The following is a 288,358-nucleotide window of genomic DNA, read 5'->3' as shown; positions in this document are numbered from 1 at the left end:
GAACGACCTGGGGATACGATTTCACAGTCAGTGATTAAGACGTACGCAGGGCCGTCGAGAGCGGCGGCGGACCCCAAGGCTAGTGTTACTGACGGGCCCTTCTCAACTTACTTATTTGAATCTTGATTAGAGGACTTGTATATATTAATTCATATATCAAACTATGTTGCTGTTGCTAAAATTGCTATGGTTACGAGTTTTTCAATTAGCGGGTTCCCGGGTACTCTTTTGCCCTGTTAAAAATGTACACAATGGTTAACAACCTTATTAGAGGTATATGGAGATAATCCGTGTATTCGCACCACGTTTGTGTCATCGCCTTTATATATACAGAGGTACTGACTTCATGTTGCCACATTCAATGATATATTTAATTTTGCGCAATAAACGCTTCTACTTGATTATTAGTCTGAACAATAATCAGTAGGGGAGAGAGGGTAACAATGAAACACATTTTTTCTACAATTTAATTTTGATGATAATACATGTTATTTGTGTAATCAAAAGTGATACATAGTGCCACTATGTTGTTAACTAATACATATATTTTTTCCAGCTGGTAAAATTCACGGGAAATAACATTTTTTGGATAATAAACAGTTGGTGGTAAAATGTATCAGTGTGCCCCATGGGTAGGAACTATGAAACACGATGTCATCTATAGTGAAATATTCTACTTATAAATTTTACTCTTTTGTTTTGACGAAGAATAATCCTAACGCTTTGAATTAAAGTTATATTGAGGCGAAAATCGTTTGTTTACGAAAGAATCCACTATATCATCGCGTAACATCGAACCTCCATATATGCATATTAGCTGCAATCCTGAAATAAGAGACAATTTCTACAAAATTTGGCCAAATTTACTAATTTTGCACTATATGAGTAGTATTTAGTGTGGAAAATCGGAACCCATTGACATTTTGAGACAGACCACAAAAACAAACAAAAATCACTGTTCCCCATACGCCATCGTTTCACAGTTACCCAATGGGTCTATTCATGAAAATTGTGAAATCACACAGAACCATGAGTAGTTACCAAAAAACTTTGTTCGCGGCAAATGTTGAGCATAAAATTTGCTATAAATAGCAATAGACTAAACATTTATTCAATGAATGGTAATTCATAAAGATGGAATAATGTTTATCATTGCAAATTTACTCTGCCTATCACAAAACAAACAAATATCCATTAAAAGAGATAGAGTTATCAGATCTCTTCCAAAATATAGCAACACGTGTAAAGAATTAGAAATTGTGAACTATGAGGGAATTAGACGATTCCGATCATGCATTGTGATTTTATTGCGAATGTTTCATAGTTCCTGCTGATCCACTGTTACCCTCTCTCCCCTACACTATGTCCAACTATGAAATTGTAAGGTATAGACATTGATCATCTTTACCTCCATTTGCAAATTTGATATTTTTAACTTCTCCAACAGGTGATTTTAAGAGACACCTCGAAAAGTAAACAGGAATACAGTTTGACCACAGTACGGCCATTTTCCGCTTTGATCGTCATTCATTTTTATTCACGTTCGACACAGTAGGTTGAAGTACACAGTAGGTTGGAGACTGGGGCTAGTTGGCGGGGTTTTTTGGTTTCAATTTTTATCGCCGATTTTTTTAAAGTGTTTGATGCATTGTCTCCATTTTTAGAGACAAAAATATGTGACGCGGAAAACCCGCTAACTTACCCCGGCCCCAGGGTAAGTTGGCGGTATGTGGGTATACGCCAAAAACTAAGCAATCAAATGGAGATTCAATTACTTCAAGGGTCCTTTTGGAACGTGCTGAATGTCTTTTCGAGAAAACTGTATATTAACCGACATTTGCTAGTATATTTCAGTTTCAATACCCCGGAATTTTGACTTTGACGCGTACTCCCTATACAAAAGAAAATTTTCGAAATTTTTTATGCAATTGGCCGGAATAAATGTCTCCTACATTGGCGAGATACACAAGAAAAAGATTTTCTTACTTTGGAGTGAATTCCAGAAATAAAAATATTTCATGATTTTATTGCACTGTAAATAGTACCGCCAACTTATCCCACGTGCAGCACCGCCAACTTGCCTCAACCGCATATTTTATTAAAAATTATTTAAAAAACCTGTTTTAATCCACCTAGCTGTGCAATTGTGCCTTTCTCATTTCTCTAAACTATGGCACGGAGGCTCTTTATGTTCAACATAATTGTGGAAATGTCCATTACATTCTTAATACACTTTGCACTTATACACAATGGTATGCCAGCCACGAACTTGATGAGCTACGTGTTGACGGTGAAACACTTGAAATCAAAAAATATAATACTCCATTAGCCTAATCAGCATTAGATCAATGTTATCTGCTTGCTAACTCATTTTGTCATGCGGGGCTGGGTATGTGAGGAGGGCGAAAGTCCCATGAACGAACGACTCCTGAGCTTAAATTGGCATGCTTTGTGATATAGTGGTGGTTTAAAGATGATGGGGTTGAAAGGGAGGGGTATGAGGGGTGGATGGGGTGGTGGTCTGAGGGGTGATTTAAGGAGATTTTTAAAGGAGGGAAGTGAACAGTAGAGGGGGGGGGGTGTAACCCCTCTCCGTAAACAATCAACTACGCCCCTGTTAAAATCCAGAAACCTTATGAGAGTCGAAAAAAAAATTAGGATTAGGTTGACGTTTTTCAGAGTGATTGCATAACCTTTCTATATGAGAAAGGCAAAAATGTGCCAAAATCCAAAAAAGTGAATCGTCGTCAAATTTTTTTTCGAGTTTGCATCAAATCTCGACATTTCATGCACCTTGAACACATTTAACATCAAAAATAAAAATTCTATTTTGCCTTTCTCATATAGAAAGGTTATGCAATCACTCTGAAAAACGTCAACCTAATCCCGGCCCGGAGGGCCGAGTGTCATATCCCATTCGACTCAGTTCGTCGAGATCGGAAAAAGTCTGTATGTGTGTGTGTATGTATGTATGTGTGTGTATGTGTGTGTGTGTGTATGTATGTGCGTATGTGTCAAATAATGTCACTCATTTTTCTCAGAGATGGCTGGACCGATTTGCCCAAACTTAGTCTCAAATGAAAGGTGCAACCTTCCCATCGGCTGCTATTGAATTTTGGATCGATCGGAATTCTGATTCCGGAATTACGGGTTTCAGAGTGCGGCCACACAGAAATTTCTCATATAAACTATAGGAAAAATTAAAAATAGAATTTTTATTTTTGATGCTAAATGTGTTCAAGGTGCATGAAACGTCGAGATTTGATGCAAACTCGAAAAAAAAATTTGACTACGATTCACTTTTTTGGATTTTGGCACATTTTTGCCTTTCTCATATAGAAAGGTTATGCAATCACTCTGAAAAACGTCAACCTAATCCCGGGCCAAATTTTTTTTTCGACTCGTTTAGGGTTTCTGGATTTTAACAGGGGCGTAGTTGATGGTTTACGGAGAGGGGTTACACCCCCCCCTCTACTGTTCGCGCCCCTCCTTTAAAAATCTCCTTAAATCACCCCTCAGACCACCACCCCATCCAGTCCTCATACCCCTCCCTTTCAACCCCATCATCTTTAAACCACCACTGTATCACAAAGCATACCAATTTAAGCTGGGGAGTCGTTCGTTCATGGGACTTTCGCCCTCTTCACATACCCAGCCCCGCATGACAAAATGAGTTAGCAAGCAGATAACATTGATCTAATGCTGATAGGCTAATGGAGTATGATATTTTTTTTGTTTCAAGTGTTTCACCGTCGACACGTAGCTCATCAAGTTCGTGGCTGGCATGCCATTGTGTATAAGTGCAAAGTGTACTCAGAATGTAATGGACATTTCCACAATTATGTTGAACATAAAAAGCCTCCGTGCCATAGTTTAGAGAAATGAGAAAGGCACAATTGCACCGCTAGGTGGATTAAAACAGGTTTTTAATTTTTCCTATAGGTTATATGAGAAATTTCTGTGTGGCCGCACTCTGAAACCCGTAATTCCGGAACCAGAATTCCGATCGATCCAAAATTCAATAGCAGCCGATGGGAAGGTTGCACCTTTCATTTGAGACTAAGTTTGGGCAAATCGGTCCAGCCATCTCTGAGAAAAATGAGTGACATTATTTGACACATACGCACATACATACACACATACATACATACACACACACATACAGACTTTTTCCGATCTCGACGAACTGAGTCGAATGGGATATGACACTCGGCCCTCCGGGCCGGGATTAGGTTGACGTTTTTCAGAGTGATTGCATAACCTTTCTATATGAGAAAGGCAATTACTTTTGTTTGTGGATAGATGTAATATCTATACGGATGCTCTTTTCACGCGCTATCGAAAAATATAATCATTCGGGAAATAGATTTAAAATCACTCTAAATAACGCAAAGCATTTAAAATTTAGAACATTTACGTGGTATACTCGAAAACACAATATCACCCACAACTTCCACCAAACAAATCGTTTTGCAACAAAAACACATTGGATAACGGGTTTTACCTAACTTGAGGTACACAAGAAGAGCCAGCGCTATATGTCTAATTGAAACAGAGAAAAAGGGATTCCGGCTACTTACCTCAACCGCCAACTAGCCCCGGGCTCCCCTACGATATTTTGCTTCTGTGGTTTAGACAAAATGATACACGGGTAGATTTATCTGTTGGTAGCGGTGGAGCAGTTTTTAGCTTTTGTTGTTAGCAAGAATAAGGTAGCAAATTCAGCTCGTAATTCTCGTTTAACCCTACAACGGTTTCGTAACTTTTTCTATACGTAAACGGTTTTGTGGGGTACATTCGTACCCCAGAATTAAAACCGCTCTAATATGCTTAGTTTTTATTGAATTTATAATTAAATTAGATAGTTTTATTCAAAAATAAGCCAATCAAAGCAGCCTTTTCAAAAATAATCGTGCTTTGCAAATTTTTTATGCACATTTTCATTTTTATACAATTTGTCCTAAAAATACGTCAACATCCCTTTTTAACTTTAATATTGCTATAACTTCGGAAGCTTCTAACCGATTTTTACTATCTATACGGCGTTGTAAATATTATTAAATTGCCTTTTGAACAAATAGTAAATAATTCAAAAACCGACCAAAAAGTGCATTTATTCCGATGCTTGTTTGAACACCAAATACAAATACAATACAAATAGTAAATATACAGCAATATGCAGTAACGAAGTTAAAATAGGCGATGAAGGAACAGACGAGTGCATTGTACGTTCCAGAACTTGGGCTACAGAAGATGAGGAATTGAGTGGTGCGTAGTACATATTATATACAAATCATATTTTGACATCAAAACCAAAAAATACGATTACGATCCAAGCGCCTTTTCTAGTTACTTTGCTATAGTAGCATTATTAAATCAAATAACAGATTTAATTGTTCAGCAGTGTTGAAGCCTATACAATTTCACGCAAGTTACTATGTATCGATATTTAGCTTATAAAAAGATATAATAAATTTTCCGAATTATATACACATGATAAAACACTAACGTAAACGGTTTTGTGGGGTACATTTGTACCCCAGACAAATTTTAAACAGGCACTGTTAGGTTATTTAAGTGAAACAAATAGGTTGCACCAGCTTTAATGGAAGTTTAATAATCAAATTGATTTATGATAAAGTTTGCTTGCAGTTAAAATAAACCGTAACGGAATAACAGGGATTGCAAATAGCTCTGGGGTACAAATGTACCCCATAAAACCGTTGTAGGATTAAAAATATAGAACAACCGAGACAAGTTTCTAATCATAGCTTTTATGAAGGTTTTTTTGGAAAGGAATGTGACGTTTTAATGTAGAAGTCGGTTTTAATACGCTGTTGGAATATGCAGTAATAGACAAAAAATGACACAGAACGCAGTAATAAGGAATTAAACGCAAATAAAACAACTGCGAGTACAGCGGGCAAACGACTGCTAGTACTGGTGACTGAATTGAACTGATTTGATTTCCTTATTTGGCACATAGCAATTGGCTTCTTATGGATATCACAAACATCTCTAGCGACGCCCAACATTAGTGTTCCATCTTAACACAAAGCATTTTTGGCGAAAAATTATTTTAACGTGCTATAAAAATACAAATATACAAATAAAAATTTATTTCAATTACCGGTTAATTAAGGTCAGTCTACCTTCTCATCCCTCCCGGAGTCCAAGCTAAAATCGTTCCGCCATAGATCCCCGGCAAAAACTAGCCCCACTGTGGATAAATTGTGTTGCTATTGTTTTTTTTTTGGAAATGTTCTTTGAGACCAGCTATTCGAGAAGTGAAACAATTACTAAAAGTGAAAAAGGTGCTCAATGTGGCAGGAGCTAATATCCTACAATTGCACCATATAAAACATTAATCACAGTTATCATTCGTTACGCGAAACAACATACTACACGCCAACGAATGCGGCAACGTTAACTAAAGCATCCCCGTATATATAGACAACGGCTCTAAACAGGTGCGCTTACATGATTTATCTCTGCCCACTCCTGACATGGTGATAAAAAAAAGTTTATATCAAGGTACGGAGAAATGGATTTAATAACATTGAGGAACATTTTCCAGGGTAATTCTAATCCTTTTGCTGTGGTGAGAATGCTTGTGAACAAACTAATTCCTTTTCACAAAACCATTTTATGCATATTAACCGAACATGGAACATCTCATCAGACAACACCGGTTATGCACCCAGGGCAGATTCCTATGCGCAAATTCTCCAAAAAACACTGCACCACCTAAAACATTGTACAGAAGTAACTAAGAAAAGTCCGCCTACTATAACCGCTAACAGCACATCGTTATCTTATGCCAAACCACAAAAAGCTTCAAAACCAAGATTTGTGGATCTTACAGAAACAAATATTCACTCAATAAAATACTCCCAGTGTCTGCAATCCAACAACCGGTACCACCAGTAAAGAAACGAACGCAGAAGAGGACGGATACGTCCGTGTGCTTGCATTTCTGTTTGGCGCTGTTCTCTTCGAAAATACATTGAATTGGCTTCTGAACGTTTTGTAAAGTATTCTGCCAATTCAAACAAAAAACTCGGTTTTGTTGACCTAGTACATAAAGTAGACAACTCCTCTAAGAACGTTTGTTTTAACAAATGTTAAATATATCGTCGGTTGTCACGGTAAAGATGGACACGTCTATCGATACCAGGACACATATTAGTGAACTCGTCTTGATTCGTAGTTATACTGCCTAAGCTCGACCCTCATTAACAGAAGACAAAGATTAAGCCCGTACGATATTAAGCCTGTTCTAATGACCCTGCCACTTCTAGTTTTCCGATCTGTTTACTTCACATCCTTGCTCTCACTTGAGTACTATGGCTCTAATTTTCATAAATTTCCCTACCCAGTAATCTCTAGCTAATTGAATGTCGTTAAAATGTAAAAAGAAAATGTGACTAACATAGTCGAAATAAAAAAGGAAAAAAGTTAAATATAAAATAAAGCTCTGGTATCCACAATTTCGAATTCTCAAGTTATTAGATTAAAATGTCTTTCAAATTTTTCTCCGCTTTCATCATATGACAATTTAATAGGGTGAATAATTACAAAGAAATTACAATTCTTATTTTTCTTGCTCTTCTATGAATACCAGACGTTTTCACCCATCTTCCGGATAAAAAATCGGGCCCCCAAACGCGACCCGGGCCCCAGGGCAATTGCCCCGGCTGACCCCCCCCCCCCTCTCATCGGGCCTGGACGTACGAGCAATAATGAACAACATAATCTACTTGTCCTGCGTTCCATCGAGGGTTCGACTTCGGTCCGCCTCAGTTCCTAGCGGGTGGTTCATTAGGAAAAAGTTGTTGGCAGTTTGGTTCAGTTTTGGGTGTCGAGTATTTTTTTCATCCTGGGCAGGTCTGAGTAAAGGCTGCTGCTGTAACCATCCACCGGGATTCGGGTTTAGCTTCTGCGGTTTTCACCACACAAAACGTATCATTATGTTAATTTAGTCACTTTTCGATAGCTCCCGTCTTACTTGTACGAACTCACTCACCGGTGGCGATGGATGGTGTGAGGTATATGCTAAAAGTAAAACGAGCTTGGAATATAAATTTCACGCCACTTTTACAAACGATCCCCGCGACGACGACGACGACGACGACGACGATGAAGATGATGACGACGTTATGCTCGGTTCTGCGTATATCCTGCGGGATCGTTTGCTAGAGGATTAGAAGACACACATTCGAAGAGGGATTAGTCCCGACAAAATGTCAATCTAAGGGAAAGGTCAAAGGAGAGTAATATTTCTAAAGGAACACCTGCTGTACTTCAGAAACTTTCAAACGCTTTCCAGTGCGGTACTTTCTGTACATTATTATGAATCGTTTCAGCATTCGGTTCTGAAGTTTGCTGTTTGGGCGTTGTACTTGAAAATATTGGAAGAGAAATTTTTTTTGTCAACTCATATAACGCTCACTGATTTTAAAGTAGAATACTTTGAACGTATCTTCGCCCTTTTGGCTTTTTCAAGTATGTTCCGTCCTGTGACGTTTCTTGAACCCATTTGACTAGTTCCGATACTTGTTTCTAGTTCATTCCGATCATCTTGTGTATTATAGCTTCAATTTAGTTAGGACCTTTAAACTTTCAGAAAGGCAACACAAACCACATCCTCAAAATGATTTTCGCTCTGGTTAACTCCGTCGTATCATTTTTCGTTTGTTGAATTTTTGCATGATGCAGTTATCTGTGTGTTTAACGTTTGAAATCGGTGACGCAGCACAATCTTGAGCCAATTCTACCATCACAATTTGGTCCATCGAAGTGAATATACAAATTTTTCTATTTTTCAGAATATTTCTAAGTGTACAATATCATAGCCGATCCTAGGGTTCGTCGCGGTGCGGATGTGGGCGGTAAATGGATTGTCCGCACCGCAACCGCAAAAAAATATCAAAACCGCACCGCTTACCGCAACCGCACTATATTTACTGCACCGCACCGCGCGGTAATGCGGTAAATGCGGTAAATTTTTATATTTTTAAAAATTGTGTTGAAAAATTGTTCATTTGTATAACCATATATAATAAAATTTTATTCTTATTTACACGAAATTTAACTTTAAGAGACTCCTCAGAATGTAATGTTTAAGAAAAAATCAACTTTTGCATTTTCTATTAATAAAACTCCGTACATTTAAAATGCAAGCATTATACATTCAAAAACGTTGTGCTGCAGTAATAGGAAAACTTTTATTTTAGCAACCCTCCAGTTAATTGAAAAAATGTAATGAAAATGTAATAAGAAATGAAGTATTTTTTTCTTTAAATTGTCATATTTTCAATGTGTTTGACATATGAAAATTAAATGGATGATTTTCGCATTTACGTAGTAAAAACCACTTTTCATTCTTAAAGGAATTTCAACAACAAAAAAATTTAAAGTCGAAATACCAGTGCTTCTATATAGTAGCGCATATATTCCAATACAGTCAAATAAAAACATTGTATTTCATCAATAAGAACGACGCCATATTTGACGAAAAAAAATTGCTCTATACATTACATCTAATCAGGAGTCCAGTCTCAACCGGTACAGAATTATTGAACATTAGAAAATCTGCTAAAAATGTATGATTTGTAACATACAGCAGAAATGTTATTAAAAATAGAGGGTTTTATGGACAAAATATCCCAAAACTCCAACTTCCGCATTTTTCAAGAAACATATGTATTTTCATTCAGAAACTAGGATGGCTCCCTTGAAATATATGAAGTGTGATTTTCTAAATGCTAGTTCTAGAAAGTTCTAGCATTTAATGTATTTTCCTATAATATTTTCTCAAAGAGCCAATGGCAAAAACTTCAATTAACGGGAGTCAACCGATGTGGTATTTGGCAAAAATAGTTTCAAAAAAGCTACAAAATAGTCTTAACCCTCCAGCACACGCGCCGTTGTATTTTCCTTCCGAAACTCTAGCGAAATCTTCTTTCAGCAACAGCGGCTGCTCATTCGGGGAACCATTCGCGCAAGTTCTGGAGGGTTAACTGAAAAATATTAGGACTTAATTTGGTAGAAAACTATCGTAAATTTGAATGGAAGTACGCGAAAAAAAGTTATGTAGCATACTTTTTGAGAAAGAATGATAGAATATTCATCCTAATTTGGACCCCTCCTTATTTTGGACGATTTAATACATTTGTATCCTTTACTGCCAATTACTTCAAATTCGTTTGGTTTGATGAAAATAATTATATTCTTTGGGTTGTGTTTAAGTCCCAGCATAATTAGTTTATCTCTAATTTCTTCAAATTAATCAAAATTCACAGTTGAAAAATTGATATCGGAAACGATTCATAATTCAACGATTTCCAACAGAAATCGGCAGAAGTGATGCACTTTTAAATTGTATTTAAGAGTAAAAATTTATTGTTTTTAAATGATCTAATAATTTTGTCTCTATTTGGATCTTGTATTTTATGTATTTGAAATGGTTAGTTTGTGAAGTCTTACTTAGAAGTAATAACTAAAATAACTAGTGTCCAAAATATGTCGTAAAAATAATAGCGTCAAAATATGTCGGACACAGCTAGATTTTCTTTCGTAATAGCAGTCCGTTTATCAATTTAGAATAACCGAAATTATCACTTTATCTATTATTTTTTTGCGGTGCGGTTGCGGTAAAACCGCGCGGTAAAAGCTCTTTCCCGCACCGCATCCGCGGGAAAAAGTGTCTTACCGCACCGCAGATTTTGCGGTGCGGGTGCGGTAAATACCGCGCGGTTGCGGTAATTACCGCAACCGCGACGAACCCTAGCCGATCCCTCAAGTTGATGTCAGTTTGAGTTACCTTTGGTGCTTGCCGTTGGTGGTTGAATGAAATCCTAAGATTTAAACTTCATCTTCGTCGTACAGGTACGGTAACTAATCGACAACAACCATCACCAACTTAATACACACATTTCGCTGGTCTATTGGGAATGGGACGATTTGTGTTGATTCCATCAGTATGTAACTTTCCCAAACACAGTAACACAGTTGGACTGAGCGAACTAAAAGATGGATGGCGCACACTTGGTTCAAAAAGAGTGTGGCGTTCTGACTGGTCAGAATATGACTTACGTAAACAGCGTCGTATTAAAGAACAAAAAGAGAAATATAAAGCTACAAATAGTAAAAAATCGAAAAGAAAACACGGTACAAGATACAGCAATATCAACAGTAATAACAATAACAACTACAACAACAAAAACAGCAAGAGCAATAAGAACAGGAACCACAATAAGTATAACAATAATCAAAACTACAACAAAAATAGAAACAACAACAAAAACAACCACTACAAGACCAAAAACAACAAACAACAACGACTACAACGGAAACCGAAACAACATTAGCAGAAGTAACAACAACAGAAACAAGGAGTGGGCGTAGCGTATTGGTAAATCGATTGCCCTGTACGCAGCGCACCTGGGTTCGAGTCCCGACCCCGCACATAGGGTTAGAAATTTTTCCTAAGAGATTTTTCTAACCCGAAGAGGCGAATGACCTTAAGGTTAAAACCTCTATAATTGAAATAAAAAAAAAACAACAGAAACAACAACAACAATAGCAACTACAACAGAAACAACAACTACAACAGACGCAACAACAACCACAACGAAAGCAGAAACAACAACAATAATAGCAGTTACAACAACAACAACAAAAACAACAGAAACAACAATGGACTCAGCAACAATCAGCATAACAATCAACATCATTGTTCATCTTGCTCCTGTGAACGTTCGTGTTTTCGTCAATTTTAATGCACTTCTCAGAGGCAGACCAGGACAAACATGACGCAGCTGGTTACAGTACAATAGTTTTAGATAATACTTTTACGCATAACGAATCACAACCAACTTCTTCGAAAGCCACTGAAATTTTAATTTTCTGTCAAGATTTTAATAGAATGAGGAGTAAAGATGAACGAAATTCATAAGAATATACAGGTATACCTCGATTTAACATACCCTCGATTTAACATACCCTCGATTTAACATATTTCGATTTAACGTAATTTTTACCTCGATTTAACATACATGCAAATTTTTTTAATTTTTTTTAATGTCAATGTTACCAAAATGAAATGTTAAGAATCAATAATTTTATTTATGATCCACTTCCAATGCTTAAAGAAACATAATTTATTTTCGTTTTTTTCGCTAGATTATGTTAAGATTCTGAGATACAAAAACATTCTTATTTTGATACCGCACAACAAAATGAATACACGAATTTATGGTTCAAGTTATTTCCTGACAATAGTTTTATGGGTTTTTATGTGTAAGCTAAAAATAGAGAACTGGAAAGATATGGTTGATGGAAGGTATAGGGCGGTGACGAGATATTGGCGGACGGTGAGTCCCACTAATAGGCATTGGGGCTGTAGCGGTTATTACGAAACTGTTGGAAATTTGTAATGAAGTCAAGGCAGTTCCTCGATGTTAACGCACCCAACTAGAGCTTGAAAGAACGTAAGCTCGATTCCTGCTAAAGATAATATCTTTTCTCAGGCTTTATTGAACAAGTGAATTTCTCAGTGCATGTGGACATTTTTCAAAAAAACTTGGTTGTGGATCGACTTCTCTTGCAAAAAACCTGTTTTAATCCACCTAGCGGTGCAATTGTGCCTTTCTCAATCATGAATCACGAGAATGTGTGCGTTGTTTAAATTCATTAAAAGCTTTTAAATGCAAATATTACATTTTATTATTATACATCACATGACAACTATATACAGGAAAATAAATCATTATTCGAGTTCTAAAATTTTGAAAAAGAAAAAACAGCCACGGTAATATTGAACTGAAAAAAGGTGCGAAATCGGCAAAGTCCCAAAAAGTCGATTTTTATAAAAAAAAATTATCGAGATAACATAAAATCTCGACGTTTCGTGCATTTTAAAGATGTTTGGCATCGAAAATACGAATTCGATTTCTGAAATTTCATGGGGTCCCCCCTTTGAAAAAAAAATTGAGTTCCAGCTTATATGGGAATTTTTATGTGACTGGACGATTTAGTCTATATTTTCGGACCCATATAAGCGATCCATACGAAATTTTTTTTGACATCTATGGGGATGTTATAGCTATCATTTGGGACTAAGTTTGTGAAAATCGGCCCAACCATTTTCGGGAAACTGATATGAGTTCGTAAATTTTGAAAGATGGCCGCTTTTCCCGGGCACTTCCGGAACCGTCTATGGTGGTCAATGTAGTCAACGAATGTTTGGTTGGCCGTCGGTGACCTAGAACAGCAAATTTAAGTTGTTTGAGAGACATTTTAGCGAAATTTTTACCTTTTTTGCTTTCATCGGAGTATCGGTTTGAATCACAATTTGCTATGTGATCGCACGCCACAACCTGTAACTCCGGAACCGGAAGTCGGATCGGGATGAAATTAAATAGCAATACCTTTCATTTGAGGCCAAGTTTAGTCGAATCGGTCTAGCCATCTCCGAGAAACCGATGTGACTGTTATTCTGAATTTAGATACTTCCGCCGGGGCCTCCGGAACCGATGATGGTGGCCAATGTGGCCAAATAGACTTTGAATGGATGTTAGTGACCTAATACTACAAATCGAAGCAGTTGTGGTCATATTTTGGAAAAATTTTCACCTTTATACATTCATTGCAGAATTTATTAAAATCGACATTTTCTGCGTATTCGTACTCATCACCCTGTAATTCCTGAACCGGAAGTCGGATCCATTAGAAATTCAATAGCAGTCTATGGGAACGTTGCACCTTTCATTTGAGACTAAGTTTGTCAAAATCGGTTCAGCCATCTCTGAGAAAAATGAGTGACATTTTTCAGGTCACATACACACACACACATACGCACATACACACACACATACATACATACACACAGACATACACACCGACATTTGACGAACTCGACGAACTGAATCGCCCTCCGGGCCTCCGTTAAAAAGTCGGTTTTCAGAGCAATTGCAATACCTTTCTATTGAGAAAGGTAAAAAGATGCAATAGGCGATAATGATGGAAGACACAAGTCTTCCTTCAATGTACGACTCCTGGTAAGCTCACGGTGTTTATTTACCAATACCGGTGCCGGTCATTACTTAATGTAAACAGAAAGAGCACACAAAAGCAATGTTAGTCCGACACTGATTGTGATTATATTCTTTATATATTACTGCGTAATCTGTATATCTGTAGGGGAGACTGAGGAGACTTGATCCCTTTTTGCCTTTCTCATATAAAGAAAGGCTATGCAATCACTGTAAAAATCGACTTTTTAACCGAGGCCCGGAGGGCCGAGTATCATACACCATTCGATTCAGTTCGTCGAGATCGGCAAATGTCTGTGTGTGTGTATGTATGTGTGTGTGTGTGTGTCATTTAAACTCACACAATTTTCTCAGAGATGGCTGAACCGATTTTCGCAAACTTAGTTTCATCTGAAAGGTATAACGCTCCCATAAGCTGCTATTGAATTTTTAGTTGATCCGACTTCTGGTTCCGGAGTTACGGGTTGAAGAGTGCGGTCACACAGCAAATTCCCATATAAACTGGTACCACCATAATGTTCAAATGATGTAAAACATATTAAAATTGATGTAACATTACTCTAGTTTGCGGGTCTGGGTCACTAATGATCAATCAAAGCAGCTTTGACCACATTGGCCACCTATGACGGTTCATGACGCCCTCGGGGAACCCGCCAAGTTCCTAAGCTAATATCACACCCATTCCACAACGAATTCTCTACCGATTTTTACGAACTTAATTTCAAATGAAAGATACAGTAATGCCATTGACTGCTGCTGAATTTCATTCGGTTCTGACTCTAGCTTCCGGAGTTACAGGGGTGTTAGTAAGGATACACTGGAATTTCCCATATAAATCGGTACAATCGTAATACCTCAGAGGCTAAAAACTATTGAAATGGTCACCAAATTACTTCTAATCGCAGATCTAGATCACTGTTTGCCAATCAAACATTCTTTGAATATATTGTCCACTATCGACGATTCCGGAAGTCCGGAATTCCGGGCATATTCCACAATTAAAGTCACATCGGTTCATCGGTGATGACTGAACCGATTTTCTCAAACCAAGTCTCAAATGGAAGGCAAAATATGCAGTTGAGTATTGCGTAGCCGCCCCTTCCCCCCCCTCCCCACCTTGCCCTTACACCTCCATCCTTCATCACTCCCCTCTTCTTGGATCACCCTCACGCCCAGATTTCCTTCATCCACCCCGTATACCGAAATAAGATGAAGGATTTCTGACGCATCCTCCACACCCACTCTACTAAACCCCCATTCCCTACACGTTCAAACGCATTCCACCAACCTTTGCAAATTATAATCACATGAAGATAACATTGAACTCATGCTTATTAAGCTAATTGAATATTATTCTTTTGCCTTTCTTATATAGAAAGGTTATGCAATTGCTCCAAAAACCGACTTTCTAACCGAGGCCCGGAGGGCCGAGTCTCATATAACATTCGACTCAGTTCGCCGAGATCGCAAAATATCTGTGTGTAAGTATGTGTGTATGTATGTATTTGTGTATGTGTATGTGTGTATGTATGTGTGTGTATGTGCGGATTTGTTAACAAAATGTCCACATCGGTGAGAAGGCTGAACCGATTTTTACAAACTAAGATTCAAATGAATATTCCCATAGGTTGCTATTGAATTTCATTTTCAACCGACATCTTGTTCCGAATTACGAATTGAAGAGTATGGTTACAAAACAAAATTTGTTGATTTTTCCAAATCGGTTTCTCGGAATTTTCTGAACCGATTTTGACAAACTTAATTTTAAATGAAAGGTCCATCAGCTGCTGTTGAATTTTGTGTGGATCCGAGTTCTGGTTCCTGAATTACAGGGTGATACGTACGATCACGCAGCAAATCCCGATTCTAACGAATTCTGCGATGAATGTAAAAAGGTGATTTTTTTCCAAAATGCAAACACAACTGTTGAATTTGTAGATCTAGGTCCCCAACAGTCATTCAAAATCTCTTTGGCCACACTGGCCACCATCGACGGATCCGGAAGCATCCAAAGTCAGAAAAACGGTTATATTGGTTTCTCGAAAATGGCTAGATTTGCTCAACTTAGTCTCAAATGAAAGGTGTTGCGTCCCCAGAAACTGATATTAAATTCCATCTCCATCCGACTTCCAGCACCGGAGTTACGGGTTGTGGAGGTCGATCACATAGAAAACTCCGATTCAAACCGATACCGCGATGAATGCAAAAAGGTGCTCTTATATATACTTACCAAGTGTAATAAGAATGAAAGACATTTCCATAAAGTTATATTGTACGAACCAGCTATTAAATCATAGTTTGGAGAAATGAGAAAGGCACAATTGCACCTCTAGGTGGATTAAAACAGGTTTTTTAATTTTTCAGTCCAACTCCGTGGAATGATAAAAAAACTATGTATTTTTTTGAAGTTTTATGTTGTTTCTAGGGATGACTAATAATCATAAAAAAATTACATGGAAATATTATACTGGACATGAGCTATGAGCATTTCTGGAAAACAACAAAAAAATGGAAAATTCTTAGATTAGTGTAGACTCGATCCCTAATTTGGGGACACTTGATTCCTTTATGATAACGTGTTTAAAAGAGCATGTAGGGTAATAAGCCTATTTTTGCCCTGTTTCTACTATCATCCTACCCATCTGAAGCCTTTGGTTAGAGCAGCGTCTGCCATCTTTGCTCAACGCATTGACTCAAATGGTATTGCGATAATGAGGGTGCTCGATTAGAGATTTTGCTGCGCTCAAACAGAAGATTTTCACCATTCTCAAGACAATTTTGTTATTATATTGGCTCTTAATAAGAGGCGAATGACCTTAACGTTAAAACCTCTGTAATCGAAATAAAAAAATGGACCATAATAACAAATGAAAGAAGCTGAAATAATAAAATTATTGTAGTAATAATGTGGTACCCTTCTTAATAGGGCAAAAACGGGTACATTACCCCATTCAATTTTATAAATGGATTGTAGTATTGATTAAATTGTTATGATTAGATATTGTTATTTTTGTTACTACATATTACGCATCTCTCACCTGTTTTTTACGAATTCCCCAAATCTCCGTGCAATTATTTGAAAGCTGTCTTTATTATGGTTGAGGAACGTCAAATGTGGGATGAATGGTTGCTACGTATACTGTAGTAAACAATTACAGTTATGTTTCATTACGATGAAGCGTTCATTTTTGACATTTTTTTATGACAACAATGACTTCAATTGTTCTGGTGTGAATTTGGTTATTTTCAGTGGTGTGTATGAAGTATGGCGAAGGGGATCAAATCTCCACGAATTTGAAGGGATCAAGTGAACCCATAGCATCTATTTCAGCAAACTTTAGTAAAAATATAGTTGAACAAAAGAATCAGCTCAATCATAACGTATTCATATAATTGACATTCTCCTGTAATTCTGTATGCAAAAGTAGAGTATGTAGTGGGTGATTTTATCAATTTTATAAAAGTTTGAAAATTTGAAAAATAAATCTTCTTCAGTTCTTCTGAGACTTTTTTTTAAATCGGTAAAAATTCGGTTACACAAAAGTCCAATTTCTTTTTTCTTTGTTAATGAAATTTATGTTTAGATAAAACTACGCAACTTTATAGTATATTCGATTAATGTATTCTGATCCGCCTTTGAGTTACAATGATGGGATCAAGTCTCCCCGGGGATCAAGTCTCCTCAGTCTCCCCTATATATTACTCTCAACAACTGCAACAGGTAGAGAATGGTCGTTAGTAGAGATTGGGATTCGAATTAACTGTACTGGCATTTGCGTACAATTTAAGATGATCGAAGACTTTGGATACTCTGGATACTTGGTCCCCAGGAGTACATAATAAATGTTCACGTTTAAATAGAAATCTAGGAGATAGATCCAATAAATAAAAAAGGAGATAGATCCAAAAAAAAATGAAAAGAAGCTTTCCGTCTTTGTCGCCTGTTACAACGTGGGAGCAGAAAACCAGTGGATCAATTCTTGGCTTCAGACATCATATGCTACGCGGCTACTTTGGAGATCGATAATAGTGACATCAACATTCTAGTGAATTCCACCCCCTCGTCGTACATAAGGATTAAACAATCTTTTTTAAATATTTTTATATTGTAATTAAAATGTCTTATTCATTCTGATGAGTTCGACTTTTAAACTGAGGTATTGTATCTGTCGTGCACAAAATGATTTAATCCAACTTTTTCCTTAAGGAGAACTATAGCGCAACAATGGCTCGATTTGGTTGTTTTTTCTGCAAGTAGAACTCCTGTGCTTACAAAACTTCGTAACTAGTCGTTTGCTCGTGAACTCAAGTAGTGTTCTCTTTTTGAATTCTGCGATTATCTAACGGACAGGTTGGTCTACCAAGATAAAGATGAGACAAAATAGAAACACAAATTTTCTTACTTACTAAAGTTACGCATTGTGCTCTTCATGCACACAATGGTTAATCCAACATTGTTGATGTTAGAAAAAATCTCGTGAAAAAATTAACTAATACTGCACCGCTAATAACACTATTCTTATAAGTTAGCCTGAATTCTGAAAAAAAAATTGCGACGAACTTTATGAAATGAATATCTATTAGAATTGGCGAATACTTGGCAAGGTTAAGATAAATGTGTTGTTTATGTTCAGAAGAGCAATCTAATTGTTTAATTGTGAATATGTGGTTTCTATGTCACTGTTAGGTGGATACAATCAGTAATATCCTCGTAAATATTTCGTGTGATGAATAAAAAAAATAATTCTATTCGAAAACAAATACTTCTTTTGTGTTTCGATTTTACATAAAATTCGATTTAACGTACATGATTGAATCGGAAAATGTATGTTAAATCGAGGTATACCTGTACTAGGCTCCTCATTTCTGATAATTCTAGGTACCGAAACAAGTTGGAATGAGGATATAAAAAGTGAAGAGGTTTTGGGAGTGACTACAATGTTTTTAGAGATGATCGTGATTTACGACCAACCGAGTGTCAGGTGGAGGAGTTCTCATCGCAGTTTCGTCGATATTGAATTCTGATCTTATTGTTTCACCAAAATTCAAAGAATTTGAACATGTATGGGTTAACTGAATAAAAAAATGTGCGGGTTAAAGCATATCGCTGACGAAATCCACATTTTTGTCTCAGTGTATTTTCCACCGGATCTCGCTTGCAAATCAACATATGAGATTTTCTTTCAAGCAGCTGAAGAAATAATCTCTAATTTTCCATCTGAATTTAAAGTTCATATGCACAGATAAAAATATTTTGTGATTTTAAATTTATTTTCATGCACATATTTGGAGCATGAATATAAATGTAAAATTAAGTCCTACCACTAATACACACGAATTGTTATGCTTTCTTCAACGAATTTTATTATAATTTTGCACGTTGATTAAAGATTACAATTTCATTAAACGGGATACCAATGTGCTTTAATGTATTTTTAATCCAATATTTCTGTAGAATAAATGACATGTAATATTACGAAAGTGTAAAATCATATGCTTTTTGATGCTCCCATTAAGTGCATCGAATTCAACTTAATTTTCAATCAAATTTTTGATTCAAGCTTTGTATATTTACATTCGTATTGATTTACATGTCGTCACATTTACACACATTTACAAGCCTAACAAGCAGCCACCGACACCTTCAAATAAACCGAAAACAACGATCCAATTAACCAATAATGCAGGCACAACAACCACGACTACCGCTCCCAAACCAATGGATTTACAACAGCGATCCGTAAGAGCAAGAAACAAATAAGAACCATGGACGGGAATGATAACGCGAGAGAAGGCAGACTGAATGGCCCCCAAGCGGCTTCACCGCCAAGGAAAAGGATATCAACACGCAGCAGTAAGCTGCGCCAACAAGATCTGGCAGACCGACATTCTTAGAATTTTTTTTTTTTTTTGATGTAGGACTACGTCTTTGTTTTCGATATGGGGGTGCACTCTGCAAATTCTACAAAAATAGTATGTAACGAAAAGTGGTCCAATTTTAAATGCATACAATTCAGCCATCTCACGATAAATTTTCAAATTTTTTGCACAAATCGCCCCGAAATACTTCTAAAAATAGATTCCAATAGATAAACCCAAAGATTTTTGATATCATAGCATTAAAAAATTAAATAATATACAACCTTGTCAAAATATCGCGCATTTACACACAGAAGATAGCGCTTCCCAAGCCCTGTACGACGGATTGGTATACCTAGCGCGCAACGCTTCTAAGAATGACGTCATCATCGACTATTTAAAGAACGGATTTGGCCAGACACGCTCAGTTCCCTGTTGAACGGCTGGTGAAGCAGATCACTGCGCTGTCTTTTTTACAGCCAGTGTAGCTGAGTTAGAAGTCCGTTACACTGGCTGTGGAGGGACGCTACTCTGTGTCGTCCAACAGGCGACCGCTCTAACTGCTTCCTAAATTCCGCTGTAATGTTGCCAGTAAATTTTTGGTTTAACTAGCACATGTATTTGCTATTTGCGCTTGAAATTAAGTAATGTAGTGGTAGTAATAAGCTTCCCATTTTGGTTTAAACGCAAGGGCAGTTTTTAAAATAGGCTTTGATTATCTAGTTTAGCTCATCTAAGCAATTTTATCAATTCTGTAAATTAAAAGGAATTTTACGGAACTTGGTGAATTTGGCCCCACTTGCAACTGGTATAATCAACCTGCACAAAGTGTTGCATAACGCAGGGCTGTTTTTGGAACAAAATGTGTAATCATTCAGCCCTTCGCTATGCAAAATCACGATATTATGACAGATGGGCTAAGCGCGGCCGTTCCTTTCAATCGGAAAAGGCCGCGTGGAATTTTGGTGAAATGCGCTAATAGTGTCGTGGTGGTACTTGTCTCTTTCGCTCTACCCATCATCATCAGCGTTGACTCATTTTGCATTGTACGCTTGGGTTCAATGTTTGGTGCGAATGTGTTGGTAGGTAGGGGAACTGGCGGTAAAATGAACACGTTGAGCAAAGTCATTATTTTCTAACTAATAAGTGAATGAAATATTACAATCACCTTATATGTTTCTTGTTAGACATGTTTTGTACATATCTGGTAAAAATACTTCGTCATAAACACATTTTTTCAAACATGATTATTGATTTCAAAACATGTCCAGAAAATGAGACATGTTTATAGTGTGTGGGTAAAATGAACATGTGGCGGTGGTAAAATGAACAGCTTCTGGTGACCTGCAAAATGTCCTGTATGTATGCAATGCGCAGAGATGGAAAGCATTTTCCGATCAATGCTAATATCCCAACAAATCATGAGCTTTGCATACACACAGGGCATTTTGCAGAAAAAAAAATGTCACGGAAGAATTGAATTTTCATGACGTAATATTAACCACTTAACAATCCTGTGGCATCGAAACACATCTACAAACTTGGGGTTATCCATGGGTGTTTGAACTTTAAGGATCTGTTTGAGAGCAACTAGAAAGATTGGTCTATACATGAGATGTGATTATATTGTCTAAACTTTGATTTTTCTTCACCGGTCCGGCTGTTTTTCCCACACACTAAGTACTAAGAAAATAAATATTTTACATTAAGTAGTATAGTCCTACGTCTACAGTTCGTGCAACTCCATAGGGCTGCCCCTTGTAGTTTTATTAATATAATTTAAAGTTTCTAACAATTAACATCATCAAGAACACTTTTGTTAGTCAAAGTACATCTACGTTATATCCAAATTGATTTTTAGTCTGCAACATTAATATAGGAAAATGAAAAATCTTATGACAACAGCATTTTACTTCACGTTTTTATTTTCACCGAGTGATATTACCTTTAAACAACGATGTGTCTTTTGAAAAAAAGTTTACTTAGAATCTTTACTTGTTCAATCGCATCGATGTTGATGTTTTTTTATTGCTATTGCTTGTTAATTCTGTTAATTTGTGGTTCTCCAAGTTCTGGTAAGATATTATTTATTTTATCGAATTTCAATTAATCATCAACGATCTTTATTTATTACAGTTTTCCGCATGAACCTGTTGAGTCAACGAATATTCCAGTTCATTACTTTGGCAAACGGTAAACGCGTAATTGAGGAACCTATTACTATAAACATGGGATGAAGAATTGAAAATTTAACGAACATTGTGTTTTGTTCATGTCCATATTTATTTTCGTAGTATTTTTTGCATCCATTACGACATATGCCACACAGGTGTTGACCAATATAATTATTAAATTTATCACTCCACAATAACCAGATACGACGAACACATTTATTAATTTTTTTTTTAACGGAATAAATCATTTGTGTGATTGACCCATATTTATAACCTCAAGCAATCGAATGTTTTTTGAGCAAAGTTGTATGTCAATTTGCAAAAAAATATGTCAACGCAGGTTAAAACATGCCCACTGCTCAACTTCGTCATAGGTTGCCAATATCCGAGCGCGCTTGTCCGAGGTATTGAGTGACAGAAAATTAAATAACTCCTGAATAAAACATTCACCTTCAATAATCCATAAAGAAAAGCTTGGCTTTTTGCTTTAATCTCATAGATGCCAATTTTGCACATGAGATACGCTCCTTCAAAGCGATGCGCATTAGGACGTTGCAACGTGCGGCGTTGCCAATATGTACGTTCTCGCGGGCTGCATCAAAGTGGGCCGTGCGTTGAAGGAGCGCGCTGTTACAAAATCCTCCATAACTCTCGATAGGAGCAAAAATGAAAAATGATCAATACAGATTATTGAAGGTGAAAGATTGCCGCAAAATTTGACATACGTTTTGAAAATTTTTAGCGTGAATAACACGAGAAAAAAAATAAATGGAATTTTTCAATAGATGCAAAGTACCGTTATTCACATAATTATACAGCAAAAATATTTTTATTAGATAGTGCAAATATCATTACATAAGTGTGCAAAAATTCATTGAATTGTCTGCCGTGGTTTTTGAGATATAAAATTTACAATTTTATCATGCAATAATGTTTAAGGGTTAATATCTTAAAAAATAAAAGGTGTTTTACCGAAATATTCATACCAAAAGCTATTCACCATAATCTCTATCCAATAAAGTATACCTCATGAATATCGGTGACCCTCAAAAATTTTAGCACATTGAAAAAAAATTCCCACGCAAAATTTGAGCTCAATCGAAAAGAAATTTCCAATAAACGTTATCGGTGTTATCTCAAAACATTTCCTTTCAAGGCAAAGGTAATTTTTTGAGTTGAGATGAGACTTGAGTTTGGATATGCAGCTTTTGATTGCCAAATATCTTAGAAATACCTTAAACGTCAAGAACTGGTGTCAATTCGAAAAAAACTATTTTTCGAAAGAATTTTTTTTGTGAAATTCTCAGTATAAAATTTAAAGTACCAAAGAATTTTTCAAAAAAAAAAATGTTCCAAGCTAGCGTTAATCCGGCGCGAACTTGCTCCTGCCACTAAGTTAGTGTCGGATTCTGATGAGATGAAGTCGAAACACAAATTCCATAACTATTTTAGCTGTAGTTTTTGTGCTCTAAACGCACACAGGGTGTTGGTGGAGAAAAACAAAGTTTTTACCTACAATTTCTGACGGACCCAAATGTTACGATCATTTTGCCACATCTACAGAACGCTTGCCATACACAACTACTATTTAAAAGAACAAACAGTAAACACTCTGTCAAAATGACTAAACTCCACTTTTGCATCGAAACAAAAGGTTTTAATGAATCAAAATATATGCGAGAATTGAGAAAGAACTGTTTACAATTTTACTATATTATAATTTTTCCAACTATTTGCAGCCTGCCGCACGAGTTCTGACGGATTATTTTTTCCATAAAGTAAATATGTATGGCCCATGGCTCCTTTAACCCAACGCATCCAGCCGTGACTTTGATTTTCAACTTACTTCAACTACTTCACGAAAGAAATAATTCGAACTGGTCAGCAAGCAATTGGAATATGCCCACTCAAATTAAGTGTCACAGTTTTTCCCCGCAGTCACTCAACTACCCGACAAGCCAAGATTACAATCTAAGAAATGATTTGAAATGTTGGTTGGGATATTGTCCACCACTTGACGACAGTCTAAAAAAAGGCTTCTTCACGAAATTGAATTCATTTTTTTTATTATTTCGCCTGCCATCTCATCCCAGGTTTGTCCACTAGCTAAAACCAAGCGCCAGCGTCTGTGCCCGTGTCTCGAATCGCAACAAGATGTCCTTATTCTGCAAAACGAATGAATAATAATAGAGCCGTTTCTGGCCGGGAGAAATGAGAGTGGAAACGCCAACATCCGAAGGCAGATGCAGTAGTAGCAACGGCAGCATCATCATCACCACGTCCACCACCACCACCATCAACATCATCAACATCTGAGAGTAGCAGCAGCCAGCAAACAGTCCTTGGGATGTACAAGTTTGGGTTGCTTTTTAGGCAAGCAGTAGAACGGAGGCCAGCAAAGCACGTGGGTGTCCTTGCCGCCATTGGTGCTGGCCTGCGACGGTTCCAAACGACGTCACCATTCAGTTCCGATATGCTGTTCGCTTCCGAAAAGGATCCGATTTCCTTCACGTCGTACATGTCCGAGAGCAGTTTGCGTGCGGTGAGAGCACAGAGTACAAGAAGCAGAAAAAGGCCAGCAGAAAGGAAAAATTTCCACCGTCGCCTCGTAGGACGATTTCTTTTTTCTCCTCTCACTCTCTGACCGGCGGCGGAAGGCACTACTACTGCCTCTCAGCCGATGTGTGTTTCGGGAGCCACTGATCGGAGCTTTTTTGCTTACGTCAAACTTCTGGCTGGCCGTGCGTGGGAGGTTTTAGGCGCACCCAACAACAACAACAAAATCATCTTTCACACAGCCTCCCCGAAGAGGCAGCATCTCTGCTGGCGAAGGGTTCTGAATGCTTGCTCGCTGGTGGAAACAAGAAGAACAAAAGAAAGAAAAATCCAATTTTCCAGCCCACATTCACGCAGGGCCTGAATGGGGAAGGTTCTGAATGAATCTGTAGCCTTTCCGGACAAGTCGTGTTAAGCTTCTAAACCGCACACACACACAATCGAGTGACGAAGGGCGGGATGAGGACCGACGACAGGCCCTATTCAGTGTGCAGATCACATAGTTTAGGGAACGGAAAAGACTAATTACATAAAAATGCTGCCCCAACCGCGCCAAAGGCGCTCTCTAACCCGCTTCAATAACAAGTTGAGTGGAATGGAAAATCCTAGTCGTGTCCGGGAGCCGATCGTCACCGCCTCGCTCTATAGCCCGGCTGCCTCCCCTTGATAATGGCTACCTCAACCGTTTCTCTGTGTACAATCGACCGACCAACCTAACGAACGAACCGGTCGACAGTTAGAATGAAAGGCTCACGCAATTATGTGTGCTGTCGTTGAAAGCTTAGTGGAAAACTTTCTGACTCTCATAGACGGAGGCATACGCATACACACACATAGAAGCAGGCGAAATGCGTTGCTCATTTTGCCTTGTCTCACGAGCCTTACAGTGATGCCAATGAGTGGAAGAAGTCATGATTGACAATAATGGAAATTTAGTGCCATTTTTCAATTCAATTCTACTTAATAAAGCTTGTAAATTTTTGCACAAGTTGAAAAATTTGGAAACTGATATCTCAGCAAAGTTATATGTGTACTGCTTTTCAGCGATATATGTTCCGAGCCTCAGGTAAACAACATTATTTTCAAAAAGATTCCAACTAAAACAGTTTACTGGGATTGATTTACTTATTAACTACGAACTCAACCCAACAAAAGATTAAAAAAATTGAGACGAAAAATATTTCGCTGAAGTTTGGAGTATGAACTCAGGGTAAAACCTTTATAATAGAGCTCAGAAAAATTAACATCTTCGGGTTAGCTTGAAAGTGGATCAAGATTGAATTCATGACCGCCACACTGAATAGCAATTTTCGTGTTTGTCTCATCACTCATTGCAGCGCAGTGACTCAGGTATTTTCGGTTTGGATTCAACTTCAGTAGTAAACTGAATTCTGTTTTCTATGCTGGCTCCGAGAGGGATTTTCTTAGAGCGATCGAACTAGAGCTGTAGTGCTTGGTTCTCGGAATGGATCCCTGTCAGAATCACGCAGTATAGTTGCAGATAAAACGGGAAAAAAATACTAAAATACTGCTTAAGGCCAATTGCAGCGGACCGTGATTCTGATAGTGATAAAGAGTATTTCATGATCGATCGCGTGGAAACGAGCGTTCATATGTTCGCGCTTGATACCACGCTCATAAGCTTGTCCATTGGATCTTGTTGACGCAGTTTGGTGCTGCGTGTTAAGAACCTTTTTCTTGGCGGTGTGCATTGGCTGTCAGTTCACCTTCTCTTGCTTTGTCATTCACGTCCATGTCGTCATCGGTATTGCTTTCATGTAGTACACGGTCCGAAGGTCTAATTTGTTTTTGTTCTTACGGGTTACTGTTATAAATACGTTTTCATCGGCATTTGTTTCTTTATTGGTAGTGTTGGTCGTTGATTAGAACGAATTTGACGTACGTGCTGGTACTTTTTGGTTGTCATTTTGGTAAAAACTATTTTTTCTGCGTGTCTAAAATAACCTCTTTTCCCTTCCATCAGTATTATCTTGTCGAGAAAGTGCGAATTGATGTGTCGCACGATTGGAATAGCATCTAAATCTGACTGGTCCTCCGAAATTGGACACGGGAGCTCCGGAACTAATGTTGAAATGACCACGAGTATACAAAGTGATCTCTTTGTTCTTCGGTTAATCTTATTTCGTCGAAGAAGTGTGATTTGATAAAATGACCTCTAAATCTGAATTGGTCCTCCGGTAACCTAACGTCCGGCAAGGTAAACGGCAATGCCTGTTAAAGCAATTGAAGCATTTCTGTATGATTTCAAGAGAAAAAAAAGTTTTCACCAGTTTTCATTCCTGAACATCAAAATCAGATCCGAATTTCTTTAGAAAATACGAGATGTATAGTACATTTCCGGCTCCATCTCTCCGGTTTGGCCACTTGTATCCCTATTTCTCTATATTAATTTGATAGTGCAATTATTCCCCTTTTAACATTGAAAATTGATCACTGTATCAGAAGATATAACTGATAATAGGCAACAAAGTCGTCCCAGTGTTTTAAGGGTTAAGAGAAAATTGTTTAACCCATTCATGCCCATGTTGTTTGTGGACAACAACGTTTTTAAGTAGCTATAACTTTTGGTTTAGGCAAGAATTGCTCCTAAAATCAAGTAAGGCTAATAAATGTGACTATTACCTTTCATTTGAGCATTAAAAGTTACAAGTATTAACTCTAAAACTGAAGTTATACTGAAGTTATTACAATTAGTCTAATTGGATTCCGATGGAGCAGTGCCGCCAGGGACAGTTTACGTTGACGATGAAAAATGAAATTTTGATATATCTTCATTATTTTGCAATATTATTGAAAACTGATAAAACCTATCAGTTTAGACCGTCTTCGACTACATTTTGCAAGTAATTTGACTATTATAAAAATTCTAGGAAAATTGTAAGAAGAATTGGAAGGTAAAACTTGAGCAGCTTCTAACACTGCGATGAAGCACCTATTTTTATGGAAGAAGATTTTTCGTGTTTCTTGACCCCACCATATACAAGGAAAAATAGTTTTGCACTGAAAGCCATTCGATGAAGAAAATAACAAAACAAATTTTTGTTTTCCTAATTAGTTGATTTCAACAGAAAAATGAATAACGTAACTAAATTTTCTCTTAATTTTGAGAGATTCTCAAATAATAGTTATTGAAAATTATTATTGATTTTGATTCAAGACGCACATCATACGAAATGACAGCAAGTAGCTAAGATGCACACCTTACTGAAATACATCAAGGTAGCGACAGCAATTATGTTCATACACGCTGGGCATAACGGTTAAGCACGTAGGTAGTTGTCTCAGCTTGGAAAGCTTGTTTTATCCTGGACGCAACTACCTGAACCAGTACACAAAAAAAAAAAACAGAAATTCAACTGACCTCATTTTGGTTTTACCTAGTTTTACTTTAAAAACATTTCAATAAAGGGATGATTTTTATTGACATTTTTTTCAATACATGTGCACTGAAAATTGAAAGTATTGTCGAAAATTGTCAAAATCATTTTATTTCGGATTTAGTCGATTATATAGTAACATTTCAATTATTAACCAATGTAATATGTAATATGATAATTATTTTTCATCGTTTGAGATTCCAAACTAGATGTGGAATAAGTATGAAGTTTTTTTTTGTAGTGCTGGATAGTGTTTGTGACTAAATAGAAAAAAAATATACCTTTATTCTAAAATTCAAATCAATCAATTTCCAACAATCCTTAAATACCTTTGGCTATTTCGTCTCATTTAAGATTGCAGTTTATAAAAAGATAACATTATGAGAAACATAACTCTATATTATATTTACGTGTGAATTACTGAAATACGGAATTTTTCAACAATTTAATTCCATACCTTTCATCCGTCGGTCGGTGAAACAAAACGTTTGAAATATCCTATGTTGTATTTTACGATGAAGCAGTTTAATTCAACAATGAGATTAGTTGAATTCTAGTCGTTTGTGTCTTGGCTGAAAAGGTAGTGTAACGGCATATGCAATTGTGTCTGGACTAAAACAAGCGTTAGAAGCTGAGACAAGCGTTTCAAGCTTTAGCTCATGTAGCTTTTCAAGTTTTGTGCTTTAGCTTTTTAAGTTTTGTGCTAGGATGAAACGTTCGTGTCCAGACTGAAACTGACAGCATCAAACCAACAACGTTGGATTATTGTTTTCAACAAAAATTTAGTTCGCCCAAATATTAACTAGACGAAACCAAAAACTCAACTAATTTTTTAGTTGAAATTGTGATGAATCGGTTTTCCGTGTGGATTCCAGTATGCAAAAGAAAAAGGTTGGGCATGAAAGGGTTAAAACCATCTTTGCGCGTGAAGAGCACAAAACAGTCGGCAAAATAGTCGGCTGTTCGGCCATCTATGGGAGCTGTCCATCAATGTCAGCTTCTTTCTTCGAACAGCCTAGATAAGCCGTGTAGTGTCGGTAGTGGTTGTTTCAACCGGCTAAGAATTACACTACGGATTACCTGTTCCGGTGGTAACACCAAACAGGGAACCCCAATTCCATAGTGTCATGCGACCCGTGCTATGGGTAAAATTGTTGAGGGGGTTTAAAATATTCTCAATGGCGAACGGAGCCTGGGAAGAGCCGGGCGAAATCCCCAGTAACTGGCTGTGGTCCACTAGGAGGTTGATAACTCTATTATCTTTCTCCGGACAAAACCAGCCTAGAGGCCGCGTGGCATCCGGCGGGTTGAAGTATGTCAGTTATGGAAATAACTGTAAAATTCATTCCCAAAGGTGGCCGCGTCACTTATGAGGAGGCAAAGAGCTTTAGACCGATCAGTCTGACCTCCTTCCTTCTCAAATCAGTGGAACGTTTAATCGACCACTACATTCGGGATGGTAGCTTGGGCGAGCACCCGCTGCATGCAATGCAACATGCATATCAGCGGGGGAAGTCTACTACCACCCTGTTACACAATGTTGTCTACAACATTGAAAAAGCTTTTTCACAAAAGCAATCAAGTTTAGGAGTTTTTCTCGATATTGAAGGCGCTTTTGACAACGTGTCTTTCGAATCTATTTTGGAAGCAGCACGAGATCATGGAGTACCTTCATATATCACGAACTGGATACACGCAATGCTTAGCAACCGACATCTGTGCTCATCGTTAAGACAAGTAGAGATGAGGAAACTGAGTGTCTGCGGATGTCCTCAAGGTGGTGTGCTGTCACCACTTCTATGGAACCTTGTCGCCGATAGCTTGTTGAGAAAACTAAATGAGCTTGGGTTTCCGACGTATGGTTTCGCCGATGATTATCATATAATGATCACCGGTATTTGCATTAACACACTTTTTGATTTGATGCAACAAGCCTTATGTGTTGTTGAGCGATGGTGTCTTCATGTTGGACTATCAGTTAATCCAAATAAAACCTCAATGGTGCTTCTCACGCAACGAAGGATTACAACCGGAGCTCGTCCATTGCAGTTTTTTGACTCTGAAATTATTGTCGAAGATCAAGTTAAGTACGTTGGGGTAATTCTCGACTCAAAACTTAATTGGACAGCTCACATCGATTTCAGGATCAAGAAAGCTTGCATGGCCTTTGGCCAATGTAGACGGGCTTTCGGCAAATCTTGGGGACTCAAACCCAAGTACATTCAGTGGATCTACACAACAATTGTTAGACCAATACTGGCATACGGGTGCCTTGTTTGGTGGCAGAAGGGAGAAGTCATGACAATCCAATCAAAGTTAACCCATCTTCAGAGGATGGTCTTGATGGCGATGACTGGTGCGTTCTCGACAACACCTACTGCTGCTCTCGAGGCACGCTTGAACATAAAATCACTACATGTGTTTCTGAAACAAGAAGCACTTTCTTGTGCATACCGTCTTAAGGTTACTGGGCTCTGGAACAGTAACCCAATAGATCGTGTAACTAGCCACACAATACTGTGGCCCCAAATGGTTACTTGGGATGAATATACACTTGCTCCAAGTGACCTTACACTCACATGTAGTTTTCCTTCTAAAACTTTCAATGTGAGAATTCCTCTTCGTGAGGAATTACTGTCTGGCTGGATGGAGCGACAACTTGAAGAATACGTAGTTTGTTATACGGATGGTTCTTTGTTGGAGGGCCGAGCCGGTGCTGGTGTCTATTGTCATGAGATGAGATTAAACCAATCTCATTCGCTTGGTAGATACTGTACCGTATTCCAAGCAGAAATCTTTGCGATTCTGTGTGGCGTACAATCCGCACTTCAACAGGGAATTTGCGGTAAAAGAAACTATTTTTGCTCTGACAGTCAGGCTGCCCTGAAAGCACTTAGTTCGGCAGATTCGAGATCGAAATTAGTAATCGCATGTCGAACTCAAATCGAAGAACTTAGCATTTCAAATGCTATCTACCTTCTATGGGTACCTGGTCATTCCGGTATTACTGGAAATGAATGGGCGGACGAATTGGCTAGAGCTGGCGCTGCGACTGATTTCGTTGGTCCAGAACCAGTTCTACCACTGTCAATAAGTTGGATAAAGCACAAGATTTGCTCTTGGGCTGCATTCGAACATGCCAACCATTGGCGTAGCTTGCAAACTTGCGTTCAAACAAAGGCTTTTCTGCCGGATGTGAGTCCGAAAATGTCAAGAAATTTGTTGCATTTTTCCAAGCACAACTGCAGTATTCTGGTCAGGGCACTGACTGGACATTGCAAACTCAATTATCGCATGGCTACTATTCAGCGCGCTGAGTTTTATTCATGTGATCTTTGTGAATCCGATTACGGAACATCATATCATTTGATATGCAATTGCCCTGTATTAATGCAATTGCGCATCCGGATTTTTTTGGTTCTCCATACATAGATGAACCTATGTACAGAGAGCTGAAATTTAAGGATATTTTGTTCCTAACCCAGTGTGGTAAAGAGCTATAGTTTTTTTAGCCGTATTTGAATGACAATATCTCTTCGGGGGTGTTGTCGTTCTGTTATCTCAATATCCCCTCGGGGGTGTTGATATATCCGCTCACTGTTTGAGTAGAGGTTATAAATCCCTGCGGGGGTTGCAAGTTTTATTCCTGCTGTTGAGGCACCTGCAGATCGTTCAGCATCACTCCGGGGTGCAGAAGGCTCTGTTTTAATTGTTCTGTGTCGTTGTTTTCCTTACCCCTAACCTTATCACTTCCCCAATCCTTCCCATCAGGAAAATGATGAAAAGACGATTCTTGGCAAGGCACAAATCTCCGATCAACATGGGGAACGTGCCATTTGAGCCAGACGCTACTGATTCCTGATGAACACTGCGATGAAGCACCTATTTTTATGGAAGAAGATTTTTCGTGTTTCTTGACCCCACCATATACAAGGAAAAATAGTTTTGGATTCCAGTATGCAAAAGAAAAAGGTTGGGCATGAAAGGGTTAAAACCATCTTTGCGCGTGAAGAGCACAAAACATATAACTAAATTAGCTATGGAATTTGTGTTTCGACTTCGTCTCATCAAAATCCGACACTAACTTAGTGACAGAATATCACGCTTGGCTACGGGTTTGCTCAGGTACACAAATTGTGTCTCCGTTTTTTGAAGCTAGCGTCAAACCGACGCTAGTTTAGAGTCCTGTCACAAAGCTAGTATTTTATTCAATTCGTTTATTTTGATAAAGTACGTTTGCGTCATCTTCATCAACTATTTAAAGAACGGATTTAGCCGGACAAGCTCAGTTTCCTGTTGAACGGCAGGAGGAGCAGATCAATGCACTGCGTGTTTTTACATACCGTGTAGTTGAGTGAAAAGTCGTTTACACAGGCTGTGGAGGTACACGCGAATGAGCTTTTCCGTTCAAACATCATGCTTTCTTTTGTTCTGTGCTCGTTCTAAGCCTCGAACGCATTCATCCGTACACAAAATCTCTTGTACAATCGAGCTCCATGTGCAAACACAATTAACAAAGCGTCGTGGTACTAGCTGTCTCTTTTGCTCTACCCGTCATCATCGGCGTTGACTCATTTTGCTTTGTGCGCATCTTCCATTCGTGTACGAACATGTGTGTGAGTACACGCAGCTGTTTGATTCGAGCATTGTACAACTGAACACCGTTCGCTTGGGTTCAATGTTTGAGACAAATGTGCAGGTAGGTATATCTAATTTGTTAGCGGTTGCATGCGTAGTCTGCATGATAGCATTCTGTGCTTTCGTTGCGCAAGGACAAAAACTTTCTTAGAAACAAATTTACGCGAATCGATTGAAAGCACAACGAAAGTTTACTATTTACGTTCGATCAATTCATTGATTGTGCGTGTGATGTTGACGCTGTAGGTCCCGTGTTTGTTGACTCAGTCGACAGAGATGTTTCGTGTCAGCTTGAAGTCGCATGAAACCATCGTTAGTGTACGGTACGGGCGGAAGAGGCCACTTCTGAGTTGAATGGTTTACTTTGTTGCAGGATCGATTTTTATAAATGTGCGGCATTTCTCCCCAAATTACCCTATGAGCAAGGCAAAAATGTGCCAAAATCCAAAAAAGGCAATCATTGTCAAATTTGTTTTTCGAGATTGCATCAATTATCGATAATTTTAATTTTGCATCTATTTTAAAAAGTTTTGCATACTTTTGTTATCATAGTGGCACCAGTTTATATGGAAAATTTCTGTGCCGGCTGTTTGACCATCTATGGAAGCTGTCCTTCAATGTCAGCTTCTTTCTCCGAACAGTGGTTGTTTCAACCGGCTAAGAATTACACTACGGACTACCTGTTCCAGTAGTCCGTAGTGTAATTCAATTCCATAGTGTAATGCGGCACGTGCTATGGGTAAAATTGTTGAGGGAGTTTAAAATATTCTCAATGGCGAACGGAGCCTGGGAAGAGTTGGGCAAACTCCTCAGTATGCTGCATTACGCAGCGGAACGTTCACTCTACGCACCGTAGTTTTTTTCACCGATGATCCGCTTAATTTTGCCGAATTTTCGTTGGGTTTGCTGAGACTCTCGGCTGATGGTAGTTCGATGAAATTTTGTTGAGTTTCGATTATCAAATTTCGATGTGTACAGATGAGCCTGCCCAGAGGCCGTGTGGTATCCGGCCAAGAATTGAGCCTGCTCCCATGTCGTAGGAGGCGACTGAAAGTAGGAGGCCCCTTAGTGAAGGTTCAGCTCCATGTCGCAGAGCTACGTCCAGAATGCAACGAAGAGAGCTGGACTACATACATACAAGGTACAGAACTTCCCAAACCGCGATGAGCGGCAACAATCGACGGCTAAAACTCGGGCACGGAAGCTCTACGAGAAGATGCTGACAAAATATGGCTGCTGTGTTATGGACGACGAAACGTATACAGGGTGTTTGGTTCATGGTTAAGAACCTCTCGAGGGATGATTGACTGTCATATTTGGAGAAAAAAATCGTTCTACACATACCATGAAATCTCAACCGTTACTAAGTTATTGAACTTTTTGTGTTAAAAACTTAGTTGTCTTAAAATAGTTCTAACTCAAAAAATATACTTTGTATATCAAATCTTTTAGATCTATTGAAGAGGTGAGAAAATTTTCCACTGAAAATGTCATCAAATAATACAGCTAATGGGGTTAAGTAATCTTTTCACAGTAATTTATTTAAAATTTAACAATTTTGATCGATTTTTCGCTCACTTCGCGAAAATCTTAATAGTTAACATCACTATTTTAATAATTCAAATTGTTAGTCTTGAAAAGTTGTATAATTTGTTCTTAGACATGATACACTTATCTTGTCTTGTTTTCATGTGTTTGGGTTATTGAACTTGGATATTTTTATCTCATATTCACTAGTACTAGCTCTTATTGAAAAGGTATGGCACTTATTGTACCTTTTCTTATTTTTATTCGAAAGCCAGGAAAATTTTGAAGAGAAAAATGTATTAATACCTTTCAGTTAAGTGAATTAAGTATTCTCTTAGAAGTTAATTAGTTTAAAGTTAATGTTATTATTGGCATTTTCGTTATGTTCTTAAGATAGTAAATAGTAAACTTCACCATTATTATCATGGAATTAATGTATCTCAGCAATTTCTACAATTCTCACTTTGACTCCGTTCAATTATCTCTGTTAGTTTCGAAGCAAAATCATTTTTATCTTCTCGTTTCATATGCAAAAACAACGATTTCGTACCTACTACATTTGTGATGAGGTCATGCTGTGTTAACTATTAAATTGCAGCGAAATGAAAAGCGATAGGGATAAAGTGTCAAAAAACAAGTTTTAGAGAATATTAATGGCCCCAAATGAATAATAACGACGATAAATTTAGTTGATTAATAATTAGAATAATTACAAAACTCTCCAAAAAAAACGCCAATTTTGAGTTATTTTACTAGTAAAAAGTCATGTAGTACACTTAACTAAAAGATATCTGTACATACATCGAAAGGAAATTTTCTCAGCTTTCCAATGCAGCCCTGATAATAGCGATATAAAGCATATTTTTTAGACTAGAGTCTTTTAAGAACTTGCAAGTCAATTGCAGGAAAAGTTTAGAAGTCAAATTACAAGGAAACGAGAAGAGATAGGAATATTATGTTGAAGAACAAATTATGAATCGTCCTCAAACCCAACTTTTGGATAATAGATATTGCTATAATCATAATTCATTATTTTAAGAAAATTAACAAAAACCTCATCAAAAATACTAACTTTTAACTACTTTACAACTAAAAGGTAACTAAAACTAATTAACTGAAAGATATGAGAACACTATTCAATAGAAAATTTTTTCACCTTTCCAATGGAACTAAAAGATTTAAAATACAAAGTATACTTTTCGAGTTAGAGGTATTTTAAGATAAATAAGTTTTTTACGCAAAAAGTTCAATAACTCTGTAACGGTTGAGATTTGATGGTATGTGTAGAACGATTTTTTTTTCTCAAACTATGACAGTCAATCACCCCTCGAGAGATTCTTAATCATGAACCAAACACCCTGTATAGCTGTCATTTCAAACCAGAGTCGTAGGAAGGTGTCGAATTCACGGGAGATAACATAGCGCAATTGGTACGGTACTAGTCTGGTACGTAGCAAACGTGAACTCGTTTGTCAATTACCACACACTGGGTTATATTAGGGACTATTCATCAGTTATGTAACGCAAAGATTGCCCAAAATTGACTCCTCCCTCCCCCCCATGTAACAAATTGTCACAAATTTCTCCATCCCCCCTCCTCTACGTAACGATCTAGCTTACTCCCCCTTCCCCTATGTCACCACATGTCACAACTTGTCGTACCCCCTACCCCCCTAAAATCGTTATGTAATTTATGAACGGTCCCTTATTTTAGTGCAAAAAGAGGGTAAAGACAGACACGCTATTCAAAATTCCATACAATCTGCCTTAGATAGATTAGAAAATTGGTCTCTAGAGAATGGATTCACTTTTTCGATTTCTAAAACTCAGTATATAATTTTTTAGAATATGGTTGTTATACTTTTGGATCAGCTTCAAATTCTCATCTTTTAAAATTGGAGAAAATTCAAAATCGCTGTTTAAGAATATGTTTGGGTTTAATGCATTCAACACATACTAAATCTATTGAAGTTATTTCTTCTGTTCTTCCTTTAAAACTTAGATATCATGAACTAAATTGTAGGTTTTTAACACAATGTTTTTCTACTGCTCATCCAATAGTTCCTATTCTTGATTCATTATTTGAAATCAATCCTTCAAGTAGAATTTTAATGCCTTACATATCATGTATCACAGAAGAAATAGTTAAATCTCCTACCCATGTTTACTGTTCTTTCAATATTAATGTTCATTGTACAAAACCCATGATAGATACTTCTTTAATTACTCAGTTAAACAATATTCCTTCACATCATCTGTTACAATTTGCCAAGCAAATTTTTCATCAAAAATTTGTTAACATTGATGAAAAATATTTCTTTTTTATTGATGGTTCGATGATTGATGATAAGTCCGGTTTTGGTATTTATAACAAGGAAATCACTTATTTTTTTCGTTTACATTTACCATGTTCTATTTTTGTAGCAGAATTAACGGCTTTATTCTTTGTATGCACAATAATAAGAACATTAGAACCCCAATCTTATTATATTTTTTCTGATAGTCTAAGTTCTCTATTAGCATTGGAATCACAAAATTCGAACAACAAAACTCATCATTTAATATGGTTAATTCGAGATGTAATAAATAAATTGAACACAAAAGGTTTCTCAATTACTTTTATTTGGGTACCCGCTCATTGTGATATATATGGAAATGAACAAGCAGATAGGTTGGCAAAATTGGGAGCATTAAGAGGTGTTTTATATGAACGTGGTATTCAAAGTAATGAGTATTTTCCTTTGATACGTCGAAAAATCAATTTACATTGGCAGCGATCCTGGGATTGGAGTGAAATGGGGCGTTTATGTTACTCTATTTTACCAAAGATCAGTCGTAAACCTTGGTTTTATAAACTAAACGTAGGAAGATTATTTATACAAACTTTTTCTCGTATAATATCAAACCATTATTTATGCAGAAGTCACCTTTATCGCATTAATATTATTGAAACAAATATATGCGAATGCTCAGAATCTTATGAAGTTGATCACATAATTTTACGTTGTCCTCGATATTCTGAAACTTGACACCATTTTCTTTCTTCTCTTTCTTCTTTGGGGAGACCTATTTTCCACTCCATAAGAGATGTATTAAGTAATAGAGACTTAGCTATCCTCAAAGTCATATTTGAATTTCTTTTAAAATCAAATATCAAACTTTGATTCTTCATACATTCTAATGTCTTTACAGGTACGCAATGGATAACCGATGATAACTAAATCAAGATGAAGCACAGCTCCGTTATGGTTTAATTTTTAACCGAGGGAGCTAAAATAGTTTAAGAATTTATTGTATACACATATTTTGGAAAAGATAAGTAGGTTTTTTATGCCTTTTTGAGAAGAGATTGAAATGAAATTTTCACTCAAAGGGGCTTTTCCCTACTTCTAAAAAAAATTAAAACGTAATAATAATAATAGCTATCGCAGATAATGCATGTAGAGAATAAATGATAATTTAATAAAATAAAATATATGAATATATTACAGGAAGGCGTAATAATGAATCCGTAAAAATTGTCGGTGTTGCAACACTATCAAAAGAGCGCAAAGCTGAATGCAATCACACAAAAACTGCAGGATGAAAAAATGCTCAACGCACAATTAGTTGAAGAATTAAGGAAGATCCGCGTAGAAAAAAATACACTTGAAGCGGGCATTGGAATTCTGCGTACAAGTACTGATAAGGACAACAATGATGATAGTGTTGTTGATTTTGAGAAATAAGTGGCACTGTCAAGACGTGCGGAAGTGACTCTGGATGAGTCCCGTTTTGTATCTTCAGTCGATCGGTCAGCTGTCGGTCTCCTCCATCAGTGTCCCCGAATGTAAACCGTTAGCGGACGACGAAGAAATCCATTAAAATTAGCGGGTATTGCTGACGAAACAACGATGTTCACAATTTTCAAAGTCAAAGCTGGTCAACACTTATTGGAGATATTTAGAAACACGAAGTCCGAAGAGGGAGCACCGGATCCCGTCTCTGAACCATTTAAGAATGCTTGATACTGTTTAAAGTCCTACTTCGGGTCAGGCTCCGATGTCATGCTGCAGCGTCGAAAATTGGCGTTGATGATACAGAAACCAGGTGAATCCGATTTAACATACATCACGAGAGTTGGGTCTACCGCTCGTCTATGTTACTTCGGCGCGGAGAAAGAATCCGAAGAGATTATCGGGACTATCGCTGAACATTAGAGTGACAGGAAAAAATGACCCCTATCGGCCCACCCCTGAGTCGATTCCTAGTCCTACCAGGAGTACTTGCACCAAATTTGAAGCAAATCGGACAAGTCTAGATACCGGACCAACGTACTTGATGTTTGTATGGGATTTTTCAACAATTTGCATGGAGAAAGCCCACTAGCTCGTATTTTCGCCGCTAGGTGGCACTGTATGCATCGTATTATCACTGTAAGTGAAAATAAGAAAGATAATTTAATTGTCTACAACTATGTCGAAGACTGCTAATCAATCACGCTTTGTTAAAAGAAGTTATTAAACATTTAACGAAGTGATGTGTGAGTCAGTTGTGCATGGGGCCTAGCAGTGCATGGTTGTGGATCAGTACTCGATGCACGAACTAAACATTTTTGTGAAGTAATCGGTAGGTTTAGCTCAATGGTATGTTCAGATGAATTTTAGTAAATAATACGAGTCATGTTTTGATTAGAAAATTTTAGTTCCACATGTTACCGCATAGAGGGCGCCAAGACTAACTTTTCAACGAAAAGAGATAGAAAATTGGTGTCTTCTACAAAGTTATAGAACAGGCATTTTTCAGTATTTCTTTCGAATATCGTGATAGTCTATCTCTCTTCTATAAAAAGTTAGTATTGGCGCCCTCTATGCGGTCACAGGTGGAACTAAAATTTTCTAACCAAGACATAACTCGTGTTATTTACTATAATTCTTGTCAACATACTATTCAGCTAAATCTTACCATTATTTCACAAAAATGTATAATTCGCGGGACTCAAGTACTGATACACAACCATGCACTGCGAGGCCCCATGCAAAACTGACTCACACATCTTTTCGTTAAATGTTTAATAACTTCTTTTAACAAAGCCGTATTGACTAGCAGTCTTCGACAAAGTTGTAGACAATTAAATTATCTTTCTTATTTTCACTTACAGTAATAATACGATGCATACAGTGTCACCTAGCGGTGAAAATACGAACTAGTAGGTTTTCTCCAAGTAAATTGTTGAAAAAACTCATACAAACTGCAGGCACGTTGGTCCGGTAGTTACACTTGTCTGATTTGCTTCAAATTTGGTGCATGTACTCCTGGTGGGACTATAAATCGACTCATAGGTGGGCCGATTGAGTTTTCAAAACTTCATCATTTTTCTGGGCAGTCTATTGAACATGCGTGAAACTTTTACTGATCTCGTAGATAAGAAGGAATTCACCGGTCAGCGCCGATTTTCCCACCAATACAGATCGTCACCAAAGAAACTATCAGCGCTTTGAAACTCGTGGTAAACCCTATCGACGCAACCAGACATAACGAGGTGAATTACGTTACAAGCAAACGGATAGGTCGAGCAACTCCAGAAACGTGGAATTCAGTCGCCGCGAATTTTACAGCCATACTGATCCTGATCGTGGTGATCGATGTTGGAGATGAAGTAGTGTATACCACAGATCATCAGAATGTGAAGCTGTAGACAAAATTTGTAGAAGATGCGGGCAAGTTGGCCATATTCAACGTGGATGTCGTTAGAGACCTACAGACAGAAAAAGGCCGTCTGATGAAAACATCGGAGAATTGAACAAAAAGCCGTTAAAGATAGCAACCGTGGAGAAAGTGGAGGAAGTTCTTTCAACAGTTGAGCCTGATGTGAGTGATTCAAATGATGATTAATTTTGCAATATTGTAGCCTAGTTTTTTAGTTTCCTAGTAATGTAACAGAATAATAAACTTGAATAAAAATAAATATTTCAATGATGATAGAAAATGAAGTCTGAACCGAATCGCGTTGAAATAATAGCATCAATTGCTGAATGTGCTGATGAGAGTATAATTGCGGCAAAACAGGCTGGAATGCATTGCGAATTCTTAATACACTCGGGAGCTCAAGTCAACACATTACATTTAAACTAAGAAGTGTAAGTATTGGTTTGCCCATTACTCGGGTTCTTGTTTGCCCGGCGAACCCTTCTTTTCAGGGCGGCCTAGGTGTCTCTACAGAATTTCGGATTTTCGTAACAACAAAAAAACCTGTTTTAATCCACCTAGCGGTGCACTTGTGCCTTTCTCATTTCACTAAACTATGGCACGGAGGCTTTTTATGTTCAACATAATTGTGGAAATGTCCATTACATTCTTAGTACACTTTGCACCTATACACAATGGCATGCCAGCCACGAACTTGATGAGCTACGTGTCGACAGTGAAACACTTGAAACAAAAAAATATCATACTCCATTAGCCTAATCAGCATTAGATCAATGTTATCTGCTTGCTAACTCATTTTGTCATGCGGGGGTGGGTATGTGAGGAGGGCGAAAGTCCCATGAACGAACGACTCCCCAGCTTAAATTGGTATGCTTTGTGATATAGTGGTGGTTTAAAGATGATGGGGTTGAAAGGGAGGGGTATGAGGGCTGGATGGGGTGGTGGTCTGAGGGGTGATTTAAGGAGATTTTTAAAGGAGGGGAGTGAACAGTAGAGGGGGGGGGTGTAACCCCTCTCCGTAAACCATCAACAACGCCCCTGTTAAAATCCAGAAACCTTATGCGAGTCGAAAAAAAAATTTGGTCGGGATTAGGTTGACGTTTTTCAGAGTGATTGCATAACCTTTCTATATGAGAAAGGCAAAAATGTGCCAAAATCCAAAAAAGTGAATCTTCGTCAAATTTTTTTTCGAGTTTGCATCAAATCTCGACGTTTCATGCACCTTGAACACATTTAGCATCAAAAATAAAAATTCTATTTTTAATTTTTCCTATAGTTTATATGAGAAATTTCTGTGTGGCCGCACTCTGAAACTCGTAATTCCGGAACCAGGATTCCGATCGATCCAAAATTCAATAGCAGCCGATGGGAAGGTTGCACCTTTCATTTGAGACTAAGTTTGGGCAAATCGGTCCAGCCATCTCTGAGAAAAATGAGTAACATTATTTGACACATACGCACATACATACACACATACACACACATACACACACATACACACACATACATACACACATACGCACACATACAGACTTTTTCCGATCTCGACGAACTGAGTCGAATGGGATATGACACTCGGCACTCCGGGCCGGGATTAGGTTGACGTTTTTCAGAGTGATTGCATAACCTTTCTATATGAGAAAGGCAAAAAGGTAAACAAACAAAATAAATTAACAAATTTACCGACTTTTATTCCTCTACTTTCTCTTCCTGTACTGTGCGCTGCTGGATCTCGTCGATCTGCTGCTACCGTTGGCGGGAAGGCGGGCGGTTTCTTCCGACCGGCCGGGACTACAACGGGCGAGTTCTCCCGGAATGGCGTTGGCTGCTCCGGCAGCGGTCCTTGGCGTTTAGCTAGGGAGGTGAGCTTGACTCCTTTGTTGGAACCTCCCTAGCGACGTTGGCGAATTATCGCCGGATCGACTTGTTCGCCGCAAGCCATCCCGGAAGACACCGCAGTGTTCTTCCCAGGGGAGCCGTTGTCCACCCTGCTTCGCCCTCCTGTGCTATTAGCTGGGAAGGAGAGCAAGGCTCGTTCGGCTTATCCTTCCCAGCGAGGGCGGATTGGTGCGTCTGGATCCTTTGCAGTTAGTCGGGGAAGCGAAAGCTCCTTGGTAATTAGCTTCTCCCGACGGCGATCCATCACCACACTTACTACTGTGCCCGAACCACGAGCCGGCACTTTTCGACAGGTAGTTTATCTGTCGCACGCGTGCACTTCACCTCACTGGTTAAACGTGGTGGGAAACTGTCCCGAAAAAACTTGTTCACGGACGTCTGTTTAACTTCGTGGTTCGCCACTTTCTGCCTTATCTCGATGGCCGCCTTTTTCACTCCACCAAACAAACACCAAAAACACACCACCGCATAGCTGTCATTGCCATGGTACAGCATAGTTAGCAATCACTTTTACAGCGAGAGAAGAGCGGAGACCTACCTAAACCCTATGTTTCTTATATACAAATGTTCAACAAAAATTACTACACCTATCTGCACAAACAAAACCGTTCACAAACGAGAAAATGAACAAAAATTTACAACTTTAGTGTGAACGGTATAAAACAGCGGTGAACATAAATTTTCGTAAACAATACACTCTACGGAGAGAGTACGCACGAAAGGGTATATTTCCACCCAGTGCTCAATTGTTACCCTGGCGGGTTACATAAGTAACCCTAAATATAGCTCTGGGATATTCAATATTCAAAAAAGTTCCGACCGTCCTTTGAAAGCATATGCTACAGAAGGTCAAATACCTGTGTCAGCCACATTCGAAGCTTATTTATAAATATCTGAGAATAGACCGGTTCTGTTGGAAAGATTTTATGTCATTAAAGCGCTTCGTGCGCTACTAAGCAGATCAACAGCTACAAGGTAAAATGAATAGATTAATTAACGGGTCTCGGTACTTAATGTTTCGTTGTGTGAAATATTTAAGCTTTGGAAAGATCTTTTGGTCGATTCATTCACTTGAAGAAATTCAGGAAGAACAGTTCAGTTTTCCATCGCGCAGAATTTGGGTTCGGTTACTACATTACGAGTACGGTTTTCCGGATAAGCTAACACGATTAGTCAAAGCGACGATGGATCGGGTGATGTGCGTTGTACGAGTATCAGGGACACTCTCGAGTCCCTTTGAATCTCGAAGAGGGTTACGGCAAGGTTATGGTCTATCATGCCTGCTGTTCAACGTTGCGTTAGAAGGTGTAAAAAGAAGAGCGGGGACAGACACGAGTGGCACGATCTTCAGCAAGTCCGTCCAGCTTCTTGGCTTCGCCGGCAACATCGACATAATCGCACGGAACTTTGAAGCGATGGCGGAAACGTACATCAGACTGAAAGCTGAAGCCAGCGGGATTGGACTTGCTATCAACGTTTCGAAGACAAAATACACGAGAGGAAGAGGTTCTAGAGACGACAATATGAACCTCCCATCCCGAGTTCGGATTGACGGTGACGAAATCAAGATGGTCGACGAATTAGTGTATTTGGGCTCACTGGTAACCACCGACAATGATACCAGCAGAGAAATTCAGAAACGGATCTTGGCGGGAAATCGTGCCTACTTTGGACTCCGGAGGACGCTCCGGTCAAACAAAACTCGCCGCCGCACGAAGTTGATTATCTACAAGACGCTGATTAGACCGGTGGTCCACGAAACCTGAACTATGTCCGTGGAGGACCAATGCGCCCTTGGAGTTTTCGAACGAAAGGTGTTGCGTACCATCTATGGTGGCGTGCAGATGGAAGAACCTTGAGTTGCATCAGCTGCTGGAAGAACCATCCATCGTGCATACCGCAAAAATAGAACGTTTGCGGTGGGCTGGACACGTCGTAAGAATGTCGGACAACAACCCAGTGAAGATGTTTCTTGAGGGCGACCCTACAGGAACAAGAAGACAAGGCGCAGCACGGGGGATCGACCAGATAGAGGACGACCTGTGGACCCTTCGAAGACTGCGAGGCTAGCGACAAGCAGCAATGGACCGAGTGAAGTGGAGACGGCTTCTGCATACAGCAAGAGACAACAAGGTTCTAGCCTGAACGGCAAGGTAAGGTAAGTGATATCGTAATATTGCTGGATCGATATTTTTGAAGGAATTTACTCCTAGTGTTATGTCTGTTAGTCTGTGTTTATAGTTTATAGTGTTATAGTTTATAGTTCGGTGTTCGAGGCGAACCTGTACACAAAGGCAAAGAAAGTTTGAGGTTGAACGCGTGCACGAAATTTTGTACACAGGTGCAAACTTATCGATGTTCAAGGGAAGACTGTATTTTGGTAGTGTCATCAATGTTTTATTTAACAAAATTTACGTAAATTAGAAGATAACAGTAATCAGTACCAAGGGATTTCCTTTCGATTAGTGAACAGTCCTTTAGTAGATAAATTTCGGTTAGTTTAGTAGATTAATTCAGTTAGTTAGTTTAGTAGATTGAATTCCGAAGTAAAACCTATAAGCTTCGTGTGCTCAAATATAATATTTGCTTAACCTTCCGGCAGTCGCGCTAGTGCACTGAGTGCACGATGGTCTGAAAATCTAGCGAAATCGTTCAGTGGGCCATAAGCGCGACTTCCGAAGGGTTAATTTAGGTAATCCTATCAAGTCCCAATGGTTTTGTAAGATTGTAAATTAATAGAACTAAGGTTGTTATTTATGCTGTTTAGAGAAATCAGTGTTTATTTTGCACACACTTTACATGTTTACAAGCAAAATCACTGGTCTGCCTTATGCCATAGTTTCAAGGAAAAAAATTGCCTAGAAAAATCAGCCTGTCTAACGATAGAAAAATTGAAGGGTTGTGTACAAGACACGACCACGATGACATTGAAAATGCAGCCAGTTTTATGAGCAAACAATATTATCCGTGGCCAAATTAAAACCCCTTAATACCATCGACTGTTTCAAAACTACACACAGGCATGCTATTCTTCACTAGAGATAATTGTTGAATTTTTAAATTAAAACCGATAACCGGTAGTGTGACAAATTCAATTTTTAAAATGTTTTATTTAAATCCCCGAAATGGAAACATCTGATGCAACATATGAATTTCAAATTAATGATGCTCACAAACAATACCTTACCCCTCTTTAAATGCCTGCTATCAAATTAAATGTTTGCAAGCACGATAGCAAAATAACTGATCATAAATCAAATTATTTGTAAACGAAGAAAGTTTAACATATGTATCTTTATATATTCGGTGGTTTAATTAACAATAATTCTGAAATGTTCTATATTTGGGGTCCTAAAAAGAACCATTTTAAGGGAACCATCAAATTAACCCTTGTATGTGAGGTCCTGAAAAGGACTATTTGTGGAATCCTGAAAAAGGACTATTTGTGGGATCAACAAACGCGCGTGCTATGGAATGAAAAGTACTAAACTAACTACGGGCTTTTAGCAAAAATAACATGCAGAATGGAACAATTAGTCAGCTGCAAAAAAAGGTTTGCCAACTCTTCCAGCCGCGCGCTATTTACATCGGATCACCCCCCAGCGGTAGCAGTGATAAAATGCAGCACTCATTGCAGCGCATTGTCAACATGCATGATTGCTACTGCTGTTCTTTACGGCCCGACGTTCGACGGGAGAATGAAGTCACTCAAGGAATGATATTTTTTAAATAGTCGAGGATGACGTCATTCATAGAAGCGTATCGTGCTGGGTGCTCAAATCTGTCGTACGAGATGCTATAGGCACGTTGTTATTTGTCCGGCAAAAGAGCAACAACTGATTCAAACCGGCACGCGGCACATTTATTTATAACTTTTCGTGTTCGTTGGAATTACTAAGCTTCTCCCTATTGACGGCTCTGCCGGGGATAGGTTGGCTGATGTATGGGAGTTTTCACGTTTTCGAGATCTGTTCATTTTTGCTTGTTTTTCAATAGCATGCCATTGAAAAACAAAATTACTATAGCAATAAAACATAATTTCAGTTAATTCCGAATTGTTTGGTAATAACCAGACGGAAATCCGTTCATAAATAACAAAGTTATTAGCGATCAAAATAGTGACGCAAAAACGTGACATCGTTTGATTTTAGATTTTAGAATAACACCCTGCCCCACACAGTGCAGTAAGACATTCAATTCCAAAAAAAATAGAATCTGTGGAAAAATCTGTATACTTGAATAGATAAATAATTCGTTGTTCCCACTTTTTTTTATTTAATTCGTTTATTTGATAAGGCACGTTTGCGTTAGCTTAAAGATGCCATTTTTTCATTGTTTTACATTTTGAGTTTCTTAAAACTAGGGGGTTACACATTTCAATATTATTTTGTTTTTATATAATGAAACAAAAAAACTTTACAACTAACTTATACATATACAAGTGGGGATAATATAATATTCGTAAGATTAGGGGGACGGGTCATTTTGTGTGTTCTTTGTATAGCAATGCACTTAATGATTTTTAGAAGGGAGATTGTTGGAGCAATCAATTATTAACTAAGCGGAACATTTAACAAGCATATTAACTAGAAATAGTTAGAGGGAGTGGTTCAATTTTATTAAGATTAGGGGGGGGGGGATTAATTAGGGCTATTTTTAAGTATTGGTACTGTTGGGCATTTCTTAACGAGATTAAATATTGATCAACTAAGACTAGAAGATAGAGGGGCACATAAGTTTTGGGAAGATATTCAATGGTAGGAAAGCTGTTCCCACTTGTCTGATAATGTTGCCGAAATTAGTCCTAATGCAGTATAATTTAAATTGAAAACATTATAAATTTGAGTTAAATAGGAGTTGAACCGTTTTTCCGCATCTACAAATCGGCTGCCTGATCAGAAGATTTGTAGCGAATTTCGACATTCTCTTGTATTTAAATAATGGAAGTCCAACTGACGCTGAGTCCTAATGAACTAAACTGAAAAGAAATGTCTTAAAGTAGCAACAAACGGTTACGAAACTATGTAAAACTAATGAAGAAGTCGAACATGTCGCTATAATCGTTGAAGCGATGGGTCATTTCTAATATCGGTTTGTTGGCAGTGTAGTTAGTGTTACGCAGTTCAGTCAGCAGCAGGGTTTGAGGACGGCGGATACGGGTTGGTGCGTAGAGATTAATTTGTGATAGGAGATCGGGAACATCCTATTCAGCCAGAAGAAGCTTAGACACGAAGGTATCTTGCGACGCGTGTTTACGATCTTCTAAAGTGTGTAGTCCTAATAATCAACAACGGTTTTCATATGGGAAAATGTACTTTTGCATATAAAATATTTAAAATAATCCATAAAGAATTGTAAAACGATCCATAAAAAAGTTGTCAATGTTCCATAAAACAAAACTGAAAATCCATAAAACTGTGTGAATGATCCATAAAAAAGGGTGATTTGATCCATAGATTATGTAAAATTGAACCATAAAATGGTCTCAAAAGAGCACTAAAATAGTAATAAAAGAGCAATTAAAATGAACCAATGCCCCATAAAAATATTGGAAATGTTCCATAAAATGATACATTTTGCGCCATAAATTAACTGACATTGATCCATAGAATATTAACAATGTACATTAAAACACGTCGATATGTTCCATAATATCGACAAAAATGTTCCACGGTATTACAAAATGGAGCAATAAAATGTCAGAAAAAGTTTAATAAATTTGATGAAAATGTTTGCTAAATAATTTTTCTTGGTCCATAGAAGATGTAAAAATGAACATTAGAAATGATTCATATATCGAACGTTAAATTATGGTTCATGGATATTTACAAAACGATCCATAAGAAAAGAAAATGTTAAACGATCCATTAATATGTGCTTATGCATTAGAAAAAATAAATTTAATGAATTCATGCGAAATTTTATGGTAAACTTAAAAAATAAGTTGTGCTTAATAATTCTCATAACAGTGACAGTGTTTTAACAAGTGAGCTTATACTGGGAGTTAGTGTGATGCGGCTTGGCCGCATATCCGAGGCCAAGGATCCGAAGCGGCGCATAGCCGCTGAGGATCCGTTGGACGAGGCATTGATTAACCCGTAGCTGGAATTGCAGGCAAACCTGTGGTCCTCTCGTTTGCCCGGTTTACTTAAACATAGGGGCTATAGCTAGTTAAAAGCCGACTGAGCGGCAGCGAAGTCGGACAGTGCACAAGAAAGCGATGTGGCGTAGCCACATTAGTCAGTGTTCGTGTATAAAGTGTCCGTTTTCGCTTCAGATAGTTATTCAGATAGTATTTGCGACTCATGCCAGCCTGTACAGGTGGTCTAATAACACTCAGCGCTCTAATATCATAAATACCCTGACGTTTAAAGAATTGCCATAATGATTTCAGGTTAGCTAAGGTCAGTTAGCTGACTAGTGGGATACGGAAGCTGAAGTTTAACTATAATGTATGCATTGTTTGTTGTAGTTTGACATTACAACCAAATGTAATAAACTTTATTAGTTCGAATAGCAAAAATTTCGCATGAATTCATTAAATTTAATTTTCTGGTGCATAAGCACATATTAATGGATCGTTTAACATTTTATTTTCTTATGGATCGTTTTGTAAATATCCATGAACCATAATTTAACGTTCGATATATGAATCATTTCTAATGTTCATTTTTACATCTTCTATGGACCAAGAAAAATTATTTAGCAAACATTTTCATCAAATTTATGGAACTTTTTCTGACATTTTATTGCTCCATTTTGTAATACCGTGGAGCACTTTTGTCGATATTATGGAACATATCGACGTGTTTTAATGTACATTGTTAATATTCTATGGATCAATGTCAGTTAATTTATGGCGCAAAATGTATCATTTTATGGAACATTTCCAATATTTTTATGGGGCATTGGTTCATTTTAATTGCTCTTTTATTACTATTTTAGTGCTCTTTTGCGATTATTTTATGGTTCAATTTTACATAATCTATGGATCAAACACCCTTTTTTATGGATCATTCACACAGTTTTATGGATTTTCAGTATTGTTTTATGGAACATTGACAACTTTTTTATGGATCGTTTATCAATTTTTTATGGATCATTTTTGTTGTTTTAGCGGCGCAAACTTAGGGCTGCCGTTTTCATATGGTGGCAGGTTCAGCGGATCGTTCCAAGGCAATTGACGTAACGCATTTCGTATGAATCTGCGCTGAACAGCTTCAATTCTTCGGCTCCAAGTTGCATGATAGAGACACCAACCAGACGCCGTTTGCAAATTCCAACGGTGAAAATTGTAACTTGTTAATTAATAATAAAAATAAAATTCAAAAACAATAATTCGTCAATGTACTATAGTGGAGACCCGAATTTATCAGCCTCCGATTTTATCATCTTTTTAACCCGATTTTATCAGCTTCATATGAAAATTGATAGTTGTTTTAAGGGCTCTAGCAGACTAAACAAGTTGAATTCAGCAAAATCCTTTCGTGGGCATGTATTTCTTATCTTAGAGATCCGAAAAATGCAAAAATAAAAATATTATTTTTTTTATATTTTGCGCTGTCAGACCTCCTTAAGTAAAAAATCAGAAAAGGTTGCGAGGCTATATCTAAGGACCAATGAAGAATATTTTAAGAGCTTCGGTTTATTAAAAAGACAGAAAATATATGTCCCGATGTTATCAATGTCCCTGTTTTATCAGCTTAAAATTTGCCAAGAGACTGATAAAAACGGGTCTTCACTGTATAGCCCTTCTAGTATCAGAAAACATATTGTATATTGCAATAATTTTGGAACTTTTTTCACTAAGAAATTTTCGAAATTACATCAGTTTCCAGAATTACACTATCTCAAGTTGCCAGAATTATACCATTTATGCAACAAGTTTTGGGCCCCTCCCGAAACAAAATCCTGGCTACGGGCCTAGAACTGACATAACGATTCGTTCAAATTCGTCTGGTAAGGAATATAGGCGCAATGCGGCACATTTGGAGAAGATCATATCAAGCGAGGAAAATGTTATTATTGCTTGAGAGACTGATGAGCCCCTACCAACTGAAATATCCTCAGCAGGGCAAGCTTGCTCCAAGTCGTTTGTCTCGAAATCAGGAAATATATAAAAATCGTTGGATTATAACGAAAATATGAGTAAGTGTTCCGGACGATTTCGGTCTGAGTCTACCCGCCTTAGAGATTATGTAACGTATTAATTTGGCTTGATTTTGTCATCTAAACCATAGGAGGGGTGTAGGGTCCCCCGCACAAAAATAAATGCATACCTTCGAATGTAGTAACCTTGTTTCGAGAATGGCATGCTGAGAAACTGGGAGACAGAAAGGGAGATTCATTCGAAGCGGGACCGGTCGATCTTATATACGACGACTCTGGAAGCGCGGAAGTCAAAGGAACCCACAAAATACGTGGAGTTTAAAAGAACCTGATTGGCAATGACTGGGCAGTGCGTAAGCCTCTTGTACCTGAAGGCATAAAATAGACCCCACTTGCGGTCCTTAGCTTCCTGCTCAGTAACTCCTAGCCCTGGCCTCCTCGTGGCGTCGACTGGGATACGAGTAACCTTAGTGAAGATCGGGTAATCAACCCCGGTGGGAACTTTGGTCGTATGCTGGCAGGGAAGGGGGGGGGGGGTTACCCTTCTTCGGAAGGTGTAAACCTGTCCTGGTGCCCAGGTGGGACCTTAAGCAGTCCTGGCACGATGGCCCGCCGGCGAGACCGGTGGTTGGCGTAGGCCCTGTAAGCCGCCCCTTAAAAAACCCACATAACGAACAATACAGAAGAGAATACGACCCAGAACAATCGGCAACGACCCAAGCGACGAATAAAGGATCACGATTGGAAACTCGGAACATGGAACTGCAGATCGCTCGGCTTCGCAGGATGTGACAGGATAATCTACGACGAGCTACACCCCCGCAACTTCGATATCGTGGCGCTGCAGGAACTTTGCTGGACGGGACAGAAGGTGTGGAAAAGCGGGCATCGAGCGGCTACCTTCTACCAGAGCTGTGGTACAACCAACGAGCTGGGAACCGGCTTCATAGTGCTGGGCAAGATGCGCCAACGTGTGATCGGGTGGCAGCCGATCAACGCAAGGATGTGCAAGTTGAGGATCAAAGGCCTTTTCTTCAACTACAGCATCATCAACGTGCACTGCCCACACGAAGGGAGACCCGACGACGAGAAAGAAGCGTTCTACATGCAGCTGGAGCAGACATACAACGGTTGCCCTCTGCGAGACGTGAAAATTGTCATCGGCGACATGAACGCACAGGTAGGAAGGGAGGCAATGTACAGACCGGTGATCGGGCCTAACAGCCTGCACTCCGTATCAAATGACAACGGCCAACGATGTGTGAACTTCGCAGCCTCCCGTGGAATGGTAGTCCGAAGCACCTTCTTCCCTCGCAAAGATATCCACAAAGTCACCTGGAGATCACCGGACCAAGTAACAAAAAACCAAATCGACCACGTTCTAATCGACGGTAGATTCTTCTCGGACATCACAAACGTCCGCACTTATCGCAGTGCGAATATAGATTCAGACCACCACCTGGTTGCAGTATGCTTGCGCTCAAAACTTTCGACAGTGCATAGCTCTCGTCGAAGCCGAACGCCGCGGCTAAACATCGAGCGGCTACAAGATGGCAGAGTGGCTCAAGAATACGCGCAGCAGTTGGAAGTGGCACTACCAACGGAAGAGCAGCTAGGCACAGTTGCCCTTGAAGATGGCTGGAGAGATATCCGATCCGCCATAGGTAGCACCGCAGCCACTGCACTAGGTACGGTGGGCCCGGACCGAAGAAGCGACTGGTACGACGGCGAATGCGAGCAGTTAGGCGAAGAGAAGAATGCAGCATGGGCGAGAATGCTGCAACACCGCACGAGGGCGAACGAGGCGCGATATAAACAGGCACGGAACAGGCAGAACTCAGTTTTCCGCACCAAAAAGCGCCAGCAGGAAGACCGAGATCGCGAAGTGATGGAGCAGCTGTACCGCGCTAAAGACACACGGAAATTCTACGAGAAGTTGAACCGCTCGCGCAGGGGCCACGTACCACATGACGACATGTGCAGAGATACAAACGGGAATCTTCTCACGGACCAGTGTGAGGTGATCCAGAGGTGGCGGCAGCACTACGAAGAACACCTGAACGGCGATGCAGCAGACGACGAGGATGGCACGGTAACGCACCTGGGAGCACGCGCGGAAGACATTACACTACCGGCTCCGGATCTCCAAGAAATCCAGGAGAAGATCAGCCGGCTCAAAAATAATAAAGCCGCTGGGGTTGACCAAATACCAAGCGAGCTACTAAAACACGGTGGCGAGCCACTGGCTAAAGCGCTGCACTGGGTGATTACCAAGATTTGGGAGGAGGAGATTTTACCGGAGGAGTGGATGGAAGATGTCGTGTGTCCTATCTACAAAAAGGGCGACAAGCTGGATTGCTGTAATTACCGAGCAATCACCCTGCTGAACGCCGCCTACAAGGTACTCTCCCAAATACTATGCCGTCGACTATCACCAATTGCAAGAGAGTTCGTGGGGCAGTACCAGGCGGGTTTCATGAGCGAACGATCTACCACGGACCAGGTGTTCGCTCTTCGTCAAGTACTGCAGAAATGCCGCGAGTACAATGTGCCCACACATCATTTGTTCATCGACTTCAAAGCCGCATACGACACTATCGATCGAGATCAGCTATGGCAGATTATGCACGAGTACGGATTCCCCGACGATGGATCAGGTGATGTGCGTAGTACGTGTCTCAGGGATGCTCTCGAGTCCCTTCGAATCACGCAGAGGGTTACGGCAAGGTGATGGTCTCTCGTGTCTGTTATTCAACATCGCGCTGGAAGGTGTAATAAGAAGAGCAGGGATCGACACGAGTGGTACGATTTTCACAAAGTCCGTTCAGCTACTTGGCTTCGCCGATGACGTTGATATTATTGCACGAAACTTTGAGAAGATGGAGGAAGCCTACATCAGACTGAAAAGAGAAGCCAAGCGCGTCGGACTTGCCATCAACACGTCGAAGACAAAGTATATGATAGGAAGAGGTTCACGAGAAGAGAATGAGAACCGCCCGCTTCGAGTTTGCATCGGTGGCGACGAAATCGAGGTGGTTGAAGAGTTCGTGTACTTGGGCTCACTGGTGACCGCCGACAATGATACCAGCAGAGAGATTCGTAGACGCATCGTGGCAGGAAATCGTGCTTACTTTGGCCTCCGCAAGACACTTCGGTCGAACAGAGTTCGCCGTCGTACGAAGTTGACCATCTACAAGACGCTGATTAGACCGGTAGTTCTCTACGGGCACGAGACCTGGACCATGCTCGTGGAGGACCAACGCGCACTTGGTGTCTTCGAACGGAAAGTGCTGCGTACCATCTACGGTGAAGTGCAGATGGAAGACGGCACATGGAGACGGCGAATGAACCATGAGTTGCATCAGCTGTTGGGGGAGCCGCCCATCTGTCATACCGCGAAAATCGGACGACTACGGTGGGCCGGGCACGTAGCCAGAATGTCGGACAATAGCCCGGTGAAAACGGTTCTCAATTGCAATCCGACCGGTACAAGAAGACGTGGCGCGCAGCGAGCACGATGGATCGACCAGGTGGAAGACGATTTGCGGATCCTTCGCAGACTGCGTGGCTGGCGACGCGCGGCCATGGACCGAGTGGAATGGAGGAATCTTTTGTATACGGCACAGGCCACTTCGGCCTTAATTTGTTAATAAAAAAAATAAAAAAAAATTAAAAGAACCTGAAAGACGTGGTCGATTTCGGGGTAGACCTTGAACTCCCAACCTGTGTACAATCGAGGAAGATACGTGCTCGGCGGGCGTTGAATTGGATTGTGATCCAAAATCTAGTAATGTGGAAATATAAAATGCATAGTTTATGCGTAGAACCAGTCCCAGTTCGGGTTTTCAATTTTTAAATATTTGGGTTCGGATGCGGATTTGAAAAAAAAGGAAATCCGACCATCTCTGGAGAACTTGCTATAGTTTGAACATTATATAATACATTTTTCTATAGATATTCATTATCTCTGTCCTCTTTCATGAGAGATATTTCAAATTACGTTTAACGTAAACTGCATCCTCATTGAATTATTTAAACATATTTTCTAGACGCAAATAGCCACTGACGTAAAATACGAACTAAATGCCCACGTTTCAGTCTTCATATGTATAATGGTTCTGGAGACATCCTACGCCTTGATCTTCGATGTTTGATATTTGCATAAGGATTTACGCGAACAAAACCATGCGATTAAACAACTCGATCCAAAAACAAGTCAATATTTGTCCTGTTTTAATAGGCGTCATCAAAATCGCGCCGCCCACGTCTGGGTACGTCACTGAGATAATCAGGTGTGGGCTGGTTGAAAAGATATACTCAATGTATCAACCACCCAATGATACGTAATTTTTGTAATTAAGAAATAATGTTGCTGAAACTTTGTTTTGATTTTTCACCCGGAATGGGGAAAAACACAGCCACGTCATCAGAGGTGAATCGGGAAATTATTTATTTTACGATTTTGCACCGTTGAACACGAACCAAACGGGTGTAAATCAACATTGAATTGTCAATAAACGAGCCTTTTTTTCTCGTTTCGCAATCGGGTTGCAAGTCATCGCACAGTCATCGCGCACTTCCCGGAATCGGCTCGGTATTCCGCCGTGCAAAAATACTTGCGTCATTCTTTGGAAAGTCCCCCCATCAAGAACCGCTCTCAAGAATGTATTGAACGGGATGACAAAAAAAGCAGCAGTATGTATTACCTACTCTAACAGGCGGAAAATCACCGGGCACCACTGCAGCGTCACTTGACTGGCAGCAAATAGCAATAGGTGAGCGAGCTTTTCCTCCCCCAAAATATTCCGCCCGGTGGCTTTTTCGTTCCCTGTCATCTCACGTCGACCGGTCGATGGGGTGGTGTGGTTGGTGTGTGAAAGGAAGCGAATTGGGGGGAATTGGGATGTTCTGATCCAGTAGTATTTGCTTCCCCCGGCTGTTTTGTGACGTCGACTGCGAACCACACCAGCCAAGTAACGACTACGATGCGATCCGAGCCGCTCGCCGTCGACGATGGTTTCGTCATTTTATTTGTCCTCGTGGAACACTCTATCCTTTCGGGGTCCTGAATGAAAAACGGTGCACCTGCGCAGTCCGTCCGATCCGAACATGACGACCACGCTCGCTTCTTCAGAGCCTTGCTTCGGTGATCTCTCGTCCTCTCTCGCTCTTTCTCTGTGTGTACTGCGATGTTCGGATGCACGGCAAAGCTCGAACCTGTGACCGTGGGCTGCAGCAGGAGGAAGAAGACCTCAGACACTCAGAGGGTGCTGAATCCGCACTCCACCAACCAACCAACCAAGCAGGCCCTGCTTCTGCTACCACCAGTGGTTGAAAGTTCGTGTCGGAAGCTCGCCAAAAGCAGCAGCAGCAGACCAGGAAAAACTGGTTCGGTTTGCTCATTCGCGTTTCATCCCTTGACGAGGCAGTTAGTGTGTTCTACACAGTTCCCGAACGCGCGTCATGGCCAAAGCGGCCTCCCAGGGTGGTCCAACTTACCCCCTCATCATCATCGCTAAAACCAGCAGCCACTACTCTAACTACTGAACAGAGATCCAACGAAAACAACAACAACAGCAACAACTACTACTGCTTGAATCCTTATGACAAAACAGTACCCCAAGGTGTGTGGTGTGTAGTGTGCTGCGGTGTTCAACGAACCTCCCTCCCGCCCGGGTGTGTGTGGAGGTGGAACGAAGTGGTGAGAATTCCTGGAAGAAGGTTTTAAAAATAGCTGGTGATTAGGATCTCGGAGCCAGACGTACCCCAGACCGCCAATCCGCCGGATCAAGACTTTCCGGAATTCCACCGACAGTGTTGCACAACTTTCGGATGATAGTGTTCGGAACATTCGCGGGGAAGGATTGTTCGTCGTTGAATCGGTGGGTGACAGTGTTGTGAGAGTGTGATACAGCGAATCAGAAGAGGGAGAGAGGGAGAAAAGGAAAGAAAGAAAAAACGGAAAAGTGAAAAAACAACTCTAAGATAGCCGGAGTATAACGAGAGTTATTCCTTTTTCCTTCTGACCGTCGATTTAGGCACTGTGAGTAAGTGATCCGGCCGAGATTATCGGCGTTGTTTTTCTTTCGGAAAGAATCGAACCCAAAAAAAGAAGAAAAGTTAAGTGAAGTTTTTTCGTTGGAAAGTTTTACACTCATACACAAACAGCCAATCCTGAGAGAAACCCGGTGTCTATTTTTATACACTAACAAATTTTTTCCCCTGGCAAGGTGCAAACAGAAAACAAAGGGAAATTAAATAAAGTTAGAGTGAAACGACAAGTGAAAATTCAATGGAAATTGTGCGAAAAATTTATGATACGACCGACCGACCGACCGAGCTGAGCGGAATTCGATGAGATCATTCCAGACCAACGGAAGGACCTTCGATTTCATGAGCTAGAAAAGTCTAGGTAGAGCATATAAAACACGGGATAACAATTTCATAATCGATATCGGAAAAGGACTGTGAGCAAAAGCGACAAGGATTCACACGAGTGCGCTAAAAATAGACCTTCGTTGGTTGGTTGGCGTGTGACTCTCAGTAGTAGTTATACAGGTGTTCGGTAGTGTGGGGCAAAAATTTAACGCAAGAAGGTTGAAACGAGAAAAAAAAACACCGCAGTAACTTGGTAAGCTTTGACTTCTAGGTGTAGCACAGTAACTGTCCGGTTTTTTGGGATTTGAACCTGTTGATTGACTTGTTACGTGTGCGTGTGGTGCTCGGTGGTTTACCCGTTGTCCGTTCGGCGCACACGCAAGGTCACTCGGGTGTGTGCGTGTGTGTGCGTTCGGCTTTTCGCAATTTTCGCTCAAACCATCCCCCGAAAAAACCAAGCCCCGTTCAAATTTTCGCCCACGCGACGACCTTTGAACCGACTAAAAACTGTACATAGAATTATCAGGAAGATGTTCCGCGAGATCCTGCCTATCCTGGCCTACATGAGTGTGCTATCGAGCACGTACTCACTACACATGGCACGCGATGCCTACATCAAGGCTCCACCGCCACCGCCTCCGGCTGCCGCCCAGTTGCTAGAGGAACTGGACGACATGTCCGAACTACTGTCCGAGAACAGTATCCCTGCCGGGCCTCCGCCGTTGCACTCCAAATCCCACCATCACAGTGCGATGCAGCAACAGCAGCAGCAACTTTCACCGCAGCAGCACACGATCGGCGGCGTTTCCGCCGGAGGTCCCCACGGGGTCGTAATCAATCATCTAACCAGTAATGAACTGCCCGAACTCAGTCCACCGCCGGTACACCATCCGGTTGGTCCACTGGTTCAACCTCGCGGTCTGCAGGAACTTTTCGGAGTCCAGACCAACTTCGATATGCGCAATGTTCGCCAGCAATCGACGCTGCAGCAGCAAACTTCCGACGCGGAAGGTAACCAAATTGACATGACCAGTGACGAGGAACTACGGCTTAACCCGAACAACATCAACAATAACAACAACAAACGATCATCTCACAGCAGCAGCAATGTCGGAACATCACAAGGCAGCTCCTTGGATGGCGGTGGTGGTGGTGGACAAATGGGTGATGGTTCCAGCAGTAGCAGCGGCAGCAGCAACGGTGGTGGCAGTAATGGCGGCCTACCAACCATCCCCCATGGTATGGCCAGCCAGCTGATGCTGCGCAGTGCACGCGGTCAGCGGCAGTACGATGTTCCACAGATCGGTAAGTGACGTCTCATGTTTTTTTGCATAACAATGATATTAGCTGTTATCGAATCGTCTATAATTATGATCACACTGACGTCAGTGAGTTTCCAGGCTGATACAGTTAATCGGTATTGTTCAACCCGTTTTACATAAGTTGATATGCGTAATATGTTATGGCTACAAGCAGGATTATGTCAGACCTTGAATTAGGGGGCGGTTATGAAAGGGATTATTCAACGCTACAAACCTAGCATTAAAATGACGTGCGGTGATTTAGTTTCACATTTCGAAAGGATCTTCAAGTTGAACCGTGAGATCTATTCTGAATTACTCAAACAGTAAAATATTGTAAAAGAAAATGGACCAAATCGAAAACTTAAACCATCAGAACCAGTAATCGACGGTTTGGTATTTAGTTTGGTTGTCTTGATCAAGCTAGTGGGAGAAGAAGGGCAATGTTCATACCCTTTGTAGGAAGGAACACCAGAAATCGTTTACGAAAAACTTTCGGAACAGTACCCTGTTTTAATCCCCCTAGTGGTGCAATTGTGTCTTTCTAATTTATCCAAACTATGGTTTAATACCTGGTTACGCTCAATATAATATTGCGTGGAAATATCTATTTCATTCTTATTCCACTTGATTGGTATACATAAGTGCACAGCTGCTACGAACCTGATAAGCAACTTGTCGACGCTGACACATTTGAAACAACAAATTATATTCAATTGATTTAATCAGAGTAACTTCAGCCTTGTCTTTATGTAAACATAGTTTGAAATGGTGGGGAACGAGAATAAATAGCGTCTGGCTCAAATGGCACTTTCCTTGCCTTGCCATGAATCGTGTTTTCATCATTTCCCCGATGGTAAGGATTGGGAAAGTGGTAAGGTTAGGGGTAAGGAAAATAACGATACAGAACAATTAAAACAGTGCATTCTGCACCCCGGGAAGGAAGCTGAACGATCGGCAGGTACTACAATAGCAGGAATTAAACTTCCAATCTCCGGAGGGATTTTGAATTTTTATTTAAGCAGTGAGCGGATATTGGGATAGCAGAACTACGACACCCCCGAAGAGATATTGTCATTCAAATACGGCTAAAACTATAGCTCTTTGCCACGCTGGGTTAGGAACAATTGCATATCCTTCAGTTTCAGCTCTCTGTACATTGGTTCATCTATGAATGGAGAACCAAAAATCCGGATATGTAATTGCATTACTACAGGGCAGTTGCATATCAAAGGATAAAATGTTACGTAATCGGATTCACATAGATCACATGAATAATACTCAGCGCGCTGAATAGTAGCAATCTAATAATTGAGTTTGCAATGTCCAGTCAGTGCCCTGACTAGAATACTGCAATTGTGCTTGGAAAAAATGCAACAAATGCATTGACATTTTCGGACTCACATACGCTAGAAATGTCTGTGTTTGACGGCAAGTTTGTAAGCTACGCCAATGGTTGGCATGTTCGGATGCGGCCCAAGAGCGAATCTTGTACTTTATCTAACTTTATCGACAGTGGTAGATCTGGTTTATGGATCAACGAAGTCAATCGCAGCAAAATCATGTAAATTTACGTCTCCTGACCCTGAAATATACGAGCATCAAGAATAACTTAGTTTTACATTTGATTCCAATTTTACATGTCGTTCAATTTCGTAAAGCACGTAATTTTGCTTCACGTATGGCGTTTGTTCTGAATAGTAGTAAGTGTAATTTTATGTCATTGAGCATGTAAAGTGTCTACTTCATGTCAAATTAACCCATTCATGCCCATGTTGTTTGTGGACAACACCGTTTTTAAACAGCTATAACTTTTGATTAAGGCAAGATTTGCTCACAAAAATAAGTAAGGCTAATAAATGTGACTATTGTCTTTCATTTGAGTACTAACAGTTACAAGGATCAGCTCTAGAACTGAAGTTATAGCAGTTAGTCTGATTGCATATCATAGGAGCAGTGCTGCCAGAGACAGTTTACGTTGGCGACGAAAAATGAACTTCATATATCTTCGTTATGTTGCAATATTATTGAAAACTGTCAAAACTTATAAATTTAGAGTGCCTTTGGCTACGTTTTCCACACAAGTGGACTATTGTAAATATTCTGGGAGAATTGTATTGAGCATAGGAAGCTAAAAATTGAGCAGCTTCTAGCACTGCGAGGGAAGCAGCTATCTTTATGAAAAATGTCTTTTCGTGTTTCGTGACCCCACAGTTTTCAAGGAAAAATAGTTTTAAAATCCTACATGCACTAGAAAAAAGTTGGTCATGAAAGGGTTAAACGAAACACGGTTATTTTTCGTCATTTATTGAATTACGGCTTGTTAAATTGTGTCATGTTTGCAATTACGTCAACGATAAAATTCAGAATTTTTTGGTGTTTAGCCAATTCGTCCGCCCATTCATTTCCAGTAATACCGGAAGGTTGATAGCATTTGAAATGCTAAGTTTTTCAATTTGAGTTCGACATGCGATTCCTAATTTCGATCTGGAATCTGCCGAACTAAGTGCTTTCAGGGCAGTCTGATTCACAGCAAAACAAAGGGATGGAGAGGGGTATAATTAGTGGGATGGGGAGGATACGTCAGGAACCACCTAACTTATTATGGTATACGGGGTTGATGAAGGGAATGCAGGTGTGAGGTTCATCTGAGATAAGTGAAGGAGGGTGAAAGAGTGATGGGAGGGGAGGGGGTGAGAAGAAGGAAAGGGAGGGGTAGATGGGGAGTCCAACACCGAACTGCATATAATACCTTCCATTTGAGACTAGGTTAGTGAAAATTGGTTCAGTCATCATCGAAGTGGCCTTAGTTAGCTCTGGATTATCCCCGAAACCCGGATCTTCCGGAGTTATCTATAGTGAACAATATATTCCAAGAATCTTTGATTTGCCATCAGCGATCTAGGCTTGCGCATAGACGCTATTTATTGTTAATTTGTTTATTTGGGAGCAGCGCAAAGCCCGCTGCGGCTGAATTTTGTTTTAACACTCTCCAACAGGCATAAAACCTCCTCATCTCTTATATCTCTTATATCAACAGATAACAGACATCGAAATAATTCCTTTTGATACGTATAATTACAAATAAAACGAACAGCATAATCCTAATGACTAGGAACTAGCACTAGAAATGATTTCTTGACAACATTACGGGACAAATGGAAGCCGAAGCCGAAGACATTGGAACAGCAATTGAAAAGGCGACACATACTGACGAAAGGTCCGCTTTAACAATAATTTATCCTGGCCACCGGAATGTGAAATAAAGGATGGGTTCGAAGACCACGACAACAAATGCCGATGTCCAAAAGTTGTATAAGTTTAGAGCAGTCAATTCGAGATTGCAGTAGATTGGCAATGAATACGACCTTCGAAACATCCCGGCCTACCTACGGGAGATCAAGGTCAATAAGCTTACAGCGATCTATGTAGCTCGGTAGGTTCAGTGGGTCCCTCCATGGGAGTCGACTAGAGACGGTCGGGTTTCAATTTTTTCGAACCCGAACCCGTCCCGAACCCGAAATTGTAAAACCCGAACCCGAAAATGAAAATTTTATGAAACCCAAGCCGACCCGAACCCGATAATTCAAAAATTTAAAAACCCGAAGCAGAAAAGTTATAATTCAAGAAACCCGATCTGAACCGGACTTGTTAATTCGGAGAAGCCACCCGAGCTGGATCCATGGCTCATCCAAAAGAATCATCTGAAGCTCATCCAATATAATTATAGAATTACTCGAACCTGAAGTAGCACCATACGCGTCCAGTTCTATCTGCCCATGGCAAAACGAAATACTGGCGAGCAGTGGCGTAGCCAGGGGGGGGGGGGGTTTGGGGGTTAAAACCCCCCCCAAACCAAAATTAATTGGATTGAAAAAAAATAATTGATACTGACGAATTTAATTTAAAATTCCACAAAATATTTTTGGAAAAATATTCTCTGATCACTACATTGAGAACTGTGTTTAAAGCGTCATGAGAACTTTTGGAAAATTGTGGGAAGGGGATCTTGTAACTTATCTCTTAGCCAAAATCCCATAGTTGTCAAATTACTTCAATGTAAAATAAAATAACTGTCTGAATTATTACGAGCTCATTTTTGGAAAGATGCTTCAAAATATGGATTAGAAACAATTTTTCGAATGGGAATCTAAATTTGAATAGGTTGATTGCATATAAAACATAAGCTTGTTTACCGCAAACTTGCATACATTTCAACATTTGCTGAAAATGTATTTTTTAGATTTGTAGAGTTTGGACAACAATTCAATATGGTTAACAACAAGAATAACATTTCAGAAACTAGTTGAAAGCTGATGTAATTTTGTCTCTAGCGGGTCAGGATCGGTTTTATGAGCATAAGATTTTTGTTGTATTATCAACTATATGAATAGCCTCTTAGCAGGATGCAATGAATGGCGTACTAAAATTTTGTGTGCTACGTACTAGTACTGCAAGTTGTGAGGTTGACTAATGAAGAAAAGTAAAATTAATTCTCGATAAAATTTTAACGGTTACGATCACATTCATTCGAAACTGCCAAATTTCGATGTTAAGTAATTAGTTTCAGTTAGTTAATTTCAAAACGTAAAACTGTTCATCTACTGATAGAATAATTTTGACGGTTAATCCTCCAAGAAGTAATTATAGAGAAGAATTACTCTTCAAGCAAATTTGGGTCGAAACTTAATGTCTCCAGCAAAGTTTTCGAAAGTGCTATTTCAAACAACTTTGTCAAAGACATAAATATCCTACATATTCAGAGTATCGAAATATAGTAGTAGAAAACCTTTACAACAAGCTATTCTGAAATTACTGTATTTGATGAATCTCTTCTGCTGTAATTAAATAATAAATTCACATTGCGTTCAAGGTGCCTTTGAAGCTTACAAAAAATAAGGGAACTGGATTTAAAACAAATAATTCCCAGATATTAAAAGGACTCAAAAACACAAAGAGTGATTCCATTTTCAGGAGCTAGCATCAATTCGGCGCTAGCTTAGTCCGCCCACCAAGTTAGTGTCGGATTCTGATGAGATGAAGTCGAAACGCAAGTTTCAGTTCCATCCATCCATAATTTAGTTATAGGTTTTGTGTTCTCAACTCGCAATGATTGTTTCAAACAATTTTATCCGTAGCGCAGAAAAGAATAGTTTTCACCTAAATTTTTCTTCACTAAGAAGAAATATAGCAGGCCCAGTCCATTTTAATCCCTATATGTTGAATTCATGTAGCCTTCATATTTTCAACAAAATTGTTTGAAATGACATTATCAAAAACTTTGCTGAAGGCACCATGTCTCTTAATATTTTTGAAAAATTAATTCACCATAATTACCTCTATGAGAGTTAATCACTAAAATTTCTATATCAAAGAAGGCGCTGTTTTATGTTGATAACTTCCCGAAGTTGTCAAACCTTCAAAGTCAAGGATTATTATATTAGGTGATCTTGAACGTTGAAAATTTTTTAGATCATTTATCCCACTTTAAAAGATCGCAATTTTTGACTTCATTGACATATTATACAAGAAAATAATCTATAGAGGTTTGAAAACTGTTCCATGTTGATCCTTCTTGTTTGTAGACTGGAATGACATCTGTTAGACTACTTATGTTTTTGAGTTTTCAATAATTTATCAAACTCATATTAAATTTTAGCATTTTTTCAAAAAATTTGCGATTTTCATCAAAACCCCCTCCAAACCAAATTTCTGGCTACGCCACTGCTGGCGAGAGGAATTACCATTTATATTTACTATTATTAAACGCCGCATTTGTAATGTTCTGGGAAACTTATAAATCGTCAATATCTTAACCGGAAAGTAGGATAAATCGTCGGCTAACGCATGGGGAAACAGGAGGCATAATGATGACCGACTCAAACAACCTTGCCCGTCGTACCTAACCAAAATTTCTAATTTTTTTTATCGAAACCCATTGCTACAATACTAGTTTTGTATAATTTATTATATATTACATATTAAATAAAGCACTGTCAATTGGTAAGTCGTATTCGAAAGTTTACACGACGTCACCTGCGTTACTAGTTGGTAAGTCAAGCTTAAACTTGTGTCGAAGGGCGTCAATCAAGATACTTTGACGCGTTCTTGATGTCACATCATTAGCTAGTACGGTATGCGCGCCAGTAGGGATACTTCGACATCTCCAAGGGAGTTCTCGGAACGACTTCAAACTTCTACAAATCCGCTCATGGCTTGAACAGAACACACAATATTTTTACGATTGATTAATTAAAATAGTGAAAATTCATATATTTTCATGAAGGAATCCGGAACATGCAACGGCCTAGCCCGGGGACGATCTGATAGAAAATACTTGTTTCATATATATACCACTGATTTGATAGTGGCGCTAGTATACCATTACCATATGAGTGCCATCATTGATAGATTGTCTCTACTTCCTGTAGATTTCTACTTGCTTGAACCAATGTATTTACCGGCAGATATACTTTAACTTAGTTTATTGATGATTATCATGAAAAATAAATCGCATAGAGATTTTAGACGCGGAACACTTATTGTGGAATATTATCTCATGAGTACTCGTTAAAATAAAATAATTCGGGCAGTTTGCGAATTTGAAGAGAAGAAATGTTATACATGATTGAAAAATATAGTAGTTGAGCATAATAAAATGAAACGAATTCTAGCGATTTAAAGATGGTTAAATTTAATACGGGTATATGTGTCATCCATTCGTATCATGAGGTAAAGTAAAGTAAATAAAGTTAAAACTACAAAAAGAGACTGGGTGTTGTGTGTAGACGAAACAGCGTCAAGAAATGGTTGGGTGAGATCTGTTCAGAACCCGAATCCGAAAATTCCAAATTCGAAAAACCCGAACCCTACCGGAACCCGAAAGTTTAAAATTTCAGAAACCCGGACCCGACCCGAATCCGAGGAATTCAAATTTGACCCGAACCTGAAAAGTTAAAATTTATAAAACCCGAACCCTACCCGAAACCCGTCGGGTTCGGGTCGGGTTCGGGTTTCGGGTTTATAAATTTTAAATTTATTCGAGTGTAGAGCGAACCAAAGCACAATAGAGTGCTTTCAAACAATGTATGTTGATATAGTTCTTAGTAACTCAGCAAATGAATCCTTAGAAATAGTGTACTCAATGTTGTGCTTTATCTTTATCAGAAGATTCCCGTATGAGAACGTTTTGTGAGATATTGTAGTCGAAATTAACTTTTGAGTGTTTGCGAGTAAAATATATGACCGTATACGTGGAAGCATTGAACATCGTCCTATTGGCATACCGGCAATTGGTGAATAGATTCAACAGGGGACTACAACAATTCTGCGTTTTTGATGTTTATTTCTATACATTTTTATCCTATGAGGTATTACGATTGCACCGGTTTATATGAGAAATTCCTATGTGATCGCAATAACTAACCTGTAACTCCGGAACCAAAAGTCAGAACTGAATAAAATTCAATAAATGCATTTCATTTGAAATAAAGTTTAAAAAAATAGGTTAAGGTTTGCTGGGAAATTGGTGTGACATTCGCTCGGAAACCTGGCGAATTCCCCGTGGGCATAAACATCCGTCATAAGGGGCCAATGCAATGTGGTCAAAGCTACTTTGATTGGTCATTAGTGATCTAGATCCTTCAAATCCAAGTAATGTTGAACGTATTTAAATATGTATTACATCATTCGGACATCATAGGGCAGTGGAAGATCTAGGGGGAGGGTTCTGCGGGTCCGGACCCCTCTCAAAAACTTTCAGCTTATTGAGAAATTTTAAATTAGTTGGAATTTTTTATTGGTTTCAAACTCAAAATCTTTTCAAACAAAATTTCACTGATTGAAGTGAACTGATTTTCATTAAAAGAGTTTTTAAGTATTACGTGTTGTACAATGTTCATTTTAAATTTTTTCATTTTAAATTAGGAACTCCTCCCAAATTTTTTCCTGGATCCACCTCTGATATAGGGTTACCAGTTCATATGAGAATTTGCTGTGTGACCGTACTCTTAACCCGTAGCTTCGGAACCGGAAATCACATCAACTAAAACTTCAGTCTAATGGGAGCATTATACCATTTATTTGAGTTTATGCAAATCGGTTCAGCCATCTCTGAGAAAATTGAACTGAATCGAATGGTACATGACGCTCGGCCCTCCGGGTCTCAGTTGGTAAGTCGATTTTTGGAGTAATTGCATAGCTTTTCGATTTTGTTGAAATTTTTTTTTTTCGAGATAATACAAATTCTCGACATTTGATGCATTTCAAAGATGTTTGGCATCAAAAATTTGAATTCTATTTCTGAAACAACGCTTATGGGGATAATATACCTTTCATCTAAGTTTGTGAAAATCGGCTCAATCATCTCCGACAAACTGATGTGAGTTTGTTAATTTCACCTTTTTACATTCATTGCAGCATTCGTTGAAATCGGGATTTGCTGCGTGATCGTACTCATCACCCTGTAATTCCGGAACCGCAAGTCGGATCCATTAGAAATTCAATAACAGCCGATGAGAACGTTGTACCTTTCATTTGAGACTAAGGCCGATGGCATGCTTACGCGGTATGCGGTGCGATAACAGTGAGCGAAGCGAATGCGTTTGAACTGTCTCTTTGAAGTGTGCATGCAGAACGCGTAATACCGTCATAGTAAAAGCGGAGCGAAGCGTCGGCGAACGCGTCAACACACTATGCAAAGTGCTCAAACGCGTTCGCATACGCTTCGCTTTCCGCTTCAGCTTGTCATCGGCCTTAGGTTTGTGAAAACCGATTCAGCCATCTCTGTGAAAAGTGAGTGAGATTTTTGGTCACATACATACACATACACACAGACATTTACGGTACTCAACGAACTGAATCGAAAATGACGTTACCAGCGACAAGTCTTTTATGTAGATCAACCGCGTCTACTTGCCCGTTCAAACAGTTGAGGTTGACGGTGTGCTCACCGATTTGAGTTGGTCATGCATGGCTCTACTGAAGCATGGGGTTGGTTGTTTCAAGGACTCTTACTGCGGTAGTGAAGATTTGGAAAAGTATCCGATCAGTACGGGAGAAAATTCAACGCCCCTTCATACTCGTTCTGGCTGACCACACTTTTCACGGTACGGCGTGAGGTTGTCTCCACGATGTTAATCGATCTAGCCTACTACGCGATATTAGCTACAGCACAAAGGGATCACCATCCATACAAAAGTCAGACAAATCCTCAAAAGATGTCCGAATTTGACGAAAACTTCAACTTTGGCTAATTTTTGACATTGAATTCTTACTTGGTGTTTTGTAAAATAATTTTTAACTAAAAATTAAGACTGGTAGGGTGGCTGAAAAACTCAATATTTAATACAAAGTGCACTATATATAAAAACTCATTTTCAAAAATGTAGTGATGAGAATTTTCAGCAGAATACTCGATTTTCAATCGTTGATAATTCTGAGAGACATCCATAATTTACATGATAGACCCTAGGTAGTCAAACACTATCAAGCGTCTCGGAGTAAAAAGGAGCAAACCAAGACACTGTTTTCCGGTTTGTACAATACTTTTCAAGCATCATGCACTACAAGCGATCTTTTCGAACTGTTTCAAAAAAGTTCAACAAATTTGAATGTGTTGGCTTGTAATATAAGTCCAATGAACGTTTGCGCGTTTAGGGCACAACACCAATAACTAAATTCGTTATTCAATTTATGTTTCGACTTCGTCTAATCAGAATCTGACACTAACTTAGTGACGCGCAAAGGTGGTTTTAAATTGCGATCTTTTTTTGAAAATATAGTAAAAATTAAAGGGTTGTGTACAGGACACGACCACGGTGACATTAAAAATATAGCTTTTTTATCTATCACACATATCGACACACGTTCTTGTTCACTCGCCTGTTTTCATATGTTACAATTTGCTATATACCCTCCCCATTAAAACATAATTTATTGAAGGTCTTTTAACGGTAATCTATTAATTAATCAAGTATCTCACTAGGTGATTGGCATTATTTGGCTGATCCATCTAGTAAAAATAGGCTGGTCTATCCAGAAAATATATTCAAAAGAAAAGTTCCATATTGAGAGCTGTGATGAGGAAACCCACGCCCGCCAACGGAAATATACAGATTCTCCATAAAATATGAAATTTCATTTTCCATTTAAATTTTCAATAATGTACTAATGAACTTAAGTAAACAATCTTAAGTGTAAGTATTTCTTGATCGATTAGTGGTGGAAAAATGAAATTATTTGATAAATTACATTGTTATGCAACGTTCGCACTACCAGTTAAAACGGGTTTTTATGCTATCTTGGTGACATTTTTCTTGTTGCTAATTATTAAAACGTGTTATAACTCTGTAGTGTAAACATTGTATTATTAAACCAATTCTGCAGCGTTTTATGTTATATAGGTGTTTTATGTGGTAATAGGACTGACATAATTATATCTTCAGTACAGCGGTTTGTTTCATAATTTAAAACAGATTTATTTTAAAATTTAAATTAGTATACCCAACCGTATTTGTTGTATACCTTAAAACGCAATTAGAACTGTGTTTTAAATACATAGGGTAGGACAGATGTTCTGACTGGTTAAACTGGGAAAACAATTTTAAGTCCAGTAACGCTTAACACATGGCTTGAATTTGAATCGAAAAAGAACACCCGCTTAAACTACTGCTGGGACGGTAAGTTCTGTTTTAAAATTTTCCGTTGTGTGCAGTACGAAACAAAAGTGTTTGAAATTAGAAAACAAAAAGTTCTGCTGGGAATGTGATTGTTTCCGATGCAATTACACTCAGATTTTTCACGCAGGGGATACAGGCCGTGTAAATGAAAACCGCGTAAATTTAAAAAAAAACGCGTTAATGAAAACCGCGTAAATTTCAAAATCCGTGTAAAAAACCTGAGTGTACTCTCCTATATAAAATACTACGCTGCTGAACAGTGCAATAACTACAGAAGCACGTTGTCAGATGCCTTACTGATAAAAAAACATATAACCGAAATATGAAACATGAAAACCAATGGGCTCTTTACCCTATGCAGCTACAAAGCGCCGTAAACATGGATTAACAAGTTACAACGCACACGCATGCATAAAAATAAATATATTTTTTTCAAACGCAACACTCTTAAGCAGCACACACCGTATTGAATTAAATCCAAACCACCCCGCCCACCCACTTTGCAAATCATTCTGTGACACCGTGCTGGTACTCGAAAAATCCGCACACGGCCACCGCTGCCGAAAATGCATAGCGTCTACCGCTTATTGTAGTGCCCAGACGCTGCAGCCATGATCTTACCCGTTCGACATAAGAACAAAAACTGATTCAAACGTGTACGCGTCACCTCTATTTATAAACTAACCGTATATTGTTTAGTCACTTAGGTGCGAGTGTGTGCAAATGCCAACGTTACCGAAAATCGATAGCGCTTATTGCATCGCCCGGAGACGACGTTGCTCGTGTGGGATAAGAGCAACAACTAGGGACGTTGCGATATTTTCGATACTAGTACGGAATCGATACTTCTGTTTCCGATGCTCGATTTTTTGGTATCGATACTTCAATCACGATACTTTACTGATATCGATACAATCTTCACGATATCGAAAAGAATCGAAAGAACCAGTAGTTGGAAGTATTCGATTCGGAATTATGAACGAGTTTGGAATTATTTCCGAGTGAAATTTGATTACCTATTCAGGCTAAACCATTGCGGAATCGGTTGTTACATTTGAGTTGCTACAATAATTGGAGCACCAATCGCATTTGATGAAAAAATCGATTCCGAACATTGCCCATTATTTGACAGTCCATGAGACTTTCTGATCAGCCAAATTATTTATTGTTTATCTTTTCTGACATTCGACGTCTGACATAATCGTCGACTGGATTCAACATCAAACGAATCAGATCAATAAAATATATTTGTCGAATGGGTTTTTCTGTTCGCAGAAGCAGAGCAAAACGTTAACTGACAAAACCCACTACTGAATTTCCAAACAACGGTTTGCAGATTACCTAAGTCAGGGAATTAAGCTACTGTAAAAGCACAGACTAACAGACATAACACTGGAAAACAATGCTTCGTCCGCTTTAACGGTCATTTTAAATATATTTGTAGTTGGGACTGTGCCCACATTTGAAATTATGGCGCCACTGACCTATGAACAAGCAGATGGGGGATAGACCACTAGTGAAAAATTGTTCCCAAACCTGAGGGGTAACCCATCAGCAAATGAGTCTTTGGCAAATGAGTGGAGCTAGTGTTCTGGGAAAATTGCCGGATCGATGTTTTTGTGGGAATTCCCTCATAGTGTTATGTCTGTTAGTCTGTGGTAAAAGTGCGGAATCGAATGGCGATACATTCAAGTATCGATACTACGACTACGATTATATCGAAAGTATCAGTACTTGCATTCGATACCAGTATCGATTCTAAGTATCGATGTATTTTAATATCGAAACGTCCCTAGCAACAACTGATTTAAACGGACATGCGTTGCTTCTATTTATGACTTTTCGTGTTTCATTGAGCAACTAAGCTGCCCTCTTTTGAGGGCTGTGTCTGAGAAATCTGCCTCACGAATGGTATTTTTCCCGTTTTTTGTGAACTTTTTAATTTTACCAATTTCCAAAAGTCTACTTTTATTGGGGAGATATTAAATTATTGCCAATATTTAAATTAGGTGTTTCTGAATCGGTTGGTGTATGAATGATTAAAATCCATCTAGTAATATCGGAGTTATAAGCGTGCAAACCTTACATAGTTTCGTTACATGGGAGATAGTTTAGATTTTAGAATGACACCTAGCCCCAGATAGTGGAGTAAGACATTTTTAATGTCAAAATAAAACTTAAATAATTCGTGTAATTATGCCCTTTTGAAAAGTTATTCGCGTTACCCTATCATAAAATATCAACAATTCAATGTTTATCGCTTTAATGACATAAACGGAACTTTTTCAGTGTATGTGGATCATAAAGAAGCTTTCAATAAAAAAGTTTTCCTAACAATAACTTTAGACATACTTTTTAAAATTTATGCTATTTACTGTCAAAATTACAAATTTATTTTTGAATTCTAAACGCCATTTTAAATCAAAATGCTTATAGAATTTTTTTTTTCTGAAATACTATAATTCTCGAAATATTTTAAATTTTGTTTTAACAGCGCAATTATTTTGTTTTATTGCGACGATTCGCGTTTCTCCATCAACAGCAATAAGTTTTTCAAACGACTCATAATATTTCTTGTAACTTTCTCTTTGATATCAAAGCGATATTGTAAACCATTTGAAAGCTACATAAAAACAACCAACATATGATTCAACAATATAGTTTAATCATCCGACACTATGGTTGAATAATATTCTGATTGGTTTTGTATAGCTTTTAAATGGTTTACAATATCGCATTGATGTCACTGGAAAAGTTACAGGATATATTTCTGAATTTTTGAAAAACATATTGTTGATGATGGATAAATGCGAACAACCTATGAGAAGGTCGTAATAAAACACAATAATTGTGTGGGTAAAACAAAATTTTAAATATCTCGAGAACTATTAAGTTTCAGAATGTTTTTGTTATGAGCATTTTGATTTTAAATGGCATTTAGAATTATATTAAAAAAATAATTGTATTTTTGGCTGCAAATAGTATGAATTATAAAATTATGTCAAAAGTTGTTGTTTGGAAAACTGTTTTTCTTTATAGTTTCTCCGTGATAAAAATACACCGAAAAACTTTCTTTTACGTCATTAAAACGATAAACATTAGACTGTTGAGATTTTATGATGGGGTAACGCGAATAACTTTTAAAAAGCGCATAATAAAACGAATTATTTTTTTTGTTGGAGCAAAATTCCTAATATCACGAAAACTTTCGCATTTTGGAAGATTTTTATTAAATGTATTTTGAATTAAGATGGTACTTAGAATTATATTCTGTAATAAAATAATGTAATAAATTAGTAATTAGTATGAAATTTAAAAACATGTTTAAAGTTATTTTTAGAAAAACTTTTTTACCGATAAGTTTTCCATCATGCAATCACATTCAAAATGTTTCATTTCTCTCTAAGTTTTTGTTGTTAAAATATAGAAAATTATAATTATAATTTTTTTTGCAATTAAAATTTTTAATATAAATTTATATTAAATTTATTATTATTTATATTATTTATATATAAAATAAATTTATTTTTATAAAAAATGACACTTTTTTCAGTGCATACTTTTTTCGAATAGAAGTATTTGTTCCCTGTAACTCGTCGTTAGTTTTGCTGTATAACATAGAGTAATCAACCAAAAAAATTTGAAAATTATTGCCCGTAGAAACATCTACGCGCTTTTAAAAAATTTCTCTTGTATCAAAATATTGCAATCGTCAGAAAAAATCATGAAGATTCGCCAACCGAACACAACTGCTAAGATTCGTTCGAATCAACGATAGTCATAGTTTGCGGTCGGCCGGTTTCTCATGGAATCCCTTCTAATATTGTGGTATAAAAATTAAATTTGCCCGGATTTTTTTATATTTACCAAAATGCCCTGTTTGTATGCAAAAAATAAGCCAATGCTAATTGTTACCGAGTAAGAAAACATCGACGATTCCCTCGAACATGGGATCAGATGTCACAAAATTCATCGTAGGTAGGAATGATCGAACTGGCAAAAAGAAGTGAGCAACAAAGCGAACACTTTGTCTTCAGTCCCTTGCGAGACCAATTATATAACTTCTTTTATAAAATTAATAATAATTATTTGAAATGTAAGTAACTGAATTTATTACAACTAATTGTTAACTCACGGTTATTTGATTTGTAGTTCTTCAAATCATCAATCAATCTCTTGTTGAGGGTATTTGGAAAAGTGAGGTTAGTTAAAATGTAAGTAACCACATTTATTATATTGAAATGGAAAATTAATAAAACAAACGCACCTTTTAGCGAGATTTCATCACACATATACGATGTGCTATGCTAAAAAGACTTTCCGTCCCATCGTCCCAACACTAATTACGAATTCTGTAAACAAAGAGCAGTGCATGAGGAGGACCTGGCATAAGACCGTTTGCTGTTTATGTAGGGCCCCTGATTATGGAAACTACTTATTCGACCACTGTTCAACAACACTCCCAATCTAATCGTTCCAGATGCCCTAACGCAATACACGTAACTTGGACCTTGCAAACACTATTATTACATGGCTACTATTCAGCGTGCGAAATCTACACAAAATCCGATGGACACATAATTAAGCTCGATTTGTATATTTTTATTTATACATTGGAAATATCTAAAGACTCATGGCTCCGTTATGCCAATGCATTGAGCTGTGTCAAATATACGAAATAAAAAAAAAACAATGAGCATCAACGCCTAACATCTAAGTGTTTCACTAATTCATCACAGTTGCACAATCTTTGAATTTTAATACTCGATTTGTGTAAATATTTCTGGCCAAATCTGCAAAAATTAAAACATCCCCTTCAGTCCAATAATGAACCTTCAATATTTCGCGTAACTATTGAAATCTGATACCAATAAGAGAGGATAATTTTTATTAAGAGATTAAAAGTTGTCCCCACCATTAATTTCTCCCTATTCAATTATGGTTTGGGAAGACGCAAAAAATTGGGTTCACATCCTGTATCATATTTTAAATGATTCCAAGAAAATATGAAATTGAAAACCAATATCCCTTCCACAACCACGTCCCCTACCTTGCCACTATGCTAGTGCGCCCACGCAGGCAGACGAAACTGGATCTGGTGATACAACGAGTATCAGTTTTTTCGACGAATTGAAAGCTAACTCGTTTATCGGCACGGCAGAAACTTTCCACACCCAATTAGAAAATTACCCAATTCTGTAGAAACTTCCTTTCGCTACGTTCTAATCGACTTGAATATTGCATGAAGCTAAAAGTTTTCCACTGCTTCAACGACCCTCGCTTCGGAATGATGTTATAGAATCAACTTGGCTCGAAGGAAATTCCGTTCGCTGTCGGCAGTCCCATACACATCGACAGTAAACATAAGTAAGTTAGACGAACAATTTCCTTCGGCACCAAATTCTTCAACTTTTCACTCTGCTGATTGATACTCGAAACAGTTTGGAACGACGACGACGAAGAAGAAACTCTGCAAATATGTCAAATGTTTTTCATTTTGGCCAAACGGATCTTGGGATCCTTGTCGTGTGTCACACTTTGTCATGGTCGGTCGTCGTTGTGGGATGGAAAGCCCTGGCAGAGCTGATTAATGTGATGGGGAAGCCACCCCGACCTGCGCTTTCCATTCCCATTCCCAGAACTGAGCAACGACGTGTTCCTTGTTTCTTTGTAGCCATCAGTGCAGAACTATATATACGCAAGTTCGTGTCCGATGTAACATGAAGCCTGTGAATATACTGCTCCGCGCCGTTCCGATGATGGGCGTAATATCAGGTGTGGCACATGTTAAACAATCGCACGATAACGGACCCGGGCGGAACGGCGCGCGTTACATACATATGGGCTGGGACAGGGCCGGGTCCTCTGCTGACTGACGATGACGGTGCTGGTTCGCAGAGCTCCCGTACGGGGCCCAGAGCGGTCTGACACTGTGTGTGTGGGTGTTGTACGTTGTCTGACATGGCAGAACTCTGCTCAGTGCAAGAAGATAATTTGTTCCAATTCAAATTATCCATTTCATTTTTCTTTTCGCGTAATACGTTGTGTGAAGCTGTCCAAAATTTGATGCGAAAAAAAATGAGCAATCTTTGTTATTGACTCCCCATCCAAGGTAACCATGGATAAAAATACCACTCAATCAGGGATCCAAATATTAATTTCATTTTAATGCAAATCCATCCACTAGCATACCAGCGTCCGCAATAAAGATAATACAGCCAACAACAAAAAACTCATTGTAAAGAAAAATTACATTTTCGAAATTTGAATAATTTAAATTACTCTTGTCAGCCGCAGTGCTCGTAAATTGGATTGCATTTCCGCACTATCCCGTTTCAATCACTGACGTCATTCCGCCCGCTGGAATCGCAATCACTCCATAATTTCACACGGCACTTACTTTGTGCGAGCTCATTGAGTTAAACTAGCCTAGACCAGAGTTCCAGAGTGAATAGCAGGACCTATTCGATCTAACTAACAACTAACAACCCTCCCGTACGTACAATCCAACACACTGCACACAGGTTGCACTAATTAAATTGCCATTTCAACGGGATTCAACTTGCTAGTAAACCTCGCCGACCCGACCCCGGGTTTGATATTGCCGCCTCCAGCGCTGTCGCCGTGTCACAGTGTCATTCACGCATGGTGTCCGTGCTGAAATGTGTCCGACGCTCATTCCGGCACTGATTATGAATTCCATTACGATTCTTCCCACGGACGGACTCCCGGCGTAAATTAAATTCCATTGACGCAGCAGGGCGTGCGGGTTGTGAATTGGACTTACATTCTACCGAGTTTGCAGGGAGCCGGTTCGCGGCGGCAAAGCTCATAGCATGCTATGATCGGCCAGGATCGACGTTACGCGTACTGCTTTAGGGCATGTCAGAGATGCTTAGAGATTGGGAGTGTTGTTGCATAGTTGCGACTAAGTAGTTTACATAATTAGGGGTCGTGCATAGATGGCGAACGGCATTATGCTGGACACCCTCGCCGTCCCTTTCACTCTTCTCCACACGAATCATTTGATCAAAAAAATCGAACCATCGCTGGTTGAAATTTTTATGGGTTGCTTATTTTACTATACTAATACTGTTTATCTCTGTTCAAAATTTAGCATTTAAATTATGCGAAGCACTATTTTTATTGAGAGGAGATTTAATAACGAAATTCTATCAAAACATATCCATCTAGAGTTGCTTAATTTTCAGAAATATATAGTTTTTATTTCTTGTGATATTAAATTGTTTTACATTTCTTATAAAAGAAATGTATAGAATTCGCTCAAACTTTCAAGATTTTTTCCGAGGCCCGGAGGGCCGAGTCTTATATACCAATCGACTCAGCTCGACGATTTGGGACAATGTCTGTGTGTGTGTGTGTCTGTGTGTGTGTGTATGTAACGGACAAATTCTCATTCGTGTTTCTCAGCAATGGCTGAACCGATCTTATCCAAACCAATTTTGAATGAAAGAACTAAAAAAACAGTATGAACGCTATTAATTTGTTTTTGATTCTAATGTTTAGTTTCCAAGATATAAATGTTTGAATGCGTAAAAAAGGCGTTTTTTGCAGTTTTTCTAAATTATCTGCCGAAATTGACAATATAGATTAACAATTTATATGTTTTTAGACAGCTTTAACGAATACCTTTCGAACAAGCTATAGATTTTTGAAATCGGACTATTATCAAAAGAGATATTTAATATTAAATGCGGACGAAAGATTTTTATCATTTCCCATTGCCAGAAATATGACCAAAAACATGTAATCTATTATTAACGCCAAAACAACTTATTTTAGGTCAATAGTATCTTCGGAGAATTTAATGAAGGCAATATGCCCTTTCTATTGGTATTGTGCTTTTGCTGATTAATCCCCCTATGAGTGAGATATTTTCACAAATTTTCGTGGAAGTGATTATATCGAAATGATGTCTTCAGCAAATTTGTAGCTCTTACTTTTGCGAATAACTTTACTGAAGATATTCTATTTATCTATTTTGAATACTTTAAAAGTTATGGCTTATTGTTTGGGGATTACTCTTTGTCGCCTATTTATTGTTCAATATAGTAATAATCCATTGAAATAAGCCAAACATTATTTCGATAAAACGAATTTCGTGTTTCATTTTTCTATCTACAACCGCTAGAAATAATCACCGAATACTTCCAAGTTGTCTGGAAGGAACTTGATAACTTATCAGTGCAAAAATGTTCATTTGTGCTAACCTTCTGACTGCAATTTTTCTAACTTATGACCATCGGATCGATCTGAAACATATCGGAAAATGAAAAGCGAAGTAAATAACAACAAGCAACGGCGTAGCCAAGAGAAGGTTTTGGGGTTTAACACCATACAACCCCAACCCCCCCCCCCCCCCACCCAAAAAAAAATTGGATTGAAGTTGAAAATTTATTGATGCAGACTGATTTAATTCAATATTACAATAACAATTATCTGATCCGTAGATTGATAACCTGTTGTTGTAAACATCATGAGGACTTTTGATAAATTGTCGGAATGGGGTCCTGATATGTAACTGATATATTGGTCTTGATTTCACAGTTGTCTAATAGTCCTGCCTGAAAACATTCTAATAGAAAATTCCAGAGTTCTGTAATCAATCATAATTATCAGATTTATTTTCAAATTGAGCTCGTTTTTGTAGAGATGTACTGTAATAAGGGTCTTTATTTAATAGGATGCGAAGTTAAAATTGATTTAATGTCTATGAAACATAGAACTGCTCACCAAAAAAATGCATAACTTTCAACATTTGCTAAAAATGTTTTTGCCTTTCTCATTCACTCTAAAATTCGTCAATCTAATCCCGAACCGGAGGGCCGAGTGTCATATGCCAATCGACTGAGATCGTCGAGATCGGAAAATGTCTGTGTGTGTATGTATGTGTGTGTATGTGTGTATGTGGAAAAAATGTGACCTCTGTTTCTCAGAGATGGCTGGACCGATTTGCACAAACTTTGTCTCAAATGAAAGGTACAACCTTCCCATGCTATTGAATTTTTTATTGATTGGACTTCCGGTTCCGGAGTTACGAGTTGAAGAGTGCAATCACACAGCAAATTCCCATATAAACTGAAATGAAAAAAATTCAAAATCAAATTTGTATTTTTGATGCCAAATGACTTTAAAATGCATGAAACATTGAGATGTTTGACAAAAATTGACTTTTTTGGACTTTGGTACATTTTTGCCTTTCTCATATAGAAAGGTTATGCAATCACTCTAAAAATCGTCAATCATACCGGCCCGGAGGGAGTATGCAGTGAGGGGTTGCTACTTTAAAATTACAACTAGTTTAAAATTTCTTAACAAGTTGAAAATTTTCGGCAGGACCTGGACCTCCCGGATCTTTCTCCATGATCCGCCGCTGGTTTCAAGCGATGTTTCAGTATCACATAGTATCTCAAGATCGTGGCTGTCGATCCATTGTATGTATGTGTAAATCGTACTGAACATGTAATATTCATTTCCACCATTGTATTGAACATAACCAGCCATGGAATCGTAGTCTGAACAAATGAGAAAAGCACAATTGCATCACTAGGTGGATTAAAACAGGTTTTTATTTTGGGAATGCGTCGAGTTGAGACGAAAACGTAATATGATTAATAACGAGGATAACACTTTCCGAATGTAGAGAGAAATTTATGAAAAATGACGATTTCCATTCGACTCTAGCAGGTCCTGATCGATTTTGATGGGAATTTGATTTTTGTTGTATGACCAATTATATGTATAGGTCAAAAACAGTAATTTAAGGTCAAGATAACATCATTTTGAAACCGCCAATTTCGGAGGTTTAGTATCTTCGATGAGTTTTACAAACGTTAAACAGCGCATCATTTGATAAAATTATTTTGACGGTATATCGTCCAAGAAGTATTTATGGTGAATTTTCTCAGGTCTCAACAAATTCGCTAAAGACACGAACTCTGTTACTATTTTCTGAAAAATTAATTCTGCATAATTTTAAAACTTTAAAAATTACGGTTTCGGAAGTATGCCGTTTGGACAGAATGATCTATTATCACCAAACTCCAACTAAACCGAATTTCTGGCTACGCCGCTGACTTCAAGTAAGTAGAAACAAAGTCGTTCTACACTCGTTCACAAGAAATAAAAAGTTCATCATAATCAGAAATAATTATCAGACTACATCAAGGGACGGGAGGAATATTTTAACAGTTTCAGTTTATTATAAAGAAAAAAATTGCCCAATTTAGTCAATGTCCCCATTTTGACAGCCTAAAATACACCATGAGGTTGATAAAAATGGGTCTTTATTGCATTTCATTTTCGGGGATTTTTTTATTGCATCGAACTACAACAATTTTTAGGTAGCTTTCAAGGGGTTATTTTATAGATTTCTTCCAAAATTTGGCGAACCTATTCCAATTCGTATACCAATTAATTGGTATACTTAAGGGTTTATATGTTGCAGATAGAGAAAATACTGAAATTTTCAGCTTTTTTCATACACAATATTACGAAAGCTTATTAAACAGTTTTTCCTAATATGTTTGTGAAAATTATAAACTATTTGAAATTTTTTAATAGTTTTATTTTTTATTTAACCGTGATTTTTTAATAAATAGTGACCATCGCTTCACAACGTAGTCTATTTTTCATGGCTTGCGGTGAGCAAGATCTCTCGAATTGCTGAACTGAAAATTATGGAATAGAAATTGATTTTTAGTATTCTTTACAGATTTAACTCGCCGCGCAGATGGCTCTGAATTAGATCCGCTGGTGCGCTAAGACGATTTCGCTAGATTTTCAGAGCACTGTGCACCCAGTGCATTAACGCAAGTGACGGAAGGTTATCGAAAAGATTCGTGAAAATGAAAATTCCAGTAATGATGATGATTTTCCCAAACGATTCGTTTTCGAGAGGTTTTTATTTGTTCTTTGGCATTAGGATTAGCGATAATAATTCAAATCAAGGATACTGGGAGACTGGGAAGTCACCTTTAGAAAAAGTCGATGTCGAAGTAAAATTTGAAACTATGCACGCATGCACTTCAGAGATAGCGTGATATCAGGAGCTGCGATTTCATTTCAACGCTTTTTTGTGAAAAGGGCGATAATTACAAATGTAAACATAAGGCTTTTTTCATACATGCGAATAAGGGATTTGAAACGCAACAAATTAACCTAAAAATTTATTTTGATTCTACGATATTGCTTTCTTAAACTACAACAAAAAATACAACGGGCGAAACTGTATTTTTGTTTGTTTATTTAAAGTTTCGCCCTCCACGCTCCATGCAAACAAACAGGGCGATACTTTTTTTGCTAGCAGTTTAGAGGCGAAACTGTCATTTTCGTATTTTTTGGATTATCAAGCTGATACCAGCTGTAAATAGTAACAATGATCGCTATTGAAAAAACCCGGACGAAATCGGCGGTGTAAAACGGTAGTTATTGTAAAAAAACGTGAGGGCGATACTTCAATGCTGATAGGTGGGACCGAAAAAGTAAACAATCGCCAAAGGGGCGATACTGTCATTTTGTCAATTTCAATAGCAAAAACAAATTTTAATTTAATAATTTCAAATACTTCATGAAGTTTTGGGTTTCGATCACTGAATCATGCAATCTAGGATGTAAAAATCACAATAGTTCTTAAATAGGAAATAAAACCAAGTCTGGAAATATTCACTGTTGATTTTCTTTGAATGGTGTCACTGCTAGTATCGCTTTTTTCCAGAAAAAGCGTTGATTTTTAGGTCTCAGTCGCGTTGGAAATTTGAGTAAAGTATAAACTTCATTTCGATTCAAAAAAAATTCGATTTTTTGGCTCAGTACAATATACATAACCCCTTTAGGAAAATTCAGTTTTCCCACCACAATTTAGATATTTTATTAAAAGAGCATTAACAAAAATTCGTTGGTATGTCTATTTTATGGGCCATTTTTTCGCTTTCCCATTGATTTGGTTTGAGATTTCTAGCACTGATGTTGTCCTATGCTGATTTGAGCGATTCTCTGAGTCTTGCCACAATCCCATGTAGTATGTGTTATCAAAAACATCGCGAAGCATCAAGTTATAAATGTTCTCAAAAGATATAATATCCGAAGAGTGATAAGAGTTATAAGAAATGTCTCATCACACTGTTAGGTGGATTAAAAGCGTTTTTTTTGTTTAGTTGGCCTGAAAAATAATAATTGGCATTTTTTCGAAAAGTTTTACAATTCTCCTGAAATTTCTTCAATTTTTTTACTATATGTTCAAATCTTTTTGTTAATTTTGCTTTGTTGTTGTGTTAGGACAAGTTACTTTCATCTATACTAGATTGTTGGCGTTACTGTTTCAGTTGCAGCAATGATTTAGTTCAATAACAAGTGGAGTAGAAAGGGGTCAAATAGGTATGGGGGTACACCAGGTATAGGGCATTATTTTTGCTATGTTATTGCAGAGGTCGCTCGTGTTGCGTGAATTAGATTCACGGTAGAGAACATCGTTGATGACAGTAATTTCGGCTGTTACTGTGTCGTTTATGTTTTCGCTTGTTGTTCTGCAAAAACTCATTGTCTTTCGTCCTCAGTTCTATACATTTAACCAATGTAAAAAAGGTCAAGTGAAGTGAAGTGAGCATAAAGAACGCAATTGCATCTGTTCAAGATGGCGCTTGTATTCGATCAGCCTCTAAACAATTCAAGGTTCCGTTCGAAACTCGTCATCAATGATGGCGCGTCAGATATTTCGCGTGAATTAACAATATAATAATTTAAAATGTTGTTGAAATAGATAATCGAAATAACATGATCAAAAAAGAGAAGGAGAAGGAACCAAAAAGAAATGCTCAGAAGCGCAAGCGTGATCGTTGCACAGCTAGGCAACAACGTGAGCCGAAATGCACAACTTCAATTTCACACTCTAGCGACGACTAGGACACCGAAGAAGTCGTTGGCACGTACCAAAACCAGACGCAGCTGCTGAAAAATTATTTCCTTCTGGGATTTCAACATTTTTCATTTGCTGCTTCCCCATTTTCTTACCTGATTGACGTACATAGATTGCTTGTTTGTCAAAATCAATGCAAAACTACCATCGCACGAGCTCGCCAAAAAACTGACCTACTTGATCCCATTCTACTATATATTTGTTTCAATTATTCCAAATTTACTGCTTATTGGGAAAAATCATTCTCAAAGGAATAACAATGCCAGCGCACCCACTTCGTGAAAAAATTACTACATTTATTTTTTCTTTTTCATTTAGTTTTACATTTGTTTATCGTCTGACCTGGTTAGTCTCAATTAAAAATTGCACTAAGGAAAAGCCAAATCGAGTGAAACATCTAATAGAATCTTCTGAAATTGATGTGAAAATCCGTGTCTGGTGTGATGTTCTCAAACCCAAAGTAATTTAGTTTTACGATTTTGATGGCAAGGCAACAATGGACCTCTTGTGTTATGTGGAGGTTTATTTACACGCGAGAAACGCATGGCTGTTAAAAAAGAGAATGTCAACGGGGCCACCGGTGTTACACGGAACTATTCTGGAGTTTCAATACAAACAATTACAATACTAACAATTTTTACTCAAATATACCAGGCAAGTATTTCGCTGAGGGAGCGAAAAAATATTTAAAATATAATAAAAATACTGCAGACAGAGAAAATTGACGAAAGAGAATGCACAATCAAGATGAACCTCTCGACAAAAATATAATTTGGGATCAAAAACCAATTCTCAAAATTTCCGTGAATAACAACGGTTTCTCCACAATGTTTCTTCAAGGCGAATTTTTTCATTAGGCTCTTAAGTCCCAATCATAAGTTTGTCGAGAATTCAACCAAGTCAATTAATTCTTCATATAGAAAAACGTCCTCTCCCGTACCGCTACCTAAGTGCGACATAGTATCACTCACAAGTAATGTTCGAAAGACCTCACTGTGCATTCAGATTGAAAATTGAATTAAAATCAAACCCAAACCAACCGATGTTCGGGCATTAGACCGAAAGCCATTGGGCCGAACGCTATGTGGCCGAACGCTATTCGGCCGACAGCCACTTGGCCGAAAGGGTCAATTGGCCGAATGGGTATTTTAGCCAAATGCCGATTGGCCGTTTTGCCAAATGTCATTAAGCCGACCTGGTTTTAATTCAAGAGTAATTTGGCCGAAAATAATACTTGTAAAAAGGATATTTGCTGATTAATCGCTATAGCGAAATACATAAGTACGACCTAATTAGTGAAGCATGTGAATTGTTTGTCATAAATTGAATATCGTTTATTTATTCTTGTAATTACAATGTTTGATTTTGTTGGTCTAAACATTGTATGGATATTTTCCTTCTTTTTAACATGAGCTGTTCTATTTATACATTTTGTTATATCTGGCTGCAGGAAAATTTAGCAATATTTTTCTTATCCTTCATAGAGGTCGGTAAGGTCTTCAGTTTTCAAAAATAGAGAGAGAGAAAGAGAGAGAGAGAGAGAGAGAGAGAGAGAGAAAGAAAGAAAGAAAGATCAGTACTAATTGACGACATGTCCTCATTTCGAGTTTATAAGCATAATTTTTTAAAGAAATGTTTGCCCCTGTAATAGCATTTATTAAGATATTCATTATCTTTCAAGATGATGGACTTTATCAATTTAAGCCGGCGTCGGCGGTAAAACATGATGATGAGTTATGTTCTACCATAGACCATGCGGTAGACTTGGGTGGAACGCCCAACTCCTACTATGCAGAAGGCAAAAAATTCTTCACATTTCCTTTCGATCATGCTCATATGAGCCTGCCTAGTTCTAGTTTTCCGTTCTAAGTTTATAACTGATTCGCTCTAGAATACCTATCCGTCTTTCAATTTCATTGCTTTCGTTTCTCTTAGTCTCAAATTTGCCGAAAATAGCCAACAAAATCGATACAGTAGAACCTTGCGGCAATTAAAACATAGTAACAATTTAAGCTTTTAGACATTAAAAATGACAAAGATTTGAAATTTGTTTGGTTTGTTGAATTTCCATTCGGCCAAATGACCCATTCGGTCAAATGACCCATTCGGTCAAATGACCTATTCGGTCAAATGACCTGGAACCGCTCGACGCAATAACTTAACAGAACTGCAGGTCTTTATATTTACAATGTATCAATGAAAACAAATCAATCGTGTTTTCATATGTGTCCATTGAATCATGTGTACGCCATTTGTTACTTTTCAAAGAGATCCTCTTTCATAGTGGAGATCAATTAGCTACGGCGCCCAATGTTTCTTAGTCAGAATACGATAAGTGGGGGTTCTAGAGCATTTTGTCATTCATATCAAATGTTACCGTTTGCTCATGCAGTATTCTTAAATGGATTGTCATCAAATGCACGTTGTTGAATGCTGGAGATCTTTATGAACCGGATAGAAATAGATTGGGAAACAAATGTTTCACCGCTGTAAAAAAGTTATCAGACCGTATTAATAACATGTGTGCATGAGATCCGAAGGACACGCCCTACTATTAATTTTACAGATTTTCATTTTTCACATTGAAAAGATATAAAAGAAGCATGGTTAACCATGTCTAGTAAATAAGTTATATAGAACCTCCTTCGTCTACCTTCTCATCCCACTAGAAACAATACCGAGAGTGCACCGCTGGCAACGGCAAGGTTTCCTGTCCGTGCTTTGCTTTATCTACTTTATACAAACAAAATATCGTAGCCCCTTCCTACGTTTTTATTAGTTATATAGCTATAAGTGCTGGTCCACAGCAAAAAGTTGTCCTACTGGGGGACTATGTTGCTGTTTTTTATGTTATTCAGAAAGTAAGATAATTACCAAGAATACAGATGGAATTTGCAAAAGTTTACACTATCAGACAAAACTCCTGAAATCATGAACTTCGTTTAGCTGACCTTTCTACGATCCATTGTATCCCCAAATTAGGTACAAGAAGCCTAACAATAACCAATCATATCCATGGCACAACCAATGTAACCCCAATAAACATCGGAATGTGACGCTATATATATATATTTTCCCTGTACAACAACCAAAACAGGCACACAGTCATCTTGCGTTTAACCGCACGCGGCTGCAAACCCAACATGTGCGGATTTGAGAGCAATAAATGCTTACTTCGCAGCGATCACGTCCAGTACCTCCAAAACAACAACCAGTACCATCGACAAATAAACGAACTATCGAAGAGAAACACATAAGAGCCACCCATACAAAGAAGAATATTCTAGCAAGAAAACAGTGCCGATGATGACATGGACATGTAGGAAAACGCGAGAGGGGTATATAACCCCCAAATTGTAATGGACAACATAGCTACTAGTTCAACGCTAACAAATGGTAGCATGGATATCTCATGAACCGCTCAAGCAATCCCCATACTTTTTTGTTTATTTAAAAGCTCATTTATTCGTTGACCCAACATTTTTGGAAAATTTTAATTGTAAGCACATTTTAATACAATTAAAGAAGATTATTCAAAGAAAAAAAATGGTTTTGTTCAAATGCTCACAACTTTGCTTACTATACGAATATTGGAAAAAGTCTGGATAATTTATTATGCTTTAAGACCATTGTGGAATTCCGATGAACGTACAAGCGTCAATCCATAATACCGCCTGTCATTTATTTTTTGTTTTGCATTGATATCTTCAAAGCGTCGAAAGGTAGTGATGAAGGGGTTTGCGTATGCAATTAAAAATTGTTATTCAAGCCTAAAGGGAAAAAAAATCAATCCACATTACCTTCCCGTTTCGAGTAATTTTTTTTTAAAATTTTGGAGAAAACAACGAAAAAATTCCTTTGGGCATGAACATGAGCATGATGCATGAGCATGAGAATCAACGAATGAGGCCTGGGAGTAGCTATCCACTTTCAATGTGCACGTTTTGAAATGCCAATAACGAGTTACACAAACTTGGATTTACTTGGATAAGTGATACGATCTACTCTCAGAAGTGTAATCACGTGAATATTGCTCTGGGCAGCCAGCTGCCGAGAATTTATGATGATACATTTGTCGATATATCTATGTAATTAAAAGTTTCGCAATACACGCATCATTAATCTTGTATAAATTCTGGAATTATTATATTAATGACAATTATATACTGGCTTTTTTCTCCGCACGTGATTAGTTGTTATGTTATAATTATTCGCGCACGTTGTTGTGCTATCTAAGGCACAGTTTGAACGGTATAAAATAAGCCCTACTGAAACACCTGAAACGAATAACTTTGTATGTCGAATATACAACCGATGACATGTGCGCGGTTTTTACGCTAAGTACTAGAACAATCAAGCTATACTATTTCTATACTCATGAAGAAAAATTGACTAAAACAATGAATATGACAATAAAACATTTGTTCTTAGTGCTGATACGACTACTGAAAATTGACAACTGGTTTTGAATTCTTCTTTCGGATTGTCAATTCTCAACTATCATACATAAATTCAAGTCATCATTCACTCAGACAAGACCATGCGTATTCCCCACACACATTATATACCCAGTGGATTAGTTTCCTAGTTGTACATACGACAAGATATATACGATTCAAAATAAAGCAAAATGAAGGCTGCTTATTTATTTGCATTAAAATAAGATTGGAAAAAAATAGTTGCATAACCAAGATAGCACTTCTGATGAATCACTTAATAAAAATAAGTGATAAGGAACGCGGATGAAAATAACCAACCACCGCCAAATCAGGACAACAAATCTTTTGCCTTCTTGACTCGTAGTGTCAGGCCTGTACGCAAGGGGGGGTGGTATGGTGGTTCAACCTTTTAAAAATGTATTATCTTCCTGTCCAAGAAAAAAATATACTGCAAACCGTTTGGACACAAAAAATGTCATTTGAGTTCGGTCACTCTAGAAACAAGTCAATGAAGAAACCAAGGACGAAACTTTGCGAGGGTGGCTGGAAAGGGATGTATGTCAAGTTGGACGGCTTCTCTGAAGGATCGGTTAACGTTTCGACAAGCTTCGATATTGGCAACAGTAGTGAGTAGACAGCGGGCTAGCAACGGCAGCTAAGGAGGAAAAACACGAAGTTGGAGAAAATTGGGATATCGCTGTCTAGAGAAATTATTACCGCCGATGATTATTCCGTTAGAGAGGCAGCGAAATGGATCACGAAAATGGGCATCAGTATAGGGTGAAATACTGCCGCCAAGAAGTTCTCAGCACCAGCTAGCAGATAAATAGGAACGACTAGCACCAAGAAGGTTAAGAAACCCGGCCAAGGTGGTTGTAAACAGATGTAAATTCTTATGGTCGTCACCCCCGGATCGGTTCATGTCTCAACAGGGTACAATATTTGCAGCATAAAAAAGCATAAAAACATGACGATTAACACAAAACAAAATAAGCAAGAACACAATCCTTACTAAAGTAGTACTTAGTACGGTTGCCCCGGATGGATGAGGATTACGAGATACAAGAGGTTTAAGTTTAGTCGGTTGACTTAACAACTACTACAAACCAATCCAAATCCACCACGAGCCAGCAGGCAGCACACAGTGGTCGGAAATGCTAAAAACGTTCACTAGAGGCCATACCATCGAACATATTCATAGGGTGTGTTTAGAGGAATCGTTCGTATGAATATTCTCCACAATCCGGCGTCGGCGGTAAAACATGATGATGAGTTATGTTCTACCATAGACCATGCAGTAGACTTGGGTGCAACGCCCAACTCCCGCTTAGCAGAAAACAAAGGATTCTTCACATTTCCTTTCGATCATGTCCATATGAGCCTGCCTAGTTCTAGTTTTCCGTTCCAAGTTTTAACTTGGTCAAATGACCGATTCGGTCAAATGACCGATTTGGTCAAGTGACCGATTCGGTCAAATGACCCATCCGGCAATTTTTTTGGCCAGCTGTCTGTGTGGTGTGTCAGCAGATGTCAAATTTTGTCAGCAGATGTGTTTAGTGGTGTTGATGGAGTAGTGTATACAGTGTCATCTAGCGGTGAAAATTCGAGCTAGTAGTGTTTCGCCGTGTAAATTGCCGAAAAATCCCATACAAACTTCAAACACGTTGCTCCGGTAGCTGGACTCAAATTTGGAGCAGACACTCCTCGTGAGATTAAAAATCAAAAAGTTGGCCCATTGCTGGTAAACTGTGTTGTTATTTTTGTTGTGGAATATCCTGTAAGATCAGTTATTCAAGAAGTGGGATAATTACCAGGAGTAAAGATGGCAATTAGCAGAAGTATACATTTTGCGATTTCATTAAGTCAGGCGTAGTGTAAAGATTATGTTAAACAACATCGGTCAAGCTTGTGCAACAATGTACAGCACACCATCAAGTGCGGAAATGTTAAAACCAGTATCCCTGTGTATATAGACGACGACATAATAGAGGTAGTTTTACACGCTCTGTCACCGTGTACTTCTAAAGGGGGTAATTCAAAAATATATGTCAAAATATGGAGAGTTGGTACTTGGAGGAAGTTCTTCTCGGAATTTTCTGACGGTGTTCATGCGTCCAAACCAACCAATACAATACAATACATGCAAATCTCATGCAAATCACTCGAAGATATTTGATTTAATCAGACAACGTTGGTCATGCACCCAAGGCAGATTCTTACATGCCAATTGCGCAATGAGATGCTACATTACGGAAAAACTTGTACCAGATCTAAGGCTAAGAAGAGTGCTCGTACTACAACCAAAACAATCACAGTCATCTTGCACTTAACCACAAGCGGCCGTGTCCAGTACCTCCAAACCAACAACCAGTCCCACCAACAAAGAAGCGATCGGCAAAGATTGTGGACACATAATAACCACCCCGCAAGAACAAGAAATCCCACCCTGGACACCGAGAAAACAGTACAGATGACGACAGGGACACGTAGGACACGACGAGAGCGACAGACTGACTGGACCCAAGTTGTAATGTAGCTAATGCTTCACCACCAAGAAAAAGAACCTCAACACGCAGTGGCAAATGGCGCCAAAAGGATGCTACGCATAGAACAAATACTCAGCTGTTTTCTTTTAATTAGCAACATAAAAGATCCACGACTCAGTCAAGCTAACGCATTGAGCCATTTCAAATAAAATAATAGAGCAAAAATACTCTTAATAAATTCAGTTTGGATTATAATGCACATTTAGAGCCGTTCTAAAAGGTAAGATTGAACATGAGGTTAAAATCTTCAATTGTCTTTAAAAATCTATTTTGAGAAAAATGTTTGTGAGTTTCGAAAATTAATCTGAATATTTGCAGGATTAAATAATCAAATAAAAATATTTGGTTGAAGTTATTTAAGCCTTTCATTTCATGTTAGTCTGGTTGACATTGATATTGTTCTAATCCGTCGAGCTGAGTCAATGGTATATAACATTCCACCTCAGAAACCATTTTCGGCGTTTGAGAGTTTTCTAAAGCTTTCTTTTGTGAGAAAGATGAAACAAAAAAAATGGCCAACTTATTGTCAATAAACATAAAAAAAGGAAAGCAAAAATGCTCACAATTGATAAATTGTCACTCCCACTTTCAACGCGTCATTTAAGCGGAAAAGAGCTACACCTTCTAACGTACCTTCCAAAACTGAACAAAGAAACTTTCACTGGGAAATTACCAGAATCACTCGCTCGTAAGCTGCGTGTCGCTGCAACAAATCTACCCGGCAATCTATTCCGAACCGCTTCCAAATATCGTGTATCTCGCAGGGACATTAATCTTCATTCATACACTAATTATTTCATCCGAAAATTAGATCCAGCACGAGAATTCTACGTCCCCTTTGGCACATGACATCCCCCGTCCTTTCCCCCCATTCAACGAAGTCAATGAAACTCGCGACCATGTCCAGCATAAATAACGTCCCCGAAACGCAACCGGAGGAGAAGGAATAGCTTGACCGGTGCTGAAAGGAGCAGGAACAAGAAAAATGCTGACATGATTAGTTTCCTTCTCCCTACCCTGGATACGGGGATAAGGTTTCCGACGCCCACTGCTGCGCCGTATATGTGTGTGTAGGCATAATTGATCGAACCGACCGCCAGACTGGGCGGTCGATTCGGACAACATGTTAACATCCGCTGCAGTCAACATTGTGTTCTTCGAAGCCATTGGTAACTTTTTTTGTTGTTGGTTGAATGTCAGGCATGAAAGGTAAACAATCACAAAAAATGTAGCTGCACATGGAAGCAGTCTGGGGTCATTGATCTTCGTCATATATTTCAACAACAACTTCGTTTGATTTGGAGCAAGAATAATGATTTTTTTTTGTTTCTAAGTTTCGATTCATGGTTAGTAAGTGAACGATTATTAACGTTATTGATTGGCATTTGGAATGAATTCAAAACGAATTTTCCAGCGGCCGTGCGCAAATCCCAGGTGAAATCACTATCTTTGACATCGGCCTGTTCGTCCCTGATGTGCCCGGAACGATTGTGCATAGCCTTGATAATGTTCAAGCATGCGCATAATGGCGCGGGGCTCCTTGCCTGCCTACCGGCGATTATTCGATATCTCGCCTGAAAATCCCTGGAAGCAACCTGTTGTTGGCACTCAGGCAATTAAATTCTCACGTTACATCGAAAAGTCGAAGAACGCACCTTTCCTCATAATTTAGTCGCGTGACATTTTTTTTTTCGTATCTGTAATCGTAGGATATCGAAACAAATTTTGTTCCTCGATGTTGTAGAATATTTAGGGAAAATATTCGCTCTACGCAAAATAAAAATACTGTAAATCAAAGCAAGCGTATCCAATTACCACCGTAATCTGCCCATCAGACCGCGATCCTATCTGTGTAGCGCCGTAGAAAAAAGCTATCATTCCTTATAAATTTCAAGGCTTAGTCACACCCGATAAACTTCCGCAATCTTTTCGATGCTGTCGCTGCTGCTGGCATGGTGTGCTACCATGCCAACCACACACCGATTTGGACCCCGAGCAAATAAATTGGCAGGTATAAATAAACCGCACTTATTTCACCCCAGACCCATACCGATCCAACCCCCCCATAAAGGCGGGGATTAGGGTCTAAGCATGCTGTCAATTTGCTTCTGTGCTTCCCGTTTTGGGTGGGCGGCCTGTGCGAAAACACGCGCACACACACACAATAGCGAAAAGGAGCCGTCAAATAAACGTCACAGCGATAATCCCTTGAGCAAGTCATCATACTGTCTGTGGGTGTTCGAAAGTATACAGTATTGAGAGATATTTGTGTTCATTTTATTTTTCGACATCATACAGGAAAAATCAAATTAAACTTTGGATTCCGGTGAGGGGTACCGTCGCCATGGAAATATTCGCAGTTTGCTAGGATGGAAGAAACTTCATTTTTTCACAAACAGTTTATTCGACTCATGCCATCATCGGACGGGCAGCTCGGGAAAAAGGTAAAGTTGACTCTCCACTTATCACCACTTCCGATAGTAAACTTTATCTGACACCGGACGTTATTTGATCCAAAGACACTCGAGAGCTTGGGAAAAGTCCATGCCTGTGAAAGTTTCAAAAATGTTGCACGGATCGCAGAGCTGTTTGGGGGGGCGTGCATCGTTAAAAGTTGTCAAACTGGGCTGCAGCTATGAATGTTTGACATCTTGTTCCAGCTTTCACAAGTCACTGAAGCGGTGAACTATTCTGGTTAAGGGGTTATATACAAAGGTGAGACCCAACAAATCGAAACATAATTTATTGCATATTCTGAAAGTACATACTTTCGAAAATATGTCTGCGAAATTTCATCCAAATCGTAGCACTAGATATAGACGAAAGCGCTCGTTCCATTCACGAATGAAGTTAACACAAAACTTTGTACGCGATTATCTCGAAATGGAGTTTCTTGAAAAGGACCGTTGTGGTGAACGTGATATCTCAAAAACCACTCAACCGATTTTCATATTTTTTTGTTAAATTATTCGTATTTACATTCTCGTTTACTTGAACGGTTCGCTTCCAAAAATTTTTGAATCTTTGCATTTTTGTTTAATATTTTGAGTATCTCAAGCATTGATTTCTTGTCCACATAGAATTTTTAATTGATTTTTTTTTGAGAATGCTACAACGTGATTGGCCAGAATAAGCGAACTTGCACAGAAAATCATCGAATGGGACGTCAATTTTTGCAATACCTCTTCTAAAAAGAATACTCAATCGGTCTGGTCGGTCAAAGAAGGAAAACGAAATAAATTTTAGAAAATTCAAAGGAGTACGACAAATTACAAAAAAACATGTATAAAAAATGAAATAAATAAAGTGAAGGATTTATCACTCTGCAGCCCAACTCCGTCTTTTAGCGTGTTATGGAAAATTTGTTGTAAAATATTCAAAACACAATTGTATGTTGTCACTACTACAAAAACCTTTCCCATCTCTTATACGACATTGAAACGAGAAAAAAAAACTATTTTGTAAAGGAATTTCCGTTTCAACATCGTCTCATCAGAATCCGACACTAACTTAGTGACAGGATTGACACTGACTTAGCGCCGAATTGACGCTAGCTCCAAAAGACGGAGACACAGTTTGTGTTCCTGAGCAAACTTTTAGTGTCGGATTCTAATGAGACGGAGTAGAAATGCAAATTCTATTACTAATTTAGTTATAAGTGTTGTGCTCTTCATGCGCAAAGATGGTTTTAAACAATTTTCTCCTTAATGGATAAAAAATTGTTTTTATCAAATTTGTTCTCCACTAAGGAGAAATATGAAACTATTTTGTTCATGGTAGTGAAATTTAGATAAAATATTATCACACTATTTGAATTGAAAGCAAAAATAAAAAAGGCAAGTTTCTTACATATAGTATTTACTGTTTTGGTACATTTTGTTATAAACTCGCTGGAAATTACTCCCAAGCCGTCAAATGGTGGTGTTAGGAATTTTTGGTTTTCGGTTTAAGTACTTTAAGTAAAACAAAACTTTGAAGAGTAGAGTTAAAAAATGAAAAAGAAAATATGTAAACAATATTAGTTACAGTGAAAAATTGAAAGAGATTAGTCAAAAACGTATCAATATCAAAAATAGAAAGCCTTTTCTAAGTTAAGAACAATGAAAATCGGGAACATTGAAAAAATAGAATAATTGAAAATTTAAAAAATGAACGAAATAAAAAAATAACAAATCCAGGAAAAGATGGAAACATCAAACCATAAACAAATGCAGAACAAAATAGTACGAAACAATTTAAAAAAAACAGGAGTTGTATAAATAAACAGAACAATAAAAAATAAAGGAAAAGAACACGAAAAATTTACAAAACTTGATATGAAACCAATGGATGTTAATAAAACCTTAAATTAATCGAGAATAATAAAAACACCTAGGAGTGGATTTAAGGTAGTTTGTAAATTTATTACATTGTAAGCAGCTCACCTGTGTTAGATTCCAGCTCTGCACATAAGAGTCAGAGATTTGTCTAAAGTGCTCTAAAATGCAAATGTGGAGAAATTTGAATGTTGGTGGATTAACCCTCAAACAGGCAAGGGTTCTCAGAGGCCCGGCTAGTTACAGTTCTCTAACTTCAATGAACTTGTAATTTAAACTACAAATGATCGAGCGCTTTCGGGCTTTCGATTCTCTCGCCGATAAAACAACAACAAAGAGGCTTGTGATTTCATTGGGTCCTAGGAACGATGCTTCTTGAAGTCGCAATTTTAGTTGGACTTTTTGTGGGTTAAACAAAATAAAAGAGAATCAAATAGACAAATAGAAAATATGAAAAAGTGAAGAAAATTGAAAATAGTATAGTTCGGAAAATTAAAAGAAAAAAATGGAAAAATAGTAACAAAAATGGAAGAAAACTAAATTAATAAAAAAATACTAAAATACTTTGGAAATGAAACGTAAAATTAGTTCATAGACTAACAAAAAATTTGGAAAAACAAAAGGAAATGCACGATGGAACATTAAAAAATCTAATAATTACAACAAATGAATCCCAAATTTTCCTCCTTAGGGTGGTATATAGCATAGAACAACTGAATATTTTTGAAGAATATAACAAGAACAACGAAATAAAAAAAATCAAAACCGAAAATGTCAAACAAAAAATTAAATGCAGTAGGATTCCGTTTTTGGCAACAATTTTATTTTTTTCAACCTTGCCAAAGACATCACATAGATACACCGAACTATTTGGCGGCCACCAGTTTTGTATTCCTAAATACGGCTTTGGGACGCACTATGGTCAGCTTTCGATATGTGCTGAAAATCTAGTGCCAAGTTTTGTATTGACGTCGTAGTAATCCAAAGAGAAAGAGGCTCACAATGCAATAAGCCTTTGATTGAAAATTTACTCCAGAACTAGTCTTATTATGCAGTGTAGCGCATTCCTCTTTACTTGACCCTTAAAGTGCACAGACCCTGGGTCTTACTATAAATATTGATTCCGTCAGACACTAGTTACACTATTACCAGTTATATTACACATCTCTATATTTATTAAATACAACACGTATAGTGTAAAATATAGGTAACCCTTAATTGCATAACGATGTTTTAAAACAACATTGCGAAAATCATCTCAAAATTATCACAGGAATTTATTAAAGCTATGAGACAGCTTTCAACAAAATTAAAAAAGATATAATTTGCGCCTTTGAGGGTTAATATGACTATTAATATGGAAAGAAAGTCAAATGTGATATCAATTGATACAAACAAACATCAATTGCACATTTTTAAAAGACTTATTATGTACAACAAAAATGTTGCTAAAAACGGAACCCATTTGTTGCCAAAATCGCAGAGTGTGCCAAAAACGGAATCTTACTGTACCAACGGAAGTTGAATGGAAAACTGAAGAAATAGAAAACATTTTGAAAAGTTAACAGATTAATTGAAAAAATAAACAAAATAATAAAAATAAATAAACAAAATGATGGAAAAGAGAAAATTAGAAATTAATTATTAAAAACGCGATAGAGGGCAATAATGGAACAAAAATTAAGACGAATTTTAAAAAGTAAAAAAAACTTGTATGCAATAACGAAAAATGTAAAGAAAAATGGGAAGTCAAACAAATGAAACAAATAGACAAACAGGAAAATGTGTAATATTAAAGTTTAAAGCAGTAAAATAAATGGAATAAAGACAAATCAAGGGATATAAAATTTGCCATTGCGAAAACTACCAACTAATGGGATAATATTTATTAAGATAGTCAAATAAAAATTGGAAACAGGAAGGAAAACTTCTGCTAATTATAAAAAAGGCGAAGATAGCAAAGTAAACTAAAGAATAAAACATAAATATGCTAACAACAAAAAATGGGTAAATAAAGGAATATATTTTAAAAAATGTGAAAAAGCGTAGAAAGCAGAGTAAAAATTGGGAGAATTGAACAAAACTACAAAGTAGAAGAAATGAAAAAAAAAACAAAAGATTTGTAGTTAGGGTTAGGCAACACGTTGGCTTAAAAAGGGAAAGTTTGTGTTGTTCGTGTATATTTTGGAATGTGATACAAAATTTTGGAAAAAAAATTCCTTCGTTCAGTAAGCGAAAATTATTAGGGTCTAAAATCTCACCCTCCTGCAGATGCGAGGAATTTGGAAATGGCATAATATGTCTCTTTATGATTTTCTGAAGAATTTTGGATCAGATTTTTAATATTTTTCGTTTTTTTTACCGTTTTTGTTTATTTTTAGTTCTGATTAACCAATTTCGCCAGTCAGGTTCGAGAGTTTTTTTTCAATATTTGAATAGATACTTTTGAGATTCATCTTGTATTTGGGAAGCCAGATATTTTAACAAAATGAATAAAGCCTCATTCGGCATAACAAAGGTAGATTGCAGACATTACCTCCTCCATCCCGTTTTTAGTCTGGTGATGCACATACAACGAACTGATAATCCCTTTACCCAATCTGCGAAGCAGATAAAAATGGATCGAAATCCTTTTGAGCGCAAGGATGACAGGAATTGCCTGCAAAAAAATTACCACTGAATTGGTCAGAGGTTTTATCACCCGCACTACTCATACGCAGTGTGACTGTATTGTGAATGAAGCTTTGTTGCAGCATACGGTGGTAGCACCAGGCTCGCTAAGAATGCTTCGTATCCCATCCAGTAGAGTTGAAAGGGAGTGGTCAGTAGAAGACAAAAACTGTTTGTTGACACCATTTCGAAAACCAAGATGTCGGGATCACACTGGTACTGAAAAAAAAACTAATAGCATATAATTATAGTTAAAAATCTAAAATATGATACTTATAATATTTTTTTGTTTATTTGACACGGCTCAACGCGATAGCGGGGTTAAGTCATGTAAGCGAACTTCTGTGGCGTCATTGTCAATGTATACGGAGATGCAGATTTTAACGTTGCTGTATTCAGCGGTGTGCTGCATATGGTTTCGCGAGACGAATGACTTCTCTTGGGTAATGCTCTTGAACATAATTAGCACTTAATGTGAAGTATGATGCAGTTGAAATGTGGTTACTTCTGCCAGATTGAGCTCCTTCTGCACTTTTAATAATTATTCTATTTCCAGAACAGCTGGTCTGACGGGACATTTTGAAAAGTCAATAGTAACAAAGTTAGTTCGCAGTGGGCCATGCTTTTGCTGTGTATCGATACTCATCACTATTTCAAACGGTAACGGGTGTTCAACCAAAAATAAGAATTTTTTCAGTCATGTAGTTAAAAAACAAAAAAAAAATCAACGAATTCATTATTTTTGTATAAAAAACATAATGTTTATTTTTCAAAAAACGTCAATGAATATTGGAGAAGGGGCTCTTGGTCAGCCGAATGACGCCACTCAGTCGCGATGCTCTCACAAGAGCCCTGGACGGCACTGACATCCATTTTCGGATTACAATTCCGAATCCTAGTGCTCAACTGCTTCGTATCCTTGGTCCGCCAATTATTTTTGTACACTAGGGCACTGAGAGATCCGAAAAAATTCTCAATGGGACAGTACTGGGGCAAGTTGATCGGGTTCCTTTCTTTCGGTACGTACGGTATCTTTTTCTGCTCAATATACTCCAGCGTCTTCTTGGCGTAATGAGAAGACGTCTTGTTTAACAGAAGATGTACTTCCTATCCGCATGATGTCCCGGCAGAAGAATTTTCTTAAGACACTTCTCCTGGTATACTTGTTGATTGATGGCCAGACCGTTCGGCTTGAACCACGGCCTTGAAATTCCTCTGTCCAATATGGCGATGTCCAACATCTTTTTTTTTTTTCAAATTTATGCTCAAACTTATATTTGACTTCAGGGGGTGTGACCGATTTGTCAGCTGTCATTTCCTGGAACGTGGGTCTTCGAGAGCGGAATGTAGCTTTCGTCGCGTAACACGAACGACGTCCCGCAGTAGTTCTTCGTCATTTACCAGCACTGCGATTTACTATCGCTATCTGTTTCATTCGTGTACTCGGGAGACCAAGTCTTCTTCCGACAGATGATGTCCTCTATCTTGAGGGTTCGGTGAATCAAGTTATCGAAGCAGTGATATTTTCGGCCAGCGTCACGCAAACTCGTTCCGTCCTTGTTGTCGAACAGCTTTTTCAACGCTTCCTTATTCTTCTTCGTCATTATCTTCGCCGGATTGTCGGTTCCGGTTTTCCGCTCCACGCTCAGGGATGCCAGTATCCGGTAAACGGTTCTCACGGGCACATTTTCGTCTCGAATGGCGTCTACCGTCAACTATTTTTCACAATGACCAATGACCATGCGTTTCGTAAAACCATACAATACGCTCGCGGAGTACTTGCTGTTTCGACGCCATCTTCGATTGAACTGACAGCACCCGAGCGAAAAGAAACATGTCACCTATTTCTAGGGAGTCCAGAAAGCATTCCTCTTGGTGAGAAAAAAATTTACGCTTTTTACTTTAATTACAGAAAGGTATTGAAATCATTCTTATTTTTATTGAACATCCGTTAGTTAGAGCCAACGTGTTTGTGCACTGAATAAAGAACAAGCGATTGGGAAATTATTTGCTTGCTTTACTGATTCCTATAGCGGGGAGATTTTTTTGTGCTTCTGCTCTGCGCGATTTGAGAAGGGAGACTGACGATACATATGATGATAGACAATGAGATAATCAATGGAACCAATATTTCGAACAATATGAAAATAATGATTGTAATAAGGTACTGCCGGTACATTTAAATTGCGATTGACAGCCCATGTAAACAGCTAATGCTAGAACGAACGGATCTTGCTGTGATTTCAGCATGTGACAACAATGATTTCATTCGGTTAGTCGCTCATCGCTAATTTTTCGCTCTATCCTAACAATATCATAACTATATTGAAAATCCGTTCAAAGCAGCACTTTTTGGGTCATGAAGAAAGTCAGATATCAGTCTCAACACCACATATTTATTATTGCCTAATGGTTATGAAAGAGTTGCAGAAATAAAATTTAAAATGACATCAATCATAGTATCCGTTTCTGCTGACCATCCCATTTCAAATGATTCCTATATTGATGATAGTTTTCACTGTTTTGATGGTAACCGGAAGCCTTCATCATGGTATTCAAAATGGCCTCAATCATCGATTTCTGTCGTCTATTGACCACCCACTTTACAATGACACCATTATTGATGATAGTTTTCACTTTTTTGCGGGAACCGGAAACAGCCACCTTGCTCTTCAAAGTGGCAACAAAAATCAATTTCTGTTTTCTACTGACCACTTCCATGCAAATGACACCTCTATTTATGATAGCTTTCCCTGTTTATTTGGAACCGAAACCTGCCATCTTGGGTTGACGTCAAATAACGAATTTCTGGGTTTCGCTGACCACCCGCTTTACAATAACATCATTGTATATGGTAGCGTTCACTGTTTTCTAGTAATCGGAAGTCGCCATCTTAGTTTTCAAAATGGCGCCAATCATCAATTTCCGGCTTTTATTGACCATCCCCTTTCAAATGACACCCATGTTGATGATGGTTTGCACTGTTTTGTGGTAACCGGAAACCACCATTTTGATTTTCTAAATTTTATCAAATGCCTCATTTGATTCCATCTGAAACCGGTGCCGGAATGGCAATAGGTCTAGCGAGCTCTAGGGCCCTATGAGTATAAGTTCTTTCGGAATTCGTATAAATTTATGAAACCAAAATGCTGGAATGATAGAAAAGTATATATATTTTCTTTAGTTCTCCCGGAACAGTTTTCTGATGGTCAAGATTTGTCCAATTCATGTCTATTGTGAAGAATCAATGGAAAATAGTAATATGTATATTTCATAAAACAATTACTTAAATTTATGAGATGTTTCTTCAAAACTAGTCCGTCACACCACTGGAATTCGGATTAATTCCGGAACTGGTCTACGGATTCGAACGCTACTAGGTGCACAGAAACTCAACTAAATTCCGTATCCATCCAAATCTGTCAAATTGACGAATTATAGCAAAACAAATTTAAATTTTCAGAAAAATTATAGGCGGGTACGGCAAAGGTTAGACCTAGAATCCTAAAAGCTTTGGCGATTGCGTCAGCGATATGGTCGAAAAAACGCTATCTTACAATCAAAAAATACTCGCAGATCCCAAATAGAATCGATTATTTCTATAACTCCGACCTTGTAGGCGATATTCAAAATGGCATAGAGTTTGAAAGCATTCGAATCATATTGCATTTTTTAACGCAAACTTCTCTGTCAGCATGCATCACTCTTGGAGCATACAGCGATCGTCTTGAAACACTACAGAGTCGGGTTCTGTAGCTAAAGTACATAAAATTTTCAGATCATCAATTTTCCAGACAAAAGTTCATGTATAAATAAGATAAAAATAAAAGGACGTAGATGACTGCCTTGTTGGACGTAGCTGGACATCTTGAATAGGCTTAACCGAGTATTATTTATCCCATCAAACGCGGAGCGATCATAGAGTTAGGACTGCAGCCAATTTTTCGGACATGCTGAAAATTCTGTCCAGCTGCTGTGCTAGTTTTCGAATTATAATGTTATGGGGTACATTGTCCACTTGCTGATCCAGGTTGCTAAAACTCACATCGTTCCACTCGTCTCCGAACGATTTCTGAACGGTGAGAGTAGCGCATGTGCTGCAAACGAAGCAATGAAAGCACACGTTGCCTTGTTCGGCTGTCTGTGTACAATGACAGTTCGTTAGCAGTTTGATTGACGATCGTTCCACAGATCGTTTTTTACAGGCGCTGCGTCGTTTCACTGCGAGAGGGGGTAGTTGTTCCGTTATCTACTCCAAAATTAAAACAAATTTAATTGGAGTACGATATCAACTAAACCAGCTCATGGATCTTTTACGCAGCAAAGAGCACCATGGACAGATATCCAGAAAGTGTTCAAAAGAAGGGACTCAGCGATATTTAAATTCATCTAAAGCTTCTCACTCTGGGTAGCGGTAGCTCGATCGGCTAAAACAGCTATTTTGAAGGATGTTATACATGCGAGCCACAACATAGGTCCTACGCTACAAACCTCCCTTTCCACTGCCTAACTATGTATCTGACATGAGCAAATATAAAAATACGTGTTTCAACACGCTAACCTTGTCGGTGTTCTACGAAACTGCTTCTTGAGGAAGCTAGAACATTTTCCCACACAATCAACCCGAGTTTTAGACGGAAAGCCATCTGTAGTTCTTATTTTGTGCGAAAATATCACTCCTCTTTACTTTCGAAACACTCTTACTTTTCTTCTTCTCATTTTCAATGCACATTTTCAAATGCACTTTAATAACAAACCACTGCAAAAACACCCACGACAATTTAATCGTTTACCAACGAAACTTCAAATTTACTACTACTGTGCAGATGACCGAAGGAAAATGTCCAAAAACTCTCATTTGTGCGTTTGAATTTTCACTTCGAGTTCCATTTTTTCCCAATGTAAACAAGCGAGTCGGTGCCTAGCAACAAGCGTGCGTTCCTAGCTTCCATATCTTCACCATAAGCTTCTCGGGGAAACAGTGCACATTTAAGGCTGCCTAAATTCGAGACCACTAATTGCGATAGCGGACGATCCAACTGATTTGGAACCACTTACTCCAGGGCATTTTTTGGTCGGAACGTCTTTGCAAGTGCTTCCGGAATTGGATACAACCAATTTTCCAACAAATAAGTGGACTCATTGGCAACTGATACAACGAAAACTTCTCGGCTTGGTGTTAAACGTTCAAAAACATTTGAAACGGGAAAGGCAGGCCCGTGCGCAGAAAATGGTTTTGATTTTTCTACGTTTTTTATAAAAGAAAGGTTAAACTTTGAAGTTTTTTATGAGACCTGAAAGGCCGAGTATTGTATACCAATTGACCCAAATCAACAAATTGGGTTAATGTCTATTATCGAGATGGAATGTAATTGGCTAGTGGTTGTGTCTGATTGGTTTGAAGCAGTTAATCCTACCGACTAAACTTAAACCTCTTGTATCTTGCCATCCTCATCCATCCGGGGCCACCATTACACCGTAACAACATTGTTGCTAAAATCGTAAGTAAAGTGCCATGAATTCTGAAACATTCACGTTTTTACGTTTCGAAAACAGGACTATGAACAAAAATGGTGTTTTGTAATTATGTTCAATTTCACTTCAGTAACGCCCTCATGACGCTTTTATTAGTGGAAATATTTGTTTTTGTTTCGTGAACTTCAGTCACGGTTTCCATGTCATTACCGATTTTCTGTAGGTGAACTGGTTCGCATTAATCTCAGTTGACTTATGATGTTATCTATATATTTAGGCATATTAGTTCGCAAAATCAAGGCATTGTGAATATTTTCTCGTGATCTATTTCTATTTTTTCATGAATCTATTCAATTGTCGTGAACTAATTCATGATGCCTAATATATTAGTCACGATTTACCATTCGTGCTCCTGAAATAGTTTACAAAATCATGAAATATTATTCATAGTATTCGTGAACTCGTTCAAAATTCCTAGTACACGTACCCATGAAGTAGATCGCAAAATTATAAAACGTTATCCATGTCGTGAACTGGTTCATTTTATCTAGTATAATAGTCACAAGTTACCATTCGTGCTTGTAAAATAGTTCAAAAAAGTCATCAAATATTACTCATGTAATCTTAAACAGGTTCATGTTTCCTAATATATTCATCACGATCCAATATCCGTGTTCGTGAAATGGTCCGCAAGTTCATTACATATTATTCATGTATTCGTGAACTGGTTCATGATTTCTAGTACATGATTCGCGATATATTTAGCGTGAAGATATCCCTAATCATATTCAGTTTCATGCAACATGGTAATGAAATTTTCACGTGAACTAATTTCTTAAAATTTGGAGTATTAGTCGTGGAATCATTCTTGTTCCGTGCACTTTTTCATGAAATATTTAGCTGCTAGCGACCAAGAATAGATACGAGCTGTAGATACAAAAAAAAACTATTAGGACCTCGAATATCGTCATTCATTTGATACGGTTCAGTATGATGTCTGGATAAAAAACGAAAACTGCGCTGAGCGCCGCAAATCGTGTTCGTGATATAGTTTTCAGAACAAGATACCGCGAACCAGTCACACTTTTATGATTCAGCTCACCTTGCCACGCTACTCCGAGTAAAAAACCGATAGTAACCAAAAAATAACAGATCACGATAAGGCGAAGAGAAATTACGAATACCACGATGAAACTGCTGATATCATGTCACATTACTCCACGTGTCAAATTCGAAAGTAAGCTCTAGAATAAAACATCACGATAAGATGAACAGTAATTACAAAACTCGTGATTGAGATCCTGAAATCATAAATATAAATCACACAACTCGTGACAAAAATATCAAAAATCGCCACTAATATCCTGAAATCATGAACATAAATCAACATGAATCCCTACTCGTGACTAAAATATCACGACAACATGAACAGAAATTATCAAAACCACGACAAAGTTCGTGTAATCATGGACATAAATCACAATTCTCATGATTGAAATATTCAAAATCGTGACTAGGCTCCTGAAATTATGAACATGAATCACTTTACTCATGATTGAAATATCACGATAACGTAAATAGAAATTATGAAAATCACGACTAAGATCCTGAAACCATGAACATAGATCCCGCTACTCTGACATAATAATCAGATACTAAACTCATGAATAAAATAGCACAGTAACATGATAAGAAATCACAAAAATCAGGGATTAGCTCCTGAAATCATCAAAATCGCTGTGTATTCAAAAATTATGAACAAGACTCATAACAAAAACTAAACAGATCCAGCGAACATCAGTAACCCTACTAAACATTCGAATGTAACGCCATGTATATAGTCGGGCCGAACTAGTTTTGTGGGAAAACAAATAGTTTCATGGATACGTGGTTTATTATTCATAATTTCAGTAACTTGGTCACGGTTTTCGTAAATCGTTCAGGTTACGAAATAGCGACCATTTTTTATGAATTTATGAACGGAATTTTTCCGTGTAGGAACTACTTCAGTGGGGATTATACCCATGCTCTTTTTATTTTGTGTTAATCGTTCATGTTTTTTTTATTGCTGATTTTTCTTGCTTGCTGTCTAACTTTCTCGGTATATCTGACTTGCTCAGGTCAGCTGCAAATATCGTCACCTGTTGAGACACGAACCGATCCGGAGGTGTCGACCATAATGATTTATATCTCTTTACAACCACCTTTGCAGGGTTCCTTATCCTTCTTGGCGCCACTCGTTCCTATTTATTTGCTAACATGCCGAAACGTTAACCGGCCCAGAGATGCCGACCAACATAACTTACATCCTTTTCTAGCCACCTTGACGAGGTTTCTTCCTTGGTTTTTTCAACGACTTGTTTCTACAGTAACTGAACTCGGATAACACGGCTCGCTGTATAATTTCATCACTGAACAGGAAATTAATAATTTTTTAAAAGTAATTCAAAACACTCATGGGAGGGGTTTGAACCCCTAAAACCCTCCCTTTGCGCACGGGCCTGGGGAAAGGCAACCAGTAAACAATTTCTTTGATTCATAAAACCGCTTATAATTTATGTCAAATCCGATTAAAAAAATTAAATTCGTGCTAAAAAAGAACTTCGATGCACAACCATATTTCCTACTTCGACCAGCAACTGCGCACGTTTGGGAAACTAAGTTGCACAAAGATAAAGTTCACCATGAACAAAGACGCACAAGTTGCATAACTTTAGAAAGATTAGAGTAAGACTGGAGAGCTGGACGGATTGCTAAGTTGTTGCAAATCGACGAAATCAAACCCCATCAGCGTCTCGGGTCGGACGCTGGTAGCACTGCACACGGGGAACATTCTGGAAACCATCAACGCAATCCCGTTTCCCGTTCGAAAGTTTCCAAAGACGATAGGATAAACTTTTACTTTGCTAGCAGCAAACAGCATGCCATGCATGAAGTGTGCTCCCGATGACCTCATCCCCGTCGTTCGAACTCGTAGCTAGCTATACTGCCGCTAGAAGCATAACTGTCCTATGTGCTATGGGAATCCCTATACACATGGGACAATTATGCTTCTAGCGGCAGTATAGACGATGGACGGCGCTGGCTGGCTGGCAGTAGTCGGAGTCTCACATTATCAGCAACATTTATTACTCATGCCATATTTCATTACATTTTTGGCACTGTGAGTGCTGCTTAGTGGTGCAACTCCCACGCCAGACCTCAATGGATTTCCGCCGCCGCAACACATTCGCAAATCATTGAACCAAGCGTGGGATGAAGCGGCTATCGAACATCTATCGGGTGGGTGGAAATTCTCAGTTTTTTCCTCGGATCAAATTCGATTAATCGGGAAATCCTTCAACCTGTAGCCTGCCACCGACCGTGTGTGATCGATCAATAATAATTCTACCGGACCGGAGTCCACCCGCACTGTCCGAACGATTGAGGACAATAACGAAACTGATATCTTTTCCTTTCTAGAACTCACTCACCCTTTTTCTTCGCTGCTTTATCTCTTTCACCGGTGTCGTCCCCTGGTTGGATCATCTTTTCGGGTCAAGGAAATCCCACCACTGTCACCACTGCGATACGGATGTGACGTGCGTTGGACGCGTGGGTTGTGGCGCGACCGCTTGTTCAAGAAGTCAACAGTCAATTCGGTCCGTTCCAATCATGCGACGATAACAACTTCCCAAGAGTGAGAGAGAGAGAGAGAGTGGCGGAATTAATTTAGTTAGCGCGAAACAAAGTTTGATTGCTTTTTCCGGAACGAATCGGAAAGTTTTTGGCTTGTGGGCAATAGTGGAGGACGGTGGTCGTCGTTTCGAAGCACACGCAGCACCGTTCTTGAAACTTGACAAACTTTGTCTATTTCATCACTTTTTATTTGCAGACAGTTTCGATCCCGAAGTTGTTCTTAGAGAAATCCCGTCAAAATAGTTGTCAGAGCCTACTTCACCAAACGATTTAATTCTATTATGAAACGGAAACGTTCGTAAGCATAACTTAGCTTATTGAATTTACTTTACTCAAAAGCGAAATATAGACAACATTATATCTTCTAGAGTTTCCCAAAAAAAATCTGCCGATATTCCGATTTTCCGGCCACAGCAGTTTTCCTATTTCGCAATGACGTTTTTTACGCCTTTTAAGAGGCAGGTCCCGTGCAAAAACGCGTGATTGTACCTTTGGATTGCAAATGTTAGATCACATATCTGTCACACACTCGTCTGCCTTCAAGCCCCTCCCACAATACGATTTTGTAGGTTGATAAACAGATGTGGTATTTGCGATACGTACCTACAGTGCTTTTCAAAGAAATGGTTACGAAATGTTTTTTTTAAACCTGTACATGTTTTGCTTTTCAAAAACTTCAACTTTCTATTTGCATTGCATTCAAATGGGAAATTCAAAAAAATGTATCTTATTTCAACAGTAAGTATCAAAAAAATATCACCGCTGCTATTATTTCGCGCAGTCCTGTACCGGTCGGATTCGTGTCATCGCCGCGTGAGGAATCCTAAAATGTCATCAGCTACGTCGTCCTCGTCCTTGTCTTGTCTACGTCTTCGTGTTTGTCTTCGTCGCGGTTGTTGTTAAGCAAACAAACGCTTGGTCCACCCACACAACGTTCGTCATCGAGTAGTGCGCAGTGAGATTTTTAGTACGTATAAACAATAGGCAATTATATCATTCAACGGTGTGCGACACAGCTTTTCAACGGTAAAGCACTCAATATGTACCATTTTGTGACAAACTCGGAGACAATTTTGAATTGGATCGCTTTTTAGTTGGACTACCCCTAGTTAATCCAATTAAAAATCATCGGAATGTCAAAATCTCATGTCAGCTTCACTTTGACAATCGACAACAGTTTGAGTTGTGAACAGAGGCATTTAAACTACTAACATCCCCTTTTACTAGTTGTTGACATCTGTCAGTTTTTACAACTAGCGAATCAAAATCATTATTTGGACAGAGGTTGTGGCCTGCAGCTTCTTCTGTACGGAAACCCATTTTGCCCTCATTGGGATACTTCCGTAGTGCCTGCTTCATAGTTGGCCAGTATTTTTCCAAATGGCCATAACTCCGGTGCGTTGGGTAGATTCATGTCCTTGGGTACGAAAGAGACTCCATTGCCTTCGTACCACTCCAGGCCCTCGTGTTGCTTCAACAGAGGAAGCAGACGCTTCTGTAGTCACTCATTTAGGTAGATCTCCCCGGTAGGTAGGTCCCAGTAGTCATTAGCAGTGCACTCCGTTTGCCACATGAACAGATCGCTTGCTAAATCATATATTTATTTGCAAAATTTGAAAGTTTCTGCTTCTTTACATCCTCTAGAACATCAAAATTGAGCTGGGTGGTAAAGAACAGTATCCCCGGAAGCTGACGGAAGTCCGCCTTAACGTGAGTCTCAATCAGTCTTCGTCAGCTCCTGGGTACACAGTTTTCGACATTTTTCTCCGCTATTTCGTAGTTGTATCCATGAAGATTTTTACAGTATGCTCTCACGTGCGGTAACCATATCAGGCAAGTGAAAACCCAGGACAGTCGAGAATCTCCCTAGATTTGCGGCAGTCATTTTTAGGAGCCTAGCAGGAAGAATTCTACCAGAATGTCTTTCTTGAGAATTCGATCACCGAACACTTCTTCGAATTTACATACACACACAGTTCTTGCTATGCCACAATCAGCAAAGGATTCAAGTTATTGTTACTGAAACATGCAATGTTCAATAAGGCAGACGAAAGGAAATGTTTTTAAATCGTCTACGAAAGCCGGGAGAGGAGACTTCAGTACCAAATACGCATCTCTAATGTACAGCACAAAAATCAACAGTCACAAGTAGCTTCCCTGGGTTAGTCCTAACATAGAAGTAAATGTAATTGTCTGAAAGTCTCCAATGACAATTATAACCATTAGCTTTCGACCTGTGGCAAGGTTTCTTACAGCCTGTTATGTAGAAAGTTATACAAAAATTCGGGATATTTAGAAAAATTTTGAAATTTTAGAAATGTAAGACATTTTAGAAATTTATAAAGATTTAAGAAATTCGAACAATTTGAGAAATTATAAAAAAATTTAAAAATTGAAAAATTAGAAAAAAATCGAGAAATTTAAAGAATTTGATAAAGCTACAAAAAATTGGAAAATTTTAGAAATGTGAGAGATTTGAGAAATTTGAAAAATTTAAGAAATTTAAAAAATGTAGTAAATTGAAAAAATGGAGAAAGTTGAGAAAAAAAAATGAAATCTCGGATTTCAAATTAATTGGATACCTGAAATTTCCAATTTCCAACTTCCAACTTCCATTTTCCAATATCCAATTTTTAATTTCCAATTTCCAACTTCCAAATTCCAAATTCCAAATTCCAATTTCCAATTTCCAGTTTCCAGTTTCCAGTTTCCAGTTTTCAGTTTCCAGTTTCCAGTTTCTAGTTTCCAGTTTCCAGTTTCCAGTTTCCAGTTTCCAGTTTCCAGTTTCCTATTTCGAATTTCCAGCTTCCAGTTTCCAATTTCCAATTTCCAATTTCCAATTTCAAATTTCCAATTTCCAATTTCCAATTTCCAATTTCCAATTTCAAATTTCCAATTTCAAATCTCCAATTAACAATTTCTAATTTAAAAAATTTTAGAAATTTGAAAAATTGCGGAATTTTCAAACATTTGAGAAATAAAAAAAAATAAAATATTGAGAAATTTATAAAATTTGAGCAATTTGAGAAAATTGAGAAATTTGAAAAATTTGAAAAATTTGAAAAATTTGAAAAATTTGAAAAATTTGAAAAATTTGAAAAATTTGAAAAATTTGAAAAATTTGAAAAATTTGAAAAATTTGAAAAATTTGAAAAATTTGAAAAATTTGAAAAATTTGAAAAATTTGAAAAATTTGAAAAATTTGAAAAATTTGAAAAATTTGAAAAATTTGAAAAATTTGAAAAATTTGAAAAATTTGAAAAATTTGAAAAATTTGAAAAATTTGAAAAATTTGAAAAATTTGAAAAATTTGAAAAATTTGAAAAATTTGAAAAATTTGAAAAATTTGAAAAATTTGAAAAATTTGAAAAATTTGAAAAATTTGAAAAATTTGAAAAATTTGAAAAATTTGAAAAATTTGAAAAATTTGAAAAATTTGAAAAATTTGAAAAATTTGAAAAATTTGAAAAATTTGAAAAATTTGAAAAATTTGAAAAATTTGAAAAATTTGAAAAATTTGAAAAATTTGAAAAATTTGAAAAATTTGAAAAATTTGAAAAATTTGAAAAATTTGAAAAATTTGAAAAATTTGAAAAATTTGAAAAATTTGAAAAATTTGAAAAATTTGAAAAATTTGAAAAATTTGAAAAATTTGAAAAATTTGAAAAATTTGAAAAATTTGAAAAATTTGAAAAATTTGAAAAATTTGAAAAATTTGAAAAATTTGAAAAATTTGAAAAATTTGAAAAATTTGAAAAATTTGAAAAATTTGAAAAATTTGAAAAATTTGAAAAATTTGAAAAATTTGAAAAATTTGAAAAATTTGAAAAATTTGAAAAATTTGAAAAATTTGAAAAATTTGAAAAATTTGAAAAATTTGAAAAATTTGAAAAATTTGAAAAATTTGAAAAATTTGAAAAATTTGAAAAATTTGAAAAATTTGAAAAATTTGAAAAATTTGAAAAATTTGAAAAATTTGAAAAATTTGAAAAATTTGAAAAATTTGAAAAATTTGAAAAATTTGAAAAATTTGAAAAATTTGAAAAATTTGAAAAATTTGAAAAATTTGAAAAATTTGAAAAATTTGAAAAATTTGAAAAATTTGAAAAATTTGAAAAATTTGAAAAATTTGAAAAATTTGAAAAATTTGAAAAATTTGAAAAATTTGAAAAATTTGAAAAATTTGAAAAATTTGAAAAATTTGAAAAATTTGAAAAATTTGAAAAATTTGAAAAATTTGAAAAATTTGAAAAATTTGAAAAATTTGAAAAATTTGAAAAATTTGAAAAATTTGAAAAATTTGAAAAATTTGAAAAATTTGAAAAATTTGAAAAATTTGAAAAATTTGAAAAATTTGAAAAATTTGAAAAATTTGAAAAATTTGAAAAATTTGAAAAATTTGAAAAATTTGAAAAATTTGAAAAATTTGAAAAATTTGAAAAATTTGAAAAATTTGAAAAATTTGAAAAATTTGAAAAATTTGAAAAATTTGAAAAATTTGAAAAATTTGAAAAATTTGAAAAATTTGAAAAATTTGAAAAATTTGAAAAATTTGAAAAATTTGAAAAATTTGAAAAATTTGAAAAATTTGAAAAATTTGAAAAATTTGAAAAATTTGAAAAATTTGAAAAATTTGAAAAATTTGAAAAATTTGAAAAATTTGAAAAATTTGAAAAATTTGAAAAATTTGAAAAATTTGAAAAATTTGAAAAATTTGAAAAATTTGAAAAATTTGAAAAATTTGAAAAATTTGAAAAATTTGAAAAATTTGAAAAATTTGAAAAATTTGAAAAATTTGAAAAATTTGAAAAATTTGAAAAATTTGAAAAATTTGAAAAATTTGAAAAATTTGAAAAATTTGAAAAATTTGAAAAATTTGAAAAATTTGAAAAATTTGAAAAATTTGAAAAATTTGAAAAATTTGAAAAATTTGAAATATTTGAAAAATTTGAGAAATTTAATTTCAGCAATTTCTGAAACTTGAGAAATTTGAGAAATTTGAGAAATTTGAGAAATTTGAGAAATTTGAGAAATTTGAGAAATTTGAGAAATTTGAGAAATTTGAGAAATTTGAGAAATTTGAGAAATTTGAGAAATTTGAGAAATTTGAGAAATTTGAGAAATTTGAGAAATTTGAGAAATTTGAGAAATTTGAGAAATTTGAGAAATTTGAGAAATTTGAGAAATTTGAGAAATTTGAGAAATTTGAGAAATTTGAGAAATTTGAGAAATTTGAGAAATTTGAGAAATTTGAGAAATTTTAGAAATTTGAGAAATTTGAGAAATTTGAGAAATTTGAGAAATTTGAGAAATTTGAGAAATTTGAGAAATTTGAGAAATTTGAGAAATTTGAGAAATTTGAGAAATTTGAGAAATTTGAGAAATTTGAGAAATTTGAGAAATTTGAGAAATTTGAGAAATTTGAGAAATTTGAGAAATTTGAGAAATTTGAGAAATTTGAGAAATTTGAGAAATTTGAGAAATTTGAGAAATTTGAGAAATTTGAGAAATTTGAGAAATTTGAGAAATTTGAGAAATTTGAAAAATGTGAGAAATTTGAAAAATGTGAGAAATTTGAAAAATTTGAGAAATTTGAGAAATTTGAGAAATTTGAGAAATTTGAGAAATTTAAGAAATTTGAGAAATTTGAGAAATTTGAGAAAACTGAGAAATTTGAGAAATTTGAGAAATTTGAGAAATTTGAGAAATTTGAGAAATTTGAGAAATTTGAGAAAATTTGAGAAATTTGGAAAATTTAAAAAAAATTGGAAATTTAAGAAATTTGAGAAATTTGAAAAATTTGAGAAATCCAATTTCCAATTTCCAATTTCCAATTTCCCATTTCCAATTTCCAATTTCCAATTTCCAATTTCCAATTTCCAATTTCCAATTTTCAATTTCCAATTTCCAATTTCCAATTTCCAATTTCCAATTTCCAATTTCCAATTTCCAATTTCCAATTTCCAATTTCCAATTTCCAATTTCCAATTTCCAATTTCCAATTTCCAATTTCCAATTTCCAATTTCCAATTTCCAATTTCCAATTTCCAATTTCCAATTTCCAATTTCCAATTTCCAATTTCCAATTTCCAATTTCCAATTTCCAATTTCCAATTTCCAATTTCCAATTTCCAATTTCCAATTTCCAATTTCCAATTTCCAATTTCCAATTTCCAATTTCCAATTTCCAATTTCCAATTTCCAATTTCCAATTTCCAATTTCCAATTTCCAATTTCCAATTTCCAATTTCCAATTTCCAATTTCCAATTTCCAATTTCCAATTTCCAATTTCCAATTTCCAATTTCCAATTTCCAATTTCCAATTTCCAATTTCCAATTTCCAATTTCCAATTTCCAATTTCCAATTTCCAATTTCCAATTTCCAATTTCCAATTTCCAATTTCCAATTTCCAATTTCCAATTTCCAATTTCCAATTTCCAATTTCCAATTTCCAATTTCCAATTTCCAATTTCCAATTTCCAATTTCCAATTTCCAATTTCCAATTTCCAATTTCCAATTTCCAATTTCCAATTTCCAATTTCCAATTTCCAATTTCCAATTTCCAATTTCCAATTTCCAATTTCCAATTTCCAATTTCCAATTTCCAATTTCCAATTTCCAATTTCCAATTTCCAATTTCCAATTTCCAATTTCCAATTTCCAATTTCCAATTTCCAATTTCCAATTTCCAATTTCCAATTTCCAATTTCCAATTTCCAATTTCCAATTTCCAATTTCCAATTTCCAATTTCCAATTTCCAATTTCCAATTTCCAATTTCCAATTTCCAATTTCCAATTTCCAATTTCCAATTTCCAATTTCCAATTTCCAATTTCCAATTTCCAATTTCCAATTTCCAGTTTCCAATTTCTAATTTCCAACTTCCAATATCCAGTTTCCAATGTCCAATGTCCAATTTACAATTTTTAGTTTCCAAATTTTTAAATTTCAAACTTCAAATTTCCAAATTTCAAAATTTCCAAATTCGCAAATTTCCAACTTTTCAAATTTCCAAATTTCCGAATTTTCCAAATATTCAAATTTCCAAATTTCCAATTTTCCAAATTTCCAAATTTCCAAATTTCCATATTTCCAAATTTTCGAATTTCCAAATTTCCAAATTTCCAAATTTCCAAATTTCATATTTCAAATTTCGAATTTCAAATTTCAAATTTTTAATTTCGAATTTTCCATTTAATTTGGGTACTGTATGTCGCCTTCCGGCTTTCGGATACGATTTCAGGTCTGATTTCGGATTTCAAATACCCTGTTTCGAAACTGGAATGTTTCGAAACTGGAACCATGAATTTAAAATTTTGAATTTTTCCAATTTTTGTAAGTTCAAATTTATAATTTCAAATATCGATGTGCCATTTTCAAATGACAGTAATTGGAGACCGGATCTTGGACGGGCGATTCCGAATTTCGGATTTCAAAGCCATTTTCAGAACTGAATTCGGATTTCTGATTTCAGTTCAAATTCATGTAGTTAAAGACCAAACTAAACGGATTAACGTTACTGCGTATTATTTTATTTTCCATTGTCTAAAAACTAGTGAAACATATTTGGGTTTTTGAAAGATTGTTATAGTGTAATATTAGAAGAATTACAATGCTCGGTCAGGTGGTGTACTGGTATGTGCGCTTCAGCTTTCAGTAAACTTAGTTCGAATACATCAATTCTAGTAGATGGAGTATTCTTGAGCTTTCCATTCCAAGACCTGTTGTCAGGGGTAAATTACCCAATCACGTATGTTGAACAGTTCTGCGTATAGTGAATAGTACTGCCGAGGGTATTTGGAGACAGATCATGCGGTCGTCCCTCGACTACGTTATCATCAGTATACATGGGCCTCTTAACCAGAATATTACTATACACATGTAGCATGTTGCTAATAAATGTAAATGTAAATTATACACGCCTTCTTACGTGTTTTTAGAAGGCGAACAAACCGTTATCGTAAGCGAAACGACTTGGTCGACAAATTTTTACTAAACTAATGCACGCAACTTCAGATTTGGGTGCATTAACTTGCTCACACGGAAGCCGTACCATACCAGCCGGAACGCATATGTGTATTTCGCAACCACGCTTACTCGGATCGAAATCCCACCACATTCTGCCATCACGGTGACCAACCGAACGACGCTGCGGCTAAGTGCATCACGGAGAATGATCCTACGCCTGCTGTGCTGAACACTTTCCGCGGCTCTGATGCGATGATGGAGCAAAGTTCATGCACGTGCAGCAGCCAGCAGGCGAATGGGACGAACGGCAAACGCATCCCCCGTAAATCCAATATCGAATAATGATGCCCAGCCGCGCCAACCAGCCAATATGGAATAGGAAGAGCGTGGTAGCGAAACGGGATCTACAGTTTGCCGGCAAAGGAACAACTTTTAAAAAGCTTTCAAACGATGATATATTGTTGGAGGTTGAACTGCGTGCTGCATTAAACTACTTTCCCGCGTCGAACGAAACTCGGGGAAAACCGTTGGGAAAATTTATGTATATGCTGCTTCGGTTGTGTACAGAAACTGCCGATATTAATGTCACGTTCAGTGGATAGAACTTTTCATTGGAACCGGTAAACAATTATGGGCAGAGGCAAACTTAAATTCCAACAGGTCGATGTGCGGTACCCAGCGACAAGGACGTGCCCTTTTGTGTGGGGGGAAAACGATTCGACGGCGAAGGCGGAATGCTTTCCAAGCACTCCCGTTGATTTCTGTAGGCGATCCAGATCTAATTCATCACCGCGTCAAGGTAGGTTTGTTTCGGATCGGTAAATGTCACAGCAACAACCCAAAGCTATTTGAATGTGATTGACAGTGGATTGATTCCCCTTGCGTCCCTGTGCGTCTTAAAAAGTTTGATTGAATAATATGAAATTTTGCTCGATGCTCAGCTTTGTCCGAACTAAACTATTTCATTTAATTTTTTACATTAAAATAGTAGAATCTGAGATAGTCGCAGAGAACTTATTTTCTGATACCAATCGGTACAACCGAAAACGTCGATTTTTGTTATGCGTGTACAGGCATTACAAATAGCATTCGACCCGCCATGACAGTTATTTTAGGAGTTTAGTCTATTTCGGTCCGGTCGAGTCCCGCGGCGAGCTTCGTCCGTCCATTCGACAGTCCGTCCGTCCGTTCGGCATGGATGCCTGCAGCAGTGCTGTTTTACCTTTCGCTCAGCAGGTTTGCTCTGCGTTGAACTATCACTGTGAGACCACACCGACACGGTAGGACACGAGTGGCGGTAGCAAAGCTATGTGCGGTCTGCCTAGAGCTGACCTAACTGGGGGAACCGGCCGGGTCCAGACCGAGCCTGCGATAAATTATGTACTTTATTTCGTCTTTATCAGCTCGCCAGGGTGGCTGACAGTGGTGGAGGAAAAGGCTGTTTTCAGTGTCCGGTACGTTTTGCATCCGGGGTTCCAGGTGGAGGGGTTCGCCATTGTCAGTCACCGATGACTAGGCGATAATGCGGCTCTCGCTGTTCGATGATGTGGGATTGACGTTTTCCACCGGCTGGGTTTGCGGCGGTGTTTGTCAATTATGGTTAACTTTTGGCTTGGCCGATCTATAACTTCAAGGTCGTTCCGGTTTTTCATGGCAGGGTAAATGAACTTCAACGGATAGCTACTATTGGATTGTTCATCGTAATAAGGAATTATTTGTTGGAAAGTAGAAGGAAACTGATGAAAAATGCCATTTTTCGGTTGTCTTGCGCAGGTCAGGAACGATTTTTGTAATGATTTGATTTTTTCTGCATCATCAATTTATTTTTAAATAGTCACCAAATGGGATCGAACATTATTAAGAATAGAAATAATTTTTTAAATGATATTACAAACCAAAAAATCAACCTCGCTTAAAAACCGATGCTGACTTCCTAGGGACTTTTCAAAAAACAAATGTGATCTCAATATGCTCAAGTTGTCATTTTGTCGAACAGTGTAGTTCAACAAAACGTTGTAATAAAAGACATTAACCTGGTGGTCCCCATCATAGCAGAAGATAAATAAAAACTGGAAAGGAAAAAACATTTTTAGTTATTAGCTATGAAGTTTTCATTTCGTCTTCGTCTCATCAGAATATGACAATAACTTAATGACAGGAATAGGCTAGCACCGGATTGACTCAGGAACACAAGTCGTGTCTTCGTCTTTGGAGCTAGCGTCAATCCGGCTATAGCTTAGTCCTGTCACTAAGTTAGTATCGAATTCTTATGAGACGAAGTCGAAACGCAAACTCCATCACTAATTTAGTTATAGGATTTGTGCTCTAGTGCAGTTTTACCAAATTTTCTCCTTTTAAACGATTTCTACCGAACCTTTTCTTCCCAGGGAGAAATCTAGCATAATTTCGTTTTACATTTATTGGATTGTTATACAAAGAATTCAAACGTAACTCCAGCAGCGAAATAATTTATTTTTCTTTTTTTTTTCAATCGAGCAAGTCAATATTATTGTCTTGCCTTCTATTACGCTCACCGGCCCGACTGACGTAAAGATGGTTGGCTGTTTGCGACAGTGTGACCTTCTAGCATGTCTTATATGCACAGGATTCCACCAAATCCAAATCAAATCCAATTTATTCTAGTGCTGCTTCAATCGAACTAATCCGATCAATTGCATGAGGACCACCGCAACAAAAAAAGATAGGCGGGTGATTTTTCAAGTAATTTTCCCACACGATTACACTGTTCGACAAAAATAAAGCACGCATGTTATCAACAAAAATAATTCTAATGCAGTTATCAACAACTTAACTGACGACACCGAATTTCTATATAATGTTTTGAAGAGTTGATTTTCCATCATTACTACAATTTTTTTATGAAAAGTATGTGGACTCTCTAGAGGGACCTGTTTCAAAATATCGGTCTGCAAGATGACTTTGATTTATATTAACCCATTATAACCCAGGGGTTTCAAAAAGTGAGCCAAATGCAGTGATATCTTCAATTCCACCAAAAATGTATCAAAGATTATGGGAAAAATAAAATCACTGCTTAAAATGGTTTTGGGAATGGAAATATCTCGTGCAAAAAATTTCGTACGCTTAAATAAAACGCTTTTAATCCACCTAACAGTGTGATGAGACATTTCTTATAACTCTTATCACTCTCTTCGGATATTATATCGTTTGAGAACATTTAGAACTTGATGCTTCGCGATGTTTTTGATAACACATACTACATGGGATAGTGGCAGGACTCAGAGAATCGCTCAAATCAGCATAGGACAACATCAGTGCTAGAAATCTAAAATCAAATCAATGGGAAGCGAAAAAATGGACCATAACATAGACATAGCTACGAATTATTGTTAATGCTCTGTTAATAAAATATCTAAATTGTGGTGGGAAAACTGAATTTTCCTAAAGGGGTTATATATTGTACTGAGCCAAAAAAATCGCATTTTTTTTAATCGATTTGAAGTTTATACTTTACCCTTTGGCGATTGTTCACTTTTTCGGTCCCACCTATCAGCATTGAAGTATCGTTCTTACGTTTTTTTACAATAACTACAGTTCTACACCACCGATTTCGTCCGGGTTTTTTTCAATAGCGATCATTGTTACTATTTACAGCTGATATCAGCTTGATAATCCTAAAAAAATACGAAAATGACAGTTTCGCTTCTAAACTGCTAGCAAAAAAAGTATCGCCCTGTTTGTTTGCATGGAGCGTGTAGGGCGAAACTTTAAATAAACAAACAAAAATACAGTTTCGCCCGTTGTATTTTTTGCTGTAGTTTAAGAAAGCAATATCGTAGAATCAAAATTTTTAGGTTAATTGGTTGCGTTTCAAAGCCCTCATTCGCATGTATGAGAAAAGCCTTATGTTTACATTTGTAAGTATCGCCATTTTCACAAAAAAGGGTTGAAATGAAATCGCAGCTCCTGATATCACGTTATCTCTGAAGTACATGCGTGCATAGTTCCAAATTTTACTTCGACATCGACTTTTTCTTAAGGCGACTTCCCAGTAGTATCCTTGATTTGAATTATTATCGCTAATCCTAATGCCAAAGAACAAATAAAAACCTCTCGAAAACGAACCGTTTGGGAAAATCATCATCATTACTGGAATTTTCATTTTCACGAAACTTTTCGATAACCTTCCGTCACTTGCGTTAATGCACTGTGTGCACAGTGCACTGAAAATCTAGCGAAATCGTCTAGGGCACCAGCGGGTCTAATTCAGAGCTATCTGCGCGGCGAGTAAAGTAAAGAATACTAAAAATTAATTTCTATTCCATAATTTTCAGTTCAGCAATTCGAGAGATCGTGCTCACCGCAAGCCATGAAAAATAGACTACGTTGTGAAGCGATGGTCACTATTTATTAAAAAATCACGGTTAAATAAAAAAAATTATACTATTAAAAAATTTCAAATAGTTTATAATTTTCACAAACTTATTAAGAAAAATTGTTTAATAATCTTTCGTAAAATTGTGTAAGAAAAAAGCTGAAAATTTCAGTATTTTCTCTATCTGCAACATATTAACCCTTAAGTATACCAATTAATTGGTATACGAATTGGAATAGGTTCGCCAAATTTTGGAAGATGTCTATAAAAAACCTCTTGAAAATTACCTAAAAATTGTTGTAGTTCGATACAATAAAAAATCCCCAAAAATGAAATGTACCTATTAATGTGAAACACAGTGAATAATACATACAATAAAGACCCATTTTTATAAGTCTCATGGTGTATTTTAGGCTGACAAAATGGGGACATTGACTAAATCGGGCAATTTTTTTTTCTTTATAATAAACTGAAGCTGTTAAAATATTCTTCCCGTCCCTTGATGTAGTCTGATAACTATTTCTGATTATGATGAACTTTTTATTTTTGCATATTTCCATCTTCATGATAAGGAAAACATGCTCAAGAAAGGATTTACTCGAATTCAGTCTTGTTCGTCTGCTAGAGCCCATCAAACATATGTTCATATTTGGCTGATAAAATCGGGGTTTCAATGTATTATAATAGATATTCAGCATTCGAAGAAGTTTCTTGTGAACGAGTGTAGAACGACTTTGTTTCTACTTACTTGAAGTCAGCGGCGTAGCCAGAAATTCGGTTTGGTGGGGGTTTGGTGAAAATCGATCATACTGTCCAAACGGCATAATTCCGAAACCGTAATTTTTGAAGTTTTAAAATTATGCAGAATTAATTTTTCAGAAAATAGTAACAGAGTTCGTGTCTAGCGAATTTGTTGAGACTTTATTGTAGTCATGAATATTAACCTGAGAAAAATCACCATAAATACTTCTAGGACGATATACCGTCAAAATTATTTTATCAAATGATGCGCTGTTTAACGTTTGTAAAACTCATCGAAGATACTAAACCTCCGAAGTTGGCGGTTTCAAAATGATGCTATCTTGACCTTAAATTACTGCTTTTACACATTTGTCCTATACATATAATTGGTCATACAACAAAAATCAAATGCTCATCAAAATCGATCAGAACCTGCTAGAATCGAATGGAAGTCGTTATTTTTCATAAATTTCTCTCTACATTCGGAAAGTGTTATCCTCGTTATTAATCATATTACGTTTTCGTCTCAACTCGACGCATTCCCAAAATAAAAACCTGTTTTAATCCACCTAGTGGTGCAATTGTGCTTGTCTCATTTGTCCAGACTACGATTCCATGGCTGGTTATGTTCAATACAATGGTGGAAATGAATATTACATGTTCAGTACGATTTGCACATACATACAATGGATCGACAGCCACGATCTTGAGATACTATGTGATACTGAAACGTCGCTTGAAACCAGGGGCGGATCATGGAGAAAGGTCCGGGAGCTCCAGATCCTGCCGAAAATTTTCAACTTGTTAAGAAATTTTAAACTAGTTTTAATTTTAAAGTAGCTACCCCTCACTGCATACTCCCTCCGGGCCGGTATGATTGACGATTTTTAGAGTGATTGCATAACCTTTCTATATGAGAAAGACAAAAATGTACCAAAGTCCAAAAAAAGTCAAAATACAAATTTGATTTTGAAAATTTTTCATTTCAGTTTATATGGAAATTTGCTGTGTGATTGCACTCTTCAACTCGTAACTCCGGAACCGGAAGTCCAATCAATAAAAAAAATCAATAGCAGCCGATGGGAAGGTTGTACCTTTCATTTGAAACTAACTTTGTGCAAATCGGTCCAGCCATCTCTGAGAAACAGAGGTCACATTTTTTCCACATACACACATACATACACACACAAACATTTTCCGATCTCGACGAACTCAGTCGATTGGCATATGACACTCGGCCCTCCGGGTCGGGATTAGATTGACGAATTTTAGAGTGAATGAGAAAGGCAAAAACATTTTTAGCAAATGTTGAAAGTTATGCATTTTTTGGGGAGCAGTTCTATGTTTCATAGACATTAAATCAATTTTAACTTCGCTTCCTATTAAATAAAGACCCTTATTACAGTACATCTCTACAAAAACGAGATCAATTTGAAAATAAATCTGAGGACTATGATTGATTACAGAACTCTGGAATTTTCTATTGGAATGTTTTCAGGCAGGAATTTGATATTGATGCTATTAGACAACTGTGAAATCAAGACCAATAGATCAGGTACATATCAGGACCCCATTCCGACAATTTATCAAAAGTCCTCATGATGTTTACAACAACAGGTTATCAATCTACGGATCAGATAATTGTTATTGTAATATTGAAATAAATCAGTCAGAATCAATAGATTTTCAACAATCCAATATTTTTTTTGGGTGTGGTGGGGGGGGGAGCGTTGTATGGTGTTAAACCCCAAAACCTTCTCTTGGCAACGCCTGCGCTTGGAGTTATTTATTTCGCTTTTCATTTTCCGATATGTTTCAGATCGATCCGATGATCACGAGTTAGAAAAATTGCAGTCAGAAGGTTCGCACAAATGAACATTTTTGCACTGATAAGTTATCAAGTTCCTTCCAGACAACTTGGAAGTGTTCGGTGCGGTGATTATTTCTAGCGGTTGTAGATAGAAAAATGAAATACAAAATTCGATTTGTCGAAATAATGTTTGGCTTATTTCAATGGATTATTTCTATATTGAACAATAAATAGGCGACAAAGAGTAATCCACAAACAACAAGCCATAACTTTTAAATTATTCAAAATAGATATTTGAAGTCTTCAGTAAAGTTATTCGCAAAAGTAAGAGCTACAAATTTGCTGAAGGCATCATTTCGTTATAATCACTTCCAAGAAAATTTGTTAAAATATCTCACTCATAGGGGGATTAATCAGCAAAAGCACAATACCAAAAGAAAGGGCATATTTCCTCCATTAAATTCTCCGAAGATACTATTGACCTAAAATAAGCCGTTTTGGCGTTAATAATAGATTACATGTTTTTGGTCATATTTCTGGCAATGGGAAATGATAAAAATCTTTCGTCCGCATTTAATGTTTAATATCTCTTTTGATAATAGTCCGATTTCAACTATCTATAGCTTGTTCGAAAGGTATTTGTTAAAGCTGTCTAAAAACATATAAATTGTTAATCTATATTGTCAATTTCGGCAGATAATTCAAAAAAACTGCAAAAAACGCCATTTTTACGCATTCAAACATTCATATCTTGGAAACTAAACATCAGAATCAAAAACAAATTAATAGCGTTCATACTGTTTTTTAGTTCTTTCATTTAAAATTGGTTTGGATAAGATCGGTTCAGCCATTGCTGAGAAACACGAATGAGAATTTGTCCGTTACATACACACACACACACAGACACACACACACAGACAGACATTGTCCCAAATCGTCGAGCTGAGTCGATTGGTATATAAGGCTCGGCCCTCCGGGCCTCGGAAAAAATCTTGAAAGTTTGAGCGAATTCTATACATTTCTTTTATAAGAAATGTAAAACAACAAATTTTAAGTTGTTTGACATATTTCTTCGGATTTTCTGATAGACAACACTTTTTTTACACCTGTAGGAACGTTTTGTCACATAATGGAATTATTAGCACGAACTCCAACAATAAAATTCAATTAAATGTATTGCTTACTTTTCAGCCGCCATTTGCCCCAACTATACACGGTTCAAAAATGTAAACAAAATTATAAAAAATGGCAGTTGTCTTGTTTCACAATGAAATATGAGGTGCTATGATCCCATTAGTGCAATACTAAAGCAGTTAGATGCTAAAATTCTGCAGAAAATACGCGTTAAACGATGGATAGTTCTGCGTATGAAATTTCATACGCTAGGATATAATGGGTTAATTACCTTCTAGATAAATCGTTGAGCTAACATCTTTGTGGGGGAATGAGGTGAAGCCATCATCATAATAATGCTAAGTTAAACATTACTAGCTCCCGTTGTACTGAACAGAATGTTTAAATTCCGGCACTATTTTATCGAAATTAAATTTTAACGATCTTTATTTTTTAAATAGGCCTTCTTCTCACCCCACACCAAAAGGCTGGTAGTGGGCACATCAGTTCTCAGCGACAAAAAAAGGCAACACAAGAAGAAAAAAACTATTCGCGAATACGCTGAGAAATTAAATTTTAACAATCTTGTACTAAATTTCAAAATAATCACATCTAGCGTAAGAGACGTAAAAATTTGCTATGATTTTTTTATTAGCGACATTCTAATTGGTTTCCATTATTCACTGGGTGGCGCATAATAAGACTATTGTCTAAGTCATGTCCGTATTTGGTTTGCTCTTAAACCTTTATCTATAAAAGAACGAACAGCGATTTAGTCGCTAACAATTTTAGACTTGGTGAACTGCTTCAAATGGGGCGATTTGTAATTATTGATGATAGGAAAATTCAGCAAAACTCCATAGTTTACAGGAAAGCAAGGAGCGAGAATAGTAGGCAAACGACATAAAGGTCGAAACCAATTTACAGAAAAGAAAGAGGGGAAATGCGAGCAGCCTACTCGAAGATCGCTTTTATTTACTGTTGTTAATAGGGTTTCTTACATTTACAATCTGTCAAATCGAAGAAAGTCGCACCGCTAAGCAGTAATTGATTTCAAAGTGGCCTAGATTTCGAAATAAAGGTGCCGCATACGAAAAATATCTTCTGCTGAAATGAGTCATGCCATACCGAAGCAATTAAAAACAACAAACATGTTTTTTGATCAGCACAAATCAATCATCTGAGAATAAGATCATCAGTTCACTTCACTTTGAAGCTTTCTTCGATTTTTTTAAAAAAATATTCGAGTACCGGTACTTTACCGGTACTACCGGTACTGAGGGCTTCAGTACCGTAGTACCGGTTCACGCCAAAAAGGGTCGGTACTGCGAACCCTAGGTGTGGTCAACTTGTCGCTGGAATAGTAGCTGTCACTTCCTGGAATGTGAGACTTCGAGAGCGGCCCCTCCGAAATGCTTTCAAAAACATGATTATCAACGACTTAACAATTTTGTAACTCGTTTGGTGTGAACAAATCATTGAGAAATAGTTAAAGAAGATTGTTGTTTCCAACAACCAAAAATAACGGTAACGAAACTTAGCGTGGTTTATGATTCTGCCCGAGCCAGTGCAAAACAAACGACAAAAATAGTTACTTTTATATTGTGTGCCTTGTCTGAAGAACAAGGAAAACTGCTACTATACTTCTTGCCCTAGTACTCTGTCGAGATGAGTAAGTCGCAGAAGCAAGAAGTGGTACTCCGGCAAAAATTCTGTGATTATTGATGACTCGCATAAGACCGAGTATTCGTGATGAGGAAAATTTTCTGAAGGTGAAAATGGAGGTTAGACTTACGATAGTTACCTTAATCGAATTCTACCATCTCAGGCATTCAGTGCTCATCGCGTTCAACAAATTGGCCCAGGCTAAACCATTCATTTTGAATAATTTAAAACACTTAGTTGTGTGTGACAATGCTTTAATTAAGAGCTTGATATAAATGGATGGTGAGAAAAGCAATGCTCGGTTACAAGATCGGATACCGCTTACTTGCAGACAGGGCCGTCGAGAGCCGTATCGGGCCCCAAGGCTTGTATTACTGCTGGGCCCTTTTAAACCTAAGCCATCTAGTTCAGCATGAGTTAGTACCTCTTCTGCCATGGGAAATTCGTGAGTCCGTGGTTTCTATTAGTCTCCGGTTGACTCATATATCCACATCCACATATAGCGTGCCAGGCAGGTTGAATTCCGACAGCTTCTTATTCCGTGGTATCCAAATTGACGTAATTAGAGGCGCACGGTGCTAATTCGTGTATTCGTACCTCGTTTGTGTCGTCGCCTATATATACAGAGGTCATGTTGCCACATTCAACGATCTATTTCGTTTCGCAAAACAAACGCTTCTACTTGATTGATGTTCTGAAACATAATCAGCACGGTATGTCTAACATGGTGAAATTGTAGAGTGTAAACATTGGCCAACTTTAGCTCCCTTTGTCCTTTTAACAATACATCTTAAGGAACGCCTCGAAAATTAAACAGAAATACAGTTCGACCACAATAAGCGTTATGATCTGCTTATAATCATCACTCATTTTTTCGACATAGTGAATTGGAACACGATATATTGCTTCTACTGTGCAGACAAAGCAGGAACACGGATTGATTTATTTGCTGGTAGCGGTGGAGCAGTTTGTAGCTTTTGTTGTAAGCAAGATGAGAAAGTAGCAGATGCAGCTCGAAATTAGATTCCAAAAATTATCCTTTTTTATCACCGGTTAATTAAGGTCAGTCTACCTTCTCATCTCGCCCAGAGTAGAAGCTAAAAATCGTTCCACTATAGATACACGGCAAAAACGACTGCAGACGAATTGTCTTGCTATTGATTTTTGGAAATGTGTTGCAAGACTAGCTACTCGGGTAGTAAAACAATTACTTAACGTGCAGATTGTGCTCAATCCGGGAGAAGTTAATGCCCTGTAAATTCACCATATCAAACGTTAAGAAGCACAGTCGTTCGTTTCGCGGAACAACGTGCAGCACACCAACGAAAGCCGCCACGTTAGCAACATTATCCCCATGTATAAAGACAAGGCCTCCAGAGAGATGTGCTTACATGACTTATCTTCACACACCCCTGCCATCGTGATTAATAAATTTATGCCAAGAAACGGAGAAGTGGTTTTCATAACAGCTGAATATTCGCATTTTTCTTTTTTTTTTTGTTAGGGACACCCTAACATTGTTCTTATGGTGAGAATGCTTCCGTATAAACCAACTCCTTCATACGTAACTTTTTAGGCACATCAACCGAAAATGGGACGTTTCATCAGAAAAACACTGGTTATGCACCCATGGTAGATTCTTATGCCTATGAATTCTGCAAAAGACACTGCACCACGGAAAACATTGTGCAAAAGCAGCTAAGAAAAGCCTGCCAACTATAACCGTAAACAGCACACCGTTATCTTATGCCAAGCCACAATCGGCTTCAAAACCAATATCTACGGATTTGACAGGAATAAATCTTCATTCAACAACAACCGCGCCCAGTATCTCCAAGCCAACAACCGGCACCACCATCAAGAATCGAACGTAGAAGAGAACGGATGCGTTTGTCTTCACGCTCGCATTTCTGTTTGACGCTCTATTGGTTTCTTCGAACATGATTTGAATTGGCTTCTCAATATTTTATAGTGTACTAGCTAATACCCATCGCGCGTTGCTGCGACTTTCATCGAAATAGGAGGAAAACACAATTTGTTCCGAAGCGCCATCTGGCGGGCAGATAATCCCAAACCAATAGCACACAAACACGCTCCAGAACGAATGCCTACTATGTATAAATTTTGACGTCAATCGGTAAGGCCTTTTGGGAGTCCATAAATCATATACATACAAACATTGACTTTTATTTATATAGATAGATAGATAGATATTCCTTCGTTCGTTTTTTAACATGTACACAAAGTAGACAACTCGCTTAAGAACGTTTGTTTTAACAAAAGTCAACTATCAAATACAATTTTCATTTGTTACACTCTCATCATATAACAATTTAATAAGGCGAATGATTATAAAGAAAATACTATTACCATTTTTATCGCTCTTCTATGAATACCGGACGTGTTCGACCATCTTCCGGGTAAAAGCGCGGGCCCCTAAATGCGACCCGGGCCCCAGGGCAATTACCCTGGCTGACCCCCCCTCTTATCGGGCCTGCTTGCATATACATGTCTCATTTGGGAGAAATGCAGTACAAAATATAATGGGATAGTACAATCACACATAGTATTCTTTGCACATATCAAAGACAAACTATTACGTTCTAGTTCTGTAAAAAACGCCACAGTATGGTTTACCCTGATCAAAAACTGCTGAAAACCAAAAATATTATATTTGTGGCACCTGTTCAGGTAATATTGACAACGGCAAAAGCTGCGTCAAGTATCTCAAAACCTACAGCCAATAAATCATTAAAGAAATTCACACTCGTAAAGACAACAAGCAAGGAAGAACTCATCTGTTTTCGCGAACATAAAGACAGCAACCCAAGGGATGAGTCGCTTAGCACAAATCGAATTGTGCTCACAATCAAACCGCGTGGTAGCTTGTGCCGCAATGTGCCACGATGTGCCACGGTGTTCAGTAAAACAAAAGCAATGGTTGCTAAGATTATTCAAGCACACTTTGTTGACAGTTTTTGAGTTGTCAGAAGTGTGCCTCATTGTGCCACACATTGTGGTAACCAGCGAAATGATCGTGTATTACTGTGAATCGTAATCTTAATGCTGAAGACGAGTACACACTTAATTTTAATCTACCGAATCCCAGCTTTTTTCGCAACTTCTACCGAATTTTACATAGCCGAGCACTCAGCTAACAAAGCTTTTACCGAGATCTCAGTAGAAGTGGCGTTTGCTTAATCAATGTAATCTTATCGAGTTCCAATGGTTTTGCAAGATTGTAAATCAATAGAGCGAATGTTCTAATTTATGCTTTATAGAGAAATGAGTAGTTTTTTGCACACACTTCACATGTTAACAAGCAAAATTACTGGTGTGCCTTTTGCCGTACTTTCAAGGATATCCTTGCCTAAAAACCAGTCTGTCTAATGATATGAATAGATGAATAATTAGTTGTTCTCGCTTGTCTGATAATATTGCCGAAAATAGTCTTTAATTATTGAAAATAACATAAATAAGCCATTTCTACAAATCGCCTGCCCGATCAGATGATATGTAGCGAATTCCGACATTCTCTTGTACTTGTATTTAAATAATTGAAGTCCAACTGACACTAAGTCTTAATGAACTAAACTTAAAAGAAATGACCTAAAATGGCAACAAACGGTTACGAAACTGTGTAGAACTAATGACAAAGTCGACGATATAATCGTTGAAGTGACGGATCATTTCTAATATCGGTCTGTTGGCAGCGTAGTTAGTGTTGCGCTACAACAGTGTTCGAGCACGGAGGACACTAGTTGGTGCGTAGAGGTTAATTTGTGATAGGAGATCGGGAACATCATATTCAGTCAGAAGAAACTTCGACACGAAGGTAGCCTGCGACGCGCGTTAACGATATTCTGAAGTTTAGCGGTTCGCTCGAATGCAATTGACGTAACGCATATCGTATGAATCTGCGCTGGATAGCTTTAATTCTTTGGCTCCAAGTTGCATGATAGAGACACTAGAGTGACAGGGAAAGAATGACCCCTATCGGCCCACCCTTGAGTCGATTCTTAGCTCTATCAGGAGTACTTGCACCAAATTTGAAGCAAATTGGACAAGTCTAGCTACCGGACCAACGTTCCTGAAGTTTGTATGGGATTTTTCGACAATTTACATGGAGAAAACCCACTAGCTCGCATTTTCGCCGCTAGGTGGCACTGTATGCATCGTATTATCACTGTAAGTGAAAATAAGAAAGATAATTTAATTGTCTACAACTTTGTCGAAGATTGCTAGTCAATCCATTGCATGGGGCTTAACAGCACATGGTTGTGTATCAGTACTCGATTAGCATGAACTAATCATTTTTGTGAAATAATCGTTAGGTTTAGCTCAATAGTATGTTCAGAAGCATTATAGTAAATAACACGAGTTATATTTTGGTTAGACAATTTTGGTTCCAACTGTGACCACATAGAGGGCGCCAACACTAACTTTGCAACGGAAAGAGATAGAAATTAGGTGTCTTCCACAAAGTTGTAGAAAAGGCATTTTGCAATAATTCTTCCGAACATCTCGATATTCTATCTCTCTTCTATGAAAAGTGTTGGTCTATGTGGTCACAGTTGGAACCAAAATTGTCTAACCAAAACATTACTCTTATTATGTACAATAATTCTTCTGAACATACTATTTAGCTAAGCCTAACGATTATTTCACAGAAATGTATAGTTCGTGGAAATCGAGTACTGGTACACAACCATCCACGGCTAGGCCCCATGCAAAATTGACTCAGACATCACTTCGTTAAAAGTTTAATACCTTCTTCTAAAAAATCCGGATTGACTAGCAGTCTTCGACAAAGTTGTAGACAATTAAATTATCTTTCTTATTTTCACTTACAGTGATAATACGATGCATACAGTGCCACCTAGCGGCGAAAATGTGAGATAGTGGGTTTTCTCCATGTAAATTGTCGAAAAATCCTATACAAACTTCAGGCACGCTGGTCCGGTAGCTAAACTTGTTCGATTTGCTTCAAATTTGGCGCAAGTACTCCATGCTTCTAGCCTAGGCCCAGTGTCCCCATGCGTAAAGACGGTTCTGCCGCAGATATTTATAACTGAGTGATCCTTGTGATCTGCTAGGAGATAAATTGAACCTATCGAGAAATTCTGATCGAAGTTTCTTTTTTTATTTTAACTGACTCTGAGTTATCCGTTACTTAACATTTTATATGTTCCAATTACATTTACTTAGTAAAATACTGAAGTTTAGGAGAGGTTTACGTTAGCACACGTGACATACAAACGCACACGCGACCGAACATATATTGACGTACAAACGCTCGAGTCTTTAGCAATGTTACACGCGCTCGCGAAATCCTTTCGCTCGCACATATCTGAACCGTACAGTGAATGTTTCATTCAGAACCACGACCCGCTGCAATTGGCATTAAGCAGTGTTGCAGTAGGCTATATTTCCTGTCTCATCTGCAATTGTAGTGAATGATTATGACGGGAAGACTTTCCGAGAATCAAGCTCTCCGGCTTCAGTAGAACAACTCTCGAAAAAAAGGATCAATAATAGAAAGTTGAAACAAAATTGCATATAATTTGACAGCCAAAAACAGTGGTGCTAGAAAAAATTAATATTTTATCAATCGTCACAGGGCCGGCGGAATGCGTGGGTAGTATGGGTAGTACTACCCACTCGAAAATTACCGATGGGGGAATTACCCACTCGAAAGTTTTAAACAAAATCAAAACCTGAGATTAACCACGTATGTGTTTTTTTTTCGCGCCAAATTCTTGCGTTGGAAATCCTCGATGTAAAACAATTGCATATTTTTACTCAGATACAAATTTCTTTGATTTACAATTTAAATTTCTTGAGAATAATTAGGATTTCCTTGAAATTTTGAATTATTTATTATATTTATACTCATGGAAATACATTTTGACACATCTACATCTTAAAACAATGAGTTCAGATCGATAGTCAAAAAATATTAATATACAATTTTATTCAGACTATGGGATGCAGTCAGAAATATTTTTAAGGACAATATAAACAATTTGTAATTTTTTAACATGAATAATTATTTGATTAAAAATTGAAGCAAGGCGAAGCAAACACTAGACAATCAGTAGACTTTGTATAAGGAAGGCAAAAGATTGTGATCCCAATATCAGTAGCAGAGACCGTATCAGAGAACAATCAGAGAAAATGACAAGGAAAAAAAGAAATTGAACTTGTAGCTTTGTGGAAAACGGAAGATCACTATCAGGACATCATGAACCGGATCACCAACTGGCCTCCTTGGATCCGCTTGGAATTCTTGGGATCACATTTGCAGGTACCTGTTAGTAAGTCAACCAAAAGAATAGATATAAATAAATTTGGAGGATAGCCAGCATATCTCGAACTAGAACCAGTCCGAAGGGATGCGTTTAACGCAGATCTGCCACTACACAACTAGAAAAAAATCGTGTAAATTTACGTCTCTTGACCATGACTATACGAGCATCAAAAATGAAATAGTTTTACATTTGATTTTAATTTAACATGTCGTTGAATTTTGCGAGTCACATAATTTTACTCCACATATGGCGTTTGTTTAAAATGTGCAATTTTATGGCACTGCGCTTGAAAAGTACATCTTTCATGTAAAATTGAATAGAACACGGTTATATTTCGTCAATTACGGTTTGTTAGATTGTGGTAAGTTTCGAAATACCTCAACGGTAAAATTTAGTTTTTTTGTGTGTAGAACACTAGGTGCACGACCAGACAACATGTTTAATGTCGCGATAGCCGTCACCGCAAGCGCAGAGAACGCTCTTTACGACCCCAATACGCCGGAGATGTGCATTCAACGTACAATGATTGGACATGATCTGAGATGCCACCCGAAGGAAGTCACGGCGTTCATCCATCCTTTTTAACCAAGGTTGGCTGATGCCTTTGGGATTCCTAAACTTCCATTATCCCACAAAATTTGCCAAGTGTTCTCTAACTCTAAATCTAACTGAAAAATTCGTTAAAGCTGCGCGACGTTTCACAAATATTACCTTCTAATACCTAAGTGTCCGCCTTCTCATTACCATTCTAATCTATATCATACTATGTTGCGTTTCGGCTTCGCCTCATCAGAAACCGACACTAACATATTGTCGGAATAGATTAGCGCCGGCTTGACGCAAATCCCTTAAAACTAAACAATATAGCATAGTGCTTTCGCATAGGCCTGCTAAGCCAAGACAAGTTTCGGTTTCACTTGTGTCTCATCGGCATAAACAGAACTTCTGCTCGAACGGGACATCACGTTTGATCAGTCGTTTGATTGAAACACATAGTGTGTTTTAGTTTTAAGGGATTTGCGTCAAGCCGGCGCTAATCTATTCCGACAATGTGTTAGTGTCGGTTTCTGATGAGGCGAAGCCGAAACGCAACATAGTATGAAATAAGGATTTGTGCCCTCCTGTACAAAGACTGGTTTTTACCAACAAATTTTCACCCTAGTGAGAAATTTTGGTTTTTACCAAATTTTCCTCCTTAGGGTGAAATATAGCATAATTCTAATCTAAGTGTCACTTTTCTTATTACCCGGAATAGATCAATGCGAATGAACTCAAACTAATATTTGTATCAGGCAATCCGGAACGCTTTCAATATAAAGAATCTAGGATCGCCCATATTCTCTCCGAGAAACTTAGGAGTGCTTTCCATGATCCATCGATCGAAGCGCCTACTTCGAACCAGGGATGCCACATTGAAATCTGTGTTTCAGTCAAAAAAAATCTTTTTTTTCACAATATTTCAAAAAATCTGTGGAAATTTGTGAAATTTTCTGCAATATGCCAAAAATCTGTCATATGTGAAAAAGAATCTGTGATCAAAAATTGTGGAAAAAATCTGTGATATTACAGAAAATCTGTGAATATGGTAACCCTGCTTCGAACTGTAACGATGTCGACATGGTTGTAGGTAAATATAAAAGCATAAGTTTTGTGGATAAAGTGCTTAGCGCGAGTATCTTTTCTGTCAGATAAATTTGTGTGTTTGAAGAACAATTATTACGTTTATATACATTATTATAATTTCATCGCAAAACGTCTATCATTTGAATGTAAATTTACGTGGAATGCTGTTGTCGCCGATAAAGAATTCTTAGTTCCGTGTATTCCGATCAAAGGTAGAATCGAGTACACGACGTAGGGCCCAGCTGCCAGACGAAATATTGTTTCTCTCGATAATCCGTTGACGAACCGGTGCCAATAACCGCGTTTTTCATGCGTTTGCGTTTCTAACGTCGTGTATATTCGGAAAAATTTGTGCGATCTGACGTTCAAAAAGTCCTTATAGGACCTTTTCGCATACAATTCTGAGCACTCTCTGCCCACAACGGAGTGGGAAACCGTCCACGATTGTTCGCGCCAGGTATTCGTTTTGTCTGACCTTTTATCTCAGTGTAGAAAAACAAGCCAGTCAAAACGTTGCACACTGCCACCGGAGGAATTTCTCATTTTGATTCGATTGTTTCGGATATAGTGGACGCGTAGCTCTTTCAATCAATGAGCACACTATTGAGGTAGAGTACAACGATAGATCTAACGCACTTGGCCGTGCTGGTAGGCATTCGTGTCATTTCTATTGTATTCAAGATGGTCATACTGAAATTGTCGCGAATATCATGCGGTAAGATAGATCGGTTATCAGCATGAAGACAAACCCAACACATACCGTGGTAGTTGAAATCTTCTCGAATCAGTTGAGGTGCGATGTATATGGAAAGAATATCAATCAATAGTTGCCTATGATTCAGATTTAACAAGCGACAACTTAAACACCTGGTACCGAGCAAAAGCTAATCCGATTGAAATAATAGCACGTTTTGATCCCCAAAACATAATATTGTTTTCGGCCATGGCGAATAATGCTAAAAATGAGGAAGATTTACGTCGGAAATAAACCTAGAAAAATAATATGACTGAAATATAGAGTCTTGAAGTGAATTCTTGGATGTCCCAAGTGGACTTTCAGAGACCAGGAGCCAATGTCTTGATCCTTTCCGTATTTTCCAAACCGTGCCTTATTTCTACAATGGGTTCTTCAGTTTATGCCCCGGGTTACAAAAAGGCGAACAAGTAGACGAGCCCCGTTCAAAAGAACAAATTTTGGAAGAACAAAGGCGATGGGCTGATGGAAAATAAGTTTTCTAATACTCCTCGATTTTTACTGAACACAATTGCTTGTATACCAGAATTTACACTGACTGAAGCACAGGGATCTGGAAGGAGCCACCCCCTATTTTGCAATCAAGACTCTTCTCGTAGACTACACCATCAATCTGTACTTCCTGGGCGGGTAGACATACAAAATACTTTTTCGTACACGGTCAAGTGTTGTTTAGTTAGATCACGCGATTTATCGACGACGTTAAATGGCTTGTCTTTAGTCCGGAAGTAGACCATCCGGGGGTTGGTTGTATTAGATATAATTTGCTTCGAAAATGACACTTATTGGTATTATTTTTGCCATCGGAGAAATATTCAAATCGACCTCCACTAAGCTTGAAAGGATGTCGGTCGCCGGAGAGCAAAGCAAAATCCGTAATTCCGCCAATTTCTGCCGAAATTGATGCAGATTCCGGCCTGAATTTGGGTAGAAATCCACCAGAACTCCGGCTGGTTTGACTCGATACTAATACTATTATAGAAATCGGCCGAATTATCCTACATCGTCATTCCACCGTTTACTACCTTTGTGGTAATATGGTTTAATATCGCAATGCGCAATAGCGTATTCTGTTACCAAAAAGGCAATAGAATCTTACCCAAAAGTAATAGAAACATACCCGTTGGATTTTGGGTGTAGTATTCAACAAACACATTTTCGCTTAGCCGTCGTACAAACAGCCCTGTTAACAAAGTGTTTCGAAATAACCACCAGATATTATCAGGGAATTTTCATTTTCACTTACATACGCCATATCTGCACTTTCGTCAGTACGAAGAGAAATCATTTCGAATCTTAGTACCCACTCGGGAAAAAGGTGTTCCGCTGGCCCTGAATCGTCAGAGCATCAATGGATTTCTGCCTAATAACTTTTTCCATAAGCGTTAGATCGTTTCGTGATTTCCGAGATTTTGTGTCCTAGATATTTTATCTTATAAAAATTACACAACGATTTATTTTTTGGGAGGCAATGACCAAATCCTGGACGAATTATTCTGTGAGAGTTAATTTTTTCATGCGAAACACAACGTATACTTTAAACAGTGGTCGCAAAAATGTAGTTTCACCGATCGAGCTTAGAATTTGCATAGTTGTTCTACGACCCAAATGGTACCCAAAAAGTTGTCGCTGCAGGAATCTAATTTTTGTCACACGCTAAAGTACATAATGCAAGCTCAAAGTCTCCTGATGATTTAATTATTAGACCTTTAACGCAGTAATCGGGATGCCTTGGCATTTTTTACTAAATGCAAATCATCCGAGTGTGCGGCATTTTTGGAATGATCAAGGTTATCGGTACCAACATTATAAGGTAATAAGTTAATGCTTACATCAAGACATATCACAAACTATTTTGCGATGTTTATATCTTGTTCCTTGACTGTTTCAGTGAATTTCGAATCAACAATATTAACAAGTCATTCTCTTTTGTTTCTTTTGCAGGTATGTACAAAATCACTCAAATTCAGTACCATCATCTCGGTAGGAAAAGTATCCTTTTTGCCATACCAAAAATTTGTCAGTACAACCATTCGTCGGTAAGTTACTTCATTATCGCTATTAGCATTACTATCACTACTAGTTACGATCGGTGACGTTAATCAATACCAATACGTACGAATCAATTGGACACAACACTCAGCGAAGACTCCACTCCCGCTGGCAATTGGTGGGGCCGGAAAAAATACAAACAGCGCCATGTAATTCGAACCGCAACAGTGCGTAGTTGACTGTCCGTGAAACCCAACCTTTCGGGGGAGGGGGGAAATTAATAAGATTAAGTGCTATTATTTAGTTGCCATTACAACACCGACTACTCGTAATCATCCACCACGGGAACGACCGCGATGGTCATTTTCCCAACATATGTTCCCTCTACCACCAGTTTGGGAGTTTGGGAAAGTTTTTGCGGGATTTCTCATAGGTATTAAGCGAGGGAATTGGTCCCAATATCGATTGAAATTGATTGGGGATTACCGCGCAGTTGATTGGTCCTGGGGAGGATTATCCTTTTTACCCGGGGGGTGGCAATTGTGTCAAGGCCAATAATGTCCGCCTTTGTTTGGGGGAAGAATCCCAAAGTAAATGTGGAATAAAAATAGAACCGACACTCGTTTGTTTGTTTCCGAGGCAGTCATTGAATCCAATACTGATACTTTTCCAGCAAAATTGTTTTGACTGAGGCTCGAAATATTCCCCAATCCGAGCTATCATAAAAACTTTCCCTTGAGGATGATTATATGTTTGAGATAGAAATAAACAAACGACCGCGAGCCTACCTCAAACATGTTTTCATTTGTTCTCCGGCTCAAACTTTGACTACAGTCAGCAAAACCGGCCGTACAGAAAAAAAACAAAACTTAGCCACTTGGAAGTTATCCTGGAGGGCACGTTCACGAAATGGAAAATAGAAATAAAAACACAAATGAAATCCCGAGCCGTCCCAAACAGAAAACAGGGAACTGGTTGTTGGAGGTGGTGGAAGCAGTAGGTACAACCCCGCGTTCAGTAAGCATGAAAATAAACTTAAACTTGCGAGCTATTTTTACCCTCCGGTGCGGAAAGCTTGACACGGACCTCAGTTGCTGTTGATTTGCTGAATTAAATATGAACCGTGAATGTTTGAGTCGTATGAGGAGGGGGAAGCTTCTAAGCTTCCCGGTCTATGCGAAGCCACAAGGCGGCGCAGTACACAAACACGTACGCCGCCTATAGATAGTTAGACAGACCGACAAAACAGACCGACCGGGCCAAGCCGGGTAGGTCAGGCCAGGCCAGGTCGGGCCGATTTTATGAAAGGGCTTGTTTTTAGCCTATCCCCGTCGAACGGAAGAAGTTCAAGGAAGTGCCATCAACCTACCTGGTTGGTTGGTTGTTTGTTTGTTTGTTTGCGCCGGTGTGGCAATGGCTCCTATGACTTCAGCGTCAGTTGTCCTCAAGCTTCGTCTCTCTTTGCCCGGGGAAAGCAACTATCAAAGCAAACAGGATGCCGTGTCGCTGGAAGAAAGTGAGGAAATTGGAGAGTACAAAGCGTCAATCGAGTACAGAAGGGATGTACCTAGTGTCCAATGGAAGCGAATACAGGTTTGGCATTGTTTCAATTTTCAGACAGTTTTTTTGTTTGTTTCGGGATAATGCAATTGCAAATGTCCTCGGAATTCTGATGCTAAGTTGATGTGATTAAATTTGATCTTATTATACCATAGTTATAATTGCAATCCGAAGACAACCCTTGCCTGAAAAAGGTTTCACTGAATGACAGCACCAACGTGGTGGTGGAGCAATTGTATAGGCCAGCAGGAGCCAAACGGTGTCGAAGACCTGCGCGCGAACTACCACCTACCGGAAAGGGGCCTCGTCGATAGCGCCGCTGGTGGTGGTGGTGACCGGTTGGACGGATTTAGAAACCACGTCGAAGCCATTCCGATGAAGCGCAAACACGGACAATGCCTAAAACAGACACTCACCGATGCTTTGCGGTGGGGTATCCTTAACCCCGCGGCCCGTGGGTTGAAAGTCCGCGTGGGGGTAAACTGGAAATGCGGGGTTTTGCCGGGTGGGACGCTGAAATAAAACAAAACACACAAAAACAGGTGAAAAAAGGAACCCAACTGCGGCTAAAAATAGGTTTTATGTCTGTGTTTTTGCCTTTCTCAATAGAAAGGTATTGCAATTGCTCTGAAAACCGACTTTTTAACGGAGGCCCGGAGGGCCGAGTGACATATACCATTCGATTCAGTTCGTCGAGTTCGGCAAATGTCTGTGTGTGTGTATGTATGTGTGTATGTATGTATGTGTGTGTGTATGTGTGTGTGTGTATGTGACCAAAAATGTCACTCATTTTTCTCAGAGATGGCTGAACCGATTTTGACAAACTTAGTCTCAAATGAAAGGTGCAACGTTCCCATAGGCTGCTATTGAATTTCTAATGGATCCAACTTCCGGTTCCGGAATTACAGGGTGATAAGTACGAACACGCAGAAAATGTCGATTTTAATAAATTCTGCAATGAATGTATAAAGGTGAAAAATTTTCCAAAATATGACCACAACTGCTTCGATTTGTAGTATTAGGTCACTAACATCCATTCAAAGTCTATTTGGCCACATTGGCCACCATCCTCGGTTCCGGAAGCCCCGGCGGAAGTATCTAAATTCAGAATAACAGTCACATCGGTTTCTCGGAGATGGCTAGACCGATTCGACTAAACTTGGCCTCAAATGAAAGGTATTGCGTCCCCGTAAATGGCTATTTAATTTCATCCCGATCCGACTTCCGGTTCCGGAGTTACAGGTTGTGGCGTGCGATCACATAGCAAATTGTGATTCAAACCGATACTCCGATGAAAGCAAAAAAGGTAAAAATTTCGCTAAAATGTCTCTCAAACAACTTAAATTTGCTGTTCTAGGTCACCGACGGCCAACCAAACTTTCGTTGACTACGTTAACCACCATAGACGGTTCCGGAAGTGCCCGGGAAAAGCGGCCATCTTTCAAAATTTACGAACTCACATCAGTTTCCCGGAAATGGTTGGGCCAATTTTCACAAACTTAGTCCCAAATGATAGCTATAATATCCCCATAGATGTCTATAAAATTTCGTACGGATCGCTTATATGGGTCCGGAAATATAGACTAAATCGTCCGGTCACATATGAAATTCCCATATAAGCCAGAACTCAATTTTTTTTTTCAAAGGGGGGACCCCATGAAATTTCAGAAATCGAATTCGTATTTTTGATGCCAAACATCTTTAAAATGCATGAAACGTCGAGATTTTATGTTATCTCGAAAAAAATTTTTTTTTGTAAAAATCGACTTTTTGGGACTTTGCCGATTTCGCAATATTACCGTGGCTGTTTTTTTTCAAAATTTTAGAACTCGAACTCTTTTAATGAATATAAACAACGCACACATTCTCGTGATTCATAATTGAGAAAGGCACAATTGCACCGCTAGGTGGATTAAAATAGGTTTTTTCCATTTACACTGCCGCCTCGGTTTGGCGGAACGAACCGCGCACCATCCGACGCCACTGAACAATCCGAGTCCCGTGAGAATTCACCTGAACCGTTTCGGGTGTGATTTTCCTTCCTTCTTTTTTTCGCATTATTGTTATGCCGTTTCCCTGTCTGTCTTCGTTTTACCAGCGGTGAAACGACTGGGCGGAAGGGTTTTGATAGTTTTACCGATGTGTCTTCCGTTGTTTTTTTTCTGCCCCAGCCCACCCGGATGATGCAAATACATAGAACATACAAACATAAATAAATGACGAGCTTTTGGCAAAGTTTTGCGTCGTAGCAAGCCTTGTTCGTTTGATCTTTGCCGGTCAGGGGAAAAACTAAGATGAAAGACAGTGATTTCGGAAAGAAAATTGCGTCTTCCTTAAGGTTAAAAGCCGGTGTCGTCGTCGGTCCGGGAATTTGCCCATACCATTGGGGTGGACCTTGTAGCTGCATGCAAAATAAGGCCGGCGGGCGGGGTTCGAAACTTCCAGGAAGTTTACGTTAGACATGAACCTGGTGGGATTGCAGCAGTCGCACAGGGGCTGGCAGTGTTGCTAAACTACGGCTTGCTTTTTTCGGATGCCGCAAGGATTTCATGTCCATCTTCTAAATATTGGCAGTAGAAGGTGTTAATGCGTTCATGGAGTTTAATTTTGATTTTGTTGTCGTAAAATAGGGGCAGGCCCGTATTGTGCTGTTGGCCTGGTTGGCCCCGCCAAGGTCGTCAACCATAGGGGGGCTGTTTGCTTCGGCATTATGTCAGCGGTATCTCGAACTGTTATCTTTGACAGAGAAAAATTTTAACCTGTACAAGAACTCTCAACAGTCTATAGCTTTTAGGAGCAGTTACAGATGTCCTCACAAGGGGATCGTCAGAGCTGCGCTCTTCCTGGCCTAACATAGCATAACAAGTTGTCGTGGTGAGTGGCGCAGCTCTTTTTAATATTTCTGCTAAATAGTACTTATAATATCTTTCAAAAGAACGCATTCTCCAGGCGCAGTTTGTACGCGATCATGTGGATTCTTTTTTTGTGCGATTGCCATTTAAAATCTACACACACAGGGGTCCTTTACACAACGAAATCGAATGGGAAAACACACTGTCGATCTCAACTCTGTGAGCGGGTACGTAGACGCGGTAGTCCTTCTTAAAAGTCTTACCGCTAGTAACATCATTTGAGTGCTTAAGACAGGCCGAACTTTCGAACTTTTCTTGAGAATGATTTCAATACCTCTCTGTAATTAAAGTAAAGATAGTATTTTTTTATCTCCAAGAGAATTGCTCTCTGGACTCCCTAGAAATGGGTGGCATGTTTCTTTTCGCTCGGGTGCTGTCAGTTCAATCGAAGATGGCGTCGACACAGCAAGCACTTCGCGAGCGTGTTGTACGGTTTTACGAAACGCTTAATCAACGTAGAAAAAACTTGAGGTAGACCACTTTCGAGACAAAAACGTGCCCGTGAGTACATTTTATCGGATCTTGGCATTCCTGAGCGTGGAGCTGAAAGCCGGTAGCGACCGTCGATCAAAGATAATGACGAAGAAGTAGAAGAAAGCGTTGAAAAAGCTGTTCGACAGCAAGGACGGAACGAGTTTCCGTGACGATAACCGAAAATATTCACCGAACCCTCAAGATGGAGCACAACATTTTTCGAAAGAAGACTCGGTCCCCCGAGTACACAGACGAGCAGATAGCGATCGTGAAATCGCAGTGCCGGCGGAAAACGAAGAACTACCGCGGGACGTTGTTCGTGCTGGACGACTAAAGTTACTTTCCGCTCTCGAAGACCCACATTCCAGGAAATAACAGCTACTATTCCAGCGACAAGTCGGCCACACCCGCCGAGGTAAAATATAAGTTTAAGAATAAATTTAAAAAAGAGTTATTATTTACATTGCCAAATCGGACAGAGCGATTTCAAAGCCGTGGTTCAAACCGAGAGCGGTCTGGTCATCAATCAACAAATGTACCAGGAGGAGTGTCTTGAGAATATTTTTCTGCCGTTTTTAAAAGAGCATCATGCGGATGGGAAGTACGTCTTCTGGTCGGACAAGCCGTCTCTCCATTACGCCAAGTATCTCGAGCAGAAAAAGATACCGTACGTGCCGAAAGAAAGGAACCCGGCTAACGTTCCATTGACGATTTTTTTGGCTCCCTCAGTGCCCTAGTGTACAAAAATAATTGGCGGGTCAAGAATACGAAGCAGTTGGCCACCTGGATCCGGAATTATACCGGGAAGATGGACGTCAGTGCCATCCAGCGCTGTCGTGAGAGCATCGCGACTAAGTTGAGTCGTACGGCTGACCAGGACCCCTTCTCCAATATTCGTTGACATTTTTTTTGGAGAATAAGCATTATGTTTTTAATAAAAAAAACTGAAATCTTTGAAATTTGTTTTATGTTTTTTAACTACATGACTGAAAAAATTCTCACCCGTTACACTAGATACGGTAGAATCAGTTGATTATTTACGAAAATTGGGAATTTGGCAGCATTTGGTGGGGCAATGAGTGTGCAAGTCAGACCAAGGCCGACAATGGGTGGGGTCAGCCGAGGCACAAGCGGGAAAAAAATTCAAAAAATTTTTAAAAATTTGAAAAAAAAAACACATTTTAATTTAATAACTTGAAAATTTGAACTCTTATTGTGGATACAATAACTTTATTTAATACTCGACATTTGTGAAAAGGAACGTTCTTAGGTTATCTACTTTATGTACAATGTAAAAAAACCAAGATTTTATAGTTTGAATCGACGGAATACGCTACAAAATATTCAGAAGTTAATTCAAAGTATTTAAAAAAACAATGAGGGGAGTGGGCGTAGCGTATTGGTAAATCGATTGCCTTGTACGCAGCGCACCTGGGTTCGAGTCCCGACCCCGCACATAGGGTTAGAAATTTTTCCTAAGAAATTTTTCTAACCCGAAGAGGCGAATGACCTTAAGGTTAAAACCTCTATAATCGAAATAAAAAAAAACAATGGAGCGCCAAAAAGGAATACGAGCGCACGGACGAGCGTATTCGTCCTCTTCTGCGTTCGCTTCTTTACTGGTGGTACCGGCTATTGGTTTGGAGATACTGTCTGCGTTTTTTTTGAGTGAATACTTGTTCCTGTCAGATCCGTTGATATTGGTTTTGTAGCCGTTTGTCGTTTGGCATAAGATAACGGTGTATTGTTTACGGTTATAGTGGGTGAACTTTTTTTTTATTCAAATCGTTTATTTGATAAGGCACGTTGCGTTAGCTTAAAGGTGCCAATTTTGTTTTGTTTTACATTTTAATTTGCTTAAAACTAGGGGATTACACATTGATTTTTTTAAAATGAAACTAATGCGATTTTATAGCTATCTTATATATCTACACAAGGGGATAATATTATTTTCGTAAGATTAGGGGGGTCATTTAGTTTTTGTGGCAATATGGTTTGACATTTTTATCAGTGAGATTATTGGAGCAAATAATGTTTAACTAAGGGGGACATTTTTTTACGACTATCTTAAAAATAGGAATAACTAGAGGGCATGATTGAATTTTGTAAAGATTCGTAATTATAGTTATTTTTGTGGGTAGTAGAGTTGGGCATTTTCAACGAGATTATATAATATAATAGTTAAAACTAGAAGAGACAAGAAGAGCTAAATGCTTCGCGATGATATTGGGGGGGGGGGGTGTTACTTCTGGGTATAAGAGTCAGAGGAGGGAGGGTAGACAAAGATGGCAGGGAGAGAAAATTATTTCAGTTTCAGGCATCGTGAGATCAACGGATGGATTACAAACTCGGGTGGCCTTCATCAGGGGAATCATGTAATGGGACGCCGGGTGGCCCTCCTCAAGATGGCAGGGGTTTTTCCAGACGATTTCGTAGTACGGCTCAGATGTGGATCGGCTACATTTCTAGTTAAGCGTGTTATGTTCGTACCGTAGGTCCCGTGTTTGTTGGCTCATTCGATACAGATGCTTTGATACAGGTGGAAGAGGGTTCTGAGAATGATAAGGAAAATAAGAAGGGGCAGTTAGACTTGTATATTGATGGTTTTCACAAAGGTGTATTTAAGGGACATATAGAGGACATCGCGGCTTGCCAGCACATCTCGAACCGGGACGTTGGTTGGTCTTCCTCGGGCCCGCAGGGTATCCATTAGCCGAGACCTGGCGGAACTGTACTCGGAGCACGCCCAGACAATGTGCTCGATGTCGTGATAGCCGTCGCCACAAGCGCAGATACCACTATCCACGAGCCCAATACGCCGGAGATATGCATCCAGCGTGTAATGGTTTGCCATGAGTCGGGACATCACACGAATGAAGTCACGACCCACATCCACCCCTTGAACCAAGGTTTCGTCGATACCTTAGGGATTATCGAATGAAGCCACCTTCCCAGCTCCCCACTGCTCCACGAAGTTTGCCAACTTTCGAGGGTTCTCTGATGAGTAATACTGAAAAATTCGCTGAAGCAAATTGGTCTTTCGTAAACGTCTCCTTCTAAGGCACCCACCTTAGCTATAGAGTCTGCCTTCTCATTGCCCGGAATGGAGCAATGAGAAGGGACCCATACCAAGGTAATCTGGAAAAAGTTGTCAGATAAAGCACTCAGTAGCTCCCGTATTTTCTCCAAAAAATACGAGGAGTGCTTTCCATGTTTCATCGAGCGAATAGCGTCAATGGAACTGAGGCTATCCGAAACGATGAAGTAATGGCCTGCGAGTAATGTTTCAATGACTCCAAGGGTATACTGAATGGCAGCTAGTTCTGCGGCGTAAACTGAAGCAGGGTCACTGAGTTTGTAGGAGGCGGTGAACTTTTGATTGAAAATACCGAAGCCAGTGGACTCTTCGAGGTTTGATCCGTCAGTATAAAACATCTTAGAACAGTCGACTTCTCGGAATTTATTATAAAAAATATTTGGAACCACTTGTGGGCGTATGTGGTCCGGAATTCCAATAATCTCATCTTTCATGGATGTGTCGAAGAAAACAGTAGATTTAGAAGTATTTATGAAATGCACACGGTTGGGATAGTAAGAAGAAGGATTAATATTTTGCGCCATGTAGTCAAAGTACAGGGATATGAAACGGGTCTGAGAATTGAGCTCAACAAGCCTTTCGAAATTTTCAATCACGACCGGGTTCAAGATGTCGCATCGAATGAGCAATCGATATGAGTTCCCAAAATCGATTTTTCAACGGGAGAACGCCCGACAGCACTTCGAGACTCATCGTATGGGTCGACTGCATGCACCCTAAGGCGATACGCAAACAACGATACTGAATTCTTTCGAGTTTGATGAAATGTATGTTCGCGGCGGAGCGAAAGCAGAAGCATCCGTATTCCATTACCGACAGTATCGTTGTTTGATACAACCTAATTAGGTCTCCTGGGTGGGCACACCACCACGTTCCGGTTATTGTACGAAGAAAGTTGATCCTTTGCTGGCATTTCTGTTTCAGATACCTAATGTGACATCCCCAAGTACCTTTCGAGTCGAACTAGACCCCTAGATATTTTACTGTGAAGACCTGAGCGATAGTTTGACCCATTAATAGAAGCTGTAGTTGTGCTGGTTCACGCTTCCCAGAAAAAATAACCAACTCAGTTTTCTCCGTGGAGAACTCAATACCCAGCTGAAGAGCCCAAGCAGACAAATTGTCCAAGGTATTCTGTAATGGTCCTTGTAGATCGACAGCTTTGGGTCCCGTAACAGACACCACGCCATCGTCTGCAAGTTGCCTTAACGTGCAGGAATTGTCAAGACATTCATCAATGTCGTTGACGTAGAAATTGTATAACAGGGGGCTTAGACATGAGCCCTGGGGAAGGCCCGTGTAGCTAAATCGTGATGTCGATAAGTCATCATGCGAAAAATGCATGTGCTTTTCCGACAAAAAGTTTAGTAAAAAGTTGTTTAAAGTCGCTGAAAGACCATGCTGGTGCAGCTTCTCTGAAAGAATGTTGATCGAAACTGAATCAAAAGCCCCCTTAATATCTAGGAACACTGATGCCATCTGCTCTTTGCTAGCATAGACCATTTGAATTTCGCTTTTGAGCAACGCAAGACAATCGTTCGTCCCTTTGCCTTTGCGAAAGCCAAATTGTGTATCTGACAGTAAGCCATTTGCTTCGACCCAATTGTCGAGGCGGGATAGGATCATTTTCTCGAACAACTTCCGGATACAGGATAGCATTGCGATCGGACGGTACAAATTGTGGTCGGAGGCTGGTGTTCCTGGTTTTTGGATGGCGATGACCTTAACTTGCCTCCATTCATGAGGGACAATGTTACCCTCAAGAAACTTGTTAAATAAATTCAACAAGCGCCTTTTTGCAGTATCAGGCAGATTTTTCAGCAAGTTGAATTTGATTCTGTCTAACCCTGGGGCGTTATTGTTGCATGATAAGCATAGGCGTGCGCAGCCTTTTCCATTAGGGGGGGCTAACAGATTCAAAACTTTCAGTTATGAGCTTCATTATCAGTTAGATTTCTGGTATAAGTTTGATTATGAAACAGTTATTTTATTTTGTTATTGAAATTTACGTTGTTTCATTTATTTTATAAATCTAGAAGAAATTAATATTACACATTCTCAACTTCATTGAAATTTTGTTTTTCGTAAATTGGAGCTTTATGGCCATTACTGCAATTGTCCGCAACACCAAATTTATACTACTTTGGAATATCTCAGTGATCTTTGACAACATAAAGCCTCTGTCCCGGAAGCTGTTTCAAGTTAAATTTGACATACGTCTCATCAGCCTTTGTATTTATTAAATGTGTTCAGATCCTGAACATACGTTTTTCAGACCCGCGATTTTGGCCGTAATGCTTTGCTTTACGGTCCAGTTCTATTGCTTGATAGACCTGTACTTGAAAAAAACTTCCCACATCCATGCCCGAAAGTCCTGGATTAGCTTTGAAAGCCTTCATAAAGTCCTGACGCAGTTTCCGGCACCGCTTCGACAACACGATGGCACCTTCTGGACAGCAGACAAACATTACTTGAAATCTGTTCGCACTGCACATATCGCTGTCGGTTCCGACAGCATGAAGTAACAAGTTATTTTAAGCTTGTTCGGACATGCCGTAGACTCAGGTGATCCACATTTCCAAGGCCAAAAGATCCTGACTCCTACGGTAGCAGACAAAGGGTTAAGTCGCAGGTAAACTCTAAGCTTGCTCATATGACCCTTTCCACGCTTTTCTAAACTTTCACCATTCAACTTCTTGCTCTCCCTTGAGTACTATGGCTAATATTGAAAAATATACTTCACCTTCCAGTCCCTTGCTAATTAAATTCCGTAACAACTATAGGCTTTAGGCTTAAAAAATAATTTGATTCTACTTTTAATTTTTTAAATTTTATTTTATGATATCTACTTTCAGAATAATATGTGCATTCTCACCAAGATTTTCACCAAAATATTACAATTATACTTTATAAAAAAATCTCTATCTATAGGTTTGGGTGAATCTCTATTGTATTTATAAGAAAAATGGAAACTAACAAAAACTTCTGAACAACTCCGAGAATCAAGTTTAAAATAGTCTTTCTGTAGGAAAAAAAAATATTAACACTTTTCGAGGTGGGTGTGACTGGTCCAAAATACATTTAGAAAACATAGTTAGGAAAGAAATCAATTTTTTTCATAAACCAGTGCTATTTATAACGACCGAAGAATCCGGGTATTTGATGCAAACCATGCACTATGGGGAGGCCAAATCGAAAATTGCATCAACTCCAATTTAATTCAATTCTTTACTGAGTATTAATATAAACTGTAGCTAAGAAGAGTATCTCGGAAAAATATTTAACTTAACTGTGTAATATGGATGTCTAAAGATAAAAATTATGAAAAATAGACATATCATGTGCATTTTCTCAACTATACGTATCTTTGCTGAACTTTAGATGAAACATATGTTGAAATATGCCATTTTAAAGCTAAGAACGCCAGCTTTGTGATTAATTTATTAGAAATGCATATATATCGTATTGATATGAAGTTATATGCAAAATAACCATTCAATGTCCTAAAATATCCACAAATTGGATCCGGCAAAAAAGGCCTCCAATGTCCCCCTTAAACTTTCGATGGGGGATGAAAGGTATCTTTTAACTAATAGTGAAGATTTTAGTTGCCCTAATTTTCCCTAAGCTGAGAACGCCTCACTTGAAGTTTTATTGGCTGTCTCAACTACTAGACCAGAGAAGGATAATTCATGTTTCATTTCATTTCATACATGTTTCGGTTGAGTGTTCCATATTCCACAATTTAATGAACGAGGATTACAATTAGAGCCGATGTATTGAAAAGATAGCTGATCTGACTACATTTATGCCATACAACATTACTGTGTAGCAACAAATGGTACTGAGTTGTACTGAAACCCCCAAGTTACCGTTAACACGATAAATCGTCGCTGTTGTGCTATCTTATGACAAACGCCATTTTGGGGTAAATTGAATTAGATATCACTTGTCCAAAATATCTCTACAAAGCGGCGTTTTCTGAATGTTGACATTCTGCTTAGTTACTGAGATACTGCGAGAAACGTGATGAGAAATTTTAATTTTTTCACTTCAAATGACTGTGTCTGGGTATTGGCTCAAGTTATCTTGATGTATAAGATGTTTTTATGTGTAAAACTATCTGAGAAACCCACACACACACACAAATACACGAATTGTGAGAAAAATGCAATTTAAGTTTTAAACTGGAAATATAGCATATTTGGAAACACTGTAACCAAAAATAACGATTTTTCCAGATTCCCTGACTCATTGCCTTCAAAATACATCTCACCGATTGTTTATAGACCGAATGAAGCCAAGGATATGAATAAAAGTTAAAAATTGATGATTTTTTTCCATGGAAAATTTTCCATGCACGATTATGACACGTCATAAAAATTTTGTCATCAATACACACCTGTGATACGTGTTAGCGCGACTTTTGTTTACATTTATATTAAAAATTCGCAATCAATTGTATTCCTTGAATTGTTTAAACCATTTATACGCTTCAAGATATTCAATCTCAAACTTTAAAAATCGTTTTTCTCGAAATGTGATAAATGGCACTTGTCATAAGATAGCAGAACAGCGACGAAATGTGTCCTAATACTTGAAATTCTTATTATACCAAAAAGCATGATTTACAATTCACTTTTCATGCTTATATTAATGAGCTTCGGATTCGTTAAAAAACAGTGTTTGTGGCCAAGAATTTTTTTAATACATTCTGATAGTCTTAACTATTTCGTTTTCATGATACTGGTTTATATAGGATTCATTAATCTGTATCTCCGGAACAAGAGTTCCAAATGAATCAAAAATAATCGCAAGCTATAAATATGAAGAAGATATATTTGCATAGCAATCACCTGAAAGAGCGACATTACCTTTAAAGCCCATTGGTCATATCGACGTTGAAATAATCACCAAATAGCCTAAGCACTTCACACATTTTTCTATTTACTTCTATGTAAATAAATAAATTAAAATACTTATCTGCCTCTTTCGCGACTTTCATTCTCTCTTCGTCACTATCGTTTTGAGGGGTAAGCACATGTAATCTGAGTTTTTACTTTTTGATTTTTAAGTTTTTCGTACCGCTTTAAAGCCAAAAATCCCATTTTCGCTAAAAAAAAACATTTTATTGTAAAAATAGGTATAGTAATAATTTTAACGAAAGGTCTCGTAGTTACCTGGAGAATGATGTGAAGAAGAACTGTGCAAAATTTCGAAACGATTGTTCCAGTAGAATTTGAGTAATAATGCGCACCGCATTTTTTTAAAGGTGCCTTCGAAGAAACAGTATCACTCGCCCAATGAAAATTTAAGCAAATATTGTTCAAATGTTGCATCATTATGTGGAAAGTGAATGAATTGACTAAAATTCTTTGAATCGCTAATATTTTCTTTGAAAAAAAATTAAACTTGCATACCCTTCCTCCTTTAAGGTTTTTAATCCTGGATACGTCCATTATGAGTAATAATGTAATTAATAATGTACAACATTAACAACTCAAGCAAGCTTTTCGTGAAAGAATATATTTTTCGCCACCTGGTTGTATGGAACCTTCCCATAGTGCCGTGGTAGAATGCATTAGAGATTTTCTGTAAGCCACTTTTTGTTACGCTCCACACACATATTTTCCTCGATTGCATAACTTCAGCGAGAACAACGCTTTCCCCCCAAGTCGACGACGCCTTTAAGATTGTCTACTGATCACTCTAGCGAATCTCTCTCCTGCGCGCTACATGCCCAAAAGCTTTTCATCGTAAGCATGCATGGAGTCATTTTCCATTTTCTTTTCTTCATCATAGTATTTAACAATAAAGTTTTAGTAGGATTTTGTCAGAAGTTATATCAAGTTACATTTTTGACAAGTGTGTAATCGACGTCAATTCCGAAGTCTTTCATGAAACCAAGAAGCATGTGATTATGGTTTCGTTTCTTCGTACACTGTATAGAATCGTATTTTCGAGTACATGCTTCAATTTATCTTTTACTTTTATTACCAGGGCACTAGTAGTATTGTCATAAGGCGATGGTTCGTCGTTTCACAAAAACCTTTTCTCCTATTTCTCCTTCGTATAAAGAAGAGTTCTTGCACAGTTTTTTTCCTTTTATCGACATTTAATTAGCTAGAGATTGCTTAGTAATGAAAGTAAAGACATTTAAATTTAGAGCCATAGTACGCAAGTGAGAGCAAAGATTAAATATTTACAGATCGGAAAGCTAGAAATGTCTCACGACAACAGCAGAGTCATCCTTCTTTACCATGCGAATCGCCATATTTCCTATCTGTATATTCCAAATCCTTTCATAACAAGAATTTTTATAATTTTGCTACTTAGTAATCTCTAGCTAATTTAATGTGATTAAAGGGAAAAAACAGAAGCAGAATAAGTTGTTATCCAAACAAGTAACATATATCTACAATTCCAAAAGTTCTTTTAATATTATATTACTGTTAGAAGAAAGTTGAAAGTTTCTCTTGTTATCACTTTCCATGTAATACCTCCTGGAATCGCCATATGTGCCTGTGTAGTAAAAAGTTTAAAAAATTTAGTCAAAGCAAAAAATTAAATTGATCACCAGCACTCTTGTATTTTTAAATCGGTAACCGAATCTTTGCTGCAGTTACCGCTTCCTCTCAGCAATCTTATCTTGTTATCGAGATTCCTGATTTCAACGAACTTGTTACGACTGTTGATTTTATCGAGGCGTTCAAAGATTACATGGCTTGTTTAAACAAAATGAGTTATGCAGTAAGTTTCATATGTTTCTCGTATGTCTTGAACATGATAATCATACTTATAAAAGTTTTTAAAAAATTCCAAAACATTAGCCCCCCCTTGCGCACGCCAATGATAATAAGAGAGCAAGTGAGAACTCCACCATCGAAAAAGGTGTTTCGTTCGCGGTATCGTGAGGGGACGCGGCGCTGCATGTTTTCTGTACTGAGACAAAGTCCGGACAGATCTTCTTGGCGAAAGCGAATATCCAGCGGTTTGAATATTCCACGTTCTCGTTGGTACTGTTTCGGTTACGCATACGTCGAGCCGTACCCCAAAGAGTGCTCATCGCTGTTTCTCTCGTTAACCCGTCGACGAACCGGCGCCAATAACTGCGTTTTTTGGCTTTCATTAGACTCTTCATTCGCCTTTCTAACGACGCGTACTGTTGATTGCTAGCGGGTAACCCGTCTTCCCGGAAGCCCTTATATGCAGTGGACTTTTCCGCGTACAGCTCTGAGCACTCTTTATCCCACCACAGGGTGGGAGACCGTCCATGGGTATTCGCGCTGGGTACTGGTTTAGTCTGAGCTTGATTCGCACTGTCGAGAATCAAGCCAGCCAAAAACCTGTACTCTTCCTCCGGAGGAAGTTCTTGAGTGGATTCGATTTTAACGGATATCGCGGTCGCGTAACTCTTCCAATCAATGTTCCGTGTGAGGTCATACGATACATTGATTGTTTCCGATGGTCTTGAACCGTTAGCAATCGAAATCACGATAGGCAAATGATCGCTACCGTGGGGATCAGGGATCACTTTCCACATGCAATCTAACTGTAGCGATGTCGAGCAAAGCGATAAATCCAACGCGCTTGGGCGTGCTGGTGGTGTAGGAATCCGCGTCATTTCTCCCGTGTTTAAGATGGTCATGTTGAAATTGTCGCAAAGATCTTGGATTAATGTTGATCTATTATCATCATGAAGACAGCCCCATACCGTACCGTGCGAGTTAAAGTCTCCCAGAACTAGCCGCGGTGCCGGTAAGGATTCCGTGATATTACAAAGCGTTCGGTGCCCTACCGAGGCTCTAGGAGGAATGTAGATGGAAGCAATGCAAAGGTCTTTACCTTTGATTAAAACTTGACAAGCGACAATTTCAATGCCTGGTGTCGAAGGGAGGTTAATTCGGTTGAAAGAATAGCACTTTTTGATCCCCAAAAGTACTCCTCCATAGGGGTTTTCTCGATCCAGACGAATTATATTAAAGTCGTGGAAGTTGAGATTTATATCGGAAGTTAACCAAGTTTCACATAATGCAAAAGCATCCCATTTTAAACTGTTTAGTAAAAATTTAAAGGAATCGATTTTCGGGAGGATACTTCTGCTGTTCCACTGTAGAACAGTGATCGAATCGGTGACCTCGTTCGATGACTTAGCCATCGAAGGATACGATCGCTGCAAGGAGGGGCCATTTAGTAGTCAACTGCTTCAAAAATGTTTGCACTATAGGGAGAAAACGTATCAGAAGGCTTTTAAGAGGATCAGTAACATTGAAAGCTGTGAAAATTAAGGACTGAGTATCTGTTTGAAAAAAGGGGACACTTGGGGTTTTGGATGTCCCTGGAAGTGGTGGGTACTCCTTGTTAGAATTAATATTTCCAAGTCCTGGAGCAAATTGCTTCGGCTTTAGTGCATCACTTCCGTTGGATTTATTGATTGTAATTGGCGCACTCTGAGTGGACGACACCTTGGCACCCTTACGGGGCAATGTAGGGGAGGCTGGAATTCTCCTCTTCCTGGATTCCCCTGGGTTAACCAAAGATGTTCCCTCTCGTGGGTCGTCAGATTCTTGCTCAACGTTAGCCAAACCAGCATAGGGATTTTCGGACAGGACAGATGGCGAAGCATTCTTTAGCATTTCTGCATAAGAACGCCTTGAGCGCTTAATTTTATCCCCGCGCTGCTTGTACGCAGGGCATGATTTAAGAGCATGTGAATCCTCATGCTCTCCTTCGCATTTGCCGCATCGTTTCTTATTTCCACAATATGTGGCTGTGTGGCCCAACTGCTTGCAATTGCTGCAGTTCATGACCCGCGGTACGAACAGGCGAACTGGTAGGCGAACCTTGTCAAGGAGAATGTAGTTGGGAAGAGAGGACCCGGCGAATGTCACCCGAATCGAGCCTGATAGAGAGTAGGCAGTCTTACCTCCCTCGGTGTTTGCGGTATACAATTGTTTGCATTCCAAGATCTTAATCTGTTCAAGTGAGGGGTCCTTAAAGCAGCCAACCCCGTGCTCCAACAGTTCTTCGCATTTCAGGCCCGGTTCGGACACTACCCCATCGATTTCACAGGCCACACAAGGCACGTACGCTTTAAATTCCCGCGTAAAGCGCTCACAGCAAGCAATCGCGTTTGTCTGGCCGAGATCACTCACTAGAACACGTATCTTGTTTGCCCGAACACGTGTTATCTGAGTTACGGCCGGGTAATTAGCAGTCAGATCTCGAGAAAGTTTTAATATATTAACCGGTTTCTCTCCGGTCCGAAAATATACCACCCATGGCCCAGAGGAACCTTCTGGGTACTGCTTTATACGGGGAGCAATGCGAGTATTAGGGGGATCAGGGACTTCCATGATTACATCAGATGGTATTTCGCCCTCGGCCATTTAAGCACGAGGGCAGAGCGTTATATAAACGGGAATGTGTCTTATTATTTGATTACAAGGTAGAGTAAAAGTAGGGAAAAGGAAAGAAAGCAAACGAGGAAAAAAATAAAGCAAAACTTATCTGCAAACAACGTCGATTGTTCCGCACCAGCGAAAACAATGTACTGGATTTACTGCCGGCACCAGCAGAACGGCAGCTAACGAACGAACAAAGGATGACCTTCACTTACTGAAGTTTACACACCGAACACCACTGTGAAATATAACGATCCGTTCCGTTCAAAGGTTGGGAGACGTATGGAGGATATGTGATAGTATTTGTTCGTCATACTTCGCATACTTAATTTTCTTCTCCTCACTATCCAGCTCTTCCACATTCTTGCAGTTAGACCTTACCGACGACTGGTGGCATAGCTATTAGGCCAGTAATAATATTGACTTTTTTCGAAAGGTAAAGGAGTCCACACGTCGAATGCCAAATAAGAGCTTGGGCGTTTGCTTCTGGTTTACTCGCAAGAATTTTTAAGTTTGTATGTGAAAATATAGGAAAAAATCAGCAATGAAAACAAGAAATTCTCTAAAAAATTCCAGTATCATGTTGCGCATCCCTAAATCCTCACGGAAAAAAAATCGTTAATAAATTCATATTCAATTAAATTGTGTTTCCAAAAAGATTAGTGTGCCCCGAATGGCGTTACATTCGAATGTTTGGTTGAGTTGCTGTGGTTGTTCCCTGGACCCGTTTAGTTTTTCTTACGATTCTGGTTCATAATTTGGGAAGCCGACAGTAAAAAAATGTTCATGATTTCGCAATTTTCGTAATTTCTCATCTCGTTGCAGTCATGAATATACTGTTGAATGTTTCTGTCAGAACGGCGCGTTTATGTTCATGATTTTAAGATCATAGTCATGAATTTTTATATTTGAATGTGATTTATGTTCAAGATTTCATGATATTATTCACGATTTTCAAAAGTTCTATTCACATTATCACACATATTTTATTAACGAATAGTGTCATTTATATTCATGATTTCAGAATCTTAGCCACGATGTTTGGTATTTTTGTCACGATAGTGTGATTTGTGTTCATGATGTCACGATTTACATGCACGTTATCGTGATATTTTATTCTTGAGCTTACTTTCGAATTTGACACTTGGACGGCACTGACGTCTATCTTCCGGATACAATTCCGGATTTTGGTGGTCAACTGCTTCGTATCCTTGGCACGCCAATTATTTTTGTACACTAGGGCACTGAGGGAGTCGAAAAATCCTCAATGGGACGGCACTGGGGCAGGTTGGTCGGGTTCCTTTCTTTCAGTACGTACGGTATCTTTTTCTGCTCAAGATACTCCAGCATTTTTTTTGAAATCCCTCTGACCGATGTGGCGATGTACAGCATCACTTTTTTTCAAATTTATGCTTAAACTTATATTTTACCTCGGGCGTGTGGCCGACTTGTCGCTGGTATAGTGGCTGTCATTTCCTGGAATGTGGGTCCTCGAAAGCGGAAAGTAACCTCCGTCGTACAGCACGAAGGACGTCCCGCGATAATTCTTTGTCATCCACCGGCAATGGGATTTCACGAGCGCTATCTGCTAGTTCGTGTATTCGGGGGACCGAGTCTTCTTCCGACAGATTATGTCCTCCATCTTGAGGGTTCGATGAATCAAGGTATGGGAGCAGTGATATTTTCGGCCTGTGTCACGCAAACTCGTTCCGTCCTTGTTGTCGAACAGCTTTTTCAACGCTTCCTTCTTCATCATCATCATTATCTTCGCCGGACGGCCGCTACCGGCCTTCCGCTTTACGCTCAGGGATGCCAGGATCTGGTAAACTGTACTCACGGGCACATTTTTATCTCGACAGTGGTCTACCGTAAACTGCGTTTCATAAAACCGTACAACACACTCGCGGTGTGCTTGCTGGTACAACGCCATCTTCGATTGAACTGACAGCGCCTGAGTGAAAAGGGGCCCTTACACGAGCAATAAAAGTGTCATTACTAAGCAGTGTCATTACTGGAATTGTATGGGAATTCCATCATTATTCGCCTTACACGTTCATTAAAAGTGACATTACTGCTCAATGATGACATTACTAACGCCTCATGTACGGGGCCCTAAAAGAAACACTCCACTCATTTCTAGGGAGTCCAGAGAGCAATTCTCTTGGAGAGAAAAAAATTTACGCTCTTTACTTTAATTACAGAAAGGTATTGAAATCATTCTTGAAAAAGACGTGAAAATTTTGATCTTGTCGTTTTGTTCACAAAATATTCCCTATTTATTCGATATAATTTTTCAAGTAAGTGATGAACGTAATTGTGCCGGAAGAACTACCATAGGAAGCAGTCTAAACAATTCACCGTTATCCGATTGCCTCGCGCGGTTGACAAACTCGGCTCTGGGAGCATTATTGGAAGTCTCGTGAACAAATGGCGATCTCTGCTGTTGCCTACGACCAGATGCATCGTGCGAGTTGTATCGATCGATACGAACTTGCTGGAGATAAGTAATTTTTTTGTTTATTTGATTTGATTCTATGATATTGTGGTGTTTTGAACTGGAGTCGACTGTTTCCAATTTTTAGGTTGAAAAACCAAAAACCAGACTGCAAAGCCATACAGTCTGGTTTTTGAGCGGAAGCAGACTGTTTTGTCTTAGTCCGACGTTTCGCTCCGTTTGGGACTTTGTAAAAGGTCCCAAGGAAACCGAGGCGTCTGATGGAGGCAGGATGCTTTGTTTTTGCTTAGGAATGGGACTGCGGAGCCATACACCCAACCAATAGATTTTGTGATATTCCATTAATTTCCCTTTCTTCCTTGAATTGTTTTTGCCATCTCAAACAGTTCCTTGACAACAAAATACGTATACAGTTAAAGTTTGTGTGTACCGAACCTCAAAGATTTCTTCAGTACTTATATTTTAGTTTAGTCTTATAAAGTACGCCAAGTGTTTCTTCCTTTTTGGTTTGGCTGATATCTATTTTGATGAATTTTCAACTCACGTGTGCAATCGTTGCTGATAATTGACTGATAATATAGTATGACCCAAAAAATTGTTTTTGTAAATATCTTTTCAATTATCATTCTTATGGGTTTCATATATTCTACGAAGTTGTTTCAATCGCTAAAATACACAATTTTTATAAACGCGTAGGTATTCTCAAGTATCTTCGAGGATGTTGAAGATTATATAACTCTACTGCAGACAACGAGAGTCAAGTGAACTCTTGTGAGTTTTATAGTGTTGACGCAGCAGTTCTAATTGCAATTCGAGTTGGCTGCCCGTTTGGAAGTTATTATTTTTAAAACTTTTGCAAATTATACCAAAAATTATCCAATAACTTCCTAGTCGCAAGAGATAGACTCTTCTTGAAAGATGTGTAACTTGACAAGACGAACAACTTTCTGGAACGTGCTGAAGCTTTATCTACGATATTTAAGATGTTATGTTGAAAAATAGTCCAAATTCGCTAGTTGGACAGGAAAATCTCAGAATTGGTACTAATTGAGCAATCCAGACGTTATTCTGTATCATTCTAGTTTATCGTCCCGGAACAGAATCCCGCGAACAACTACGACATTTTATAAAGAAAGCAGAGCTGTCAAATCCCGCATACTATTTCCTCCCCCGCCAAAAGTAATCGTTAAAAGGAAGCAAAAAAGTATAAATAACAACCCAGTTCCGAGACGTAGCGGGAGTTATTATGAAGGGTCCCCAGGTCAAAGCAGTACTTAGATCATGTTTCAAGCAAGGAGTCAGCCTCCCACTAACTTCGTCACCAGCAGCAGCAGCAGCAACGCGATTGGACGAAACTCATTATCTGCATTATGGTAAACCCGGAAAGCGTCAAGCTGTGAAACAAGCAAAGTTTTAATGAGCATCAGCAGCGTTTCAAAGAACATGGTCTGCAAAGGACGTTAGGATTGTTAAGTTTCAAGTTAAAACAGATTGTAATTGCAATGTGATCAAAAGTTGTCTCTCCCCGTGAAAAATGACAGACAAAATAACGGCCTTCAGTATACGTGCGTCTTACATCCGGAGTAATTACGTCTAATGCGTTTCAATCCGGCTATTTCCGGCTGCCCGGTTATAGCCGGGTGAAAGCCAAAAATATGTATGTATACACCGCTCATCGCTCATCGTTTCCCATAAATCGGTTTTCGTCCAGACAGACAGTGCGATTGATTACATTTATTGGTCGCGGAAAAATAGCACATCCTCGGTAGTCGTCGTTCACGTGCCCAGACGCATGCCTGCCTCAGCTGTGGATCGGCTGGCTTCCGTCAGACCACAAACCTCTTCCACTTTCGTATTCTTTCCGTGACCATCTTTTTTTTTTATTTTGGTGGGGAAGGGGGTTTCGCCAAAACGAGACCGCAAAGTGCGCGCAGTATCTTTTGTTTCGTAACTTACACTTTTTGGTCATCAGGCGCGGTATGGGATTTAGCTAGGGTTTTCTCCTATCCCGGTACTAAAGATAGAATCGATGACGTCGGAACAAATAGGAGGGTATTTTTGGCTGTGTGTGTGCGAAGTAATGCCGGGGCGCGTGCTGAATTCCAAACGAAAAAAAAAACTGCCAACGACAGAAAGTTTTTTCGTCGCTGTTTAGCTACTTTCGTCACATCACTGGCGGGTGTCGTGGGCGGTGTCGTGTTCTCCGTACCGAGCACTAATTAATTACACCCCAAGAATAAATGTGTGCGGTGTCAGAGACAAAAAACAAAAGTCTGAGCATTGAAAGCCACCAAATAAAGTTGCCTGCTGTTATCTTCTAATGAGCCCGGGCTTGCAATGGCAATCGTGTGGAATAAAAACAAACCGACAACCCATTTAGAAAAATCACATGGTCGCGTTTAATGAGATATTTAAATTACAAGCGATTGTCACCTTTTTCGTCTGTTTGTTTTTTTCTTTCTTGACCTAATGCTGGCGGTTTTGTAAAATTGTCGCGCCGAGTAAAAATATCTCCGATGCTCCGATTTACTAAATGGTGTTTGGTTTTTCTTCTTATGACATTGTGCCACCATAAGCGGAACGGAATGATAATAATAACACTGATAGCGAACCAAAGGGAGAATACTCGACCGTCAGTGTATGTAGTCCGTCGGACCTCTGCCATCATTTTAAAAATGGGATTCGTCACAAAATCTACTGTACGCTCTCATCGGTAACGTTAATTCTGTTAAGAAGCTCATTTATTGTAGCAGTAAAGCACCTAATGCTTTGTATAATTGAAACAAATACACAATACAATAAAATTCCCCAGAGGCAGGATTCGAACCTGCAACCCTTGGGACTTCGACCTATTGCATAAACCCTTGGTATCTAACGGGGAAATCAAATAGATGAAATCATTTGTCGATTCTCACGGTAAAGAGGGACAAGTCTGTCTTTGCCAAGAGACATGCTGGTGAACTCGAGTGATTCGTAGTTATGCTGCCTAAGCTCGACCCTCATCAGCAGAAGACAAAAGTTAAGCCCGTAAGATATTAAGCCTGTTCTAATGACCCTGCCACTTTTAGTTTTTCCCTACCCAGTAATCTCTAGCTAATCGAATGTCGTTAAAATGTAAAAAAGAAAATGTGACTAACATAGTCGAAATAAAAAAAGGCAAATAGATCAAATATATTAGGTGGCAGCTGCGGTTGTGTGTGATCTCCCTTTGGAGGCAGGGTACGATCACTGTCGCCAATACGTATATAATCATGTGTTCTTTCTGGGACGTCATCAAAACCTAGGAATTGCCAAAGAGTTTGTACATTGGGCGAGGGCCCAAGGGTTACAGATTCGAATCCTTCCTCTCGGTAGATTTAATTTTTCACTTGATTTCGCATAATTTCGAAAAAAAATTAAATAAAAAGGCAACCTCTGGATTCTAATTAAATAAAACTTTTTTTTATTTCTATAATAGAGGTTTTACCCTAAGCTCTTCGGGTTAGAAAAATCTCTGACGCTATGTGCTGGATTGGGATTCAAACCCAGGTGAGCTGCGTACAAGGCAATCGGTTTACCAACTATGCTACACCCGTCTCCAAAATAAAATTTAAAATAGGTAAACAATCTCCGACTTTCAAGATATTTCTTCGAGTGTTACACAGTGATAAGGCAAAGAATTTATTTTTGAGAGCTTTTCTTGAAATATTCTTCTTCACGCCAAGTTTTTTTTTAAGTTTGGGAGTAGAATTAAAGCGTATCGGCGACTAAAAACTATTCAATTTAAATTTCCGGCATCAGGAAAAGAATGAGCCAGAATGCAAGTTTTACCAAAAATGTACCAGGAAATTTTTATTTTTATTTTCAATGATTGGTGTTCTTTATAAAAACTTCTTCAAGATTTTCTAAAAATTATCAGTTCTTTAAGAATAGCGGAGATCTGTTCAATTTTATTGAAAATTGTTATTAAAAAAAGTTATTAAAATTGTTAATAAAAGATCAAAATTTAGAAAATTTTGTCCTTTCTACAAATTTAATTTTGACTATTATAGTTACACTTTCTTTTTCACTTTTTAACGACATTCAGCTAGCTAATTAGCTTTTTTTTTGGAGAAAATTAGAATTCACAAGTATATGAGTATAAGAAGATTCACTTTACAAATTAGTTACTACTACTTTACTGCCCATGATCGCATATTTATCCTGTTTTCTATGGAATTTCCTATCTTTATGGGACTGATTTGCGATCATGGGCAGTTTACCAAGTAGAAAGAGTTATAAAGCATTTAGAGTCATAAAACTAGAGTGAGAGCAAGGATGTGAAATATATAGAACGGAAAACTAGAATTGGCAGAGCAATTAGAAACAGACTTACGGACAAATCTTTTGTCTTCTGCTGGCAGAAGTCGAGTCTAGTGTTACTACGAATCTTTCTTGTTTTCCAATCTGTATATTTCACATCCTTGACCTCACTTGAGTACTATGGCTCTAAATTTTCTTAACTTTTCTTACATTGTAATTTGTAAAGTACTCTACTGAATCTTCTGATATTCATATAATTGTGAACTCCAATTTTTTCTTAAATATATTGTTCAAAAATATAGAAACATTCGCAGAAACAAACTATTTTTTCCACAAATTTTTTATAATTGGGATCAACAATCCAAAAAAATGCCAGTCTCCGTTGGGAACATTTCTAAATTAGACTTATGTTAGTATTTTTATATATTCTACAAATTAGTACTGTCCAATAATTGATGCTAATTCAAATATATAATATATGTATTCAAAATTTGTGAAGCCACGTTGGTTGCTTGAATCAACATATACAAAAATTTCCCTATTCTAGGTGCAATTTAAGGGATTATGTTTATTGCATTTGAAATGAAACTGTCGGCTTGTTGTTTATCACTTTTTTCGGTCAAATAACTCATTCTGCCAACTAACTCGCTCGGTCAAAAAATTCGTTCAGTCAAATGACTCGTTCTGTAAAATAACTCGTTCGATCAAAAGACTCGTTCGCTAAATTACCCGTTCGGCCGAATGGCCCAATTGACCAAATTACACGTTCGGTCAAACGAATCGTTCGGTCAAATGACTTCGGTTCGTTCAAATAATTCGTTCGGTTAACTGATTTGTTCGGTAAAATTACTTATTCGGTGAAATTGATCGTTCGGCCAAAAGACTCGTTTGGTCAAATAACTTGTCCGGTTAAATGAGTCGTTCGGTCAAATGGCTCGTTCGGTCAAACAAAACGTTCGGTCAAACTACTAGAACCCTTTTAGCCAAATAACTTGTTCAGCTAACTGACTCGTTCGGTCATGTGATTCGTTCGGTAAAATGCCATGTTCGACCAAATCACTCGTTCGGTCAAATGGCTCGTTCGGTAAAATTCATCGCTCGGTAAAATGGTTCATGCAATAAAGTAACTCGTTCGACTAAATTATCATTCTGTAAAACTACTCGTTCGGTAAAAAGAATCGTTCGGTAAATTGATTGGTTCGGCAAAAATATTCGTTCGATCACATGCTCAGTTAAATGATCCGTTCGGTCATATGATTCATTCGGTCAATGCCTCGTTCGACCAAATGACTTGTTTGGTCAAACAACTCCAGCCGAATGGTTCGTTTGGTAAAATAACTTATTCGGTCAAATGACTCGTTCGGTCAAATGACTCGTTCGGTCAAATGACTGGTTCGGTCAAATGACTCGTTCGGTCAAATGACTCGTTCGGTCAAATGACTCGTTCGGTCTAATGAATCGTTCGGTCAAATGACTCGTTCGGTCAAATGACTCGTTCGGTCAAATGACTCGTTCGGTCAAATGACTCGTTCGGTCAAATGACTCGTTCGGTCAAATGACTCGTTCGGTCAAATGACTCGTTCGGTCAAATGACTCGTTCGGTCAAATGACTCGTTCGGTCAAATGACTCGTTCGGTCAAATGACTCGTTCGGTCAAATGACTCGTTCGGTCAAATGACTCGTTCGGTCAAATGACTCGTTCGGTCAAATGACTCGTTCGGTCAAATGACTCGTTCGGTCAAATGACTCGTTCGGTCAAATGACTCGTTCGGTCAAATGACTCGTTCGGTCAAATGACTCGTTCGGTCAAATGACTCGTTCGGTCAAATGACTCGTTCGGTCAAATGACTCGTTCGGTCAAATGACTCGTTCGGTCAAATGACTCGTTCGGTCAAATGACTCGTTCGGTTAAATGACTCGTTCGGTCAAATGACTCGTTCGGTCAAATGACTCGTTCGGTCAAATGACTCGTTCGGTCAAATGACTCGTTCGGTCAAATGACTCGTTCGGTCAAATGACTCGTTCGGTCAAATGACTCGTTTGGTCAAATGACTCGTGCGGTCAAATGACTCGTTCAGTCAAATGACTCGTTCGGTCAAATGATTCGTTCGGTCAAATGACTCATTCGGTCAAATGACTCGTTCGGTCAAATGACTCGTTCGGTCAAATGACTCGTTCGGTCAAATGACTCGTTTGGTCAAATGACTCGTTCGGTCAAATGACTCGTTCGGTCAAATGACTCGTTCGGTCAAATGACTCGTTTGGTCAAATGACTCGTTCGGTCAAATGACTCGTTCGGTTAAATCACTCGTTCGGTCAAATGACTCGTTCGGTCAAATGACTCGTTCGGTCAAATTATTCATTCGATCCAATGACTCGTTCGGTCAAATGACTCGTTCGGTCAAATGACTCGTTCGGTCAAATGACTCTTTGGTCAAATGACTCGTTCGGTCAAATGACTCGTTCGGTCAAATGACTCGTTTGGTCAAATGACTCGTTCGGTCAAATGACTCGTTCGGTTAAATCACTCGTTCGGTCAAATGACTCGTTCGGTCAGATAACTCATTCGGTCGGATAATTCGCTCGGTTAAATGACGCGTTCGGTCAAATAATTCATTCGATCCAATGACTCGTTCGGTCAAATGACTCGTTCGGTCAAATGATTCGTTCGGTCAAATGACTTGTTCTGTGAAATGACTCGTTCGGTCAAATGGAATTAGGCCAAATAACCGGGCATCGGCTCAAAACTGGTTAGATTGAGTTTGTCGAAAATCTTTTATTTGGGCATGCTAGTCTCCAGTTTCATCATATTAGAAACATTGTACTTGCTCACAATCAAGATGTCAAACACTACTCGAATTTCACGTGCGAAATAACGCTATAGCGTATTACTGTAAACACTAAAGACTGAGATTTTGTGAAGATATTTTGCTTTCTGTGCGTAATTTTTCCGAATTTTCAAACGTAAATTTCAGCTGAAACTTCTGCACTATTCGATGCACCGCAAAAAGTGGTCTAGATCGGTCAAATAATTTTGGAAATATCGTAGAAGCTATTTGAAAAACACGATTTAATGCAACTAGTGGTACAATCATGCTTTCCTTGCGGATTCCATGACTGGTTTAATATAACTGTGGACATGTCTATTGCAATTGGCATCTATATACTGGAGTCCAAACTAGTATTGGGGTTTAAGAGCTGTGGCAAATGAAGAACTTTTTCTGTCGAAAGTAATAAGAGCCCTGCAAAACTAAGCCAATGGATGTTCAATTGAATGGGTTTTAAATCATCCTAATAACCCAGGTTTGGTGGTGCCTCTAATGCCGTTTACACGAACCAGTCGTCGTACGTTCGTGCCTCTAAGAAGTGATGTGTTTCATTCGTATAGCGCTATAGCTATTCCTCTAAAAACCAATAATTATTTTCGAAATTTGGCGAAAAAGCATCTTATTGTTCAGGATATGGTAACAACACAAATACGAGACGCCAGCACGTTTTCATCCTCTGAAGACATCGGTCACGAAAAGCTCATCAAATAAACTGGAAAAATATTCAGTTATCCAGCCGCGTTAAATACGTGTGCTTTGTGCTATTGAAATTCAGTACAAAATACCATTACTTTCATTTTAACAGTAGAATGATAAAATGATAAAATGTGATATTTGTGAATGTTTAATTAATTACCAGTTCAGTTGCAACATGTACGAAATATTGAACCGATAGAATTCGATAGTTCCGAAGAAGCAGAAACCTTTGCTTTGAGCAACAACATGAAATATTGTGAGTGTGCGAATGTTAGAATCAAGTGTACTTTGACGATAATGCAGTCGAAGTTAAGCTACATGATCTGTCTACGGGAATACCCGATGCGGATACCTAAAATTTTGTTTCGTAATATTTTTCTCCATCAGGGTGGATAAATGAATAATTTTTTTCTCATGTATTCTCTAGTGTGCTCGAGTGGTGACCATTCCACACCTTCAGTTGTTACCCTGGCACCTGAATCGGTTGCACCTCGATCTGTCTATTCTCAGACCACGTTGTTTGCTTATGACAATCAGTATTCCATGTGTCAATACTGTAAGCAGTTAGCCCATTACGGAAAATCCGTAGCGGGAGATTACAGGACAAAATCTTTTACCACTACAAAAATAAACAAAGGAACCTCTGCACAAACTGCTGCCCAAGTAGGAACACCCGCTGAATCATCAGCAAAATCTAAAGCATCGCCAACTAGATGTCGGAAAACAAAAAAGATGATTTCACCATAGTAATCCTCAAACCCGAGAGAAACAGGTCAAAACAATCTGCAATACCCAATACATCAGCAGTGACAATAGTACGGACCTTCATTGGTTATGAATGCTGAAAATACCTTGCTAACGCGAAAATGAATTTACGCACGAACTGGAAAAGGGCGTGCGAAACATTCGATGCACGCGCAATAGATATGCTTAATTTATTGTTTTAATGTTTTATTATTTAAATAAAGAGGAATTCCACGAAGATCCGTCCGAAAATCTTTAAAATCGTGACCGACCATCTTAGATTCCAATGAAACTTTACACGTTTCACCGTCATGCAAGACTAAATATTTTCCACAGGTAATAAGATTAATTTTACTCAAGAGCAACTTTTCAAACGGGCGTAAACGTTTCTACGTATATGAATTTCAAAATTTTTTTGTTCGATTGCTGTATTTTATACAGCAAAACTATTTGAGAACGAGTTACAGGGAATGAATACTTCTGTCTGAAAAAAATATACACTGAAAAAAATGTTGTCATTTTTCAAAAAAACAAAAATTTATGATAAAAATTTAAATTGCGAAAAAACCCATTTTTTAAATTTTTTATATTTTTTTACCAAAAACCTAAAGAGAAAAGAAACATTTTGAATGTGATTGCATGATGGAGAAAAAATCGGTAAAAAAGTTTTCCTAACAATAACTTCGTACATGTTTTTAAATTTCATACTAATAGACATACAAAATTGTAATTCTATTACAGAATATAATTCTAAGCACCATTTAAAATCAAAATGCGTTTAACAAAAATCTTCCAAAATGCGATAGTTTTCGAGATATTTGAAATTTTGCTCCTTCAAAAACAATTAATTCGTGAATTATGCTCTTTTTAAAAGTTATTCGCGTTACCCCATCAAAAAATGTCAAAAATTTAATGTTTATCGTTTTAAAGACGTAAAAGCTATATAGTTTAATCAACAGACCCTATGGTTGAAATATATTTTAGTTGCTTTCATGTAACTTTAAAATGTTTCACAATATCGCCTTGATGTCAAAGAGAAAGTTGCAGGAAAGTTTACGGGCCTTTTGAAAAATCTATTATTGTTGATGGAGCAACGCGACTAACTTATGAAAAGGTCGTAATAAAACGAAATAATTGTGTTGTTAAAACAAAAGTTAAAATATCTCGAGAACTACTACATTTTTTGTTAAGAGCATTTCGATTTAAAATGGCGTTATTCAAAAAGAAAATTATATTTTTGACTGCAAATAGTAAGAATTATAAAAAAATGTCAAAAGTTGTTGCTAGGAAAACTTTTTTATTGAAAGCTTCTCCAGGATCCAAATACACTAAAAAGTTGCTTTTACGTCTTTAAAACGATAAACATTAAATTTTTGACATTTTTTGATGGGGTAACGCGAACAACTTTTAAAAAAAACATAATTACACGAATTAATTGTTTTTGAAGTAGCAAAATTTCAAATATCTCGAAAACTATCGCATTTTGGAAGATTTTTGTTAAATGCATTTTGATTTTAAATGGTGCTTAGAATTATATTCTGTAATAAAATTATAATTTTGTATGTCAATTAGTATGAAATTTAAAAACATGTACGAAGTTATTGTGAGAAAAACTTTTTTACCGATTTTTTCTCCATCATGCAATCACAATCAAAATGTTTCTTTTCTCTTTAGGTTTTTGGTAACAAAATATAAAAATTAAAAAAAATGGGTTTTTTCGCAATTTAAATTTTTAGAATTTTTTTTTGTTTTTTTGAAAAATGACAACATTTTTTTCAGTGTATATTTTTTTTGGACAGAAGTATTCATATCCTGTAACTTGTTCTCAGATAGTTTTGCTGTATAAAATACAGTAATCGAACAAAAAAATTCTAAATTCATACACGTAGAAACGTTTACGCCCTTTTGAAAAATTACTCTTGTATCAAAATATTCCAATTGGCAGATAATATCATGGAGATTCATACAGCGAACACACCTGCAAAGTTTCGTTCGAATCGACGATGGTCATATTTTGCGGTCGGCCGGTTTCTCATGGAATCCCTCTAAAGACACACGGCTCCGTTAGGCTCATGCATCAAACCATTTCAAATAAACGAATTAAAACAATAGAACGAGAACAACAATAGACGACAGAGAGCGCTGAATGAGATGAATGCCTCACGGACGATCTAGAAATGTTACTTTCTTGATCCAGATAATTCTTAAACTTTCGTATTATTTACGAATCATACAAAAAATATTCAAATTGGTTTTATTTTGGATAACTTTTTCTAATTCCGATGTCGCCGTAGATAAGAAATATTCGTAATCCCCCAATCCGTCTGACGGCATTCAAATTCCTAGTGCCACCAGGAAACAAACCGACTGATCCCACATCGCAACTTAACTAATGGTAACCGGCATGATGTGGATATGCCCGTGGGAGTACGTAAAAGTGACACTTCCCAGAAGAGGCCTACAAATTCATACACGAAAACTCATCCTTTTATGTCACGCTCCATCTCACTCTCTCTCCTTTGGAAACTCGGTGGTGAAATTATGCTGACCCATAAATCAGGATTGCCACCGCCACCAGACCAGAAAGCGGCGACCACATGTTTTGTGACGATGATGACTTTCCATTTAATATTCGAAAGTGTTATTTCTGGTATCAATCTTGTTGGATTAGCTGGATTAGCTGTACATTTCTATTTTCGTTGATCGTGAAGGGATGTGTGGGATGCTGGAAATGACATAGCATTCCGTAGAGTAATCTCAATAACGATACATCATTAGTGACTACAATCGTAGATCCCGTAAACGAAATAGCTCCGGAAGGGACAATTCAAAATATCAAAAATTAAAAACTCAATCATCCCGAACGGTTCGTGGCTCCTGCTCAGTGTACCTACAGGCTTAACCCCCTTCCAGGTTCGCCCAAGCGCACACGCACCGAACAGCGAGAAGCTAAATTTTATGACCTTTGGCGACATCGGATACTTATTGCTTCGCCAAATCCTCACCGGGCGATCGGTCGGTCGGTCGGTTGGTTTGGGGTGAGGTAGCGGCAATCTGTTTCGACGACTTCTTGGAATTGAAGATTGGTGGCGAACGATGGAAAGCAGCAACCGGAAGATGGCGGATAGCGGGTCAATTTTACTGGGTATTGATTTTCCTCTGTTCGCCAGTCAGTCAGCGGAGAACGCGCTCTGCTTTGCTGGGTTCGCTCTTATAGAGAGTGTAGCCCCGACTGTACAACAATCAAAGCAGGCCGATGACAAATGAGAAATTTAATTTTCTTCCAAATGGTGAAAGTTTTCACTTTGGAAATCGCTGTCTGCGTGTTTGCTATGCCGGAAAAGTGATTTTGCTTTACCGCTCGTGCGACGACGTAACGGGTTTTTGCTTGAGGGGACCATCGTTCGTTGTCGTAGTAGTCGTCGTCGTAATTTGGCCAGCAGTGTACAGACAAATTGAAACTGTTATGCCTTTTGCAGCTGAAAGGGTGAATGGCTGACTGGTTTTTGTAGCTAAAAGTATCATTAAAACTTTTCAAAATTTAACCAAAGTGACCGGTGGAGAGGACTGGGAACTGTTTCGGATGTGTCGAAAGTTATCACCTAGTCCAAAATTGTTATGTATTCATGTCTAGTCGGAGTCGTATAAATGGATTGGTATAAATTACAAGGATTTCCATCTCTGAAATTATATGGCACATGTCCTCATTTAAGCCACGAAATACACCCTCTAGAGGTTTTTTAATTGATCCTTACGTCTGAGGGCCCCAGTTTTACATCCATATGTGCTCAAAGCGTTCTGAATAAATCATGTTTTGTTGCGCTGAATTGTTGTGTAGATCCACTGATTGTACTTGGGTTTGAGTCCCCAAGATTTGTCGAAAGCCCGTCTACATTGACCGACGGCCATACAAGCTTGCTTTATTCTGAAATCGATGTGAGCTGTCCAATTAGGTTTTGAGCCAAGAATTACCCCAACGTACCTAACTTGATCTGCGACAACAATTTCAAAATCGAAGAACAGCAACGGACGAGCTACGCTTGTAATCCTTCGTTGCGTAACGTTTACTTGGATTAACTGATATTCCAACATAAAGACACCATTGCTTAACAACACATAAGACTTTTTGCATCAAATCAAAAAGAGTATTGATGCAAATGTCTGTGATCGTTTTATGATAATCATCGGCGAAACCATATGTCGGAAATCTTAGATCATTAAGTTTCTTCAATAAGCCAACGGCGACAAGGTTCCATAAAAGTGGTGACAGCACACCACCTTGCGAACATCCGCAGATACTCAGTTTCCTTATCTCTACTTGTCTTAACCATGAGCACAGATATCGGTTGCTAAGCATTGCGTGTATTCATAACCTCGTGCTGCTTTCAAAATGGATTCGAAAACCACGTTGTCAAAAGCACCTTTAATATTGATAAAAACTCCTAAATTTGATTGTTTTTGTGAAAAAGCCTTTTCAATCTTGTAGACAACATTGTGAAATAGGGTGCTAGTAGACTTCCCCGCTGATATGCATGTTGCATTGCCTGCAGCCCAAACGAACATCCCCCAATGCAGAGGTTGATTAAACGTTCCACTCTTTTGAGTTATTTCCCGCCACGCTAATGGAATGTATCCTGTTACAAGACCATAACTATTTTTTTAAATATGCCTGAAGTGTTTATATCCTCTTTGTAGTAGAACTGGAATGATCCCATCTTTGCCCGGATACTTATACGGGGCTAAACTTGAAAAACTTGATGAAAGCTGCAAAATGCGATTATTGGCACCGGTTCGTCGACAGATTAACGAATTGTGTATTCGATTCAATCGTTGATCGAAATACACGGAACCAAATTATGCATATTATGACAGAAGTTGCGAGGACGATCCTAAATGAAGCTGCAGCTATTCTCCCCCACAAAACTGATGGTTTTATATTTACCTATCAACGACCATGTCCACATCGTTAATGTTCCAAGGAGGCTCTCCTTTCGATGGAGCATGGAAGGCACACTTTGTATTTCCTGGGGAAAATATGGGAGTGCATGGATGCTTTATCTGAAAAATCATACTAAACTACCAGATGCAAATATTAGTTTGAGTTTTTTCGCATTGCTGCCAGGTAATGAGAAGGTATTTAGACTAGAATGGTAATGAGAAAATGGATACTTAGGCATTTAGGTTATATTTTTGAAAGATCACGTCGGTTCAATTGGAAAATTTCGTGGAACAATGGAAGTTTAGGAATCCCAGAAGTATCAACCATCCTTGGTTAAAGAGGAGGGATTAAGGTCGTGACATTTTTCGGGCAATATCTCGGGTCACTTCCAATTATTATACGTTGAATACGCATCTCGGGTGTATTTGGGCCTAGAGAACGGTTGCTGCGCTTATGCTGACGGTTATCGCGACATTAAACATGTTGTCTGGTCGTGTGCCTAGTGATTTAGAGTTAAATGAATCCCTTCGACTTCGTTCCAGTCTGAGACGTGCCGGCTATCGTCGATCTCTCCTGTATGTCTCTAATATACATATTTTTAAACACGATAAATATTCAAACTTAGTTATCTCTTCTCTTCTGGTTGCTACTCTAACAGCTACCTTGAAATCTGATCCCCGGCAATCTGGTTCATGATGTTCTGACAGTGCTAAATAATTTCAGATTTCAAACAAATATTAATTATTATTCCATATTTTCAAAAATTTCGAATTGTAAAGCAAAGAAATTTTCATATGAATAAAAATATGTTTTTTTGTACATCGAAAATTTCAGAGGAATGCATCTTATATGCGAGACGCACACGTCGTTAATCTCAGTTTTTTGTTTGATTCAAACTTCCTCCTTCGTTCTTTTTCTAGTAAGACATAATTTGCGTTTCTGAACAAACCTCTCATCCGCTTAATCAGAGCTCTGGGACATCGCGGAGGACTGTGGGTTTGCATAAAAAACACAAATATTGTTTTCGTTTTTGGAGCTATCGTCAATCCGGCGCTACCTTAGCCATGTCACTAAGTTAGGCTCGGATTCTGATGAGACGAAGCCGAAAAGCAAATTTCATAACTAATACGCCAAGGTGGTTTTTACCTGATTTTTTCTCCCCAAGGTGAAATATAGCATAGCGCAACTCGGGTTAGGTTATGGAGCTTACTCCCCCCTTTTTTGCTCGAAACGTTTTAGCTGATTCGTCGATGACTTTAACATTTAGATTCGCTAATTTGATACAACTGACAGGTGTCTAAAACTTACCAAAAGAAGTATCGCCATGATACACATAACGGTCTCATATACATAGCAATTCCATAGCATGTGGGAATGCATATCGCGGTAAAATAGTAGTAGTGTAAAATTTAACTTTTTAAATATTCCATACTCAGTTGCGTTTCGGCTTCGCCTCATCAGAAACCGACACTAACTTATTATTTTTAAATATTATCAGTTTGATTCTCAAAGTCATTCCATTTTCACATTCAGTTGGACAATAGTCCAACAAAGGCCAAAAAGCGAATTTCAACTGTACGTTGAAACATGATAAGATCCAACCGAGTTCAACGGTGTATCAATTCTTAATTTTGGGGTACCGCCGACAAACTCTGCTCTCAACTTCTGCCAAACCGGTCGAAGAACTAAAGCATATTACTCAAGATAGACTCCGTGTCAGCTAGGGTTCGTCGCGGTTGCGGTAATTACCGCAACCGCGCGGTATTTACCGCACCCGCACCGCAAAATCTGCGGTGCGGTGGAACACTTTTTCCCGCGGATGCGGTGCGGGAAAGAGCTTTTACCGCGCGGTTTTACCGCAACCGCACCGCGAAAAAAAAAGATTGAATTTTGATTATTCTAAATTGATAAACGGACTGCTATTACGAAAGAAAATCTAGCTGTGTCCAAAATATTTTGACGCTATTATTTTTACGACATAGTTTGGACACTAGTTATTTTATACTTCTAAGTACAAACTAACCATTTCAGATACATAAAATGCAAGATCCAAATAGAGACAAAATTATTATATCATTTAAAGACAATAAATTTGTACTCTTAAATCCAATTCAAAAGTGTATCACTTCTCCCGATTTCTGGAGTTGAAAATCGTGGAATTATGAATCGTTTTTGATATCAATTTTTCACTTGAGAATTTTGATTAATTTAAAGGAATTATAGATGAACTAATTATGCTGGGACTTAAACACAGTAATTGGCAGTAAAGGATACAAATATATGAAAAGCGTGCAAATTAGGCTGATTATTCTATCATTCGTTCATCAACATCGTATTTTTATCTTCTTTGTTTGCTGTGCAAATTCAATGTGAATTTTTCTGCAGTCAATTTTATTGGACTCTTTCTCAAAAAGTATGCTATATAACTTTTTTTCGCGTACTTGCATTAAAATTTACGATAATTTTCTACCAAATTAAGTCCTTATATTTTTCAGTTAAGCCTATTTTGTAGCTTTTTTGAAGCTGTATTTGCCAAATACCACATAGTTTGACTCCCGTCCACTGAAGTTTTTGCCATTGGCTCTTTGGGAAAATATTAGAGGAAAATACATTAAATGCTAGAACTTTCGAACTAGCCTTTAGAAAATTACACTTCATACATTTTTAAAGGGAGCAATCTCAGCTTTTGAATGAGAATACGTCTGTTTCTATAAAAATGCGCAAGTTAGAGTTTTGGGATATTTTGTCCATAAAACCCCCTATTTTAAATAACATTTCTGCTGTATGCTACAAATCACACAGTTTCTCTAATGTTCCATAATTCTGTACCGGTTGAGATCGGACTCCTGATTCGATGTAATGTATAGAGCATTTTTTTTGTCAAAAATGGCGTCGTTCTTATTGAAGAAATACAATATGTTTTCATTTCACTGTATTGGAATATATGCGCTACTATATAGAAATACTGGTATTTCGACTTGAATTGATTTTTATGAAATAACTTCAAGGATGAAAGGTGGTTTTTATTATTTTACCATTTTAAATTCGAAAATCATCCATTTCATTTTCATATGTCAAAAACATTGAAAATATGAAAATTTAAAGAAAAAATAGGCAACTTCATTTCTTATTACATTTTTATTCAATTTTTTTCAATTAACTGAAGGGTTACTAAAATAAAAGTTTTCCTATTAATGCAGTAGAACGTTTTTGAATGTATAATGTTGGCTTAAAATGTACGGAATTTTATTAATAGAAAATTCAAAAGTTGATTTTATTCATAAACATTACATTCTGAGGAGTCTCTTAAAGTTAAATTTCATGTGAAGAAGAATAATATTTTATTATATATGGTTATACAAATGAACAAAACTATTTTTAAAAATATAAAAATTTTACCGCATTTACCGCATTACCGCGCGGTGCGGTGCGGTAAATAAAGTGCGATTGCGGTTAGCGGTGCGGTTTTATTATTTTTTTGCGGTTGCGGTGCGGATAATCCATTTACCGCCCACATCCGCACCGCGACGAACCCTAGTGTCAGCATTCAACGAGAATTGAACTATTTAAACAAATTTAAAACAATAAATAACTGTCCAACCTCTTCTTGGCAAAATGTGCGTAGAGAATTGAGTATGCCAATCATGGCCAACTTGGTGAGTGCTATTTGGCGCATAGAATCGTTGATAGCCTGTTCAATCCAACTTCGAAAGTGAAACACTTCAATCCCAATTCCCACGAGGCACTCATTAAGCTAAGTACGCAAACTTTCTCCTCCATCGGCCGGAGCTGTATGACTCTTTTGTTTATGGCACGATTGTGGGTAAAATTCTTGATCTAAGAATGCCGCAGCAGGGGGGATCCACTGGGAAAGCATTTCCTTCCATTGTTTCGTTTGTTGATTTCTCAAAACGTGCTGAACCGTTCTGTTGTTATTGTTGTTGTTATTGTTTTTCATTTCTATCATTCGTTCTGCCTCATCACGTTGTTTGGACCATTAATGGAAGAACGAATCATTGCTATCGCCATTTTCTAGCCACCCACCCATTCAGTGAGTGGTTTCCCCGTCAGGCCTACTGGTTTACTGACGTCAGTGCCAGTCAAAATGGGAAAGGTCATCCAAAGAAGGGTAACATTTTCCGCTATGATTACATCGAGAAGTTTAATCAGTGAGCAATAGCAGTCTCGTCCTGCTACGTCTAACAATTTTAAGACGTTTTCGCATGAGGCAGAAACTGACTCAGTTTCGGACCTAACTGCTGTCAAACCGTTTTTTTTTTTGAAGCCAGTAGGTAATGCGCCACTGAAACTGACGTAGTAGGCTAGAAAAAATAGTCTCCCCGAACGACTAGCATTTTTCCTTCGTGTTTACCAATGCAGTTTTCACTGACTCAATCAGTCAAAAGGATTGATAAGTGGTTCGAAAAAGCTACCGAATCTCATGTTTAGTTGTTTTACTTCTCAAAAATGAGTGTCAAAGAATTCGAACGGGTTTCCACTAAATAAAATGAACAGTTCTTAATCAGACAAATAGCATCCGTAATTTGATTCACAATATGAAAATGTGAACCAGTTGTTGAACCAATTAAGAAGAGCAATTTATTGAATTCGGAGTAAATTTGCATAAAAATAATTGTTCTCACAGGACAGATAACCCACAGGTTAAAAATAGACCACAATCCGGAGTTCAAATTAAAACGGTACCTACTGCAAAACAAAACCAGCAAATGTACATCAGAATTAATTACTCACTTAGCGTAAGTAACCGTTGCAAAGCTCGTCGAATTACCATGCTAGCTCAGGTGAAGCGGAAGTGATCAAGCTCCTTTCCTTCCTGTTTCCATTCGCCAATGAAGCGTCAAATTGTTTCTCACCCATTGCCCAGGTCTGCATTCATTCCTTCCCACACACACACACATACGCTCAACAACCCTACCAGCCCCGTTTTGCTCAGGCAGAATAATCTCGAATGACCAACCCGGCACCAGCAGGAGCAGCAGCAACAATGACAACAAATGGTACACGGGGACAGCGCGAATAACGATGGTCGTTCTCTCACATGATGCCTGTTTTACGGCGCCATTATGCACATTGCGCTATCCTTCACGGACACGGGCAACGACCACGACGCTGACGACGATGCTTTCTTTTGTCTATGGGGACACAGAAGCTTTTTGTTGCTTACCTGTTCCCAGCTATCCTGTGTCGGTTGTGTTGTACACCGATGGTCGTACGGTATGACTGTTGCACGCGAACGCGTCGGGACCTGGTCGGCCAGCATCACCGTTTCCATACACTGACTGTGTGACTGGCGCTCCAGCGGCCATCGCACACGTGTAGGCGATTAATTGAATTGTTAACGGTCGTGTGAATGTGGGCTATCAATAAATTTTCATTTACCGAAGGTCATGTGTCATGTCATCGAAGATCGGTTAAAAAAATGGTGGGATGGGGTGTTAGAGAAAAGGTCCACAGATTCCACGAAGCTCTTTCAATACCTGAGCCTGGCATGCGAGCTCCTGGGTGAGTTGTCCATTCGCGGATGTAGAAGTTTTTGACACATTTGACGCATTTTTGGTCATATCATGTCATGTACGAAAAAATTTAAACGAAGCAAAAAAGAATGTAAACGTATTTCTCTTGAAAAAGGCCATACACAGTGGTCGAAACGTCGGGCAGTATAAATTTGTCTTCACAAATGGTATTTCCATCTGTACGTCTTTCTGTCTTTGATCTTACGTCATTTTGTGATTTTGTTATTTTGTTATTTTGGTTTTTTGCCTTTGTCTATTCATCTTTATCCATTTCCATCCTACCGTCTTTCCGTCTTTCTGTCTTTCCGTCTTTCCGTCTTTCTGTCTTTCTGTCTTTCTGTCTTTCTGTCTTTCTGTCTTTCTGTCTTTCCGTCTTTCCGTCTTTCCGTCTTTCCGTCTTTCCGTCTTTCCGTCTTTCCGTCTTTCCGTCTTTCCGTCTTTCCGTCTTTCCGTCTTTCCGACTTTCCGACTTTCCGACTTTCAGTCTTTCCGGCTTTCCGTCTTTGATCTTACGTCTTTTAACATTTTAACATTTTGTCCTTTTGTCCTTTTGTCCTTTTGTCCTTTTGTCCTTTTGTCCTTTTGTCCTTCTGTCCTTCTGTCCTTTTGTCCTTTTGTCCTTTTGTCCTTTTGTCCTTTTGTCCTTTTGTCCTTTTGTCCTTTTGTCCTTTTGTCCTTTTGTCCTTTTGTCCTTTTGTCCTTTTGTCCTTTTGTCCTTTTGTCCTTTTGTCCTTTTGTCCTTTTGTCCTTTTGTCCTTTTGTCCTTTTGTCCTTTTGTCCTTTTGTCCTTTTGTCCTTTTGTCCTTTTGTCCTTTTGTCCTTTTGTCCTTTTGTCCTTTTGTCCTTTTGTCCTTTTGTCCTTTTGTCCTTTTGTCCTTTTGTCCTTTCGTCCTTTTGTCCTTTTGTCCTTTTGTCCTTTTGTCCTTTTGTCCTTTTGTCCTTTTGTCCTTTTGTCCTTTTGTCCTTTTGTCCTTTTGTCCTTTTGTCCTTTTGTCCTTTTGTCCTTTTGTCCTTTTGTCCTTTTGTCCTTTTGTCCTTTTGTCCTTTTGTCCTTTTGTCCTTTTGTCCTTTTGTCCTTTTGTCCTTTTGTCCTTTTGTCCTTTTGTCCTTTTGTCCTTTTGTCCTTTTGTCCTTTTGTCCTTTTGTCCTTTTGTCCTTTTGTCCTTTTGTCCTTTTGTCCTTTTGTCCTTTTGTCCTTTTGTCCTTTTGTCCTTTTGTCCTTTTGTCCTTTTGTCCTTTTGTCCTTTTGTCCTTTTGTCCTTTTGTCCTTTTGTCCTTTTGTCCTTTTGTCCTTTTGTCCTTTTGTCCTTTTGTCCTTTTGTCCTTTTGTCCTTTTGTCCTTTTGTCCTTTTGTACTTTTGTCCTTTTGTACTTTTGTCCTTTTGTCCTTTTGTCCTTTTGTCCTTTTGTCCTTTTGTCCTTTTGTCCTTTTGTCCTTTTGTCCTTTTGTCCTTTTGTCCTTTTGTCCTTTTGTCCTTTTGTCCTTTTGTCCTTTTGTCCTTTTGTCCTTTTGTCCTTTTGTCCTTTTGTCCTTTTGTCCTTTTGTCCTTTTGTCCTTTTGTCCTTTTGTCCTTTTGTCCTTTTGTCCTTTTGTCCTTTTGTCCTTTTGTCCTTTTGTCCTTTTGTCCTTTTGTCCTTTTGTCCTTTTGTCCTTTTGTCCTTTTGTCCTTTTGTCCTTTTGTCCTTTTGTCCTTTTGTCCTTTTGTCCTTTTGTCCTTTTGTCCTTTTGTCCTTTTGTCCTTTTGTCCTTTTGTCCTTTTGTCCTTTTGTCCTTTTGTCCTTTTGTCCTTTTGTCATTTTGTCATGTTGTCTTTTCGACATTTTTACCTTTTTATCTTTTCACCTTTATAACTTTTTACCTTTTTACCTTTCTACCTTTCTACCTTTCTACCTTTTTACCTTTTTACCTTTTTACCTTTTTACCTTTTTACCTTTTTACCTTTTTACCTTTTTACCTTTTTACCTTTTTACCTTTTTACCTTTTTACCTTTTTACCTTTTTACCTTTTTACCTTTTTACCTTGTTTACCTTTTTACCTTTTTACCTTTTTACCTTTTTACCTTTTTACCTTTTTACCTTTTTACCTTTTTACCTTTTTACCTTTTTACCTTTTTACCTTTTTACCTTTTTACCTTTTTACCTTTTTACCTTTTTACCTTTTTACCTTTTTACCTTTTTACCTTTTTACCTTTTTACCTTTTTACCTTTTTACCTTTTTACCTTTTTACCTTTTTACCTTTTTACCTTTTTACCTTTTTACCTTTTTACCTTTTTACCTTTTTACCTTTTTACCTTTTTACCTTTTTACCTTTTTACCTTTTTACCTTTTTACCTTTTTACCTTTTTACCTTTTTACCTTTTTACCTTTTTACCTTTTTACCTTTTTACCTTTTTACCTTTTTACCTTTTTACCTTTTTACCTTTTTACCTTTTTACCTTTTTACCTTTTTACCTTTTTACCTTTTTACCTTTTTACCTTTTTACCTTTTTACCTTTTTACCTTTTTACCTTTTTACCTTTTTACCTTTTTACCTTTTTACCTTTTTACCTTTTTACCTTTTTACCTTTTTACCTTTTTACCTTTTTACCTTTTTACCTTTTTACCTTTTTACCTTTTTACCTTTTTACCTTTTTACCTTTTTACCTTTTTACCTTTTTACCTTTTTACCTTTTTACCTTTTTACCTTTTTACCTTTTTACCTTTTTACCTTTTTACCTTTTTACCTTTTTACCTTTTTACCTTTTTACCTTTTTACCTTTTTACCTTTTTACCTTTTTACCTTTTTACCTTTTTACCTTTTTACCTTTTTACCTTTTTACCTTTTTACCTTTTTACCTTTTTACCTTTTTACCTTTTTACCTTTTTACCTTTTTACCTTTTTACCTTTTTACCTTTTTACCTTTTTACCTTTTTACCTTTTTACCTTTTTACCTTTTTACCTTTTTACCTTTTTACCTTTTTACCTTTTTACCTTTTTACCTTTTTACCTTTTTACCTTTTTACCTTTTTACCTTTTTACCTTTTTACCTTTTTACCTTTTTACCTTTTTACCTTTTACCTTTTTACCTTTTTACCTTTTTACCTTTTTACCTTTTTACCTTTTTACCTTTTTACCTTTTTACCTTTTTACCTTTTTACCTTTTTACCTTTTTACCTTTTTACCTTTTTACCTTTTTACCTTTTTACCTTTTTACCTTTTTACCTTTTTACCTTTTTACCTTTTTACCTTTTTACCTTTTTACCTTTTTACCTTTTTACCTTTTTACCTTTTTACCTTTTTACCTTTTTACCTTTTTACCTTTTTACCTTTTTACCTTTTTACCTTTTTACCTTTTTACCTTTTTACCTTTTTACCTTTTTACCTTTTTACCTTTTTACCTTTTTACCTTTTTACCTTTTTACCTTTTTACCTTTTTACCTTTTTACCTTTTTACCTTTTTACCTTTTTACCTTTTTACCTTTTTACCTTTTTACCTTTTTACCTTTTTACCTTTTTACCTTTTTACCTTTTTACCTTTTTACCTTTTTACCTTTTTACCTTTTTACCTTTTTACCTTTTTACCTTTTTACCTTTTTACCTTTTTACCTTTTTACCTTTTTACCTTTTTACCTTTTTACCTTTTTACCTTTTTACCTTTTTACCTTTTTACCTTTTTACCTTTTTACCTTTTTACCTTTTTACCTTTTTACCTTTTTACCTTTTTACCTTTTTACCTTTTTACCTTTTTACCTTTTTACCTTTTTACCTTTTTACCTTTTTACCTTTTTACCTTTTTACCTTTTTACCTTTTTACCTTTTTACCTTTTTACCTTTTTACCTTTTTACCTTTTTACCTTTTTACCTTTTTACCTTTTTACCTTTTTACCTTTTTACCTTTTTACCTTTTTACCTTTTTACCTTTTTACCTTTTTACCTTTTTACCTTTTTACCTTTTTACCTTTTTACCTTTTTACCTTTTTACCTTTTTACCTTTTTACCTTTTTACCTTTTTACCTTTTTACCTTTTTACCTTTTTACCTTTTTACCTTTTTACCTTTTTACCTTTTTACCTTTTTACCTTTTTACCTTTTTACCTTTTTACCTTTTTACCTTTTTACCTTTTTACCTTTTTACCTTTTTACCTTTTTACCTTTTTACCTTTTTACCTTTTTACCTTTTTACCTTTTTACCTTTTTACCTTTTTACCTTTTTACCTTTTTACCTTTTTACCTTTTTACCTTTTTACCTTTTTACCTTTTTACCTTTTTACCTTTTTACCTTTTTACCTTTTTACCTTTTTACCTTTTTACCTTTTTACCTTTTTACCTTTTTACCTTTTTACCTTTTTACCTTTTTACCTTTTTACCTTTTTACCTTTTTACCTTTTTACCTTTTTACCTTTTTACCTTTTTACCTTTTTACCTTTTTACCTTTTTACCTTTTTACCTTTTTACCTTTTTACCTTTTTACCTTTTTACCTTTTTACCTTTTTACCTTTTTACCTTTTTACCTTTTTACCTTTTTACCTTTTTACCTTTTTACCTTTTTACCTTTTTACCTTTTTACCTTTTTACCTTTTTACCTTTTTACCTTTTTACCTTTTTACCTTTTTACCTTTTTACCTTTTTACCTTTTTACCTTTTTACCTTTTTACCTTTTTACCTTTTTACCTTTTTACCTTTTTACCTTTTTACCTTTTTACCTTTTTACCTTTTTACCTTTTTACCTTTTTACCTTTTTACCTTTTTACCTTTTTACCTTTTTACCTTTTTACCTTTTTACCTTTTTACCTTTTTACCTTTTTACCTTTTTACCTTTTTACCTTTTTACCTTTTTACCTTTTTACCTTTTTACCTTTTTACCTTTTTACCTTTTTACCTTTTTACCTTTTTACCTTTTTACCTTTTTACCTTTTTACCTTTTTACCTTTTTACCTTTTTACCTTTTTACCTTTTTACCTTTTTACCTTTTTACCTTTTTACCTTTTTACCTTTTTACCTTTTTACCTTTTTACCTTTTTACCTTTTTACCTTTTTACCTTTTTACCTTTTTACCTTTTTACCTTTTTACCTTTTTACCTTTTTACCTTTTTACCTTTTTACCTTTTTACCTTTTTACCTTTTTACCTTTTTACCTTTTTACCTTTTTACCTTTTTACCTTTTTACCTTTTTACCTTTTTACCTTTTTACCTTTTTACCTTTTTACCTTTTTACCTTTTTACCTTTTTACCTTTTTACCTTTTTACCTTTTTACCTTTTTACCTTTTTACCTTTTTACCTTTTTACCTTTTTACCTTTTTACCTTTTTACCTTTTTACCTTTTTACCTTTTTACCTTTTTACCTTTTTACCTTTTTACCTTTTTACCTTTTTACCTTTTTACCTTTTTACCTTTTTACCTTTTTACCTTTTTACCTTTTTACCTTTTTACCTTTTTACCTTTTTACCTTTTTACCTTTTTACCTTTTTACCTTTTTACCTTTTTACCTTTTTACCTTTTTACCTTTTTACCTTTTTACCTTTTTACCTTTTTACCTTTTTACCTTTTTACCTTTTTACCTTTTTACCTTTTTACCTTTTTACCTTTTTACCTTTTTACCTTTTTACCTTTTTACCTTTTTACCTTTTTACCTTTTTACCTTTTTACCTTTTTACCTTTTTACCTTTTTACCTTTTTACCTTTTTACCTTTTTACCTTTTTACCTTTTTACCTTTTTACCTTTTTACCTTTTTACCTTTTTACCTTTTTACCTTTTTACCTTTTTACCTTTTTACCTTTTTACCTTTTTACCTTTTTACCTTTTTACCTTTTTACCTTTTTACCTTTTTACCTTTTTACCTTTTTACCTTTTTACCTTTTTACCTTTTTACCTTTTTACCTTTTTACCTTTTTACCTTTTTACCTTTTTACCTTTTTACCTTTTTACCTTTTTACCTTTTTACCTTTTTACCTTTTTACCTTTTTACCTTTTTACCTTTTTACCTTTTTACCTTTTTACCTTTTTACCTTTTTACCTTTTTACCTTTTTACCTTTTTACCTTTTTACCTTTTTACCTTTTTACCTTTTTACCTTTTTACCTTTTTACCTTTTTACCTTTTTACCTTTTTACCTTTTTACCTTTTTACCTTTTTACCTTTTTACCTTTTTACCTTTTTACCTTTTTACCTTTTTACCTTTTTACCTTTTTACCTTTTTACCTTTTTACCTTTTTACCTTTTTACCTTTTTACCTTTTTACCTTTTTACCTTTTTACCTTTTTACCTTTTTACCTTTTTACCTTTTTACCTTTTTACCTTTTTACCTTTTTACCTTTTTACCTTTTTACCTTTTTACCTTTTTACCTTTTTACCTTTTTACCTTTTTACCTTTTTACCTTTTTACCTTTTTACCTTTTTACCTTTTTACCTTTTTACCTTTTTACCTTTTTACCTTTTTACCTTTTTACCTTTTTACCTTTTTACCTTTTTACCTTTTTACCTTTTTACCTTTTTACCTTTTTACCTTTTTACCTTTTTACCTTTTTACCTTTTTACCTTTTTACCTTTTTACCTTTTTACCTTTTTACCTTTTTACCTTTTTACCTTTTTACCTTTTTACCTTTTTACCTTTTTACCTTTTTACCTTTTTACCTTTTTACCTTTTTACCTTTTTACCTTTTTACCTTTTTACCTTTTTACCTTTTTACCTTTTTACCTTTTACCTTTTTACCTTTTTACCTTTTTACCTTTTTACCTTTTTACCTTTTTACCTTTTTACCTTTTTACCTTTTTACCTTTTTACCTTTTTACCTTTTTACCTTTTTACCTTTTTACCTTTTTACCTTTTTACCTTTTTACCTTTTTACCTTTTTACCTTTTTACCTTTTTACCTTTTTACCTTTTTACCTTTTTACCTTTTTACCTTTTTACCTTTTTACCTTTTTACCTTTTTACCTTTTTACCTTTTTACCTTTTTACCTTTTTACCTTTTTACCTTTTTACCTTTTTACCTTTTTACCTTTTTACCTTTTTACCTTTTTACCTTTTTACCTTTTTACCTTTTTACCTTTTTACCTTTTTACCTTTTTACCTTTTTACCTTTTTACCTTTTTACCTTTTTACCTTTTTACCTTTTTACCTTTTTACCTTTTTACCTTTTTACCTTTTTACCTTTTTACCTTTTTACCTTTTTACCTTTTTACCTTTTTACCTTTTTACCTTTTTACCTTTTTACCTTTTTACCTTTTTACCTTTTTACCTTTTTACCTTTTTACCTTTTTACCTTTTTACCTTTTTACCTTTTTACCTTTTTACCTTTTTACCTTTTTACCTTTTTACCTTTTTACCTTTTTACCTTTTTACCTTTTTACCTTTTTACCTTTTTACCTTTTTACCTTTTTACCTTTTTACCTTTTTACCTTTTTACCTTTTTACCTTTTTACCTTTTTACCTTTTTACCTTTTTACCTTTTTACCTTTTTACCTTTTTACCTTTTTACCTTTTTACCTTTTTACCTTTTTACCTTTTTACCTTTTTACCTTTTTACCTTTTTACCTTTTTACCTTTTTACCTTTTTACCTTTTTACCTTTTTACCTTTTTACCTTTTTACCTTTTTACCTTTTTACCTTTTTACCTTTTTACCTTTTTACCTTTTTACCTTTTTACCTTTTTACCTTTTTACCTTTTTACCTTTTTACCTTTTTACCTTTTTACCTTTTTACCTTTTTACCTTTTTACCTTTTTACCTTTTTACCTTTTTACCTTTTTACCTTTTTACCTTTTTACCTTTTTACCTTTTTACCTTTTTACCTTTTTACCTTTTTACCTTTTTACCTTTTTACCTTTTTACCTTTTTACCTTTTTACCTTTTTACCTTTTTACCTTTTTACCTTTTTACCTTTTTACCTTTTTACCTTTTTACCTTTTTACCTTTTTACCTTTTTACCTTTTTACCTTTTTACCTTTTTACCTTTTTACCTTTTTACCTTTTTACCTTTTTACCTTTTTACCTTTTTACCTTTTTACCTTTTTGCCTCTGGCGAATGACCTAAAAAGTTTAAAGCCACAAATAAACAAAAAAAACCCTTTACCTTATGTTTTCTGTTTTTCTGCTTTTCTGTGTTTCTGCTTTTCTGTTTTTCTACAAAAACATAGAAAAACAAACAAAAAAACAGATTTTTTTCTGCTTTTTTGTTTTTCTATTTTTCTGTCTCTCTGTTTTCTGTTATTGTTTTTCTGTGCTTCTGTTTTTCTGTTTTTCTATATTCCAATTTTTCTATTGTGCTATTTTTCTACTTTTCTATTTTTCTATTTTTCTATTTTTCTATTTTTCTATTTTTCTATTTTTCTATTTTTCTATTTTTCTATTTTTCTATTTTTCTATTTTTCTATTTTTCTATTTTTCTATTTTTCTATTTTTCTATTTTTCTATTTTTCTATTTTTCTATTTTTCTATTTTTCTATTTTTCTATTTTTCTATTTTTCTATTTTTCTATTTTTCTATTTTTCTATTTTTCTATTTTTCTATTTTTCTATTTTTCTATTTTTCTTTTCTTCTATTTTTCTATTTTTCTATTTTTCTATTTTTCTATTTTTCTATTTTTCTTTTTTTCTATTTTTCTATTTTTCTATTTTTCTATTTTTCTATTTTTCTATTTTTCTATTTTTCTATTTTTCTATTTTTCTATTTTTCTATTTTTCTATTTTTCTATTTTTCTATTTTTCTATTTTTCTATTTTTCTATTTTTCTATTTTTCTATTTTTCTATTTTTCTATTTTTCTATTTTTCTATTTTTCTATTTTTCTATTTTTCTATTTTTCTATTTTTCTATTTTTCTATTTTTCTATTTTTCTATTTTTCTATTTTTCTATTTTTCTATTTTTCTATTTTTCTATTTTTCTATTTTTCTATTTTTCTATTTTTCTATTTTTCTATTTTTCTATTTTTCTATTTTTCTATTTTTCTATTTTTCTATTTTTCTATTTTTCTATTTTTCTATTTTTCTATTTTTCTATTTTTCTATTTTTCTATTTTTCTATTTTTCTATTTTTCTATTTTTCTATTTTTCTATTTTTCTATTTTTCTATTTTTCTATTTTTCTATTTTTCTATTTTTCTATTTTTTCTATTTTTCTATTTTTCTATTTTTCTATTTTTCTATTTTTCTATTTTTCTATTTTTCTATTTTTCTATTTTTCTATTTTTCTATTTTTCTATTTTTCTATTTTTCTATTTTTCTATTTTTCTATTTTTCTATTTTTCTATTTTTCTATTTTTCTATTCTTCTATTCTTCTATTTTTCTTTTTTTGTTTTTCTGTTTTATCTATGTGTTTTTATTTTTTCTGTTGTTCTGTTTTTCTATTTTTCTATTTTCTGTTTTCTGTTTTTCTGTTTTTTCTGTTTTTCTGTTTTTCTGTTTTTCTGTTTTTCTGTTTTTTCTATTTTCTGTTCTTTTGTTTTTCTATTTTTCTGTTTTTCTATTTTTCTGTTTTCTTTTTTTCTGGTTTCCGTTTCATCTGATTTCTGTTTTTACTGATTTCTGTTTCTTCTGATTTCCGTTTTTTCTGATTTCCGTTTTTTCTGATTTCAGTTTTTTTCTGATTTATTTTTTTCTGATTTCTGTCCTCTGTCCTCTGTCCTCTGTCCTCTGTCCTCTGTCCTCTGTCCTCTGTCCTCTGTCCTCTGTCCTCTGTCCTCTGTCCTCTGTCCTCTGTCCTCTGTCCTCTGTCCTCTGTCCTCTGTCCTCTGTCCTCTGTCCTCTGTCCTCTGTCCTCTGTCCTCTGTCCTCTGTCCTCTGTCCTCTGTCCTCTGTCCTCTGTCCTCTGTCCTCTGTCCTCTGTCCTCTGTCCTCTGTCCTCTGTCCTCTGTCCTCTGTCCTCTGTCCTCTGTCCTCTGTCCTCTGTCCTCTGTCCTCTGTCCTCTGTCCTCTGTCCTCTGTCCTCTGTCTTCTATATATTCTGTGTTCTCTGCCCTCTGCATCCACTGTCCTCTGCATCCTCTGCCTATTTCGTACTCTAGCCTCTGTGTTCTCTGTATCTCTGTCCTTTATGTCCTCTGTCCTCTGTTCTGTGTCCTCTGTCTTCTGATTCCTCTGTCCTTTGTGTTCTCTCTCCTATCTGTCCTCTCATCTATGTCCTCTTTCTTCCTGTCATCTGTGTCCTCTGTGCCCACTGTGTTGTGTCATCTGTGCTATGTGTCCTCTGTCCACTTCCCCTTTTTTTCTCTTATTCTCTAATGTTCTTTCAGCAGCACTCCACTCTGTTTCGTTTGAAATTCATATTAAACAAATTTTCATTCACATGTCATTAAATTCCAAAACATAGTTAATACCACAGTAGTTCCGACTCAAAGAACTCCAATGCATTCACCACCAAGTACCGTTACACTGAACCCGATCCCGTCCGGCTCTGATTATCCTCGAATCTCGTCGCATAAAATTAAGCGCTCCCCGAGCAGCAATCAGAGTTTCGCAAGTGGGGAAACAACCACAAAAAACCGGTACCGAACCAGGTTACGCAAAGCAGCATAGCTCCAAGCAATTCAAGCATCACATCCAAATTGCATACAGCTGGAAAAATGTTTGTATGCAAATTTTCCTAATGCAGCTGGCTCCGGTTCCTGGACGTCCTCTAGCGGGTGCGAGTGTATAGCTTTCAATGTTCTTGTTGCTCGAATCTGTGTTTTTTTCCGGCTCCGAACCACCCGGAAGGGTTCTGGAGTTTCCCATTGGTTAGTTTTTACTTTTTATTATGGATCCACAACACCCATCAACAGAATGAAAGGGGGAAGGTGTAACAGTACACAGGTAACCGACCACCCACTCCGGTCAGTAATGAAATTTAATGTTATTTACCAACCCTCCGGACAGTCCGGCTCGTTGGATAAAGGCAGGCAAACTGCTCGGATGCAAGCTGGTGACATCGCGGTGCAGCAAAGATGGAACCAGGACACAAAAGGTTCCACCTGATAATGAACGATGCTAGGCGGAAGCTGTAACTGACTGCTGAAGTTCAGAAGATAAATGTACCTACCTTGCCCGAGCCAGATGTGTGGGTGTATTTGACATGCTCCGGAACATGAGAAACAGCTGGCAAGGTGGGAGCTCGGGGAAGACGGGGTCCTGGCAAAAGGGGGGGGGGGCTGGTGTAGCGACTTTTTGCTACTTTGTGCTGGAATGAAAATGAACACACCAACGGAAATACTCCTAAGGACAACTTTTTAAATGAGCAATCTTGTGTGCGCTTCCTGCCTGCTACACCTTTCACGTAGTTCCGCAGCTGGAGTCACGTTCGTCGGACTTCTGTAACTAAAATAGAGATGGTATAAAACAGGAATGAAACTGTAAACACGGACCGTTATCTTGGGTGTACCCTTTTTTGCAGTTGCATTGCATAACTGGAAGTTAATGCAAAGTACCAGGTGTATCATGACTTCAATGGTCCCGTAATTAGAGGTGTCGAGCAAAAAATGTGGTAGTTTTCAGTTTTTGAATCTTTTGTTGTTGTTTATTAGCTTTGTACTACACTTGACACTAAATACTCGTTCCGCCTACTGCTCGCAGCCTACTATGCCATTTGGAATTTTTTTTAAATTCAATCGGATAGTTTTGACTCCAAGTACGTGTCACATTAAACACAAAATATAAAGAGAAAATTCACGTTTTTTTCACAGACCCGCCCTCCCATGGCAAACTAGATCCCGATTACAATGTTACCTTCGCCCAGTGCCCAGAAACAGGATCCTACATATGTAATCCCACTAATAACTGTGTCATTTCCCGCACGTCATCCCTGCTGGAGCGCGAGAAAAACATGCTGTTTTCGGTTACACACATATCGGTTCGAGTTGGGTTGGTTGTTGAGGAGGGGTTGTCTCTGAAGCAGCAGGAGCAGGAGCCTTCAGTGTAAGCGCCACGCAAGGAACCAAGTCCAAATCGAAGGAGTAACAACGGTAGCAGCAGCAGCAGCAGCCAGAAACCGAACCAAAAAGGCGCCACACGGTCCAGACAAATTGGGTGGCTGTATCATTCGATTTGTTTTTCTTCCACCCACCCACTACTCGTATCGCACACTCTTTGGCCGCAAATTGGGGTGGTGGGACGGTGGCCGTGGGAAAAGTGAAACGGAGCTCGACTCGCGCCGCCGCCGCCGCCACCGCACTGGACTGGAATCGGGGTTGTATCATTCGCTTCAGTTAAGAGTAGAACTACGCGTTTTCCATTCTTGAGCGATGGACCGGATAGGGAGTGGAACATCGTAAAAGATATTCATTGATCCAAAATGTCCCCCCTCCCCCGCCACCGGTCGCCAGAAACCGGCCTTGCCCACGCGCATACAGCTTGGAATATGAGCGGCTGCAAAGACAAGTTGTTCGTTGGAGACTTGGAAGAACTTGTTAGTCCTTGGAACGGGGATTTAGTTGGACGGATGGTGGCGGGTGGGGCGAGAGGCAAGGAATCACTAGTGTGATTTTTCACTTGCACAATTTTATGGTGGTTGGAATGTGGGGGGGGAATCGTGGGAGGAGGGATAAGTCACAGCAAATGGGAAAAGTGTGGGTAGCAATGATTCAACTCTTTTGCAGTTTTCCCACACATAAAAATTCGTTTATGGCCGGAGTGTATGGATTCTTGAACAAGTGGCGTGGGACGATTGCGTTCTGGCGATGGAATGGGAGCGGATTTCTTACGAAACAGTTAGTCGCGATGTGTCAAGTCTGGCAACGACTCACTTTGGGACTGTTTATATAAAGTGGAAGGATTTATTTATTGCTGGAAAAGAATTTAATTTTGTTGAAGGGGAGATCTATGGGGGTTTTAATCGCCTGGGAAAAACTAATATTTCTTCCGAGTTAACAGCTTAATTCAGATCAGAGTTGGCTTTTTCGATGTTTTAGCTCTTTTCGTAAATACGTCGAACGAGAATTCTGTTATTTTCTAGAAAGCGGTTGTTTCGTGTTGAGTCATCGATTGGAACACATTCGAATGAAAAATAGCTAACACAGTGCTTCAGGTGATTCGCGCAAACCAAACTCGTCTCGGTGACCACGCCGTCGATCTCAACTTCTTTTGTAGGTAGTGAGATGCGGTACGGCTTCGAAAAAGGGTCGTCGCTAATAATGTCATTTGTTTGTTTTAGACTGATTACCTAGAAGGTCTTATTAGGAGAGTCTTTGATATTTCGGTCACAATCGAAAATGCGAAAGAAAATTACAAAATAAGAAACCGGTCAGTCCTTCACTGTTGCATGTGGCTCCAGAATAATATTGAATTTTCTTTAAAATGCCCTACTTCAGCGCATGTGTTTTTAATTTTATTTTATGCAAATTATCGCTTGGTTGTCCTGGTTTGATGGGTCAGAGGGTCAGGTGCGCTGGTTGCACATGTCATTTGTCCGCAAGCATTTTCAGTGGTCGGAAGGATCGTAGCACTTTGCCCAGTATTCTAAGAATCGGCGGCGAAGTCAGTTGAAACATAAGGTCAAGTTCAGCAACGCAATGTAGAAGCAAGGCTTTGCTTTGATTATCGCTTGGGGGTGGTAAATTTTTGTGATTTCCCTGTTTTGTAAGTAATCCGTTCGAATGTATTTTGTACAAAGTAAATTAACCCAAATATTTTATCTGTGGTTAATTGTTCATTATCCACTCGTACTAAATATCTATCACCTACGCCAGAGAGGTGATTCCACCATCTGTATCCAAAAAATCGTCAATCATTGAGCAGAGGTTTTTCACCACAAAAAAAAATTGAAACGACCTGTGATAGAACCCGGACTCACTGGGGCGAGAAGCAGTCCCGTTTACCGCTCAAACACCGGCGCTCAGTGGTTCAAAGAGACGGTCAAAAGCGTATACTGGATTTTGAAGGCGTTTTCGTGTATCCAACAGAGTTTCAGAAAACTTTTTTTGAAATGTGATTGTTGACAAATTTGTATCCTGTTTGAACAAATTAATGAGACAATGTTGAGGAAGATTGCTATTTCGAACTTCCACAGACACCGACCACAATACCTACTCAGTATGCTGAGTGTGATAAAAACAGTTTCTTCATATTGTGTGATTCATCGGGAGGACAATTCAAGAAGTGTTTCTTCTGCCAAATCAGGAGGGTATTAAATTCCTGCATTTTCGCTTAAGATGTATAATGCATTCGTAATGTGAAACATTTGCTGAAGATGAAAATGGAGGTTATGCTTACGGAAGTCATCTTTATCGAGTTTCACCATGTCAGGCATTCAGTGCTGATACCGTTCAACAAACTAGCCCTGGCAAAACCAGTCATTTTGCATAATAACTTGTAGCACGTGGTTTTTGTGACGCCGCTATAATTTAGATCCCCATATATATGGACGACAAGAAGATCAATGCTCGGCTTTAAGAACTGATACCACTTACCTGCACCATGTGACCATTAAAAGATCACATTTGGAAGAAACGGAATTCATTATAAATCTAGGAAGTAATTCCCCGTATTTCAAATGATGTTTTTGTGATGAGAATCTAGGTGGACCCATTACCTACTACCTGGCCGTGCACGTACAAAACCTAATGCGATAGTATCACTACGCACATTACATTTTTGCATATCCATAGTCCTCAATACCATTACCTGAACCACAAACAATTGCCAAAATTGTGGCTGCTGTTCAGGTAATATTGACGGCAAAAACTGCGTCAAGTATCTCAAAATTAACAGCCAGCGCTATAATTAAGAAAGTCCTCACTCGTGACCCGTACGGGTATGAAATAAGCATGAAATCATATGTTCGCAAACATGAACGAACCACCAAGATGCTGTTGGTTAGGAAAAATTCTTCCCAGCCTAGTAAACAGGTATCCACGCGTAATCGCTTGTTGCTCGAACGAGATCTGTTGGACAACCATTAGCATTTTATCATTTTTATTGACTAAATCATGGAAATATATAAAAGACCCCCAGCTTCGTTTTGCTAATGCATGTAACCGAATCGAATAAATTAATTATATAACAAAAAACTTTAACAGAAAACGGGGCACTAAAAATCTTCATGCACTTTATCGCTAGTGATTGCCACATTTAACAAATCTCAGATGCTAGATATTGGCCAGAATGAAGTTAGTTAAATTATACGCAAATTTAATGTTTGTAATAGCTTAATGCATGGCACGCTAAATATAAACACCAGGCATCTCACTTAAGCGTGCTAGGTAAAAGCATTTCAATTTTCTGATAAAGATATAGCCAAGAAGTTTCGTTTCGTGCCATTTTAATGCAAAAGTATTTTTTTTTGACATTCAATTTCATGTTTCATAAATGCGTTCCGCACTAAAAACACTACTTAATCATCTGCAAACACACTTAATAGGATGCTCACTGTCTACACTTTATGCGCACCGTTCTTGCGAGTTTATAAGGAAGATTCTGGCAACGAAATCCCCATCTACGCTGTACTGTAAATTAGCACAGTCACAACGTCAACGCAGGCAGAATTTAGTGCTTCCGAACAACAGGACATTAATTTATGGAAACTCATTTTTTGTCAGAGGTGTGGTAAACTGGAACATGCTGCCGGCCGATGTAAAGTGTTTAACAACGGAAACAATTTTTAAGAGGGACTGTTTGAATTTCTGGAACAATTAAATAGTTAGATAATTAGATAGTTTTAGGATAACATTACATTTGTTATATGACGTACTTATTCCGAAAGTAGTGTTTTAAAAGGCGTGTGCCTTAAGATACTGGACAATAAACAAACAAACAATAAAAAAAAACAATAATCGTCATATTTTTAACAATCAAACAATAAGCAAGGCAAACATGTAAAAGTAAACACGCCAAAAAGCGGTTTTACTGAGACGTTCATATACCCACGAATTATATACACTCGCATACTACTAACCTCGCTGATAGGATGTCAATTGATGCTAAATCACATATTAGTCAATCATAATAAACTTAATGTTACAACCAGCAGTACCATTTTAGTCGCTTTCGAAGATTTCCAATTTATGTCACTGTAAGTTTGAAATCGACGTGCCGATACAGTGAACAGGCATCAGTAGGCTATCACGAAGAGCGACTAAAATGTTGTAACTGGTTGAATCTATAAGTCAATAAGTTGTTTCGATTTAATGTTTTCAGTATGTGACAGTCCTTCGTTCTATTTTTGTTCGCTATGGAATAAAATGAGCGAGATAATCAAGAATCACGGAAGAAAGAAAAAAAATCAATTAGAATCAAATCAAGAGTACCTATTCTATCTTTTCTATACACTCTTTTTGAGTGTTTGATACGTTAGGTGCAACAGCTTTAATTGAAACTGTTTCTCAAATTGTGTTACAATGAACCTGTAATCAAACAGACACTACAGCTTTGTTCACGTAGTCGAACATCTTGAGGAAAAAAATACTGTCATTCAAAAAACAAACCAATTACTGAGCAGATTAGTGTCAACATACTTGTTTAACAAAGTGACGAATTGACTTAGAAAGTGTAATTGAAGTCGTCATAGAAAGTGACGATGTATTCCATTCCACCCGTCGGCAGCAAGAGATGCTGAAATTGTTGAGCTTCAATGATGTATTTAACAAATTTTACGTTAATTAGAAGGTAGTAGTAATCAGTATTAAGTGATCTTCTTTCGATTTGTGGATTTCTTTCATAGAATAAATTCTGAGCAGTTTTCTTTAGTTGATTAAATCATTAAAATATATTTTAATCCTATTGATCACCAAGTATCTTTTCTGGTCGGGACTCTGATTTGCCAGGGCCAGCCTTGAAAATAGCTTTATTTAAATAGAATAAATCTAAAAATAGTGTTAGCATGATGCCATAGAACATGAAATAGTGACAAGACGCCGGATCAAGCAAATTATAAGTTAAACCGTTTTTGCGCTAAATCAGAAGCTTTAGTGCCAATTTCGTCATTCTATTCGTTCAAACATTCTAACAAAATTTTTCTACTCATTTCGATTTAGCGTCTTCTACACCTTGCAAACGTTTGGAATGCATTATATTTTCTTGCTCCGTTAAGGATTGTCATATTCGGTGAGCATATAATACTTTGAAGTCTTAAATATCCGTTGTTCTAACGAGAGCAAATTGTAACTTATAAATAAATAATAAAAATCAAATTGAACATCAATAATCCGTCGATGCTTCTCTTTTGACAGAGAACATGCTTTTTAGGATTTTTGGTTTCTATTGTCTTACATACGGAATTGTTTCCATAAGGAACTTCTCAAATTTCATTAGATCAGAATTAAAGATTTATGCAAAACATTTTAAGCAGCTTCGTTTTCTTTGCAGCTCGTCATGAGTTCGAAATTTCCGAGAAATCCGAAAAGCAAAAGATGCTAAAAAATGCATGATTTAGCAGGAAATTTGTTCGTGTGAAATGCGGAGCAACCCGTTCGTAACAACCGGAACGGCCAATGGGCAAGTGTATTTGAAAATGCCTCCAAAAGCATCTACTTCCACTTCTGAGATCAGGATGGCTCTACGCTTTTCTGGGCAAGTTTAATCTATTGCCATTACTCGAAAGATGTTCTAGAATGGTAGTTTCACCTAATTTATACTGTGACAATGTAAAGTACGGTTCATATATCCAAATGAGGAATTTGGTGTTTTTCGGTACAGTGTACGGCAGCAAATTGATATTTTTTCGAGTTGTTTCGCTGTTCAATATGGTGCAATTTTTCATTAAAATGCAGTGGACAGTTGAGCTTGAAATATTAATTTATCATTCATAAATTACGAAACATAAAAATTTACTACGATTGACTCCCTACCACCATGTAACAAATTGTCACAATTTTTGAAATGCCCTCTCCCCTAGCACGTTACGAATTCTTAAAAAAGATATGCTTCAGTAAAACATGTCACGCAATGTTCTAGCTAACTCCCATATATCAAGCATTTTACATTTTGTTATTACGTCTCCCCTCCCCCAGTTTAAAGCGTTACGTAATTTATGAATAGTCTCATATGTGAGAAGACATTTCTTGGGTCTGTTGTTTCTGCGGCACCAATATCGGCCCCTCTGATAAATAAATTCCACATAGAATAATCCGTCGAGTTAAGATTTAGTGAATTGACTGACAGCTCCAAGCTAGTAACCAATTCTTCAAAGTGTTAAATAATCCAGAGAGGAAAAGGGTGAAACTATGACCCGATACCTAGGCTTCCCCTTAATGAAGCAATCATTAAGCATAGCATGATTCGTCAAAATCTTGTCAAGAGATTAAAATTGGATTTGCTACACGGAAAAAAATTCGTTCATAAATTCATGAACAAATGATAACGATTTCGTGAACTGATTTACGAAAATCGTGACCAAGTTCCTGTAATTGGGAATAATAAATCTCGTATTCATGAATCAAGGCGAATGACCTATGAGGTTAAATCCTTCAATTAAATAAACAAACAATAATCGTATTCATGAAACTAATTCATGATTTTGGGAAAAAATAATTTTTCAAATAAAATTTTCCGTGTATAAATCAAAGTTAAGCGAAAAAATGAAGAGTTGCCCAAATGATATCTGTGGACAACTTTGTAATAATAATCGAAATATTGGAGCAGTTCAATTGTATTCCCGAATTTCGGCACTGCTACGCTTAATAGTTTTGTCACGACCGTCGATGTTCGAAACGGCTTCTTAACAGTGTCGTACATTGCGAATTATGGAGTTTGAAACTTGACGATCCTAATTAATCGGAATGGTCGAACATCTTTTAGTGACATCTAACTGTCATCTAACGAATAAATGGAAAAACTAATAATTCGTATAAATCTGAATGGTGTGTAAGACCTGACTTGAACTGCTAAATTAAATAGCAGAACTGAATTTATTATTAATATCTCTAATAAAACATTCTTAATTCTTCATACAGCTATGTAGAATGGAAAATATTAATTGGGTGCACGTGACCAAGAACAAGTAGCTATTTCTTTTTGCTTTGAGCATTATAGTTGGTATTAATTTCACCAACAGTACGATATTATTTTGAATAAACCAAGCATTCCTATATTAAAAACTCCAAAACAAATATTTCAGTAATTGGCTTCACAGCTCCGCTAACTTTCCCAACCAAATTAATTCTCTAACCGAAGCTATAAAAGCCCGCTTCGTTCTTCGTTCGCCTTTGTCACGAAATTTTCCAACTCAATTTCATTACTCGGTTCGAATGGAACCAATTACGGCGCTTGAGTATGCAATCTAAAGACTTAATTGGTTGCTCGAGGAGATTGTGTATTTTCGTGTCAAATAAATTGTGCTCCTTATTTTCGTTCCCCTTCCTTCCGTTAGCTCATACAAAAACCACTAATTCACACCTTCACCAGCCAAACCAGACAGTTCCATAAATCAACCCGAATATTGTTTGAAAGAACCGTTTGACAAGCAATTTCCACAAATCAAACGCAATGATGATGCAAGCTTTTCAAGCACCATTTGAAATGCTCATTCACTCGTACTGGAGTACTTTCTCGGCACTCAGCAGCAGCAGCAAACCCACTACAAACACATCCAAACATACAAACTGCACCCGTCCGTCGCAATCGTCGTCGTCGTCGTTGTCGTCGTCGTCGTCGTCGTCATCGGTTCAAACCATACAAACAGAAACCACAAGAGACGCCGTCGCTGTTGCCACCGTCGCCGCCGCCGATGATGCAATTATTTTCACCCAAAGCTCAGACTCGATTTCCGAAAGTTTACCCCCTTCTTCTTCTGTTCTTCCACCTGTCGAAAGAACACCAACACCCACCCACCAACGGAAACCCCCCCCCCCCCCCCACATGAAAAGTATATAAATAGATTTTCGTTCCTAACCTTTGACTATCTACGCATTCTCTTTCCACCGACGCCAACCGACCGCCCCAAGAATCTTTCAGTTTATCGAAGAAAAGAAAAACACAACCGAGCAGAAGGTAGACCCAGCCGGAGATGGCGCTCTCGGTGAGAGCGTGAAGCAAAAAGGCGAAGAAAGCGAAATAACAACCATGTTGTGAAAATAGTTTTGTGGGAAAATTATGAATCGACCGATCCAATCCTTCGAGGAAGAGAAAGCAAAGCGGGGCAAAACTACCCCCCCCCCCCCATTCCATTCGAGGCTGGGCGGCGCTGCTGATGCTGATACAGTTGGGTGCCAACCCAAAGCGAAGCACGGTCGCAGTCCGCAGCCGAAAGTGGAAGTGGACCGAAATTTACGACCGAAAATGGTGACACATAACTACATTACGAATCCTCTCGCTGGTACCCGGGTAGTTAGTCGGGTAACTATTTGGTGGTTCCGGGGCGCGGGGGGGGGGGGGGAGTGGGCAAGGGCAAGAGGGCCTGATTTGTCACATGTATGCACATACGGGGGAAATGGTCACATAAATATTTCCAGACTAAGTGTCACCCACACCGCCTCCGGAATGGGATTTGGTCGTGATGGGGTCCTTCCCAAGACAAGCTGGAGCTGGTTCGGATCGCTGGATGGTGGATGTGTATTTTTAGTGGTGCTGTTGTTATTGTTATTGTTGGGGTTCCTTCAATTTAGGGTTTGAATTTATTTCGGGCTTCCGGTCGGATGAAAAATGAAGAAGCGGAACGCAGAAATCGGCTACCGCGAAAGGGATGTGAGAGTTTGGCAGGATGTTTGCGAAAGATGAAGAGCTTAGGTGGGTTCGAAAGGTTTGCTGCATCAGGGGGTTCCATCAAAATTCAAATATCGATCTGGCGAGGGCTAAAATTTGTCAGTGACGTTATACGAGCCCGTCGAAAATCAAAAATACTTCGTCTTCAGAAATCTATCCGGTAATAACGGGAGTCAAATGAGAGGCTGGCCACTAGAATGTGGCAGAATAGGCTGATATCCAAGTCAAGTTGTCAATGTGAGTAAGAACTAAAATTGCCGTTTTTAATAAACATCAGTAGCAACATACCGCTAGCCGGCAATAGAATCGGCAAGCAGACTTACAGAAATCAGTATACGGTGAGTACAGTGGTGATTTGTAACGTAGTTTTATTCGAATGTTAACTAAGCTATTCCAGAAAAAATATTCCAGCTTATGTTATTTGTCTCTCGTTCTTGGTTACGTAGAAGTATTTTTGAGCAGAGCCCTCAGGACCGATATACAGTGTGTATGGGAAATAATATGACAGGAGTACAAGTTTGAAGCGATAACTAACTCACTTAAGGCAAAGATAGACGGCGCCGGTGGTTGAGTGGTAAGCATGACCCCCATCCACCCCACTTGGTCTGGGTTCAATCCCAGCCGAGATTATTGAGATTTTTCTGAGGTCTTCCTATGGAAGGGAAGTAAAGCCGTTGATCCCTGGTACATGAGTTGATGGATCAGTATCTAGTCCAGATGGTGGGAGTCACCTCTCTGCCGTCGGTCATAAAGAGTTAGTTAGTTTTTTTTTTATTTTGGCTTTAACCATGAGGTCATTCTCCCATTAGAAAGGAACAGCTATGTTACATTGCATTAACAAGTGTATATCATTTAATTATTGCCTGTGTCGCTGCGCTGCTAGATGACATCATTTTAATCATAAGGTGGAGGTTATCGGCTTTAACAAGAAATGTTAACACCACAGTGGTCTTAATGTGGTTTGCCGTAATGGTACATTTTATGGCCTTGTGATCAGCATTTCCTTAAAGAAAAGATCATTTTGTTTCTAAAATCTAATTTTTTGCATAATAATCATAAATTCGTTCCGAAAGCTCGATTTCAATGACTAATTACTCAGCCATTCCCGTATGAGAAATACAAAACTAAACGACCTGATTCGACATGACCAAGGAATTCACCACTCAGTTCACGGAGCATTTATTCCGAGTAATTGCGGCTGCACTTAACATAATTCAATAATTATAACTTATTTATTCCGATGAATTCCTGATGCGAGCACAGACGGCTTCCATGACCTCGTCGAATCGGGGAATTAAACACCGACGGCGGCGGCGGCGGCACTGGTGTAAGTGAAGTGTTTTCCAGGAAAAAAGCACCAAGGCGATAATTAGTGTTCACGTTCGCATACGCCCGTTTAATTACCTGCCACGAAGCTCACGAGACCCACACCCCCCCTCCCCAAGTGCTGTGGGCTGAGCACACGCATCACACCAACATAAACACCAACACCTGAAATGATCTTCAAGCGAGGATTTCAACAAGCCTACGGAACAGTAGACATCAACTACCTACCAACAAGAGAGGGCATAAACTTTTTCCAGAGCCAGTAAGTAGCTCGGGGAGGGGCTGTCCGTGGGGAATACGTCACCTACCACGGTTAGGTCTACGAGTGAGACAGGGAATAAAGTTGCGAGAATTTATGGCCACCGAGAAGGTGAGGCACGAAATGACCCGTTTTTTTGTTGTTGCGTATGCGGCACCGGTAATTCCGGTGAAAAGTGGAGAAAAGTTTACAACCGTAATTCAACCGAACTGTTGCGGCTCGGTGGTCGCTGCCTTCTCGGTAAGTCCAGGTGACAGGTTTGGAATTTGAAACAATTCCTCCGAGGCGGGAAGGAGTCATAATTTAACCCAGGAAGGTAACAAGTTCCTGCGAAAAAAAACCGGTTAGAGGTGGGTTTTCCAGTGAACATGTTTTGCTGTTGGGAACGGAAGTGTCTCTCTGCTCGCGGTTTGTCCCGGGGAGGATGAGCATCGGTAGGTTTAGCGGCTGAGAGAGCGTGACAAACGACAATTCGTTACTCGACGTCCAGCTTGACTGACCAGCGACATAATCGCACTGCTCAGTTGGTTTTGGCCGATATGTTTCCAGTGCTTTCCGGTCCACATCGGAAACATCCGGGAGTGATGGGTAGGTTGGTGCACCAAGAGGCCGCGCCCTACTCGCTCACTTTCCCAGTAGCTATGGTAGTTGAGGTGTTAAGTGGCATTAGTTTCAAACAGTTACTGTAAAATTGATGAACGTATTTTAGTAATCGGTAAACAATTTGTCAGTGCAAATAATACTTCACATATTGTGGATAAATACCGACTTAATGTAGGGTGAAGTGCCTATTTTCACCATACTAAGGAGGGCGCCTCACTGATTCATTAATTACTCGGCCTACAAACAATGGAATGCGTACAAATTGGCATCAACAGCTGTGCTTCGTTGTTAAGTACCAAGATAATAACATACATGCGCTGAAAACAGCGAAATTCTCGTGTTTGAGCGCAACGAAAACACGAATCGAGTACCCCTATTGTTGCGCTACCATTTGACTCAATGCGTTAAACAAAGATGGCAGACACTGTTCTAACCAACGGCTTCAAATGGGTAGCGTGATAATAGAAACATAGCGATAATAGGCTCATCACCCTATATCTAGTCTATAGCGATAAATTCGTGAGATGGATCAGAGTTTCCCATTAAACATTAAATAGAATAATATAGTGCTTGGCAACCCTAATGAACTTTCTTAATAAGACTTTTACCAAAGCTAAATCTTCTCCGCCATAACAACACAAACTCGAAACGCTGTCGCTAGCCGCCAACGTAGCGAAAAATAACCGTTAATTTCGATTAACGTAGACCCCGACGTAGACATTTCTTTTTGTCCTATTCACCCTAAGTAACCATTTACTCTAATCTACAACTGCCGCGTTGAGAATTTGGGGTTTACTTTTTTTCTGCTGTCTGTTTCATTTCACCCTCCAACCTGTCACCATTATTTCTGTAACCTGTAGTTAGGTTGGTGTACCTAACCTACATAAGCACCACCAGCTTCACCACCCGCTACCATCACCTGGAGTCACAGCAGGCGTTAATTTGCGACCTTTCAAGACGGTTCGTGTGTTTTCCTTTCCCTTAGCTTATGTAGGTGCCTACTTTTGGCTACTGACAGACGGTCGTAAAAAGTTCGTGTGTAATGGGTCGCCCGGTTCTGCTGAACTTGCTGATGTCAGATGTGTATAACAAAGGTCCTCATTTCGTTTACTTACTACCTACCTACCTTCAGCAGTACACTATCATTATTATTACTTAGCAGTGCGAAATTGGATTGTTTTACGTGACGATGACAGGGCGATCCCGGAAAGCGCTGAGTTTTGGGATTTTGACACTGTCAGCTGGTCAATGATGCTAGAACGGATCATCTTTTCAGCCTTTACAGGGTTTCGTTTAAAAGTGTACATCTCAGATTTCTTCAGATACGTGTAATGTTGTTGCCGTTACTTTTGATGTTACGTTACGTTCACAATTTATTTTGTAGATTGTTGACTGATAACTCTCATTCCCGCATAAACCACTTGGGGTACAACTTTTGTCCCATTGAGCAGAGCCGTCGAAAGCCGCGTCCGGCCCCAAGATAGGTATTACCGACGGGCCCTTCTAAACCTGCTTATTCGAATCTTGATTAGAGAAATTGTAGGCATTCAGCTGTTCAACGATGTAGCATCTGTGACTGTTTTTGGTAATGAGCGTCCTATCATGCTAGTATATAATAAATAGTGCTGCTATAGAACTGAACAAATTCAAAGAACAAAAACCTATGACTGTGGAACATTCAGTGCCGGCGAAACACGTGAGTAGTATGAATAGTACTACCAAATACAAATTAAATACGCCAAGGTCCCATACAAAAGGGTCATCATTTTTTGACTCACCGAAAACTAGATTTAAAGAACCCTATGCATGAATTTTGTTTGACAAGTAATGAAGTCTGAAAAATAATAAGAAATGGCAACGCGTTTTGTTAGAACAGATCCAAGCATGTCGTGCTTTTGTTTTTTCTGTTTTTTTTTTGTTTTCGTCGCTCTTTTTTGTGGACTCGCCAAGGCAACATTACTTCACTGGGGACTTAACGGTAACATTTTTTTTTATTTACAACTGATTAAAATAAAATTAAAATCTTGTTCATCGTAACTTCAGCAGAATTTCATCATAACTTCCGGAGAATCAGCTGAGGGAGGTCAACCACGAAAGCCGCTATTATGAGATAGAATTTCCACCGGAGACATCGGTAGTAGTTCTACTCAAAGTTGCAGTTATTTGTACGGCAGGTGCTGATTCTAACTTGCGTATATTCAACAGTGATCTAAATTGATAATACGGTTGAAATGCAGCAGAGTCATCGCAGCTACTTAAATGAGGTCAGATGGGATGATAAATACGTGACATCTTGTAGGGATGATCACAGGTGTATCTTGTGGGAACCCAAGGAGAATTATTCAATGGATTTAACCTTTTTCGTCGAGTCGGCAGAAGTGTCCCCGAAGTAGTACCCAGACGAGGCGGACAAGGTGCTTTATTCCAAGAAATCCAGAATAATGCACTTGTACTAAGTGGAGCAAAAACTGACGTGATGGTTGAGGGTAACAAATATTCGCTCAATAACGCGGACTGGAGTCTAAAGCTCGATTCGGACGGTACATCAGCTTCCGTCGACGGCAGAGAACGTCACGTTACCGTTCCGTCAAGATAAGAAGTGCATTTCTCGTGTACTCTTTCACGCTTTCAGTACGTCAAAACGCTCCGTGCCGTTGATGTTAATGTTGACGTGTTGTACCGGTAGCCTGACGTATCCTATGAATCGTATTTGAATAATTCAGCTTTAGTGTAAGCATTAGCGGCGAGTTGATTTCTTGAAACTTGAAGAAGTCGAACAAGTATGTTGAGAACAAGCGCATTCATGCAGATAGTGGCAAATTTTCACCTTGTTCCGGACAATCATGGGACAAGCGATGAACGCTCGAGAACCACAAAGAAAGTGAAATTCCACAAATCAAATTGTATAAATGAAGGCCATGCTACTAACTACTATATGGTAATCTTTACTGGTACTATCAGTAGTCATATGTAATGGATAGGGAGGATCGGAAATTTTTTGGAGAACGTTAATAAAATGTGAATCCTTATTTAATTAATTTAATTTACTTAGTATTATTATAGCAGTATAATACAGAAAGAAAAGTAGTATCTAAGCAGTTATCACGAGTTTATCAACTTTCTGCTTCTTGTATATTTCCCATGCAATAGTTAACTTTTTCTAAGCCAATTCGTCATGTCGCTGCGGCGCTGTATCGACTATAGGTCAAAGGCAAAAAAGCGGATTATACACAGTTCCTTTATATTCATAAGCCGACTATAGTATTAAGGAGAGAGTGGAATATGTATCAGATACCTAGGTGAGAGCTTCGTCGATCAGAAACTCAAATATTATTTTGTGGAGTATAAATTCACCAGGAAAGTATAAGATGGCGCTATTACCAGTATATGAAGCACACTCGCCAAGAATATTACTGTTAGTTGCAGTGAGGCAATGCTACCGGAAGTACAGCGACACCCAAAAATGCGTCGAAGGTAACCGTTCAGCTCTGGCATCCGGAGAGTAAACTACGGTAAGTTGCGTTACCACCACGATGGCGAAATGGAATCTTGAGGCAGTCTATTCGGATGCGGAAGTTTCAACACTTTCGATATTCGCAATTCGTCCTCCTGTTTTCACAAGCGCATATCAACCATTTCAAAGGATTTATTAATATCAATCGTTGGAATGATTGAGGAGTTTTGGCGGGAAATCAGTATCATCTTGGAGCAGGAAAATAAGGATAACAATGAAATGGATGCAGGTGCTGATAAGAAGCTTACGCTGGTAGCAATGAATCAACCAGCGAAATTAAATTAATTAAGATTCACGATGGGCGAATGTAAGCGATGTACCAATAAGTAAGTCGAGTTTATTCAGTAATGTTAAAAGTAGAGAACAACATCTTACACAAGTCTGATGAACGAAAGAGCATAGGGACGCACAGTGGCTGGAGGCTGGCCAAAACTATGTGAGCGATCCAATGTTTCTGAACAACAAGGAACATGTCTTTATTCTTCGTTTGGCAGAACAACTATATATAGCAGTGATATTTATAATCTCATGCTATCGACGCTTCGAGAGTTAAAAGAACAGTGATCTGCGTCGACTCCTGGCTGAAAGCGAATGTCTGATCGATCATCTGCTAATGAATGCCAACAATCCCTTCAATTTAACCGCTTCCCCTCAGTTTAATCCCTGCAATCGAGGGTACGGGAGATCATCCTCGTAATAAAAGTCCTGAATGCGTTTCTTCAATGCTTGTCACATAACTTCGCAAGCACTGCGTGCTATTCACACAATAAAGTACTATTTCAATCATACAGATTTTTTTGTAGATTCCAGCGATTCACACCTGTACTTCTGGTTTGCGGTGGTGTGTTTTATCACTGTCTAAAGCGTAACGATAATTATAATTTTTGCTTTTGTCATCTTTTATGGCAAATGGTAACATCTCGACTTAGCCATGACGGTGACCATAAAGAGGACGACCAATGACTACAAGAGTTAGTTTTATACCTCTAGCACAGATAACAAAAATCAACCTACCAGTACCACAATTGTTGGACGCAAACTCGACCTCCGCTTCGGCAAACAGCTGTCGGAACCACATTCGTTCGAAAATCTGATCCATCGTAATACAGAATAAGACGGAATAGCTGATTTGTTCTCCTGTTTGCGGATTACAACCGTGAAATAGTAGACCATCTTCCAAGCTTTGCACCAAACGCACATTTGTATGTCGGTTTAATTGCATCCCATTTTGCAGAGGCTCGGTGGTTACAAAGCTTTTGCAGATGACCATATCGCTAAAAACTGGTCGTTTGAGAAACACTCGAAATTTCCGCATCGTCACTTATCGACTCCCGACATGACTTGTTAACTATTACAGGTGTGTTTGAATAGAATAAATACACGTGTGTAACTTGCCTCATACAGTATTTGACCTTCTCAGTCCACGGGCAGCAAAATTTTGCAACTTTAGTCTGAAATTTGTAACGTCGCCGGTTTTTCTTTAGAAACAAACCAAAACATGTGCAAACGTCAGAAAATCCACAACAAGTTCGTCAGTGCAGCCAGTTTTAGCATTATTTCATCAAAGTACACTGTCACTTTGACACTGTACCTTTCCAGGTACAGGGTAGCGTAAAACGCGTCATCGAAAAATTATCAGAGCATTCCGTATTAACATATTTGTATTTGGTACTACCCACTCGAGGGGGAATTACCCACACGAAAGTCTGGAACCAACCAAAAACTGAGATTAAAGTAATGTGGTATGCGGAAGCCAGGAACGCACGCTTGTTGCTAGGCACCGACTCACTTGTTTACATTGTGAAAAAATGGAATTTGAAGTGAAAATTCAAACGCACAAATGCGAGTTTTCGGACATTTTCCTTCGGTCATCTGCACAGGGGCAGAAAATTTGAAGTTTTGTTTGTAAACTATTAAAGTTTTGCAGGTGTTTTCAGCAGTGGTCTGTGATCAAAGTGCATTTGAAAAGTGCAATAAAAATGGGAAGAAGAAAAATAAGAGTGCTTCGAAAAGAAACCCCAAGTGAAGAGGGGTGATATTTTCGCACAAAATAAGAACTACATAGAACATTCCGTCAAAAACTCGGGTTTATTGTATAGGAAAATGTTCTAGCTTCCTCAAGTAGCAGTTTCGTAGCACACGTAGCAAGGTTAGTGTGTTGAAAAACGCATTTTTTCATTTGCTTATGTCAGATACAAGGATAGGCAGGGGAAAGAGGGGTGTGTAACGTAGGAGCTATGTTGTGGCTTGCTTGTATAATGTCCTTAATCAAGGTTTGTTGATACATTTGGGATTTCTAAACTTTCATTGTTCCACGGAATTTGCCAATTTTCAAGCGTCCTCTGACAAGAAATACAGAAAAAAAATCGTTTAAATTTCACGATGTTTCATAGAAATCAACTTCCAATGCCTAAGTGTCAGCCTTCTCACTACAGTTCTAATCTATGTATCCGCTTACTCATTGACCAAAGAAATGCGAAAGAACTCAAATCAAGAGTTGTATCTGGTACCATTTTTCAGATAAAGCACTCAGGAGCTCCCATGTTTTCCCCCAGGAAATAAAATATTACATTTCCATGCTCCATCCAACGGCGAGCCTCGTTAGAACTATGGGGTAGTTGAGGGGTAGAATGCATGCAGCACAGCCCTCACCACTACTGTCATAATAATTATCATAGAAGCTTTACATAGTAGTCATCATCTGACGAACCCTATATTGTGATATGCGCACTACAATGCTTAGCGCGAGCATATTTGCTGTCAGATAAATTTGTGTGTTTAAAAAACAATCATTACGTTTACCTACAGTATTATCATTTCATCGCGAAACGTCTATTGCTTGAACATGGATCTACATGGAATGCTGTTGTCGTTCTTGGTTCAAAGGTTGAATCTAATACCCAACGTAGTATCTAGCCACCAGACGAAACATTGGTTCTCTCGTCAATCCGTTAACGAACTGGTGCCAATAACAGCGTTTCCAGCTTTCATCAAGTTTTATATTTGTGTTTCTAATGTTGCGTATATTCGGAAAAACTCGGGAGATCCGACGTTTAAGAAGTCCTTATAAGCTCTTTTCTCGTACAATTCTGAGCACTCTCTGCGCACCATTGAGTGGAAGACCGTCCACGATTGCTGGCGGCGGGTACTCGTTTCATCTGACCTTTAATTGCAGAGTGTCAAGAATCAAGCCAGCAAATTAAAGCCCTCGTTGGAGACTACACCATCAATCTATACTTCCCGGGCTGGTACGTATACAACATACTTTCTCGTATACGGCCAAGCGTGAATCTGTGAAATTTTCATCAAAATGCCAAAAATCTACCATCTGTGTAAAAGAATCTGTGATCAAAAATTGTGAAAAAAAATCTGTCACATTACAGAAAAATCTGTGAATATGGTAACCCCACTAACAAATTAAGGACGATTCAGACGATACATCAGCTTCCGTCAACGTCAACGGAACGTCACCGTTCATACGTGCCGTACGTCAAAACATTCCGTGCCGTTGATGTTGTGTGTGAATGCTTCCATTTAATAGCATGTAATTAGTCTTGACGTTCCATACCGGTGACGGAAGCCTTATGGATCGTGTGAATCGTACTTTAGATATACCTACGTACACATTCGCCTCAAACATTGAACCCAAGCGCACAAAGCAAAATGATGATGGGTACAGCGAAAGAGACTACTAGTATCATGACACTATGTTAACCGTGCTTGCAAATGAAGCTCGAATGTACAAGCGATTTTGTGTACGAATAATTGCGTTCGAGGTTGTACTTAAAAGTGTGCTGGAAACGAGCACAACACAAAAGAAAGTATAGTGTTTGAACGGACAAGCCCAGTCGCGAGTTGGACGGCACTGGGTAGCGTACCTCCACAGTGTACAGTTGTAATTCGTTGGTTGGGCCACAGCCTATGACAAAAACTCTCCAAAGAAGACATTAGTAGTGTAAAAGATTGTCAAATTCGATTTGACATGAGATTTTGACATTCAGATGCTTTTTAGTTGGACAACGGTCCAGTTAAAAAGTGTCCAACCAGCGAATCACGACTGTAACGGACTTCTAACTCAGCTACACTGGCTGTGAAAACATATAGCGCAGTGATCTGCTCCGCCTGCCGTTCAACAGGCAACTGAGCTGGTTCGGCGAAATCCGTCCGTTTAAATAGTCGATGATGACGTCAGTCATAGAAGCGTAGCGCGCTAGGTACACAAATCTGTCGTGCTGGACTAGGGAAGCGCTATCTTCTGTGTGTAAATGCGCGATATTTTGACTAGGTTGTTCATTATTTAAATTTTTAATGCCATGATATCAAAAGTCTTTAGGTTTATCTATTGGAATCTATTCTTAGAAGTATTTTGAGGCGATATACGCAAAAAGTTTGAAAATTTATCGTGAGATGGCTGAATTATATGCGTTTAAAATTGGACCACTTTTCGTTACATACCATTTTTGAATAATTTGCAACGTGCACCCCTATATCGAAAACAAAGACGTAGTCCTACGTCAAAAAAATGGCCAGGATTAAGTTGACGATGTTCAGAGTGATTGCATAACCTTTTTATAGGAGAAAGGCAAAAATGGCATAACAATTTGAAAGTAGAAACAATATAATCAGAACAATCTCACCGCTGATTGCAGATACATCATCCTGCGATGTGGTCCTTTCGGCGTAGGTTGTGGATTGATGTTTCACTTCTGATGACGATTATGAAGACAACACAATATGTTTGGACGTCGGCAGTGTTAATTTTGCTGCTGGAACTTGCTAGCCGCGATGTATATTGCAGCCACAGCTGGGGTGTATTGATAGCGTTGATTTTGCTCTCATTGTACGACGAACGATGAAGCAAACAGCTCACCGCCATCCAGCAGTGGTTCGCCGGTTTCCGTACCACGCACCAGCACATCGAATCTGCTCGAATGCCACCAACTAAAAAAACTTCTGAAACTGCATCAAAATAGTGATGGAAAAACATAACTCAACGGTATCCAGACAGCTTACTAGAAAAAGCACTGCTCACTGGCCAGATGACGGTAAACTCGCAGAAAAACAAATGAAAGCAAAAAATACTGAAACTTCGATGAGGCGGAGAATGCACAAAATAACCTTGGCAGCGGATTAGCATTATTCTTTTTAACGTTACGCTGCCCAAGTTGGAAAGATAGACCAATCGGTCCGAGAGTCACAGAACGAGCAGCTAATAAGGTGATGTAGCATCTGTACCGAGTTACGTAAATTCTACAAGAAGATGGTAAATTGCTCACATAAAAACTATGTGCCACAAGCCAACAGGTACAGAAACACTAATCGATACCTTTTCTCGACGGATTGTGAGGGAATCTATGGGTGCTGGGTCATCACGCCGAAAGCCGGTAGGCCGAACGCCCTTAGGCCAATCTCCATTAGACCGAAGAGGTCATTAGGCCGAATGGGTCTTTAGTCCGAATGGGTCGTTGGATCGAATGGGTCATTAGACCGAATGGGTCACTTTTCATATAAAATTAATATAACTGATAATAAACCTGGGCGCTTGTAGTGCAAAATAGTAAAGAGAAAGAAAGTCGAGTAAAATACTGTTCCTTTCAATTCCAACTATAAATCTGAATCCTTCGTCCTCAGCATTAAGCGCATCTTCAGTGTCTTCTACTTGACTCGTCTCAAGTACAAGACACTAACCCTAACGGCCTTACTGTTGAGGTGGAAATACATATCTGTCATTGAATACAAATTTCTAGTTAGAATTAAAAGACACAATATTTACTCGACTTTCTTTGAAATACAACTGGTAAAGTTTAGGTATTGGTTAAACTATACTAGGAAAGGTTTTTTATACGGGCCTTTGTCCAATTTATTTTTTGCCTTTCAAGAGTCTCTTTCCCTCTACAACTGATTCCTGGCTTCACCACTGTATCATACAAATAAAGTTATTGATATGCCAAATAATCCGACCTCTAAATTGTGGAAGTTCAAGCATTGTAAATTTCCATGGATTCTGTTCTGTTAGAACTTGTTCTATAATCACACTTGAGACCGCGTTTATATTTTGTTGGGGTTAAAACAACACCTGATAACTAGGACATGTTTGTGTTTGTCAGATCGCAGGCGTAGTTTTGCGTGGACAATCGCAACTGCAAGTTCGAGTTTGTGGCCAAGGCTGTACTATCGCGCAGGACTCGATCGTTTGTATGTTAACGGGTTTGATCACGTAGGCGTGTGTCGCGTGAATGTAACTTTTTGTGTATAAATTCGCGCACATAGCCAAATATTCGCGTTGAATGTTCGCACGAGTATATGATTCTGAACTAGAAGGGAATGAGGTCTCCCATTATTATTGTAATTTAAATGGCATTTATAAATTCGGAGGTGCTAACATATTGACTTGATTACCATGGCGTTTCTGTATATGCAAGATCGCGGCTGTAGGTATGTGCAGATGATCGCGATTACATGATCGCATGCGTATCCCGATTTGTATCATCGCGAAGACAAGAGGGTTTCTACGTTAACGTGTTTGCTTGCATTATGTCGCGTATGCTAGCGTTTGTATAATTATGGTGCCATGAGATTTGTTGCCTAGTGTATATAAGGTCCGTATTCCGTAGTAGGAGCTGCCGGACGAGTACATATTCCATGATAACACGAGAGTGGGCATTTTAATAGTGTCACGTAAGATGGCTGTTTATAAATTCGGAAGTACCTTAATTGTCTGGACGTTTATATCTGTGAATGATCGCGTTTGTGACCGGGTTTAAATTATCGCTACAGGCTCGAGCGTTTGTATGTTATTGTGCCGATGTGTAATCGTGTAGACGTTTGTATTGTATTTCGTTTGCATATTCCCGTCTTTTTGTTAGTGTCATCGAGAAAGAAACAACAGAAAAAGAAGCAATACATTAATTAGGAATTCATTCAGTAAAGGTTAGATAGTTTTTGCGATTCCTATACGAAAATATCTTAGAGAAAGACATCAGACATTGTGATAATCATGTGAACAGCATCAGCATCAGAAATAATTGAAATGAACATACGGCACATGAAAAAATAAACATTAGTGTTCCGAACACCTCACATATAGTAGAAGCACTACCCAAGTAATCAAAGTTTTATGAGTGGCTATAAAACTACCATAAAACCTCAGTTGTTACTAGGGTAGCTAATAGCTGAACTTTGTTTGTGCAGGTGAGAGTAGGAAACAGCATACTACATAAAAAAAGATCCAATAAACCCTCCCGGCATCCTCGATGCTCCGCAATCGAGGCATAATGCAACCAACATTTTAAAGCAACTTTGTGCTAGATATGAATATGAAAAGCTACAATCATTATAAATAGAATATGAATGACTATTTCCCTAGTTGACACTTTAAATGACGATTTAAGAATAAACTAGTATTTATTGTTGATAATTGATGCAGTAAGCTAATTGAAATGGATACATGAAATATTACTTGCAGATGTTTGCAGTAACGTCAATCCAATCCACCAAGGGGAGGGGGATCTATGGGTACCAGTACTGGCTTTAAAAATACAAACAATTACATCTACTTGATTTATTCGAAAAGCTTTTGAAAAAGTGATCAATGTTCCACCGTTTAACGGTTCAATAAGGTAACATTGAGGCGTTTTTTTACAGCGGTCATTGTCTTCCAAACCTCTAGAACTCGCTCGCCCCATCCAGGCACGTAGCCAGAGGGGGGGCTAGGGGGCTAAAGCCCCCCCCGAAAATTTTCAAAAATAAATTTAAGAAACAACATGTTTTTCGGTGACTCTTAAAAAAATTGAATCTTGTTTGGTTTCAACAAATTAATGCGAGAATTGTGAGGAAGATTGCTATTTCGAACCACCGAAGACAGCGGTCAGGATATCTACTCAGTATGCTGAGTGTGATAAAACAGTTCCCTTCATATTGTGTGACTCGTCGGAAGACAAACGAAACTGTTACTTTAATTCTTGCTGTGGGGATCTGTCGAATGATTGAGTCGCAGAAGCAAGAAGTAGTGCTCCAGCCAAATACGGAGGCTATTGACTTCAGGTCTTTTCGCATAAGATCGATCTTATGCGAAGAGACCTGAAGTCAATAGCCTCCGTATTTGGCTGGAGCAACATTAATGATGTGAAATATTTGCTGAAGGTGATTATGGAGGTTATGCTTACGAACATCGCCTTTAACGAGTTTAACCATGTCAGGCGTTCAGTGCTGATGCCATTTAACAAATTAGCCCAGGCGAAACCAGTCATTTTGCATAACAACTTGTAACATGTGGTTGATCCTCATATATATGGACGATGAGAAAATCAATGCTCGGCTACAAGATCTGATACCACTTACTTGCACCGTGGCTATTAAAAGATTCCTGTCACATTTGGAAAAAATGGTATTCATTATAAAGGACACATCTAGGAAGTATATTAAATGGTGTTTTTGTGGCGAAAATCTAGGTGAACAGACATATTTCCTCCAACCTGACCCTGCACGTAAAAACTGAATGCGATAGTCTCCAAAACCATTTCCTGAAAAACAAACATTTGCCAAATTTTGGCTGCTGTTCGGATAATATTGACGACAAAAACTGCGTCTAGTATCTCAAAATCAACGGTCGGCACCATCATTGAGGAAGTCGACACTCGTGACCCGTCAGAAATTCGCGAACATGGACATGGCAGTGACCACTATGATGATAAGGAAGTGTACGAGATAGAAATGAACACCACCGCGACACTGTTGGTTAGGAAAAATATTTCTCAGCCTAGTAAATAGTTCTCCACATGCAATCGCTAGTTGTTCGCACGAGATCTGTAGGACAACCATTTACGTTTTATCACTTTCATTGTTCACATCATGGAAATATATTGAAGACACAAGGCTTCATTTAGCTAATGCATTGAACCGAATAAAATAAACGAAATATATAATAAAATTGCAGAAGTTTTATAGAAAAGTGAGCTCAAAAACTGTCCCAAAATGAGAACTTTATCGCTAGTGGTTGTGTCTAACAAAACTCAGATATTATGTTATATATTAGCCAGAATAAAGTTAGTTAAAGCATAAGCAGATTGAATTTCTGTAATAGGTTAGTGCACTGTACGCTTAGTAGAAACATCAGGCATCTCACTCAAGCGTGCTAGACAAAAACATTTCCGTTAGTTGATGACAATATAGTCGAGAAGACAGTTTTTGTTTTCGCGTCATTTTAATGCAATAGTATTTCTGTTGACACTCAATTTCATTTTATGCGGAGAATGCGGTCCGTATTTAAACATTATTAGTCCGCAAAGTAGTGATATTTTAAACAATCGAACAATAAGCAAGAAAAATGCCAAAAAATAAACAAGCCAAAAAGTGGTAAAACAGCGGTTTTTCTGAGGTGTTCATCAACCCAAGAATTGTATACCGTCGTATATTACTAATGTTGTTCACATACAGAAACGTACATAGTAGCGGTAGGACTATCTGTTGTGATTTTATCCTTACTTTTCAACGGATGTCAATAGATGCTAAACCACATATTAGTCAATCAATCATAATAAACTTAATGTTGTAAGCAGCAGCATTTCTGTCTCTTTCGATGGTTTCCAATTAATGTCCATGTAAGTCTAAAAACGACGTGACGATACAGTGAACAAACATCAGTAGCCTATCACGGAGAGCGACTAAAATGTTGTAACTAGTTGAGTCTACAGTCAATAAATTGGGATTAATGTTTCGATTTCATGTTTTCGTTTTATTTGTGTTCGTTATGGAATAAAATGAGAGAGATGAGCAGAGATCACGAAGAAAAAGAGAGAAAAAATAATAAATAAATTGAAATCGACCCAAGAGCAGCTGTTCTATATTTTCTGGGCACTCAACTACAGAACAACAGAAATCATCAAAGAAAGTTGGCCTTACACCTACGTTACTCTTCGACAGAGGTGAAGTAAGTGCGATGTATACCCGTCCATATGTCGGAATAAAGAGATGCTGAAATTATTGAGCTTGTTCATATTTATAATATTTCTTTTTTTTTCAATCTAAAATTTTATTTGAAACGGCTCAATGCGTTAGCACAACTGATCCGTGGGTCTTTTAATTTTTTTTACAGTAAGTAAAAATAAAAAAAATTCTAAGAATGTCGGTCTGCCAGATCTTGTTGACGCAGTTTGCTGCTGCGTGTTGAGATCTTTTTCCTTGGCGGTGAGGCCGCTTGGTGGTCATTCAGTCTGCCTTCTCTCACGTTATCGTTCCCGTCCATGTCGTCATCGGTACTGCTTTCTTCCTGTTCACGATCAGAGGTTCTTATTTGTTTCTCGTTCTTATGGGTCGCTGTTGTATATCCGTCTTCATCGGTATTTGCTTCTTTATTGGCGATGCTAGTTGCTGGTTTGGGAGCGGTTGTCGTGGTCGTTGTACCTGCATTATTGGGTAATTGGATCGTTGTTTTAGGTTTATCTGAAGGTATCGGTGGCTGCGTGTTAGAGTTGGCAGTAGTAGATGAGTTTTGACTAGTTGCTTCGGCGCATGTTTTTCCGTAGTAGGCTGTATAGTTACAGAATTGGCATGTTGGGGTCTGCCCGGGATATGTAATTAGCGTTGTTTGCTTATTGGTCAGGCCATCCTTCGGTGATTTGCATTCGATAGTCATGTAAGAAGGTATTGGTTTAGTCACTCGCATTCTCACAATACGAACGCCATTGGGAATGCCGGAGAAAAAATTTCTCCAGGTGTCATTCGTAATAGATTCTACTTCTCCATATTGCGACATGATTTGTTTGATGAAATCCTCCTTCGTGCGCGGGGCCAAATCATGGATACGCACGTCCACCATGTCGTTTTCCATATGCACGGGGATCTTGATTCTGGTGTTATTAAATTCGACCTCGTGTTGCATGTTGTTCTTTGCAATAAAGTTTTCGGCCTGTGCTAAGCTTCTAAACGTGATCAAGACACAGTTTTTACGTGATGTAGCTGAATGTAGGTAACTTCAGCGAGATTAAGCTCCATTTTCACTTTAACTAATTGTTCCACTTCCTTAACTGTTCGTGTTATCCCGTAGCACAGGCACTTTTGCTTCATTTGGCAAACTCATTTTACTCCGCAGCCGGGGGCAACGATACAATTTGTATGTGCACTGATATAGAACAATAGCTAGCTTGATTCACTGGTGCCTGTAGCCTGCTATAGCGTAGCAATTTTTTTTGCTTCTGCTTTTTGCGACATCAGAAGGTAGACCTTCTAGTTCTTTTGGTAATACATTTAACAAATTTCACGTACCGTCAAGTCCCCAGTTACCGTGCGTTTAGGTGGATTTGACGTGACTTCAAATCCTGTTTTTTTTAATCAAAATGAAAACCGCCCTCATAGTCACCGTAAAAATACCTATCTAAATACGTCACAATTTAGAAATAATATGAAACTATTACCAACAAAACGAGAATAAGTAGTTGAGGACATTTGTTTGGTACCAGTGCACGTTATATGATCAACTTACGGTGTATTTAAAATTTTGATTCAACTTTAGTTGGAATGTTTCAATAAAACGATGAAACGAAAGGATTTGGGATCTCTCCGATGGATTTAGGGAGCTAGTTCTTTAAATTTCGTGATTTTGAAACTGCACGGTGAACGACACATGCACGGCGACTGGCGATTTGAAGGAAAATTAGAAGATATTAGTAATCAGTGTTTTCATTCGATTTGTAGACAATTTTCTTTAATCAATTAAATTGTGGGCAGTTTCCTTCAGTTGATTTAATCATTTAAATTTATATTTTGATCCTATTGATTACCAAAAATCCTTCCTAACTGGGGTTCTAATCTACCCGACCAAGGCTAGTCTTGAAAATAGTTTCATTTAAATAGAATATATCAAAAAATTGTGTTAGCATGATGCCTTGGAACTGGTAATACTCGCAGAACACCAGACAAAGAAAATAGAAGTTGAACCGTCTCTGCGCATCTACAAATCGCTTGCTAAATCAGAAGATTTTGTACGAATTTCGACATTCTCTTCGTTCGAACATTTTATGGATATTTTTCTACTCATTTCGGTTTAGCATCTTCTACGCCTTTTAAAGGTGTAGCTTGGAACACCTAGTGTTTTCCAGCACCGTCAAGCATTGTCATATTCGGTTAGCGCATAAATACTGTGAACTCTAGAGTATACTTTGTTGTAACGAGAGTAAGTACTATAACCTTTCTTGTGACAATGAACATATTTTTAGGATTGTCTTTGATTTGGAATTGATTTCATTATGAACTTTTCAAAATTTAATTTAGTTTCTAGTGACTATATCAAATTGTCAGAATTAAAAGCTTTATGCAAATTTTTTTAAGCCCCTCCCGAAACAAAATCCTGGCTACGGGCCTGGCCCCATCCGGAAGAAGAGTGCGTGAAGACAGGGAAAATGAGTATTGTTATAAACAAAGATCGACATACTCGGTTCCAACATGTACGAAATGTGGTTCTGGTATAATTAGAAAATCGTATCCATGTAAGTGGCTTCATCAACAAGAATATCTTGAAAATCTTTGTTAAACATGATAACGTCAAAGTCTAGACAAAGGTTGCTACGATTCGTCGTTTTAGTTGTAACTATGTATGTATAACGGGAAATGATCTCAAGATCACTCTTTGCTCTTTAAGCAGAAAACTGGGTGAAACCCTCTTCGCTTCTGGCAAACCACGCGAATCCAATTTTGTAGCCGTGTTACAACTAAAATCATACATTGAAGCAAATACTTTCCTGTGCTTTATAATCAATCTATAGTACTACACACTACAGTTGAACCAAAATCAATGATCGGAAATCAAATTTAATTGAATTCCACACCATCACACGCTCCGCGAAAAGTGACACTTTTTTTCCTTCGACTGACAAATCGTATACATTTGCCGCAATTTGCATATAGAATTCGCGAAATGAGATCCAATTTGCTGCCACCGATCCGTCTAAAAAGAATCGGAAATCGGAGTTAGGAGTGAGTAAAATAAAATTTAACTTTTCAACTCTCCACTCGCGCTCGCATAATGTTGAAAAAAAGCATCAGAAATGGAAACTGAAACAAGCACGAAAAGTAATCGTTTTCCTGCGATTGTTGAAGGGAGCAGAGAGAGAAAAAAATAATCTAAACATTGCAACAATTTACATAACAATCAACGGAGATGAGATCGCCTGCGGGTCTTTTGTTCCCGCATCACTCACTGTTCAATTTTCGCGTTGACGCGGATAATCTCAGCTAACGCCGTTACGCTTCTAGTGAACCCATTCAAGGCCACCGACAATCGAAAGGAAAGAATGGGAAAATTAATCGTTTTCATAAGCGGCAGAAGAGTTGAAAATAAAACTGAAAACCCTGCCTTCCGAGAACGCCCATTTCCGAAATCAAAGCAACCCGATCAGAATCGTCTAAAATGCTATCAAAGCTACATTTCAAAGTGACACTAAATATCTAGAGAAAATTTTCAATAGGACGTAAGTAACAATGAGAGATTCTCTTTGGAGTCTTTCTCTTCTGTTCATTACTCGGCCATTTCAACATTTACTACTCTACTCTTTGCATAATATTCTAGTAAAAACCGTCGGCTTTCAATATGTACTGGAAAAATAGTGCAAAGTGTTGTAATGATGTCGTAATAAACAAAAGAGAAATTAAACAAAGAGAGGCTCTCAATGTTACTTACGTTCTATTGAAAATTTTCTCTAGATATAATAAATTTCTCTTGTTTCAACAGCCTACCCTGATTTATGATGTAATTTTACATTCTATTATAATTTTGTTATTTCTTTTCGATCGGGCTAAATCCTGACGACTTATGGCATCTTCGTTTTTGACAGTGCACTATACCGGTGTAGTCGGTGCTACACTCATTCAAACTTGGGTGTAATCAGTCTATCTCTTTCTTTGCACTACACCGGTGTAGCACCAAGAAAAAACGAAAACGCCATTAGTAGTCATCGTGACAAAAGTGATAATTGTGTTTTTTTTCGCCCAATTTCAGAATGTCCACCCGCGATGGACGGGATGGAACGGTTCGCCTGTCCGACGCCTGACCGGCAGGGTCGCTATCGGTGTATAGACGACCACGTGCTCTGCGACGGTTTCATCGACTGCCCCGAGGGCGAAGACGAGGACCGGCAAGCGTGTATGTTCTACAAAACGGTAAGTATTTGCTTCCTCGGAATTTTTCTTAATCTCTAGCCCACACAGTTTTGTTGCTATGTGGATGGAAAACAGCATTTACGTGACGTAGCGTAGCAACGAACATAATTTTGGTTAAAATTAGGATTGCTACATTCACAGAATAATAATGAAATTGCAAATTTAAAGTCATTTACAATTTTTCTTACAAAATCAATTAAAAATTGTTTTTGTACTTATTTAAGCTCTAGCGATGCAAACAAAAGAAAAGACGATTTTTCTTCATTTAATTTAGTTTAATAACCCAATCCCTTTTTACCCCCTTTGAGCTAAAAAAACTCCTTAGTCACGACCGGATGATTTCGTTTTACCAGAAACATTTTTCTCTGCAATCAAGCCCGACCAAAATATAATAATCGCACAATAAAACGTCATAAGAGCGGTAATACTCCTAATCCAAGCATGACATCAAAATAAATGCCCGGATTTTCAGTTTACTTTCCCACCTTTTCCACGTCCAATTTTCGTTTCTCTAAACACGTCCCCAGATCGTGTTTTTAACCTGAGCCATTGTTAAACGTACTGATAGTTATCGTTAATCGTGTGACAACCTGAGCAGTTCTTTTTCCACTTGTCGAAAACGGTAAAAAGACCAAAAACGTGTTCCCGCAGGGTGCACAGTGATTATAACGTTTTTACGCCGCGTCAGTGATAATTCCATAGTGATATAATATTGTTTTGCCTTATTTACGTAGCAACCATGTGAATCAGCCATACTATACCCCGACCTGTTGCGGGTGGTCGCGCAGTTAGCCATGGACCATTTGAGTTCTAAATGGTGTGATTTAAATAGCCCACCCGTCTCGAAATAACGTCGTCCGAAGCTACTGGAATCATCCAACCTTTTCGTGTATGGACACACCGTTCAAAATTGTGGTTGGTTCACTGTTTAGGATTTACGGTCACCGTGAACTGGAGCGAATCTGAATCAAACATCCGGTCGTTGCCTATTTTCCCAACAGTACCGTTTCGCTTCAAAGGACGGTTGTAAGAAGAAACAAGAAAGATCCAACTCCTAGCCACCGAATGTTTATTCCGACAAAAGTCCATACCAACCAGAACCTGCTTTGCTTATGAGAATGGCAGTTTGACATGCCAAAAGTTCCTGTGCGGTGTGGTGTGTGTGTATGAAGTGGAAACAAAGGTGATACTTTGCTAAGAACTGAATCTGACACCGAGTTTGTCTTTTCACTGTCACAAGTTGGCTCCTTTTTCGCTCGTTATGCGGAGCAATATTAATATTCTAATTGTATAGAGATGATGATTTCAGGTAACGCGATATAACGAGATTCGTTTAATTTGTAACTTTTCGTTTCAATTACGAATTGAATTATTTATTTGTACTGCGACAGATTTAGTTTTGAGTTGTGTCAAAATTAACGATCTATTTAAAGGTTCCTGTGATATCGTCACCAGCGCTACTGACTGAATTGAAGATTCCAAAATTATCGACATAGTTATGCCTCTAGTTTAGGATATGTAGGGTGACCACACGCCCTGATTTTTAACTTGCAGCTCGCCGCTCCCTTCCCAGTGAGAGTGCTGCTTCTTAACACGACTCATGGCGGGAGTAGTTTTGAAGGCACTTTTTGTTGGTTACTGCTCTTGAAACTAAGAAGTGGGTCACCGACTGCAAAATACTTGTTCCTTCTACGACGTTTAAACGCGAACTGGAGAATTCTTCCTCTAGCAGTTGGTTTCACGTGTCTCGTCGACAACTGGGAGGTGCTAACAATAAAATAAAATTTACACTCGTTCAACAGTAGACAACCAATAAAAGCACATTAGCGCATACATTAAACTTTGACAGGTGTTTTCTTAATTCTGTTCAATTGAACAATCATAGATCACCTTTACTCATGCACATCTATTCGAAAACGTATATTTGTTTTGTTATACTTTTTTCGGCAATTGTTATAGACAATAGTGATAATAATTATAACTATTATCAAACTATTTTTAATTCAAACGACTCTTTTCGTATTCTAAAATCAAAATGATCCCTGCAAACATACAGTGGATTGTACTGGCCGTACTGAGTGCGATAAGTAGAGCACCGGGAATCAGTAGCGACTGGCTCGAATGGCACGTTCCCCATGTTGATCGGAGAATTGCACCCGAAAAAAAAACATTTCTCCGGAAAGATCTACCCGGAAAGTTGAAAACAAGCTTTCCTAATAGCGCAGGGTTATCCGTACATGTAAAAAAAATTCGTTCATAAATTTATAAACAAAAAACCACGATTCCGTCAACTGAACTGATTTACGAAAATCGTGACCAAGTTCCTGAAATTATGGATAATTAACCTCGTATTTATGTAACTATGTGTGTTTACAAAAGAACTAGTTCGCGCAAAAATGTTTAGTTTTTGTTAGGTATCTTGGCTATCACGAACGGTAAGTCGCAAGGAATCATGAATCAGTTCATGTATAGATGAATAATATTTTTCGATTTTGTGAACTATTGCATCAGGTCGAATGGTAAGTCGTGACTATTATGCTAGGAATCATGAACTATTCATGAGCATGAGTTGTGACTAATTAGCTAGAAATCATGAATCAGTTCACGTATACATGAATAACATTTTATGATTTTCTTATGAAATTTTTCACGAGCACGGATATTGATTCGTGGCTAATATATTAGGAAACATGAACTAGTGGGGAAACATCTGTGTGTCAGAGACAAAGGAAAGAGGGTGGACAAAGCTAACAGGAGGAGAAGGATATTAACTTTCAGTTTCCGGCATCGGGAATCAACGGCAAGGATTACAGACTCGGACAGTCTTCATCAGGATGCATCATGTGGTCTTCCTCGTGGCGGCAGGGGTCCTCCAGACGATTTCGTAGTACGGCTCAGATGCGGATCGGCAGCACACCGCGTTGCGCGTGTGATGTTGTGCTGTGGGTCTCATGTTGGTTGGGTCATTCACCAGAGACATTTTGTGTCGTCTTGGAGTCGCATCAAACCATTGTTGGTGTACGGTACAGGCATGAGAAAGCACTTCTGAGAATGACAAGAAAAATAAATATTGAATATTGATGGTTTTTATGAAGGTGTATACGAGGGACTTATAGAGGAGATCGCGGTTTGCCAGTACATCTCGAACCGGGATATTGGGTGATTTTCTTCGGGTACGAAGGGAATCTGTAGTTGAGATCTGGCAGAACAGTACTCACCGCATGCCCAGACAATATGTTCGATATCGTGATAACCGTTGCCACAAGCCCCAACCAGCCTTTTTGATGGTATATCCAAGTTGCAACTGAATGATACGTGTTTATATCCCACTAAAAAGTCGCACAAAATGCAGAAAATCGGCATATGCGTACCAAACTGGAGGCCATATACTTACATATCTATTGAAATTGACTATCTCTCACCAAAATATACATGTTAAGCGCGATAATTAAAGCGTGTTAAAGCGATTCTAGAAAATGTATTTACGATTGGATATGCGAAACAATCTCAGATTATATGCGATATCCATAACTTGTATATGAATCCGGAACACGACATACTACTAACTCTGATTCGTCGGTAAAGAAGATCAAAAACTAGGAACAGCTAATAGGCACATCATAACAAAATACTAGCAGGGTTTGGGGATAAAAAAACGAATGCTGATTATGAACCGGATTGCCAAACCCAACCCATCGACATTTGGATTGTAGGACGGGACTTACTACACAGAACTATTTTAATTATTATAAGCGTGACAATATTTGGTAATCATATCTTATATTCAAGTAGATAAACCCTATTTCGTTAAACATTCGGTATTTCAAATATGTCACCTTCTAAAGCGCCCGCCTTAACTGAAGAGTCCGCTTCTTCATTACCTGGGATGGAGCAATGCGAGGGAACCCAAACTAAGATAATCTTGTACGATCTTACAGACAAAGTACGCAAGAGCTCCCGTATTTTCCCCAGAAAATAGGGAATGTGCTGTCTAGGTTTCACTAAACGGAGAGCTTCTATTGAGCTGAGGCTATCGAGAAATCTTCAATAAATTCAAACAAAAGTCCAAAAGAAAGTCACGTCACGTCAAATTGCTGAACATGGATGAACCTCGAATCGGGAAGCCAATTTTGTTTCGACATCCATCAACCACTATCAAGGCAAGTCATTTTTGCACGGGCCTATTGCCCAGCGTAGCCTAGTTTTGTAGGTAAGAATGAGAAGTTCACTATTGTATCAGTACTTCACTTGTGAATGTAACGTTATCCTGAGGGTTTACTAGAAAAAAAAACACTACTTCATTGCTCACTTGCCGGTAAACCCGCTCAAACACAAAAGAAGGGAAAAATACTAAAACCTCGATTAGGCGGAGAAGGCGCAAGATAACCTTGGCAGCGGATTAGCACAATTCTTTTTATTGTTACGCTGCACGGACTGAAAAGAACAACCAATCGATCTGAGAGTCACAGAACGAATGTACATAAACACTTATATACAAATTATATTCACGAATGTTTTTTGTCTATTTCATCCGCAAAAGCTAAAATTACGAGAACGATCCCAGCGCATTTTCTAGTTACTTTACTAAAGTAGCTTTGTTATATCAAATAACAAATTCTATTGTTCAGCAATGTTGAAGCTTATACAATTTTACACAAGTTTCTCGCTTACTGTATATCGATATTTGGCTTATAAAAAGATATAATCAATGTGACAAAACACTAACGTAAACGGTTTTGTGGGGTACATTTGTGCCACAGATAAACTTTAAATGGAGACTGTTAAGTGAAAAAATAGGTAGCACTTTAAATATTGCTTGCAGTTGAAAGAAACCGTAACAGAATAACAGGGATTGCAAATAGCTCTGGGGTACGAATGTACCCCACAAAACCATTTTAGGGTTAAAAGCGTATTTTTAATTTGGCTCCAGAAAAAGTGCATAAACATAAAACCTCTTGTCTCTAATCTATTGTACTTTAATGAAATTTTTTTAAAAGTCGCGAGTCCGTTTTGAGCTTTTCGTTGGATCCCGTCGTAAACCTTGAATGATCCTGGTTTACCTAGTGACCGTGTGTCAAATGTTAAAAAGAAACGAAACCTGATAACTTCTCCACCAACCGATTGCAGCAACTCATTCAATGTTTTATCTGAGTGTGACACTGTCCTATCAACCAAGCAAAGCGCACACGCTGACGACTGTGCCGTGCAGAGTGTTGCCATTTTGCTTTGTGCGTTTCTTCCCGCATATCGCTCGCTCTCGCCGCAGCGCAGAGACGTGGTGTATAATTTCACGCGTCAGTGCTCGTTGATTATCTCCCGCAGAAGAGGCTTACCCAATGCGCTATGAACCCAATTGAACTGCCATCGGTTGTGAAAATATTAAACACACCCTCAACTATTCTCATGTTCAATATTTCGTGTGACCTCCTTTCGCCAGGATTGCGGCTTGGCATCAATCCGGCATGGACTCTACAAGTTTTTGTAAGACGGATGGTTCGATTTTTAACTCCCTCAAGTTTGTGGAGTTTTGTTCTCGTAGCTCCAATCCAATCCAAGACCTTAACTTTCTTATTTTTGAGCTACTGTGATATTGCTTTTGCTGAATGCTTAGGGTCTTGGTGAAAGAAAAAGTTCCGCGAAATTTTCGCCTTTCAGGCACTGGCGCCGTTCCAAGACATTGAGCTCCATACCATCACTCGTCCTAGAGAAAAACTTAAATTAAGATCCATGACTTCTAGAGACCTTTATGTAAAAAGTATACCTCCTCCATGCTTCTCGGTAGGTTGCAAGCATTTTGCCTTCATGCGCTCTCCTAGCTTTCTTCAGGTCGTAATTATGCCATCTGACCCAAACAAGACGATTTTTGTTTAATCGGTTTTGGCAATTTGCTTCGCCGCAAAGACGCGGTGTATAGTGTTGCCGTCGGTGCTCGTTGGTCGTGACGTACCACACGCTGTGAACTCGACTTATTCGGCGTTAGTTTTATGATCATGGGGCTGATGCTTTGGTAGTATGCAAAAGCGACTAGGGTCATTTGAATGCCTAATAGTGAGTTTTTCGTCGTATCTGGTATAACACATAGCTTCCAAACTGGCAAATGATAGTCAGCAGTTTTGAATGGTAGTTCGAATGAGGTCATAGAAATACAGACTCTCATTCCAAAGTACTACATTCTCATCTCTCAATACAGAAACGTCATACCCTACGCCACTGCAAACTTAATTATCACATGCTAACTATTCAGCGCGCTGAGTCATTTTCATGTGATCTTTGTGTATCCGATTAGGGCACCTCATACTATCTAATATGAAATTGGTCAGATGTAGCGCAATTGCGATTTCGAGTATTTGTCTGTCCCTACATAGATGACACCGTGTTTGGACGAGTGAAACTCAGAGACATACTGAAATTCCTTATCCAATGCGGCAAAGAGCTTTAGGCTTTCTCGCAGATTTGTAAGTTTAACTTACCTTTAATTTGTGCTGTTTTTTCCCACTCTTCCTATTCTCCTTTCCTTCCGATCTGGGACGGGACATGTGGATAGATGTTTTCTTTTCCATTTTTCATTCTTTGTTTCCAACTCTGCTCACATACGCTCTCATTCTGGATCAGCTTGGTTCAAAGTGACGTTTCAGAGCTGGATCAATTTGACACTAGTTTTTATTTTCTATCCGCATTTCTCGTCCCAGCTTCCGATGAGGGAAGTGATGAGAACACATGGCAAGGCGACAATCCCCAACTACAAATGGGGAACGTACCATTTCAACCAATATATTCTGATTCCTGATTCGGGATACTTACATTGTAAAGAATATGCAATATTCCTCCCTTAGGAGAACAGTTGGTTTAAAATCACATTATGCTTTGTACTGGTTGTGATCTAGGCCCAGACCCAAACCTTGAGTCTGGGACAGACTGCGGATCCGGATCAGTTCATGGATCCGAGCTAGTTCAGTCTGGATCAGGACCAGCTCTCGGATCCCGACCAGTACCCATCCCCTTTTTGCCTTGCCAGATCCGCCCCTGAAACAGGCCCAGACTCGGTGCTTAGATCCAGACAAGTGTCTGGACCAGTGTTACCACATTTTATTCTTCACCTGAAGTGAAAACTCTTTTCCATCCTAACTATTTTTTGCGAAAATCTGTACCAAAATCTGCACCAACAAAACAGTTAATACATTCGTTTAACTAGTTGTATACTAATGTTTCGATAATTTGGCAGTTTTATAGATACATTATCCTTTCCAAACTAGTTTTATTCTTTCTCCATTAATAATCAAAGAATTCTATGCCAATACTTTGATTGATGTTCATCTTCTGCGTCAATTCCATCTGCCTAAAGTACACTCTTTTCTTGTATTTTTTCGTTTATGTTAACTAACCTGATGCACTGAGCTCTTTTGCATATCCTGTACACACTTTTTCATTATTACTTAACTGTCCGCCAAACAAAAGTTTCAAAAAAGAAGATCCACGGCTCCGTTAAGCTACCGCTATGAGCCATGTCAAATAAACGAATTAATAAAAAAAAAGTTTCAAAATAACGTTTTACAATTTTGGCTCCGAAAATCTGTACTTTTGTACTTTTTACAAAACTCTGTAATCTGTACCGTCCAGCATCTGTACCAATATAAATCGAAAAATCTGTACTTTTACAAATAAATCTACACTTGTGGTAACACTACCCCATATGCCCTACCTTCAAGGAGGGCCACAAAATCGAGTGTTATACTACCGAGACATAACAATTCTCAGTGTCGCCTACAAGGTACTCTCTCGAAATCTGTTTAGCACATACTGCGCTCATCAGTTGAATCCTTTGTCGGCGAATACCAGAGCTGGTTTCGAGACGCTGGGTGGGTCAAATGAAACCGGAGGAATCCCCTACTCGTTTGTGATGTTAGATGGGTTGAAGTAGGGCGGTGCACTATCCTATTTATTGTTCTACATGCAAAAGAACGGAACCGCCATCCCGAGAGCTGTCATGTTTGTTAGCTTCGCAGACGACATCGACATCATTGGCGTTGATCGCAGAGCAATGGGAGAGGCATTTTGGCTACGAGAATCAGTATGACTGTAAACTTTGATTATACAAAGTACATGGTAGTTAGTAATGAGCAGAGCAGTCTAAACGATAATGGTTCCGAGATGGAAATCCATAGGGTACGATACGAGGTTGTCGACGAATTCATATATTTTGAAACACTAGTGACATGTGAAAACGATGTTAGTCACGAGGTAAAAAGGCATGTACCGGCTGAGAATAGGAACTTTGTAAGGATTATGTAATCAGTTAAAGTTCCGCAACTTACAGACTCCTACCGAACTTACTCTAAATAAATCGGTAATGATTCATGTTGCTCTTCGTTGAGTGTTGACTACCGAGTGCTCGGTGTACAATTTGAGGGAAGAATTCTGCGGTCCATACTAGGCAGCAGAGTATAAAATGGAGAAAAGCGTATACGCATGAACCACAAACTGTACCAAGTATACAAACATGCTGGCATCGGAAAGCTGATAAAACAGGACAGAGTACAGTGAGCTGCTGGATATGTAGCGCGAATGCCGGAAGAAAGATCAGCTAACGTTATTCCTAGTAGACAACCTGCAAAATGCCATCGACTTCGAAGTATCCGTATTTTTCGGACACGATGATGGTGATGATGATAAATACGCGGTAACTCATATTAGGTTTTGTTGCGAGCATGCTCTCAGAGAGTATTTCACAGAAATTATACATTTCACTGGATTGTGGGAATATTTGAGTTCCTATAGAAAGCGTAAGTTCAGTCTGGTTCTTGGATAATTATCCCACGACCTACCGTCAAAAATCTCACCTAATATCATGGTCACTTACGATTAATAGATTTTTCGGTATTTTTCCAAGCGAATTTGAAAGGCCAGAATCTGAGTTTTGGGCTTTGTATCCGGTAAATAAAGAATGTTACGATCAAAACTTGATCAGCTTCAACTTGACTCATTTTTCTTCATCGTGTATTAAAAAAAAACTGCGCACCCCTCATTTTGAAGATGTATATGTGTGGTATCGTACCTACTGTTTGATTTTGACCTTTACTCATCAGTCGTGTAAATGACATCGAAGTAAGGGAAGCAAAGGATCAGGTGTTCGGAAAAGTTGATCAATAACTAGGCAGACTGGATCGGGGAGAACTCGAAAGTCGGAGGCCGCAAAAACGCCGGAAATGGTGACCGGCTATTTCAGGCGAAACCCCAACCTCTCTGTTCGAGATGTCCGCAAGCAAGCTGGGAATGTCATCCACATCCATGCATCAATGTATGTGCTAGAGTGCCTGGTAAAATGTCTGTTGTTTTTACTCCTCTATTATGCCGTTCTGTTTTGGCCGGATTGGGTAACTTGCCATTATGAAAAAAAGGCCAAGAAGTGGTATGCTGCGAACAACGTCCGGATGGTACCCAAGGACATGACCCCTTCCAAAAACAACAGCGAACAACAGAAAAATATTAGGCCTACGTTAAGCGGAACCTAAAAAGATATGAAAGACAGTTATCAACGAGATGCAGTTCAAAGCAATCTGGCGTTTGCGATGAGAAAATTGGATACTGGCTGTACAAAACTAGATGAAAAGAGTCAAATGAAAGGCCTGGCAATTCGCCTTCGCTTAAAAGATAGCTGGAGTGCATTTTTTCTTTATGCTGTATTTTTTATTTTTAACGACATTCAAATAGCTAGAGATTACTGAGTAGGGAAAGTTATGAAAATTTAGAGCCATACTACTCAAGTGAGAACAAGCATGTGAAATATACAGAAACTAGAAGTGGCAGGGCCATTCGAAACAGGCTTAAAATCTTACGGACTAATCTTTTGTCTTCTGATGGCAGGAGTCGAGCTTAGGCACAATTACTACGAATCGCTCAAGTCTACCAGCATGTCTCCCGGCAAAGTGAGAATTGAACTTGCACACATTTACACATTCTTGTTTGACAAATTTTTAATCGTACCACTGTCCATTAGCGACGAATGTTGCGGGTGTCCTCATCGAGTTTGCCACTGAGTTGCTTTTTGGTGATAGTGCCAAATCTGCTGAATCTGTAGCTGATGGAAACGGAAGATCAGCGTATAGATTCTGTGTCCGATGTGCTGTTGTTGGCGATTGTTTCCATTAGGCAGTTTTTGTTTCGTTCTATAGTAACAGTCCACTAATCATTAGTAGTCCGACCAAGTGCAGCAAGTGGATCTGCCTTGGCGATGTACTTGATGCCGTAATGACCGGGACCCAGCACGGCTTCGGAAGCCTTGCGTCGTAGAAGGGAAAACCTGTTAGATGTACTGGCTTGTGGGAGATGGTGAGAACAGTTGCTGATAATACCGAACACTTTGAGAGGCCTGACCGGAATCTTCTCTCCTGGCGTCCATTTCGATGTCTGTGAAGATTCGGAAGTGATTCGTGTATTCATTGTTAACTAGCTATTGATAGTTGCCTGTTCCAGTTGACATGGTGAAGCTTGTGCCAATATTTAGTCTGTTTTTGAATCTGGGTATTTGGCGAACACTTTGCAGGCGGAGCTCGACAACTTCGAAGATCCGACTAACGTAACCTGTTAGCGTAGTAACGTAGCCTTCTATCAGCTGTACATCTTCAGCTACTACTATGTAGCGATTGACAGCCCGTTTGCATTGTTAATGCTGCTATACAGCATCAATGTAGAACTGTTAAAATTTAAAGCCTTTAATAAGCACTGTCTGTAGTCGGCTATCCGGAGCTCAAGTGGTTTAGTTGACCAATCGTATTAATACGTCAAATGATAAATTTGCCAAATTTTCAGCAGCCGTCTGCCCAGAGCTATTATTATATGATAACGCTATTGGCACACTTACTAACAACTCTTCCCTTTCCGTGATACATGTAGAGATACAGAGGATTCCCCGGTTTCTAGCAGTGACATGTATTGGACTAACATTCCTTCCCTCCCCAGAAGATCTGCATTCAAACGTGGCCAGCATTGGTATTGATCAGTATGCAGGAATTAATGTGGATTGTACAATGTGGCTCATCATGCTATTCCGAAGTATGTTGTTCCAATGAACATTCTGCAATCTTAATTGGTTCTGGTCAATAACGGAGTAGCAATCACGGGCGATCTCTTATGCTATACTATGCTAATTACTAGAAACACTCCTTACTCTTTTTTCTCACTTCCTCCTCACAGAACTACATGAAGGTATTACTTTGTGGGGGGCTCGTTGTGATCTCGTTGCATCTCTTTCTTTTGCTCACGAGTTTGTCGCAGCTATCTTGAAGCCTTACTTGATCCATGAAATGGTTCGACCTTTGAGCAATTTAACTATCGACTCTTCTCTGGCTTTTCACCTCCATCTACCGCCATTTAACTCTCGTCTTAGTGAACTGTTAAACTGCTGATTCCTTCATTCCATTTAGTTTTTGTTTCCGTGAGTCATTCAGGTCCCAGCCTTATAACGATCTACTCGGATAGTCTCTGGCGGTGAACTCACCATTCTCCGACTGAGATCTTTCCGAAGGAAGAATTTCTCCCAACACAGATACCCGCTTTCTTGAGCCATTTAGCGCCCAGCTTTATCGAGATCTACTGGGCTGTGAAAATACTCTACTCCGACTGAGTTTCCTGGCTTCGGAATTCCTCTCGGGAGTCTATCGTACTGCGAATTTCGCAGTGGTAGATTTCTCTCTTTATCAATGTTCGTTTCCCTGAGCTGTTTAGTTCCCTGCTTCGTTCCGATCTACTCGATCTAGCCCCGGCGGTAGACCCTAGCCTAGTAGGTGTTTGTCCAACAATTTTGAATGGAACGTAGCTTCCGGCTCACTGGTGTCCTAACGACCTATTGCTAGCTGTTCACCCGAGCAAATTCTTATGGGCTCAAACACCATATAACCTCTTAAAAAGACCTTGAATATGGTCCGTTTCAAATTTGACAACCATCAAAACATCATAAAATGGTCTCAACAACCCATAAATACATCAAAATTTGGTTTATACATGGGATCTACAGGACCATGGCGATGGTGAGTTCATGGGTTGATCCGATCGCAAACACTATCAAAATACCATATAGTGGGAGTGAATCTGGACCATTGGCATGGGGGAATTATGGGCTTCTCGTTTGCACAGGCAACGCTCTGCTGTAGAGCAATTTTGGCAGATGTTATCTTATAAAATCCGGCTATCGATGATAGTCGGGCAAATAATGATGCTAATATTCTACTCCGTTGCTGGTGGTGCTGGTTCATAGTGCGGGTAAGTAATTGCTCAAAATGTTTCACTTGGGCAAAGCTCCAGTGAATTTGGTTGGTCCATCTTTTCCGGCACACGTGATTTTTCTCGTACCATAGCAACAAGTTTCGAGCGTAGTATATTACGCCGTTTCGTGTTCCCCAAGTTATTCAGAGAGTGCTGATTTCATCTCAACCACAAATCACCTGCCAGATCATAATGTTTGTGAACATATTTGTTGGTCTTTTAATCATAGTAACTATATTGTGCAGTATTTGAGCCCCCTCCAACCAAAATTCTGGTTACGGGCCTACATTAGACATGTTACCATTCAATTCAGTTTTAGTTTAGAATCAAAAATGCATTTTTAGGACTCAATGCACAAAAAACTTCGGCAAGCCGAAAATAGGGCAGCGACAGTGTAAGCCATGCAACTTTGCTTAAAAAGATTATCACAGACTTTTTTCATCGCTTAACACAAATTCACCTGGCATTTTCATTTTCAGTCTGTTAGGAAACAAGAAAAAGTTTCAATATCCATTCGGAAAAGATATTTTCGCTCGCGGACCCACAGCAACAACTTCGCGATCCCCTGGGGGTCCGCGGACCCCAGGTTGAGAATCACTGTTTTAAGTGATAGAGATGGTACTCTTATAGACAGGCCAGTCCAACTAACCAGTCTATGAGAAGAATTTATTAGAAGAATGTTGGGTGCGCAGAGCGGTTTGAATCCAGTTTTAAGTGCCACAAGCAATATTAAGAAAAAGAAGTGGGCGTAGCGTAGTTGGTAAATCGATTGCCTTGTATGCAGCGTACCTGGGTTCGAGTCCCGACCCCGCACACAGGGTTAGAAATTTTTCATAAGAGATTTTTCTAACCCGAACAGGCGAATGACCTTAAGGTTAAAACCTCTATAATCGAAATAAAAAAAGAGAATATTCTGTCTGTCAACACACAACAAAATTACAAATTCTTCATTCATTTTGTTCACTAATATTCCAAACTTAACCTCACTATAGCGCTCTAATGTGGATTTTTTTCTCTCTTTTCCAGACGAAAGCACATCTGGATGTGTTAGCCGACGCCTTATTGCGATGGGCACGAGGACGTTAGGCTGTATAAATAGAAAACAAAACAAAAAAAAACACAACACACAGACGGACAAACCAACCAACAAACAAACAAACAAAAACAACTAACCGTAGAGACAAAACACTATTTTTAAGAGGAAAGCAACTAACTCAACTGACAACTAGGGACGACAAGTGACATCGGTTGAGAGAAGTATCCGGATAGAGCGCGGAGAATCTGGATGGAAAGCTGTACATAGAGAACAAAACAATTCAAATAGATAAAAAAGTATATATATTTATTAAGGACACTCGCAGCAGCGCAGAGAATGGCAGCAGCAGAAGCAGCAACAACCGATACGACAAGGACTGTGGATTAGAAATCCATCAGTGAGTAACCGAAAACCCCACAACAAAGAGACAAAACCAAGAGTGATGCGAAATATTGACCATCCCTACCTGTCAGCTAGTGACAGATTAACATTAAGTGAGTGAAGAAGAGAGAGAGAGAGACAGTAAACTGACGAACCGTGCAGTGCCGCGCATATACGCTGGCGATACGAAACACTCTAAAGTGTGAACAACTGTAAGTACATTAAAGTGTATCAAAAGAAAGCAAAACAAAGTATGTGTATTTTTCTATTAATTTCGAAAAAGTTATCAGTCACATGGATACCTAACCTAAGCTGAGCGAGAGCGAGACAAATGCTAAAAGCACTCGCCAGGCGACGAAACACGAAACGATCAAAAACGATATTTTCCCACTTGTTCGGTTTTAAGAGACTTTGCTCCGATCGAAATAGTGTTCATGATGCGTGCCGGGGTGACAGCATTCTGCAGCCCTGATCTCACTGGTTTGTTTTGTTTTCACACTTAACAAACGAAAAACAAAAATAAAAACGAACTTTTACTATACCATCTGTGGAAGAAACTTGTAAAAATACTAACATCCAAGATCGTTCAAGTTAATGGAATTAAGTCAGACAAAAAAAAATCTTGCGGAAAACTATTCTCATGGACAAGGCAGCTATATTGTATAGATAAGTCACAATTTTAACAAATCAAATGAATCCAATCTTAGTGAACTTTAAAAAAGGTAACAAGTCACATCTAAGCGATAAGAAAAAAACACCCTTCACACTCACACATACCAGCAACAACAGCAACACATGTACATACACACTCACACGCAAAACAACACTCACTCTGTCCACTCGCTATCTTCTAGCCACCAAACTGGAGCCGCATTAAGGTTACGTGCGTAAAGCAAACAGATATCGTGTCACATTCCAATTATACAATAAACAAACAACATGTAGAACACAAGTGAGGTAGCAAAATCAACAACTAACATAAGCCTAGAGGCTATTGCCACTTGCCAAACCAAACGGGGGGCCCCGTGTGTTGAAAAAAAAACAATGGTAATGAGAACCAAACAGAAACCAAACCAACAAACAAACAAAAAGAAAAAAAAAACAAGTCCGCGAAGATCTTATTTTAGTCAAAATTTTAGTTATTATATGATTACAAATTCTGTTCCGGCAAGCGACAGGTCGTTATTGTAAATAGAATAAACCAACAAAAAAAACAGAAAACAAAGTAACTAACCCAAGCTAGCTCTCGTGTAAAAAGATAACGTTTTAAACGCTACGCACCGTCGTGACAGATAAACGATAGGAAAACGAAATCTCTATGTTTTTCTTCGAATGGTCTCACCTTCCGTGTCGCCTTGTCGACCATGTTTTGTTCCACATTTGTTTCAGTTTAGTTACACACGCACGTAAAAAGACCATGCCTACTTTGCCAGCTGGTTCGATTCGTCTCGATTCAGCTGGGATTATTACGTGAGACGCGACCCTCGACCCGTGTAATGTCAGTTGATGTAAAGCTGCAACCGAACTTTTACCCTGTTGAAAACAGTGACTGATTAATAAAATGGTTAATGTTACTAGTGTGAAAGAGAAGGAAATTTCTTGACAAAAATCAAACCAAAAACAAAAAGATGGAGAATATATATTTTTGATTGTTTTATTTTGATGTTTCCAAGAGTAAAGGTCGATCTGATCAGCTGACAGAAAAGTGTAATTTACTAAATGAACAATCAACTGTTAAAAGAGGGGTTTTTAAACAAAAAAAATATAATTGGTTGTGGATAGTTCAGTCAAGTTTTCCTTTCTTTCAAAATGAAGAAAACAACACTTACTACATGCAAATTGAAACGAACACATAAACCAACAATTAAAAGGTCAATATTTAAATTGAATTTAAACAAAAGCAACACGAAAAATATATAAATGTCTATTTGCACAATATATCTTTACTTTAGAATACAAGAGAACAGATTCTAATAACAAAACAAAACGCAAACCGCGCAAGACATCAAAGAATAATCAGAACAAACACCTCAGAATAATAAAAAAACACAACAACAACAACAGCAGAGTCTCTCTTCGATGTCATTGTTATAGCGTACATAAAAACAAACAGAAGGCAAGACACTCAAAATTGTCGAAAAGCATTATTCTTTTCCTCTATCCGAGGGCTTTTGTAAGGCGTCAGCCGATGTGCCACTAGTTGAAAGCTTAATTTGAATACCCACCACCTAGGTTAATTTTTATCATCGTTTCAAAGTTAACAAGCGAATGACGACAAACTGGAATGGACGAAAAAAAAATGAATTAGATAAAAAAAAAAAATAGTTAAGAGAAAGGATCAGGATCGTCGATAACGTCTCTGAAGTAAAGATATGAAGCCGGAAACCACTTGCTTCGGGAACTAATCGTAACCTAAAAACCGTATACAATTAATGTTTCTATTAAACACTCCTGCCTGCCTGTCTGTATGTCTGTCTGTCAATCTGTCACTGGTTTTGTTGATGTTTACCTTTTTATTGTTGCATCATCCGGGATTGAACGAAGAAAGGTCCAGAGAATTATGTTTTGGTGCGATTGTAGTCAGGGACATCACGTTATTTCAATCAGCTGTTTAGTTATTTGTTTGTTTACTGATGTGTCGCGAATGTAGCCAGCCAGCACACACACACAAATAAAGACTCGCCATCTTTATCGTTTTTTTACCATTTATCTGTCAGTGGCATTCCAATCGACCACAAGTCCTGTCAAAAGCACTCAATTCGACGAAAATCTCTTCGAATCTTTCTCGAACAAGGATCTAAGATTGGCGATTCTACGTTGAAACCGCTCGCAGATAGCGCTGGAAGGAAAGTGTTGCTGATTTTATTCTGTTCTGTCATAGTGCATATATTTTATGTAAACATTGGTAAAAAATGACTTTTAAACACCAAATTACCGATCAATTTGTTGATAATTGTTTATGAAAATGAAGGAAAACCATCATTTTACAAGATGATGAGTAAACATCTTGCGAAAAGAGTGTAAAACATAGTGGTTTCTAACATTATTCGCAGAGCTATATGCGCGCTGTTTTGAAATGTAATTTGTTGACCACCGTAGCCGCCGCAACAGCATTTCCCGGTCGTCCTAAGTTAAGCTAAACCTTCATGAGATGGTGTAAATTCATGAAACTCTCCAGATCAGGCGAGGAAAGAATATATCCGGCTAATAGGAAAGTGTCAGCTTTGTATCATGCACAGCCGACCCTTCTCTCCGATAGTCTTCACTGAATCTCCTACGTAGTTCAAAATATGAAGGAGTTCGACATTGGTACTGATTGGGTCTCCGTTTCGAGTTGGAACTTTATTTATGGAACGATTTTTTATAACCACAATAATACCCCGATTACATTTCGAAGAAATATATGAGTGAAATAGTTGCAAATGGCTGTAATTTCAGAATAATTGCAAATAAAACTAAATTTCTTACTCGTTTCATTCATATTTTGGCAGTGGTAAGCTTTTTCCGAGAAGATAATGAAGATTTTGTTGTAAGCTACGACTCACTTACGGGTGAAAAAAAGCAAACTGTATCACTTTGCCAATTCATGAGCTGAATCATAGGTGTCGCATGACTAATTTTGGCTTTGCCGCAAATCGCCAATAGGCCTCGTGCTCAATTGGAATGACACTGACAGATAATTGGTAAACAAAAGATTGAAATGACGTGGCTGCATTAAGAGATTCGGCGTCGTCAATCTCACTCAACTTGCATTTGTTTGCTTAGTTGTGAATCGCAAAAGATTCCGAGTACATGTACCACTTAACAACGCTGAATCTCTCTGGATAAAGACTCGCCATCTGTATCGTTTGTTTACCATTTATCTGTCAGTGGCATTCCAATCGAGCACTAGACCTGTCAATGGCTCTCGTTCCAGAAAGATTCGAAGCGATTTTTTTCGGATTGGGTGCTTTTGAAAGGTCTCGTGCTCGATTGGAATGACACTGACAGTTAAATGGTAAACAAACGGTACAGATGGCGAGTCTTCATCCACAGGGAATCAGCGTCTTTATTACCACTGACAAATCGAAGTAGGCAATGCCGGCAGAACAAAATTTCTGTTGGTAATCAGCGTTTCGTTTGGGATTAAGGTTGAACAGAGAAAGGACAAAAATCGTAAACGAAAAAAATCAGTTTTTTTCCACACGGTATGTTAGATTTTCACAAAAATCAATCAGGAACGTTTATGAAGTGACTTATACTAATTAGTCTAATACCAACGTTTCGAAAATCTACACCTTCATCAACAGGGAAAAACGGTAACAGTATTATCTTAGTCAAGTTGTTTTGGTACTGCTACCGTATATTTAACGAAATATAATGATTGTCTTATGAAATTCGTGTCCAAAACGCCATCTCAACATATGAAAAACAAAGTGGTCGCTCTTCCTACCATCAAACAGCGACTGCTATATAAGCAACATTTGCAAGAGCGAAGAGACTAGGTGATAAAGTATCCACCTCTTTAATAGTCCCGAGAAGGAACTCACGATTACACGGTTGGATACTGACTGAAAACTAGAATCATATTAAATCGCCATCTTGGATTTTTTTTTTGTAAATTGCTTTAATCTTCAATATTAATCAACTACTGGCCATCTCCTATCAAATGACATTCATTTTGTTCAAGGTTTCTAGTAAGTTATAAAAGCGAATGTTGCTCTCTTGTAATTGATAATCTCAATTGCTCACATCACCCATACAGTGTCTAGCGTAAAGGGACAACCGCCATCTTGGAATTTAAAATGGCTTAACATATCAAATTCTGTTTCCGTACCCTTTTTCAAATGACACCCATATTGATGAAGGTTCCAATGTTTTGTGGTAATCAAAAACCACCATTTTTGATTCTAGGATGGCCTCAAACGCCAATTTCCGTCATCTACTGACCAATTTCAAATGTAACCCATATAAATTAATGGTTCCACTGTTTACAAGAGATGAGCCTTCAATCTTTAACAACACACATTGTCGAAAGTTTCTAAACTTTGCTAAAGATCAAACACCCTATTTTTGTTCTGGTCTTTCCTGTTTTCCTCCACTGACTGAACATAAAGCATGTTCCAGTTAGATTCCGCAAACTTTATTTATTCTCTAGCAGCGCCTCTACTGGTGAGATCTAGAATATTTTGGCAGCTATTTATGTGGACACTACATTTGTTTCAGCGATGGAAGTTTCGTTTCGACACGCTTAAAAACAACTTCCACGGTAGAAACGGTAATATCCAACTTTTTAGCAATATTTCGAATTGAAAAGGTCGAGTTTTAAACCTGCGTATGCTGGCAAACTATTTATTTTTCATTTTACGTGTAGCACGAGCCCGTGTATTTTCCAAACAAATTGCTGGCAAAACATTCCTGCTTCGGCCACTAGAGACGATGCTAAGCAATAAATGATTTTTTCGGATTCTAATAGACATTACTTTACATTTCCATTTTACATTTACATTTACACAGATAATTCAGAAAATTAATAGCGCTCAGAACCTATTATTGCGCATTTCACATCAAATTTGGCGACTACTCAAACGTGCACCTTTGTTCAAAGTCTAATAAAAGTGCACGTACACATCACATCGTTTGGGAGTCTTCAATGTTCTTATTTATTATGAACTAAGGAATAAGTGCACCGAAGACATACAAGCGATATTCAACGTAAATGTTCACTTTTGTCACACTTTGAAGGAAGTTGTACGCTTGTTTGATAGTCCAATCTATTGTGAAATGCGCAATAAAAAGATTCAAAAGATGCATAAGATTTAAAAGTTTTAAAACGCTCATAAATTCTAAGATTCAGAAAATTCAAATGATTCAGAGGATTAAAAAAATTCAGAGACTTCTCATTAAGATTATTGAGGGAACTCAGAAAATGAGAAAGTTTTAAAAGATTAACAAGATCCAAAAGAATATTTTATTATCAAAGAAATGAACCCTAAAGGTCTTCTAAATCTCCCGAATCAGAGCTTTATTTTGATTTTTTTGGATCTTTAGAATCATCGATAATTTTAAAGATTCTTGAATCTTATAAGATTCGAGAATCTTTAAAATTATCGATGATTCTAAAGATCCGTAAAATTCAAAAAAAAGCTCCGATTCGAGAGACTTAGAAGACTTGGAAGCATTAGAAAATTTAGAAGATATGAAAGTTTCAAATAGTCCCTTGATACTTTTAAATACTGCTCACTTTGAAGTTCAGATAATTTATAAGATTCAGAAGTTTTATTCAAAAAATTTACAAAAGTCAGTGCAGGAGGATTTAGAAGCTCCAGAAATAAATTCAGAAAATTAAGAGAACTCCATCGATTAAAAGAGTTAAAAAGAGTATTGTATTTTCACGGAAATAAACATTCAAAGTAACCGCTTCGTAGGAGAAAACCTCAGACAGTTCATAGAATCATGATTCAGAAGTCTCAGAAAATTTAAATGGTTCAGCAGGTTAACAAAATTAAAGAGCTGACATGAATCATAAGAATTAGAAGATCGGAAAAAAATTTGAAAATTCCGAACAATCAAACTACTCACAAACGTCAAAAATGCATAAGGTTCGGTAGCCAAAAGTGTCAATCGCTATATTCTAAGAAAAATCAGATGATTCAGAGCATTCAGAGGGCTCTGAATATTCTGATAATTCAGAAGATTCAGATAATCTCAAAACTGAAAGGGGCATGGCTCATAAGGATACTTAGAAGATACTATTCATTCAAAAATATGGTAGATTCGTGAGATTCAGAAAACTCAGATGATTTTGAGGATTTAGAAAACTCCGCGGAAGAGGATTTCAAAAATTTGGATGAATATTTGGATTTTTGAAAGATGATTTAGGAGATTCATAAGATCTGAAAGGTTCAAAAGATAAAGAGGTCTCCGGAGATCTAGAAGATTCAATAGAAGTACTTTACTTCGAAGGAAATGAATATCCAAAGCAGTAATTTCATAGGACAGAAATCTCAAAGCAAATAAACAATCATGAAAATTCATAAGATTCAGAAGTTGTAGAGTATTCAGATTATTTAGAAGATCCCCAAAAAGTAAAAAATTAAAAAAATACTCAGATGGTTCAAGGAATTAAGCTGATCTTCAAAATTTCCTGAACTATCTAGAAAAGTGAGAAAGTTCTGAATAAGCCGCCATCTCAGGCAATTCAGAAATGTGGAAGGTACGGATACCAGAAGATTCAAAATATTAAATCCCAGAATGCTAAGATGGTTCGGAGAATTCTGATGGCTCAAAATGTTTCCATGATTCAGGAAATGCAGAAAAAACTTTTGAAGATTAGTAAGATTAAGAAGATTCAGATATTTCGAATAAACTGCACACGTAGAGATTCGTAGCAGGCAAAAGATTCAAAAGTTTCAGATGGTTCAGAGGACATGGAAAATTCAAAGGAGGAGAATTTATAAAGTTCCGAGGTTGACTTCAATCTAGATTATTTGCACAATTAGAGGTCTTAGAAAATTTAATCGATTCCGAAGATCTGCAAAATTTAAAAACCTCAGATTATTTAAAAAGTAAGAAGATTTATATAATTCAAAAAGCTTATAGAAACTTCGAAAATTCTATGCACTTGAAAAATGGACGATTAAACATAGCACTATTCACAAGTAATTACCTGAGTCTACGGAGCAATAATTAAAGAAGCGATGGCCAGTTTTCCAGACAGATGTATATGTAATATACACTTGCACGGAGGTCTGTAGGAAACGAAGCTACAGACATGCGAAAATCGCAATCTTCTCAGGCAGCCAAGAAGCACTGTCGTCGAAATGTGAGTCCAAACTTTTTTGGGAATGCATCACATCTTTACAACAACTGGCAACTCTGAATACAGTGTTGATATTCTGGGTTCTAGGCCACCAACAAATCGGTGATAACGAAGTGGCCGAGGAATTAGCCAGGAGTAGTTCATCAAACATATTTGTTGAACCAGAACCATTTCTAGGCATAACATGATTCCATTCAAATTGTATGGTGGAATTTAACGAAAGACAACTGTCGTAAGAAGGTTAATTCAAAAGATGCAGAAGTCCAGTAAGCTCAAAAGATTCAATAGAAAACCAATATTATAAATACTCTAAATTCATTGACGACTCAGTGCACTCAGAAGAAATAGAAGATTCAGTAGATTTGTTAGATGCATTAGACAGAATATTTTAAAAATTCAGATCACACAATGAAAACTTATAACTCAAAGATACCTAATGCTATAAAAGTTCTGAAACTTCGGCAGATTCTGAAGAGCCAAAAGATTCAGCACATGTAGAAGACTCATAACCTTCGGAAGATATTCAAAAATCAGAAGATTGTATCATTCAGACGATATAAAAGATCGAAATGACCAGCACCATTCAAAAGATCCAGAAATGTCCGAAATCTTCCAAAATTTCAAAGAATTTCAAAACGCAAAAGCTCTAGAATTAGAAGAACCCGAAACCTTGGCAGCCACCGTAAAACATTTTTTTAGCAGATTCAAATAATTAATTTTTGAACGATTCATATTCAGAAGGCTCTAAAGAATCAGTAGTTTCAGGAGATTCGGAAGACCGAATAAAATCGGAATGCTTTAAGCATTCAGAAGACTCAAAGATTCTGAATATTCTCTAAAAGTTCGAAACTAATCAAAGATTCAGAAGATTTCCATTCAGAAGTCATGCCAGGGGGCTTGGAAAATTTACAGAAGTACTCTAGATATGCGGGGAACTGAGCATACTCGAAGATTTGGTAGGCTGGATACTTAAAGATTCGGATGATATAGAAGACTCTAAAAAATTATGATACTCTCCACTTACAAGATCGGTACCGGAGGTTTCAAAATTTCTAATGACGGGGATGAACTAGAAGATTTAAAAGATACAAAAACCTCAGATAATTTGTAAGATTGGTAAGATTTTTTTTATTTGAAAATATCTGAATAGCCAAATGTGGGATTTGGCTTGTGTCTTCTGATTCCATGATAATCTTTTTGCCTTTCTCATATAGAAAGGTTATGCAATCACTCTGAAAAACGTCAACCTAATCCCGGCCAAAATTTTTTTTTTTCGATTCGCATAAGGTTTCGGGATTTTAACAGGGGCGTAGTTGATGGTTTACGGAGAGGGGTTACACCCCCCCCCCCTCTACTGTTCACTCCCCTCCTTTAAAAATCTTCTTAAATCACCCCTCAGACCACCACCCCATCCAGCCCTCATACCCCTCCTTTTCAACCCCATCATCTTTAAACCACCACTATATCACAAAGCATACCAATATTAAGCTGGGGAGTCGTTCGTTCATGGGACTTTCGCCCTCCTCACATACCCACCCCCGCATGACAAAATGAGTTAGCAAGCAGATAACATTGATCTAATGCTGATTAGGCTAATGGAGTATGATATTTTTTTGTTTCAAGTGTTTCACCGTCAACTCAAGTTCGTGGCTGGCATGCCATTGTGTATAATTGCAAAGTGTACTAAGAATGTAATGGACATTTCCACAATTATGTTGAACATAAAAAGCCTCCGTGCCATAGTTTAGAGAAATGAGAAAGGCACAATTGCACCGCTAGGTGGATTAAAACAGGTTTTATTGTATTTATTTATATTATCCGTTATTCTCGTACAATTCGTTTTCGAGACATGTTTAAACTTTTATTTGGGATCGATGGGTTCGATATAGTTCGTCAGCCACAACGTTTTGCTCGCTTTTTTTGTAGATAGTCTTGAAACTGACTTGTTCAAGATAGCGTTGTTGTATAGTCCCGATTCACTGAAAAGGAGTTTGTTCATTATGATATAAAAAAAACGAAATGAGTTGGCTCGACAGCTTCCCAGATACCAAATCCGCGAAACCATAAGAACTCTACCGTTCCTTGATTTAGCAGCCCTGCCAAATTTATCCTGTCGTGCCAGTTGAGGATCGAAGCTTCCATAATTCAAAGGATGCAGAAGATTCAAAGTAACTTCAAACAATATAGAAGAGTAAAGAGGTTCAAAATGCGTTCAATTTTTGAAAATCCAATAATTCAGAGAATAAAAGGATTCAGTAGCCTCTGAAGAATTGGGAAACTAAATAATTGATACTCACAAGACTGAGTAATTTCAAAATTCAGAACACTCAATGAGTCGGATAATGTACGAGACTTTGAAGGTTTAAATGATTAAGAGGTTTGAGTAGACGCAGAAAATTTAAAAGAACTAATAGAATAAGTATCCTTCTCTTAGTAGCTACAAAATTCGAAAGAGTTAAAAAACTCTAAATTCCGTACATTTTCAGATTCAAAAGATGCAGATGGTCCTGAGTATAATGATTTTAGTAGTTTTGCAAAAGAATGCTAATAGCATCTTTTAAGGAATTACTTCAAATTCCCCGGACGGTTACCCGACACGATTTTGAAAAGATACACTATTTTGCCCCATCCAGTGTGATTGTCATTCAAAATCTTTGATCACTTGAGTAGGAGCTCCTTGTAACAGCCAATCCCCTGCTGTAGTAGATCCACGAAAGACTAACTCGAATCTGTGATGACACCGTCGATCTCAACTTTGTGAGCGGGCATGTAGACACGGTAGTCCTCATAGAGGGGCTTGTCGCAAGTAACGTAGGTTGCTTGCTTTAGACAGGATATCAGAATATTCTGAGCTTATCTGGGTGTAACCCCTTAAATATGCCTCATTTTACTTAAATTGGGCATAAACATTTTTTTGAGGTGTTAATGCTTTTGAAGTGTATAAAAGTCGCAGGCTACTTTTATCCTATACATGTCATTGGCACCCTAGTATAAAGTGTCCTGAATAGATGCTTCCTCCGTCGTATTCAAACACCTAGTGTCAACTGGTTTTATGAATATACAGTTCATGATTACTGGCTGGAATTTACTTAAAATAAACGACGGGCAAACATGAACAAACTTCGGAGCTCTTGAAAAATGGACGGTTTGTAATATTCACAAGTTTCCAACCATCAGAAATATCGGAACAATCTACCAACCATGTCGCCTTCAAATACACAGAGTTTTATTTCTAAAAATTATCGAAAAAATACTCCCTCCATCATCTTTGAACACCTGCCTTCACATGATATTACAGACAAACTTACAGCGAACTTTATTTTTAAAACTTCACAAAACTGTAATGTTCGGTTTTCTGCATTGCTCTTGAAATTTTTTCCTAAAATTAGTTTCCGCGGCTAGAGGGGAAAAACTAAGACTCCGCCAAGGACACTAGAAGATCAACTTTATTGTTTCATTTGAATTCAGATCCAGCATGATTTTATACTCATACTAAGTGTGCGGCCCTTAGCCCTAGACCAGTACGCTCTTTCGTAAAGAAGTTACTGGGAACAATGCCTTCCAGGCCTGATAGGAAGGTTGAAAAGGTCCCAGAGATTCAGATGAGATTTAAATGTTTTAGTAGAATCAATAAATTTCAGTAAGGTATTATTAAAACGCAGCAGAAATTCCTCGGGCTCGGCAATATTTTTATATGTCTAGAGAATCAAGAAGATTTAAACTCTTAACTCTTCGAGGATTCAGAACACTCAAATATGCGAATGATTCAGAGGACACTGAAGAATTGAAAAACCCTCCACTTCCAAATCTCGAGGACTATGAAAGTTCGGAAATATTTGACCATCATAAAAACCGCAAGGTTCAAAACGAAATGAAATTCGGAAGATCAGAAGAATAGAGACGAATTTAAAATGCAGAGGATAGAAGACTCGGAAACTCAGCGGACCCAGAAAATTTCAGCAGATTCATATAATTCAGAGAATTCATAGAATGCAGACATGTCAACAGACATAAAATTAAAAAAAAAAACAGAAGAATTGAAGAATTTCAAGAAGTAGTCGGGAGATACGAAAAGCTCTGATTTCCTAAAAAAAATATTATAATACTTAATGACTCAGGAGAACTTGAAAATTAGAACTAGTTCAAAGATCCAAAAGATTACAAAAGTTCCAAAGATACCAGGAGAACAACACTTAAGTTCAGAAGATACAGAAGGACTCAGGCGACTCAGCAAACTGTAAAATCAAAAATATGCAGACGATTCAGAAGATTCGACCTCTCAAAACATTTCAAATTACGAAAACGCAGACAATTCAGAAGTTTCAGTAAATTCTTTCGCAAAATCACGAAAATTAAAAGGACTAATTTCTTTATGATTCAGTATTACCTAGAGATTCCAATGATGCAGAAGATTCTGGAGCATAACGAAACCCCACAGTTCAACGATTCAGAATTCTAATATCGAAGACTACAGCGGTTTAGAAAATTCGGAGGGTTCAGATCAACCAGACGGTACACAAGATTATGTAAATTCGAAAAATCAGATAAAGCGCGTAGATTTTTTAATTGAGAAAAATAAGGGGACTCTACAAAAATTCAACAAATCCACAAGATTTAGAATTCGGATACTAATAAAATTCAAGAGATTTTCAAAATGCAGAAGTTTCAGCAATCATAAAATTCCCTGATCTTAGCTAATTACAATGATTATGAAGATTCAAGGACCACATTTTTCGAAGATTTCGATTGAAAGGATTCTGTAGATTCGGAAGGTTCAGTAGACACCAGAAACTCTGAATTCCGATCAAGATTTAGAACACTTCAAGATTCTGAAAACTTCTGAAATTCGCAACGATTCAAAGATTTCAAAAACTACGGAGCTTTTTAAGATTTGAAAAATGTCAGAAGATTTAAAAGATTTAGAAAAGGTTCAGAAGCTACAATAGGGATCCTTAGGGGTGTGCGGGTTAAGGCATATTCTGATGCAGATTAGTACCGTGAGTTAATATCTCAGTCCTTTTTCAATTTTTTGGCCCGAAACTATTGAAAAAAACATTTTTTAGTTTGTTTCCTTTTAGGACAATAACACATCCAAACCCATGCGACTTGCACGACCCTATAGGTTGCCTTATCAGATCTACCATAGTTTGCAGATGAAACTTCAGATGGCAGGTTGCTAGCGGATTGACAAAGTACCAGATCATGCTGTGTGGGGTGCTGTCCCGGTTAACAATGAGGCGAACGAGATATTTGCAGATACGTCATTTAGTAGGACAACTGTCAGTTTGCTGGTTGAGTTTAATTTGGTTTTTTTAAATTTAAAAATCATAAAAGAATAATTAAGGTTTAAGAATGATATGAGTGTACTCATAAGGACACACGCTACCAATTCATATGAAAAACTGGCACAATTTTTCCAAATTAAAGATCCCTATTCAAAAAGAAAGATTCAGAAGATTTTTATGATTCGGAAAACTATGAATGACATTTCTGTATTTGTTGTATTTTTCATTTTTTTAAAATTTACTTTAAATTGAAATACAGCAAATACAGAACGTTAAGCAGATTTATATAATTATTTTAATTAATAAAACAAAGAAAATACAGAAAATTCAGCACTTTTAATATATTTGAAAAATCAAGAAGATTCAAAAGATTCTTGATTCTTTGAAGACTCAGAATATGGAGCAGAATCGCTTACGACAATGTAAGGACATTGTCGTGAGTAACCTGTGACCGCGAAGTAATCTTTGAGTTTTATGAATAAATTGTATTAGAAAGAGTGAGAAGCGTAACCAAATTCAGAAGGTTCAAATCATTAAAAATTCTTGAAAGCATCAAAATATTTGGGATTCCGGAAGTTTGAATGACTTCCAAATTAAAGTCTGATTTGTTGTCAAAATCTTGACGTTTCGGTGCCCTTGAAAATTTTAAAATTTTCAGTTATTTTGGAACACTCAATCAAAACATCTTATTTAAACAATAATTTTGCAGCTCTGAATATTCTAGCACTGCAAAAAAGATAAACCTTCGAATTATAGTAGCTCCGTACTAAACAAACCAAATGTTGATATTTTAACAATTCATTTTGACATTACTAGCAAATCGAAACGGAAAAGTACTAAAACTCCAGTTTTCGAAAAATTAACCCACGCAATACGAAGTAACTTCATCCCCAATTTGACCTTTTCCTCTCTCTCTCACTCTTTCTGTAATCTTTCACTGACATACGTTGCTGAAATTCGAAATCGAAGACCCGCGAGGGTGAGAAAAGTTTTTCGGTGCGTTCTTCCACCCCGAAGAAACAAAAACTCACAAACAAAAACGCAATCAAACGAATCCTCGCAAGGGGTTTCTTCACCGGGTTCGCCGAACAAACGAGCGGGGTACGGTTGAAAACTGCCGGAAACGTGAACTGATCATTTTTGTTTCCCAGGCAGTCAGCCGACTTCGAAGTTCCGTAAATTAATGCTGCTGCTCTTTTTATTAGTTTCCATCCATCGGACGCGATAAAAGAAGGCAAAACTTTGTGTTTTCAATTTTCAGTCCTGAGTCTCCTCCCTCAAACCCATTACAGAGCAGTGTTCGCGAGGTTTACCGTCGACGAACAGTGGGTGTGTACGTGGATAGGATGTGGTCATAATTGTTCGGAGCATTTAAATTAAAGAACTGAAAAAGAGCATAAAACAGTTAAAACAAACTTCGATCAGTAGATAGCTTTCCGCAGCTCACTACACAAAACTGACTTTAACGTTTTAATATCGTAAAGCAACCAAATGTTCACCGCCAAACAGCAGACCAATCAGCAATCTAAAAACTTCTAATTTTTAACCTTCAGCGCACACAAACAAACAAACTCAAATCATCCACCGAACGCGGGTAGGTCTTCGACGCTTGCAAACGCCAGGAACGAGGCGAAAGCTCACAACCCATTAGCAAACTGTTGCTTACTCCCACTCATCCTACTACCTAAAATTGAGGGGATTGCAAAACACTCAACCCCGTGTAACCACTTCAAAATCCACTTGGAAACTTCCTCGCCTCCAGTCAACCCGAACCAACCGTAGGCCTTTTGGGAAGCGAACCACCACCACCACCACCGGCCCCGAAAAAGCGTGTGTAATTTCAGCTTTATTTCCACTTTGCATGTAACCAGAATTGAAAGTTTATTTTTAGAGCCCTTCCACACCGTCATCCTACCTACCTACCCACAGTGGGACGAGCCCGGACTTAAGTCCATATATGAAGGTTATGCGATATTCTCACTAGTATTTTTCTCGTATCAGCTGAGCCATCAGAGACATTTTCGCGAGATTTTAGGTGTTTTGAATGGAAAATGAATTTTTGACAGCTTTTTGAAGGGCATAACTCAAGTGTTTTTGCATTATTTGACTATTATTTGACTATAGGAACTATATACGGTTATTCTCGTTTTTCAAAGAAACGGTTGATTTTATGAATTGCATTACTTCACCAAAATTATCCGTGTGATAAAATTACATCGTAAAATCGCCAAAAATAAGTCACTAGTTGGTTTAGTTAGTGTTTAGATAACTATTTGTCATGAATTTTTATTGAATTCGAACTTCTAAAGCGATAACAACAACGACGCCCGTGAATGCCCGCGATCACACTATATTCATTCGAAAGCTTTTCATTTCCTCTTTAAAATGAAGCTATGCTAGTTTTGCGAAAACTTGCGATAAGCAGTCAAAATTTGAAAAAACTGTGGATGGAGACGCATGGTTATTACTGATATTTAATTTGAATATTCACTTTATGACTAGAATAATGACACTAATTTATGCACAACTTTCAAATAGCATTTAGAGCATGATCTACAAGGGTTTTACTAGTGATCAAGAGTGAGGAGCCGAGTGGGAAGTATGGTTTTTAAGTGGTAAAGGAATTAAGAATGTTTAAAATTCAGTAAATATTTTCAACCATCTGAAATGTGTCATAAAATGTTTCATGAACTATTTTTGCTAACTTACGCAATAACTGTCAAATTGAGTGAACACAGTTGAGTTCTAGTCATTTGGTGAGACTATTTTTTCCGAGTTTGCATAGCACTGATATAGCTTAAGGGTATGCGATATTATCCAAATAAAATATGACCATTTTTAAATGAACCATATACGCGAAAAAAGGATTTTGGATCTATTTTAATTTAAGGTATGAAATAAGCAATCTAAGCAACTTAAAACACACAACCAACAAAATCGTTAACCATCTTGTTGATTAGTGAATGTAAATCAATATTCCACTAAGACGCTCAAAATGTTTGTTCTGAAAATGAAAAAAATGTAGTTTTCATGCCAAGTAACCCACTAATGAATTAAACGTTCCAAAATTAGACAATCCCATCTTATTTGATTCTTTAAAATAATATAGTCATTTCTAAAGCCCCATAATGAGATGTCAATCAATTCGTTTCAATTCGGAAAATAAATTTCGAAATCACAATTGAAAGAAATCTTTATAAAAGACAAAATATTTACTTTTGAGCCACTCTAATAAGCAGTAAAGTTAATTTCTATTTTTTATAACTAACATAGGAATTCAGCGCACAAAAATGTCTTTAAAAAAATTTTAAACCTTCACAACAAAGTTTTTATTTTTGAGCCACCCTAATGTATAATGAAATTTTTTTTTGTAAATGTTAATATCCAAAACGATTTAGCACACGAAAATTAATATACATTTACAAATTTTAAGAACGATTTAGAAAAAAAAAATTTTTTTAGACACCCTAATGAATAGTAAATGTTCATTTTTGAAATGTTTTAATATCGAAAACGAATTCAGCGTACCAAAATTATATAAAAACGTCCTATATGAACCGATACGGAAAAATTTGGACTTTAGTCCACCTTTTGTTCTAAGTCGTGCCACTGTGCTACCGCGTTCCGAATCAGCGGGGAAAAAAAATTCCCACACCTTCGAACAACCCAGGGCTCGACCTGGTTATAATTTGATAAGATCTGAACCGCTGCCGAAGTTGTTTTTTTTATCACTAAGGCCGGCGATGGAGATGGCGGAAGAACACAGGTTGCAACAGGCTTCCGCTACTGTAACCTACCTACCTTGAATGGTATGAGGATTTGCAAAATTGATGCCAGAGCGCAGTGACGTCAGTCCGTGTGTGTGGGAGGGTTGATTAAGCATAGGCTTGGGATTTGGCATCGATTATAGTTTGAAATGTTTTCCGGTGAAAAATGAACAATCAATGGCGGCGTCAGTGAAAAAGTTTATGATTCCACATGGAAACGATTGCTCGAATAATTTTACGATTTGTTCGTCTCTTTTTTTGTGCATCTCGTTTCTCAATATTTTCTTGTTCCTGTTCTCACTACACTTACAGGATACACTTATTCACTCGATTTAAGAAATGTCCTTACTTCACTCACTTTCAAAACTAACACTGTTCACTGTAAATTGTTGTAAGGCAATTCGTCATAAGCGACAAGTAACTTTTGATGTCCCGAAAGAAAATATTTCAATTGTAGGTCTGCCTCAATCCAGTTTATCTATATTCGGTCAGCGACGATTCTGGACATTCTTCGTTCACCCCGTTCCGTTTTCCTTCTCCATAATTCACCCCTCATTCCGTGCCATATCCATCCTCAAATGAGAGGAGGAATTTTGTTCGTAGTAAAAAACACACACGAATCAAATCGTTACCGGTTCGAATAGAATCAAACCGCAACAGCTATTCCAATTACAATCTGTTGAATTGTATACAAAAAAACAGCCTCAGCAACATATATGTAATGACAAACTGCTTCTAAAGCACGTCTCGGTCAAATCAGACGACAACAGAAACGTCGGCGTCCAATTCTCGAACCTCCGGGTTCGAAACTACTTACCTACCTACCGGAAATGACACAACTCAATGACGATGAAGAAAAACTTTCCTAGTGCGAGAGCCCATTTGAGAGCGAACCGATGGTTCGACTCCTAGCAAGTAAAAATCCCTAAAAAGTATATAAAAATACAAAGAAAAGACTGACTTAGTGCGACCGAAAAAAAACCTATTAATTACAACAAAAAATAAAAGTAGTTAGCAAGAGAATAAAAATTAACCTATCGATCATGGGTATTTGAATGAGGTTTTCTTTGGCGAAGGCAGAGCTGCACAAAAGTTACTGGAAAAGACAATGAAGAAAGACAAGAGAGAAACAGCAAGCAACAAAAGATAAAAAAAACCTAAACAACCAAAAGCAAATCATCCCACTTCATTTAGCAATAACTTTCAAACTTATCAAAAAAAAAACAATCTAAAAGTTAAAGGTTTTACTTTATCGAGGGCAACAGGCTTCTGTTGAAGATGATGGAAAACTTTGCTAAAAAGAGAAGTTCAGGGGAGGGGCTATACTAGCAAGTACGAAAATCAATTTCGATTTCATATCGTGTATATTCATTGTTTTTATGTTTTACGAACTTGAACAAAAAGGGGTAGTGCGTGGAGTGAAGGAAGCATTACCGATACATTATTTTATAAGCGCAACCCTCTTGTAAAAATGATGTTAAGAGCAACACTTCGAAAAGCAAATCATAACAAAAGCTGCTAAGTAAACAACTATAATTAAAAAACAACACAAATGGGCTCCCGCACTATGAAAGGATTGTTGAAAAAGATTAACAGAATACGACAAGTGACACAGAAAAAAACAAAAAGTGACTAAACACGCGTCCCCAAAGCAAAACTCACTCCTTGCAAGAATAATCGAAGTGATTAGCGAAAAAAAAAGAAAACATGAATAGGACAACCCGCAACGGGAAAGGAGAGGTCAGTTAACACAAAAAGAGGAAAAAACTGAAGATAACAAAACAACTAAGAACAAAACTTGTTAATATCGCCGTCGAATGGAAATATTTGTTATTTAAAAAAAAGAAGTATTTAAAAAAAGAGAAACATGCTGCAAAACCAAAGAGGAAAGGAAATAAAGTGAGAAGAAAACATGCAGCTACTTGAAAACAAAAATGAATGAAAGAAGAACGCAAAAAGCTGGAAGTATATAAAATAATTTAGATATAATAAATATATTAATAAAATAAGAACATTACATATATGTTTTGATTTCGAGTAGGTCAAACGAAAAAATCCCTCCACTCGCTTCACTCGGATTTCGCACTTTCTGATCATGGTTTTTTTCTGTTTGTTTTGCACGTCACACCATCTCCATGGTTGCAACTTTTTTACACTCTAGTTACATCCTCTAATAGCTGCACCTACCGCCGCTGTCATCACCTTGCGCCAAACGCCGCCCATTGCCATTGTCAGAGCCCTGCTTGGATGTGTTGAACTGTTTCACTGTCGCCACCCCGCACTTGTCATCTGCACAATCATAACGCTCTAGATGCACTTTACTCGGCACTTTCACAATCACACACACAGCCACACGCACATAGATACACGAAACGTACAAAAGGTCTATTTGAGCGAAGCAGGCGGCGTGTAAGGCCATTCCAAAAAGCAGGTGGGTTCTAAATTGGCACGAATAATGCAGAGCAAAAAAAGAGACAATTTTGTCAAAAACAATTAGCACGAAAATGAAAAATGCAAACGCAAAAACTGTTATCAATTAGTTTAAATAGCAATTCGCAATCATTGGCAGTGCGGGACGGTGCGAGTTCGTGTGTGCGGTGAACCAAAGAAATCGAAACCGAGCAAGAGGTTTGCAAGCTCGAATCGATTTGCTGCTGGACCAGGATTTGGCAGCCGGTTGCTGTCAAACGTGCGGGTAAGTTATCTTTTTAATAAACATATTTCTAGCGTTTTCATATGGCAATGTTTTCGATATTTCTCAAAGATGAAGCCTGTGCTCGATGAATGCGCTTTATAAGTACCGTTACTTTTGAGCTAGGGCAATTGCGAATATTGTGGTTGCTTATCGGAATATTTCTCTACTTATTGAAATGTGCAAAAGAGAGCCTCTCTTTGTTTCTCTTCTTTTTTAGGTCTTTTATATACAATAAGTAAAAAATAAAACAAAACACGAATGTTAGTGGGTATCCGTCAGATCACGTACACGAACTTGGTGTTTCGTGTGTAGAACTTGTTTCGCGACGGAGAAACATTTGCTTCCTCACCACCTACTGCATCTTGGTGGCAATTCAATTCTCTTTACGTTGTCGTACATGTCCATGTCGTCAGCGTTAATGCTTAAATATGTTCGAGATCAGCTGTTCTTTCTTGCTTATTGCACTGCTTAAGAGATACGGGTGTGAACCCCCTTTAGTCTTTAGTATTACCTCGCAGATGATGCTGGTAGTTGCTGGATTTTTGTAAAATAATTAACAATCCAGCAAAGTTTTCTTGACCAAGATACTGAGTAAGATTCCAGCCTGGGAGGAAGAAACAGACACTAAGCACAAAGTGCAAATAACAGCGCTTTTCAAGAAGCAAGAAAACTTTGAACAGCCAAAGTCAATCAAGGTGTGCGGCACTTAAATGAACAAATTTTCTTTTTGCGTGTTATTGATGCAAGTGTTTTATCGGTGCATGACTTCAATCGTCTGATGGAAAGGATAAAATCAGTGAAAGTGTTTTCCGGGTATGTTGCAGTTATTGTCAAAGTCTTCGAAGCGCATGAAATGATTCGAGGTTTTTCGTTCGGGTTTGATTGCTCCAAAACCGCCTCCAGACCCACGGGAGATGCCTCTACGTATAGTTCTAAATCACCCTCGTTAATGAAATAACCTAGTCGAGAAATATAAAGGGCGAACACGAAATTATTGCGACACATTCAACAGGGTATAACTTTTTTACCATTGGGTAAAAATCAACCAAACTTTGTACACTTTCTCATTGATGTGTATTGTTTACATGCTGTCAAACTCGAAGTCGTGTTTTTCGATTCAACGAAAATGGAAATGAACCAACGCGAGTCGAGAGAGCAAATTCTTTCCAAACACCTGGAATTTCCTGACCTGTCGCACCGGCAGTTGGGAAAAATGTTGAACATTCACCATTCAACCGTCTCCAGAGTGTTGAAGCGGTTCCAGGAGCGGTTGACGTTGGACCACTGCAAAGTAGCTGGAAGAAAACCGGGACCGGAGAACAAAAAAGACAGAGGAAAAGGTGAAGCGGATGATTAAAGCAAATCCCAACGTCTCAAGCCGTGATTTGGCTAAAAAGATCGGCATGTCGCAGATCTACGTCCAGAATGCAAAGAAAAGAGCTGGACTACATACATATAAGGTACAGATTTTCCCAAACCGCGATGAGCGGTAACGCGGCCCGAAGGAATTCTTTTCCGCGAATTCAAGAGCAATCGCACCGTATCAGCTGGAAATTTTTGGAAACCCCTCTATCCGCAGCCAGATCAGTCGCCAGATCAGGCCGATACTCATCAGCCTGCTTCACCATCATCAGTTCAATCAGCTATGACGGAATAATTCAACCACCATCGGGACGCATGTCCGACAATTTGCCGTTGTTTGAACGAAGAATAATTTCGCCGCCATCGCCGAGACTGCACAAACAAATTCAAGTTGCGCTGCCATCACCGGGACGCCTGTTATACCGTACTACGGAAGCCCCCGAGCGCTCCGACGCAGTCGTGCTACCAGCCAGCGACCAGCTCAGTCGTCCCGGCCCTGCATTCGGAGGTCGTGAGGGGGTCTTCCGAACTCCCTTCCCAGGCGAGTATTTTGCTTTAAATGACGATCCGCTTCCTGAAAACCTTTTGGTTTCTAGCATGCCATCGGTTACATCACGCCCCTTCAGCATGTCGGCACGATTGCCACGTGGCACTGACGATTTACGGCTATACTACCAAAACGTCAGAGGGCTAAGGACGAAAATCGAGGACTTGTACTTGGCTGCTCTTGACGGCGACTACGATATTTATGTTCTGACGGAAACTTGGCTTGATGATCGTATTACATCGATGCAGCTCTTCGGGGATTCTTATGCGGTTTATCGTGCGGATCGAAGCGCACATAACAGTGTTCATGGTCGCGGCGGGGGAGTTTTGATCGCTGTTTCTTCTGCACTAGCCTCCTGTGAATTTGGTGTAGATAGTTCATCAAGCATTCAAGTTGTTTGGACGAAGATTACTACGCAGACGAAGAGCTATTTTAATGGAGCTGTTTACATTCCTCCAAAAAAGCGACTTGACTGCACTATTACGCAGCTCCATCTCGACTCTATAGAACATGCTTCTTCTCAGGCAGATGCAAACGATGTGATAATAGTTCTTGGTGATTTCAACCAACCAGGACTGATGTGGGTTTCTTCTGGACGTGGATACGCTTACCCTAACCCGTTATCCTCGACAACAAATCCTGCCAGCCGCTTACTTCTGGACGGGATGGCTTTTCACGGACTAAATCAAGTAAGCACGATTTCCAACCATCAATCCCGTTTTCTTGACCTTGTGTTCGTCAATGAGAATGCTTTGCCTGAGTGTTCTGTGAGTGAAGCTTCCAGTGTTATCGTTCCTTTGGATAACTATCATCCCGCATTGGAAATATCCATTTCCATAATTAGTTCACCACAATATGAAGAAGCTTTAGCTGTGAATCGTCGTAATTTTCGCAAAACTGATTTAGCAGCACTACGTCGCACCCTATCGCTGATTGACTGGAGTGTACTACTTGATCAAGTTGATGTAAATGCTGCAGTCGATCTCTATAACCGATTACTCATTGACTGTGTTGAAAAATCCGTGCCAGAATATCAACCTCCCAAGAAGCCTCCATGGTCTAACGCCATGCTTCGGAATCTGAAACGCACCCGCGCCAAAGCCCTACGTGCGTACACAAATCGTCGATGCCCTATTCTCAAGCGCTTTTTCGCACTCGCCAGCAATGAGTACCGCTGTTACAATAAATTGCTGTACAAAGGATATGTGAACCGCATCCAACAAAACTTACGACGAAATCCGAAGGGATTCTGGGCTTTTGTTAAAACGAAGAGAAAGGAAACGGGTCTTCCGTCTAGGATGGTCTACAATGGCGAAGTAGCGACTACAACGGCGGAAAAATGCTCCCTATTTGCCAGCTACTTTTCAAGTGTCTTCACGACTGATGTGCCATCTGCCGTCGAGCTCGAAAACGCGACCCGTGATGTTCCCATTGGGGCAGTGGATATGGATGTATTCACTATTTCAGTGCAATCGGTTCTCTCTGCAATACGGAAAACAAAATCGTCTTATGCTCCAGGACAAAGTGCTATGCCGTCTGCTGTTCTGAAAAAATGTTCCGATATTTTAGCGATCCCACTGACGCACCTTTTCAATATGTCGCTTCAGCAGCAAAAATTTCCCGATGATTGGAAGTTTTCAGTTATGTTTCCGGTTCACAAGAAAAATGACAAAAGCAACATCGTGAACTACCGGGGAATCACTTCGCTGAGAGTTGAGTCGAAAATCTTCGAAGCGCTCATCAACGAGGTGCTGTTTTTTGCTAGTAAACATTACATAAGCCCTTGTCAGCACGGATTCTTCCCTGGTCGATCGGTTGAGACGAATTTAGTTAGCTTCACATCGTTTTGCATTGAAAACATATCCAGGAAACTCCAGGTGGACACGGTCTACACAGATCTTAAGGCCGCTTTCGACACAGTCAACCATGAGATACTGCTTGCAAAGCTTGATAAACTAGGATGTACCTCGAGTTTCTGCCACTGGCTTCGATCCTACCTTGTTCACCGCGAGTGCGTCGTGCAAATTGGCGACAACGTGTCTGAATCTTTTTGCAATAATTCCGGAGTTCCCCAAGGTAGTACACTAGGTCCATTACTATTTTCATTGTTCGTGAATGATGCGGTCTTTGTTCTAATGCGTGGAGGGAAACTGTTTTTCGCCGATGACTTGAAGATATTTCTTGTGATAAGGAATGAAGCCGATTGCCGTGAGTTACAGTGTCTCATTGATACATTTTACAATTGGTGTCAAAGAAACATGTTGATCCTTTGTGTTACGAAATGTTTTGTTATCAGTTTTCATCGTACAAGAGACATGCTTAATTTTAACTACAACATTGCCGGAACTCAGCTGCAACGCGTTGACCACGTAAAAGATCTAGGTGTTATTCTCGATGAAAGGCTAACTTATACCAATCACCTGTCAGCGACCATCGACAAAGCAAATCGACTTCTAGGTTTTATGTTCAAAATTTCTAGCGAATTCCGGGATCCTCTGTGTTTCAAGGCTTTATATTGCTCACTGGTGCGCTCGCTGTTGGAATTTGCAAACATCGTCTGGTGCCCTTATCATGCAACGTGGAGTGAAAGGATTGAAGCTGTCCAGCGCAAATTTATACGATATGCTTTAAGTCAATTGCCTTGGAATGATCCGTTGAACCTGCCACCATATGAGAACCGTTGCAGACTATTAGGACTACATACTTTGCAAGAACGTAGACATACTTCGCAGGCCATTTTCATATCAAAGCTTCTGTTGGCTGAGTATGATGTTCCCGATCTCCTTGGATAAATCAACCTCTACGCCCCAACCCGTGTTCTTCGCCCTCGGACATTATTACACATCGAAATGCGAAACACCAACTACGCTGCTAATAGTCCGATTTTGGCGATGGTTCGTCGCTTCAACGAGCTTGCCGAGCACTTTGACCTCAATTATAATTCATCACAATTTCGTCACCGTTTGCTGCTACATTAGGTTAATTATTTTTAGTTTAGTTCATTAAGACTTAGTGTCAGATGAACACAAATTTTAAATACAAATACAAATACAAACAATCGACGGCTAAAACTCGGGCACGGAAGCTCTACGAGAAGATGCTGACAAAATATGGCTGCTGTGTTATGGACGACGAAACGTATATAAAAGCCGATTTTAAGCAAATTCCGGGGTTGGAGTTTTTCACCGGCAAGAGCAAGTTCTATGTGGACAACAAATTTAAGAAGAAGAAAATGTCGAAGTTCGCCTCCAAATATCTCATTTGGCAGGCCATCTGCTCTTGCGGACTGAGGAGTGAGCCTTTCGTGACAAAGGGCACAGTAAATGGCGAGATCTACAAATCTGAGTGCCTCGAGAAGCGCCTTTTGCCGTGCATGCAGCAGCACGATGAAGCTCCGCTATTTTGGACAGATTTGGCATCATGCCACTATTCTAAAAGTGTCCTGGAGTGGTATGAGGCCAATGCTGTCCATTTTGTTCCAAAGAACATGAATCCGCCAAACTGTCCGGAGCTGCGCCCGGTGGAGCAGTACTGGGCAATGATGAAGCGGGAACTTCGGAAGGGCAAGAAGACAGTCAAAGACGACAAGGACATGTTAAGAAAATGAAAAAAACTGAGAAACTGGTACCGGATGACACTGTAAAGACTTTGATGGAGGGCATCAAGCGAAAATGCGTTCAATTTTACACTCAAGGCTCCATCGATTAACTTTTCTTTTGATTTTTGAAGTAAACATATGTAAATGATTGGGTGTTTGTCGACTGGTTACGGAATATTCACAGGTATTTAACAGCTTTCTCAGTCTTAATACTCTAGGCAAACGACAACATCGAAGATCCAGTGGACCCGCTGCTACAGTCCAACATCATTTACAGCCTAACATGTGAGGACTGTAGAATGAAATATTTAGGCTTGACACGCAACCAGCTCAAAACCAGACTATATGGTCACAAAACTAACATAAAGCAATACCAAAAATTAAAAGCAGATGGAGTAAACAACAACGATGAACAGATGATCAGTCTCAGAGATAAAACTGCTCTCATCGAGCACGTGGTACAACACAATCATACGTTCGATCTCAGCAAAGTAGAAATCATTGCCAGAACCTATCGGTCGATGGCGCTCCCAATATTGGAAATGCGCCATATCACGAACACAGCTAACACCGTAAATCATCGCACCGATGTGGATGGACTCAACGCAACCTACGCAGGAATTTCGCACTCACTCAAAACAACCTACACTCACCGCAATAATACAACCACATCAGATACAAGTGATGGCACACTTTTGGGTAACGATGGATAGATACCATCGGGTTACCATCTTTAAACCAGACGTTGCAAAACCGGTTGATGATAACATCGAGCTCCGCGACCAAAAGTGCTAACGAATGTTTATCGCGAAAAATCCTAACAATATCCAGTACATGGGACCACGCAAAACCACCGAACCTCCCACTGTTGGTAATAAACGACTCCGACAAAAACGATAAGACTAGAGTGAGTTAAACGTTTATGTGTATATTAATGTTAAAAGTCCATGTTTTTGTATCCCATTGTAACTTTCACCTCTCTATGTCTAAAATACAGTTTTCCCTTGAAAAAGGCCACAAAAAACGGCCGAAACGTCGGGCAATCTAAAATCAAATCGTTTGCCTAGAGTATTAAGACTGAGAAAGCCGTTAAATACCTGTGAATATATGTATAAAACTACCCTAAAATTTTGGTTTGATTTTAAACACTATAAGAAAATTGGCATGACATTTTCGGTGTCGCAATAATTTCGTGTTCGCCCTTTACTTCAACAATACGTCCTTTTCAAAATTTCAAATCTGCAATACACAACACATGGTAAGATTATAACTGGTTGACGACCTATACCAATACCTAAGCTGACCAACGTACTCGATTTCATCATTTCTCCCAACTCGAAGAACACTAGATACAGAAAGGAGGCTGTTAAGTCCATAGAGTCCAATACACGCAAATATGCGAATAGCCTCACGGTTATAAAAGAGAATTTATACACGCGAAGTTACATACACGCTAGCACACGCGGCAAACACGTTGACATATAAACGCTTGAGCCTTTCGCTATCATTCACGCATACCTATGCTTACGATCTTGCAAACAGGATAACACCCCGGATACTAAGTAAACGTTTTAGCACTAATTCATTTACAAACGCGGTCTCAAGAATGACCCTACAAACGCTCGTGTTCGCGCGATCATGAATTGGTTACGTCCGAAAGTTCTTTCTCTCGGCCCTAGCAGCCTAGGTCCATGCCTTCAGTTGGACCAATCAGAAAAAACCTGTTTTAATCCACCTAGCGGTGCAATTGTGTCTTTCTCATTTCTCTAAACTATGGCACGGAGGCTTTTTATGGTCAACATAATCGTGGAAATGTCCATTACATTCTTAGTACACTTTGCACTTATACACAATGGCATGCCAGCCACGAACTTGATGAGCTACGTGTCGACGGTGAAACACTTGAAACAGAAAAATATACTCCATTAGCCTAATCAGCATTAGATCAATGTTATCTGCTTGCTAACTCATTTTGTCATGTCCCATGAACGAACGACTCCCCAGCTTAAATTGGTATGCTTTGTGATATAGTGGTGGTTTAAAGATGATGGGGTTGAAAGGGAGGGGTATGAGGGCTGGATGGGGTGGTGGTCTGAGGGGTGATTTAAGGAGATTTTTAAAGGAGGGGAGCGAACAGGGGGGGGGGGGGTGTAACCCCTCTCCGTAAACCATCAACTACGCCCCTGTTAAAATCCAGAAACCCTATGCGAGTCGAAAAAAAATTATTAGGTTGACGTTTTTCAGAGTGATTGCATAACCTTTCTATATGGGAAAGGCAAAAATGTGCCAAAATCCAAAAAAGTGATTCGTCGTCAATTTTTTTTTCGAGTTTGCATCAAATCTCGACGTTTCATGTACCTTGAACACATTTAGCATCAAAAATAAAAATTCTATTTTAAATTTTTCCTATAGTTTATATGAGAAATTTCTGTGTGGCCGCACTCTGAAACCCGTAATTCCGGAACCAGAATTCCGATCGATCCAAAATTCAATAGCAGCCGATGGGAAGGTTGCACCTTTCATTTGAGACTAAGTTTGGGCAAATCGGTCCAGCCATCTCTGAGAAAAATGAGTGACATTATTTGACACATACGCACATACATACACACACATACACACACATACATACACACATACACACACACATACAGACTTTTTCCGATCTCGACGAACTGAGTCGATTAGGTTGACGTTTTCCTCTGGGCCGGGATTAGGTTGACGTTTTTCAGAGTGATTGCATAACCTTTCTATATGAGAAAGGCAAAAATGACGCTTATATCCACTAGACAACACGTTCCATGGCGATATAACCGGCAGCTCTAGTGTTAGAGTTGATAGTGATAGAGAACTCACTTCTAGCATCTGAACCATGCACTGAAAATTAAGTATTAGATTCCCGGTCCGTGCGATCATCCAAGAACACACGCGAATATGCGAATGGACATCGAATTTATACATTCGAAGTGACACACGCGACATACAAACGTCCACGTGACAAAAAAACCCACGAGATCGAGCACGATAGCATACAAACGCCGAACCCTTCGCGATGGCACACAAAGACGAACGCGATCATCCACGCACAACTACGCCCAAGATTTCACAAACACAAAAACGCCTCAATAATTTAGTGCACCCTGTAGCACTTTCAATTCGATTAATGCGGTCTCAAGCGCGCACAAATAACCGTAAAGACCATTTGCCCGCACAACTGTACCGTACACTCGATATCACAATCAGAATCATGGCCCGCTGCAATAGGACTAAAGCAGTGTTTTAGTGGGTGACATTTCCCGCCTCGCCTGCAATTGTTATGAGTGATTCTGATGGGGATGGCGAAGGGCGTGAACCCAGCTCTACAGCTCAAGTAGGACAACTCTCGAAAAAGAAAGAAAGAAAACAAAATTTAAAACATCTGTGAGAATCGTATTTTGTGATAAAATTATGTTTTCGTCTGCCAGTTAGTATGAAATTTAGAAACATGTTTAAAGCTGTTGTAAGAACAACATTTTTACTAACTACCAACTACGAGATGCACCGACAATACCTATGTTTCCATTCTCTTTTATTACCAAAAGTATTTTTTTTTTAAATGAGTTTTTTTGCATTTTTATTTTTTAATATAATTTTTTTATTTTTAAAGAAATTCACAACTTTTTATTCAGCTGATTGATTGATTTTTTTTGCGAAGAAGAGATTATTCCCTGCAACTTTTTCCCGGAGTGTTTTGCAGTACAAAATACAGATCTCGAGCTACATTTAATTGAAAACGTTGCCTGCAAAAACTCTTAGGCCCCTTTAAAGTATTGCTCTTGAATCAAAATGCTTTGCTTTGCTGTGCAAAATACTTAGAACCCAAGCTGGTAAAACGTCTAATGTTTCATCTGTATCGAAGATGATCGTTCGCGATTTTAAAGATTTTTGGGTGAATCTTGGAGGAATTACTGTATTGTAGAATCTGTCGGAAAGTGCCGATTTGAACAACAGTCGCTGTATCCAGTATATTTTCTACTTCAGTGCGAATCAACGAAACGAACGAAAAAAGTTATCTTATATATGGCTAGGATTGTCTGAAGAACAAAAGAAACTGTAACTTCAATTCCTGCCGAAGTGAGCGTTTAGTGTCGAGATTTGTGAATATGAAGAATAAAAGTGGAACTCTGGCCAAAGAACGTGACTTCGAGTCTTTTCGTATTAGCCCGAGTTTTTGGAATATTTACATACAGGTTTCATAGCTTAGCCATGCGAAAGTTACCTTTATCCAATGCCATCATATCAGGCATTCAATAATGATAATTTTCGATAGATTGCGCCAGGCAAATAAAATCATTTTGCAGAACAATCTACAAAATGTCACTGATCGTGACGCATTAGAATCAAATTCAATATCCTCATGTTCATGGATAATGGCAAAATCGAGATTCGGTTACGGTTACGGTTTTTAAAAGTGTCGGACCATTATAGATCATTATAGAATGGGGAAGTAGGAATCTCTCGTTGATAACTGCAAAGAACAGACATCCATGTTCGTACAACCAAGATTAAAATACTTTTTTGCCATTTGAACTAATATGCGCTAGAACACTATAGCCACCAAACTGGTATATCCCAATATAATTATGACGGTCACCTGGACATCAATTGTGTGGTCCACTGTCAATCTAATAAAACTCACGAACTAAACGGAATAATGGGGGGACGTTACAATTACCTTTGTTTGCGCCGTAAATTTTTACTGAACTTTTACGCTTGAGATGGACGTCGGTTCTTTGTTCTAAAATTGATGTTGCTTCTCAGTTTTGCACGACCCAGAGGGAACTTGACCTTAATCCCACTGCTCTATTATCGATGTTACGTGATATTCGTTATCGAATATTGTCTATCTGTTTGGGGCCCCTATAAACCATGTTTCGCATAAAACAAAAATAAATAATATAAAATGCACTTGCCCTCCAAGCTTTTTTTTAAATTGTTGTTGGTTTTATTATCCCCGCTCTACAGGTATGTCTTAATTTGATTTTTATTTTTTTCTCGGCAATATGTGTTACTTCACGCTCTTTTCCAACGGTCAAAACGCGACATCATTTATGAACGACCCTTTTGTGATAATATTTAGGGCAGACAATCAAATGAAAAATAGGTTTGACAGGTTTTCAGTGCGCTTTCAGCACCTTGTTTGTTATACATACTAAGAATACCAAATCATATTATGTGATGGCCGGAAGATTAGAGAAGCAACCCCCTCCCATCCATTCTGTGCGTATGTATGTATGAATGTGACCAAAACAATGCACATCGGTTATTCGGGGATGGCCGAACCGATTTTATCAAGCTTAAAAAGGTACAACGTCCCATAGGCTACCATTGAATTTCATTCAATTCCGATTTCTGGTTCCGGAGTTAGGGGCTGAAGAGTAAAGTCACACATGAAATTCCCATATAAATCGGAATCAGCATGTTATTTAAAAGATAGAAAAAAATCATAAAATGTGTTCTAAATTGCTTGAATTTATAATTCAAGCTCACTGATGCCCAATCAAACCCACTTTGACCACATTGGACTAAGGTAGCTAAGTTCCTGAACTCACATCTGCTTCTCAGATATATCCGACCCGATTTTCTCAAATATAGTCCAAAATGAAAACTTCAGCATCCAAATTTACTGTCATTAAATTCCATTGGAGTCGGAATTCTGGTTCCTGCTTAACGGGTTGAAGTATGAGGTCGCATGCGAAATTCCCATATAAACCGGTAATAATGATAATATACAAATAATGCAAAATCAATTGAAATGAGTTTTAAATTGCTTAAAATTGTTAGTCCGTTCACTATTTTCTCTTGGATCACATTGAGAACTGTAGTGCATTCCGGTAATTTGAGGAAATGGTCAAGTTCCGAAATTAGTTTCAAGCATGTTTCTCATATATTACTGACTCGATTCTCAGAATCTTAGTCATAAATAAAAAGTATAGTATTCGCATTGATTGTTCCCGAATTTCATTTGAACGAAGTATTGGTTCCGGAGCTGAGTTAAATAATCCGATGACAGGTGAATTTCCCTTATAAACCATTTTGCCTTTCTCCTATAAAAATGTTACGCAGTCACCCTGAAAATCGACTGTTTAACAGAGGTTCACTTCGTCGAGTTCGGCAAATGTGTGTATGCGTGTATGTATATGACCAACAATGGCACATTGGTTACTCGGAGATGACCCTACCAATTTTCTCAAACCTAATCTCAAATGAAGAGCGTAGGTTGCTATTGAATTTACTGGTTGAAAAGAGCGATCATGCAGTAAATCCCCATATAAACTGATACCATTACAATATCTACATGATACAAAACTTGTTAAAATGTGTGTTAAATTACTTAGATTTGAAGATCTGTAGTCGCTTCGATCACGTTGGCCAACTAGGACGGTCTTGATGCCCGGGAAAACTTGCCAATGTTCAGAGTAAATTTTACACCTATTCCTCAGATAACTCGTGATCGATTTCCAACATCTTCTAAATTTTAAATGATTGATGCAATGCTGCAATTGGCTGATATTGAATATCATACCGATCTAATTTTCGTTCCGGAGTTACAGATTGGTTAATGCAGTCACATAAGAATTTCCTTAATAAACCGCAAACCACGGTAAACAAATTAATTTCGACCAAAGTTCTGGCAACATTGCTCACACCGACTTTGTGTTGTTTTGCTTTCGATTTATTAGAGGCTACGCAAAAGTATATTGATTACAGAGCATGTGTTACGCTGATGTAATAGGGGAGCCCGGGGCTAGTTGACGGTTTGGATAAATTGGTGGAATCCCCTTTTCTAAGTTTTTATTAGACTTGTTAGACTTCAAGTGTGCCAAACATTTTGTGTTGGAGAAGTTGTGGGCAGTCTTCCCATATGCACATCGCATACAATGTTCGCTCTGGTTCTGTGCTCATATGAAACCCATACCTCGTGTACGAACGCAAACACACTATTTAGTACCTAAACACGTGCACATGTTCGCCTGCACAACCGAACCCCATGTACGGATACGGTGTGCGTAGGTTCGAGGCACTAGTCTTCTCTTTCTCACTCTAATCATCACAAGCATTGACTCTTTTTGCCTTGTGCAAATCGTTCTCGTGTACGCACCCGGTGTACGTACACGGATGTTTGAAATAGAGTTTATACATCGTTCACTTTGGTTCGATGTTCGCGGCGAACCTGTACAACGAGCCAAAACATCTTTGAGGTTGAACGCGTGCACGAAATTTTGCACACTGGTACCAAATTGTCGATGTTCATGGGCAGTCTGGTTGTGTTTCCTAGGGTACTAAGTAAATTTTCTTAATTTTGAACATTTTGAGATTTTGCCATTCTCATATAGAAAGGATATCCAATCACTCTAAAAATCGTCAACCTAATCCCAACCCGGAGGACCATGTGTTATATCCCATTCGACTCAGTTCGTCGAGATCAGCAAATGTCTGTATGTGTGTATGTGTTTTCTAAAATCACTCATTTTTCTCAAAGATGGCTAAACCGAATCTCTCAAACTTAATTTCAAATGAACGGTATAACGCTCCCATAAGCTGAATTTTTTTGTCGATCGGACTTCCGGTTCCGGAGTTACGGGTTTAAAAATTCGACCGCGCAGAATTTTTTGCCTTTCTCATATACACTGTCAGGAATAATTATAAGGACACTTGCATCTCATAATTTATTTAAAAAGATCTGTGGAATATTTTTTTTTGGTAAATTATTTTAAATTGTTCATTAACATAGCAACGTAGATAACATGTATTAAGAATTTTATTAACGTTTTTTTTTCTCGTACATTAATTTTTTTATTTTTTGGTGATGGAAATAATTATCAGGACAGTCACGTTGTTCGAAACGTCAGTCACGTTTCACGCACAATTTCCTGTGATGAGAGCTTCTCTTCTACCGCCAGGCGCTTAATCAACCTTTTATCGCGTGGAGAAACTACAGGCCGGCGTCCACTTCCCTTTTTCTTTCCGTAGTTTTCACGTAAAGTTAAATAGTTATAAACAACAGTCTTACTTCTTCCAACTTTAAAGGCTATTTGTCGAAAAGAATAGCCCTCTTGCCGCAAAATTAATATCTTATTTTTTTTCAAACTCGGTAAGTGGAGCTCCCTTCGGCATTCTCACGAAACAATGTTTTCATGTTAACTCGAACATTCCGGTCGCTACAGAGTGTATTACATTGGTACTTGCACGCGAAAACTTCGAAAAATTACAATATAAATGCAATTCTTTAAATAACTTGAGGCACTTAGATGCGTCCTTATCTTTTTTCCATGCGGTTAAACGTCAACTTACAGTCGATTTACAACCACCAAAGACACCGGTCACGAAATTCTGCCGCTGCTTGAGCCAGCGCAAAACGAACCACAACATAGTACTGTTATCTTGTGTGCATTGTCTTAAGAACAAAGGAAACCGTTCGATCTACTTTTACATCTGCCAAAGTCCCTCTAAACAAGAGTAATAAATGAGCAAAGTGAACGACAGTTAGTGCATCTAGAACAAAAGAACCATTGTATGTACTCCAGCCATCATGAGTGAATTTGATGAAAAAGCGCTGCTTCGACCCAACACAGCGGTTGTTGACTTGAGATTTTGTTCTACACGACCGAGTCTCCGTGAGCTGGAACATTTTCTGAAGGTGAACATGAAGCTTAGGCTTAAAGACGTCACCTATCTTCAATATCATCATCAGCGCAGTGCAGTATTGATATCATTCACCACATTAGACCAAGCAAAGAAATTCGCTTTACAGAACAACCTGAAACACGTGATTAAAAGTGACAGTGTTGAAATGAAGATCCCAGTGTACATAGAAAATGATTTTATAGATGTGAGAGTACATGATTTATCACCGCGTACTCCCCGTGAATCAATTACAAAATACATGTCGCAATTTGGAGAAGTGGAATCCGTTACACCTGATACTTGGAGAAACTTCTTCCCGGGTACTCCTAACGGTGTTCTTGTGGTGAGGATGCGAGTGGAAAGACCTATTACCTCCCACTTGCCTATACAATTCAATTATAATGGAACTAACATTAAACAGACCACGCTATGCACCCACGAAGGGCAGACACCTACGTGCAAATACTGCCACCAGACGGCACATCATGGAACACCTTGTGCGGAAGATGCTGAGGAGAATGCATCACAGCCGATTCCCCACACACCTTCGGAAAACCAATCCGAAACACAGACTTCAATACCATCACCAGAACCACAAACGGTTACCAATTTTGTGGCAGCTGTTCAGGCCATAATAACAACTATAAAAGCAGCATCTAATGCTTCAGAATCAACTGTTAGCAGCATCGACGAGGAAGCCAATACCAATGACAACAGCTTTACTCTCGTAACCCGTAAGGGCAATAAAAAAGGAGGAACATCTGATCGTGAACATGTAGACACCGTAATTGAAAAATTATCACAAAAATCTAAAAAAAATCGCAAAGAAAGTGATTTTTTTTCTTGTTGAAACCCTTACCCTCCCCGATCAGAAATTCACATCAAAATTATATCAAAATAAGATATTATATCACGGCAAAATATATATCTCTGTTTGATATAAAATATAGCTGGATAGTTGTTAAAATATCAAGTTTTTATACCAAGAAAATGTATCGGTTATATCTTATTATATCTCAGTCTTTTTCAGTATAATGTATTTTGGTTGGTTTGATAAAATATTTATATCACACAAACGGATATTTAAGATATTTTATATCTAATTGAGCGCAGTAAATATATCTGAAAATATCAGAATTTTATCACAAAAATCAATTTTTTTATTATTTTTAATTAATAAATCAAATATTTTCTTGTGAAAGATAATTCATTATTCTCTTTAGTACAAGTGTCTCTCAAAAAATGTGCATTTAATTTCCCTGTGTTACTAATTTTATAATTTTTATTACCGACGCAGCTACTTGTTAGAACTCGCAGTTAGTTCAGCATATAATTTTAAAATTTGTTCATTTATTTTTTCGAAGGCGTTCCTGTTTTTCACTTCACATCCTTCACAGTTTTGAGGGACCATGCATAAATGACGTAGCATTTTTTGAGTGATTTTTAACATCCCCCTCCCCCATCGTAGCATTTCGTCACAAACCTCTAAATACCCACCTGGTAATTACGTAGCTTAACGGTAACTCTCCCCCCCTGGACCCCGTAAAAATAAAAAACGATGTTAGATGAAACGGGTAAGATTGTCGTGATATCAGGTCAACTCCTATTCCCCTTTAAAAAAAAAACTACGTAGCATGACATGACCCCCTGTTGTCACACAACATCACAAAATACAAAACTCCCCCTCCCCTATATAATGCTGCGTCATTTATAGATGATCCCTTAAAATGCATGTTCCTATTCTTTCGTATGTTCTTCTCTCTTTGACTCTTCTTTAGTAGTTTACCTGCACTTGTTACAGGTTTTGCTTCCATTCCTGCTCTTTCAGCTTGTCATATGCCGAAACGTATCTAATCAAATCTTCAAAACTACTTGCTGCTTCGTGGCACTACATCGGAACATTTCTCTCTGTTGTGATCTGTAATCATCGAGTAGCTTTACAAATTCTTATTTAAACACGCCCTATGCTATACTGCCTCCAGGCAGGCTCGTCTGTACACAGCAAAATTTCCATTGAACCTTCATCAAAAAAATCGCTGCCAAAATCAGAGAAAAACTCGTGTATTTGCAGCGTTTGGTTGATTTTTGTTATAAATAATTACATACATGTATTAAAATTACCTCTAGAGAAATATCGCTGAATCTTTCCGATCTCTGTTACATTTAAAATGCTATTATCTGCACTTTAAGTTAGCGAAGATAAGCATTAAAACACCAATACTGCTACTGCTTCCGATACCCCAAAACACCATTTAAAACAACATTTCAATTGACATTTCCCAGTAAACAGATTCCGATCGAAAAGATCCACCATACTTCCGTATAGGTTAGATGATTACGCGTAATTCAATTGTCTGAATGTCAGTGGTAATTTGCAATTCCGTCCTGATTACAGCAGCATCCCACTCGACTGTTTATTGCTGCGCTGGTTTTTTTTTTCTTTCTCTCGATTTTCACCACACCTGGTTCGTTTCTCAAATGCGCGACCACACACCCTGAATTCGGTTGCCGAGTCAGCACAGTAGTACCTATATGTATAGCCGTGTATGCAGATGTATACCACCAACGGACCAATGTTGCTCATGAATACATTCACTTCGGCAAAAACGTGAAGCGTGGGATTTTATTTTTCCACTTCACCGCAATTGTGCAAAATAGGAAAAACATCGATAAGGTATTGTCGGAATTTGCTAGCGAAGTTCGGTCGAAAAATGATAGCTTCGGGTTAAAAAAAATCCAGGATCGAAAACGATGGTGTTACATCAGTCGATTCCGGATATTATTGAATTTGATTTGGTTTATAATTATATACGAAAATTTATTTGCTACAACTCGTTTGAGCGGTTCGTTCACGACCATATCAGTCAGTGGCGGACAGGCGGAAATCCCTAACCAGCAGGCTGATGGTAAAAGTCTGCGAAATCGCCGACAAGCCTTGTCAGTATCCTGTCACGTGAACACAAACGGATGGCGGACGTCAATTTGACGTCATCTGTTTGACGAACTGGTGATATTTACTCTACTTCTGTCGGCTCATCTGGACTGTATTCAGGGGCACGTTTCAATCCGGTAATATCGGATACTGCCAAGAGCGTCCAGAAATGGGATGAAATTTGCCATTAGCACCAGTTATTGATTGGATTTTTCCAAGAATGGTTGAGAATTGGCTTTGATAAAATCCAAAAGTTGTTTAGAAGTCGAGAAAAGTGAAATTAAAAAATCATCAGCATCTTTCGATCATATTTTCGGACGTTTTATTTCCGTTCAATTGCTTTTCTAAGAAAACAAATTTTGAAGCCCAACTCTGACAAAGCCATTATAAATAATTAATTCTGGTTGATGGTAAATTTAGCAAACTGCAATCCCTTTGAGCCCGCGTGAAATTTTCCAATTTCAGTCTCAATTGGCGCATGTTTATTTTCTTTTCAATTGATACAAACGAAGCGGGCGAAAATTAGTTCTCGGAAGAACTCAAAGCGCAAATATTGTTATTTGAAAGAACTTCTTTATAAAATAAATTAACAATGTCGAGGAACCCAATATTAAAGAACCTCATCAACAGACTAAAAAAATCAAATGAACTTTCTAGTCATTTAAAATTAATGCAAACTTATTCGATTCCTAGATGTGCCAGAAATGCACGCTTTCGGTGAACTGATACTCATTCCACCGAACAGCACCAAGCATGCCGAGAATCGAGAAAAAAAAACTTCAAATTTGCAAGTCATTCAATCTGATATCAAAGATGCAAAGTACAATACTGTCTGACACTTGCTTTCTTCATTCCGTCGCCTCATATCGGTTTCCCTCATTATGGTACCAAGAAATTGGGCTACAATTTAATCAACAGAGTGTTTCGAGATCAAACGGAACCATCTTTGCGCGTGAAGAGCAATAAACCTATAACTAAATTAGTTGTGGAATTGGCGTTTCGACTTCGTCTCATCAGAATCCGACACTAACTTAGTGACAGGACTAAGCTAGCAATTTTCATAACTAATATAGTTATATGTTTTGTGCTCTTCACGTGCCAAGATGTTTTTAAACAATTCTCTACTTAATGAAGAAAAATAGGTTTTACCTAAATTGTTCTCCACTAAGAAGGAATACAACATAGTGCATCTTGCGTTGGCTTACTAAGCCAAACCAAATGTTTCGATTTCATTAGTCCTCATCAGTTTATAATGAGCTCCTTTTTTGCAGAACATCACGCTTGACTAGGTGTTTGCTCAGGAACACCAAGTGTATTTCCGTTTTTTGGAGCTAGCGTCAATCCGGCGCTAGCTTAGCCCTATTACTAAGCTAGTGTCGGATTCTGATGAGACGAAATGCTCCCAACCCGTGGTGGGACAAAGAGTGTTCAGACCTATACGCGGAGAAGGTCGCCGCGTATAAGACCTTCCGGGACGACGGGTTACCCGCTAGCATTCATCAGTACGCGACGTTAGAAACGTGAATGAAGAGTTCTATGAAAGCCAAGAAACGTAGTTACTGGCGCCGGTTCGTCGACGAGCTAACGAGAGAAACATCGATTAGCACTCTTTAGGGCACGGCCTGGTGCTTACGATACCGTACTAATGAGAGCGTGGAATGTTCAAACCATTGGATATTCGATTTCGCCAAGAAGGTTTGTCCGGATTCCGCCCCGGCACTGAAGATCTACCGCGCCGTGTCCCCTCACGATAACGCGAACGAAACATCGTGTTCGATGGTGCAGTTCCCACTTACTGTAACAATAAAGCCCCAGGGTTAGACATAATCAAATTTAACTTGTTAAAGAATCTGCTAGACTCTGCCAAGAGTTGAATTTATTTAATAAGTTTCTTGAGGGTAGTACCAACGACACGACTAGACATTCAATGCAACATGCCTTAGAAAAAGTGTCTCGAGCGATTTACCTCTAGTTACCAGTATATTGAGTCACCCCTCGATGCGCGCAACAAAATAATTTCTTCAGCAACACTTCTTTGTTTAGCTGATTTTCGGTTGCTGTGTAGCAACCATGTTTTGTTTGTTTCGGTTTAGCGAGTTTTGCTGGTATTAAATGAAAAAAAATTTCCAACGGGGAGGAGGGTGTCGCCTTCGTAATGAGTTTTTTCTTTGTGTTGAATCAAATAGAAGATAGATAATAATTATTGCTAAATCTTGAACATCTCATCATGCCCTGTACCGTGCCTACCTGTTTAACCACGGGTGGAACGTTTAAGCTTTTTCCGCGGTACGACCTGCTTTCGGAACGGTGGCTCAAGGTAATATAGGTCGGCACTGGACTGCCGGTAGCAGTTTGTGATAAACAGGAACTGTCTCAGTACGAGATCTGCGAGCAGCATTTTACGACCGTACAGGACACGCAACCGGAAGACTGTTGGTGCCAGGAACCGACTCTGTTCTATCATTGGTATGTAGATTGAGATTAATTTTACGAGTGAGTGATTGTTCCTTTTAATCGATTATAGCAACGGTGATTTACTGGAAGTTGGTAGCTGCCGGTTGTGCATAAACTTTCATCCCAGTACCAATATGATTGCCATACGCAATATGCTGGAGGGAAAGATTGTCCCTTCCATTGTGTTTGAAATATTGAACATTCACTTTAAGGACGACGATCTCCTGTTGATGATATGCGGCGAATGTATCGCTCGTGCCGAAATATTACATTCAATCTGGACGGCGTTTCTTGCAGCTGAGAAAGATTTTACGAAGTTGTTAGCGACTGCACAAACCTCGGCACTGGAGATTCACAGTAAAATTGTTTTAGAACATCCGTCCGTAGATGCGTTCATTGAGGAAACAGAACTATGTAGTATCGTAGAAGCTGAGAACGAACAGTCGTTACAATTAACACTACCTCCAGATGAACCATTGCTTAGATCACCTTTCAAGGATACAGCAGTAATCGCACCTAAAACAATAACCAGATTTAGAAACTCGACGAAATCGGTTGCATTGAAAGCCGTCGTTGGTAGAAAGTGTTATACCTGCGTAACTGTTTTTGAAGACGCAAACGAGTTACTCCAACATTTGTCGGAAGTACATGCCACAAACGTGGGATACCATTGCAAAGAATGTTTTTCCAAGTTCCGTCAGGTTATCGCATATAACCGTCATCTGGGTCGACATGAAACAAAGGCACGACCGAACAAATGTAGCGTCTGTCAGCTTGGATTTTCTTCCCCAAATCAGGTGAAGGTCCATGAAAACAAAGTTCATGGAATTGAAAATAATGCCAAAATTCGTTCACCAATGACGATATTCAAAAGCTGTAATATTTGTGATGAAACATTCAGGTGTAACTCTAAACTGAACTTTCACATATGAAGGGTACACAACAGCCAGGGGATTCCTACCTGTAACATATGCGACAAGACCTTCACAGCTAAGTCAAGTTTGGAACGACACATGCTTTTACACACGCAAGAAAAACCTTTCGTTTGCGACTTGTGTGACACCTACTTTAGTCGTTCGCTTGATGTTAAGAATCATGTAAGAATGGTGCACGAAAGTTTAAATCCTCACGTTTGTGAGGAATGTAGTGAACAATTCAAAAACTATCACGGTCTTTGCAAGCATCGTCAGATTGTTCATTTAAACAAATCTCTGCCAGCGGTACGGTTTAAGCCGTATCTCTTGATCTGTAAGCTCTGTAAGCGACCTCACAGAAAATCTAGTGAACTGATTGAACATATTCGACAGGACCACTCTAATGAAACGTATCCATACGTACAGTGTCCGGTTTGTCCAAAAACCTTTTTGTCTACGCAACATCTGAGTTGCCATAAAGAGATTCATACGGACAAGTACACCTGTACGTACTGCGGCGCGCGCAATGCGACAATTCACCGGCTGCAAACCTACGTCGAAAATCATCACAATGAAGAGCGTAGGTATGACTGTCCCATCTGCAACAGTAAATTGTACAAATCGGCATCCGCCCTGCCAACGCACGTACTCACCCATAGCCGCGGGCAGCAATACCGGTGCGATATATGTCGGAAAGATTTTATGCGAAAGGATCAGTTGAGCATACATCGCCGGTGAGAAAGAGTTTATAGTAGTTGGGTTGTTAATGAAAAGGAAGTTTTTTTTTTGGTTGCAGGACCCATACAGGCGAGAAACCATTTCAGTGTGAAATCTGTCAGAAACGATTCAGCGATGGTGCATCGTACAAGCACAAGAAGCGCTGCATGCGGTTGTCTTTGAACAGTGATGTGTCTGTTTGAGGGGCGCTGAAGGCAGATCATGATCAAGAAGGATTCACAAAGGCTGTACTATTGATATTGTTTAAATTATATTGTCTATAAGGGATACCAAATTGTAGTATGTGTAGTCTTTAAGAATTTACATCACCACAGGATTGAAAATATATTCTTCTCACTTTTTAATTCGGACACTTGTGATATTTCATAAGTATACCACAGGGGTGAAAGGGCGGACAACGATGACCGGGGAAAGTAGAAGATAAAACTTGCAGCTTTGTGGCATCTGGAAGATAAACATCAATTAAATTCTCGAGCTGTCTGACATCACGTACCGGGACGCCAGGTTACCCTTATCAATCTCGCAGGTAATCGTTTAAAAATGGGCTCGACCTCCAGGGAGCTCTGTTTTTAATTTCCAACACTACAGCTTCAGATACCTACAGCCAGTTAATGCAGGCACAAATGTGAGGGTACTACGATCATCAGAAGGACTCTGGTGCGTGTTGGCAGGAATTTTTGAAGCTGTCCAACCCGGTCAAACCATTCGAAATTTGATTCGGACTCCTGAATAGAGTCAGTATAGATTCTAACTCAAATGCAACGACTGATTCTGAAACCGAATTGAGTTGGAATCCCTACTGATTCCATTCAAAATTCCGAACAGGTTCGGAATGGGTTTAACTAGGAAGATGTCAGAAAATTTCATCAGCAAAACCAGGTAGCAATTGTCATTAGTGGTGAAACCTTTTTAGCATTTCTTTCAAAAGATTGGAGTGTTACTGGGGGGAAACGAACTTTATCGAAGAGAACGTTGTTCAGCAAACTGGTCCCGATCTGCGAATTATCCATGAGTCGTATCTTGATCGCTGAAAATAGTAGTAACATTAGCGCAATAATCAGACTATTATAACATATTTTAAAAATCAAGATTTGTATTGTTGTCGTGTATTTGTTTTTCCCTGCGTAACCAAGGGATGCAAGAGGTTATTTGGAAAAAATAACAACAGATTTTTCAGTGTTGGTAGTTTCATGCATTTTCTAACGAAAAGTCATATTTGACATTACCAGTTACCTGAGTCACTGAGGGGTAGTCAGATTTGCGATACAGTTTTGAAATTCCAGTGTCTAGTCGTGTCGTTGGTAGTACTGTCCCTCATGACTTGAGGCAAGTGAAGTATTCGCCATCCAAAAACCAGCAAAGCCAGCCGGCCAGTTAATTTATGGCGCAAAATGTAACATTTTATGGAACATTTCAAATATTTTTATGGGTCATTGGTTGATTTTAATTGTTCTTTTATTACTATTTTATTGCTCATTTGCGACCATTTTATGGTTCAATTTTACATAATCTATGGATCAAATCGCCCTTTTTTATGGATCATTCACACTGTTTTATGGATTTTCAGTTTTGTTTTATGGAACATGGACAACCTTTGTATGGATCGTTTTACAATTCTTTATGGTTTTACATTCCTTATAAAAGAAATGTGTAGAATTCGCTCAAACTTTCAAGATTTTTTCCGAAGCCCGGAGGGCCGAGTCTTATATACCAATCGACTCAGCTCGACGATTTGGGACAATGTCTGTGTGTGTGTATGTAACGGACAAATTCTCATTCGTGTTTCTCAGCAATGGCTGAAGCGATCTTATCCAAACCAATTTTAAATGAAAGAACTAAAAACAGTATGAACGCTATTAATTTGTTTTTGATTCTGAAGTTTAGTTTCCAAGATATGAATGCGCAAAAATGGCGTTTTTTACAGTTTTTTTAAATTGTCTGCCGAAATTGACAATATACATTAACAATTTATATTTTTAGACAGCTTAAACGAATACCTTTCGAACAAGCTATAGATTGTTGAAATAGGACTATTATCAAAAGAGATATTTAACATTAAATGCGGACGAAAGATTTTTATCATTTCCCATTGCCAGAAATATGACCAAAAGCATGTAATCTATTATTAACGCCGAAAAGGCTTATTTTAGGTCAATAGTATCTTTGGAGAATTTAATGGAGGTAATATGCCCTTTCTTTTATTATTGTGCTTTTGCTGATTAATCCCCCTATGAGTGAGATATTTTCACAAATTTTCTTGGAAGTGATTATATCGAAATGATGTCTTCAGCAAATTTGTAGCTCTTACTTTTTCGAATAACTTTACTAAAGACTTTAAATATCTATTTTGAATACTTTAAAAGTTATGGCTTGTTGTTTGTTGATTACTCTTTGTCGCTTATTTATTGTTCAATATTGTAATAATCCATTGAAATAAGCCAAACATTATTTCAATAAAACGAATTTTGTATTTCATTTTTCTATCTACAACCGCTAGAAATAATCACCGAACACTTCCAAGTTGTCTGGAAGGAACTTGATAACTTATCAGTGCAAAAATGTTCATTTGTACGAACCTTCTGACTGCAATTTTTCTAAGTTATAACCATCGGATCGATCTGAAAAATATCGGAAAATGAAAAGCAAAATAAATAACTACAAGCAACGGCGTAGCCACGAGAAGGTTTTGGGGTTTACCACCATACAACACCCCCCCCCCCCCCCCCCTCCACCACACCCAACAAAAAAAATTGGATTGAAGTTGAAAATCTATTGATTCTGACTGATTTAATTCAATATTACAATAACAATTATCTGATCCGTAGATTGATAACCTGTTGTTGTAGACATCATGAGGACGTTTGATAAATTGTCGGAATGGGGTCCTGATATGTAACTGATCTATTGGTTTTGATTTCACAGTTGTCCAATTGCATCAATATCAAATTCCTGCCTGAAAACATTCCAATAGAAAATTCCAGAGTTCTGTAATCAATCATAATCCTCAGATTTATTTTCAAATTGAGCTCGTTTTTGTAGAGATGTAATGTAATAAGGGTCTTTATTTAATAGGAAGCGAAGTTAAAATTGATTTAATGAAACATAGAACTGCTCACCAAAAAAAATGCATAACTTTCAACATTTGCTAAAAATGTTTTTGCCTTTCTCATTCACTCTAAAGTTCGTCGAGATCGGAAAATGTCTGTGTGTGTATGTATGTGTGTCTATTAGAGTGGGACATGGTTATATGAAAAAAATAAAATTAGGCTCCGAGTAACTTTTTGGGTTCCATTAAGCTCCCAGAACTACTCTGCAAATTTTTAGCTCGATAGGTGAAACTATATTTTTGCGCCCACTGTTTAAAATTTACATGGGATTTCTTATGGGGAAATTGTCTTTTGCAAATTAATTCTTCCAAGAGTCGCCCGTTATCTCCTAAAAATAAGTAGATGTCTGATTTTTATAGGAAATTTGTCAAGGAAACAAAGTCTAGAAGACTGCAAAACGATCTAATACTTGTGGAAAAAGTTATTAAGCAAAAACCGATTGATGCCCTGAAGATTGATGAAAATTTCACTTTTCATAGCATCACTGCTTTTGACGATCTAACTATATACAAAAATTTTAACTTTCTCTTATTATGAACAAAAGAAGCCTCAATTTATCCCTCAAAACCTTTCGAAGTGGCCAAATACTATAAATAAACGATTTAGACACACTAAGAGAGAATTAAAACAAAATTACGTATAATTGGACAACCAACAGCAGTGGTGCTAGAAAAAATGAATATTTTATCAATCGTCAGAGCATCAATCGGTTTCTGCTTAATAACTTTTTTCTCAAGCGTCAGATCGTTTCGTGGTTTTCGAGACTTTGTTTCTTTGTTAAATTTCCTATAAAAGCCACGTAACGATTTATTTTTAAGAAGTAATGGGCGACTTCTGGAGAAATTATTTTGTAAAAGTTCATTTTCCCATACAAAATCCCATGTAAACTTTAAACAGTGGGCGCAAAAATATAGTTTCACCGATCGAGCTAAGAATTTCCACAGTTGTTCTAGGACCCAAATGATACCTAAAAAGTTGCTCGGAGCTGGAATCTAATTTTTGTCCCACCCTAGTGTCTATGTGTGTATGTGGAAAAAAATGTGACCTCTGTTTCTCAGAGATGGCTGGACCGATTTGCACAAAGTTAGTCTCAATTGAAAGGTACCTTCCCATCGGCTGCAATTGAATTTTTTATTGATTGGACTTCCGGTTCCGGGGTTACGAGTTGAAGAGTGCAATCACGCAGCAAATTCCCATATAAACTGAAATGAAAAAATTTCAAAATCAAATTTGTATTTTTGATGCCAAATGAATTTAAAATGCATGAAACATTGAGATGTTTGACAAAAATTGACTTTTTTAGACTTTGGTACATTTTTGCCTTTCTCATATAGAAAGGTTATGCAATCACTCTAAAAATCTTCAATTATACCGGCCCGAGGGGGGGTATGCAGTGAGGGGTTGCTACTTTAAAATTAAAACTAGTTTCAAATTTCTTAACAAGTTGAAAATTTTCGGCAAGACCTGGACCTCCCGGATCTTTCTCCATGATCCGCCGCTGGTTTCAAGCGATGTTTCAATATCACATAGTATCTCAAGATCGTGGCTGTCGATCGATTGTATGTATGTGCAAATCGTACTGAACATGTAATATTCATTTCCACCATTGTAATGAAGATAACCAGCCATGGAATCGTAGTCTGGACAAATGAGAAAAGCACAATTGCACCACTAGGTGGATTAAAACAGGTTTTTATTTTGGGAATGCGTCGAGTTGAGACGAAAACGTAATATGATTAATAACGAGGATAACACTTTCCGAATGTAGAGAGAAATTTATGAAAAATGACGATTTCCATTCGACTCTAGCAGGTTCTGATCAATTTTGATGAGCATTTGATTTTTGTTGTATGACCAATTATATGTATAGGTCAAATGTTTAAAAACAGTAATTTAAGGTCAAGATAGCATCATTTTGAAACCGCCAATTTCGGAGATTTAGTATCTTCAATGAGTTTTATAAACTTTAAACAGCGCATCATTTGATAAAATAATTTTGACGGTATATCGTCCAAGAAATATTTATGGTGAATTTTCTCAGGTTAATATTCATGACTACAATAAAGTCTCAACAAATTCGCTAAAGACACGAACCTTGTTACTATTTTCTGGAAAATAATTCTGCATAATTTTAAAACTTTAAAATTTATGGTTTCGGAATTATGCCGTTTGGACAGTAAGATCGATTTTCACCAAACCCCCACCAAACCGAATTTCTGGCTACGCCGCTGACTTCAAGTAAGTAGAAACAAAGTCGTTCTACACTCGAAAGAAACTTCTTCGAATGCTGAATATCTATTATAATACATTGACACCCCAATTTTATCAGCCAAATATGAATTGCCAAATATGATTTTTTTATTGCATCGAACTACAACAATTTTTAGGTAGCTGTCAAGGGGTTATTTTATAGACTTCTTCCAAAATTTGGCGAACCTATTCCAATTCGTATACCAATTAATTGGTATACTTAAGGGTTTATATGTTGCAGATAGAAAAATACTGAAGTTTTCAGCTTTTTTCCTACACAATATTACGAAAGCTTATTAAACAATTTTTCCTAATATGTTTGTGAAAATTATAAACTATTTGAAATATTTTAATAGTTTAATTTTTTATTTAACCGTGATTTTTTAATAAATAGTGACCATCGCTTAACAACGTAGTCTATTTTTCATGGCTTGCGGTGAGCACGATCTCTCGAATTGCTGAACTGAAAATTATGGAATAGATATTAATTTTTAGTGTTCTTTACAGATTTAACTCGCCGCGCAGATAGCTCTGAATTAGACCCGCTGGTGCCCTAAGACGATTTTGCTAGATTTTCTGAGCACTGTACACCCAGTGCATTAACGCAAGTGACGGAAGGTTATCGAAAAGTTTCGTGAAAATGAAAATTTCAGTAATGATGATGATTTTCCCAAACGGTTCGTTTTCGAGAGGTTTTTATTTGTTCTTTGGCATTAGGATTAGCGATAATAATTCAAATCAAGGATACTACTGGCAAGTCACCTTTAGAAAAAGTCGATGTCGAAGTAAAATTTGGAACTATGCACGCATGCACTTCAGAGATAGCGTGATATCAGGAGCTGCGATTTCATTTCAACGCTTTTTTGTGAAAAGGGCGATACTCCCAAATGTAAACATAAGGCTTTTTTCATACATGCGAATGATTAATAAATAACGTTTATAGGAAAATTCTGTTTTCCCACCACAATTTAGATATTTTATTAACAGAGCATTAACAATAATTCGATGGTATGTCTATTTCATGGGCCATTTTTTCGCTTTTCTATTGATTTGGTTTGAGATTTCTAGCACTGATGTTGTCCTATGCTGATTTGAGCGATTCTCTGAGTCCTGCCACTATCCCATGTAGTATGTGTTATCAAAAACATCGCGAAGCATCAAGTTCTAAATGTTCTCAAAGGATATAATATCCGAAGAGAGTGATAAGAGTTATAAGAAATGTCCCATCACACTGTTAGGTGGATTAAAAGCGTTTTTATATTAATGTTTGTATTCTTTTTAGTAGTTTTTTTTTAATTTTCATTGATTATAAAAATAAAAAAATTTCATTATTTTTTCACCATCTGTTCAATAATGTTCGACTTTTTTAATCTTCGCAATATGTTTTTCTAGTTTCCTGTTTTCCTTTATCAATTTTTATAGGTTTTGTTTTGGTTTTTCTCGATTAAACATTTTTTGACAATTGACATTTGTGTATGTGGTTGATTTTATTGTTTTTAGCTCTTGAGGGATTCCATGAGAAACCGGCCGACCGCAAAATATGACCATCGTCGATTCGAACGAAACTTTGCAGGTGTGTTCGCTGTATGAATCTCCATGATATTCTCTGGCAATTGGAATATTTTGATACAAGACTAATGTTTCAAAAGGGCGTAAACGTTTCTACGTGTATAAATTTCAATTTTTTTTGCTCGATTACTGTATTTTATACAGCAAAACTATCTGAGAACAAATTACAGGGAATGAATACTTCTATCCGAAAAAAATATACTATGAAGAAAATGTTGTGTCAATTTTCAAAAATACAAAAATTTAAGTTAAAAATTCAAATTGCGAAAAAACCCATTTTTTTAATTTTTTATATTTTGGAAACAAAAACCTAAAGAGAAAAGAAACATTTTGAATGTGATTGCATGATGGAGAAAAAATCGGTAAAAAAGTTTTTCTAACAATAACTTCGTATATGTTTTTAAATTTCATACTAATTGACATACAAAATTGTAATTTCATTACAGAATATAATTCTAAGCACCATTTAAAATCAAAATGCATTTAACAAAAATCTTCCAAAATGCGATAGTTTTCGAGATATTTGGAATTTTGCTCCATCAAAAATAATTAATTCGTGTAATTATGCTCTTTTTAAAAGTTATTCGCGTTACCCCATCATAAAATGTCAAAATTTTAATGTTTATCGTTTTAAAGACGTAAAAGCAACTTTTTTAGTGTATTTGGATCATGGAGAAGCTTTCAATAAAAAAGTTTTCCTAACAACAACTTTTGACATATTTTTATAATTTATACTATTTGCAGTCAAAAATACAATTTTATTTTTGAATATGATTCTAAACGCCATTTTGAATCAAAATGCTCATAACAATATTTTTCTGTAATGTAATAGTTCACGAGATATTTTAACTTTTGTTTTAACAACACAATTGTTTTGTTTTATTACGACCTTTTCATAAGTTATTCACGTTTCTCCATCAACAATAATAGGTTTTTCAAAAGGCCCGTAAACTTTCGTGCAACTTTCTCTTTGACATCAAGGCGATATTGTGAAATATTTGGAAGTTACATGAAAACAACCAAAATATGATTCAACTATATAGTTTAATCATCAGACCCTATGGTTGAAATATATTTTGGTTGCTTTCATGTAACTTTCAAATGGTTTATAATATCGCCTTGATGTCAAAATGAAAGTTGCAGGAATGTTTACGGGCCTTTTGAAAAACCTATTATTGTTGATGGAGAAACGCGAATAACTCATGAAAAGGTCGTAATAAAACAAAATAATTGTGCTGTTAAAACAAAAGTTAAAATATCTCGAGAACTACTACATTTCAGAAAATTTTTGTTAAGAGCATTTCGATTTAAAATGGCGTTTGGAATCATATTCAAAAAGAAAATTGTATTTTTGACTGCAAGTAGTATAAATTATAAAAATATGTCAAAAGTTGTTGTTAGGAAAACTTTTTTATTGAAAGCTTCTCCATGATCCAAATACACTAAATAAGTTGCTTTTACGTCTTTAAAACGATAAACATTAAAATTTTGACATTTTATGATGGGGTAACGCGAATAACTTTTAAAAAGAGCATAATTACACGAATTAATTGTTTTTGAAGGAGCAAAATTTCAAATATCTCGAAAACTATCGCATTTTGGAAGATTTTTGTTAAATGCATTTTGATTTTAAATGTTGCTTAGAATTATATTCTGTAATAAAATTACAATTTTGTATGTCAATTAGTATGAAATTTAAAAACATATACGAAGTTATTGTTAGAAAAACTTTTTTACCGATTTTTTCTCCATCATGCAATCACAATCAAAATGTTTCTTTTTCTCTTTAGGTTTCTATTTCCAAAATATAAAAAAATTTAAAAAATGGGTTTTTTCGCAATTTAAATTTTTATTATAAATTTTTGTTTTTTTGAAAAATGACACAACATTTTTTTCAGTGTATATTTTTTCGGCCAGAAGTATTCATTCCCTGTAACTCGTTCTCAGATAGTTTTGCTGTATAAAATACAATAACCGAACAAAAAAAATTCGAAATTCATACACGTAGAAACGTTTACGCCCTTTTGAAAAGTTGCTCTTGAGTCAAAATAATCTTATTACCTGTGGAAAATATTTAGTCTTCCATGACGGTGAAATATGTAAAGTTTCATCGGAATCTAAGATGGTCGGTCACGATTTTAAAGATTTTCGGACGGATCTTCGTGGAATTCCTCTCTTTTGTACATTCTTTTAATATTTAGTTTTCCTATTGTTTTTTTTTTATTTTTTGCCGTTGATCGCCGTTTAGATATTTTTAATATTTGTAATTACTACATTTTTAATCTTGTCATTTCCTTACTTTTTTAAATACTATTACAAAAATGGCGCTTTTCAAAGTCACCAAAACTGTCGAAGAGGTATTAAAACTCCCAAAGTATAAAAACTCTACGTTTTTTCCTTCATTGGCACTACAAACAACTAGAGCAAAAAAATGGTACATAAATATAAAATTTCAGTGTACTATACATAATATCAGTGAACTCCAATGGATTTCAAACATTGACTTTTTTGTACTCAGGCAATACACAGTGGTGCGGGCCCGTACATTTTCTCTCTGCGGCCCTGCGGGAACTACTCCGGTTATTAGCAACAATTGAACCAGGTTACAAAGAGGTTCAATTAGACCGACTTCTGTTCATCTAACGATACACCTACAAGGCTTTTCTTGTACTCCATTCACACCTTGGCCACAAAAGTAGCAAATTTCATATAACCTAGGAGAAAGGTTTCAAAGCCTGTCATAATTCTCTTTGAGAAGAAATTCCGCAATCGCTATACGCTGAACAGAAACCGTTATATTCAACAAGAAATAAAAGTTTTGTTTATTGTTTATTTTTTATTTATTGTTTCTATTGCCATTTTTTCATATATTTTCACATAAAAACTTGAAAGCTCTTGTGAGTGAACTAGAGTTTGTGAAGCCAATTACCGTTTGATTTAACACTGTTCCGAAAAAAAATTAAAATTGTTGCCGGTTTATTGAAGCAGGAAAAAACTAAATTACTAATTCAAAACAACAATGCACCAAAACCAGAAAATGCTGAAGACGTAATAAATAAAGAAGGGGCTTCTGGGTTGTCGCCTTTTAACACAAAAATCAAACTATAATATTATTATGATGAAATATGGTTTCCATGGCAATAAATGGTATAGTGGATATACTACTCAAAGCTATATGAAATTACTTAGTTCAATGAAAAAAATATAATGAACATGATTTAATTAACTACCAGCGAACCAATCAACATGAAATGAAATATTCGTTCTTCGTGCTGATATGACTGATGGCAATCGGTAACTGGTTTTCGACCCTTCTCACGTATTGCCAATTCTCAACCCCCAAGTCATTATTCCACTCTCACAAGACCATGCGTTATTCCCATGCATATTTCATGCCCTATGGATTAGTCCCCTAGTCGGTACGACAAAATGTGTACAATATTGAAAATAATTAAATGAAGAACACGAGACAGAAATAGCTGCATAACCAAGGTGGTTCATTTCCAAAGATAGTACTGTTGATAATTCAGCTAATAACAATAGATGATAAGGGACGCGGACGAAAATAGTTGACCACCCATCATGTGCCCGTGGGGATTTATAACTGAGGGATATAGGGCAACCTGGGGAGACTTGACCAATTGCAAAATTTTACAGTGGGCAATAACGTGTTCTATTTGGTTCATAAAAATTTAAAAAAAATTGCAACGTGCACCACTATATCGAAAACAAAGACGTAGTCCTACGTCAAAATATTTTTATACTTTTTTCGATCCATTCGGGTAATTTTGAAAGTTTGGAATGAAAAATCCTTTCCTCATAGAATATATTCCGTAATCAATAAATTTGCTTTAAATGATGTAATTTTTCATCACACTTTGCATGGACATAGCTACTCGAGCAATTAATTTTTTAAAGTGCTAATATATCAGATAATTCCTTATTAAGTTAGTAAAATGATTTTTCAAAATATTTGTTACTAACAATTGCACGACATTGAACGCAGAAATAATGCTGGGAAGACTTGACCAAGTGGCAATAAAGCTGAAGAAAGATACAAAATTTCTTATATTTACTCTTCTGTAGCACTTACTGTTAATTTTTTTTTTACGTTTTAACGACATTCAATTAGCTAGAGATTACTGGGTAGGGAAAGTTATGAAACTTAGAGCCATAGTACTCAAGTGAGAGCAAGGATGTGAAGTAAACAGATCGGAAAACTAGAAGTGGCAGGGTCATTAGAACAGGCTTAATATCGTGCGGGCTTAATTTTTGCCTTCTGATAATGAGGGTCGAGCTTAGGCAGAATAACTTCGAATCACCCGAGTTCACTATCATGTGTCCTTGATAAAGGTAGACGTATCTATCTTTACCGTGACAACCGGCAAAAAATTAAGCCACGCAAGCCACGTAAGCCACTGTTAATGTTAATCACATCACAAAAAAATCCCATCTTAAGCACCGGACTATATCTTTATAGTTCTAGTGAACAAAATTAGCAGTTATATCGCTGAATTCGTGCCGTGTGAACATGCAATGTTAGTATTACAGTTAATCACTAAAAGGAAATACATTTAAAAATCCAGATTTATGAAATTTATAGTTTCTTTTTATATTTTTCGCTGCTAACGATATCGAAAATATGAAAAAATGGTTACAGCATGTTTTGTGCCATTAACTTTTGTTTTGATCTTTCGAAACTCTCTTGGTCAAGTCTCCCCGCTGTGGAGAGACTTGACCAAAAAAAAACGATCTCAGAGAAACTTTTATAACTTTTGAAAAAGTAAACCAAAAATTCTGCAAAAAATCCTGCATACGCAATATACTGCTGTATATTACAATTTATTGAGTTTTGAAGGATTGAATTTTTCGCAGATTTACGTAGGTTTAACTAAAAACCTGGTCAAGTGTTACCCTGCCCCACAAAGACTCCGAATAATTCCGGAACCAGTCAACGAATTCGAATGCTAGTAATGACTCAGAAACTAGACTGAATTGCATCCAAATCGGTCGAAAATTGACGAAATGAGAGCAAAAATGAAACAAAATTTTCATAAAAATTAAAACCCGGTACTGTACAGGGTAAACGGTTTTTAGCATGAAGCATATTGTTAACCATAAAGTAGACTAGCAAATTTTTCCCGAGAGTAACATGTAATCAATGCTGTTGGAAACACCTTGCTAGTGATGGCGGGTAAACGAATGATGAGCAATTCAAACATGCCATGTCTTATAATCACTGTATGGTTTAACGTCGTAAAAAAGGCGGAGCTAACAATGCAATGAAATGCACGGGATCAATATTACTGGCCAATCATGGCACAGATAATAATTGATTTCTAAAAAAAAAAAACTTTTTTTATGTAAATTACACATACTTAGAAGCTTAATGAAAGAAGATTCATGAACACTGATCAGTGCAAACATTGTGTAATTCCGTATATTTAAAAGTTTTCGTTTATTTTTATTTACGAGTTTTAAAAAAAAATCATTCGTCACGCCAGGTTTTCATCATTTTATTGTTCAGTTGCGGCACTATATTGACGGCTCTGACCGAGATGGGCTGAAAATTTCTAAACACTATTTTTCCGTTGTGCATGTCCTAGATATTACAAAATTTAATACAACATTGCACAGCTGTCCAGAATGTGAATTTAGTTTTTGCTAAAATTAAATGGCTTAACCTTACAATATGTTTAATAAAGTTGATGTACTTTGCAAGGCTCTTCTTTTTGTTTCAACGGGAGCTAGAGTGGTTCTAATTTTAGCAATATTTAAAATTGACCTTTTTAACGGCTCGAAATAGAGCTTAACTGTCTTCAATGTAGTTATGCAACAACACATTTTAGGCAAATTTGCTGAAAACACGCAAGCTCTAGCTTTTATGCTTTCCATTGAACGAGAAATCCAAGTGTAAACTTTAGGATGCTCCTTAGAAAATGGTTTGATTTTAAAAACTCAGTTTTATTTTACACTAAAGTGATGAAAATGATTTTAGGGTGCATAATTTGCTTTAAAACACCAACTACTAAACTTTTTTCGTTTCAAAGTTATGAGAACTTTTATATAAAAAATACAACTTTTTCAAAAAGCATTATTCTTGATTAGGGGATTTAACATTAAATACCGTTGCTGTCATATGAAATAGCATGCTTTGTAGTATAGATAAAAAAATGACAACTACGATATATTTATATCTTGCAATATTTACTCATAAAATAATTTATTTTTAGTAAAATGTATATACAACTTTCTAATGAGGTTCGGTACACTGAGACAAATTCAAAATAACTGAAACTAAAAAATTTAGAGATATTTCTAAATCGATCTTAATGAAAAATCAAAACTCCAAAAGTTATACGAAGAAAATCATTTTTTTAAGAAACACCGTTTTTAATAAATTTCGTTTAAAATAAAAAATACATAACGTTCAGTTCCAGTGTGCTTGGAAGTTTTTTTTTAATCTTATTTTTTTCAATTTTCTGGAAGACAATGAAAAGCTCGAACCATTAAAAAGTAAATTTTCTTATGAAAAAAATTTAGAACCACCGTGCCCAATATTTATAATAATAGAAAGTATTAAATATTTTATAATGAAAATGAAACTATAATTTTATATTGTCGCTCGTGAACAGTGGCGGATCCAGGAGGAGGGTCCTGGGGGTCTGGACCCCTTCCGAAATTTTTTAACCTTTTGAGAAATTTTAAATTAGTTTTAGTTTTATACTAGTTTCAAACATAAAATCATTTGAAACCAAATTTTACCACCAAAACTGATTTTCATTAAATGAGCTTTTGACGTATAATTTATTGTACAATGTTCATTCCAAAATCAAAATTTCGGACCCCACCCGAAATTTTTTTCTGGATCTTGCTCGTGAAAGTAATTTAAACATCAGTTTGTCTTCATATCTTGCCCTGAGCAGAAGCAAAAAATCGTCCCGCGCAAGTGAAACAGTCAATTGTACCTAAAAATCAATCAGTGCCTATCACACAAACAATCCATATAACAATAGCCTATACCTACTGTGCGATTTAGTGATGAGTGACGGTGCCCAGCCAGGCACGTAGCCAGAGGAGGGGCTAGGGGGCTAAAGCCCCTCCCGAAATTTTTCAGAGATAAATTTCAGTTAAAAAATGTTTTTCGGTGACTCTTCACAAATTTGTATCTTGTTTGGTTTGAACAAATTAATGAAAGAATGTTGAGGAAGATTGCTATTCGACCACTAAAGGCACCGGGCCCGATACCTATTCAGTATGCTGAGTGAAACAACAATAGTTCCTTTCATATTGTGTGACCCGTCGGAAGAAAAAACTGTTACTTTCATTTTTGCAGTGGTGATCTGTCGAGATGAGTGAGTCGCAGAAGCAAGAGGTGGTGCTCCAACCAAATACGGATACTTCCGTATTTCCAATCAAATACAATTGACTTCCGACCTCTTCGCATGAAATGCATAAAGTATTCGTGATGTGAAACATTTGCTGAAGGTGAAAATGGAGGTTATGCTTACGGAAGTCGCAGTCGAGTCCTGTACTGTGACGAGTTACCGAGGTATCGTCACAAACGTAGAATCCGTCGCCTAATGTTGATCCTGTACGTAACACTGCCAGTTTCCATAGGATCCAAAAGTTAATGTCTGTTTATTATTTTGCTTTTTTTGAATATCTGGATGCAACTGTATTGGTAATACATCGTGAAATGTGCTTGTACCAAAACTGTTCACTTAAATGAAAGGATATTTTCTTCATCTCGTCTACAGAAAAAATAGAAAAAAAACTACACTTTCAAAGGTTAAATACCTCGTATGGTATTTTTCACTTTGGAGTCTTTCGCTAAAGTTATGCGAAGTTATGTTTTATCAAAGCGTCTTTTTTCTAATCTAAAAAAACAAGCAAAATCTCTATAATAATGAAAGCCTTGCGATTATTTTTATATTTTTGTACCTAACGTATATTATGCCAATCGTCCATTATGTCTAACGTATTTATGCTTAACGTATGTATGCCTAACGTACTTATGACTAACGTATTTATGCCAAGCGTCGCGCACCCTTCAGTGCTGATACCGTTCAACAAATTAGCCCAGGCGAAAGATTCATGTCTTATTTGGAAGAAATGGAATTCATTATAAAGGATATATCTAGCATGTAATTTTCCATGCATTAAATGGTGTTGTTTGTAGTGGGAATCTAGGTGGGCCTACTCATTTCTTCCTACCTGACCCTGCATGTACAAAACATAATGCGATAGTATCATTATACACATTACACCTTTGCACATCCATAGTATCTAATACAATTACCTGAACCAAAGCAATTGCTAAATTTGTGGCTGCTGTTCAGGTAATATTGACAGCAAAAGTTGCGTCAAGTATATCAAAATCAACAACCAGCACCATCATTGAGGAAGCCCATACTCGTGACCTGTAAAGGCAAGGAACAAGGATGAAATAAGAACATGAACATGTCAGTAACCATTATGATAACATGAAAGTGTACGAGATAGAAATGAATGGCCACCAAGAAACTGTTGGTTAGGCAAAATATTTCCCAGCCTTGTACACAGATTCCCATGCGCAATCGCTAATCGCTCGCACGAGGTCTGTTAGACAACCATTAACGTTTTATTATTTTGATTGTTTACGCCATGGAAATAAGCTCCCTATAACTAACGCATTGAACCGAATCAAATAAAATAATTATATAAAAAAAGCTCTGATCTTCTCATTTTCGAAAAACCCTCACGTATTCGTTATCCGTAGGACTTTGATACGTTAAGTGTAACAATTTCAATTGAAACTGTTTCTCAAATTGTGGTCAAATGAACCTGTAATAAAATAGACATTACATCTTTGTTCAAGTAGCCTAACATCTTCCAATATTTATGGTAATTGTGGAAAAAATTAGAGCAAATTATTTTTATGTGTAAAACAAACCAATTATTGAAAAGATTAGTGTCAATATATTTGTTTAGCGAAGTGACGAATTGTCTTATAAGGTGTAACCGAAATCATCATAGAAAGTTGACTTATTTAGTCTTCCGGTCTTCGTCATATTCGGTTAGCTTGTAAATACTTTGAACTCTAAAATTTCCGTTGTTGTAATGAAAGTAAATTGTAACTCGTAAATAAATAATAAAAATCAAATTCAACATCAATAACTCGTCGAAGTACTATAGCCTTTCTTGTAACAAATAGCATGTTTTAGGGTTTTTAGTTTCTATTATCTTAGATTTGGAATTTTAATTAGAACTTTTCAAAATTTTTATTCAGTTTGTAATGACTATGTCAAGTCAGCAAAATTGAAAGCCTTATGCAATATTTTTTTAAAGCCCCTCCCGCAACAAAAGCCTGTCTACGGGCCTGTGCCCAGCAAAAAGCAACCCAGATACGGCCGAACTGTGTTGCTGTTGATTTTTCGAAATGCCCCGTAAGACCAGCCATCCGGGAAGTGGAACAGTTATTAAAAGTGCAGATGAAACACAATTTGGCTGAAGTGAAAACCCTACAAATGCATCATATCAAACATTGCGTGCTGATTTCGTTCAACAACATTAACCAAGCTGAGTCATTCGCCTCGCGAAACAACATGCAGCACACCGCCGAATGCGGCAATGTTAAATATAGCATTCCCATATACATCGAGAACGGCGCTGTAGAAGTTCGTGTCCATGATTTGGCTACGCGTACCCCTGACGACGCGATTAAGAAATGCTTGCAAAAATACGGAGAAGTAGACTCCGTTACACATGAGACTTGGAGGAATTTTTTTCCCGGGCATCCCTAACGGTGTTCGTTTGGTGAGAATGCGTGTGACCAAGCCAATTCCCTCATACATAACCGTCACAGCGTTAGGAAGTGACGATGTTCTCATTCATCAAACATCACTAGTCACGTACCCAGGGCAAATTCCTACGTGCCAGTTCTGCACGAAGAAGCTGCACCTCGGAAAACCTTGCGTAGAAACTGTAAAGGAAAACTTAACCAATCCAACTGAAATCAGCCCAGAACCATCTTACGCTAAACCACTAACAGCTGCAAAACCAACATCTCCGGATCAAGCACCAACAACCAGCAACAACAACAATGAAACGAATGCCGAAAAATACGAACATACAATGACGACCGATAAGAGTAAGACACAAACTGGAACATCTGACCGCGAGCAGCAGGAAAGCAGCAGGATGAGGACATGGACATGAACGACAACGCAAAAGAAGACAAACGGCTCGAACCTCAAATGGCAGTGGACAACACTGGCAATATTTCGCCCCCTAGAAAAAGGATCTCAACACGCAGCAGAAAGCTGCGTCTAAACGAGACAAAAAACTTAATATAGTTGTTTTTTTATTTATTGTAAAAAACGAACAATCGGCCTCGTTGAGCTACCGCATTTGGGCCTAAATAAATTTAATAATTATAAAAAAAAATTTAAACATATTACAAAGGGTCAATTCATGAAAAACCATATTTTTAATATATCTTTTTCAACTTTCATTTTTATCCAACCTAGCCTTTAGATGTTTTTCAGAGTTTTTGAAGATGAACATTTTCTTATAACGCAACTCTAGCTTCTATTATTCAATAGATATAAGCACTTAATATACCGTAAAACGGGGCGAACGCTTTTCCATCAAACCATACCACCATGAAATCATAATTTCCACAAATCAGAAAAGCACAATTACTAGAAGAGGCATCAAAATCTGCAATTGTATTTGATAGATTTAGAAAGCGTTTTTTGGAAACCTTCTGAACCTTGACAAAATGTGAACTGACGAAGTAAACGATTTTATATTCCCTTCATGGACACAAAAGCAATCTAACACCATTAATAATACAATTTGGTCCTCACAGTTCACACACAATCAATCAAAAATGGTTCAATTAATCTTAGTTGTTTAGCTAAGGGATAGCTAACGAAACACAGCTCCAGAGTATGATCGAAATTCCCAAATCCCGCCCGAGGAGGTCCTCCTGTTGACAGAACTAGACATGTGCGTGAGTGTGTCTTCACTGTCACGTCACAACGAACAAGCCGTTTTTTTTGCCAGCGTCATTTTTCGGGGTCGTCCCGGGGTCTCCTACTCGAGCAAAACTTGGAAGAACGTGCTGTGCAAGCAGAATTCCAACTCCCCGAACGGTACTAACGTGCCGCCTTTACAAACGTGTGCCCCAGCCCCCAGCATTCTATCCAAGACCGTTAGCATCTGGATGACGTCAACAGGTTTAATTGAATCAATTAACTTGGCCCTGTTGGGGCCGTCCGTGTGTAGTTTTCCACAGAGCTGCGGAACAACAAGGCTAACCGACCGGGGACCGGTCCGACTGTGTGTTCAGATTGTTGGACGAAAAAGTGAAAACGTGGAAAGTTTGTATGTGCCTGATACTACCCAAGGTATAGTGGCTGGCTGACTGAGTGACTGTTGACTTTACGCGTCTCCCCTTTCCTCCTCGTGGGGAAACCTTCTTTGCTTTTTATGTCTAGGTCAAGTTGATGTGCTGGTCTGTCGTCCCGACAATGGCTGGCTAGCTAGCTGCAGGCAGGTAGGCTGTAAATCGGTCTAGTTGAGCCAACAACCGGCGCGCACACACGCACTCAATTTCATATCTGCTTCGACGAATCTCGCGGAAAATTGCTTTTTTTCGGAGGAGTAATACAGAGTTGTTATAATAAATGTGGACCTCAAACAATTGTTCTTACTATTGAGTCTAGGAAATGTCTTGTGATAAAAACCAATTTACCGACACCAGTGCGATTTAAACTCGAAGCTCGTACCTGGTAGGAGAATTAATCCAGCAGCTACTTTCGCCTATGATGCTTTCGATGGTAGCGGTAGTTTGGGGGAAAGGCTCATGTGGTTCGTGAATAATGTGTGCTCTACGCGGCGATAAGAATATAAAAATATAACCCACCGCCAGCCGAAAGTAAACGGATTAAGGTTGCCCCGCAGTGGTAGATTTCATTAATTTTTAAACACAATTTATTTTACATACCTCTCTGTGCCTCTTCCTGTCCTCACCTCACCAGCTCCAGCTCGGCGGCGACACAGAGAATGAGTAGTGTGTGGGTGGTTGCTTCATGCAGATTTATTTTTCCAACTAATTAATGGAAAGTGCCAACACCAACGATAATAAATATGAGGGAAATATTTTTATTTTCTCCAAACAAATGTGAGCTGCGCGCCTGTTCGATCTACTGCTACTACAACCCATCTGCTTATTGCGTCAACTTGCGATAAGTTTCATCTTCAATAAATTTTTCACAACAAATAGCAAAAAAACTAATCGGTAAATACTTTTTCAACCATAAATCACTTTAAAAACTTCTTAGCTCTACTTCCTGCGACGGTTGTTACCGCAGCCTACTTCGTTAATGCGAAAGACGTCACTCAACCACTGACGCAGCGAGTAGAACACTGTCTGCAGAACGCAGCCAGTCAACTTTAGACAGTTCGGTGTATTTTTTTCACTAACAATTGCTAATCTTCGATGACTGACTGACTGACGGACTGACTACAGAATTTGCAGAAGTCGAAAGCTTCTTGACATGCGGCTCATGAAGAGTGAATAGAAATGCGCTGAATTAAGGCAAGCTCTCGAAAAGCAAAAATGCCAAGCAATTGTTTTCTTTTGTTGTTCTCGATAAAGGCGCCCCACGTACAGATCTCGGCAGTCAGTGAGAAAGTTTGTCCGTGGGTGGGGCAGCGCGATTCAACAGCAGCACTTCAGTCTTTGGGTATATCCCCGCGCCACGAAATGTTGTTGGGACGTTAGCATAAACAACGGACTGCTAAAGCTCATTTTTGCTTTTCTTCTCTCGCACAATTTGGATGCAAGGATAAGATCAGATTACGAAAACAGCCATCAGTGACGCGAAAATTGAGCCAACGTAAGAGAAGTTTGGTTAAACAAAAAAAAAAAGTTCACGAAAACAGTTATACCACTTAAAGAGAAAAGTTTTTCTCTTCTTCTGTTTGAGAAAATTTCCTCCGAGCAGTATTTCAAAGGACAATCTTGGAGAAGGTCAAGGGTTGCTCGAAGACAAGCCTCTGAAGTTCCTACTTCAAAGAGCGCTGTTTTTATCCATTTATCCATTGTAAATGTCGCCTGTCTCTGCCGTAGACACGACAATCAGTTGAAAATGATTTATTGTTAGTCATCGTTCAGTGCTGAAGCTATTCTTTCAAGCACACACGCACACACCCCCCTTCACCCGACATTATTTATTCGGCTAAATAGGTTGACCTATTTTGAACTAGGTTTGTGAGGCACCTCTTTTTGCTGCATTTACTCGAAGGCGGGTCTGTACACTAGTCCACAAGGACTATTATTATCTGGCCTATGAATAGTTCACGAATGGGAAATTGCGATCGCAGTCGACGTCATTTCTGCTGTAGGTGCACCGTTTGTTGTGCTATTTTTGCTGTTTGCTGGAATGAATAAGTAATTCAACGTACAACATTCTCTGCTATTAGTTAAAGACTGCAAAATAAATTAGGCTCATCCACTTAAAAGCTAACCAGGACAAAAGGGTTATTGCTTCCCTGGGATATCAGTTGCACAACATTAGGAAATGAGAGGGGTAATATCATGTACCAATATGATGAAATTCGAGTGACGAAGTAAGAAACTAGTGGGATCCTAGTGAGCAGGAATTCGTCGTTGTTGTGCTATCTTATGACAAACGCCATTTTGGGGTAAACTGAGTTAGATGTGCTACGTTACTGAATCTTAAAATCTCTACAATATGGTGTTCTCCGAATTTTTAAATTGTGATGGGTTGCTAAGATATACTGAAACACGATTATGACAAGCGTCAATTTCTCGAGTGATCGAGTTGTGTTATGGCACCAAAAAGAGATAACAATCCTAGCTTGTTGGCTAGCTATAAGCCAAAAAGCTTACAGTAAGCCAAAAGATGTCTCTGATGACATATGTAATTCCTATGCAGATCAACCATAATCATTAGCTGGGTTCTTGTTTTGGGAGGAAAACTTTTTCTACCATAGTTTTTTTTCTGGAAATTGTAGGTTTGTGTTTTCAAGAATATTGATCAACTTTCCTTTTGAGATTTCCACTAGTTTGACCCAATAGTTGCGATAGCAGGTATAGTTGTGATAGTGATGAAAATTGGTTGTTTTTGATCATTTAAATAACGTTAAGGGAAATATATCAGTTTATAAATTTCATATATCTAATATTACTTAGAATACTATAAGTACTATTTGTGCTGTAATAGTATCAAATATCTGCATAAAATGCTTTCTCTTTGCGGGCTACATAACGACGGTAGCGCGCTAACCATTTCGCTAGCAGGAGTAGTTTTTTTTTGTATGCGTATAACTAAGTGAAAACTAAACCGATCGTGCATATTTTTACATATACTTTATACTAAGAAGTTATACCGTACTTTCCAATATCAAACGTTATTATTTTGACTATTCTTTCGCATAAAAACGTGTATTACAACTATTGGACCAGGGTAACCTAACATGTCGGTATAGTTGTAATAGTAGAGCCAGTTGTTTTTCTAAGTCCATAACTAAGTGAAAACGTAACCCACCATGTATATTTTAACATATGCATTATAATACTAAGTTAAACTGTACTTTTTAATATCAAAAGGCATAGTTTTGGCTATTTTTTTCGAATAAAACGTGTATTACAACTATTGGGCCAATACGGTCCGCCATGTCGGTATAGTAGAAATAGTAATAGCTTTATTTTTCTAACTGCAAAGCTAAGTAAAAACAAAACGCAACATGAACATTTATACATATGCATAAATGTAAGCTAAACTGCAGTTTCCAGTATCAAAAAATAGCTTTGGCTATTTGTTCTCATAAAAACGTATGGCACGACTATTGGGTCAAATCAGCCTGTCATGTTGGTATAGTTGTGTTACCTGTTGCATTAGTTGTACTACCATTTCCGTTCATCCCAAACTGGTACGGATAGATGTTTTCTTTTTTGTTTCCACTGCTG

General features: G+C 37.9%; 1 protein-coding gene and 1 long non-coding RNA gene across 2 annotated transcripts; both read left to right on the top strand.

Moving 5' to 3' along the window:
- Positions 1-55,325: 55,325 nt before the first annotated feature.
- On the top strand, positions 55,326-227,994 carry LOC131693333 (uncharacterized). The gene is made up of 3 exons (XM_058981055.1): positions 55,326-57,588; positions 211,854-212,014; positions 225,299-227,994. Exons 1-3 carry the CDS (start codon positions 56,814-56,816, stop codon positions 225,356-225,358), a joined length of 996 nt encoding a protein of 331 aa, XP_058837038.1. The 5' UTR covers positions 55,326-56,813; the 3' UTR covers positions 225,359-227,994.
- A 36,445-nt stretch (positions 227,995-264,439) lies between these two features.
- On the top strand, positions 264,440-266,630 carry LOC131688678 (uncharacterized). Its single transcript, XR_009305282.1, has 3 exons — positions 264,440-264,806; positions 264,865-266,442; positions 266,505-266,630. It is a non-coding gene; the product is annotated as an uncharacterized LOC131688678 (long non-coding RNA).
- The last annotated feature ends 21,728 nt before the right edge of the window (positions 266,631-288,358 follow it).

This window comes from Topomyia yanbarensis, chromosome 3, assembly GCF_030247195.1.
Source record: "Topomyia yanbarensis strain Yona2022 chromosome 3, ASM3024719v1, whole genome shotgun sequence".
Lineage (NCBI taxonomy): Eukaryota > Metazoa > Arthropoda > Insecta > Diptera > Culicidae > Topomyia > Topomyia yanbarensis.
The sequence above is the reverse complement of the archived record's forward strand: the minus strand, read 5'-3'. Positions and strand labels throughout refer to the sequence as shown.

Excerpts from the sequence above, each read along its gene's own strand:
- LOC131693333 (XM_058981055.1), top strand. The coding sequence starts at position 56,814 with ATGTTCCGCGAGATCCTGCCTATCCTGGCCTACATGAGTGTGCTATCG. Across the intron at positions 57,589-211,853 it reads GTACGATGTTCCACAGATCG|AATGTCCACCCGCGATGGAC; the intron begins GTAAGTGACGTC and ends GCCCAATTTCAG. Across the intron at positions 212,015-225,298 it reads CGTGTATGTTCTACAAAACG|ACGAAAGCACATCTGGATGT; the intron begins GTAAGTATTTGC and ends TCTCTTTTCCAG.